This window comes from Balaenoptera acutorostrata, chromosome 4, assembly GCF_949987535.1.
Source record: "Balaenoptera acutorostrata chromosome 4, mBalAcu1.1, whole genome shotgun sequence".
Taxonomy (NCBI): Eukaryota; Metazoa; Chordata; class Mammalia; order Artiodactyla; family Balaenopteridae; genus Balaenoptera; species Balaenoptera acutorostrata.
Window position 1 is genome coordinate 69,485,163 of NC_080067.1, and position 288,358 is coordinate 69,773,520.

Consider the following 288,358-nt stretch of genomic DNA (forward strand, 5'->3'; position numbering starts at 1 on the left):
GGGGAGGAGTTGTCCTTGGGTCGTGGCCTGTGAGGCTCTGAAGGAGACAGGCTGAGGCCTCAGCCTTCTCTGGCTTTGCCTCCCGCTAACCAGGCCTGGAGTAACTGAGGCAGCGGCATAGAGTGCGTTACTGCCGAGGGCCTCACGGGTCCTCCCCGTCCCTTTCTTTTCCTTGATGGCCACAGAAGAACCAAACCCTGACCTAAAATCTTCCCTCCTCCTCTTGGGAGCCATGTGAAACATCCACTGGATTTGGAGGTTGGGCTCCTGGCCTTCCCTTGTTTTCTCTGTCTCCTCACGTTTCTTTGAGTCTCCTGAGTGCGGTTCCCAAAAGTTTCTCTCCTCCCTCAAGAAAATGGAGACTGGGCAAGGACGGGAGTTCTTCCCAAGTCACGTGGAGGCAGGATCAATTTCCTGCAGATGGCCTGCCTCTGGGGACATCTGACAGATTTCCATAAATCCCCATCTTTTCATCCCTTTGGAGGAAGACAGGAATTCCCATCTATTTTCTCTCCCTCTGCCCCAGACCCTGCTCACAAACATCTCAGAAGGAACACTTGAGCTGGCGTCCTTCGAGTCATCAAGAAGGCTTCTGTCCAGGGAGATCAGCTCGCTGCTTTGTGACCACCTAGAGGGGTGGGATAGGGAGGGTGGGAGGGCGGCGCCAGAGGGAGGAGATATGGGGATATATGTATATATATAGCTGATTCACTTTGTTATACAGCAGAAACTGTTATACAGTATAAAGCAGTTATACTCCAATAAAGATGTTAAAAAAAAAAAAGACTTCTGTCCTCCGATCCCATTTTATTTCTCTCTTTGCTCCTCTGTTGAGATCCCAAGCAGGATGGGCTTATCACGGAAAAGAGCCGAGGAAAGGGCAGTGCCACCGGGAAGAGGGCTCAACATATGCGAGTGAACTTTGTCTCTGTTACTCCCCCTCAGGAGACCGTGACCATTTTGAGCACTGGGATACAGGAGGGGACCCTGTGCTTCCTCTTCCCTGCTCCCAAATGACTCACGAACAGCAGTATAGACCGGCCTCTGGTTCCAAGCAGACAGAGAAAAGGCAAGTCATGTTGCCCAGAAGAGGGAGCAGGGGTGTGCAGACCCGGCCCGCCGTCATCTCCGGGAAGGCCTGTCAAGAGCTCTTCTCCAAGCCCCAGGGAGCTCATGTGTTTTCACGCCCATCAGTGGGTCCTGGGCTTCAGGGTGCCGGGGGTTAGGCTGGAGGAGGGAGCTCAGAAGAGACTGTGTTCTTCCAAAGAGTGGGTGCTCTGGGAAGAAAACATGTTCCCACTGGCAGGAGGATGAAAACAATCTTCATTCCCATCTTAGTCAACACCGACTGTCATTCCTCATGGCAGCAGTGTCAGGAAAGGAGAAGGTGGTACTTGGTCTTATGAGCCCCACGATGTTGGGAGATGGCGTGGTGGGCTGGGGTGTTTAATGAGTCAGAGGTCTGCAGCAGTGCACTGGGGGTAGAGATGAGAAAGCGTTTCTTCCTGACGTGTGGGACGTCGGATGGGTGCCCAGTTAGGTCCACCGGCCACCGGCTGGGAATCAGGCCTTGGGTGAATACCAGGCCTTGCTTTCCAGTTGTTGCTGCCACCTAGGCTGTTCTTAAATAATAAACTCATTTCATTCATTGACTGAGATGGGCTGAATATTCTGAAACCTGCTCTCATTCATTTTACCATCCTCCCTTTGGTTGGGCAGAGTCACTTTTGAAAGCAAGCCAACCAACCACCTTGCCCACCACCTTGTCCAGAACGTCTGCAGTCAGCCTGCCCTGGCCCCAGCAGCCGAGCACAGAGCATGTGGAGCGTTACCTGCTCCCCTTACACTTTGCCCATTGAAAATGATAGCTCGCCCTGCTAAGTGGGCATCCCAGATGGTCTCTCGGGGCTTGACACAGCTCCAGTTCAGTTGCCCCAGCGGAGGGGAGGGCCTGTCTGTACACCTCAGCAGCTGTCCCCTCCCCCAGTCTAGCTTCCTCGTCTTCACGTGGTGGGGGCAATAACCAGAACTGGTTTTTATATGGTTTTTAAACGAACCTGCAGATATGATGTTACTGTTTTATTTGTCCCAACTAGTACTGTGCCTAGTCTTCCTGTAACTCCTACTGTTTTAAACAATACTTATTTCAAAAGTTAGAACACGCATCCTTCAGGTACATTTCTAACTCCTCCAAGTGCTTTGTGTTTTCTCTCTGGCATCATCAGTGCTTATAACACTCCCCGATTTAGCGTCTTTTGAGAATTTAGTTAACGTGCTGTTTACCTTCCTCTTTCCAGATCAATCAGGAATGTTTTGAATACAGCTAAGATCTTCCTTGGGTTCCACCCAAAACTTTCTCCTATCAGTGACAGAGCAATGTCCTGGTTAACGTCTACTTGTGACAACTGGATTCAGTCAGTTGAGAAATGACTGAGCTCAGATGCACAACACCCTGAAATCTTCCTTCAGCAACATGGATGATACACACAATGTTTAACACTTAAGAAGGGATCCCCCATAGTGATGTATGTGTAATATTTTGGTGTGAGGTGTCATGACATCTATAATTTAAAGTATTCCAGTAGAAAAAAAGATGAAGCAAATATGGCAAAATGATAACAACTGTTGAATCTAAGTGATGGGTCTATGGGTTCTCATTATACTTATGGCTCTACTTTTCTGTATGTTTGAAAATTGTCATAATAGAAATTATTCCCAGATGGTCTAATTCCAGGAAGCATATGTAACTGGGGGTGGGAGCTGCAGGAGGCTGATGGGGTGGATGGGAGTGGGAATTGCTTAGTCCTCATAAGTTTATGATCATTACATTAATGCCTCGTGGTAGCACAGTGTGATGACAGCAAACTCCACACAGCAATTCAATGACATCCTCTATCATTAACACCTTCCATGCACGGATGGTTCTCTAAGTTAAAAGCTCTAGTTCTCAACCTTTTTACCTCAAGGATGTTGGGGAGAGAGGAAATATTCACCAGGAAAATTTTTCTTTTCTTGAAGATCATGCCATTTTCTGGTAACCACTTGGTACCAGTTTTTTTTTTTTTTTTTCTTTAAAGAAAAGGACAATAAAAATAAAGTTCATTAATTACTTTGAAAGTACTGTTGTTTAGTCCCTCCACAGCAGACTTTCTGGAATCTTTCTCTGGATTGCCACTTATATTGTGACATTTATAAATTCTTTTTTTTGGTATTATCTAACATAAAAAGAAATTACCATTTTTATTGCCCCTCACTTGTAATTCTTGCGAAGATTCCATTTTAAAAATAATTTTTTTTTGGAAGGGAAAAAGTTTTTTTGCATTTTTCTAGAAGCAGTCTTTTTACTCCAAATTATGATTCACTCAACACATTTTTAAAAGGACACTTCAAGTCTCCATCCCACCTTTAGATATCAGGTACTAAATTCTGATGTTTGACTGCCCGACCTCACTTCACTGGACCTTTGATGTGGTCTCTGTGTGTCTTTTAATACGATCTTTAATATTCTGTGAATACTCTGATCTGGCTGAACACCAAGGTGTTCACACTGGTGCTCTGTTCTCTGATCGGTGTCTTAGGAGGCGGCCCCACTGTGCCTGGGAGAGAGGGCCTAAGGGAGGTGGGCAAGACGTGTATGGACTTGCTGCCGCCCAGACCTGCTCTGGCCACCGTGCCACTGCGCCCAAACTAATGCCGTTTCCACTCCAGCTCTGTGGAAGGGGGAGGGGAGGGACTTGGATTTCATTTTGAGAAGGAAGTAATCATGCACAGGGGTGGGGTGGGGGTGGGTTTGGGTGTAGTAAATCCCTGTCACCGTGCTTGAAGCTCAGTGGCCTCAGCCAGGGCACTGCCAGCACGAACATGGGCTCTGAAAGGCAGATCCTGACAGATCTGAATCCCAGATCTGCCCCATGAGATTTGCTCTGTTTCCTCATTTGTCCAATGGGGAACCGTATAGCTCTGACTTCATAAGGTTCTGGTGAAGTTTAAAAGTGGTCATAAAAGCAATAGGCTTTGGACTGGACAATAAATGATAGTTGTTATTTAATAACCATTTCATCAATGCCTGGACATTTCCATTTTACCATGAACTCAACGTTAAGCTTTTTTAAGAAAAAAGGATTTCTCAGTCCTTTCTTCCATTTTTGGACTGAGTGTTCAGGCTCATCTCCCTTGCCCAAATAAACCTGCTAGAAAACCCAGTTCTCTATCTCTTTTCATCTCATGAGTCTGTATCTTATTATGCTGATCTCTTACTGTGTTGTAATTCCACTTCTGTGCTGTCTTTTTTTGTTTTGTCAGTTCCGACCTGACCTCTCAGAAGTAGACTGCAAATATTTCTGTCTTTTTGTCCAAGTTGAATTTCATATTTTCTGAATCATGAAGCTGCCCTCCATGTGACCTAGAAAGCCCTTTGATGATCCATATTTAGCTGTATCCATCACTCAACAGATGTCTGAGTAGTTAAAGGCCCTCATGAGCTCCCTCTACATCCTGTGGTTTCAAGTTTCTGAGTTGTTAGTTAAAAAGCTTTAATCCCTTCTACCCGCTTTCCCCTACCCATTCCAGGGTAGAAGGACAGATACCCATTTTAGCTATTCATTCATTCAACAAGTATTTACTCATTACCTGCTACATGCTTGCTACTGGGTTAGATGTTATCCTCTTTGCTTCCAAATTGCATTTTCTAATTTGACCCATTTAGACGAGTACTCTAAGTTTTATGATTATTCCTCTAGAATCTTCACTGAGCACCCAATTAAATGGTCTCTTCTACCTGTAGTGTTTCCTGACCCCTGGGAGACTCGGAGGCTTAATCGCAAACCCTGGTGCCTTGCTATAAGGCACCTGCCATTGCATCTACAGATTCCAAGATAAATAGGTTCAGCTTGGGATCCATCTCAGGGAGTTTAGTTAGCAGGTAAGTCTGCAGGGCTCTGCTCGTTGGCTTCCACCATGAACATGAAGAATGAAGTGGTAGCAAGGGTGAAATGCCCTGTAAGTTAAGCAGCTAGTTTCCAAAACCCCGTGGTTTTCTGTGTCCCTGGTTTCCCACAGAGATGCCCAGGAGGAAAGATGTCTCTCTGATTTTTGAGCTCTCTGGATCTTGCCATTAGATAGCATCTCTTGGCATCTGAAAGGCAGCCTGCCATTCTGTTCTCCCGTGGAACACAGATGGCCCAGCCCACGTCTATCACTAATGAGGATCACATGCAGAGCCTTCTTGCTGGAGGCTCCCTTCCACAACCCTAGCTCTCCTTCCCCGTGCAGGCCAGTCACTGCTGACCATGGCATTTAAGTCTGAGAAGGCTGCTTGCTGCTCTCCTACTCACAGAGTTGAATAGAAAAATCTATTAGGTGTGCCTTGGGAAACGATTCTCAATCAGCTAGAATGTGAAACATTGAGGATTAAGGGATGGCTGCCAGTTTGATTGCAAGGGTGAAGTTTTGGGTTCTAGCTGCCCATGGAGGCTGTTGAGTTTCCATATGAGCAAGCATTGTAAGTTCTTCAGTAGGAACATGAGTAGATGGCCATACAGAGGTTGACCAGATAGGACATCAATTTTTCACTGCTGTGTAATCTCACCCAGGATGATGGTAGGGTTGGAAATAGTGAGATAAGAAGGTTAAAGGCATTAAAATATAGTAGAAAAAGCATAAATGTTGATGTAAGACAGACCCATGTCAAGGCTTTGCTCTACTACTTGTTATCTGTTTGACCTTGGACAAGGTACTTCACCTTTCTATGCACTAACTCCTTTTTCTGTGAAACAAGCAAAATGCCCAGATCATGAGGATTAAATGGGATAGCACATGAAAAGGCCTTGACACAGTGCCTTGTACTCAGCAAGCCATAAATGAGAATTCCCTTTCCTGTTTTCTTTCTATAGTAGAAATTTAAAAGATGTACTTGAGTATGGTGGAACGTTAAAGTGAGCTAAAAATGATGGCCCCATGTGAAATTCTACACAATTCTGTTCACCTGTTTTATGCAAAACTTGACTGATATTTGAGGTGTAGGATAGTTTCTTTTTCCTTGCTATTTATTGCAAGTCGGATGCAGGTCTGGTACTCGTGACTAGGAGAACAGTTCCAAACTGCTAATATGAACACCAACAGAAATGAAAAATCTCTTTTGGGCTTAACACTGTAACTCATTCCTTTAACTTTCAGAGCTGCCAAGGAAAGATCACCACCACCACTAGCTGCCCTTGAGGGCACCAATGATTCTGGTCAATCCCGCCATGTACAAGTGTGGTCTAACTGGTCAGTACCAGTTAGACCAGAAAGTACTTTTCTAGAACAAGGAGAAAAGTACTTTAGAAAAGTACTTTATGAATATTATTTTCTGATCCAGAAATCTCTCTGGGAGTCATCTTTCACTCTTTCAGAAAACAATGGACACTGAGGTTTGCTGCTCAAAAGGAAGTACTAGACCTATTGATTTAACACTGATGCCTACAAAAATAGTTTCAACAGCTTTTAAACAAGGTAGATCAATCACCGCTTGTTCCTCCTCAACTAGGTCAAGGCTCTTCCTATAAGAGCAGGTGGCTGTTCATTCCCTCACAAGTCAGCTCTTTCCATATTCGGCCAGCTAGCTCCAAGAGCGGTCATTAAATTGAATAAACATCGATCCTTTCCACAACTGTGTTCTTTAGACCTGGTTCTGTCCTCTAGGTCTACACAGATGAAATCTGACCCCTGGCAGCTATCCTGTTTTCCCCTTAATTTTTCCCCAATCCCTTCTCTACTCAGGAAGCAAAGAGGCCAGATCCTTGATTCTTGCTTGAAGACACGTAGAGGGGAACAATAAAAGTAGTTAAACAATCACAGAAGAAACTAGAAAGAGTGTCTTAAGAAGAGAAGTTCCTTGTCCTAGAAAAGTACTTTATGGAATATTATTGCAGAGGATGGTTACTTCCATGTTCCCATCTCCACGGAGAACAAAAAGAAGAAATGGTGGGCTTAAGGCAGTGTTTCTAATCTGTGGACGTCAAGAGACAAATCAAAGCCCACCATTTCTTCTAGAAGGGGATCTAGTACTTGACCACAGAACTCTTTTGTTCATGGAGCATTTTATGGATACTAGTATTGTGTGAAACACATTTTAGGAAATTATGGTTTCAGATATGCTGCAGAAACTTAAACTAGACTTTTGAAATAACTTCCTGATTGATTATGGTCAGATCCTGGGACTGGTGGCCAAGGAACACTGAAGTTTCCTTCCTTGGAGGGTTGGTAGACTCTTCCTCTCTCCCCTTCTCTCTCCCTTTAATATCAGCATTAGACATCCATCTGCCTGGGAGCCTTGGGGTGTAGGTCGGTGACACAGGGAATCTGGGAGTCTAGATCCTTCCCATCCCCAGAATCTATTTTTACGGATCTCAATCATGGTAGTGTTCCACGGAAGGTACAGCCTAGCTAGGACTGAGGGTTTTGGCTAAGAGGAGAGGGGGCTAGAGATGGGAAAAGTTGATGCAATTATTTTTGGCAGGAGTTGGAACCAAAGCAGCAGGAGAGAGTAAGTTTTAAGACTCTCTGGCAAAGTAACTTCCTAATCTGTCACTGGGTATGTGTAAAAAAGTGATTAGTGGGTCTCTATATTTATCATGATTACTCACAAATATGTAATTTACATAATATATACAGCACATTAAGTACTATGTCACCTTATATAATGTCCATATGTATAATGTATATGCATGTTATGTAACGCCAGTCTGGAGGTTCTTCCAGATTCTGCCAAGTATTTCCTAATTTATTTGGCAATTTTAACATATCTTTTCCATCTGTGGAAAGAACTCTCTTGAGAGGAGCTGGTCTCTGACCTGAAATATAATCATTCTACTAAGTCTGTCTCCATTCTCAACTCACTGGAGGAAACCTACAAAGACCAAGTCATAATGAGATGCAACGCCTAGCCCATTAGTCCAGGGACAACATAATGTATTGAAGACTTCCTGTTTCATTCTTTTTACTGCTAGAGGGGTAGAACTGTGGGGGCAGGTGAGAACATGTCTGGGGCATGGCCAGAATCAGAATGGGATGAGGAATAAGGGAGGATTCTCCCCTGACTGCCTAACTTTGAGAAGTCACTAAATTATAGTAAGCCTTGTTTTCCTCATTATTTAGATGGGGCTAATAATATCTTCTCTGTCAATGTCAGGGGTTGCTGTGAGGAGCATTATGATGAGGTACTCCACAGTGAGAAACCACAGTCCCAGTAGTTAAGGGATGAGTTGCAAAGTCAGATTAAACAACACCACCAGACTTACTGAGGTTACAAAATTGAAAGTACAATTCCACCGATGTTTGCTATACTTTGTGGCTTTAAGGAGGACATGGGACATGTCTCTCAAGCAACACTGCCAGTCCTGTGCACCACAGTGGGCAGGCAGGGGCCAGTCTCTGACTTGTGAGTCTCTAAGAATCACTTTCACCTGTTGATAGTGCCATGTCTCAACAGCCTCAATCTTGGGGGGTTGAGGCTGAAACACATGCAAGAATTTCTGCAAATGTCTTAGAATCAGTGACCCCCAAATTGAACCTGCCTTCATTTCAGAATCAAGTGGCTTCCAAGATAGTACCTGTTGTCACTCTGAGCTTGTTAGTCCCATCCCCAAGGAGCCCATCATTCAGGACATTCTTCAGGTGGCCTGCTTTCCCCCTGCCCAGTGTTCTGAACTGTTAGGTTGAACAGGATGGCTCTAGATCTCTGTCTTAGACGGTCCTAGATGACTGCTTCTTTCAGAGTTAGGATCAGTTTGTACACACAATCTTAATTTTCCCTTCCTTGTGCAAAGTTCCTGACCAAGTGTTAGGAGATTAGAGGGAGCTCAGTGGAGTGACGTCGAGTGGGTCCAGGTTTCCTTTTCAGAAATCTCAGAGGGGATGGAGGCTGAAGGACCAAAGGTGCCGAGGTGAATGTTTCTTTCTACCAACAAAGCTCTCCACAGACTTGCCCTCGGGGAAGGCGGTGATGCTGTTGCCAGCTGAATGAAGCCCAGTGAACTCTGCTGAGGCCCCTCTGGGCACTGGCTGGCAGCTCCTTGCTGAGGTGCCTCTGTCCTCCTTGTGCCTCTCCACTGAGGTCATCCGGGCAGCCAGAGGTGTTTCTAGATTAAGAGACTATGATGACCATGATGAGATGACATGTGGAGAGTTTAATTTGAAGATCTGTCCACTGCCTTCAACCCTGGACCAACTTCTCACCAGGTCAGGCCAGAGAGAGTCTCTGGCAAGTATTGGGAGGCCTCATTCTCTCATGTGGGCTTGTCCCGTCCACACATGTGCCACACGTTCATTCTTCCCTGGCAACCTGGATCCAAATGGAATCGCTTCTCAGTGACCAGAAATGACCCTTTTCCAAGATGTGTAGGTTCTTTTCTCTATTACATATCTTCTTAGTGGTACCTAGTCCCAAACCACATTAGCCAAGATACCATGGACAAGTCTCTTAACTTTTCCGAGACTCAGTTTCCTTCTCTGACAAATGGGAGAGTAAATCCTGCGCAGCATAGCTTTCATGTTGTTTTGAGGATCTAGAATAGAAATTCTCAGTCTCTTTATGATAAGGAGATACTTTAATTTCCCTTAAATCTCATGATCACCACGGGGCACTGTGCCTTGACAATGAAATGGCAGAAACAGGGAGTCAGAGCCTTCTTTTTCTTTCCCACTTTCTGTTCTTGTACTGCATTTTTTTTCAACCCAGAAAAATCCACCAGTAAATAAATATTTGTATATATAAATATATATATGCTACATATATGTACACACACCTAAGACCTTCAGTAGGGCCTCCAGGTCGTGCTCGGGGAGTGGTCGTTGCAGAGGCAGGAGGGAACTGCCTGACGCCTTGTCTCCTGGTCTCAGCAAAAGGCCCTTCCCTCCCATCTTCTTTGCCTTCAGGAATAGTCTGCCACCAGGGCTTGGAACTCAAACAGGAAACACGCTGTGGCTTGAAAAAGAAAGAAGCTGGGGGTGGTTTTTTTTTTTTTTCTTCCCTTTTTACACAATATTATGACACCAATTTGAAAAATAAATCTCAGTTTCTCTACTTTCCCTCCCAGGTGTTCACAGAACTAAGAAAATAAATACCACATCTAAGGTGTGCTATGTAGGCAGCTCTGGGGGCTCTTGGAGCCGGCTCTAAACAAACACACAGCCACCAGAAGGCTTCAGGAAAATCACCAGTGCCCACTGAGAGTGCGCAGAACCAAGAAGGGAAACACAGCTTTCCACAGCCTTTCTGCCTCCTCAGCAAGTTCCGGGAGAAGCTGTCACTCGAAGGACAACCGAGAAACCAGCGTGTGTATGCTGAGTCCTGCCAAGGGCTGCGATCTGAGAGTCGGAGGTGTTTTTGTCTCCTCACAGAGGGACCTTTGTGAGCGTCCCCTGGAACGCAGGCTCTTTCCCTTGGCCACATCCGATCTCCCCTTAGACAGGAAACCTGCAGCTTGCTCCTTGCGAGCGGCGAAGAAACTTGCAGGGCTGGTGGAAAGAAAGGGAGGGTTTCTCCTTCAGTCTCAGAAAGTCCCGCTCAAGGTCTTCTGGGAAAGTGGAGGTTGCTGCATGAGCCAGCTGCACCCTGGAGGGCCCTAAGTCCATTCACAATGTCCCGCCGGCACTGGTTCTGTTGGAGTGTGTCCATGGTTGAAATAGAATGGATGTCAGGGTGAAGCCTTCTTCCTGAAGGGTGGCTTGGCTTCCACTGGTTGGAGAAGAGTGTGTGTGTGTGTGTGTGTGTGTGTGTGTGTGTGTGTGTGTGGTGTGTATGTGTGTGTGTGTGCGCTTCAGTTTCTTGTCTTCTCTCTTGGTTGAACTGGCATTGGGCATAGTGTCTAGTCTTTTGAACGGCTCTTCCTCCTCAGAGAAAAGAAGCTGCTCTTCTGGGGGGGCCCCATCATCATAGGCGCTTGGTTCTTGTGAGTAATTTTAATCTAAAAGCAAAGAGGCAGAAATGAATTAGTGGCCTGCAAATCCTGGGAGCCTATGGGAGAGTGAGCTGCAGAGAGAGGAAGGGAGGCCAGCTTCGGGCTGGAAGGAGCCCCGTGCAGAAGGACGACTGTCCTTGACCAGCTTCAAAATTGGCAACTGGACCCTGACTGGGCCTGGCGTTTGGCACTGCTGGAAGCAAGGGGCGGAAACGCTGGGGAGAGACAGGTGTGAGCTTCCCACGTGGCGATCAGCTCACACCTGTCTCATGTTCTTGCTATTCATAGTCTCTCAGAATGTCACAGCCGGAGGAGACCTCAGGGACCATCTCATTCAACCCCTCTGCAGGATAGATAAAGGAATGGAGATCTCAAGGCTCTCTTGAGCCTTGGATTAGCCTAAGGTCGCACAGAGAGGGCCGGAACAGCTAGAGCCTAGTTCTTTGGATTCCCCGCCTCCACTGCTCCTGGCCATTCCTGCCCGGGCAGTGCAGAGATGTCAACCAGTAACTCCAAACTGACCTAGGGGCTTCAGTCTGACCTCTGATCCAAGCGCTACTCAGGTAGAAAGTTTCCAAGGGAGTCTCTTAGGCGTTTCCTCTTTTCTTAGTCTTCTAGGGGAGACCCAAGTTTCTTTTAAAAGCTTTTATTTTTGTTTGAATTTTAGGTTTAATGAGTGCCTTCTCCTGCAAACTTTAAGTCAATTGGAAGTGAAAGACACTGGTGAATTCTCATTTTTTTGTCTTTCTTCCCAACCCTACCCTCAGGGTATGGCTTCAAAATGCTTACTCCCTATTTGAATGTGGCCTGGTGACACTGATGCGTTGATAACCTGCATTGTCAGTCCAGCAACATTTATCAAGTAGGAAGATGATGTGGGAACAAGAGGCACTTAGGATCCAAAGACCTGGGTTTGGGTCCTAGGACTCCCCCTTCTTTGCTGTGAACCTTTGCACAAATCATTTAGCCTTCAGAAGCAGTGCTTGTGGAACCATAAAATGAGGATAGTAGCATTTATTCTATTTTTCTCACAAAGTTGTTGTGAAGATCAAATGACAATCTGTCAATGAAAGCCCAATGTAAACTGTAAAATGGAATGCACCAGTTAAATAATTTATCTTACACTGGAGGAGAAGAAAGATGCTTGTCAAAAGAAACACAATCTATGAACCTGTTCTCATGAGTTTTACCACCTACTGAAATGACAGTGTGACCCTAGAGAACAACAGAAGAACTCTGGAAGAGAGAGACCCATCAACAAGTTTAAATGTAGGATAAGCCAAGTGGTGTCAAAAAGAACTTAGGTAAGGAATGAGAAGAACCTGAATGGAGTAATTGAGGAAGAATTTTAAGATCTGAAAGGAAGGGAAGAAAATGTGTTGGTGAAAGAGAAAGGGAAGGCACTAGGTTGAGGAGCTACATACCAGCTGGTTGAGTGTGGACCAAAGGATGAGAAATGAGGTCAGGGATACAGGTGGGCCAGTTGGTATCGGGCTTTAAAGGGAAGGAGGCAGCAGAGATTGGGCTTAATATGAGGTAGTGGGGAACCAGGATAACTTTTTAAGCTGGAGGATAACATGAAGAAAAGAGCTTGAAGGGAATTATTCAATAGCTGTTGTCAAGATGAGCTGGAGCTGGGAAGAGTCTGGCTAAGAGGGTTCTACCGCAAGCCAGGTTTAAATTTATAAGGCCCCAGGATATAGAAAGAAAAAGATGGGGCCAAAAGTCATTGTGGGGAATGAACATAACCTGGGGGAAGGAAGCTGAAAACGACTGTTAGGTTGGTTTCCATCAGCCTGGAAATCTAGGAGGGGAGCAAGTCTCTCTGTTTTGTGGTAGTCATCAGGGGAGCACACCGACGACACATCAAGTACCGTTTTGTGTTATGTGCCTTTTTATGGGCATTGTCTTTATCTCAGAATTCAGGGAAGTGAGGCACTTATCTGTGGTGTGCAATTTAGCCCCATCTGATGGTAGTGATTTGTGGCATTTCCTGTGGTAAGCCTTGTCCCACTCCGGAGCACAGGAGCCCCGAGGGGAAGAAGACATTCATCTTATTCACCTTGGTATTCCCTGAGCCAGCGCAGAGCCTGTACCTGCTATGGAAGTACTGACCGGTTAGCACAGCCAAGAAGAACGGGGGAATGTTCTGGCAGTGGAGCGGGCCGTGCTTGGGACAGAGAGTGGCAGCTGTGGCACCGCTTACATTTCCCACTGATGGAGCCCATTTTTTTAGACCATGGAAGATCCTTGTTTCTCCTTTTTCTCCCTCTAGCTGACCAGTTTATTTGCTTGTTAGCACCTCCAGGGCAAAGGGGAGGAGGTGAAACTCAAATCCCTTTCATTCGGGTTTTCAGCAGTTTTGACAAAGGTTTTGATAGGGCAGGAGTTTGGAGATGCTGGGTAACGTGAGGTTTTGATGTGGTTTGTGGATTCTACTTCTACAGATAACTGGGAGTTCACTGTATGTACATACACTGGGGGCAAGAAGTATGAGATCATGTCCTCATCTCGAGTCAAAGAAATGTCAGTATCTTACCCCCTCATCCTCAAATTAGGAGGGGCTAGTGGGTTAAATAGGTAAGATCCCATTTTAGGAGGTAGTTGGATGTGGTTAAATCTGCCTTTTCAACCCCTGATGGAAAGAGAGCATCCCACATTTCTGTAGTTAGAACCCAAACGTCTCTGGTCAGGCAATTTACTAAAGTCTGTATGATTGTCTTAAAAACCCTTCATCACATTTATAACATCTGGCAAGCACTAGGGACAGCAGCCCCATGCTCTTAGTTTTCTGTTTTATTACAGAGAAAATTTGTTAACAGTTAAACATGTCACATTTTCCTTAGAAAGTCCTTGATCATAGTGTAATAATAGTCACCCATTTCCCCCTTGCCTAGGTAAGTAACATTTAATTCTTTAATGGAATTGGAGATTTTTTGGGTTTTTTTTGGAGTATACTTTGAGGTGAGAGGTTACTATACAGTTATCCCTTGGTGTCCATAGGGAATTGGTTCCAGGACCCCTGGCGATACCAAAATCCATGGATACTGCTTTTATACAAGTCTCTTGTGTAAGATGGTATAGTATTTGCATATAACCTATGCACATCCCGTATACTTTAATCATTTCTAGATTACTTATAATACTTAATGCAGCGTAAACGCTATGTAAATAGTTGTAAATATAATGTAAATGCTATGTAAATAGTTGCCAGCATACAGCAAATTCTAGTTTTGCTTTTTGGAACTTTCTGGAATTTTTTTTCCTGAATATTTTCTATTCAAGGTTAGTTGAACCCAAGGATGCGAAGCCCATGGATGTGGAGGGCCGACTGTATAATGGCACTTTCCCAAACAGGCAATTTCTTGGATACAATATGTTACACAGTCCATTACTTTCAAATTAGTTTATGATCTTTCTTCTCTCCTTTGTTAGTTTTTATGTATACTAGGGTTTCTTAGGGCTCTCTTCTGTACTATTGATTTATCTATCCAATATTGCGTCAATTGCTGTGGCTTTATAACTATTTTAATATCTTGTGGGTAGTCCTTCTTCACAGCTCTTTTATAAAATGCCTTAGCTATTGCATTGTTTTGTCAAGTTAAAAAAATTGCATTAGAATTTTGTCTGGGGGGACCCTATTTAGAAACATAGGATGTTTCTAAATTCAAATCTTTTTTTTTTTTTTTTTTTTTTTAAACCGAACATAGTTTTTTTTTTTTTTTTTTAAAGGATTTTCTTATTTATTTATTTATTTATTTATTTATTTATTTTTGGCTGTGTTGGGTCTTCGGTTCGTGCGAGGGCTTTCTCCAGTTGCGGCAAGCGGGGGCCACTCTTCATCGCGGTGCGGGGACCGCTCTTCATCGCGGTGCGCGGGCCTTTCTCTATCGCGGCCCCTCCCGTCGCGGGGCACAGGCTCCAGACGCGCAGGCTCAGCAATTGTGGCTCACGGGCCCAGCTGCTCCGTGGCATGTGGGATCTTCCCAGACCAGGGCTCGAACCCGTGTCCCCTGCATTAGCAGGCAGATTCTCAACCACTGCGCCACCAGGGAAGCCCCTAAATTCAAATCTTTTAAAAAATATTACTTAAGTCTTGAAGTCTTCTTCATCTATTTTTCACAATTCCGTTTGGCATTTTGTTTTTGTCTGTTGCCATTATAATACTTAAACTTTTTCCTATTATATTCCTCTGATTGGTTATTGCTGGTATGTACAAAAGCTATTAACTTTTGTCTATCTTTCTGTATAGCTTCATTGAAATAATTTAACCTATGAGGTTTTCAGTTGATTTTATTAGCTTTCTATATACATAACTATATTATCTGCAAATAATGACAATTTTGATTCTTTTCCAAACAGTTATATTTCTTTTCTGCTTCATGTGTTTTGCATTGGTTAGAACTTCCAAATAACATTAGCACACGTCTTACCCGTGATTTTAATGAGAATTCCGCTAGTGTGTTACATAAAATATTACTCATTGGTTTAAGATAGATATTTTTTGGGACTTCCCTGGTGGTCTGGTGGTTGGGACTCCATGCTTCCACTGCAGGGGGCACGGTTTTGATCCTTGGTCAGGGAACTAAGATCCTGCATGCTGTGTAGAACGGCCAAAAAAAAAAAGGAGATTTTTTTTTTTTTTTTTTTGAGGAAGTGCCTTTCTGGTCTGAGTTTTCATCTTTAAAAATCAGAAATGTTGAATGTAATTGAGTATTTTGGGGTCATCTATTCATATTATCATGTGATTTTTCTATCCAAACTTATATAAGAAGACATCCTTGCATTCCTTTGATATATTCTTCTTGAGGAGTGAATGATTCTTTTAATATATTGTTCAATTCTATCTGCCAATACTTTAACTATAATTTTTGTATCATGTTCATATTTGAGATTGGTCTGTAGTTTTCTATTTTTAAGCATAGTTTTTGTTAGGTTTTTGTATCTGTCTTAATTTTATCAAATGGATTGGGTAGTTTTCTATCTTTGTTCTATGGAACAGTTTACATAAATATTTATTCCCTAATAATATGGAAGAACTCACCAGTAAGATCATCTGTTTTAAGATCATTGTGGATGTAATTCTTTGAAAACATTTTTCATTTCATTAAGGTTACCTAGGATTTTTATAAGATGTTCAAGTTTGTTAGAATCAAGATAAAACTATATATATGTCATATAATATCTTATTAAATAAAACAATTACCATATTTATATTTATATTACATATGTATTAAATATTTTAATATATCTAATCTCTGTTTTTCTTTTTCTCTTTTTAAAATTAGGTTTTCAAACATTTGACATGTTTAAAGAACTAGTTCTAGATTTTCCTGTTTTTTAATTGTTTAATTTCTAATTTTATCTTTATTTTCTTCCTTCTGCTTCTCCTAAGTTTGTTTTATTATTCTTTTAATTTGGGGATTGTTCATTACATTTTTTTCCTTTTCAAATGATGGAAGTATATGAGACTCTGAATTTACTTCCAAATACAGTTTAGGCTATATTCTATAAGGTTTGAATGTGAGCCTTCTCATTTTTATTATTTTTTAAATAGTCAATAATGTTAGCTTTGATCGCCTCTTAAATCTATTATTCTTTAGGAGAATTAAAAAATCTCTGAGTGATTGGATTTTATTTATTCATTTAATCTTCTATTATTAATTTCTAGTTTTATTGCTTTGTGGTCACATAAAACAACCTTTATAATTTCTGCTTCTGGATTTTATATATATGTTTTCTTTGTGAACTAGTTTATGATCTATTTTAGTAAATATCCTATGAATCCTTGAAGAAATGAGATATTTAATTATTTAAGGCATAGTTATTTCATCCAAGTTTAATTTTTAAATTGAGGTATAATTGACATATGACATTATATTAGTTTCAGGTGTACGACTTAATGATTTGATATTTGTATATATTGTGAAATGATCACCACAATAAGTCTAGTTAACATCTGTTACCATAGTTACAAAATGTTTTCTTGTGATGGGAACTTTTAAGAGTTACTCACTTAGCAGCTTTCAAATATACAATACAGTGTTATTAACTATAGTCACTCTGCTGTATATCACATCCCAGGACTTAACTTATTTTATAACTGGAAGTTTGTACCTTTTTACCCCCTTCACCCGTCTCACCCACCCTGCTCCCCCTACCCCCACCTCTGACAACCACCAATCTGTTCTCCGTACCTATGAGCTTGTTTTTTTAAAATCCAAGTTTTATGTCATTTACTTTTTTTACAGCTTGACCTCAAAGACAGAAACAAATATTTTAAAGCCTCTCAATACCTGTCTTTCTGTCAATTTTTTATATATGTATTTTTCTCAGAATATACATCTATACTGATTTTCACAGTATATATTTTGATTCTGTTATTAAACAACTAAAATTTTATGACCATTATATCTCAAAATTGAGAGTACTTTTTACTAAATAAAAAGTGACATTCTTTATTCCACTTTATGCTTTTGGCATGTTGGAAGGTTAGTTTGCCCCAAATTATCACTTCTTACTTTTAATTTCTCTATGCTTGTTAAGGATAAGATAAAAAGATATATATACATGTCTTTCTGTTTTAGATGTATCTCTTTATAAGAAGTATGTCGTTGGATTTTAATTTTTAACCCAATATGAGAGTCTTATACTTTTAATAGGGGACTTTAGCACATTTATATTTTTTTGTCATTATTGATATATTTAGTCTTAACCTCTTTTATCTTTTTTTTCACACACACACACACACACTGTATTTTATTTTTACAAGAGATAAATAGACTGACACCAAGCATTGTACATGGATGACCACAACAAAAGCAACAATGATTGCAATTACCAAACATGAAACACACTCATACTATGTCATAATATTGACATTCAGTCCAGTAATCCTCCACTGCAACAGCTCCTTTACTTTGCAGTGAAAATTGATTTGTATATTCTTTGCCTCTGAGTCCTTGTGGGATTTTTTTTTTTTAATTCAGACAGAAAGTCACAAAAATTAACCTCTTTTATCTTAATCAAAAAAATTTTAAATGTTTGCTTGTTATTCACTTTCTGTCTTGTGCTACACTGACAGGGTTCATTAACTTTAAATTCTCCCAGATTTGAAAGGTGTGAGCCCTGTTTTTAGTGTCACTAGTAATTATCTAGTTATTAAAATTTTCTTCAGATTTACATCATGTAATTATCAAAGTGAAGAGAGACAGTGAAAAATTTAACATTTTTACTATTCTTTCAACAATGTCTCCCACATGCTTTCAGCCTTGGTGAACATAACTTTAGGTTTGGGATCCAAGTTATGAATGTTTACATTATATATCTTCTCTTTCAAAGAATGATTTTTGCCATTTGCATTCAGTTGCATAACCATATTTAACAGTTTTTTTTTTTTTTACTTTATTCTAATTTAACTGGTTTTAATTTTTACCAAAAGTTCTTTTGTTGCTGTGCTGTCCCATCATTAAGCCTTCAATTCGGAATCACTTCATAGTATGTGCCTTCAGGAAAATGATTCAAAAAGGGTGCTTTTGTTTTAACTCTTTCAAGTTTAAGAATGACTTTCTGTTACCTTCTGCTGTGGACCGAATTGTGTTCCCACCTCCATGCCCCAAAATTCATATGTTGAAGCCCTAACCTCCAATGTGAGGGCATTTGGAGATATGGCCTTTATGGAGGTAATTAAGGTTAAATGGAGTCATAAGGGTGGGGGCCCGAATCCAACAGGACCGGTGTCCATATAATAGGAAGAGACATCAGGAGTGAATGCACACAGTGAAAAGGCCATGTGAGGACAAGGTGAGAAGGCCATTGCCTGCAAGTCAAGAATAAAGGCCTCACCAGAAAGCAACCCTGCCGACACCTTCATCTTGGACTTCCAGCCTCCAGAACTATGAAAGACTATGTTGTTTAAGCCACCCAGTCTGTGGTATTTTGTTAGGGCAGCCTGAGCTGACTGAACACAGACTGAACACCATAAAAATCATTGGGTCACAGTCTTTTTTTCATAGTGAGTTGTAATCTCTACAAGGTGGCATGGAGAGAGAGTGGGGATAGGAGGAGTATCTGGCTATTTTAAAACCAGTGCTTGGATCTGGAGGAAAGCAGTCCAGTTTCCAGATACTACTGAGCTAGGTGGCCGAGGATTTGCTTTCTTCCAGCTTTTTTTTTTTTCTTTCTTTCTTTTAGGAGACAGAAGGAGCTTGGATAGATGTTTCTTAATTCAGCTCCATCAAAATTATAAGTAGTACAAATTCCCTCCATCCTTCCCAACTCTAACAAGGTGGTAAAATATTAGGTTTTGCTGTAGTGTGTTCTAATTCTTTTCTTAGACTTCATAGAAACCAAAAGACTGAGGTAAGATTTTGCAGAAAAACTTCTACTTTTGATAATCTTTATAAAAGATGACATTTCTAAAGTCTCTGTCTCTAGGGACTAATTTTACAATTTGTAGAAGTTACATGGAACAAAGAATTATAGAAATAAACCTGCAATTCAAACCTAGTAACTGTCTTATGAAAACCTCTTTTCTAGAAGACAACTTGATGTTCTGAAGGGCTCCAAATAGCAGGTTATCGAGGTATCTGAATACTCCACTAGAGTGAGGAAGCTCAGAAACACAACTTCTGTCTTGAGATTTGCATCCTCACGATAGTATTGAGGATGTTACTAATGTAGTATCCCAGTGAACACCCTGGGCCCTGAACACCAGGACAGTGGTTTCTCTTTGCCATGGAGTTTCTAGCTGGGTTTCTGAGAACAAACTGCTAACAAAGGTATGGTAAGTCAGGGACTGGGGTTGTTCCCTTGATTTTTGTTTGTTCAATCCTTTATTCATTGCTAAACAAATATTAACATTATTGTGCAACTATTACAAACAAACCAGGCACAGTGCTAGGTGCTGGGTAATATGGGTCACAGAAATGCCATAAACAAAATAGATAACCCGTGTGGTTACCCTTTCAGGGGTGCTTTCAGGTGGGTCCTCGGGGCTGCAGGTGCACCTGGGGTGCAGCGTGTCTGTGCACTGTGGGAATTCTCCCCCAGGAGCCCTGGTGGTCACAGCAACTAGGTGGAAGTTTGGCAGTAAGTGTGCAAATTTGGCTGACATATAAAGAAGCACTTTCTAGTGATTAGGCTTGTTCATCCGTGGAACAGTCTTCTTTTTGGGGTGGTGAGTTCCTTGCCACTGAGTGATTCAAGCTGAGGCTCTCAAGGATACTGTAGATGAAGCCTCAGAATTCACCATCTAGAACCATAAGCTCTTTGAAGACGGGTCTATGTCTCCTTTGGTTTTGGAACTGGTGTCTCCCAGTGTCTGGCACATAGCACATATTCAATAAAAGCTTGGCAGGTAAATGAATGGATGGATGAATAAAGTGGAAGAGAAGCTGCACTAGATGATCTCCCAAAGCTCCTGTAACTCTGAGATTCAGAGTTTCATATTAAGTCCGTGCCCCAAAGGGGCACAAAATAAAGCTTCTCACCCTCATCTCAAAGGTTGGCAAAACTTACCGTGCAAGGCGGCTGCATCCAGGGCTCTCCGTCCACTTGCATTGGCAGCAGCTTGTTCGTCCTGGAGCCCCGAGAACAGAGAGCACAGTGAGCTTCTTGGAGTCTGAGGATGAGGGTTGCCCCCACCAGGGAAACAGAAGTGGGAAGACCTGACCTGCCCACCTAGGAGTGGTTCTGAAGACTCTCCTGGGGGGGGGGGCTTGCTGAAAACAGATTTCTGAGCCCACGTCAGGGGTCCCGACTTGACAGGTGTGGGCCAGGCCCAGGGGTCTGTGTTTTAATAAGCACTATGGATGATTCTGTTGCTTTGACCCCCAGACCCTACTTTGAGAAACATGGCCCTGGGTGAGCAGTGAAGTCCACAGGAGTCTGGGAAACAGCGGCCAACAAGTATGGCAGCACCACAGCTGAGTGGACCCTTAGTCAAACGATCAGCCAGAGGGCCTGTCCATGGTGCCAAAACGCCACTGTGAAATGGAAAAGGTTATGAAATGGGGAAAGGTCTGGTTTCAATGTTGAGTGAGCAGTTGCATCATGTCAGTGAGGTAACGTCTCCCACTTAAACGAGGTACAGCTCAGGTCTGAGTGTGTCTTGCCTTGCCCCCCAGTCCTAAAGCATCCCTTCTTTTATCTCCTGAACAACAGTAGACGCTGCGGTTGCATGGACTGTGGACCTGGCTTAGCTGGGAAAGGGGGTCATTGGGAATGTGATCCCCATGGGTAGGCAGAGGAGAGAGGAGAAAGTGTTGCTTTCTTGCTTGGGTCAAGGCTTCTTTGGCATATGGATTATTAAAGGAGAGAGATGAGGGAGAAAAGGCAGGTCCTTTCGGAGGCCTCTGGTCTGGGGGAGCAGGGAACAGTTGCCACCCACTGGCCAGAAAGCCCTCACCTGGGTTTGGCATCTGTCCTGTTTCTGAAATTATAAAATGAGGGAGGCAGGCTGCGTTTCTTTTTTTTTTTTCAGGCTGTGTTTTGATGTAGATGATTCTCCGACTGACTCTGAGGATATTTAATAACAAGAACCAATAAACCTAATAATAAAACAAATAAGAGGAGAGAGTGGCATTTTGGTTTTGGGGAGTGCGGAGAGTATCTGGGGAATGCCCAGGAGGCTAGGGCTTCTGACTCACCTCCTCTATTTCTATCCGGAAACAGAAAATATCCTATCTCTTATACATGTTTTTAAAAAATTCTTCAGAGACCAAATTCTCTGGTCTACATATGTTATGGCTTAGATGTGCTAATGGACTGGACCTACTCAGTGTTAGAGTCATGGGGAAAGGACAGAGAAGGAACTACAGAGGTTAACCTGGAAAACAGGGGCCCCAGCACAACAACAGCCCAACGAAGAAGAGAAGCAAAGATTTGGGGAATAATTGAAAAGACAGAGGAGACACAGAGAGGGAATGAAGAAAGGGGGTTAGTGGGATAGATCAGGGAACCAGCTCTGAGGACCTTTCTGAAGGATGCAGGGTGGCACCGAGAACAGCGTTTCTCTGAATGTGCTCTGAGGACATTCACTCAAGAGGTTAAGGGATAAAAGGGCTCTGTGTTTAAATAACTTCGGGAAACCCGCATGTGGTGGTCCCCTCCAGGAGATCCCCAAGACACACGAATAGATTTGATCCATAGAAATTAAATGGGAAATGGAAAGGAATAAGGACTCCTGAAATAATCAGGTGGAGAAAAATCTGTGACGAATTGCATTTATTAAACAGAAGCAACCAAAATCAGAAGATCCCCTCCATTAGACCCCATCTATTCAGGAACCTGCAGTGGCTGACCTGTGTGACCCATACTCCAGAGAATTGTCATCCTCTTAGTCAGTTATGACGGGTTTGCTGAGGTTGATGGTTTAGCTCTACAAAGGTATATGGGATTGCTAACTCTAATAAAAGTATTTCTAAGGCCACTATCCAAGAAAGAGCAGAGTGGAGCACAGAGCCTGGTTTTTGTCAAAGTGTGCCCTCTGGCATGCATTGAACAGTTCAACTTGTAAAGATAAAGAAGGCGAGGAGTTGGATCTCTGGTTCTCTGGACCTCATAATATGACAATCCTATTTAGAGAATCTCACCAATTCATTCTAAGAGAACAGCAAACTGGTTGTGGTGGGACCCTTTAGTTGATGTCCTGGATGGTTGCATTATACCTGGTTGGGGAAGTGGTCTCCAAAGACATTCTTTATAAATGTTATCAAGCTTCTGCCCCACCCCACTCTCTCTGCACTGAAATCTAAAGATGGCTTCCTAGTTGTTATCTGTAAGAATATTCAGGGAGGTGGGGAGACTGGGGGGCTGCTGGGTGATGAGGAAGCATACCTGATGGAGACAGAGGAGCACTGGGCCAGCCTCCTGCCTGCACTCTTCAGGCCAGTGTAGATCTGCCCCATTTCCATGGCTCCCTCTAGCCCCACCACTTCAAGAAGCTGGTCACTGAGGTCTGTAGAGTGAGACAAGCAAAAGCAGTGCATACACATCTCTCTGTTTCCCAGTCTGGTTTGGGCCAGAAGGTCTGGTCCCTAGATGGCCAACCCAGAACTCTCAGTATCCCTTCATCTCCTACCAAACAGCATTTTCATCCTCATTCTGAATAGGGAATTTCCCCAGAAGTCAATAAATGTACCTTTTCATAAACAGAAACCCGGTTCTAGTAAAAAAAAGGTTTTGATCCAGAAGGTTAACATGCATCCAATGAATAGGCTGACATATCCAGAAGCCTCTTTAAATGGAGAGTAACATAAAGGATGAACCAGCTATTTCTGAACTACAATCCCCCAGTGCAGCTAAAGACACACTGGTTTGGGATTAGGATAGGAAGGAATGCTGATGAAGGTCATTATCCAGAGCTGGATCAGGTTTCTCTTCCCTGAATGTCTGAATAACATCTTGGCCCTACTGACGATGACTGATGCTTAATTAACTTCAAATTTGGCCTGTGGTAAGCCAGTGGTGAGCCAACCTCCTTGGACATCCTTGGGGAAGTCAGTGACCTCTTTCAGGACACCAGGTGCCTAATCTGAGCCAAGGAAAAGAATATTTCACCTACACCAGATTATTCTGGGTCCACAGCACAAAAAGAGGGATAGAAAATACGAGTCTCAGGCTCAGAGTCACACAGGATCGATGGCTTCCCACAGGGGCAGTTGCTTCTGATTCAGCACCTAGAAGAGGTCCTTTTTTTCAGAGTTCCTGGGGCTTGGATTGTGCCTGTCCAATTTCCGGGGAAAGCAACGGCAGGATTAAGGTTTGATCGTGGGCCCAAAGACTCATTTTTACAACACAACTTTTATTTATTTAAAACAGAAGCAAATAAAAAGGCAGATTCTTTAAAAGCTTCCATTCCTTCTTTGCCTACTAAGGCAGGAGAAATTCTCTCATAGGTTGTGGCTAATCACTAACACCCTATTAATATTCACGAACTAGAAAATTGTTCTATGTTAATGTTTCTGCTTATTTGACAGATGGCTTCTGTCTTCTAAGGTGCCTCCTGATACAGTGCGATAGTGTGTATTAAGATTGGCAAGGAGATATTTGGGTTTGCCTTTACTTTTTTTTTTTTTTCCACACACACACACACTGTATTTTATTTTTACAAGAGATAAATAAACCGACACCAAGCATTGTGTCTTTACTTTTTTGTTTAGAAGACTGTTATCTAAAAAACAGTCTCTTGACGGATATACTTCTTTTTTCTTTTTTAACATCTTTATTGGAGTATAATGGCTTTACAATGGTGTGTTAGTTTCTGCTGTATAACAAAGTGAATCAGCTGTACATAAACATATATTCCCACATCTCCTCCCTCTTGACGGATATACTTCTAATGAAGACAGTTAAACAAACTATTGGGCTGACCACAAATGTGTAAACTTCGCTGAAGTCTAACCTAATGATCACTAATGGACATCAGCTGCCAACAGATACAAAAACTGCATTAGTCTCTCTACACCCATGGTTTTCCCCTCTACACCTGCTGACACTCCCGTTCTCCTTCTCTGGTACTCCTTTTTTCACAACTGTGAAAAGATACTGTCTCCTTAAACCCTCCATCTCATTTGGATTTGGAACAAGAAGCCATGAATGGGCAAAGTTTGTTTAGGAGAACGCTCCAGGCTCTCTTAAGGAGCTTAGATCCAGTAAACAACAAATGTCTAAACCTCTAGTCACTTAATTAGTTCCCTTCTTACTAAAGTGTGTTGAATAACCATTGGATAGTTTTAGCTTAATGTGTCATTTTACAGTGTCTGTGAAATCAATATGGGTTGTGAATGAGAGAGAGAAGAAGAAGGAGGAGAAGGAGAAAAATGAGGAGGAGGGGGAGGAGGGAGGGGAGGGAAAGGGAGGGAGGAAAGACGTGTAGGGTGTGTTTAGGGGTGAGGAGAGTGGGGGAGTCATACTGGGGTAGGAGAAAGGAGGAGGAAAGAGAGGTAGAACTTTGTAGAAGTTTCTCTGTTGGCAGAGAGACAGATGTCTTGTAAAATGTTGCTCTCTGTACCAGGCTTTGGTATCTGACAGTGCTGTGATAGTTCAGTGTTTTCCCTCCTTGAAACATTCCCTGGTAACAAAATGTTCTAAGAAGCAAGGGACTTAATAGACTCAAGTGTTTCAGCTTTTACAATGTCTTGGTCTTTTAACAAATTTTCCTGTTGAATGGCTTTAACTCGAAAAGTTGTTATCACTTCCCACACATTACCTTGCAGCTATTACTTCCCACACATTACCTTGCTTCCTGGCTCTAGAAGAGACATAATGCAGGCTGATCTCATCAGTATGGGGGGTGGGTAGGGGCAGGGGTTTACACAAATGTGGGACTCTGGAGATAAGTGCAGGGGGAGGGGCTAGGATCTTCTACATTTCACCATTCGGCCTTTGAATCTGTACTCTGAATCTTCCCCGGCATGAAGAGGCTAGAATGACTCCTGTTTACTACTGAAGGAAGATTTGCTGGCTCTTCTGTTTCTCTACCATTGCCTAACTGATCTTTCAACTTCCTAAAATGCCTACCAGGAAGTTCTGTAGTAAAGAAATATATTCAACTTTGTTTCCCAAACTTATTGGACCATGAGACTCTTCTTTTGTGTGATACCTAGAAACAGTTTTATAGGTATCCCTGGTAGTTTTCTTTGGAACACATTTTGGGAAATTCTGGCATCACTCAATTCCCTGTACTTCCTCTAGCACACAGATACTTATGCAGAAACTAAATCTGGAGTTAAAATGAAACAGAACAGAGCACAAGTTGATGTCCAGGCACACAGAACATTTAATGTTCAGAACTTAGAATCCAGGATCAGGACATCTGATAGACCACGTGTCTGCTTTACCTTAGGTACCAATGACTCAGAGTGTGGTTTGGTAATTCATATCATCTCCATATTGTCTCTACATTCTTCAGTTCATTTGTATTTAAGATGGAATGTCCATGTACCTTAGCAAAACAGGAACTCATTAATTCACTCACTCAATCATTCAACAGTTACTGATGGCAACCAAGTGCCAGACACTGTGTTAAGAACTGGGAATGCAAAATGTTCAACTCTTGAAGGACTCTTGGCCAAGAGGGAGGAAAAGCGTTAGGTGTAGAAAATGTTGTCAGTGAACTATAGGAACGAGGAGGCCTGAGTAACCGATTATGACTGGGCAAGGTATGGAAGGAAGTGTCACAGACATTTAAGGAAGGTCTTGAAGGATGAATGCCAACGTAATTTGCTGGGTTAAGAAGGAGAAAGAGGAAGGACATTCCAGGGACAGGATGATCGTGTGTAGGACTGGATGGTCACTGGATGCACAAGGAAATTAATTTATCAATAAACTCACTTGGCAATGTCATTGGAAAATATAAAAAGTATCTCTCCCTAATGAGAATTACTATCTAGAGATTTTTTTTTTTTCCATAGAACTATAAAAAGAGGGTCTCTGGGCTGGGCACCAACTTGTTGCAACCACAGAGCTAGGTCTTTCAGCACTGCTCCTGGTAACAAAGTCTTGTGCAGTGCTCTGTGTGCAGCAAACACTTCCTTCAAGAAAGAAAAAAGAGGAAGAATGGGAACATGGGAACAGGAGAATGTGGAAGCAAAGGCGGAACAGCAAGGACAGCGATAGCAGTTCCAATCTGGTACACTTGATTCAGCCTCCAGTATGGGATTTTATAAATGCACATCTGCTCATGTCACCTCCACAGCAAAATCCCTTCAGTGGCACCAACCATGACACCAAGCACTGGGAAGGGAAGGTGAAACGTGCACGCTTTCATACCTACGATCAGAGTGTAAACTGGCAGAAAAGTTTTTAGAAGTTTGGTAATAAACGTCTAAAACTTTCACACTGTTGATTCATTTCTTTCTTGATATTGATCACAGGAAACCATTGAAAAAATCTAAGTTCATACAAATATGAATTTTGTGGCGTCATTTATTACAGTGAAACTTCCCCCTCCCCCATTTCTACCTATATGAGAAGAGTTAAATTATATGGTATCAAACTATAGAATTTTACACTGCTATTAAAATGTTTACAGATTTCAAAAACACTAAATATGTATATGTTATAACTTTAAGTGTGAAGGCAGGATATAAACTTACTTCCACAGCATGTTCTCAACTATATAAGACCATGCATGGAAGAAAAGAACAAATTCCCCTAAAATCTTAAGAGTTGTGAGTTCTGGGTAATTAGATTAAAAGTGATTATTATTTTCTACTTTATGCTTTTCTAAGTGTTTTGCATGTCCTATAAGTGTATATCACTGTTATAATTTAAAAGTCATTTAAAAAACCTGTCAACTGCTGTTCATACTTGTAAAGGTGTTAAGTTCCCTGGCTTGATGATGCCCAAGACCCACCCCCATCTGACAAGAGGCTGCCTCTGTACTGTGATTTCCTGACATCGTAGGGCTAAGTTCCTGTTCCAGACATATACAACAACACTTAGCTCCCCAATAAACCCTACTGTTTCTCTCTTTTATGCCTCTACCCATGCCGTACCCCTGCTTGAAATGCCCTCTTCCACTTTTACCTGTTCATCAAAACCCAGCTCAAGCACCGTCAACTTCAGGAAGCCTCCCTGGACTTCCATGCCTGCAGTGTGATTTAGATATTCCTCCTCAAACTTTCCCAGGTAGACATATATGGTCAAAGAAAGAACAGGGTGGTTGATGTGTTGCTGTGGGCAAGAGGTGGGTGTAGTAATTACTGTACCACAGGATCTAGGTTGAACAGGGAAGGAGATGATGGACTAGGCGAAAAGGGAGAAGCCAAGTGAGAGACTTGATGAGTTCCAGGAGCAGGTGTTCTGAGACGGTGGGAGAAAGGTTTGGGAGGGTGTGCTGTGAGTGGCACTAGGATGACAAGTTCTACCTGTGGCCCCAGTGGTGGGCAGCTGAAGGAGAGGGTGGTGATAGGGATCAGAGTCAAGGAGAAGTGCGGCTAGGTCAGCAGTTCCTCCACTTTGCTGCATGTTAGAATTACCTGGGGCGGGGGGTAAAAATAATAATACCCAGGTTGCCCCCATACCAGTTAAATCAGAATGTGTGGGCCTCCTACTGTAGAGCACAGGGAACTGTATTCAATATCTTGTAATAACCTATAATGGAAAAGAATCTGAAAAAGAATATATATATGTATATATTATGTATAACAGAATCACTTTGCTGTACACCTGAAACACTGTAAATCAACAACACTTCAATTAAAGAAAAAAAAAAAAGAATGCATGGGCCTGGGAGCTAGGCATCAGTATTCGCCTAGCTGATTTAAAGATTCCCCAGGTGATTCCAAAATGCAGACAGTTTGGGAACCGCTGGGCTAGGTTGTTGGGTAGATCATCCCCATAGGCCAGCGGTTCTCAGAGCGTGGTATCAGCATCACCTGGAAACTTGTTAGAAACGGACATCCTCAGGCCTCACCCAGATCGACTGAATCAGAAACACAGGGGGTTGGGCCTGGCAGTCTGTGTTCTAACAAGCCCTCTGGAAGATTCTGAGGCACACTCAGAATCAAGTTGGAGAACTTGAGCCTTAGGCAATAAAACTGTCCAAAACATACGCAGGAGTTGGAGTGAAGAAGAATATAAACAAGTTACTTCCTGACTGCTTTGATCCAGAGCTTCTTCACTTGAAAAGGAGACGTTAGGAATAATAATACTGACCTCAAAGTGTGGTTATGAGATTAAATGGCAGAGGTGTATGTGAAAGTGCCTGGCACAGAGTGGGCTCCAAAACCATATTAGGTTCGCTTTTCTTTTCTGCCACATTCACCCTGGCAACTCCCAACAGTCTATCTGTCTGTCTACCTTCTTAGAGCTGTGTACAAGAGTCCAGACCATAATAGTCAGGTTGAAACATCTTTAACAATCTTCAGTGTTCCTCATGGTTTCACACCTCCACACAAAGGCCGTAAATCCAGGTGGGCTTCAGATGAAGTGGGCATCCTGCTCCAGCTGTTTTTCTTCCTTTAAACTCTTCCCTGACTCTGTTCCTTTTCCCACTTCTTTGATCTCAGCCCCATTTTGCTTTTCTTTCTTTAGACCTTCCCGCAGTCTGGAGGAGGGGGTGGAGCTCAGTGCCAATAGGTAAAGGCTGGCAGAGCGCTCCTATTTTTTTTTTTTTTTTTTAATTTATTTATTTTATTTATTTTTGGCTGTGTTGGGTCTTCGTTTCTGTGGGAGGGCTTTCTCTCTAGTTGTGGCAAGCGGGGGCCACTCTTCATCACGGCGCGCGGGCCTCTCACTGTCGCGGCCTCTCTTGTTGCGGAGCACAGGCTCCAGATGCGCAGGCTCAGTAATTGTGGCTCACGGGCCCAGTTGCTCCGCGGCACGCGGGATCCTCCCAGACCAGGGCTCGAACCCGTGTCCCCTGCATTGGCAGGCAGATTCTCAACCACTGCGCCACCAGGGAAGCCCGAGCGCTCCTATTTAAGGGGCACATCTTCCCTGTTGAAACCCTCTGGACGCCCAAGGACAACATCTCAGTTCTTAGTGAGGCATGCAAGGTCATTCGCTATCTGGCCCTGTTCCCAGCACAGGTATCCCTCTGCCTGGAGAACTCCTGTTTACCCTCCCGGGACACTCCAGGCAGTGTGCTTTTTCCTGCTCCTCTGCTCAGTGGATCTCACCCAACGACAACTGTTTCTGGACGCATCACTCTCCCAACCCCACTGAGAGTTGAAGGCAGGGATGTGTTCTTGTTTTGTTTATCTTTGAATCCTTAGCAACTAGCCCAGCCCTTGGCATATAGAAGGCTCCCAATAAATGCTTGTTGAATAAATTGAATAAGATACATGCTTTAGTGCCAAAGACCTTGACAGGTTTAGCCTGAAAGAGGAAAAATATAATGATTAATAACAATGATAACAACTTGCCTAGATTAAACTGGGTAACAGGTTTTCCACGAATTAACTCATTTAATCTGCCTATAACAGATAATGATGACCCAGTCTGGTTTTCACCTCTCTTCTTTAATGCATAATTTTTATGTTCATACTCATCTTGGCTGCTGGTTCACATTAATGAACATTCAGTCCTTTAAGATGTAAGGGATATGACGTGGGTGTCATGATTTGGGCTCCTCGCTTGTGGTGCCCTGGAGAAGCGTGGGAGATCCTTAGCCTAGCTGGGTGCTTTGCTACCCTCAATCTCACTCCCACCCTGCTTCCCCTTCTATCAGCACTCCAGGGTTCAGGTCTGAGGGCTGCAATGGGTCACCCCCGGAATCAAGCAACCCTCAGTGGAGGCGCTGAAACCCTGACTATGTGATAGCACCCAGCAAGTTTCTGAACCATCCCATTCCAGTGGTGAGGAAGGCCGCCCCATACCCTAGAGCAGCTGTGTGACATAATAAAACCTGTGGGCTCTGCCCCTTTACCTGGGTTACAGCAGCACAGGTGGACTGAGGTGTTAGGTGTCTGTGCTTACTTTGGGCTAGAATCCTATCAGTTCAAGCAGGTAACACCAGTCAGCTAATGCTGCTCTGAAGCTTTGACTGACAGGGGTATGTGTCTGATTAATTCGAAATGCAAAAATTTGTCACTACTTCATACGTGGCCTCTGACAGACAAATATGGCGTCACAGGGATAAAGGAAAAAGCTCAGAAACTCTGTACAGGTTCTTGAGTTTGGGGCTAACAGCTCAATGGCTGTGTCCATACAGGGCAGGGCATTTGTTTTCTCTGAGTCTGTTAGTTTGCTAGGGCTGCCAGAACAAATCCCGCAGGCTGGGTGGCTTAACCAACACAAATCTATTCCTTCACAGTTCTGGAGGCTAGATGGCCAAGGTCAAGGTACGTCTTGCACCTTGCAGGGCTGGCTTCTTCTGAAGCCCTTCTCCTGGGTTTGCAGACGGCCACCCCTGGCTGTCCCTTCACACAGCCCTTCCTCTGTGCACGCGCATCTCCAGTGCCTCTCTCTGTGCCCAAATGTCCTCTTCCTGTAAGGACACCAATCAGCTGGGAGTAGGGCCCACCCTAACTGCCTCATTTAAACTTAATCACCTCTTTACAGTCTCTGTCTCCAAATACAACCACATTCCGGGGTACTGGGGATGAGGGCTTCAACATATGAACAAAACTCCCCCCCCCGCCCCCCCCCGCACAACATCCCTGCCCATAAGAGGGACAATAATAAAACCTACATCATGGGTTATTTTGAGGACAAAAGAAATAAAGAATGTGAAGGTGCTCAGTAAACAGCAATTAGGAACGTCCCTTATCACTGGGCTACTGAGAAGCTGGCATGCACGGGGAGGGGCTGTGGGACCTTCTTACTCGCCTCAGAAAGCAAGGATGCAACCCCGCTCTGCCCTGCAGCACGCCAGGTTCGGCCCCCAGGTTCTGGATGGGTGAGTGGTAGCTGGCAGACTCGGCCTGCCAAGCCTGTGGCAGGCGTCACCTTGGGCTCCTCTCCTGCCTCCAGATTTCCATGGAGATAGGCCACGTGCCCTTGGCGGCTCAGGAACCCAGAGCCCAACAAAGCCGGGCACTGATCAGCCCACCTAAGCTTCCCACTGGGTCTGGTCTGTGCAGATGAAAGGCTGCTCCCAGCTAGAGAGCTTCAAAGCCAGCTTAGAAGCATGGCGGCCTGAAAACAGGCTGGGGGTGGGGAGATGGAGATGGAGGGGGCTTTGGGGCTTCCTTGGGCACAAAAAGGTGAGTAAGGAAGGAAGGCTGTAACTTACCTGCCATGTTCCCACCTGGCCTTTCAAAGCACCAGGCCCTCAGGCATCCCAATCATAGCTTATCTGAAGGGTAATCTATGACCAGTGCTTTCCCTAGAGATCCTAACTCAGACACAGCATAAAGTCAGAGGGCTCCTTGCCGGTAAACGGAGCAGGTAGGGGGCTCACTTCCTGGCGTTCTGTAAACCCAGCGTAAAGAACGTTCTACTGTGAGCCAAGCTGTGAAGCACAGAGCACGGGCTTTGGACAGACGTAGGTCGGAGTGCCTACTGTTTGGCGCTCACTACTTCTATTACTGTGGGAGAAGTCGCGTAGCCTCTCCGAGTCTGTCTTTTATCAGGAAAATGTAGGTCTAGTAACCTCACTGGCAGGGTTGCTGATGAGGTTTAGAAGTGATGCCATCCAGAGCCTGCACAGAGAGCACACAGAAGGCCCTCAAGAAACAGTGGCTGTCATTGTGATTTTATGTTTCTTGAGAAAGGGTGGTCCTCAGGAAATTGTCTTTGCTACATAGTAAGTGCGTGGCCTTCTGCAGATGATAATCAATGTCATCCAGAGAAGATAGTCCAGGAGGAGGAAGAGGAGGGAGAGGAGAAGATGGGGGGCGGGGAGGGTAGGAAAAGAAAGAGGAGAAGGGCACTGAGGAAAAGAGGAGCAGAGATACCGTGACCTTGAGATTTTAGGGTGACTGTCCCTCCTGGCAAGAGAAGCCTCCCTATTTCAACTTTTTTCCTTTAAACCAGGGAGCTTTTACTTGGAAATGAGTTCTTTAGTTCCTTTCCTTTCCCCGCCTTTGTGTTCCTGTGTGTGTGTGTGTGTGTGTGTGTGTGTGTGAGAGAGAGAGAGAGAGAGAGAGAGAGAGAGACAGAGAGACAGAGAGAGACAGAGAGAGATACAATCCCACAACGGGACTGGTGGCTTTCCCTTGTTCCTGGGCTGAGCAATGAGGACGCAGAGGAGGATCTGGAGACCTTACAGGCACGGCTTTGACACCCCTGGTCCAGCTGGGCACCCCTTCTGACGGGTGTTTCCTTTGTGTCCTCGTCACACTGGTTTGCAGGTATCTTCCACTCCCAGGGGTCTGTAAAGCCCCATCAGGGCATAAAAGTGGCCAGAGGGTATTGAGTGGTCTTGGACTCTGGATGATCCAGATGGAAACGGGAAGGAAAAGCAGCCCAGAGCCACTGCTTTCTGAGGAGGAGAGGGGCTGCAGGGTGGAAGGGAGAGGAAATGTGTTGGCCCGGCAGGCAGGGGCCGGGGTTTCTGCCTCTGCTCTAGCTGTCTAGTTGTATGACCTTGGGCCAGTCACTTTCCTCCGCTGGGCCTATGTTTCCTTGATCAGGGGTGAGGGCATTCTATCCTTGAGTTTGGTTTGAGCTCTTCCAACAAAGGTGGAGGCTGGGTTTCCTGCCCGGCTGGGTCAAGAGTAGGTTGGCAGCAGGCCTTGCTGCTTCTCACACTGTGCAGAAGACAGAACGTTCTGTGCAGCCCTACACTGAGGCAAGAGGAAGAGTGAGTTTGCACTCACAATGGCCATTGTGGCTGGTTCCTGAAAGCCTGCTTGTGTGGTGGGGCCTCTATTCTGTGTGGCTTTCTCTTCCAGGGTTTGGCAGGGCTCTGATGAAGGCTTGGTACACTGGGAGAGGGGGGCTCCTAATCCCTTCCATGCCTAAGGGCCAGGTGCTTCAGAAGGGGAGGGGCAGTGTGCTGGTGGAGTTGTGTGGTGGGGAATTTCCCCGGAAGCAATGGTCTCCTGAAATGGCTCTGAAGGGAGGGTCTGACATCATCATCATGCCTCTAAGAAAGAGCAAGAGTGAGAATATCCCATAAGGCTTCGGAGGCAGTGGAGCTACAGGAATCTTGCCCTGGTGGTCCCAATGAGGACATGAAGAGAATGACTATTACTGGACACAGACTCCAGGCCAGGCCTAGAGCTTTGTCAGCTTTATCGTTTTTCATCTTTGTGGCAACATCGTTGGATAGACACTATTATCCCAACATAAAAAAAAAAAAATCTTGAGGCTCAGAGAGGTCGAGGAACTTGCCTAATGTCACAAAACTGGCATATGGTAAAGCTGGAGTTCAAACCAAGGCCGGTCTGACCCCCAAAATAAGCTCTGGATAAAGGACTCAAAGCAGAGACCAAACATCTTGGCATGGTGGGGCCTCTCAGTGCAGGGAAGGGGGCGTGGAGTGGGGCGAGCCTATCCTCAGCTCCTCGCAGGGGAGACTTCTTGTTAAATGGAATGCCGACTCTCTTGGCCTGAAGGTGAAATACTAGTTGATTTATTATCTGGCATTACTTTGCCCACTGAGCTCAAGAAGCTTCAATTCCACATACAGTGTATGTAATAGAATCAATCAATTAGCTGTGAGATCTTCCAGTTCAACTCAAGCCTGCACCTCAGGCATGACACACATAAGGTACATTACAGAGAGCGACACCCACCAAATGAATCACAGCTCAGAGGGACGCACGTACGCAGAAAGGCAAAGCTAAAGGATAGTTGTGACTTTCTGGTTGTTGAGTCAAGATCAACCAGAAATGGGGAGGTGGGGGAGGGTATTGTGGTGTGAATGGAAAGAATGCCAGGTTTGGTATACTTGGACTTGGCTCTAGTCCCAGATCCACCAATTAGTGTGGCCTTGGACAGGTCAATTAACCTCCCTGGGCTTCATTTTTCTAATTATGAAGTGTCTCTCAGGGGTGTTGTAGGGGACTGAAACGAGATGATGAATGCAAAATATTTCTAGCGTATGGTGCTAAATTCAAGTAGGTGCTTAACAAGAGCTGGACGAATTGTCTGGAAAATGGGAAGAGATGGGTGCTGGCTGCAGGCTGGAGGTGGAAAAGACACAGGGCCCTGCTTAAGACATCCATTCTGCCAACAGCAGCCACTGGTAATGGGGAGGGCTTTGGGGTGGAGGCAGACAGGAGAGGGCTGAGCTTGTGGGCAGAAGAAGCGGGGACCCTGTTGGGTGGTTTGCGGGGAGGCGGGCATCATCCACACGGTAGTGTCCCCTTTGTCTGTCCCCCACTTCCTGTTGGCTTTTGTCCATTTTTCCTCTTGTGCCACTGACTCCTATTCAAGGCCTCAGAGTTGTAAGCTTGTGTTCTGCACCAGCCTCCTAACTGGCCTCCTTGCTGCCAGTTCCTTTCCTTTTCCTTGAATCCAAACTGCGTGCTGCTCTCTCATCCTATTGCTCTTGGCTTAAAACCCTTCATCTCTTCCCATTATTCAAAGGATCATATACAAACTCCATGACACATTACTCAAGGGTCTCTACGTTTCCAGTCTTCCCCTCTGCTATTTCTGTGTGCTAATGCTGTAGTCCATGTGCCTCTTCTCTCATTCTGTCCTTTCAGATCCTTTCTGGCTTCAAGTACTGGCACACACACATTCTATGTTGTTCGTTCATTCATTCATTCAGTCAGTCAGTCATACATCAAATATTTATTGATCACCTCCCAGGTGCCTGGCAAAGTGCTGGGCAGCTGGGAATTGAGTCCCTAAGGAAAGCCCCTCCTTTTCTCACTCCCCACGCTCTAGCCGTACTCTGTTTCTGCCACTCCGTGGCGCTTGCCTATCACGCCAGTGGTAACATGATCGTTCTACATATATTTCTTATATTAGACTGGGATCTGCTGGAGGTTGGAACCATGTCACAGTGGTGCTTGCACCCTCTATAGCACCTGGAGCACTCGGTACTTGAAGGCAGGTTTGAATCAGCTCTACTGGGTATCATCTGTATTCTTCGGCCAGTCACTTAACCCCATTAGCCTCAGCCATAAAATAGATTAAATAATTAAATAGGCAACAGCTTGGCTCATAAATAAGTGCTCAGTAAACAACAGCCCAATACATGTTTTTTGATTAATTAAGAAGATGAAGCACTTTTGCACGACTTAAAAACAGATCAAGAAGCACAGGCTGTGCAGAGCGTGTGGCCAGTATGGAGTTTTGCTGTGGGCTGGGTCTTAGGAGGTGCCAGATATTAAAGCTGCTACAGGGGAACAGGAGTTGGTGGTGGGTCAAGATGGGGCAAGCAGAAGAGGGAAAAATCTAAGATGTCTAGGCCTGTCAGACAGCCAGTCTAGAATTTTCTTCTGCATGTGAAAAATGAAAGTTTCCTTGGTTCTTTGGTTCTATTTTGAGCAACAAACCTCCTAAGGCAGGAATTCAGTTGGATTTTACCTCCAGCTTGAACCTGTATGAGCAAGTTTCCCTCTGCAGACGTGGAACAGCCTCCGGAGGCCCTATTCTGCCTCGCCCACCCCTCCCAGTCTTGGCGGGGTGTGGGGGGGTACTCAGCTGGAGGCAGAGTCCTCCTGATTCACAAGTCAGCTGGGGAAGAATGAAGGATCACTTCACTTGAACTTCTAGTAAATGCGGGTTGGGTCAGGGACAGGCAGAAATGGGGAGGCTGGGGTGGGTGGTCTGGTGTGTATAGAAAGAATTCCATGTTTGAAATACTAGGACTTGGGCTCTAGTCCCAGGTCCTCCAGTTTGTGTGACCTTGGACGGGTCAATTAATCTCCCTAGGCCTCATTTTTCTAATCTATAATGTATCTTCTTGGCATCCTCAGGGGGAGCAGCTAGGTCCACCGGTGCAGTGCTTTTCAAACTTGAGTAAGCATTCATCACCAGGGGATCTTGCTGACAGGCAGATTGGGCTTCAGGAGGTTTGGCCTACATTCTGACACTCTCAGGTGATGCCCTTGCTGCTGGCTGTGGACCACGTGAGGTTCTAGTGCAGGGATGGGCAAACCACGGCTCGAGGGCCAAACCCAGCCTGCTGCTTGTTTGTGTAAATAAAGGGGGACTAGGACCCAGCCATGCCATTCGCTTGCGTGTAGTCTATGGCCGCTTTCACGCTGAGTGGTTGGAGGTAAGCAGTTGTAGCCGAGACTGCATGGCCCACAAAGCCTAACTATTTTAAGAGTTACTATGTGGTCCTTTACAGGAAAAGCTTGCCAACCTCTGCTCTAGTGGACAGAGGGCTGGCCTGTGTGAACTAAAAGACCTGCATTTCAGTCCGGCTTTGGCCAAGGGCCAGCCACTTCACCTTGCTGGTTCTCCCTCTCCTTATCTAGAGGACAAAAGGCTCTCTAAATTTCTAAGAGACCAGTGATTCTGGGATTTCAATACTACATAGAAAACACCACAGTTTCTACAGAAACAGGCATCTGAGAATCAGGTTGTGTGGCCTTAATTTGGAAGCTGCAAAAACACACCTAGCCTAACCCGCAGAGTCCAGCAGGCAACCCTGACAGGTATGGAGGGACTGCGTGATGTAGAGGCAGCTGGGAACACATAGGGGCTTGGAGAAGGGACCAGTGAGGATGGAAGGCAGACCTCCTGGCCTCCTGTACAGGCTGATGCTGGCACAGCAGCTCTGGAACATTGCTCACGAGCAACACACACACAAATTTCATCCCATCAAACACGATTCCCTATCTTACTGCTCCAGGTGCCCCTGGCCCTGGGTGCTTTTGGTCAACCAATATTAATAAGCTCTTTCAAGGCCTCAGAGACCGTGCCAAGCACAGGGATGTAGAAGGAACTATGATATCTGGAGCCGAGGAGCTCACATTGGGTGGGAGAGACACCATGTGAGTAAATAATTACAGGAGAGTTCCATGAGCCGCTGTGACGGGAAATGCGTGACTCTGGGTCCCTAGCTTGGGCAACAGGTGATGCCATGAACAAGGCAGGGAACGTGGGGATGGGCAATGGGCTTTAGGAGAAGGGGGAGGGTGTGTAAAGAGTGAGAAGAGAATGCCTCATCTGGGTTTGGGGCATGTTGATTCCAACGTGGGTGCTTGAGGGACTGAGTGACAAAGCTGTGATTTCCTGTGAAAAGCAGAGCAGAGACTCTCTGTAGGCCTGCCACTGTTGCAGAGGAATGACTGGTGTGTTGCCATGGTTACTTCCCAGCGCTGAGGGGGGGCCCATTGCACACCCCCCAAGTGCCCCCCAGGCTCTTTAGGGGTCGCTAGCCTTGCTCCATCTCAGTCCCTAGGTGAGACCTTGGCCAGAGAGACCTCTGTGAAATGCACACTTTTTAGGAACATTTCTATTTTTCAACCCGAATGAGCCGTACATGGCTGGCAATTGCTCACTACGACTGTCTTTCTGGTTAGATCTCCACCAAATGGGAAAACTGGGAACATACAACCCTGGACAGCTCCTGAACCCAACCGGCCACTTTCTGTTATGGTTTCCTACAAGTGAGGAGAGAGCCCTGAGAAGCAATGAACTCATGTACTCATGATTATCCTATTGTCTCATCTGAGTTCTGGCTCACCACCCGGGAGGGTGGATCTATGACGGCTGGATGGCGTCCCTTTATCTGGCTTTGGGATTCAGGGTACGATCCATGCAATTAGTGAAGATCCACATGGGCACACAGGCAGATTGAACCCCCTGTGCCCGCAAAGCAGTGGTGTCAACTGACTTTGAAGTGGGAGGGTTTTCCTCTTCCCAGGTAAGACCCTGGCATCTGGGTGGCAGATTTGATGACTGTGTGCTTTTGCCAGGAGGGCGCCTGTGTGAGTGCCTGCTGGTTGGTCTGAGTTCCAGGCTAGCGAGCCTACCTGTGGGCCACGCAGTGGCTGGCTGGCCTTGCTGGGGTGCTGAGTAGCCATGCGACTCTCCCTCTTAGCGCTTATCACAGATGCTAATTACATGCCTATCTGTGGGATTGTTTTACTGAGGCTTGGTTCCCGCACTCCCTAATGGCTGCAGGCACTAGATCTGGTTTTGCTCATCAATGTGCCCTGGTGCCTGGCATTTGGTCGGTGTTTTAAAGGTGTGTGTTGAATAAATGACAGAAAGCCTGTCACTGTTGCTGGGAAACTGAATCGAAATGTATATCCTACCAAAGATCTCCCTGTTTTTGTTTACCAGGAATTGCAAAAATTATTACCTAGGGGAAGTCTGGGGAGATTTTGCCCTCTCTGCTTAGAATCTTGTCTAGGACACCCTGGTTTCAGTTCACGCGGGGTTGACTAAGAAACCTCACTGAGGGTAAGGTAGCCAGCTCTGGGTGACACAGCCTCAAGGCTGCTGCTGGCTCAAGGCTGAAGGCTGGATGGGGGCATACACGAGCCGCAGAGAAGAGTCTGAGAACATGCGTAGGAAGTCTCCGCATTCACATCCAGGGTGGGGCTGGAGAGAACCAATGGCAGAGCTTCCAGAGCTTCGCTCCCTAGCCTCGGGGGTGGGGGGGGGGGGCGGGGGGGGGGACTGATCTAGCTTGTGCCATGCATGCCCTTGGTGCTTCAAGGCTCAGCACCCTTACCCTCACCTGGCTTCGCCGGACAGCCGCTCAGGTGGAACCTCCACATTGGCAGCAACAGCCAAACACACTTAAGCACAGTGCCAACAAGTAACCCTAGAGTTGTGGGCTGTTAGAACCGTAGGTAATTTAAAGATAATCCAGACGAAATTACTGAAGCAGAAGTAAAGAGAGTGAAATTCTAAATCTGGCCCTTTTCTCACATACTAAATACTCATCACTTTCCACTGATCACTTAACAATTTTTCTGATTACTATTGATCAAGCGCTCACCACGTTCCAGGCATTCTGCTAAGTGTTCTGCATGGATGATCTCATTTAACTCTCAAAACAAGGTGACTATGCTGATGGAGAGAGATTATAATTGTTTCCATTTTGCAAGGGTTGAAATGGAGGCTTGGAAAAATTCAATGATTCAACTAACGTCACATGGCTGGTGGTGGGGAGGTCTGGGTCTTCTAGCTTCTAGTTCAATGGTCAGTCCCTTACTCTACACCGACTCTCAGCTATAAGTCCTCCAGGCTATATTTGAATTACTTATTTGAAGACAGCCAGCACAGCTTACTTATCAAATAAGTTTCTAATGGTTCCGTGAAACTAAATTCTCAGTCTCACAAATACTTGCATCGAACTCTTTATAAGACTATTTTTTTTTTTTTAAGATTTTTCACTGAGGTTCTGCTCCTGTCCAGCTCCAGAATCTACTGCCCACTGTGCTCACAGGCCAAAGGCAAGATTCCTTCCCCCCTCTCTCTATCTCCCTCCGACAAACATTTCTGTAGAACAACCTGAGCCAGGTAGGATATTAGGCTTTGAAGGGGACACAGAGATGAAAAACACATGCTCCCCATTTTCCAGGTACTGGCAGGAGAAAAATATGATGAGGATACACGTGCCTATGAGACAAGGCAACCCATAATCAGTGTACTGTCAAGACAGAAGCCCAAATTAAATGCTCTAGGAATTCGGAGGCCAGACTCACTTCCAGAGGTACCACCATAGGCTCTAGGAAGGAGATGGCCCTTGAGGTAGGTCTTGTAGGAGGAGCAGAATTCCAACCAAGTGTATATGGAGACTTTCCTTGGACTGGAACATAAATGCTTCCTGTTTTCTGAGTGTCTGGCTTGTGCAGAACACATAGTAGGACCTCAAATAAATTTTCTAGTTGGACACTAGCCACTTGGGGCTAGGCTAGGAATCAGGGACTTGGTTCTGATGCGACCACTGGACATAAATTGTATAAGTCCTATTGCTTCTCTGGGCCTCTGTTTTTCCCAACTATGAAATAGGGACATTCAGGGGAGTGGGTATAACCTTGCTCATGGGTTTCTGGTTAGGGTTAGGTTAAGTTAATACATGCAAAACTATCTGCAAGCCAAAATGAAATATAAATACTTGTCGCTATTCTTACTGGTATTATAAAAACTAAAAAGAACCATTGCCCAGGTACCTCTCATTTATCCAATAACCTTTTTTGGACTAACTACACTGGGTCAGGCACTGGGGAAAAGATGAATAATATCCAGCCTCCATCCTTGGAATTTGAAAGGTCTAGGAAAGGAGGCAGTAGGTACAATTTATGGTATAGGTTGAATGTGCTAGGGCAAAGGCTGGGCTGGAGTGTGGCAGGATCTCTGCTCTTTCTTAGTGATAGTGCAGATAGGTGGCAATGCTAAACCTAAGAACTTCAAAATCAAGAATTCAGCTGGTATGCCCCAACATAACATAGCGTTAAAGGTGAGGAGAAAATTTATTTTAAAGTTTGAGCTTATACTATGTTCCAGGCACTCTGACATCCATCATCATGACAAGCTAGGTATTATTATGCCAATTTTACAGATGAGGAAAATGAGACTCAGAGAGGTTGGGTAACCTTCCAAGGTTTATAAGACTAGAAAGTATAAAGCCTAAATTTAAACCCAGGTCATTCAACTGCAAGCTTGGTGCTTTTCCCAGGACCACTTCTTGCTTTCTAATCAGCCAATGGTTTTATAGAACTCATTCCATGCTAATTTTGATTGACCTTCTTTCTTGGCTTGCTTTTCCAAGGAGAAAGACTGATCTGTGATGAGATTTGACAGTAACATTTTCTGTAGTCATTTCCTTTAACACTTCCTATAATAAACCCCCTCCCTCCCACTATTCTCTTCTGACCTCTCCCTCACCTCCAACCCCAGTGAAACTGCCAAGGAATAATGAATCCCAACAAATAAAGAGCCTGCAGAGAAAGATCCCTACCTTCTCAGCCACTGGCCTATATACTGAGACAAAACACACTGAAAGAAGGAAGAAACCTGCCATATAATTCTGTTCAAGGAGTCCACTAGACCAAAACCTGGCCATGCCTTAATTCTGTGGAGCTGTAAGCAACCATGCTCTACAGGAACCTGTATGATTGGCAGATTCGCCTATTTTACAGATAATGAAAACTGAAACCCAAGAAGTTGAAAGGACTTGCCCAACATCATACACTAGTGACAGGCAGGGTCTGGACTGGAACCCAGGACTCTTGACTCCCAGGCCAATGCTTTTCCACTTTTCAAAATGGGTTGCCTCTTTAGCGTTTCCTCATTAACATCTCATCTTAAAGGAGATCATGGCCCTTTAAGAAAGAGCTTGCACTGTAGGTTCGTTCTCTGCAAAGCCCAGAAGCCAAGACTCCCTCCTCGGCCTCTGCTCTGATCAGCTCCCTCCTCATCTAAAGAACAGGAAGTAGCTGCATTTTTAGCTCTGAAAGCATATTCTTGGGGTGGGAAAGGGGGATTTGGGGAAGAGAGTTTCTGTACATGATGGTCATGAGCGATCAGCAGACACATTACTCTTGCTTGAAGAAGGGGAAGATACACGGTAAGACATACAAGGGAAGATGACAAACGTCCTTGAGCCCCAACTAGAGCCCGTCCTCAGCAAGAGTGTCCCCCAGCCCCTGCCTGAGGGGAAGGGGATTCTGCCCTGATTCTGCTCTGCCTGGATGCCAGAGTGGCGGCTGGGGTGGGAACACCGGGGTGGGAAAGTTTGCAGGAACTTTCTACAACTTCCAATGCCTCCCCCACCCTCTGCTGGCACCCACAACTTCCCCTGCCAAGGGAGGAAGGAGGAACACATTATTCAGTTTAATAATTTATACAAATTGAAAAGTTTACTCTGAAATAAAGGGGACTTAAGAGGGAAGCAGAGAAAAAAAAAAATTCCCAAGTCTTCTCTTAAAGGACACAGGTGTGGAGATTACCCCTCTTGATGACCTTGCTTCAGAATACGACAATCTGACTGTTTAATAGGTAGGTCTGGAATAAGCCAGTAACCACTCCCTCAATGGTTGGCCAAGTTTTGTCTCCTTCTACTGGTGGGATCACATCCAGCCTTAGGACTAACCGCCTAGGACATCAAAGAACCCAGACTCAGATTCCTGGACACTTGTCTGTGTCAGTGGTTCTCAAACCCCGCAGCCCATCAGATCGTCTGGGGAGCTCATTACAAATTTAGATTCCCAGGAACCAACCTAGAGATTGATTACGGAGCTCTGGGCTGGGGCCCAGGACTTCATTTTCGATAGGCAGGTCTGGTTTAAAAATCAATGGTCTGGTCAGTCCCATCCATTTAGTCATCAAAACTTTTATACCAGATGCTGGTTTTATGGCAAAGAAAACCGACATCCCAAAAAGTAGGTCAGTGCCAGCACTTGGATTTGAATACATTCTCCTGCCTCCTCAGGTGGGGTCTTTGCCAAAGCCCTCACATACGGCTTCTCCCCACACCCCGACCCTGGCTCACCAGGCCACGGAGAATCCCTGCGGATCAGCGAGGCCTGCTCATCCGATCCACAGAAGAGGCAGAGCTGCCAGGAACTTTGATTGAGGCCCGTCTGGTTCGCTGGTGGCAGTGGCTGGTAAGGGGTAGGGCTGAAGGTAGTTTTAAGGGCACTCTCAGAAAGCTGTGTCCTGTATCCTGGTGGGTAGTTGATGGCCTCTAAGGCACACTACCCAGTTGTTCCAGGCAGGAAGAAGAGTCGGCTCATGGCAGGGTGGCAGAGGCAGAGGGAGTGAGGGGGCAGTAAAAGAAGATGAAGTCTGGAGGTGACGAGAGGCCAAACCATCTAGGACCCTCTAGGCCACAGGAAGAGCTTTAGCTTTTAATCTGAGCCGCTGCAGGATTCTGAGCAGGAGAGTGGCACGGACAGACATATTTTCCCAGGGGCATTCTGATGCAGTGGTGAGAAGAGACTGTAGAGGGTGGGGGAAGAAGCAGGGAATCCAGTTGGGAGGGTTTGCAGTAATCCAGGGGACAAGGGATGGTGGCTCAGACCAACGTGGTAGGAATCTTAGATATTTTTAAAGAGTGGAGCTAACAGATTTTTGGATGGGTTGGGTATGAGATATGAGATAAAAGGGAATTGAGGATGGTGCCAAGTGTTTTGGCTTAAGCAGCGGGCAGGTTCGAGTTATCGTCAACTGAGATGGAGAAGGCTGTGGGTGGAGAAGGTTTGGGGGAGGGACGTCAGAGATCAGTTTTGGACTTGCTGAGTCACTGGCACTCACGTGGTATTTAAATAAAGTCTCACTACTCGATGAGATCATCAAAGAAGTGAGTACAGACAGAAAAGAGAAGAGGGCTGGGGACCCTCCCGCATAAAGAGGTTAGAGAGAAGATGAGGACTCAGCAAAAGAGACTAAGAAGGAGTGACCAGTGGGAAACCAGGAAGGTGTGGAGTCCTAGAAGCCGAGTGGACAGTGTTTCCAGGAAGAAGGAGTGATCAGTTGGGTCAGATGCCGCTGACAGATGGAGCAAGGTCAAGATTGAGAACTGACTATTGGATTTAGCTACTGAAGGACACTGGTAACCTTGACACAAACAGCCTTTGACTCCTAACCTCATGGAGTCCCACAGTTTGACTACTGACTGTCATTTAGGGCTCCCTTATTGTAACTTTTCTCTTCTCAATTAGGTTATTAAACATTGCAGCATCAGGGATGACGAGTCAGTGTATCTCCGAGTCCTTGTAAGGCTGTAGAAGCTTCTAGAGCCTGCTGTAGACCCTAATACAGTTTGCTGCCAGACCCGGCTGAACATCCCTCCCACTGACCTAGAGCAATTTTCCTCATGCTTGGCTTACCTTGAACGCAGAATTTCAGTTCCTTGGGGTCAGTGACGACCTTCCTGCTTTCCCGGATCACAGCCCGGTTCTTCTTGGTTTCTCCCCAGAGATTGGTGCCACCGTACATGCTGGGAATGTTGAGAATAGCAATGCCTTCAAGGAAGATGCTGCTCAGGTCCACCCCAACTCCGTCACACTGAGGGGCAGAGAGAAAATTTCATCCATTAGTGTCCTCAGTATATCCCAACCCAAGGTGGCATGTGTGTGTGTGTGTGTGTGCGCGCGCATGTGTGGTGCGGGCTCTCATGGAGAATGTGAAAGGCCATCAGCCACCAGCCAGCCTCTGTCAGAAGCTGAATCTTGGGCAACGTTGCTCTGGCCTAATGGTTTGGCCACTGCAGTGGGATGAGGGAGGTCCAGTCCTGGTCAGCTCTGGGGAGACAGCACAAAGCTTCAGGAACCGTCTATAGATCTCGAAGGGCTTTAGGAATGGTTCAGAAGACAACTGCAAACTGTTCTCCAGTCCAACCTCATTATCATCAATCCTGCCCCTCCCTAACCATTGTGAAGATCTGGTGGAGCACTGAGTCCAGAACCTAACATAGCATATTCTCAACAAATGACAGAAAAGTTTCATTTTACCCCTTCTTATTTTACCCCTCTTGTGAGAAGTATAAGACTTTAAGATTTGGATGGCTTTCAGAATTTTCCTGTCTCCTGTATCTCTATCGTAAGTGCAATTTTGGCATATGTGCTTGCTGATGTAGCAGAGTTTCTTTATCCAGTCTCTACCACCCACATCACCGCCAGGTACAAAAGGCCAGTAGGCTCCAATCTGCCTGTCTCACATATCTATAAAGTTGGCCTACTTTGGCATAATGCTTACCAATGCAGCAAAAAAGATATTAGCTCTGATCCTCGTTCCTCAGGATTGGAGGTAGTTTACTTCATTTACAGAAGAAAACATTACCCAGAGAGGTAAGCTAAGTTATCCAAGATTGCGCAGTTGATAAATAACAGAGCAGGGATTCAAAGTTGGGGAATCTGACTACAAAGCCCAAGCTCTTTATCTTGCTTATTGAGAGGCAGGAAAAAAAATCAAAAGCATGCAACAAAAATCCATTATCTTTGAGGTTTCCAACAAATCCAAACTTCCAGAGATTTCTTAACAGATGAGTAATAGAAAGGTAGGGCTTGTTGCCATTCATTTTGGCATACTTCCTGATTTCTTTGCAGCTCTCAATTTATCGTATCTTATCATCCCCATGACTTGTCTCCCCAGCTACAAAATGGTAGAGAGTGAGCTTCTTTGGTGACTGGGAATTCCTTTCTTTATTAGGAAGGTCTGATTATTTGAGAGGTCTTTTAATGTTGAACCTGATTCTCTTCCTTCCTGCTTCCACCCATTGGTCTTATTCTCCCTTCTGAAGTCAGACAGAATGAACCTCCTTCTCCTCCAGGGAAGTGCCCACTGGGTACACGATGATGTGCATAAATCATCATCAGCATCATCATGCATATGCATTAAACATTGCCATTTGCCAGATGGGCTTTTATACACATCTCATTTATTACCTTCATGATGATCTTATAAGTTAGTTACTAGGATTACCTTCACTGTACTTTTGGGGAAACTGAGGCACAGAGGCAGTTAAGTAACTTGCCCAAAGTCACACAACTTACAAATGGAAGTACACAGATTGACGGCAGGCTGTCGGAGCCTCAGTCTTACCCACTCCTTTCTCTCTCCTCCCTCTCACACCACCATTTAGTTGTGCCTCTGGGTTGAGCAGTCAACTCTCTGGCTCCTCCTGTGGGACTTGCCCCGTTCTGTACACACTACAGTTTGTTACTGTCCTACTCCATAAGTTCCTGGCACTGAAAAGAACGCCAATGGCAGAATCTGATGGCACAGGTGGCAACGGCACCAGCACTTCCTGGGTCTGGGATCCCCTAATATTATCACGCCCCAGAAATGAGATAATGTGGGGAGTCCATGTAGAGGCTCAACATGTCCCCCACGATCATTATCCTTAGTGTTAAATATGATCAAGTTTGCACTAGCTCTTTTATGAGCAGCTACATGATGACTGAATCACTTCAGCTTGAGTGGGTGGTCATCTCAGGCACTCAGGCCCTCATCCCATCATCTACTTCTCAGCCCACTCTTCCCCATCCTGAACTTGTATAGGTATTTTTAAATAACTTAGACAGAGGGTTTTGCACTTATTTAATTTCATCTGACTTTCAGCCCAAGCCCCCACCAGTCCATCTAGTTTATATTAAATCTTCATTCTGTGACCCTATGCAATAGCTCTCCTATTATTTGGAGATTAAGTCCATTAATACACATATATAAAGGGCAAAACAGGGAATAAGCCCTCTCCTTGGTCAGTTTAACACACCAGATATTGTGCATTAAATGGCCCTCGGGGTGTGGCTGTCTTATCAGGGCTGCATCCTCTGAACGGGACTGTCACCCAGCCCACTTTTCATTACAGTGTGGAATCATGGAACTCAGAGATCAGAGGGACCCAAGAGAACATATCCAATCTTTCATCAGTGAGGCCCAGTGAGGTTAAGGATCTTGCCTGTGGTCACCCAACTTACTAATGGTGGAGCTAGACTAGTATCCAGGTGTTCAGACCTCAATTCTGTGCTCTTTCCACTAAAACATAAGACATTGTGCTGAGATCAAATAGCATTTCCTAAATAACCACCCTACAACCTCTATCAGAAAAGGAATAAAAGAACTCATATTAAGCCACTAATATCTGTAAAGGGCAAGTATTTGGTTAATACTTTATTCCAGAATTTTGCCAGGGGTTGGGATGAAGTATATCAGTCTGTGGTTTCCAGAATGTATCCTTTACTAATTTTTTAAAAACTGGGACATTTGTCTGTTTGCCTCTCATTGGATGGAACCCACTGTGTTTTCTGGATTTGTCAAAGTGGTCCCCGAATGCCATCTATAGGTTTGTCCAGCAACTTGGATTCAAATGTGTATGTTTTCCAAGGCCAGTTAGTTCTCTATCGATCAGCTTTGGGCTCTGATACCCACCTTTATCATCTGTTTTCCATTTTTGGTTAAGGCTACTCTCTCTGTGGAAAAGATAAAAAAAAACTCTTTCGGAATGTCAAAGTCCTAAAGAGGTATGCTTTCCATGTTCTTTTTTGCTTCAAACATTGTCTAACATTCTGCTTGGCCTTCAGCTTGTCCAAAGCTAGGCTCACAGGTCTGAGGTGCCTTGTGCGTTTACACCTGGTTGCATGCTCACACCCTGTCTGTGAGTATGTGTACAACCCTCCAAAAGCATGGGCTCAACCCAGAGTTCCTTGTTGCTGTCATGGTGATTCTTTTTTTTTTTTTTAAGCTCTTTGCTGCTTTCTTCTTGATAGAATTAATGAACTGTTAGGAATTTATTTTGGAATATCTTCCATCCTTTTGTCCTTTATACACGTATTCTTTTTTTAAAAAATATTTATTTTGTTGTGCCAGGTCTTAGTTGCGGCAGGCGGGCTCCTTAGTTGCAGCTCGTGGGCTCCTTAGTTGTGGCTCACTGGCTCCTTAGTTTGCGGCACATGGGCTCCTTAGTTGTGGCTTGCTGGCGCCTTAGTTGTGGCACGCGGGCTTCTTAGTTGCGGCATGCACGTGGGATCTAGTTCCCTGACCAGGGATCAAACCCGGGCCCCCTCCACTGGGAGCGAGGAGTCACATCCACTGTGCCACCAGGGAAGTCCCTTTACACACATATTCTTATTTAGGGATTTATAAATAAGTCAGACTTATTCTCTGACTTATTCACTGGGTCAGACTTTTCTCCAAACTCTGAAATTAGCTTTGCTCAACCCTGTGCCCAGCATTGAGTTCTTGAACCCTTATCACCTCCTAGACCACTCAGTCACTTTCTCTGTTGGTTGTAGTTACTTCCGCACGACCTCAATTTATTCATTGTTTGGCCAATACGCCCCCTCCCTTCTAGAGATAATAATAATAATACTAGCAACTATTTGACAAGAGCTTCCTTGTGCATTGTGCTGGTCCTTCCCTTACATCCTCTCTTGGGATGCTCACATGAACACCGTGAGGGAGGCACCGTTGCTACCCCCAAGTGACAGGGTCTCAGAGGGGTTAGGGTGCTGGCTTAAGGCTACACAACGTCCCCTCTACAGGCTGGCAGAGCTCGGTTGCAAACCCAGGCAAGCCAGATGCCAGATTGTACTCTGGAGACGAAAGAGTCAGTGCAGCAAATCGGGACTTTTGCTGATGCTAGACTTGTCGCAAAATTAAACTTCCAGCTGTTGTTTGAATAATTGAAATCTCCCACTACTACTCTGTATTGTAGAGTACTTAGAGCAGTGCCTGGCACGTCAATGTTGGCATCAGTATTATATCTTGCCTCTGTGCCAGCTTTGTGTTTAAAAAAAAAAAAAAAAAAGTAAACCATTAGCACAGCACGGTCCTTGGCACACGGTGTTCCATAAAGTCACCTTTCTTCCCTACTGCTGTTTTAAGTGTACTCTGTCCCCTCCATCTCTAGTCATAACAAGCTAGGAGTGTTAGTTATTAACTTGGTAAGCCGTTAACATCTCTCTGGAAGAGCAAACAGTCCTCACTCTGCTTTATGATGGAATGTCCCCTTCCCCCACTATCTCACTGAGTCATAGGTGGACTGGGGCGAGTAGAAGAGATGGGGAGAGCCTGGGGACTGTTGGATGTAGCTGCCCCCCACCTTTGGAATGCACCTATTTGAAAATTGAGAGGCAGTGCCTTGTCTTGGAAGGAGCATGCCTGGGCTTGGAGACAAAGAGATATGGGTTTAAATCCTGGCTCTGTCACTTGCCAGCTGTGCGATCCTGCGTTGGTTCCTTAACCTCTTTGAGCTTTAATCTGTCATCTGTAAGATGGGGTGGGGATGGGGAAATAACATCTACTTCGAGGGTTTGACTGGTCTCTGGAAGACAGCAGCATTCCAAAACTGTCTGCATTGTTATTACAGTTAATAATAATATTACCTGTGTCATGAGGCAATTTTCAGCCTGAAATCATTCTCCCACTACCTGAGATCTTGCTGGAAGCATTTTAATGGCCCCTTCGCCATTAAACTCATGCTAGTGGGAGCCTTGCCTGACCATAGCCGTATGCCCATTCTCCACGCTTCTTGGCCTAGACACCACACACTGATTTCTTTCAGAACCCCAGGGCTGCTTAAGGCTCGGGAAAGGTAGAAAGTTGCCCTGCTGGATCTGGGAACGTGGAGCCGAGAGAAGTACACTGTAGGCTTAAATGGAACACCGGCCCCAGGGCCGCTCCCGGCGGGTTCCTGAGCTAAATCCTCCAATAGTTCCATGACGTCATGGGGCCCCCTCCCCCTGCTGGGACCCGGGTGGGGGGCGCCTCCTGGGGAGAGCGCAAGGAGGACGGCGGTCCCTGTGCGCACCATCGGCCATCGCTAACCTAGGACCGGGCTGGCAGGCTCGCCCCTGAGCCGAGGCTGCGCTGCAGCGGAACCCAGGTATTTACAGCCGGGTATGGGTCGAAACAGAGAGCTGTTGTCCCCGGCTGGCTGGCAGCAAGCTCGCACACGCCCCAAGTTGTGCTCAGAGTGGGCGCGGGCTGCGAGGTGCCGGACGCGGGCCGCCCGGGTCCGAGGCAGCAGCGCTGCAGGCGCGGGGTGGGGTGGGGTGCATCCAGGCCAGCCCGGTTCCTGCCCGCCTGGAAGCCGTTCAGGAATCTGCCGGAGCCCAGGCCGGGAGCCGCCCGCGCCCGCCTGCTCCAGGCCTTGCTGCGCCGGCCGCAGCTGTCGGCAAGTTCAACAGTCGTCCCCACTTGCGACGACAGTACCCAAAGCTCTAGTGTCTTTCTAAGCCAAGGGATGGTTTGTTTGGTGGAGGGCCGGTGGGTAGTCTTATTCATGCCATTCCCCCAACCCCCTCCCCCATCTCTCAGATCCTTAAAATCCCCATAATTCTGGGCAGAACTAGGACCCGCCAAGTTCTCCATGCTCTCTGAGGGGCAGAGAGCCGAGGAGGTGAGAGAGGGCAGTGGTGCTTCCCTGCCCGGGCCTCAGGCTTTTCCGAGACCAGGGTGCGTACCTGCCGGCCTCGGTGACCTGAAAAAGGCGGCGGATCTGAGTGAGGCCGCCTCCATTTCAGCCCGGACGATCCTATTTAGGAAGGTCCTCAGAGAAGGAGATCCCATAATTTATTTGATGACCTGTTTCAGTTTTTAGCAACTAGGAAATTCTCCCGTCTTCTAACCTCGATTCACGGTGCCACGGATTACGCTGATTTTCTCCAGTTTAGAACGCAGATTGTTTTGTTTCATACTCCTGCCATTGGGCAGTGTCTGCTCTCTGGAATGACCTCTTCCAGGCCAGATTATAAGGTGTTACCCAGGCTTCGATGCCTCTGGGGGCATTTGTCCCCTTTCAGCTTGAAATTTTCTTTCTTGGGTTCCCTGCCTCTGCGTTGTCTTGATTGTCTCTCCCATCTTTGGTGACTCCTTCCTGGACTTTCTTTTTAAAAATCTTTCTATTATGGATATTTTCAAATATGTAGGAAGATAAAATAATAAATCCCATGTACCCCAAATCTCAGCTTCAGCAATTAGCAATTCACAGCTAATCTTATTTCAACTCTACCCCAGTTCATTTGAACTATTTTATAGCAAATCTCTGATATTCTACCATTTCACCTATAAATACTTCTGTATGTATCTCTAAATGATAAGACTCTTAAAAAAAAGAATTATCTCAATTCGCTTATCACTCTTAAAAAGTAACAATAATTCTTTAACATTGATAAATAGCCAGTAATTGTTCAAATTTCCTCAACAGTCTCATCTGAAAAAAAAAAACTTTTGTCTGAAAGGTTTACAGATTAAATTTGGTTGATATGTCTTTTAGGTTTCTTCTGATCTATAAATTCCCTGTTCTTTTTTTTTTCTTGCCGTATAATATTTATTGAAGGAAATGGGTAATGGGTCATTTGTCCTGTACAGCAGAGCAAACTTTAACGTGCATACGAATCACTTCAGGATGATTAAAATGCAGATTCTGATTTGGGAGGTCTGAGGTGGCCTGAGACTGCATTTCTACATCCTCCCTGGTGATACTGAGGTTGCATATATGATGGACCACACTTTGAGAAGTAAGGCCATACAGCATTTTCCAGATTTTGGATATTGCTGATTGCATCTCTGAGGTGTTTTTTAAACATATTCCCAGCCTATCTGGAGGCTTGATCAAATTCAGGGTTGACATTTTGGCAAGAATACTCTATCAGTGTATTTCCTATTGCATCTCATCAGGAGGCACATAGTTTACTTGTCTCATTTTTTGATGATGTTCAGGTTGGTTAGTGGGTTCAGGTGTCGTCAGCCTGACTCTTCCATTATAGAGTTCTTAATCAGTGGATGATGATCCTTGTCTGGACCCATTATTACAGTCCTTTAGTGGCAGGATACACCTGAGGACACCCTAGCACCCTTTCTGTGCTCTTCTTCCAAATTTCTACAAATGCCATTTTCTCCATGAATTCTTCCTTTCCATTCTCCAAAAAGGATCTCTGTCTCTCATCTCTGCATCTGTGTTCTCATGGAATCAAAGACCTGAAGAGTCTTGAAAGATCATTCAGTCTAATTACCTCATTTTATAGATGAGAAAAATGGAGGTTAAGGAGGTGAAAGGAATGGTCCATTGTCACATAGCTAATCAGAGTCATCAGATCTGGAATTAGACCTTTGGTCATTTAGATTGGCAACCAAGAGGACATGAGTGATTTTGTAAGGAGGAATTTTGGCAGCTGGATGAGGGCCAAAGCACAGAATCTTAGAATGGTAAAGCCAGATGGAACATTAGGTTTGGTAATGTCTGATTACCAAAATGAGAACAATGAGGCCTAGAGTTAGTAAGTGACCTTTCTAGATCACACGGCTGTCTCTTGCAAGAGTTAGGGCTTAATTAGGGCCACATATATAGGCCACAGAGTTGGGCCTACTTGCTTCTGTTTCTGCTGTACTCACTGCCTAAACTGCCATGCAGCTCTTTTATGCGTATTAAAATCCTACCCTTCCAGCTCAAAAGCTAACTCCTGTCTGAGGCTTTTTCTATAGAGGAAATTGCTCTAGCTAGAAATTGATGTTCCCCTTCTCTGAATTTTCATTGCATTGTTTTTCTGTCGTATATGGAATGTATATTCTGCCGTAGATCATGCCTATTTGCCTGTCCCCAGGAGATTTTAAGCTCCCAGAGGGGAGGGACCATATGTTACATGGCTCTGTGTTTTCCATAGTTGTGGTATGTCTTACCCATTTCAGAAGTCCAATATAACTATTTTTTAATTGGAAGAATGTGTACAGAGATCCCCAAACAAAAACCAAGGTGTTCCTTAAAGAAACCTGACAAGGTTTTTTTTCCTTCCAGATGAGTTCCCACAACTTCCCAGGATGAGTATATTGACCGAATAAAGTGGACTGAATACCCAGATTAGGGAGAAATACGGAAGGTTAATCCAAGTCTGCAAGAAATGGTCCTCGGATCACAGCTAAGGGAACTCTATATCTGAACAGCTGGTAATAGGAATAGGACACATGGGGCATGATGTATATGAGACAAACATTAAGAGACAGAAGACAAAGAGCACTCATTCATCCATCAAGAATGTTGGGAACCTACTTTGTGCTAGACCCTGGGGATGGAGTGGAAATGGGACACAGTCCCTTTCCTTAAGGGACCTCCTGCAGGTCAACGCTAGAGGCAGTGATATCCTGCTAAATGCTTAACAGCAGGATCTCCAGGAAAAAAAGACGCTCTGATCGTGGTGTTCCACAGTGTAAGTATTCCCACTATGGCCAATTTCAAGCTACAAACGTGACATCACCGAAAGCAGAGGTAGGAAGAGATGTACCAGCAAGCAAGCTGGCCCCAGCATACCACCGAGAAGGCAGTAGATAGCTGCATATCTGCAGGGCCTATGGCCAGAACAGAGAAATTTATTGCGAGTGAAAGAAAAGCAGTCAGGGCAAATAGGGCTGTCTATTTTCCCTAGAGAAGAACTAGAAAGAATGTTTTTAGTGTCAATAATCTGATGTGTATCCTGAGGGAAGAAAAGGGAAGAAATTGAGTGGTGTTGATGAGTGGTGATAGCATTTCTAGAAAGACCGTCTGGTATTATCTACATTAAAAAAATTTTTTTTTGGCCTGGCATGTAGCTAAATCTTCCAGAGCAGTGGCTTCCCCTGAATTCAGAGGAGCTGTCTTATAGCATTTTCGGAGCTCATGTCTTGCTGTGGGCAGTTAGATACTAATACACATGTGTTATATGATAATATTAATAGATACAATTAATTGAGTTAACTATTATGAACCAGGCACCTCATATATTTTATGTCTAATCCTTACAGCCCTGCAAGGTTGGTATTTGTATCCTCCTTTTTACAGATGAGGAAACACTGAGTCAGTGAAACTGAGGAAGGTCCTTGTTTTCCCAGTTTATCCAGGTTTGTGGTGGGCTTCATGAACTTACAGGCTTCCTACAGAAGATGCAAATGACAAGATCAAGAAGACAGTCCAGCTTATGGAGCATATACCTGAGGCCTGTGAATTTTGTGCTTTGTTACCTGTGAGACTACTTTTGGAGTCTTCTAGATATAAGGGATTTGATTCTTCATTTTAAGGAGGACACTGGAAAAGATGGAGTCTATCAAGAGAAGAGTGGTCAGGATAGTCAGGAGTCTGTACATCAAGTTGTATAGGAACTGGGGACATTGGCAAAGATCAATAGGAGATGACATGGAAGATAGATTTCAGCCCTATGAAGGGCAGTCGTGTGGAGGAGCAGAAAGGCATGTTCTGTGTGCCTCCAGATGGTGGAAATAGGCCCAAAGATGGGGAATTCAGTCATGCATCCCACAAACACTTATTGGGCCTCTATTTTCTTCCAAGCATTGTGCTAAGGGCTGACAGGGGAAGGATATGGCGATAAAAGGGACATACATCCTTGTTCAACATCGTGAAGAACTTTCTGAAAGTCAGAGCTTTCTAACAATGGAACAGGCTTCTGGAAAAGTAGTGAGCTTCCTACCCTTGGAGTATTCAGGCAAAGGCTGGATGTGTACTTATCAGAATGTGCCAGAATGAATCTTTTTGTTGAGTGGTACATGGGACCAGATCCCCTTCCAGTTCAGAGATTCGGAGTCTTCATTCGGCCTTGCTTCGGCAGGCAGAAGTGCTGTGCTGAAAAAGTGTCATCACGGTCCCCCTCCTATCGCCCGTGTCCATCTAGCTGCATGCTCCGCGTTCTCTGACAGTGAGTGGTGGCGGGCCAGTTAGACTGGAAAGTGGCTGCCATCTGTGACAGGGATGATGGCATTTTGGCGGGTTTGTGTGGGCTCCAGGAATGCAGCATTGAAGCCATGTACACACAACCTGCTTAAGAACATCCCATGGGCAGAAAATGTTTTCTTCCTCTTCATCCCTCCTCTGTTGCTGTGCCAGGCGGGCACAATGGTGCCTTTGAGAGGGGCAGCTGGAAGGGGGTGTTGGCAGGGAGGCTGGAAGTAGAACATTGCAGCTGAGGGGGAACCAAATTCATTTCCAGGAGCAAGCCTGCCCTGGATGCCAGTTTCCAAAACAAAACTGCTGCTTCTCAGAGCGCACGGTGGTGGGTTGCCTCAGAGTTGGACAGAGGGCAAAGCCGTTTCCTATCCGCTGCTCCATCCTCCCCAAGTTAAAAAAAAATCCTGGTGTGTTGAGGCATTCTTGTTCTAGATGAAGATTCATGGGCTTTGCTGTCTGTCTGGGGAGCTCAGACCAACTTGGGGTGCATGGGGCTTTCTGAAGGGTCAGACTTGCCTGCAGATAGAGCGGGGCTGATGGCCATAGGGGCAGGTCGGCTTCTTGGCCACCAGAGAGGGCTCAGGATGGAGACCCTTCCTTCTGCCTTTCAGACTCGCTTCTTCTGACCCCCTAGCAGCCCTGCACCCTTGCTGCCATATGGGCTCTGCCCACTCACTGTCTTCACTCTCCTTGGTGGGAAAGAGGTGGGAGAACTCTGGCATTTCCTGTCCTGGGTTCACAGTCGTCCCAGACCCTCGGCTACTTTCAAAGTTCTCAGCAACAGCTCAGAGATGGGCGTGGGAGGTTTTCCCACTCACCTCACAGTTAGGAGAAGGCCTGAATACCGGACTGCAAGCTCAGCCGTCTCCCACTCTGTGTTGCAGTTGGAGCAAGGTGGGTTCCCTTTTACTTTGGTGGCTTCCAACAAAAAGGTATCACTTGAGTCCGGTTAAGTAGTAATTTCTGTTAGTGTTCACACTAATTATGGGATTTTTTTTTACACTTGGGTTCAAATTGTACAATCAATAACTAGAGAGCAATTACTTCATTTCAGGTACTGGGGAGACAGGATGAATAAGATAGAGGCCTTGCTTCAGACAGCCGACTGCCTAAGAGATATGCCAAGTCCTGAATGGGAGCCCCGCCACCAACTCAGCTGACCCATACATTAGGGGGAAAGCAGAGGTGTAATGCAGAGGCCAGCTCCTACTGGGAGGGCTGTGGCATTGTGGGAGCATGTGGGCTTTCATCTGATCTGATCTTGCGGTACTTATCTTTAGGAGACTCAATTTCCTTGAGTAAATAATACACACCATGCAGAATTGTTATGAGGATTAAACAAGACAGTGTACCAAAGTGCTAGGACAGACCTTGTTGCAAGGTGAGTGCTCAGGAAGTGACTGCTGTTGTTATTAACTTGTGGATCCCAATGGACTTGAGATGTAATGTGTATGTGCACACATTATTTAACAGCTCCTTTGTTAGGTTATATGCCCTTCCTGAAAGAGTCAATTCTTCTCCTTTCTTAATTCCTCTTCTATAGAATACTAGGATCAGCAAGTTTACGACCTCACTAAGATAGATAACCAAAGACCTATCCACTATAGCCAATGAACATATTTGTATGTAATAGTCTCTGTCTGTTTCATAACCCAGTTGTAGAAGCAGAAAAGGACTGGAATAGTTCTCATCCAAGGTCCCTGAATCTCCTGAGTGTAGAGATGAAGATCATGAATTCTTTTCAATATTCTAAAAAGTCTAAGAGAAATAATTCATTTCGCACTGACAGGGCCTCACAGGTCATTATTATTTAAAAGATGCATTTGTTTGGTAGACATAGCTTGGGGAAAGTTATTCTTTCACTAAGGGACCTTGGTGGGTAGAAAAGTTAAGCTCGTTGGGGAAGAGGTTAGCCGAGAGATCGCCCAGGAATCTGTGTGGAGGTGCCTTGTAGCCCAACATGCTGAGTCATGTGACCCCAGCCTCAGTCTCCTGAGACCTCCTTGGGCCTCATCTATCCACTGTGCTGCATATACCCCCGCCTGCTTTGTGAAAATGTAGGCATGAGAATTCATCCCTAAAAATTATTCCAAAGTCCTTGGAAGACACAAAGCATATGTAGCCAGGAGTCTGAAGACAAAGAAAATCAAAGCAATTCACAAAGAACAAAGGAAATGGAAAAGAACAAGAAAATAAAAGCATATGGATGAATGGAGGCTTGAAGTGAAATACAGGGTATGCATGTGTAGGGAATAAAAAAGAGGGTCATTTAAGAGAGAAAAAGTTATGTGTCAGAAACTGTAAGCAAACAATGGGATTTTTAAAGAGGAACTGACAGAAACAATTTCTTCGTAGTAGGCTGAAAGATTTTAAGGATCAGTGAAGGAAACTTATAGTCAGTGCGTGGCTGAAAGAGGTAGAGAGATGGAAAGGATGGAGCTGTGTTTAAAAATGGATAAAGATTTAGGAAATCAAAGAATCACAGAGGTCCTCCAGAGGCCTGCTTTTAAAGATACAAAGGCTAATATTATTACAGGATTGAAATAAGGTCAACATTAGAACAGTACTGATCCCTGATTGCTGAGACTGTGGGTTACTTTTCCTTTTCGCCTCTCTATGGTTTAAAATGTTCTACCATGGATTTGGATAGCTTTTATCATCAAGAAGAGAATTTAGCACACGTAGTAGGAGGGAGCGGGAAGAAACTGAGGCTGGGGTATTTGGAGCAGTGAGAACCGTAGGATGGGCAAGAAGGAGAAATCTGAAGAGCAAGAGCTGCCTTGGGTGGCCTCACAGTGAGGATGCTGCTGGAAAGTTGGAGCCCCTGGACTCGATGGAGGAAGTGAATGGACTCCAGAGACGGGAGAGGATGTCCTCTAAGGCCCATTCCAGTCTTTGACTCCAGGGTTTGATGCGTGATCAGGTTGCCACCTTTTGTTTTCTAAGAACTCAGAATCCCCTGCAATGCTCTTCTCAACTTTCCCTTCCCCATGAATACGTATTCGTTTCATCTCCCCTGGAATCACTGCGGCTGTGTTGATGGGCTGAGCGTATGGCTAGTTCCCACCTTCATTACTCCAAGCTCTGAAAGGCTCTACCTGCCCAAGCTGAGAAGGTGTAGATGATGCCAGAAGAGGCCAAGGTGCTTGAAGTTCTCTTTCCTCTAATTGAGGAGTGTGCAAAATTGCCAGTGGATACCAAGGCAGCCATGGGTTCTTTCCTGCCACTTACTGGCTGGGTGAACTTGGCCAAGCTACTGAACCTGTAAAGTCCTCGTTTTCGCTCTTCTGAAAAATAATGACACTTGACTGGATTGGAGTAGCTAAAGATATCTGCTCAATCTTAAAGTAATCTGATTCATTATTTACTCAGCTTCTTTACATGCACATGGCTGTGCTAAATATTAGTTTTAGAATTTAGGATTCTCATAGACAGGGCCCATCTCATGATATGGCTTCAAGATCCCTAGTACTGTGCCCAGCACATTGCTTTTTGTAAAAATCACATTTAAAAAATTGAGATGAAATTCACCTGACACAAAATTAACCATTTTAAAATATGTGATTCAGTGGCCTTTAGTACTTTCACTCACACTATCTTTTTGAGGTGTTAGAATAACACAGTCTTTGGGGTTGGTTCCGTTTTGTTTTAATAAAACAGTGCTGCACTGCACCTCCATGCTCATCCCCTTGTGAACTCACGCACAGGAAACTCTCCAGGTCTAGGACGTGAAGAACCTGCTGGGTCATTTGGCCTACAGGTGCATTTTCAGTTCAGCATTTGCTGTCAAACTGCTCTCCAGAGTGGTTTACCACTGCTGTCTGTCCCCCGGCAGTGTCTGAGAGTTTCCATTTCTGCTCCTTCTCCCATCATGGGGTGCAATATTCCCCATCGTGGTGTGGGAGCCCCACAGCACAGAGCAGGTAAAAGAAATGAACCAGCTCCGGCAATGTCACCACGGAGAGATCTCAAGAACTAACGGTGAGTGAAAAAGGCAAGCTGCAGAGCACAAAAGGGTTGTGGGAACTCGACTCCATCCAGAAAATTTTATTTCTTTGGTTACAAAGATACTTGAAGGGAATACAACAAAATATTGACAAACGCCAATTCTAAGTGAGGGGGAAATGGGAGGGTTTGATCTAAAAAGTTCTCAAAACCTTGTTGTATTAAAAAAAAAAATCCTCAATTAAAAGGGGGGAATTGATGTGCAGAGATTCCCAAAATACACTGGGCAACAGATTTTTTTGAAGCAGCTTCTACATTTGGACTCACTTTTTCCCCATGCAGAGGTTCATATTAGTGGAGCTGGCTAGCCTTCCCTTGTGAACATTGTTTAAAAGTAGATACAATATCAAGGAATTTTGGAAGTTCTTATTTTTAACCAGTAAAATGAAAATTTTCCACAGCTTGTAATAAAATAAGTGCTCAAGCAGAAGCCTGCCTCTTTTGCTCCATGTAACTACAGCTCAAAACCTGTGCAAGGCTATTCTGGGCCTGGGGTGCAGGAGGTGACTCACTGTGTCCCTCCCTCACCCTTCCCCCACCCGTTTATTCAGGTAAAAGCAGATTAGAATAAACATCAAAGGCTGCTTTGGAAGAGAAGGGAAGTCAGAGACGTTGAGACCAGGGCTGATGACAACCATGTGGGTGACATGCTGGCTTCTTAATTAGAGGCAACCGCAATTTATGAGCACCCATTTCCCAGGAACGGCACTAACTTTCACAGCTTCCTTTGTGTGCCCGTGGAAGAAGCATTTAGAGCATGCATTCGCAATATATATTTTTTTGCTCTCTTTTTCATAAATGTAAAAGTCTCATGCCTGCTTTTAATGTTATCGGAAATGTGAAAATAAATAAAAGTATGTGACTACGAGCAGATCAAGTATACCTCATACCTGTGAGAATCTCTGCTCTAGAATAAAGTGCCAGTACTGCCCTGAAACTCCTGAGTTTTGGGCAAATCTGGATTTGAAGCCTGACCTGACCACTCAGAGGCTGTGGACCTCAGGTGAGCTTCTTGCTTTCTCTTAGCTTCTATTCCCATCTCTGGAAAGGTGATATGATACCTGCCACTTGGGGCTGCTTTGTAGATTCTGTGAGGCACTTAGCACCACTGCCAGTTAACTTAAAAAAATAACAAACCTGAAAATGTTAATCCGAATAATAGCCTTGGGAAGTAGGCTAACCCCTTTCTTCCCATTTTATAGATGAGAATACTGAGGCCCAGACAACACACTTCTGCTGACGAGGGCTAATGCTTGTCCAGGCCAAGCCCCTTTCACTAAGTACCCCCCCCCACCCCCCGACCAAGTGTCTGCAGGTGAACAGTAGATCTGGAGTCACCTTCTCCCCAGCCTTAGTCTTTGACCCCAAAATAGTGTCCAGGGTGATTGCTCACGTGGCTCCTCAAGGCCCCAGGATCCAGTTTCCTTAGCACTAGTTAAGTAAGTATTATATTAACCAGCTCTTCTTGTATGTTCTGTCAACTGGGCTGTAAGCTTTATTTCAGAGAAGGGACCAAGTCTCCTAGGCCTCAGTAGGCCACAGGCCTCTGAAAAACAGGCTGTATTCCTTGTGAGAGACTTTCAATGGAGACCTTCCCTGCATAAGTTCATTTTAGCTTTAAGTTTCACCATCCAAGTTTTACCAAGGTGACACACAGACACGAAACTAGCAATAGACTTTCCTATCCGTTCCCCTGAACCCCTTACCTTTGTGCCCTTTCTCAAGTCGCTGAACCTCTCAGCCTTAGGTTCCTCAACCATAAAGTGAGGACATTAATATCTTCCCTGCATGTTCTGTGGATCAAAATAAAATGAGATGCTGTGGGAAGACCTTTGGTAAACTTTAAGGCAGTTTCCCCTCTCTGACTCTCCTCCTGTCCAGCCTGAGCCCCTTCCTTCCTCAAATGAGCTGTAGGACTGTGCCCTCCGTTCTCTTAAAGCATTTCTCAGCAGACCTGCCCAGCTGCCCCAGCTGAGAGGGGACCAAGTGGTCTCACATTCAGTAAAGGAGGAAGAAACAGTGTGTCCATGCTGAAAAATTCGCCGAATTTCTAGCGCTTGTTAGGTCAATCTCTATTTACTGTGTTCTAAGCTAAACTCCTTCCAGGATGCCTAAAATCTCCTGTCTTACAAGTTTCCAGCAATGAAATCTTGGTCAAGTTACTTAATGTATCTGAGCCTCAGTTTCCTCATTTAACAAAATATGATAATACTTGCCTTACTGGGTTATTGTATCAAATGAGGACACATTACAGTAGGCAGTCAGAGCCTGTGATTTTTTTTTCCCTCTTCCTTGTTGCTTTTCTCTCCCTTCTGTTTATCTTTCTAAACCTCCGTGCCTCAGCTTGCTTTCTGTGACGAGGGGATAAGAATACCTGGCCTACTTAGCTCCCTGCTTGTTGTGTGACTCTGGAATAAAGGCTGAGGTAGGGCTTTGGAAACGATGACATGTAGTTTAAATACCTGTGTGGGGTTATTCCCTGGATCGCTGACCTTGAACTGATGAGTGTGCTGGTTCTCCCAGGCCTGGGCTGTTGTGTGCAGTGGCCACATGTAGAAGGTCACTTAACATACCTTCTCTTACTGCTCTTCCTGAGGCCCCTGATGCTCTCACGTCTACCTGTGGTGCCCTGCAGCCTCCTAACACCTGCCACTCACACGCCTCCCCCTTCTGTCTCTTTCGCCTCCTCTGGATCCCAAGACCCAGCACCGTCCACCCACTGCTCCCTGGATACAAAATGATGCCTGCCCCAAATCCTCCGGGCTGTCAGAAGCCGCCTGTCATATGAGCCCCCCATCCTTGGCCTCATGAATAAATACTAAAAAGACTCATTATGGAGAGCTAAGGAAAATAAGACGTGCTCCCAAAGCCCCCAACGGCCCACAGTGTGAACACCCTCCCCCGCTGCAGAGGCCACCAGCCTCCTCTGCGGTTGAAGAAGAGCCGCTGAGTATTGGACTCAGAGGGGGCCCGGGGTGCTGCCGGCTGGGAGCTGGGAGGGCGGGGCCCACAGAGGCAGGGGGGCTGAGCTGCTCTATTCTGGGCACAGTTTCAAGGCCAGCTGCAGGGAGAACAAGCAGTCGCTGTGTGTCTGCAGCTGGCAGCGGTTAGGCCAGGGCTGTCCCTCACTTGGGGTGTATTTAAAGACACCCCAGCAGATGATCATGCCAACAGCAAAAATGCACGCATAGCTCCAGCCGCGTTCAGTCTCCAGCCCAGCCCTCTCCTCCTTCCCTGAAGCTCCCTGGCCGTGGATTTGCGTATCCATAGAGGATGGCGGGCTCCTCAGCCTTTCCCCGGTGGAGGTGGTACCACCTGGGGACATGTGCCCCCGGCTCCTGGGCCTCTCTGTCCTCTGACTGAGCCGGCTAAAAGTTCAGGGGATTAGCTGGGGCGGCTCCTCCCACCCTGGGGTTGGTAACCCGGCAACCGCTGGGGAGAGGCAGGCAGATGAGTCAAAGAGAAGCACAGAATCTCTGGCTTTGTGTTTTGTTTGTGAAAACTCCCTGTGAGCGCAGGCTCCCTTCTGCAGGGAGTGGCAGGGCTTTCCCACACTGCTTCAGGCGAAGTGCTCCTCCCCCAAGGGATGCCCGGGCCCCCCTTGACTGCTACTGCAGGCTTAGGGACAAAGCCCATGGGCCGAGAGGAGCCCATCCCCGCCGAACTCTCTGACCGCCTTTCACTTGTTTTTCTCAAGTGAAAACAAGACTACAGGCCTGAATCCCATGGGAAGGGGTTGGGGTGGGGGGCGGTGTGGGTTGGTAAACTGAGAACTATGGGCAAGGCACCCGATGGGCCTGAGGTCCAGCAGAGCAGAGACAGCAGGTGTGCAGAGAAGTTTGGGCTTTCAGGTGGCCAGAGACCAAGCAGACCTTTTCATAGAAGTGACAAGACCTCACGAGAGCAGCCCAGCAGATGCGGGCTGAGAGGTGGGAAGTGGGCAGCTTATCCGCCGGGACGGGAAGCTGCCAAGCTAAGTGTCTGAGGCAGGCTGCTCCAAGTGCCGGCAGAGTGAGGAAAACACGAGTGCACCAGCGGGATCGTCTGTGTAATTGGAGGGGCCTAGTTCAAAATGCAAATACAGGGCCCTTTGCTAAAAAATCATCAAGAATTTCAAGACAGTGTCAGAAGAGCATTAAACTAAGGGTCCTTCTGAGCGACTCTGCAGGTTGCACACCCATGAAGCCGGCCCTGGGTGCCTGTGAGTCAGCTCCTTGAAAGCAGCGGCGGGCGAGCTGGGGGATGTCTGGCCACCTCCGGCCTCAACCCCAGACCCCTCAGCCCTGTGGCCATCAGTTCCCAGACTTTTACCAGGCTTGGGACATTGCCTCTACCCTCACAGCAGCTCCTCTCCCTGCGTGGGCAGCACCTGTCTTCACCTCTCGGAAAAGGGGAACTTTCAAGGCCACAGCGGGGAGAGGGCTGAGGGCCGGAAGGGACTGCGGCCCTGGGTCCGCTGGGCCTCTAGGTCTCAGAGCCCCAGGACTCCCTGGACGGGCCGAGAAAGGCAGGCCCCGTGACTGGAGCCTCCTGGGAGTGAGGCCGTGGATGTGTTGGGAACAGGATGGATGTACAATGGACTACACTTGGGATCACCTCTTGAGGACGCTACAGGACATGTCCTGAGGGTGTGTAACAGTCCAGGAGCAGAGCCAAGGTCCAGCAAGCCTTGGGAACTCACCTCCAACTCTATGTGGTCGTGGAGTTTCTTGCAGGTGGCTGCGAAGGTCTCTGAGGTGCCGAATTCAAAGTACCACAGCTTGTTCTTCATCCTGGACCACGAAGCAGAAAGATGGCTCAGTGTTCTGTGTTTGAAATGGTCATGTACAACAGCTCTGCTGTTGGTGTCCCCAGCCTTATATTTTCAGCACTTGTTAATCGGATCAGGGATGGAAGATTTTTAACCAACCGTTCTTGCTATGAACTTAGAGAAAAACCCATTTATTTCTTAGACATCATGGCTACTCTGGGTGAACTACCAACAGATCTGTGAACTTCCTGGTCAGAGCAGGAGAAAGGCCTGCTTTGCCTCCGTATCTGGATCAAGGGAGGAGTTCCATGAAAGTCAACCAGAGGTGGCAAGGGACAGCATGCTCTCTGGTCACTGTCCTTTCTACTACTAACGCAGAGGAACTTCAACAGTCGGGGTACAAAGGGACGATCAGACAGCCCTTTGAGACTTGAGCGATGTACACTCTCAGGACAGAGGGGGAACAGCCCAACGTTAAACCAGCTAAAATGTGTGCTACTTTGCCTGTGCTTTGATTGGGAGAAGCAGAGTGGAGAGAATTGGACACAGATTTGCAGACAAGGTGGAAAGAGAAGAAAAAAAGTGAGTTGTTTGCTAGCAGTAGTTCCCCCCACTTCTTTCTCAACTGTGTTTGCTTAGGCTATGACAATTCTTGTTCTGTTTGCTTCAAAGGAAGAGCTCACTATTTTGAACTTGAAAAATTTTCAACATTTTCCTTATTGGGGAAAATAAAAACCCACAATGGGGTTCCCACGCAGCTGGGAGCTTTGCGAAGTCAGATGGTGTGTCCTGACACTTGGTCGTTTTGATCAGATGGGCTCACCAGGAAGTGTTTCTGAAGGTATTCCATTCCTTCCATGCCAACTGTCATCCCCTTATCAGGGGCTGGCTAAGAGAAGGGACACTGTCCAGTTTATAAGCTGGCAGATTCTGCTGAGGAAGGGTTAAACAAAATCACATTCTTCTCGGCACACTCTTCAGGAGAGAGGATGCCGCTTTGCGTGTTGCAGATCCTCCATCCTCAGATCTGTGGGCTAAGAGGAAAGGAGCATTCTTCAGAGGCAAGAAGGCTCTTATTTCTTCCTAGTATTCCTTAGGTCAGACTGTTTAGAATAACAGACAAAACTTTTCCCTCTACATTTCTCAAAGAGTCCACCTAGAACTTGAAGATGAAACTGTGTCCTCCCACTGCGTGAAGATTTCTAAGACCTAGTTGGGAAGGTTTCTGACCCTTGGTATGCAGGAGAAGAAATGACAAATGATGAAGGCAATAAGAATAAGCAAGATTTATGGAGTTATGCTCACGAAGAAGGTTAGAAGGACTGGGTGTGCTTTAAGTAGACCAGTGCTTCTCAACCAGCATGCTGTGGCACAGGTACGCCTGAGATACCGATCTCCTCAGCCTTCAGGGTGGCCAGGTTGGGGTCTGGGGCAGGCTGAGCAACCCCCCTCCCCATGCCACAGCTGGCATTCTCTTCTGTGTGAGAGAGATGCCAAACAAGTGCTTTTGTTTTCTATGCCTGCCATGATATGCATAGGAAACACTGCTCTGATCGCTAGTTCTCTGTATGCACAGTAAGGTGAATACAAACTACCTGGGGATTTCATTGAAATGCAAATTCTGATTCAGTCATTCAGGATTTGGGCATAAGAATTCCTTGTTTTCTAATAAGCTGCTAATGCTGGTCCAGGGATCACACTTGGAGCCGTGAGGATCTGGAGACTACATTTGTGGTTCTGAGACATTGGTATTCATAAGAATTACTTGGCGAATGTGATTAAAATGCTAGTTCCTGGGGTCCCATTTGTAGAGATTCTGTGTGATAGCTGTGGGGCGGGGCCCAGGAATACGCATTTTTTTTTAAAGATTTATTGATTTATTGATTGATTGAGTGATTGCTATGTTGGGTCTTCGTTTCTGTGCTAGGGCCTTCTCTAGTTGCGGCAAGCGGGGGCCACTCTTCATCGCGGTGCGCGGGCCTCTCACTATCGCGGCCTCTTTTGTTGCGGAGCACAGGCTCCAGACACGCAGGCTCAGTAATTGTGGCTCATGGGCCTCGTTGCTCCGCGGCATGTGGGATCTTCCCAGACCAGGGCTCGAACCCGTGTCCCCTGCACTGGCAGGCAGACTCTCAACCACTGCGCCACCAGGGAAGCCCAGGAATACGCATTTTTATGAGTGCCCAGGTGATCATTATGCAGGTGGTCAGCTGTCAGGACTTTGAGAAACATTGCTCTAGATCCCAGTGAAATGACAGCCAAGGAAGAGGACAGACCGATTAACCCTGAAAGAGAGGATTCCTCAGGGAGGACAGAATGAGGGTCAGTGCCTTTCAATAGACAGTGATGGCAAAAGACCCAGTAATAGGAAAAACACAGATTGTCATAAATGTCAAGGTTGAGGATGCCTCTCCAGCAATGAGAGCATCTCTGCAGCCAGGAGACCCGCATTATGATTCCGTTTTCAAATATCACTGCTGGTCTGAATCATGACTTTTGAAAGTTATTGCCAGGAGATTTAGAGTTTTAATAAAAATTTCCAGAAGCCACAAGCTATTTTTGCCCAGAAGTGGCTCTTCTGATGACCTAATAAGGTTAAGAGGTCATGGTTAGGTCAGTATCGAAGAATGACTGAGAGGATCAGACAGACTGCTCTTCCGTTGCTGGTTAAGTGTCCATTGCTGGCTGTGTAACCTAAGCCTCAGTTTCCTGATCTGTAAAGTGGAGATAATAAAAAGATCCGCTTCAAGGGGTAGTTGAGAAGATTAAATGGGATGACTGCAAAGCACTTCCCATAATGCTTGCTGCATGATAAACTCACCAAGACTGTCAGCTACTTACTTAACAGTTATAATTTCAATGTCTTTTGAGTTGGCATGTTTGGATAACATAATAAGGTTAAATGACAGATCAGGTTGGGTAGCCGTAGACATTATACATTCAAATTTTTCTGGGACAGAAAAATATGTGATCATATTTGTCAGATCATGTGTCTTGACTTTTGGTTAAAAATACATGTTCCCGACATGTCTAATCTAATAGATTTTTTCCAGAGTCACAGACCACACCCTAATCCTTGGTTAATTATCTTGACTGGTCACATGATTGTCCAAAGACATGATGTTGATTGCAAATATGCTTTTAAGAAGGTGCACGTTTGGTGTGAGACAAAGTAGTTATCTATTCAAGAAATATTCGTCGTGCCAGGACTAGATAGGGTGCACTAGGTGCAATGAAGAACAAAACACAGCACTCCACGGGCCAGACACCTGGGAAGGGCAGCCAAGGAAACAGATCATATGGTCGTGTGCTAAGCACTGGGACCACCTAGGAGGTGGGACATCCAATGCTTAGTGGGACCACCACTCATCCTAGGTGGGTGATGAGTTCCGAAGGATGTGGAAAGGAATAGGGAAGGTGGAGGAAGAACATTCTAGGCAGAGGAAAAAGCCCAAGCAATGGCACAGGGTAAGAGAGAGCATAGACCTGCTAGAGGGGATCTGGAACTCAAGTAGGGGTGGATTGGCCAGATAAGGCTGGAAGGGCAGATAGGAGCAAGATTATAAAGGCTGGGATGCCATGTTTAGGTGTTTGAGCTTTATCTTAAAGTCTATAGTGTGTCATGGACCATCCTTAAGTGGGGGTGGTGATAGGCGGTGGCAGTAGTGACCTGAACAGACTTGTGCTTTTTAAAGATCACTCTGTCCCAAGTCTGGAGAGTGGACTGCAAGGGGTGGGTACAGACTGGAGGCCTGGAGAATGGTTTTTAGGCAGTGTAGAAACTCAGGAGAAACCCAGGAGAGAATTGGGAAGGACCTGAACAAAGGTAGTGATAGTAGAGCTCAGGAGAAGAGAAGGGATTCACAAGCTAAAATACAGGAGGTGGAATTGACAGGGCTGGTTTGTTGTAAGGAGTGAGTAAGAAAGAATAGTCAAAGTGACACCCAAGTTTTTGTCTGAGATGGCATGATTGATGGCAGGTGCTGTTCACTGAGAGAGAGGCGCAGGAGATCAATTCTCCAGTGGCAGTCCTCTTTGTAATTGAAGGACAGCACTTTTGTGTTGTGGCTCATCTGTCCATCCATCCATCCATCCACCCACCCACACATTCACTCATCCATCCATTCACCCATCCATACATCATCTATTGAGCCATACTATGGACCAGGCACTGCATAAAGGCCTGGAGATAAGTGATGAGTAAGACAGGCAGGATCTCTGCCTCACAGAGTTTACATACTTTTAATAGCTTCCCCAAGATGCTAACCTCTGCCCCACAGGGAACTATGTGTTCAAAATCTGACAGCTTTTGGGAATTCCCTGGCGGTCCAGTGGTTAAGACTCCGCGCTCCCAATGCAGGGGGCATGGGTTCGATCTCTGGTCGGGGAACTAAGATCCCTGCATGCCGCATGGCGCGGCCAAAAAAAAAAAAACAAAGACGAAATCTGACAGCTTTTATTTCTCCTCTTTTAACTCGGGCACATTTTAGTTAGAAGTAAATACATTCTATTCCTATGGTTCTTTGGTTTTGCACTCTGCTAAACATTTCACGTATACTATCACTTTCGATTCCCTGAAGAGCCCTGTGAAGTAGGTACTATTACTGCAAGTCAGGGAAGACTTGGGGAAGAAGTAAGTTGCCTAAGGTTGCAGAGCAAATAAGTGTGGAGGGGACACCCAACCCTGACTGTCGGACCCCAGAGCCTGTGCTTTGCTCCCCTGCCATGGTATCTTCTCATGCTTTTGCATGTTGTGTGGTGTGGTGTTGCGTGCTCCTATTACACTGCCTAGGCTGCCCTGGTTGTCCTTCACGCGGCTGTGAAATGGATGCAGGTGTGGGCCTGGGGTGTTAGTGGCTGCATCATGCACTAGGAAATGCTGCCTGATGAAGAGTGTGTGTCGCCCCCCGCCCCCCTCCCCCAGGTCCCAGTGGCCAGGGAGGTTCTAGAGGAGTTTCAATTGGATTTGTCACAGGAACCTCCTGGTCTTGAATCTACACAGTCTCAGAAAGTCAGGGAGACCAGAATTGATCCCTAGAAAAGCCAGATGCTCCCAGGACACCCTGCACCTTTCATTCTCTCTGCTCACCCAGAAATGAGGCAGAGGCAGTGCACTTGCACCATCTCCTACACAGAGTGAAACGGAAAGCTGGGAGACAAATGTAAATTGTTCCTTGGGTACCTCCAACTTCAGCTTCAACGCCGGCCAATTTTGGCCACTCATAACAAGAGAGGGTAGTGTGGCCTAATGCAAAGACCCCACGATGGAATCGAGGAGCCCTGCCTTCAAATTCTGACTCTGCCCTTTATGGGTTGTATAACTTTGAGCATTTTTTTTTACTTTTCTGAGCCTCCTTACTCATAAAATGGGTAAATACCTAATTCACAGAATGTTATAGATACTGAATGAGACATGTAAAATCATCTAGAACAGCTCTTGGTCTATAGGCCCTCATCCCCTATACACATTAAAAGTTTGTTGATTGAATGCCACCAATGGCCTGTCAATAATCAAAGTACTATCTTCCTAATGAAGGTCACATATCTTGTTTCTCAGAAAAATTGCCGCTAGACTTATATTAGATAATATAGAGGGGGATTACTTTGGTTGCCTCTGTCCTGGCCACCAAAATGGTTGAAAGTACAAAGGCTGGGGCCATGGGGGTAGGGGCAGAAGAAGGAAGAGACTCCTCTTGGGATAAAGGTTGATCAGGTGGAGATGGCCCCCAGAACCCTGCATGATTGAGGCCCACTAATGGTGGGCCCTCAAGTGGAGGTTGCCTTCAGGCCAAGTGACACAGAGAAGACAAGACAGACCCTCTCTTTGTATATGTTGGGAGGTTGTTGCCAAGGACTTCACTGGCAGGCCTATCTGAGGCCGGGTTCCCTAAAGGTTTCTCAGCTGCTCTGAAAACAGGAAGGAAGGCAAGCTCCCAGCCTACTGTCATTGCGTACCGAGACACCAGGGAGCAGTAATCTGGATTCTTTGGTTCTGTCTACACTGGCAGAGCAGATTTGTATATCACATAATCAACAGGTTATTTGTTGATCTGGAAGTAGAGAAAGACTCTCATCAGGGAGGCTTTGGGCTTTTGGTTTTGCACTCTGATAAATATTTTACACTTATTATCTCTTTCCATTCTTGGAAGAATCCTATGAGTAGGTACTCTTGATACAAATAAGAAATTCACAGGTTGAAGCAAATTCACCTCTGCCTCATCTTCTCTTTTCCCCTTCCCCTTTTCCCTCTACCAGCACCAGCACCTTTCCAAAGCCTTTGGTAAAAGCCAACAGGCATGTGATACCCTATAATTTGACAAAGCCCCCACTCTTCCTGCTAAGTAGACAGCCTGACTGCCAGCGTTCCTCTTGTCTTTTGAAGATGTCTCCCCCGCCACTTTACCCTTAGCCCTTGCTGGAGGTTTGCTGCTGCTGCATGGGGCACTGGTTTTTGTCTGTTTCATTTTCAGTTGTACAGGAACATGGCATTTGGAATCCGTGAGCCTAGGGCTCATGCCTGGCTCTGCCACTTCCTGGTTAGACAAGTTATTTCAGTTCTTTGACCCTTCATTTCTTCTTCTACAAAATGGGAATGTTATTTTCTACCCAGCAGAGTTGTGAAGCTCACGTGACAAATGCAAAGCACCAAGCAGGTGTTTAGCACATGGGAAGTGCTCCCTGACTGTTCTATCTTGTTGCTAGGAGACACACTCACTGGGAGACTCGCTCCCCAAAGGCTGCAGGGGTAGGGGCAGGAGCAGTGTGCCGGTCTATCCCAGGCAGCCAATATTTTTTGAAGAAAATAAAACTAACAATGTTTTAATGACTTCTGGACTGCTTTTTCTGCATCCCTCTTCCTGAGTTTTTTTTGGCCCACCATTTCTTTCCTTCTCATAATCACCTTTCAGCTGGAGATGACTAATCCTTAACCAGTTGTCCTGAGGCTGGTTTCCAGGTCCACGAAACTCCTAGGTTCACTGTCAGGGTCTAAACTACCCCAGTGAACCTGTTCTTGAGGCAGAAGCCCCTTGTCTGGGCTCCAAGGGACTCTCAGTCACATGGAGGAGCGGCAAACAGCAGCAGTGACACCATGGGTTGATTCTATTTCTGGGCTTTCTTAATTTCCCCCTGCTTTCTAAGAAAATAATATTGATTATCAGTTGAATCTTTTCATTTGACAGATGAGGGGAAAATGAGATGAATTAAAAATGTTCTTTTATATTTGTCAGCAATTTAGGGCTGGATTCAGTCACCATCCTGACAGCCTATGAATAGCCTGTCTTCAAGGATGTCCACAAGAAAAACCAAGCTAGCTGCTGGGCATTTTCACCAGCAAAGGCAACGAGCTTCTGGTGGCCCTTTTCTGATCATCTAGGAAGTTTTAAGGGCAGGAGACTTTTGAAGTCATCAAAACATGAAAACATCTCTTTGGACGTAGAAGGCTACAAAGAAGACACTAGAGCTATTTCTAGAAATAGGAGCCCTTGAAGTGAAGGTATTCCTCTTTGTGGTTTGGACTTTGATAATCAGGTTCCCTGAGTGGGTCATGACTCAATCAGTCAGTGAGGCCTCTCTCAGCCCAGTGAAGCAGACGCTGCCCACGTGATGGTGCTCTGTGTTGTGCTGAGGGAGCCGAATGATATGGGGGCCATGCTGGGCCAGTGGGCAGGAGACTCCCCTCCAGCCCCAGTTCTCATACACACTAGAAGGTGATACCGCAAGAGTTACTTGGGGACTCCCAGACTCAGTTTCCTCACCCTATAATGAAGGGCTCGGAACGATGGATTTCTGAGATTTCTCCAAGCTCCGTGAACAACTTGAGATAACAGGATACAGGGCAGGGTCAGAGGGCCCATGTGCACCACAACCAGTGCCGTGTAGAAGTGTGGGCCCAAGTATTGCCAGAGCTGCCATTTTTTACAAAGATGCCAGAAATGTGTTTTTATGTAAAATCTCCTGATTATTAAAGTTGCAACCAGTTCAACTCTTTAAAAGAACACTGTATAGGCCAAAAACTACACATCCAGGGAGAACTATGCCTAGCCAACAGGCTACTTCAGTACACTAGCTATACATTTTCATAAGGTTCATCTCAACTAAAAAACAAAAACAAATGATCTCACCTAATACCATGGGTTTGCTGGGTTACTGGTGGTGATATTGCTATGACTACTAAAGATAGTAGACTGGTGCTAGGTTATTCAGGAAAATAGTAATCTAGCACAACCAGACAGGTATGACAGCAACACAGGAGGGGCAAATGCAACTCGAGCTGAATGACGACTGCTAGTAATAATACCGAGACTACTTTATCTGTTAACATTTTACATTATTTGAATCCCAAGTGCTTTTGGACGCTTAGTAATTGTGTTAACTAAAGTTTAGATCAAAGGTTTCAAAAAGAAAAATAAAAGCCAAGGTAGGTAGGCTTAGTTCTAAGTCCAGGATGTCCAGTCCTGTAAGGGACCAGTGACTGTCACCTCATGGGTGCTGCAGAGGCCATCTGTGTTACCTGCACGCCCAGCTGCCCTGGCCCATCAGAGAGCTTGTCACCACACCGAATCCACCCTGCATGCTGTCCCCTGCTCTCGCTGTTCACTGGAATGGCACTCGGTGACCTGCAGGCACAGAGCTGTGGATGGCAGGGGCTCTTCCAAGAGGAGGCAGTGACCCCTTTGGTACAAGGGAGAGTGAGCCCCCAGCAGTCAGGAAGCAGGCTTTATAAATAGCTGTTTCTGTTCTCTGAGTGTGACTCTTGTGCCCGCTGTTCCTGCCAACAGATTTGTCTTGGCTCAGCTCAAGGGGCGAGGTATTCCCTGGCTTTTCTCCATACTGGGGACGAGACTGGTGTTCATGGCGCTCAGAAAAATCTAGGGTGGTGAATGGACGGGAGGACTGGAGACCAGAGTCCAGGAGCGTGTGGGCAGAGGTATGGGGAACAAGAAAGAGGGGAGCACTCAAGAAGGGTCTAAAGAAATGAAAAGACCAAGAAAGGAGGGAGAAACCCGCCTAGCATGTATTTTATAGTATATAGATCGAATCCTCTTAATAACCTATGAAGGCACTTCTGAAGTCATTTTCATGTGTGAAAAGTTACCTGCAAAATCACAGATGACAGAGTGTTTGCACTTAAGGGAACTTTGGGGTCCAGGGATTCCCAGCCAGGAGATCACAGGTTCCAAGGAATATTCCAAAGTATGGAAGGAGTCCATGAGTTGCTGTCAACATTTCTTAATATGTAATAGTACTTGGGCATTTACTCACAACAAAGACTGCACAGACTAACTAGTGGGTTAAAGTGTTTTGTGATGTCAAATGGAATAAAATCAATTACATCGGTTAGTCTTGGCAACCAGAGGAACTGATTGAATGGCAAATGGATATTGTTGATTCATAAAGATGGAAAATGAATGATTACTTAGAACAGCCTTATGGCTGACAGAAATCTTATTCAGTAGGGCACCGATGGTGGGGGGCTGGTGGTGAAGAATAAATAAAAAGAGTGCACTACTGGATAGGATCTGGGTGCATGCAGAACCATCACTCCATACCAGCTCTGGATGGTGCTTCCTTTCTAAACCATAGCAGCCTTCTCAGGGTACAGATTAGGAAACTGAGACCAGTCCTCGAGGATGCAGTGGCTGGAATTCGAACCCCAGCTCCCAACTTCCCATCCTTATCCCTTACGCTTCCACTCCCCCCGCCCCTCCTGCGGCTATGCCCCAAAGGCATCTGAGAGAAGTGGAAAGGTCAGCCAAAGCCACAAGAGCTGGTGACTGCAAAGCTGCGGGCCATTCTCATGCCTGCCTGTGGGCTGGCTTTGATCACATCTACTGATCAGGCCACGGGAAGGCCACGAGCTCCAGCTCGAGGTTGGCCGGCTCATTGCTCAGAACCCCGCGGTGCTTTTCCCCACAGAGTGTGCAGTCTGGGTCTCCCTATTGGTCTCCGGTCTCCACTCTTGCCCCAAAGTAACAAAGGGCCAAACCCACTGGCCTCATCCAGAGCAGTGTCTCTACCCCTTCAAGGGTAATTCTAAGCTGCAGAGAATCTGCTCCCTCTGAGCAGTGACCCTTCTCTTGCACACAAGACAGTTTGTTTCTGTGGACTAGGGACAGAGTCTCCTTTGGTCGGCGCTCCCGAATTCTGCCCGGCACCCGACAGTATCTCCTGCTAAGGGCAGGACTCCAGCACAAAGCCAGCCAAAGTCTGAAACCGGACCCTCCCCCAGTGCAGCACCCGGAGACACACGTGTGTGCAGGCGCACACCCAGGTCCAAACAGGGAGGCTTCTCTCAGGCTCTCCATCCACGGGTACCAAGCACACTCACAGCCTCTGATGCTCTGAGGCCCCGGGGTCTCTCCAAAGCCTGACTCGAGAACCGCCGCAGTGATGGGAATGCCACCACATGGTCCTGCCACTTTGGGGGTGACCCTCAGGAGAGACAGCTGGTGAGGCAGCTAGGGTTTTCCTCTCCTGAGGGCCTGAGTGTCTAGAGTGTCTTGCAGTCAGTATCTGTCCTTGCCAGGAGAAAACATCTACCTTCCCCCATCCAAAAACGTAAAAATAAAAATAAAAATAAAATAAAAATCTCACCGAGTTTGGCTGTTTTTAGCAATCCTTTCTCCCTTTGAAGATTTATTTGTGGAATGAAAATCCCCTTCAGGCCTATTTGGCTGAGGCTACAGGGCTCTGATTAAGCTCGATCGCACAGTTCTCAGACAGCAAAATCCAATACGGGGACAAAAAGCAATCCTGCTCCCGGAGGGAAAGGGGCAAAGGCAGATGGGTGTGGGGTCTCTAAGGTTCTGTAACGACCGCTTAGCTGTGGTACAGCTTTTTGATTCCGAGCTACGTTTTGCCAGCACTCACACATCCATCAGCCCAGGAAGCTGGTATCTGAAGGCAGGAGGGGACGGTTACGGCCGAGGTGGGGAGGACGGCAGATTAGAACATAGCCCTGAACACCTGGAGAAGGTAGGCTGAGGAAGCCCTCAGAAGCTCCTGCTGAGGAAGGCCACTTCCTGGGTCCTGAGCAACCAAGGTTAGAAACTGAGGAACTGTCTCGGGGAGCAGGAGGCAAGCCCCCAAAGCAGGTCCACACCCTCACCCTACCGCAATTCACGCTACCAGCATTCCCAGGGAGGCCCCGAGAGAGATGGCAGAGCTTCCCCTCCCACTCCGTGCCCTCCACTCCAGCTCACCCCCAGCTGTTGGGAATCCCTCAGTCCCCACTTATCCAGTGTCTATTTTGTGCTGGACCCGCACTAGCTGCTTCAGGAGCCAAAGGGTCCCCTCACGGGGTCCTCACACCTGTCTTCTGTGGTGGGTGCTATGTGGTTATTTTGCAGATGCGTTTGGGGCTGTTGCTTCTTGGCAAATGCACGGCTGGCCTTGAGTGGTATCGTGGTGTCTGAGGGGTGCTGGTTGAATATCTCTCCCTCCCACGACCAGCCTTTCTGAGCTTGAGGCGCTGCCCCATTTGTGATAGGTCAGGTTACAAAAGTTCCATGCTTAAGCCAGTTGTTTGTCACTCGGAGCACATTTTCCCATAGAAACAATGTTATGTTGAGATTGGGTTCTCAGAGTAACTACCAAAGGCGATTAGGCTGTTAGGTATCCAATGTCTAGTTTTGGACACAGCTTGGTAGAGCTAAAAGCCCTGGTTAGAAGCTAGAAAGGCCTGGGTTCCAGCCCCAGGTCAGTTACTTACTTGCTATGTGGCCTTGGGCAAGTCATTTAGTCTCTTTCCCTTAGTTTCTTCATCTTTGAATTGGGATGATATTCCCTACCTTGCAGGGGTTGTTGGGAATATTAGTTGAGAATGTATACGTGGGTCCTCTGACATACACTCAAATAATGAAGGAATAGAACTCCACTGCCACGTATAAAACTGGCTTTGTGGCCTCATGGATTCTGAGTCCCAACTTGAAATACAAATGGCATGTCTTTCCTGCTGAATTTGGATTGGAGAATATTTGCTTTCCTCAACTTCCTGGAAAAGAAACATGGGGACTCTTCCACCCTAAAATCCCTGGTGGCCACCCTGAAGTCTGGGCTGGAGTTCTGATTAGACTGGGACTGGAGTTGCCAGAGGGAAGTAAGAAGCAGAAGAGGTAGGAATGGGAGGAAAGGGCACGACTCAAGTATGCATCGTATTTCTTCCTTTGGCTTTCATAAAACTGCACGATGATCTGGTTACTTTCTCCGAAGTTTCCTGTGCCTTCCACACCATGAGCCAGTTGGATGCTTCCTGGTCAGAATTAAATACAGAGTAAGGCAGTTCCCTCCTTGCTCCCTCTACCTTTTAAATCATGAAATTGTTAGCAAGGCAAGTCAACAATTCATTTGATGGGGCAGATACCTGAATAAATATCCTCTTCCCATCTTTATTCCATCTTCTTCCTGTGCTGCTTTGAAAAAATCTTAAATGGGAAAGCATCAGCCAGAGCCTCCCTCTGCCTGAGAAGACTGCAGTATACACCGCCAGCAAAATCCTTTCTTTTTTGCCTTTTTGAAAATCTCATCTGTATGCTCTTGGCTTTGCTTCCACTCGGATGTTGGTGACTTCTTCTACTTATGTACACACTCCTAACACCTATTTCAGTGACGGTGATCATGTGAACTTGTCACCCTGACCTAGCATGGCGTTCTGGCTGTGTGTTCTACCCACCACATCTCTGCTGTCTCGGAGGTCATGCTTGTCTCCCCTGTTCACTTTGCCCCCTCACTGTGCAGTTGGCAAACGTGCCCCCACTGTGGATGTGACCCCACTGCCAGTCCCTCGGAGAACTGCTTAGCACCCCCTTTGCCAGGTCTCATATTTCTAGCTCACACCTGCTGCCCCTCTGTGGGTTGTGATTTTAGAGTTTCATTTGAACATTCTACTTTATCCCCTTTAAATCTCATTTTAAAGCTCTCCTGTTTGGTCTTCAAGTCTCCGGCCAAAAATATTTTTCTTGGTTTATGTGACAAGCTCCCAATTCCTTGCCAAGGGGCCTGTCATTACAGCATCCAAATCCATGGTCCAGAGGAATAGGCGTTCTCAGCTCAGTTACAGAGCAGCTCGTGTTCCCCATACACGCATGCCTGTTTCTTCTAAAATCTTGACTAATGGCTGAGGAAGAGACTAGAGCATCACCTCTGCCCCATGTCCCTTAGTTTCCTACCCCAGATACCAGAGTCACCAGAGATACTAACCAGGATTCCTCTGGATGAGTGACTTGTTCCCACTCCCATGGCCAGAAGGGAGAAATAGTCTATGGGTTATTGGAGCATGTTTACTCCTTTTTGTCTTTAATGCAGGGGTTTTCACCAACGTGAATTCAGCAAAATATTGGTCTCACAAGACGCTCTGGGGTATGGGGATTCTGTGGTCAACTAAATTTGGGAGACTAAATAATTTATCCTGCTTTTGCATGGTCTCAATAGGTTAGAATCTACGTATACTAAAGGCTCTACATTATCATACAGAAAAGAAATAGATTTAACTTTGAATTTTCCCATGATTGAGCTCCCCTGTCTTCCTGTGCCTCTCCTTTTAACATCCTGTGGAATGCACTTTAACCAATGCTAATTGCTTGAAGACAACCTGATTGTGACTCCCACAGGCGCTCATCAAACCTCATGATGATCCTGTTAGCTGTTCTACTTTCCCTTCTCCAGAAGGTCCAAATCTATCTCCTTCGAGTACAATCTCATACTTTAATTTTTTTCTCCCCAAAAGGGATTGGGCCTTCCCTCTTTATTTCTATGTTTTATCTACTTATTAATCAAACTCTGATTCTGCTTTATGTTCTCTTTGACCTTCTGAGTGCCTTTTCTTTCTGGATCATTTCTTTTAGGATATCTAAGAACCCTTCATCAGTGCAAAGACACTGACCTCTTAGGTTTCCTCAAGCCTATTCATTCTCTCCTTCGGTAGGAGACCAGTTTACATTTGCAACACCAATAATTTGTGACCATGGTGGAGCCAAAAAAAAAAAGTAATTGGCCCCCATCATATCCCTAAGTTTATATTTCCTGGGCATCAGTGTGACAACTTGGAGGCCTACAGATCTTATGAGGCTTGGAAAGGTGTTTGACTTGCACAGCGGTTTTGAAAATTGGAAGATATTTTACATAAACACCTGGAGCCCAGCTTCTCTTGAGAAATTAGATCTGTTAACACTGGGTTGCTTTCCAACCTGGCAACAATTGACCAGAGCTGAGTACTGGCTGTTCCCATTACACAGGGTATATGCTCTCCACTTTGCCAGAGTTACCACCACTCCTTAAAGCCTTATATCCTCCCACTTCCCTCATTTACATTAACTGCCTGTCTCTGCTGACATTTGGATTTGTGACCCCTCATACAGACCTCTGTAGTTTCCTCCTGGGAATCATCCTAAAAGCTGCCTCAAAAGTGTCTCTCCCACTTCCTTCCCAATCTGATCCTTTCCATCTGTGCTCTGGTACCTTTGGTTATGAGTCCTAATATGTGTCTGGTTTGAAGGTCTGACCAGCTGCAGGACAGTAAGAGCTGAAGCTGTTGGTATTTGTAAAGATCATGTGCACAGAAATGAAATATCAACCCAAGCCCACCTTTTCGGGGGAAAATTTTTTTCAGCTGTTCTATGTTTATAAATCAGGTACAACCTGTAAGTTATCAACTATTCAGCAATCATGGAACACCAAGTAATGAACTTGTCCTTTAACTACTGCAGAAGTAGCTTAAGTTCATGTTTACCTTGCCCCTGAATTTCCCACTTTGCACACATGGATGGTTATTATGAATGTTAACATTATACTATCAAGTCTTGATAATTAAGGGACAAGTTATCCAGTCCCCAAATCTCTTCTTCTTTTCTAACCCATTGACTTACTGTTGGTCATTTAATTTTTCTGTAGTACACTCATCTCCAGTTGGGTGGGGAACACGATTATAAGTACAAATCATGAACCAGGCCATCGGCTCAAGTTGGAGGGCATCCTGTTGTATTTTCCACACCCTCAACCCTGCAAGTGTTTGCAGAAACCCTGATTATAAGAAGCCTCCACCCCTCTCCCTACCCAAGTTCAGGGATGAGGTGGGACAGAAGACAAAAGGGAGAACCTGATTAACTAGAATGCTCTGTGTTGACGGCTCCAATAAAAGTTTCACTGAGATTAACAGTTTGGGGTTTTAATTTATCCATGGCATTCCTACCACCTCTTGCCCTGTGGTAACCCAAAGCTGGAGATTACAGACACACTTTCAGCTCATTGAGTTCAAAGGCAAGGTAGGGTACTTGGGTTGATTGGCACTTTGGAATGCTCTCCAAAATGGTCCACTTTCAAGATTAAAGGGACTCTTCATTCAACAGAATAGAAAACATCTTGTTACTAGACAGTGAGGAATTTCAACCTAAGTGTAGGTTCAATAAACATGAATATTCAGCAATTATGTTAAGTCCCTGATACTTTGACAACTTGAGGGTATAAGTACACTCTTGGAACGAGGAGAGCCCCTCATTCATTGAAGAGCATTAGAAGATCGGGAAAAGGCTTTCTTAGTAAAATGTGAAGTGGTAAGGCAAAAAAGACAAAAAACAAAAAACAAATAAAAACCCCCACCACCACTCCTACAATCTTCAAAGTAGAGATCTGTAATCTTCAAAGTAGAGCTCTGAAGACCTCTCTCAGAGTGATGTTTGTAGAAGGGATGCTTATACTGGGAAGGGGGTTAAAACCTAAAATCCAGTCCAAAGCTAAGATTCTATATGTTGTTATTATAGGTAAGAATCACAACACTATGCATTTAAATGAGAGATCTGCCATGTACTCACACATATACTGCTGTATGTCCTCCTGACAAATTCCTGTATAACAAATAGCATCACACCAGCACCTGAAACATTTCAAATCCATTTATTTATCTACTCTAATTCTCATAAGCATCTTGTGAGATCATTGTAATTTCCATTTACACGCCAGAAAATTAAGAATCAGAGAAGTGACTAACTCGTGAGGGATTAGCATCTACATTTCGCGTAAGGGTGACACAGCCTGAGACATGGAGTTGTAAAGCCATTTGCTCAGGGTTTCTTGAGAGATAATTCACTTATTTCACTAAAGAGAGTTACTGAGTTTCCTAATAAGTATAGCAAGAAGATGAATTCAGAATTTCCTTTGGCCAAATAATGAATGCAGTAAAATTTTCTTTAGCAGATGTTGATTTAAATGAGGAATTAATCACTTGAATCTTTCTTGAGAGTATCTATTACTCTTCCAAACTCCTTTTAATAAAACATGTGCAAGTATGAAGAGTTTAAGGAAAATATATTGGAATGAATACGCTAATCACATCAGCTCTAAATATAAAGATGGATTCTGTATCACAGAAATGCCCTTATACAAAAGGACAGTAATTCTCCAACGTTTTAATTAGTAAAGTACGATTAAGGGTGAATAAGATCTGATATTCTTTTCTCTGGAGCTAAAAACAAACAAACAAAAAAACACATTCTGCTAAGTTTAAAAGCCACCTAAGTCAACTTCTGCATGAGAGAATCTGAAATTGTGGTGGCAGAAAAGAGAGAATGACTTATGGATTTTTTTTCAAAATGGATTTCTACTTCCACAAGCAAACAGCATGCATCAAGGTTTAGAGTTTGTACGAAAGTTGGTTGGTTTCCATAGTTTTTCTGGCCCTGATATGTACTAACTCCCCCAGGTTAGCAGAGCTGGTTCCCCTTATTTCTATCCTCTTCTTTCCGTTTCCCCCTGGGGTTACCTCTCCTCCTCTCTCCCTGGGTCTCTGTCTGATTTAACAGCCTGCACTAGCCTAACCCTTCAGCAAGGCTCAGTATATAAAGGTCCCCGTGTTTCAGGAACCCTGACATTTTGGCTCTGGAAATACTTGGAAGAATAATTTATTCCTTCATTGATATTTTCAACATTGATATTTTCAGAAAGCATTTGCTGACTCACTACCTCACCATCCACCAGCTCACCTACAGGATAAAGTGCAAACTCCTGTGCAGAGCACCGAGACCCTGCTATAGCTGCCTTCCACCTCACCTCAGAGCCACTCTCCTTTCCTCTTGTGTTCCCGTCTTCTCACACTTCTGCCCTTAGCCCAGCCTGCTTCCCTCCTCCTAGCACACACCCAGCTCCTGTCCTCGTGAATTCCCATTTCTCTCTCAAGCTCACGCTCAAACGTAACCTTCTTTCCGAAGTCTCATCCCACTTTCTCAGTTAGGTGCTCCCATTCATTATTCATGTCCCCTTGTTAAAACAAGGCTCACCATATTATATGGTTTTTCCATCCCTTGTGAGGGTTTGAGGGAGGGTTGGTATTGGGAGTTAAGTTGTGTTCCCCAAGAAGATCTGTTGAAGTCCTAACCCCCAGTGCCTCAGCATGTGACCTTATTTGGAAATAGGGTCTTTGCAGATGTCATCAAGTTAAGAGGAGGCCATACTGGATTAGAGCAGGCCAAATCCAATAACTGATGCCCTTATAAGAGGAGGGAAATTTGGACAGAGAGACACAGAAACACAGAGGGAGAATGCCATGTGAAGACAGAGGCAGAGATTGGAGTGATGCAACTACAAGTCAAGGAATGCCAAGAATTGCTGGCAACCACCAGAAGCAAGCGAAGAGGCATGGAACAGATTCTCCCTCAGAGCCTGGGAAGGAACCAACCCTACTGACATCTTGGTTTCAGACTTCCAGCCTCCAGAACTGTGAGAGAGAAATTTCTGTTGCTTTAAGCTACCCAGTTAGTGGTAATTTGTCACGGCAACCTTAGGAAACTAATACACTTGCTAAGAGCCTCTCTATATGCTCATCTTCCCAACTAGGCCCACGGACTTCGGCAAGTAGGGCCTGTGGTAATCCATCTTTCCTCTTGGCACCAGCATCATGCTAACAGAATACATGCTCAATACGTTCTGGCCGAATGAGGGCATGTGCTCAGCACCACCCTTCTGGTTTTAAGTCAGTGGATCCCCAAAGGGTTCAGACCCTGCTCTGAGTGAGCAAGCTTGTGAACGAGGTAGAGAGAGTTTGGTGCCAAAATGATGACTTATAGAAGACAAAGAGGAAAAATCAAAGTAGGAAAAAATGTGTCAAAAACCTTGTAGATGGATTCTAAGAAAAAGCAGAGGCCAGGGCTGGGGGTGGGCAGGGAGGGACTCTTCAGAATATTTTAGAGTGCATTTTGAAACAAGTGCTAGGTGATGATTAGGTCCCAGAAGGAGATGTCATCCTAGACTGAGAAATTAAGGGCACGTGGGGGAAGGTGGGAATAACGGAGCAAGCAAACAGTAAGACTGGCCCGGTGTTTGGGAAGGAGAACTTTATAAAGGGCCCTGAAGGCAAAGCAGGTGCATTTAAATTCTATAAAATGGGATGTGGGTTGTGGCAGCAGATTCTCATGGGGCAGAAATGGGACAAAAGCCACGAGCAGCTCCAGGTAGGGTGGGCCTGAGAGGGAAGAGCATCAGGATGGGCCAGGGGGCTGCTGAGGACATGCTGAGGAGCAGTCATCTTGGGGCCCAAGTGGTAACTGAGGAATAAAGCGGGTGAGAGGTCTCTCGGGGACCCCTGGTCATTGGTGGGGTGGAAAGCAGGGGCTCCCATTTGGTAGCACAATGACTCACTCCTGGGCTCAGAGAAGATGATGTGTTTGTCAGCCCAGATGAATGAGGCTGTCTTCTGTTTTTAGAAATCTTTGCAAGACATTCCACAATACTTCTCTCAATAACTCATTTTAGCCTTTAATATGTCTCCAAGCCAGGAGATTCTTCCTCCCATTCCAAACGGCAATTCCTCACTTTAGAAGTACATTCTTCCCCTCGCATTCTTTCCTGAGCCGAGAGGAAGAGTAAGGAGGTGTGGTCACTATTTCCTGTTCTGAATCCTTCACACCCTTGAGGCCCATTCCCAACACATTCTCTGTTTCTCCTCTCCAGGAAAAATGATTTTTTAAAAAAGTTTTCTCATGGGCCTTGTTAATTGTCTCTGCAGCTCTTCTCTTGTCTCTTTCCTGAGTGTGTCTTTGGTCATGGGGCACCAAACTGGGCATTCAGGGATGCAGGAAGTGTAGTGGGATGCATGGAAGCTGTGGAGTCAGACAGACTAGGTTTGAATAGCCACTCCCCTAATTAGTTGTACGTTCTTGAGAAAGTTGTATAATCTCTCTGAGCCTCAATATTCTCATCTGTAAAATGGAGCAATATTTATGTGCTCCTTGGAGAATTGTACCAGTTAAAAATAATACACATAAAACTCTTGAAAGCATTCAATAAATGATGGCTCCTATTGTTAGTATGAGTTGGAGTGATGCTGATTATATTCGGCTTATCACCTTCGTGAGCACTTCAATACAGACTGATAGTCATGCATCCTTAAAAAACTACACCACTGCAGAGTCCAGATGGCAATTCTTGCTACCTCTGATGGTCACATAAAACACAAACTGGTCTTTTTCAGATATAGCAAAACTATGTACAGGACCAGGAACTGTGCTAAGAGAATTATATCTTTTCATTTGCTCTCCACAAAAGTAGAATTGCATAACATATCAAGTAGTTATTTCATTTGCAAAGGGACTTGAGTAATACCATCTTTAAAACTCTCATATTAACTGAACAAAATCACTGGAATTTTTTTAATTGGAAAAGACAATAAAACTCCCACTGCAGATAAACTCACTCCAATCAGCTCCTTTATATCATTTTTCTTTTATAACCTGTAAGTGCTACTGGGTTAATAATGTTTTAACCCAGTGTATACCATGTCATCTTAAGTAAATAAAATTGTGCAGCAAAGTGCTGAAGGGAAATACATTAGAATGATAATAACGTTTATTTTTTGGGGGGGTACAATATGATTTAATTTTCTACAATAAGCCTTTATTTGAATAAGGAAAATTTGTTTAAAAAATAGTACAGGGCTTCCCTGGTGGCGCAGTGGTTGAGAATCTGCCTGCTAATGCAAGGGACACGGGTTCGAGCCCTGGTCTGGGAGGATCCCACATGCCGCGGAGAGGCTGGGCCCGTGAGCCACAACTACTGAGCCTGCGCGTCTGGAGCCTGTGCTCCGCAACAAGAGAGGCCGCCACAGTGAGAGGCCCGCGCATCGCGATGAAGAGTGGTCACCGCTTGCCACAACTAGAGAAAGCCCTCGCACAGAAACGAAGACCCAACACAGCCAAAAATAAATAAATAAATAAATAAATTAAAAAAAATAGTACATAAAACTTTATAAGGACATATTATCCTAATTATTTTAAAATACATATATCAAGTAAACTGCTGGAAAGCACAAAAATGGCAATATTATGTTTTTGAGTGATGGGAATATGAGTGATTGGTTTTTCCTTTAACTTTTCTGAACTTTACAAATTATTTATAATGATTTTGAAATATACTATGATATCATACTATATGATATATTATTAAATTATATAATGATACCTGTACTGTTATTTTATTGAAGATACTCTGCCAAGATAAATGAAAAAAATGTCATTTTTTTTGATGACTCCTACCCTATGACCAATAGATATTTACCTGTCCCTCTTAGAGAATCTCCAAATCTCAGAGTTTTAAGGGCTTTTCTGAGTCATTTAACATGACTATTATCTATGTGGGTTCTGTCTTTGTAATAATAAGAATGTTAATAATAATAATAGCTGGCATTGACGTGCCGAACCTCTGTCACAAGCATTTTAAATGCACTGTTTCATTGGATCTTCAAAATAATTCTACGAGGTAAGGCACTTGTGGTAGGCGGAATAATATCCTGAAGATGTCCATGTTCTAACCCCTGGAACCTGTGAATATGAATATGTTACGTTACGTGGCAAAGGGCAATTGAGGTTGCAGTTGGAATTTAAACTGGCAGTCAGCTGACCTTGAGGGGTGAGATTATCCTGGGTTATCCGAGTGAATCCAATGTAATCACAAGAATCCTTTAAGGGGAAGAGGGAGGCAGAAGAGAGACTGTCAGAGGGATGCAATGTGAGAAAGACTTGACTGGCCACTGCTGGCTTTAAAGATAGAAGGCGGCTACAAGCCAAGGAACGTGGTCAGCCTCTAGATGCAGGAAAAGGCAAGGAAATTTATTCTCCCCTAGAGCCTCCAGAAAGGAATGCTACCCTGATGTGACCTTGATTTTAGCCCAGTGAGACCTATTTCAGACTTCTGCCCTCCAAAACTGTGATGTAATAAATGTGTGTTGTTTTAAACCACTAGTTTGTGGTAATCTGTTACAGCAGTCGTAGGAAACTAATACAGTATTATGTTCCAATTTTACAGGTGAGCAGACTGAAGTTTAGAAGAGTAGCTTGGTCAAGATCACATACAAGTGGTTAGTGCAACTCCAGCATTTGAATCCAGGTTGTCTGATGACAGAACCTGCCCTCCTGGGCACTTGGCTCCACTGGAGCTCCAAAATGATTGTCCAGTGCCTGCTTGGGCATAACATGTGAAAACTCACCACACCTGTTCCCCTACCCATTAGCCCCCTGCACTTGAGGATGGCCTTAACTGGTGGAATTGATGTCCTTTATATGGGGCTCAAATTGGTCTACCCAGTCACTTTTCCCATTGATTTTTCACTCAAAATAACCTAATTCCTCCTTTATGAGAAGCACTTTTAAAATATTTGAGGCCAATAATCACTTCTTCCTAAGTCTTCTCTTCTTTGGGTGAAACAATCCCCAATTTAGCCCTTCCTTATAAGACATGGTTTCAGATTCCAGCACTTTCCTGACCTCTCCCTTCTGGAAAGCATCCAGACTGTCAACACCCATTTGAGGACCTAGCCAGTTCCTACCTTACTGTCAATTTGTGTACTTTGATTTTCTTCCATGAGGTTATCATGCTGACCTTAACCCTTCTGAACTTCATCATATACTATATCTTGAGCTCTTTGATGGAAATATTTCTAGAGAGCAATCAATAAATAAATACTGATAACTTTTGGAATATCTGGCCTAAAGACTTGAAAACAAAGCTGGCTTTCAAGTTCCTTCTGATATCATCACAAACTGATTCCACTCTTCGTTGACATGAATCGTACCTGGCAGGATATGTTCCAGCCTGGCGGGGGCTAGAAGAAATGGCCTGTTAAGCTACAGTAAGGAATTGTTCTGGCGAACAAGCAACTTTGTAAGGAGCCTTGAGATATCATAGGCTGCTTGTGTGTACCAGTCTGAGAAGTTGTGCTGTCTGTTCCAACGTGGACTGGGGAGCCAGGGGGAAAATGCAGGAAATGTTAAGAGTCCATGTGATTTCATATCATTTAAAACACTGTGAATCTTTAGAGCAGAGACCTGCACACAAAGATTAACAGCAGCCTGCTAAAATCTCTGACCATCCACAGCTTTAAATGATCTATGTTGCTGTTCCCTCATTCCTGCAAATAATCAAGGGCTGACTGTAAACAAATAAGACAGCCAAAAAAACCCTGGTCTTCAGCAGTTGCGTAATGATGAACGCCTGGTGAAAAAAACACGAACCCATATTTCATTCATTTCACTAGCTGCGTCTCTCTCTAGGAGGGATGGGGGATAAAACATTTTTGTGGGCTAGTATAGAAACATTCGACTAATTAAGTAAGTGGTTCTGTCAGACCTGACTTGAAGACTTGAAGGTACTTGAACACAAAGCATAAGGTTTGCATTTCCTTTATAAATACATAGGGGAGTAAGAATAAAAACAGAAAATGCCATAATCAACTTCACTTGGGGCTTTTCTGAATCCTACATGTTTGAAAAAAAATAGTTTGATATATTTAAGCAAACAGGTGCAGACAGTTTGGCCTTCTGAGTCCTACCTAGGGCAGGTCTTTCTTGGGCTGCTGAGTATTAGATAAGAAGAAGCAAATCCAATTCAGGCACAGAATGAAGATTTTAACCCTGATGTATCTGCTGCTGTTGTACATTTATGCTTTGGGAAAGTCAAAAATCTGGGCCGTAACACTGGGCTCCCTCACAGGGTTCCTGGAAAGAATAGCTTAGAATGGTCTCATTTTTAGATACAAAAAGAATATCTTAAGTACATGGTGATACAGTTTGTGCTTGTGATTGCAGAGCATGCTACAGGTATTCAAGAGAGGAGGCCTTTTTGCTTCCAGAATTGTATGGCTTGAGCTTTGCTGGCTTCTGCTTTGCCTCCCACAGAACATCTCTGTGTCCATCTAAAGTGGGAGAAGAGATGTTCGGAGGGTGAGGGGAGAGCTAGCATCAGCGAAGGAAGGGGAATCACGCCTCCAGCCTCTGACTGCCTTGGGCCACCCACCTACCCACCAACCGTGCACTCCATGGCCCCAGCTGGTAAGCCCAGATTTTCCATGGAGCGCGTGGCACCTGTCCTGCAACTCCCCCTTACTCACTCCCACCCTGTTCCTCCAGTTATAATGTCAACAGGGGTCTGTGACCCCTACCTCAATCCTGCCTCTAGCCTGAAATTGGCATTTGGACTTAAACTCCCTGGTCTTCAGACCCCAAATCTCTGCCTCTTGGACACCCATGGAGCCAGTGAAGGGAATTTTTTCTACAGCTCCAGTCTGTAGAATCCAATCCAATCCTGGCTAACTGGTGGCATCTTCCCACCCCCTAAGAGGATTTGGACAGATTCAATGTATCACAGCTGGCGTCTCCTCCAACTTTTAGCTGTCCTCCAACTTTTCAGGTCAAGGGCCATGTCAATGAAGCAAAGACTCTATAACTGAATCCCACTTGCCACTCCACCAGAAAAGCCTTTTATTGTCAATGCCTTACTGGCAAATTTAAGGCAACGCTTTCCTCGTGCTTGTCATTCAATAATATGCAACAACAAATATTTACTAAGAACCTACTATGTGCCATGCACTTACACATTATCTCATTAAATACTTATAGCAACCTTGTAAGATTCAGGGGAGGAAGCAAAGGATTAAAGAGATTAAGTAACTTGCCCAAGGTCACATAGCTAGTAAGTGGCAGGGCCAAGTTCTGATGCCAACTTAGACTATACCCTGCTGCCTCATTCTATAAATACCTATTAAGGGCTTAGTTATTTGCAAGATGTATTGCCAGCCTCTTAAGGACTCAGCCTTCATTAGGGCTTCTGGGGAACCCCTCATCAGCTACTCCACGGGCCTGGCTCCAAGAAAGTGAACACTCCACAGCCCGCTCATGACTCAAGGGCTTTTGGGAAAGGTGGTCAGCTTCTGGTAGGAATGAAGCTCTGTTTTCGGTCCCTTTCAAGGACCTAACAGGAAATATCTTGCTTCAGCCTAAACTGCTGAGGGACATATTCAAGTGGATGGCACTCAGCAGGTTTGGAATACCACATTCCTCAAGTGCTCTAAGTTTCTGAGCAACCGTGAAAAAATTCCATAGTTAGACTTCTCTTTCTGGATACTCACTGACAGTGACATGGGAATTAGGTAACTTAATAGTGTATCTGTCCCATACGTACAAAACGCTTCACAGAGAGTGAGTCCAGAAACTTCGTGGGGGACTGGTTCTTGGATACCTGGAAGACACTGCTGGCTCCTCTGCTAATTCTGACTACCGCCCGTTTGAGGGACTGATAATCCATCCCCCTCCTCCCCTAACTGAAACCCTCTTTCCTCCATTCTTTTACCTTTATTGCCAACTCCCCACTCTGTGAGCCCTGGCAAATGTGTCTTCGTTTTTTGATCTCCTCTCTCCTTGCTCGGACCAGTTCATGGCTGTGAGATCTGTATAGCTGTATGGGAACCCACACTGAGAAGGGCCCTGTGGTTGGTTTAATGCTCTGCTGTCACTGACTTGAAATTCTTAATGATTTTTGAGCAAGGTGCCCCACACTTCACTTTGCACTGGGCCACGCAAGTCATGTAGTCAGTCGTGCTCCTTGCTGTGGACACTGAGATAGGGAGAAGAGTCCCACCGCACAAGGTAAGAGTGGTGGGATAGCTGCGGTCCCTCTCTGGAACTCAGCAGGCACTTCCACATAGAGACCATCCATAAAGGTGGATCCAACTGATACTAGCTCCACCGTCCTCAGACTCAATTTCTTCATCTCTAAAATGGGGACAGTAGCACTTACCCTTGCATGTCATTGCAAGCACTGGGTGGGATCATGTATAAAGTACCCATCAGAATGTTTGATATACAATTGGTGTTTGCTTGATGCAATCCATGGAAGACAGCAAGTGCAGAAAACAGAGTTTGAACTCTAGAATTAGAAGCTAGCTTAAATCATATCAGCCCCACTGCTTAAAAAGATGTATGACCTTGGCCAGGTGACTTGGCTTCTCCCAGCCTCAGTTCCATTATCTGTAAAATGGGAATGTTAGTATTTACCTTGTAGGGCAGTTTGGGGATTCAAATATTCTAATGTATTTAAAATAACTAGTTTATCACTTGGCATGTAGTAGGAGCTCAAAAAATAAGTTCTTAGTTTGGTTCCCTTACAACACAATTTCTGCACTCTAAGCAATTCATTTACAAGTGATGCTAGGATACGACCATTAATAAGTGTCTTATACTAAACAGCTTCCTGTATACTCTATGACCTACAACATGTAGCCTCCTTGTATGTGAAAATCATTTTGTAAAAAATATTTGAGGCTTATTTTTTCTTTGCTAGACTATGAATTCCTTGAAGGCAGGAACCATGTCTTATTTACCCTCGTGTCCTAGAACAACTTCTAACACATTATATAATCTCAGGTGAATTAAATCTCTCTTTCGTTTATGCCAATGAGATGGTAAATTTCATAACATTCCTAAGTTAGCAATTAGTAATTAGCCTGTTAATGATTAGGAAGTAGAATGAACTCAATATAGCCCTATCCCTGCCATTGAAGGTCTTCTAATACTTGACATCACACCTGGCTCATCATCCAGCATCCTTGGGTCTGGTTCTTACTCCATGAACAAAACGATTCCACAGGGAACAACAGTTTTGTGCAACCAACCACCTTCCTTGCCAACAAACAACCTATGTCGAGAGGCCACTGGGGGAAGAATTTCCTGAAACCCCAACAGTTGAGTCATAATTTGATGCCTCTTAGGACTCAAAGAGGGCTCAGAACTGTTACTTTTAACAGTCTGAGCGGTTATGGGTCCCTTCAAGAACCTTCTGATAGTTATGGACATTCTCTCCAGAAAAATGTACTCAATATCTTACATACAATTCCAAGGTGTCTTCAGAGCTCCTGCAGCCCTTGTACCCAGGTTAAGAATTCTTGTTGTAATAGCGCAGAAAACCGAATGAGCAACGCAAAAGATTCAAGTTTCCTGATAAATTCTAGCCCTGACTAGTCACATTCCCTTGTTCAAAACAAAGCAAAACAGTTACAACTCCCTAGATTTAACCTCAGGGTTATCCCTGAGGACCTAGTCCCAGGCATTAACAGTAAGGGCATCCAGCCAAGCAGTAACTACTCTTTGGAAAACCTAAGTTTAGCTGAGTAAAACTGAAGCCTTGTTTGATAATATCATTTACATTTCCAAATCCCCGTATCAAGCTTTCTTCCTATCCCTTGTGGCCCTTCCTAAATTTAGCTGCTGGTGTAATGGGGTAACCATGGCAACAACCACCTGCCTATTTAAAACCATCTCCAAAGCTAAATAAGGAATCCTGGAAAAACATGGCTGCTCGCCTGCCTCTCAGTGGACAAACTGGGCACTCCTGGGTATTTTCAACATGAGCAAGCAGGCAGGGTAGAAGCAGCATGAACTCAAAGTTCTTAATAGGAAGTGTTCTGGGACCTTGTGAAACAGGGCCTACCTCTACGCCACTATGTCTTCACTTGTTAGTAGGCACGTGGATTTACATGCAAATCCCTGTGTCTGGCATCCTTAGGCGATCATATGACCTTGACCTCAACCAGGTTAAGAGTAAGATGCACACCTAACTGCAGAGAGTAGTCTTGTTGATGGAAACTGGGAAGTGGGGAGGAAAAGCAGTCATTCAGATCACAGGGAAACTGTTCATACTTTGGGTTGAAATGAACAGTTACAACTTTTTTCTGACAGAGGTATCTTTCTAACTGTACTTAATCATGTGGATAATTGATGATTGCTCTATTTATGTCATATGTTGACCTGTCTATTGATTTTTGGAGTATGGAGAAATTCTTCCCTCCTTCTGCTTCCTTGCTCTCTACAAACTACGGAGGTTTTGCTTCTTTCCACTAAAGGAGACCACACAACAGACCACACTGAATAGCTTGCTCTTGCCCAAGCAGGCTGTTTTCCATCACTCCTTTGGATCTTTTGGTACATTTGGTTCCTTCTCGCTGGGTTGACCTTCTCTTTCTGTCAACCTGGAAAGTACTTACTTGTTTTCTGTGTCTTGGTTCAGGCATCTCTCTAGTTGGAAATTCCATGCCCTTGCTTTATGTCACCTTGATTCATATCATTTAACACAAATCACTCTGCAATGCTGCTTTCCAGTCTGTCTCCACCCCTGCACTGTGAGCCCCCTACACATGTCTATCCAAAACACCTATACAACAGTGCCTGGTACTGTTTTCAAAAGATACATTCATTGAGTGAATGAACAGAACCCCCCATGGGTTTCACAAACATTTGGCATCCTATCAAGCATGTGTGCATGAGTATGCATAATGCTATCTGTGTAAAAAGAGGACCTTAAAAGTCTGGAATGGATGGAAGAGAAGGAGTATTTTTTTTAAAGTGATTTTTTTGGTGTATATATTAGAGTGAAAAAGATTGTGAGAAGAGCATCAGTTGATCTGTAAGTCTGTGACTATAATAGGAGTAGGGGCTGAAAATATACATGTTAATAGTGTTCTGTGAGCTGACTTGGTGTGTGTGAAAGTACATTCTAATAAGGTTAGCTCAGCTACTATTAGACTCCACAGATCACTTTTCCTGAAGTCATAGTAGCTTCATTACATTCAGTTTCTGACCCCGGAAAAGACTTTCTGATTCTTGGTTAACCTCCCAGCCATGGGGTCCGGGGAAAGGAGGAGGGATGAAAATGATGGAGGTCTGTGGGAGTGCCTGGCTTTAAACGAACGTGTGCGGGTAACACTGGACTTCTGCTTGGCGGGCTAAATAAAGTCAAGTCTCTTAGACTCAATCTGAGCCCAAATTAATACCCCCTCTCCTCCCCACCTGCCTGAGGTGGGGGGTGGGATCAAGTGGTCACTTAGATAAGCTCCAACAAAAAGGAAAGAGAAAGAATGCAAATTAACCACCGAGAAGAGGAAAAGGAGGAAGGGAGAAAGGTAACTGAGCAATCCCAGGGTAGCTATATGCCACCCGCCGGCAGAATAGTTTGACTTTGCAAATGATCTGGTTTTCTTTTCTGCTTGGTTTTTGGACCTCACAGCCTGCCTTCACAGGTGCGCGGGCTGAGGCTGGGCTCGGGTGGGCTCCCCGCCTCTGCAGGGCCTCCCTCTGCTGCCCTCTGCCGGCAGGGAAGGCGGAGGCCGAGGCGCCGCCCTCTCGGCCCTCTCGGCCCTCTCGGCCCGGGACGCGGGCCGCCACCCCCCTCCTCTTTGCGACGAGGGGAAGCTGAGGCCTCTGCCCCCTGCAGCCCCTCACCCGAGGAATCAAGGGACTGGGGCTGGGAGCAGTTGGTTTTGAGAAAGCGGCGCGCCCCAGGAGGGGGATCCAGTTAGTCAAGCGCAGACCCCCACTCCCCAAGGCGGGCGCACCACGCCCTCCCTCCTGGCCCCAGGCCCTCCCTCTGCACATCACCCTCTGCGAGGGGACAGGCCACCAGACTGCGGCAGGTTTCTGACACTGCTTTCTTTTTGGAAATGGAAGCCCTCCTTCCGGCAACGTGGCAGGAAAAGCGCTGGGCAGCCGGGCCGAGAACATTTCGGTGAGAGCAGGTGGAGGCCTGGGACAGGACCGTGGCCGCGCGGGCAGGGCAGGTGGGCAGTGCAGCCCCGGCTACACCCGCTGGGCCCTCTTACCTGCTGTTGAATTTTTCAGGGTGTTTCTCTCTCATCACGTGGAATCTGTGTGCGATGGAAGCATCCTGAAAGGCAAAGGGACAGAAAGCAGATCCCTGGTTAGTGGTCCTGACCCTGCATAATGTGGAAGGAAAGGAAGCGAGCACACGCTCTCACCGAAATCCCCCAGATCTCACAGGGGAGACCAGGGAGGCCCCCACAGAGGCTGGACACCAGGTCCAAGGTTAGGGGCGAGTGCCCCCCATCCTGTTAGAGCCTGCAATGTTCACTCTCTACCCGCCCGAGTTCAGGGAGAGCGAAAGGGGACGCGGCTGCCCTTTGGGGGCAGGGAGCGTGTCTGGGTCTGTGAGCAGTGAGAACGCAGAAGCCCACGTGGGGCTGAGTGTGAGTGTTTGCAAATGCCTCACCCTATTCACTCTTTAAAAAAACACTTTGTATTCTGGAATATTCATAAGAAGCTGCAAAAATAGTACCGAGGGTCCCTGTGTCCCTTTCACCCAACTCCCCCCAGTGATAACATCTTACATAACTCTCTAAACCAGAAAACTGATGTTGGTAGATGCTGTTATATATTAACTCTTAATCATCCATATCAGTAGATAGAATTGGTAGCATTGGATAACAGGCTTAGCAGATAATTAAAAATATATTTAAACTTCTGGCTTCTGCCTCTTGATCACTCCACGGAAACAACTCTCCCCAAGGTCAGTAAGAGTCTCATTATCACATTCTATGGACACTTTGCTGTCCTCCTATTAGCACATTCCTTTGCTGCACTCTGGCCACCTGCTCCTCAGAACTCACAGTTAGGATAGTTCTCATGTCACCATGCTTCCGGGCTCCCCATGCCCGGAGCAGGACTTCACAGCCCTGAGCCCGTTCTGCAGCCTACACTCCATGCCACGGGCCATCTCGAGTTCTCACAGTTGTTACTAGCATGTAGCTGCTGATGTCTCCACAGTGTATCGCTCTAGAACCAAACCTGAATTTCAGTCCTAAAACTGAACTCATCTTTCTTCCTCAAAGTTGGTCCTCCGCCCTTGTTAATGGTCTCCTTCTCCAGCAAAAGAATGTGCTACGCCCCGCCTTCACCGCTCAGGCCTCCCCCCAGCACATCTGGGGGGGGGGCAGGTGGTGGGTTTTAGAAGTAAACAGGTTAATTGAGCTAGGAATGGTGGGGGTGGGGTGGGCGAAGGTGGGAGGAGTGGCGACAGAACAAGGGAGCTGATTCAGATTTGTGCAGGGAAAAAAAAGATACAGAAACTCATTTACTGGACTGTGTAGCTAAAAGAAAACTCAAATTCCACACGGTGAATTTTCAGCTAGTGCATATTAATTCCTTTTCTTGATATGGAAATTCGACAAAAGAAAATTTCTGAAAAAAATTTTTTTTAACATCAGGAGGTGTAGCTCAGTGAAGAAGCTTATTTTGAGCATGTGCTGTGTGTGGGGAGTAAAATACAGGCTAAGGGTGGGGACAGAAAATCCAGAGGGAAGTTGGGGGCAAAGAGGAGCTTTTGTAATATTTGCACTTGGCAGAGAAGTAAACCCAGCTAGCAGCCCCTGTTGAAAGGCGGACAGGGCAAGTCAAGGATATGGGCTTATTTTATGGTTGGCAAACACTCTTTGCTGAAACAATGTATCAGGAATTTAACATTTTAACTCTAGTTATTGATTTCTTTGTTAGTTTTTTGTTTAAGACACATCAAGAGTTGAAGTTTAGGCACCCCTGTGGACAACGGTGGGAGAGGTGCAACACCTTGCGGGGGCCTCTGTCCTCTGGGCCTATCCAGCCTGCACAGCTTCTCCAGGCAGGAGCGCTTCATGCCCCCAGTTCCCTCCTCTGAGCAAGTTTCGTGAACACTCTGAATAAGATTCATGTGACATCTGTCAAATGCTTCTTTAGAATTCAAGAAAACATTCCATCTACTTGTGTTCTTTTGAAGCACTAATTTTCTTCTGTCAGGGAAAAAGAAAGAAGAAAGAAAAGAAAAAAGCAATCACATGTTGCCTGGCACGATTTGTACTTCACTGTACCCTGCCCCCAACACTGTTATGACTGGCTCCTGTTTTTTTAATTCCCTGGGATATGTGCACAGGCCCCTGCCCTCTGTGTAGTTCCGATTATCCTTGTTTTGTTTTTCTTTTTCATAACTAGGTTTTGCAAAGCTTCTTTTCACAAAGACCAGCCTTTACAATATTACTAGTTAAGCATGTGGTTCCTAATTTGACAGTGTAATCCCATGGTAAATACACAAAGTGGTTAGAGGGAGCTGAGCAGGTCCTTTGCTGTTCAGTTTTGAAAAGGCAATGCTGGTAAAGACTCTGACCATGTTTCTCTACCTGGGGATTAAAAAGAGAGGCAAGATTCACCTCCATCCTCTTCTGGGCTTCTCTGTGCCAGGCACTGAGCTAGCTGGCTGTACTTACATTCAGTAGTGACTTCATTTAAATTTTAGAAACCAGTGCTACCATGGTTCCAACCCTTCCTTGTAATAATTCCAGCAAAATGAGACTTCTGTTCGGACGGTGCAGGTGGAGGTGGGAATTGCACACCCATTTCTGATGATCTCATTCTCCAGGGTCCTTTCTATGAGGTGTGGGGTGAAAAGGAGATAAAAGCAGTATGGACACATGGCTACTCTTTCCTGAACTAAAATTCCCAAGTGCAGAGTTGGACAAAAGATTCTTGTGCCCCTTCCAAATATAAGCAGTAGTCATTTGGACTCTGAGCTATTTGGATGTCTAGGCCAGTCCCGTCCAATAGAAATAAATTTAAAAAATTTTAGTAGCCACATTAAAAAAGTGAAAAGAAACAGATGGAATTAATTTTAATAATACATTTCAATTAACAAATATTATCACTACAACATGTAGTTAATCTAAAAACCATTGAGATATTTAAAATTCTTTCACACTACATTTTTGAAATTTGATGTGTATTTTATACTTATAGCATCTCTCAACTTAGAGTAACCCCATGTCAGGTGCACAATAGCCACATGTGGCTAATGGCTACCATACTGGACAATGTAGGTCTAAGTCACTTTGGCAATCTATGGAGATAAAAAAAAAAAAACAGAAAGGAGACAATAAGACAGATTATTTGGAATTTGGCTTGTTCTGAAAAATGACAGCAGACTGGGGAATGAAAAAGAGTGTAGACCCCTTGTCCAAGACACCTCTCAGGGGGTCCCACTGTTCAAGTACCTTCCTGGCTCTCATAGGTGACAGAGAGGAACCTGAGGCTGAAGGAATTTAAAAGGCTGCAGGGAAATGATGACTTTCTGACAAATTCCTTAATGGGTCTACCATTGTGGAAACTTAGCTGGTAAAGTCTACTAAGTACAGAATGTAAGGTAGAAGATGGTGTGTGGGTTAGTGTAATGACTGTGGTCTCTCCTTGGCCCCTGGGTTCCCCTAGCATCAGAAATAGATTTCATTGACTCAAGGGATTAGCTGTTTACTTATCCTGTTAAGGCTCAGTGAAAGCAGAGCCTTTGAGGTGTTCAGAATTACACATACCACAGGAATTACTTTGCAGCCCCAAACTTCCTGTCATTGATACCTGGCCATCCTGACATTTCTGCAAATCCAAAAATAAAGAGCAGGGATGAGGAGGCCAGAGAAGTCAGAGGAAGTAGCGTCCTGAATGACTGTGTTTAAAATCTCCTGCCAATGGGTGTTATCAGGTCTCAGGGCTGAGAAGGCCAAAAATCTCAGCTCTTCATTGGTGGGGAGCTGGCGTGTCTTGTGGGTGATGGGAATGTGGTGACAGTGAGGCCCTCGTCACTCTCTCATTAGGGTAGGAGTCTGCCCTGTTTATCCCTCCATCTATTAAATGGGTTCTATTGGCACCAAGAGGAGTGAGTGAACTCAGCGGGGTGAATTCTTTACCACCTAGGGACACCATGGCAGCGGTCATTGTCACCACCTTTACAAATGCTGGGCAGCAGACATTTGATGTCAGTAAGATACTCCAGGTCCTCCAAAAGAGGAGAAGACTGCAGCTCTCTTTGCCAAAGGAGTCCGACTCTAATCATCTTAAGGAAGTAAAACTGGGGGTTGGTTTACATACTACTTCTCCTCTTACAAAGTTTGGGAAGTCAAATAGGGAGCAAGAGCTTCTGCAAATGTCAGCCCCAGATTCTCTTAGGGTTACATGTTGGCTACTTGTTTTCTCAAGAATTTCCCTTTCCAGCTTTTAAAGAGTGAGCACACAAACCCTGCAAGCATTTTATTGAGACAAGGCTAAGGGTACACTAGTGAGATAAAAACAATCCTGGTTCTTCACTGCTTTGCAATAAAATATTAAACACGCACAAGCTAAAGGTACATGAAAAAAAACAGAAAGATTTTGTGAAGTTCTTCATAATTTGAAAGATGAACCAATTGGATTATTATAGGTCAGCCCAGGGCAAATAAATATCTTGACCGCTGAATGAAATGGAGACTCTGTTCCTATGCATTTCCCTTTTTGTTTTTTTTTTTTTGCCGAACCGCACAGCATGCGGGATCTTAGTCCCCCGACCAGGGATAGAACCCGAGCCCCCTGAAGTGGAAGCGCAGAGTCTTAATCACTGGACTGCCAGGGAAGTCCCTCTATGCATTTCCTTGGGGGACAATTAGTCTGTATTCTTTCCTTCTTTTCCTCCCTCCCTCCCATCCCCCCACCCACTTCCGTCTTATTTGTAAGAATGAATTAAAACCATGCTCAGTTTTGGCTTTTGGGATTAGGGCCTGGTTATCTAGCTGAGGGGAAGTTGTATCTTCCTTTTCGGCATGGTCATCCATTTGGTCAGCAATACTAAGTGAATGTCATTTTTTGCATATGGCGCTTGGCACACATGGACAGGGAGGCCTTAGGAGTCCTGTTTTTTCTGGCAGCCAGAGCTGGGCATGTTAAGAAAGAGAAGACTTGGGGCTGAGGACTCTGAAGGCAGCCGTGGGTGTAACCTGCCATCTAGAAGCTCCCAGGCAGATCACCCAGTCTTGCGGCTCAGCTCTCACTTCTGGCCCATGGCTTACAGGTGCTGCTTTCCCCTCCTTTCTATCTTTTCTCTCTGTCATCTACTTCAGATCTGGGCTCTGCTCCTGTGAAGAACCACTTCCTCTGACCATCCTTCTCTGTTCTAACGGGTTGTCTTCACTCACTGAGGACTTGATTGGGACTGTCTGCATCACAATTATCTCAGGGGCTTGTTAAAAATGCAAATTCCCAGACCTTGCCCGGACTAACTGAATCAATATGAATCAGGATCTGTCACAGGGGTGGAATCTGCATTTCTGACAAAGGGTACAGGTGGGGTGTAGGCGAGCCATCATGCACTAACTTTTAAGGCCCGCCCCCCACCCCCCCAGTGCTGCTGCATTCGGCAGCATGGAGATGGAGGGCTGTGCAGAGGCTGCAGGGCTCAGGGTCCACAGCTAGGTGGGCTCTGGAACTCGACTCTAGTGATTCCCGGCTCTATCACTCACCAGCTTGGACTGGTCTCTATCTTTCTAAGCTACAGATCCTTCTTACAAAATATAAAAGGGCAAGGGCTATACCCACCAATAGGGACACTGTGCCTGGTGTGCATTAGGTACTCAGTACATGTCAGCAAGTTATCCTCTGGTTTAGGAAAAGGACACGAGTTTCTGTCACACTGTAAAGATGGGAAGCCCGTGCTCCAGAAGTCCTCTGACCCCCGAACACCAGACCTGTCAGTCAAGTCTGATTTGCAGAAGCTGAAGACTGCGTGAAGTGGAGCCTGAGCAGGTGGTCCCAAAGTAGAGGGGCTTTTGAGTCAAGAAGAGGAGGGAGAGGTCTGCCTAGGTCACTGGGGGAGGAGCTGGAGGGTGCTAGGGAAAGACGTCTCCCCCCCCATGAGGGCAGGGGAGCTGGGGAGATAAACCATATCAGGACAGCAGAGACCCCTGAATATGTTTCTCGTCCAGCGCCCCCATCCTCTCAGAGCCTGATCACGGGTCCAGCAATGCCTCTCTCTTATGTTTCAGTAATAGAAAAAGAGGGCGGCATTGGGAGTCAGAAAATGAAGGCAAATCCCTTAGTCTAATCCTCTATTTCCTCACTTACAGAACGGAGGTAGTACTGCCCTCCAGTGTAATCATAAGAATCAAAATATCTGTGAATACGGTAAATTTTAAATCCCGTAAATATAAGGTATTATTATTCATTCCTTTTCTCTTTCACGGTTCTCCTTTTAGTTTTCTTATTAAAAAACAAAACCCTTTCCTTAACCCTGCTCTTCCCTCAAGCTACCTATCATTTCTCTTTTTCTTTCCTTTTTTTAAACCACCAACATTTGCAAAAGAGACACAGGTGATGATTGAGAAGATCACACAGTCTTGGTCTGGAGGGGCTTATGTGCATATGAAACCGGGCAGCATAATTCCCAAGACAGAGAAGCAGAGAGGAAGGAACCTGGCTTCGGAGCAAGGCACAGTGTGTGTGCGCTTCCTCGCCCGGTGTCCTGAGGCTTCATCTGTAACATGCGGATGGTGGGGACAATAATCCCCACCTGCAGGATTGCTGTGAGGACTAAAGTCTAGCACGTTGGAGAGCACACAGTAGGTGCTCAATAAATGCTAGTATCTTTGTTGCACCTTCCTCCCAAACCCCAGTTCTATTTATGGAAATGATCGATAACTTTTCTCCCCAGTGCTGTCCCCAACAGTTTGGGAAGCAGTGTCCACCCCATGCACTTTGGACCAGAAGCTGAGTTCAACAAAACTAACTGAGCTGTGCTACATGTGATGGGAGCTAGGGGAGGAAGAGGAACATGGTGCTGTCCTACTACCGTGTGTGTGTCTGTGTGTGTATATGTATGGGTGCGTGCGTGTGTACGTGCACGTGTGTGTTTCAGGAGGGCTGAGACAGGCACATTAAAACAATCCCTTCAATCTAAGGCAGAGGTGAGCACAGAGGGCTGTGGGCGCACCAGGGGGAACACGGAGCTCAGCCTGAGGGGTCAGCCAGGAGGAGATGCCCCAGAGGCTTATGAGCACTTGGATTGTGGGGCGTGGGGCTGGGATGAGGGGAGAGAACAGGAGAGATGGAATTCTGAGAGCTAAGCCAGTAGAGCCAGCTTGAGACAACGTCTTCCCTGGAGGATCAGAATTTCCAATTCTGGAAGCTCACCTGAGAGTCTCCTTCTGACCTCAGCCCTTGGTTATTTCTTGGTGTCGCTTTTCTTTAACTACTTCAAGTTATCCAAAGGGTAAATAGGTCTTTTGAAAAATGTGCTGTCTTTTGAATGATAGGGACAGGAGCTTCCTCCATAATCATGGGCGGGGCTTGGTGCGATAAGGATGTCCACGCCCAGGCCAGATGCAAGGATGCCTGGACCTGAGTCGAGGCTGGGGGCAGCCGGGATAGGTAAAGAATAGGGACCCAGAGGGGACAGTGGAAGACTAGAACCCTTCCTGCCCACCCGGGCACTTGTCTCCCATTCAGAAGAGCCATCCCTGGCCAACTCACCACGCCGATGGAGAAGTAGTTGTTCATGATGTTGTACGGGACCTGGTCCCCATTCTCCACCTCCTCTCTGGGGATGACTTCCAGATGCCAGCGGTCCAGCATCACCAAGGGGCTCTGCTCAATGTCCTTCAGGATTTTTGTCAGGCTGCCGCCTTCATAACCTGTGGAGCACAGCACTGCATTTACCCCCAGAGCAGAAAGGCTAAGTTGTTGCTGATGCAGCGGTCAAGGCAAGGAACCCCTTGGGCATCTGGGGCCAGGAGACTCCCCAGTGTGTCTGTGGGCCAGAGCCACTCAGGTTGCCTGGGCCACAGAGAAGGAGAGGACAATACGGAGTAATTAGAAAGAAGCTGGGGTGATCTGGAAGCCAGAGTAACAGAGGTAGGGCTGGGTGCTGGCCAGAGATGGGCAGGCCTGTGTAGCTGAAGTGAGCCCTGGGGAAGTGGTGGGCTGGATGGTCGGGAAGCTGCCATGGGAGAACTAAGCATCTGTTCCAGGACTGTGTCATGATGGAGATGGACAGCACCGTAGGCAGAATTTTAAGACGGTCCCCACATTTCTTGCCCCCCGGGTATATATACCGAGCAAACCCCCAGGACCTGTGGATAAGATGGGATAGTCACGGTCATGATTTGGTATATTACATGGCGCAGCTGACTTCAAGAAAGTGAGATTATCCTGAGTGGATCTGACCTAATCAGGTGTGTCCTTAGACAGTCTGGGCTTTCCCTTAAGAAATAGATTTGAAGCTTGAGAGGGATTGGAAGTAGGGGGGATTCTCTTCTGCCAGCTTTGAAGATGGAGGGATCCATCGGGCAAGGAACACGGAAGGCCTCTAGGATCTAAGAGTGGTCCCAGCTGACAACCAGCAAGGAGACAGGGACCTCAGTTCTACAACCACAAAGAACTGAATTTGGCCAACAACCTGAATGAGCTTAGAAACAAATTCTTCCTCCAGAGTCTTCAGAGTGGAGCGCAGCCTGTTCAGTGCCCTGATTCTACCCTGTGAGGCCCTGAGCAGAAGACCCAGTCACGCTGTTCCAGGACTTCTGACCTACAGGACTGTGAGCTGATAAATGGATGTTTTAAGCCTCTATGTTTATAATCATTTGTTACTATTATATAGTAGCAATAGAAAATTAATGTAGCAAGTGAACTGTAAGTGAGAAGTTAGTGGGAGAGACAATCTTTTATTTCAAATAACACTTCCATGTTCCTGCTTACCTTTGGGACAACCTTGAAGAGTATTTTCAAGGTGTCAGGGCTCTAGTCCGCTCCTTAGGGGATGCCTCACAAGACAGCAATGATACCAACAAGGTAGCTGAGGGCCTTGATGCCATCTGGGAGCACAAGTCTGTGAAATTTGTGCCTCGCTATGCTGCCTAGACGCCCAGCGCGTGGGGCTACAGGTCTGCCTGTCCCCTCTTGAACAGAGGGTCCTTCCCTCGCCCAGTGTGTGGTTGAGGACCCTGGGAGCTCTTCCCATGCCTGCCAACTTCCTTCTAGGGCTGGCTCCTGCTTGCTCTGCCCCTGCCCTCCCAAGCATGCACACTGACCGCTGCCGGCCTGGTCCTGGCTCACTCTCGGAACTGATCCGCCATCTGGAGTCTCACCCCAACTCTGCCTGCCAGACTGATCTGTCTGCTCCAAGTGCTGACCTGAACCTCTCCACTCTCTGGAGCACGCCCAGCCCCACAGGGGCTGTTGCAGTTTGCAAAGTTCTCCTTAGCTCCTGCCCATTGCCCTGTAAGCCGGCTACCATTCTGAGTTCCCCCCTTAGGTGAATTTCAAAATGAGGGCCCCTGGCCATGGGGCCCTAAGATGATCTGGATGCCCCTAGTAGCTGGCGAAGTGGCTTTTCGGTCTGCATTCTGAATCCTAATTCAGAAGATCAATAATTTCGACAGGGGGAATTTCATGCAGAAAAATCCCTAAGTGAGCCCCTACTGGGATGAACCCTGGAGGGGAGACAGAGGAGATTCTACCCTAAAGTTGACTTGTTCTACTGGGGGAGGCAGACTCGAAGCTGAGTTTCAGGCTGATAGTAAATCTAGTGAGGGGTAGACACAGGCCTCAGCATGGAATGGAGGTTAAGGAAAACGTATGGAGTAGAGATGATTCCAGAGTTGAGTATTACTCCGTGGGATGTGATCCCTAAGAGGGAAGTTCAGCCTAGCTCTGCAGAGCCTCCCTGTAGACTGGAGCACTTGTCTCCAGGGTAAGGCCTCTCCCACGCACACTCACCCCCTCCCCAGCGGAGACAGCGGGCCAGGTCATTTCCCGTTCCAAGAGGCAGGACAGCCACGGGTGGATGCTTTGCGAAGTTGGCCTTATCTGCAACCCATGAAGAGGAAGAGAGAACCATATGCCATGTGATTATAGAAGGCTCAAGTTGTCTAGTTATCCCTGATCTAATGCTTGAAGCCCTCCATAGCATTCTTTGTTTGAATTCTTCTCCTGATGGGGAACTCACTACTTCCTAAAGCCATCTTTTCCATCTGCAGTGTGTTAACCACTGCAAAGGAATCTTTCAAATTGAGTTAAATTTGTCTCCCTGTAACTTGCACCTGTTTATCCTCATTTCATCCTAATTCTTTCCTTTGGGGTGAAAGCATATAGCTCAAAAACATTAGTTTGCACAGTTTTAATCTTTAATGATAAGTAGCATTTACCCCATTTATCCCTCAGACAGACCCTGCAAGGTATTATCATTCTCATGGATGAAGAAATGGAGGTTCACAGCGGGAAAGTCATTCCACAGCCAGGATCCAAACCCAGATCTCTGTGGCTCTAATTCCATGCTCCTCCTTTCTTCAGAGGCCAGGCAGGCGCATAAATAGTAAAACAGGTGGGTCTGAGATATCAGAAAATGGTGGGGCACTTGGAAAACTGAAGATGCCTCGCCTCAAGTCATTCAGGCTCAGAAGCTTAAAAATAACATTGTGTCTAATAAGCAAAACCCCCAGGCGTTATTTGGCACCCAGCTACCAGTTTGCCACTTCCACCACCTCCCAGACCTGCAAACACACCGATTCCTAATCCTATCTCCCATGATGGTTGTAAAGGAGCATCAGACTGAACTGTTAGAGAAAGCACATCAGAACATGTATGTTTTAATCTGGCTGTAGGTCTACAGCAGCATGTTGGCTGAGCTGGGAAAGTTGAAGGAAACTAGACACCCACTGGGCTCCGGAGGACACCACTTACATAAACCTCAGTGCATCAGGTGCCGGGGGAGGATGTGAGGGATGTGATTGGGAAGCATGGCTGGGGGTTGAGCGGGGAGTGATGCAAGAATCAGCATCCTGCGTGAGGCTCATGCTAGGGCTGTCCCAGCAGAACAGGTGTTCATAGATGCCCCAGGTAGTCAGACTCATGCCGGAAGTGGCTGAGCTTAGGCAAGACTCAGGGCTGAGGTTACCACCAAGAGGGTTGAGATGGAGTAAATCAGTGGACTCTCTCATTTTCCCAGAACACACAGTCCATGTTTATGCCTCCCTGCCTTTGCACGTGCTCTTCCCTTTGCCTGGAAGGCCCTTGTTTGCTTAGGTCTGCCCCTTCTTCTGTGGTTCCCATCCCAGCAGATCAACCATCCTCACAGTGTTGAGGCTAGAAACCTGGATGTCATTCTAGATTTTTCCTTCACACACCAATTTCTATATGCTGTCCCACATCCATTTACACATCAATTTCTATATGCTGTCCCCTTGATAGCTCTCCAGGCAATCTCTCCTCTCCATCCCGCGATGATGGCTGAGTTCTGGGACGGTACGATTCTTTCCCACTGCTATTGCTGCAGCAGACTCCTCTCTGCCTTCTCGGCCTCCAGTTCCACCCCCTGGTGTGCCCTCCACACTTCCACCCAGGCAGGAGATCCTTGCACCATGACCTGATCACACTGGTCCACTGCTTTCCCTTCTGCCATGGCTCCCACCACCCCTTAGCATGCAGCAAAGCCCTTCCTGGCTCTGCCTTTCTCTCTAGCCTCATCCTTCTCACGTCCTGCCTCCCACTCGACATGTCAACCTTGCTGAAGTGCTTTCAAGGCCTTAAATCACAAGCTCTCTATTGCTCAGCACAGAGCCCTCCCTGGTTGCCCTAGTCTGGACCTGGTGCCTCTCCAGAGTGTTTCTTTAGTACCAGGGGTGATCTCATCACACTGTCTTGTAACTTACTACTTGTTCGTTCCCCAAATGTCCTGTAACCTCCCTGGGGGAACTATATCTCATTCACCATAGTATCTCCACACATATTTACTGAAGGCCTAGGTGCCGTGTTAGGTGCTCTGGCTCTAAGAGCAGGCAAAAAAGCCATGGCTCCGGCTCTCATGGTACCTACAGTTGAGAGGGAGAGATAGCTATTAACAAGGTCTTCATAGAAATGATGCATAATTTCAGATTCATACTGGGAAGGAAAGGAGTGTGGTCCTGTAATGAGTTATCAGGGAAGGCTTCCCTGAGGAAGCCACAGTTTGGCTGAAATCTGAAGTAGAAGCTGACCAAGCAAAGGCCAGGGGAGCAGAACAGACAGGCCCTGTGGTAGAAGGGACACTGGTGCCTTCAAGGGTCTGAGAGAGGGACTGGGTGTCTGGGTCTAGAGGGAGAGGATGGCGGTAGGAAATGAGGCTGGGTGGGCAGCTGCTAGACCACTTAGGGTCCTGTGGAGCATCTGAAGAGTTTTTATCTTTATCTAAGAATCCTGGGAAGCCACTGATGTGCTTTGCACACATCACAACCCCACTGACATTCAGGAATGACCACTCTGGCTGTAGCAGGACAGCACATCAGAGAGAGGACCGAAATGGGGCGGCGGAGAGCACAGAACAAGCGCTTCAACCTCTCTTGAATGAATGAATGAAAACTGTGCAGTTATACCTTTTACCCTTGTTTTTTAATCTTTGGGCCACTAACCTGTGAAAAAGCAGATCACCTCACATGACCTTTCTGTTCTGGGCAGCGTATAGCACCTGTGTCCTCTGCAGCTGAATTTTATAAAACTTATCAGCAAAGCCTACTTTCTCCTTCCCGATGGAGAGGGACCCGTGCAAGCAGCTCCAGGTACTGCAGCCATCCACCCCCTGCTGATCAGCTTCTCCTTCCTCGGCTCCCAGAGGACGCCTCCCTCCTCCCACAAACAACTCCAGAGCCCGAGGTGACAGGAGAGCGTGGGTGGCTGCTTGGCAGGGCTGTGTCCATGGAAACCAAAGTGCCTGTGGGGGAGTAGATGTGGCAGGTGTGCGGGGTGCCGGTCCCCCTCCTCCAGGTGGTCTGCTTACGTACGACCCCTGGGGGCCCAGGCTTCTCCACACTGTTCAGGGTCTATCCTGGCCCATCCTTGACGCCTTCCTTTCCCTCATCTCCCACGTGAAGTCTGTCAGCAAATCTTGCTGGCTCCGCCTTCAAAAGACATCTGACTCCTCCTCACCACCTCCTCTGTCACTACTGTGGTCCATGGCACAGTCCCCCCTCCTTGGATTACTGCAGGAGCCTCCTAACTGGTCTCCCAGCTTCCGCCCTTTTCTGTTTCTGTAATCTGTGGTGTCCCTGCTTTGCTTAAGACCATCCAGCATCTTGGGACCTTCCCAGTATGAAAGCCACATTCCATATGTCCTACATGTCCTAGTGACTTGGCCCTGCATTATCTCTGCTTTATCCCCTGCCACTCTACCCTCACGCACTACACCCCAGGCACGCTCTGCAGCCCTCCCACTGCCTTTGGCAGCCTGGCCTACTCCTACCTCAGGGCCTTTGTATTTGCTGTTCCTTCTACCCTCAGGCACCCGCAAGGCTCACCCTCCTCCAGGTCTCCATGCGAATGTCATCTGCTCCTCCAGGCCTTCGGAACCACCTGGTCTTAGATTGCAACCCCACTCCCTCCGCTGAGCTCCCTTTGCCCCTTTTCTACTATGTTTTTATCACCTTCTGACACACTGTATGTTTCACTTATTTCTTTGTTTATTGCCTGTCTCTTCCCTCTAGAAAGGAAACTCCGTGAGGGTGGGATATTTGTCCTTTGTTCACTGCTGCATCACCAGTGCCTTAAGGGGAGCTGGGCACCTGGAGGTGCACAGGTAGGATTTGGGGAATGAAGGACGAAAAGACCAAAGCAGCGCAGGGCTTGTTGCTCTGGGTCATCTCGGACTTCGATGACCACCCTCCCCAGCAACACCCCTGGCTGCTTTCCTATGCTTATGTCCCATGTCCCAGTGTTTATCTGGGTGCTCCAGGGTTAGATCTTGAATATAGCCCTTGTCCCAGAATTTCAGAGTCATTCTCCATCATTTACTGGTGGTGCTGTGTCCAAGGACCCACAGATCCAGGCAGAGCTGGACTAGACCCAGGCCTCCTGATACCCAGCCTGGGCCCTCCCTACCCTCCCTATAGCCTTTTGGATCTTGGCATATTGGACACAGCCCACCGTGGCGCTTCTTTGCTTGCGTTCATCTGTGCTTTCTAGATGTGCTTTCTGGGCTCCAGCTCCAGGCGTTCATCTCAAGGTGTCTTGTCCCGGGCTATGCAGCAATGCTTAGCTCTTTGGCTTTTATCCAGCACCCTGGACCTGCCTGGAGTCCCAGTCCTGCTCCTTCTCCCCGCAACCCCCCATCTGGCCCGTCCTGCAACTGCCTAAACCCCGGCCATGACAGCTACTTAAGAAGCAAGGCCTGAAACTAAGCTGTTACATCTGTACCAGTGGGAATCCTTCCATTATCTTCTTTTATTCTTTTTTCCACCCAAAGTAGATATTTAGTCAAGCACTGGTCCAAGAGTAGAAACAAGGATGAACAAAACATGGCTCCATTTCTCTTTCTTGTTTATTGCCTTCCTCTGACTTTAAATATATTTATGATAAGTCAACTGCAAAGGCCCTTCCAGCCCATTCTTACCAATGCAATCCAAAATCCAGCCAACCGTCCCATCTCCTCCGCAGGCCAAAACACGGAAGTCTGGAGTATCACGGAAAAAGTTAAGTCTGGAAGTAGAAAGGCCAAAATGGTTTTGTTTACAGGCTGACCTTTGACACTCCTTGAGTCAGAGTCCCCCGCCCGCTCCCTTCCCTGGGAGTATGTTATGACCTTGATTCCTTTTGGGGTTGAAAGGGTCACTTAATGTTATGAAACCAGAACCTACTAAGCAATGCCATTGAGTATGAATCCCATGGAGCCATCTTTGTATAAGGAGATGCTGACTCAACATTCAACACAGAAAATGGTTTTCTAGAAATTCTCTGTGATTTAGGCAGAGGAATCCATAGTTTGCTTATTTTGGCACTGATACAACTAACCCCCAGCATTCTGACTCCTCTCCAGCTCTCTCACCTGCTCTGTCCTCACGACCTCCACTTTAAGTCAGATGCACTGAGCTGGCTGGATCTTCATCCCACCCAGACCTAAGTGGAGTGAGCACCATCTCCCCTCAGGGGCCTTAATCCTTTAGAGCAGGGCTCTTAACCTGAGGTGCATATTTAAGGGGTCTGGGAGTAGAATCCAGAGGGCTATGAACTGGAAGATAATGTTACACTCTTGTCTTCCCTAAGCTCTAAGTGAAATTTAGCATTTCCTTCAATTATGTATGTAGGCCACAAATCACAGAGGTATTAACAATACCTGTGACTTTGTTAAGCAGCTGAAATCACAGGTATTTCGATGTTTTACTACAGTTGTGGCAGATATTTTACATCACTTCTGCTCATCGCTGCTTTTAATTTACAATAGCTATTAGACCTGTCTCTGGAACTTGCTATATAATGTCTTAGTAAATCACATATATTCTCCTATCACAAATTTGTTTTTTAACCTTTTGATAACTGTTCTTTTCAATATAATGAGTTTCCCTGTTACTCCTATATATTTCATTTTATACATTAAAAAATATTATCTTAATATTAAGAAGTGGTCCGTAGACTTCATCAGACTGCCAAATAGGTTCCTGGTGCAAAAAAGGTTAAGAACCTCCGCTTTAGCACAGACATGACCTGTGGAGGCCTTGAGGTGGGGCTTGAGAAGCTGAAGCTCAGTATTTCCTCTTTGCCCTGCATGGTGATCTGAGAAGACCCCTTCTGAGTCACCAGTGCATGCATGGGCAAATTAACATCCCCTCCCCTCCCTTTCTCTTGCAGAACTCTGCTCTCCTGTATGAAGTGGGTTCTGAATGGAGGCTCCCTTCAGCTAGACAGCCTGTCTGATTACAGGCTGACATGTGCAGCAGAGAGAGATACTCAGGGCACAGTGGCTCTAGAAGTAGCTACCAGGCTTGTCATCTTGGGCAAAACCAATTGAGAACAGATGCAGTTAAGTGAGAGTACTGTCTGTATTCAAGGATTAAAATGCCCTAAAAGAGAGCCGGCTGGTAAAGGTATTTGTGGGCTGCTGCTCAGTCACAAGTCACGATGGAGCAGTAATTGGCAATCATGGTGACCGTGATGGCACGCGCAGCCGTACGGGTGGGCTCTATTTTGAAGTTAGTTTTACAGGTAAGTCACGGCAGAGGTGTTGAATCTACATTCCTGTTTCTTTTCCCTTTACTGGGTCTTGCACCAACCCTGCCATTAATAATAGCTTTGTGTCAAACCAAAGACAGGGACAGAGTTCCTTTTTAGAGTCCTTACTCCAGCCCCTATTAAGGTCTTGCTGAGCCCAGAGTAGAAATGCAGGTTCAGATGTTGGGCAAAGCAGCTGTGTGTTGGAAAGCCCAGCCTAGCAGGTGCAGGTCTGAGGACCTGGCACTGAGATAGCTTTGGGCCGGCTGGCAGATGTCTCTAGTGCGCTGTCTCTGGCTGGTAAGAAGGTACCAGTCTTTGGGTACCTTCCAGCCCTAATGCTGGAGGGGCCTCTGATTACAGGGCTCATCATGTCCGCCACCAGCACAAGGACCAGCTCCTCCCGTAGACCTTGGGTTGAGCTGCAGAGGGGCTGCCTTGTCTCCTCTCATTGTTCCCCGTCTCCTTGACACTTTGCTGATGAGCAGGGAAATAGCCAATAGGCAAATGACAGGAGGAGAAGGGTCAGGGGGAGCTTAACAACCTCAAACTTGGATGATCCAGGAAAGAAGTGATTTCATTGAACAACCAATTGTCTTGATCCTTACAGGCCCCCACAACAGAACATGCAGTGGAACTCTGAGTCAGCTGTACAGATTTCTGAAACACGGACAGAGAGTGGTAAGAAAACTCTTTCCTTCTCCCTGATGATTCAGTATGAAGATACCAGCTAATACGGCCTTGCAAATAAGTTAAAGTAATTTACCAGCCCGCCCTTCTTGTCAATCCAACAAATGACATATGCAATTTCTCCCTCTTACAAAATCAACAGCTTTTTCTGGGATAAAGTACAGGAGGCTACTTCCCAGAGTTAGCCATAATGGGTGGTCCTGAGTATCTCCAGGAGGAAGTAAGAGTAGATATGAGGAAAAGAAGAGAAAAGGAGTGAAATGGCAGGAAGGACAAGTCCACTGATGAAAGAGACAAAAAAAAAAGTGACCCCAAAAGCTATCTTCTTTAGAGATCTAAGGGGGCGGGGGAGAAATAAGAAGTAAAGATCGTATCTCCATACCCTGGAGTAGGCCCCCCATTGTCCAGGTTGAAAACTTGTTTGGGGTTGAGCAGACAGTGGAATTTCCGAAGAATTCTATGGAAAAAAAAAAAGAAAGAGAGAGAGAGAGAGACCAAGACAGAGAAGGGGAATGTCATTGTGAGAAGTCACAGGAGGGCAAGTACCTCTGCAGCCCATTGATGGTGGGAACGTGGGTCCATTTATACCCAAGAGGGGAGAAGAGTGCATGCAGGCCCTGCAGACCCTGAAGTCCCAGGTCTGGCTGGCCTCACCCATGCCCTCACCCCATTTCAAGGTCTTCCCCACCATCCAGGACTCTAGTCTCCAACCCCAGGAGTAGCACCCCTTGCACAGAGGACAGGACAGAGCAACCCGGAGAACAGAATTTCCATTCTCCTAAAGCCTTCTCCTTCATGGAGACCTTCTCCCAAATGTTCTATATGTTCTAGGTAGTATGATTCTGCTCTTTGTGGGCTAGACAAAGGCACCAAGGGACCCTCTATGGAAAGGTCCCCCAAATCCTGGGATCAGGAGGACACGTAGGACGTGGGGTTGGGGCAGAGGAGGGCTGGGGGCAGTGACCACATCTAGGCTCGGTTTCAAGGCTCCAGCTTGAGGCTAATCAGGTCAGCTCAGGAGGGGTGCTCTGCCCCTAGGACTGGGGTGGGGGCTCTCATAATTCTTGCTTAAACCCTGTTTATTATTTTTTAAAACCTGGATTCCAGATCACTCTGCCATCTGTTCACTGCCCCAGAGCTGAACACTGGGAGGCAGAGCTGCTCTGCCCCTTGCCACCTCTCCCCTCCCCTTCTCTTGGGGCTTCCCACAGACTGGGCGTTCCCTTCACTGATGAGACGGGTGCCCTGCTTTCTCAAGGGTGGGATAGGCCAGGAGGTCTCAACCAGGCGCCTCTGCCACGTCTCTTAAATCAAGAAAAGACTTGCAAGGCTGGGAAGTTAACGGACGTCTCAGAACTTGGTCTGATTCTGGGAACCATAATAATGGCCCACGTGACAGGCCCTAGGCTAGCACTGTGTTTATTTTAATGCTCACGAAACCCCTGTGGGAGGAGAAACGATTATTACCTCCATTTTACAGAGGAGGAAACCAAGACACAAGGACATTAAGTCCCTTGGACCAGGTCATCAAGCGGTCTGTGGTAGGGTTGGGATTGGACCACAGGTTTGCCTTCTCCACAGCCCACTCGGTTACGGTTGGCCTAGCCTCTCCATCTCGAGAAAGAAGAGAACATACCTTTCTCCTTGTCTCCCTCCACTCTTGGGGTTCACCAAAACCAGCAGGGGGTGGGTACCCGGGGTGGGGATGATCTTATACTTAAAAGGCAAAAGAAAAAGAAATTAGCTCTGTTTCAGCCAATAGGAGGAATGCGATGAGAGTGGATGCTGAGACAGTTCCCGGGAGAGAAGCGGGTCCAGGCATGGAGGAGAGGAGGTCAGGAGGCAGCAGGTGCTGGTCCACTGGCTGAGTTTTCTGAGGGATTAAACAGCTAAGTGTCTCCAGCCTAACGGCCTTTAAGTAGTGTTAATGGTGACAGGCATTTGAAGTCGGGATCAGAGATGGGGCAATGGCATCAACTTCAAATTATTCACAATGGTGTGGCATTGTGCCCATAGCACAAGATTAGATTTTGTGAGGGATACAACTGATTACGATCTTAAAAGTTAGGGCCATCTGGTCCTACACCTAAATAAAATAACAGCCATGGAGTTAACTACACTTCCACCCCAGTACCTTCCATATCCACATTTCCAGCCCCCATTTTCCTCCAGAGCCCTGGTTCCACATTTCTCACTGTCCATTGGGTACATTCAGCCAGATGTCTCATCAGAACACGCTCCAAACCGGACCTATCTTCTTTCCCCACAAAACTGGCCCTCTCTCCTGGCTACTCTTATTATTCATCCCGTCATCCAGGGAAGACCCTGTCCTGCCAATTCTTTCCCTGGAATGTCTCTTTATCTCCGGCGGCTGCCACGGTGCCCACACTGCTCGGGCCTTGCCCCCCTCAGGTGAAGCCCTGTATGCTGCCCCCATGCAGTTCCTTCCCAGGACATCACTAGTCATACCACTCCTGCTCAGAAACCTTTACAGACGTCTCATTACCCAGAGGATAAAATCCAGATCTCCTAAGCTAGCATGCAAGGCATTTTAAGTGCAGCCCCAATCTACTGTTCTCTCTTAATTACTCTAACCTTCACTGCAGTTCCAGCCAAGCCTGGCTATTACCTTCTAGGGAGTTAATTCCCACCCCTTGGGGCTGCTCACACTGGTTTCTTCTCCTCCTTAATGCCCTGAAATGCCCACTTCCTTCTTAGCAACCTCTTAAAAAAGAACTCCTCATTCTCTGGGCCCAATTCAAGAGCTACTTTCTCTATGAAGTTTTCCTTGATCACTGCAACGAAAACTATTGCACTTGAAGCATATATTGATATGGCCAAAAGGTTCATTCGGGTTTTTCCGGAAGATCTTATGAAAAACCAGAACCAACTTTTTGGCCAACCCAATAATATCTTCTGGGTTTCTTCTGTTATCATTTATTTGTATATGTCTTTATTTTTTATTTTCTCAGGTAAATATCACACAACATCAAATGGATTTTAATGCCTCAGGAGCAGGGTGGGTGTGTGTATAACCTTTCTACCAAGGGCCCCATTGTCCCAGATACAAGAGTGGGTACTCAATAAATACCTGTGTCTTCAGCAGAAGGACACACCGATACAGAGATGCAGCTTTGCTCCATATTCACTATCTAATGCCTACTTTTCTAGATTGCAAGCTAAAAATTCACCAAACACAGGGCCATATTGTTTGAAACGGACAGCAGCACCCTTTATAAATTTTAGGAATTTTCTCATCTGCCAAGGGTGATTATTTGTGTGAAACCCAGAAGCATCTTGGAGCCTAAGGAGTAATTCTTTATCTCTGGGGGTGACATTCAAAATGTTTAACAACCTGTAGAGCATGGGCACTGCCCAATCAGAATAGATGCAGGATAACCAGATAGATGTCAGCTGTAAACAACTGACATACCTGCACTGTGTGTGTGTGTGTGTGTGTGTGTGTGTGCGCGCGTGCTCCATCTGACTTTCTCCCTTTCAAGGTGTCTAGAGCTTTCCCACATTAAGCATCATTGCTTATGTTTTACACTCATCTACATGTTCTCATTGAATCTTGGAGCATCTATGGGAGGTGGGCAGTGCAGGGATTGCTATGCCCCCTTTCAAACAAGGAAACTTAAGGTTCAGAGGCAGAGGAGAAGGCCCCAGTGTTCTATTTCCTTTTCTGGTACTTGTTCTACCTCACCAGGCTGCCTTTCCTGCATTCCCTGGAACTTTGTGAAAGGCACAAAGAGAAGTTCATTGGTGAATCCAGCTAAAAAAATGAGTTCTGAAATACACGTTTAAGGATGAAGAAGAACTTTTGGATCTAGTTAACTCTGTTCTGGCAGATCACATTCTGGAGACAGCTTGGCAGTCCTGGAAAACCTAATTGTCTATTTTTAAGCCACATTCTTGTTATTATTCAGAGAGTATGCATATTGAAGTTTTATGCAATGTGTTCCTAAAAAGGTGATAAAGCCAGTTCAGCCAGCCACGGGATCAACCAACCTCCCTTTCCACCACTTGCCTACAGTGTGGTTGTCAAAGGTAACCCCAGAGGCTGGAAATACAGTGTCCTGTGTGATATAATCAATCAGATAAGAGAGCAGATGTTGAGATGTGTTTCTCTAGAAGCCAAATCCTGTTCTCCCCTCCACAGCCTTGGACCAGCTTAGAATGAGTGAGTAGATTTGGGGCTTGCCGAGGTACCTGCGTTACAAGTTCATCCTTGGCTGACATGCTACCATCAGACTTCCCATCTTGCCTGTCCTATAAAAGAGAGGAAAGACAAGCATCTTTTGGAAAAAAAAAATGCCTCCTACAAAAAAGGAAATCAGAAGAAAAACAAATGGTTAATATAAAGACAGAGAATAGAAAACCAGTATAGTGTAGGGAGGAGTTTTTCAAAGTGGGACTTCGGACGTAAAAAAAGAAATGTTCCCTTTGGGTTTCTCAAGGACTCTCCAGGCAGTTGTCATCACTTGCCCTGACTTTAACTTCAAGACACTGGAAGGGACACAGTGTTTCAGAGGAAACACTGAAATGGGCAGAAATCTACTTTGTTGATTTAGAAGCTTGAGCTTTGAGAAGCAAGGTCTCAGATCTGGTTTCTCTGTTAAGCACTACCTAAATGATGTAGTACTAAGTCACATGTCCTATTTTATTTGTTTGTTTTTTCAATGTTTATTATTCATTTCATTGAGGTTTAATGTCACATATAGTAAAATGCTCAAATTTAAATCTACAGTTCTCTGAATTTCTGCATACGTATATGCCCTTGTAACTACTGCCTCTTCTGGCATAATTCTGTTGTGACTCCTGATACCTTATTGGTTTTGCCTGGCTTTTGAATTTCATACCAATGGAATCATAGACCATATCTTTTCTGAGTCCAGGTTCTTTTGTTCAGCATTATATTTTTGGGATTATCCATATTTTTGCATCTAAGCATGGCTGTTTTCCATTGCAATGCAGTATTCCATTAATCTGCCTCAACTTATTTGCCTACTCTCTTGTCAATGGTCATTTAGCTTGTTTCCAGTGCCTGACTGTTATGAATAAAGTTGATAGGAACATTCCTGTACATGTCTTCTGGTGGAATAAATGCTCATATTTCTCACAGGAGGGCAATTGTTGAGTCCTAGAGCTTGTGTATTTCCAACTTAGTAGATACTGCCAAATAGTTTTTTACAGTGGTGGGGGTTTTTCTTTAGTTTTTAATAAGAAAGAAGATGGTCAAGTCAAGGGTGAGATGTGAGGAATCAGTGGAACTCAGCAGCATTTTTAACATGGAAAGAGAACAGTTAAGGTGTTTGGTGCTGGGCTTGAAAGAGGGGTCTTCAACACAGGAGACAGAAAAAGTTTCAGATGGGGATAAATAGAGTTTAATTTTGCATCTTTCATTTCCAAGAAGGGCTGTGACACCCAAGCGGAAATCTTCAAGGCAGAGGAAGGTCCATGTCTGGACACAGGAGAGAGGGTGACAGGGACAAGGGAGGCCTGGGAAGCCCAGCTGTGCACAGGTGGTGACTGTGAGGGTCCATATACGTGATCTGCCTGCAAGGTGCTTAGAATGAACGCGCTTTCCTTGCTGGGCCATTTCAGAGCATTCTGGGTGGCCAGCGGTTGGAATCTTTTCAGTCAGGGAAGTTTCCCCTCACAATGTGACGGTGCAGCACCGACCTCTTTTAAACTTGGGCTGAAAGCACAAATCCTAAGAGTTGCTGAGGGAGGCCTCTGAGGGATGTGAACGTCTGAACGCTGCCTGCATCTGAAACATGAGCTGGGGTTGCAGGGGAGCCGGAGCCCCATCGGGGTGGCAGCACTTACCTGGGTGATGGGGCATATTGACGTGGGCAGCAAAATATGGTCTCTGAGCTCCCCACCATCACACAAAGTTGACAATTCACACTTGCGGTGAAACTGGAGGAAAAAATGAAGATGAGAGTGAGTGAAAGTGATCAAGGAAATGTCAAGGATGAGGGTTTAGAAATTGACTAGGGAGGCAGGTTGTCTAGTGCTCCCCTAAATCCTGATGCACTGCTGGCTTTCACAGTATAGCAGAGAGAGAGAGAGAGAGAGTGTGTGTGTGTGGTGTGTAGTGTATACGGGTGTGTGTGCTTGGTTATGGGTGCCAAGTCTGCCGTGGGCAGAGAAAGGAGACCAAGTGCTGCCCATGGCAGCTGGAGCAAAACGGTCCCGAGCAGGCCTGTGGCCTGTCCATGTGGATTCCAGAGCCCCCATGGGATATCTGCTCCCTAGGATCTGAGACACGGGAAGGAAGGAGATCTTGTTGAACAAACTCACGAGAGGCTGGAGGTAAACCCCATGACTCGACCTCTGCATTTTAAGAGTTCTGCAGTCTGACACATCCTTTCTGAGGCTGATACCCAGTCAAGGGGACAAGACACGGCACTGAGTCTGCTTTGGAAGGCAGGTCAGGCAGCTCCAGGTGTCCAAGGAGGAAGTGGACATTTGTCCTGGATGATGGCAGTGGGCACAGGCCTCTTGTCCAGGCAGTGGGGCTGCTGTCAGGAGTATGCCTTCCTCTGATGCAGGTGACTGAGTATCTAATTCCTCTCCCACTCTGTCAGTGTCCCCGGCCCAGATGACACCCAGGCGAAGGACGTTAATGGTCCAGCCTGCTGTTCACAGCTGCCTGGCCACAAAGAGAGTAGACTGGTCAGCTTCTTCTTAAGCAGCCCTGGGGGGTGCCCTCTCTCTGGGCATCTTGGTGATTGACTGGAGGCAGTTAGACTTAGGGCACTGAACAGGGGCTCTAGGCTCCCTCTCTAGCCTTGCCCACATAGCTCTGCTCATGCCCTCTGGCAGGACGTCCACTGCTGCCTGGCTGCAGCTTTGAGCAAAAAACCACACTGAAAAGCAGCAGGGCTGCCCTGGGCGCCAACCCACTGTCATCCGGCACCACAGGCAGTGCCGCGCGGTGACGCTCTGGTAGCACTTGATACTTTTGTGGCACCGGTCACACTTGACAGAGGAGTTCCCTTCCACCCACGCGTGCTGCATCACCTGCAGGAGGGAAGGGAAGGATACCAGGGAAGGCTGCAGAACCACATCCCAGGGCCCTGGGCCCTGGGCCTGAGGAGAAGGGTCTGGGAGGAGCGCAGGGAGCGGGGAGGCCAGAGAGGGTTGGTTCCTGTTTAGTGGATGCACTTCTGGGTGCCGGGCTGCTTCGCTGAATTGCACCGGTGTGGTCACTCCCTACCTAACCTCTATCATGCTAATCGAGGTAGATGGAAAGCCACTTTGCCTGCTCTTTGAACAGTTCATACCCTCTGGCAGTCAAGCCTCTGAGCGTCGTGTCTGGCAGTTCATCTGTCTGTCACCGGAACTCTTTGCAAAGGGATGTGTTTGTGTGTGCCCTTTTCTGGAAGGCAGCGGGGTGCAGGGAAACGCAGGAGGGCTTGGGCTACAGACAAAACTGGTTGGAGTCATTGATCTTCCACTTTGCAGCGGGGTGACCTTTGGCCAGTTCCTGGACCTCTCTGAGTCTCAGGTCCTTCATCTGCAGAAATTGGCATAAAATGCCCCACCTCTGGGTTTTCTGGGAGGATCCAATGAGACAGCACATTTGGAAGGGCCTTCCTGGCGCAGTCCTGACCCTTGGGGGGTGCCCCTGATGGGAAATCCCTTCCCCCACTGTCTTCTATGGGCCGGTGCCTCTCAGCCTTAGCAGCCCCTCAGGACCACCTGGGCAGCATCTAGAAGTCCTAATGCCCAGCCCTCACTCCAGACAAAATAAATTAGAGTCTCTGGGGATGAGACCCGTCATTAGTATGTTTTCAAGCACCCTGAGTGATTATCATATGCAGCCAAGGTTGAGAAGCACTCAGGAAGGAAGCTAGAGAGAAAGCCCAAAGGGTTAGTGTGGGTCATCAGCCAGCGGCTTTCATGTCTGTTTCCTGGAGAGCGGGTTGTACCTGCCTCCTGGCCAGGACATGCCCCTGAAGCAGCCCAGGAACTTGGGAAGCAGGTGGGAATGCATGTGTGTGTGGGTGTGTGTGACTGTAAGTGCAAAGTGACCCATGACACCAAATTCTGGGGGTCTGAGCCCTCAGTTAAGTCCCCCGGGAATTCTATAGAACTCCTCAAAAAATTTTTCACCAGGGTATCCCGAATAGCAGAAGGGGTGGATATGGACTCTGGGGGAACGTGGGGACATAGCCTGAAGTGCCAACTACAAGCACAATATTAAAAACACATGGAATATTTGCATGATACCATCCATGTTTGTATTAGATAAAAGTTTTAAATTACTTATCAATTAAGTTACTGTGTCCTCCTTCCAAAAGATTTTCAGTAAAACTGTTGCTCTAGAAGATGTGTCACATTTACTTTGTAGTTTCTCCTTCTGCCATTCACCCCTGAGGGTATAAAACACTCAGTTTGCTAATCAATTTGTCATCTACATGGTCACAATGAATTTGTTCTGAGATGATTATTATTTTCATTTCACAGAGAAAAAATATGAGGCTGCAGAGAGGTTAAGTAACTAGCCCTAGGTTCCAAGGCTGGTAAGTGGCCAAGCAGGGACTCATGGCCAGGTCTCCTGACTCCAAGTCCACGGTAGTCTCCCAACACCATGTTGCCTTCTCCATCCTCTTTCAGGATCAGAAGAGATGGTTAAAGACTTAGGTTGCCCCTGGAGACTCAGAAGGTCGTGAATGTGCCCTGCTGGTCCCTCAGAGGTCTCCCTCTGTTCCAAGTGTGGCAATGGCAGGAGTGCAGGCTTAGGGCCTGAGCCCAGGAGGTGCACCATATGTCCTGGTGAAAGGCATGGACATGGAACGGTGTGTGTATGGGCGTGGTATGGAAGGAGTAGAAAAGAGGCCATGCGGTGTCTCACAGGCATGCATGCGTGTCCCTGGAGGTGCCCTTCTCTCTCGGAGTCCTACTGGGGAGGGCTGGATACCACTCCCACCTGCTAACCATCTCCTGACTCAGATTCCTCAATGGGGTTTTCCCTCTGCAGGAACTCGGAGTGCCTTTCCCCTGCTAATTTGAAGAAGAGTCTATTTCCAGACTCAGTGAATGGTACCAGCCAATGGCCACCTTAGAAACCTGGTAGCCATTTCCAACCTCTCTCCCTCTCTCATCCCCTACATGACTGTCACCAGGTCCTGGTGGTAGGACCTTCCAAATTATCTCTCAGACTCTCCCTTTATGTCGTCCACCTTAGCCAGTGGGACAGTCAAAACACTCAACAACCGGCATGGCTGGGGGACACTCACTCAGCACAGACACAGCCATCGCTGTGCTACTGCAGACATAGCAGAGCATAGTGGGTGAGTGCAGACCCCACCCCAGTCAGGCCCTAGGGCAGCATTAGCTCTTGCCTGAACTGTTGGAAAAGTTTTTTTCATCCCCTCTGATCTGATCTCTCTCTGGCACCATGGTCAGAGCAATTAACCTAATTCGCACACCCAAACATCTCCTCACGTACCCAAAGCTCTTCAGCTGGCCCTTAGCTACACATGAAGCCCCTTCCCAAGTCCTCAGCTGGCCTCACGAGACCTGGATCTCACCAGTTCTGCAGCACATCTCCCGCCGCTTCCCTCTAAGCATGCTCTATCCCAGTCACACGGAACCAAGTACAGATCCGAGAATAAGCCGCGTCTCCATGCCTTCACACTTGAGGCTTCTCCAGCCTGGGGTGCCTTGTCCTCCTTGATTCCTTATGAAATCCTGCTGATTTGGGTTCAAGACACAACTCAAATGCCATCTTTTTGGTGAAAGCTTCCCTGTCCGCCACCCTTGGTGCCTCAACTGTATGTCCCACACAGCCCTATCGCTACTGTACAGCTTGCTACTTTGCGCTTTGCTTACATGCCTGTCTCCTCCCACTAGACTGCACAGTCCTCCAGGCTGAGGACCACCTTTTAACCTGCAAACCCCCTGGCACAGGATCTGGCACACGGTGGGCACCGGGGAGATGCTAAATGGATTGACGGATGAACAAGATGGTTTAAGGGTGGTCCTCAAGGCAGAGAAGGGACTGTATAAAGCTCCCAAAGTCCCTTCCTGCCCAGGAATCTGTGGAGATGGACATGTTGCCTGGGACACAGCATGCAGGAGAACAAGGCAATACGTATCACCAACCTCGCCGCCCCTTTTGGTTTTTGAGTTCGTTTTGATACACCCAGGAATGTTTTTGGATACACAGCGTTCATGGACAGTGTATTTACAGTCTGAAAATAAAAATAAGAAGAGTGACTGTGAGTGACCACGTAGGGAAGGTCAGCCATCCCCCTGCCCCCAACCCCAGCTGAGGCCCGTGCCTCCCTCTGCGTGGCCAGTCAGGGGCAGGGGACATGTGGAGCTGGCCTTGCCTAATGGCAATTCAAGTCTCCAGTTGTTCACTGAGAAGAGTCCATGATTATCTCCCAGACATGCTCCTGCACCCTCCACCCTGCCACACTGCCTTCCACCGCGGGTGGTGAATGCAGCAGGAAAACATCCCCAGAAAGGTGCTTTCCGCTTAAGGGGAGTGAGGAGTCATCCTGGCTATGCCAATGCCACAGTATTGAATGTCAGGATGTTGGGGAGTAGATAGCAAGGCCGGCGTCTTCCTAACTCTGGAGACAGGCAGGCCTGGGCCTGAACTCTGGCTCTGCCATTTGTAACTACCCACACGATCTAGGGTAAGTTCCTTCACCGCTCTGAAATTCAGGGTTTTCTGCAAAATGGGAAGAAAATTGCTTTCTCTTTGCAGCATTACATAATTTGTATAAAGCACCATGTGTGCGGGTCAGAACAGCTATTCCACAAATGACTGTTGTTGTTATTGTTTACGACTGTGTCAACAGGCCTAGAACGTACTAGGAATGAGGCTGGGCCTATGAAAAGTGGGTGAGAGCTGGATTTGAAATGGGTGCTGGAAAGACAGGTGGGTCCCTACTTTTGCCTGCTGACGCTTGCTCTTGGTGGACACTGGGCCCAGCTCTGCTACGATGACCTTTGTGGCTGAGGTTGCCTGCTGCCTGGCTCCTGTGTGCATGGCAGATAAAACATTTTGGTGACCCGCCCCGTACCCGACGGCCCTTGCTGCAGCAGCAGCTCCCCAGTCCCTGGAGGGTTCAGGCTGAGTGCTTGCTGTCTGCCTCCTGAGGTGGGGGGCAGGATTCTGCACCCACGCACCCTGGGCCCTACAAAGCCCTCTTGCTGCAGCCCCTCCCCTCTCCTCCTGCTCCGCAATCCCACGCTCTTTCCTACATGACCCCATCTTTCTTCCTTCTCCTCCATCTCTTTCTTCTGTCCTCCTTTCCAGTCTCCCTCCTTCCTTTTCCATGTGTGTCTTTTTCTCCTCTCCAATCTGACTTTACTAAATGGATTATAAAGTGAAACAAATGGATAATTTTAATTCCATTGTATATATGAATACAGTTGCTTATTAATTGAAAAAAAAAACAGGTTCTTCTGACCAACCAAAACATTCACTAGCAAAACTCAATTGAAATGATTATGAGATGCTTTTTAATTACATTTGAACCTTAATAGCTTTTTTTCTAGGCAGTCAGTGGCCTATGACGAGACTCCAATAGGATAATATTTGTCCATTTGACTTGGGTAGAACAAAAATAGGACATGGAAGTTTTGCTTTATTTTCTGCTGTTGGAATAATATGGCAAGTCCCTCAAGCTAGGAAGCAGAGATGCCCAAACTTTTCTGGGAATGGCTCAATCATGTATAGAGCAAGACAGTTCCTGGGAAAAGGGGTTGGAAGGAAGTTTACTCACAAATGCAGCACAGGCCTTGCTTCCGAACGCCCATCAGCATGACGTGGCAGAAGTTGCAGTAGGTTGGTTTCTTGAAATGCTTCATGGTCCAGGCGTGCCTCCCGTCCCCCTTGGAGCCCTGCGGGGACAGCAAGCGAATGAGATGCAGGCAGCCCCACTCTTTCTAAAAAGAGTCTCTTCTCATATTTGGAAAACAAGTTATTCACTTATTTTACTATTGTAAAGATTATTTTAATAGAAATGCAAATCAAAACAAAATTCTTTGTGTGTGTGTATTTTCTAAAATAAGCAAATATTAAAAATTAGGGCCATCTGAGTGGAGTATGTGGTGGGGGGAGTGGAAATCAGAACAATCTTTCTTTCTTTCTCTCAATCATCTATTAATCATCTATTACCTAACAATCATCTATTACCTATCAACAATCTATCATCTATCTATCACCCATCTATCTATCCTTTAAATGTTTACAACCTTCAACTAATAAATTTCCATTCTTGGATTCTATCCTAAAGAAATCATTTTTGAAAGATAGATGAGCATTTCTGTGCTCTGTCAGATGTTTAACCCAGCATTATTTAAAATAACTGAAAATATCCTAAAGGCCTCAAAATGACCAAAAGGTTTGTGGTACATCTGTATGATTTAATGTTAAGTGGCCATCAAAAAGATATTTATAAGAACATTGAATGGTTTGGGAATGTGCTCACGTTACTAAGTTCTAAGGGAAAAAAGCAGAATGCAAATTTGATGATCTATTATGATCTCGGTTTTATACAATGATATGTTGTACGGGAAGAAAAGTCACCAAACTGTTAACAGAGGTTAGCTATAGCTAGCAGCACTGTGGATTTATTTTATTCTCTAATTTCTACTTTCTTCTGTATTTTCCAAATTTTCTACAGTGAGGAGGTACTAGTTTTATAATCAGGAAAAAATTCGCTTAGTAAAAACAATGTACTGCTCTCATCACCTTTCTGTGCACAGATAAAACAGCAAAGAGGCAGAGACAGAAAGAGGGTTAAGCCATTTCCCCCTGACTTGGCTTGGAAGCAAATTCATTCCATCCACCAGATAAGCCGAGCCTCACATAATCACACACCTTCCCTGGACACCAAAGCTCCCACCTTCCAGCCCCTGGGAGCACAGGCTTGCTGGAGACTGCGGCTTCAGGAGCATCCCTCCACATATGGTGTCCTTGACCTTTTGTCATAGGCTCCATCAAAAGAGTAACACTCTTGGGCTGTTGTTAAGGGTAGTAAAAAGTACTGTAAGGTGGTAAGGATTGAGAGTCAGGTACATGCAGTCCAACGTGCTGGATTGAAACCCACTTCTTACTTCTGCGTCCCTCTAGTTTGGTTTGGTCATGGTGGCCAGACCCATTCCTGTGCTCAACTCTTCTGCTAATGGTCTCTAGAGGAGCCCACATGCTTTTTCAAATGCTGGTCTCCTTCTGGGGCCAGGATAAGTTCTTCTTACCACCTGAAAACCCTGCTTCTTCCAAAACCTGAGTCTTACAGAATTAAAGCCTTTTTATCTAATGGCTTCTACTTTAGTAAATGGGTTCACTAACTGATTAAATGATCCACTTAAATATCGATTCATTCATTTCTTTGACAAACATTGACCTCAAGGGATTTTTGTAAAAATTATGTGAAATACTATAAGTGAAGCTCCTAATCCAGTGCCCGACACATTGTAAATGAAAACATTTACTAAGTTCCTACTCCGTGCTAGGCAGTAGGGGACACAAAAATAAGTAAAGAGTGTTTTCCTACGTGTAAGGAGGTAGATTTATACCTGTTCTAGAAATGAAGAAGCAGAGACTCATAGAAGTTATATAAATAGCCCAAGACCACACAAATAGTAAGTGACCAAGCTGAGCCCGTAGTCACAATGGGGGCTCTTGCTGGCCTCGGAGCCCATGCTCTTTCCATGCCTCTCCTGTACCTCCACAAACCAGGGTTTTCCTTCATGGACAGAAGGGAAATTACAGCACTCTTAGCAGACCCAGCTCCTTCTTCATCCAGCCCAAGGGACGGTCATTTGACCTGAAATACCTTTATCAGCAACATCAATTAGTATCTGAGAAAGGGAGAGTCAGCTATTTTCATAGATACAGGGTAAGAAGCAAAGGGACCCTGACTTGGGATAAAGTAACATTTCTGCTTGGGTTATAGCACCATCATGTGGCTCCTTTATTTCTGCACGTTGGCGGCTGCAGGGTGTAGGAGTAACGTTCCTTATGCACGCCAGGTTTTGTGTTGAGGCTGCAGTTCCCTTGGGAGACAGATTGTTTCTCATACATGCCATTCAGAGATCCCCAGACTGTTCAGTGGCCGCATGTGGGTTTTGAAAAAAGCCAAACAAGCAAGGTGGCTTTTAAAACATCGAGGAACACTTTCCCTAGAACCCCAACTATTAATGTGAAAACATATAATTTAGTGCCTATTTTCAAATAAATGCATAAAATTTCAATTAATAAAAACCAAATGCACATTTGCTTTTTGTTTGCATTATTCCTGAGGTAAAGTATGGTCTTAATACAAGGCTGATTTGGCATTAAGGGGGAGACACTGGGGAGACTGTTGAAGAAATAATGTCTCTCCCTCTTCCAGCCATAAAACAGTGGATCCCCTCCAAGCAAAGAGTTGGTGGCACTTTGGACTCAACAAGTCCAAAAGAGGAAACAGAACTAGAAATTGGTTCCTTGTGATTAAAATGTCCCATCTCTATTTCCATGTTTCAGAGAAAAAACAGGTGCATTAGAACAGCACTCAAGCAGAACTTCCACTTCGATTCAGCTATAATCTTGAGCCTTGATATCAGGAAGTATACCTAACCTATCTGAGCACCCCCAGTCCTAGCTCATGTGGGTTCGTGCACACAGTAGGTTCTTGGTAAGAAATCACTGCATGAGAAGTCTGCTGTTACTGAATATGGAAGATGGCCTCTGGTACTAACTAGGTGTGTGTCCATGGGCAAGTGGCTTTACCTCTCTGGCCCTTGGTATGAAAAATGAAGGGGACAGACCAGGGAGCACCAAGTTCTCTTCCAGCTCTGACCTTCTAGGGTTATAAGGAAAAAGGAGATCCTGGTTCATTGATTTCTATTTAGCACTTGGAAAGAGCTGGACATGCTATGAGATAATTTCAGGATTCTTAGTCCTTGAGTGTTGGAGATGAGGGCTCAGCTTTAGTCCTGAATTACAGAACTGTCAGATGGACACAGCACAGGCAACAACATCAGCTAGAGGCTAACCCAAATGAACCTTCTGTTCTGTCCCTCTCTTTGACATTTCAGTAATCTTGAAGAGGTATTGTCTTACAACCCGTGTGACTGTACTGGTAAACGCTAATGTCACCATTTGTACTTTTAGTTCTAATCTTCCCTACCTAATGTATGGAAGCTACTTTCATGGTAAATAAGCAGACCAGGTCAGATGCCAGTGATTTCACATTAAGCCTCTACATGTGTTCCCTACTCTGATCAAAACTGGGAGGTTTCTCTAATATACCCTGAACTTTCTTTCATGTGGGTCTTTGATCAAGCTATTCTCCTGGCTGCAAACTCTCTCTTCTACCAGCCAAATCATACCCATTCTTTTTTTTTTTTTTTTTTTAAAGGATTTTCTTATTTATTTATTTATTTATTTATTTATTATTTTTGGCTGTGTTGGGTCTTCGGTTCGTGCGAGGGCTTTCTCCAGTTGCGGCAAGCGGGGGCCACTCTTCATCGCGGTGCGGGGACCGCTCTTCATCGCGGTGCGCGGGCCTTTCTCCATCGCGGCCCCTCCCGTCGCGGGGCACAGGCTCCAGACGCGCAGGCTCAGCAATTGTGGCTCACGGGCCCAGCCGCTCCGCGGCATGTGGGATCCTCCCAGACCAGGGCTCGAACCCGTGTCCCCTGCATTAGCAGGCAGATTCTCAACCACTGCGCCACCAGGGAAGCCCTCATACCCATTCTTGAGAGGCAGATCAAATATCCTAGGTCTTTATCTTTATCTCAAGAATGGGATATCAAAATCCCACACATCCTTCAGAGCCAGGGCAAACACCCTCCAAAGTTTCTTCCACTGGTCCCACTCCTAAGTGTGAGATGTTTGAAAGTGCAGGTTCTTTGGAGTCAAGTACAAATAAATGCTGGCTATTCTTTTTCCTCTCTGGACTCAGAATCTCAGTTTTCCATCTGTTTAAATGGGTAAAAAAAGATCTACCTTATCTGGTTGTTCTGATTGTTAAATAAGATATTATCATTGAACGCCCTCTGCCTCACAACAAATCAGTATTTTTTCCTTTCTTTCTCCCTTTCCTTCCTTCCTTCCCCAACTCTCTTAGCATTTTTAAACCTAATTTGTGGAAAAGATGGAATTCTTCCCTGAATATTTTTTGCCCTTTGCCTGGTTGAGCATAAGTTTCCGGTGGGTGAATATTGTATCTGTGTTCCCTCGTAGCCCTCAGAACAGTATCTTTATTTAGTAATAATTTAGTAAACGTCTGTCAAATGAATGAATGAATATTTCAGGCACTAATAGGTAAAAAGAGAGGACTTTTGGGCTGGCCTAGAGCGTATGGGCTGTCCATTGGGAAGTCCGGGGCAGAAGCCAAGGATATTAACTTCCACATGGAACCTGATGCTTCTGAAAGGTGAGAGGTCTTTGACCTCAAGCTTGCAACTTACAGAGTCGTCCATGCCCAGGAGGACCAGCAATGGGATGGTGGTCATCCCTCCGTGGACCCACTCCTGGAGAGACACCAAGCCATCCCGGTCGTAGTCCATCCCTTGTAACATCTCCTTCAATATCTGTGGAATCCATAGAGCAACCAATGTCCACTTTCATCTTCGACTTCTCTGCCCCGCCCCTGCCCCGCCCACAGGGCCCTGCTGCCCTTTTCTTTCTCTTCTGTTCTGTGTTTTCTGGCTTGGGTTTTACCCCTTTCCCCTCTGATTCGGAGTGAGTAGAGCATTGAGGGAGCAAACCGGGGTGAGGAGAACAGGGGTCCAGGCCTGGCTCTGCCCTGACCTGTGTGGCCTTCGACAAGCCACCCCAACTCTCTGGATTCTGCTTTGCTCATCTGTAAAATGGAACTAGTATTGCTATGTTTTCAGCATGGTAGTGAAGATTAGAGAAAATGTATATAAAACGCTAAATATTATATCGGACTCATAGGAGCCCCCAATGTAATTCTTATTATTAATATTATCTAATGATTGAGAAAAATCTTTAAAAGTCTTTCTAGCTCTAAATTCTCTGATCTCTGAGCTCCTGTTATAAAAATTTAGCTTTGGTGAAAGCGTTAGAGGGTATTATTATTTGAATTAGTCTACACTTTCCCCTGCTGCCTCTAATCTTTCCTATCAGGGAAGTGGGAGATCAAGGTGCAGGACCCAGAGAAGTCACCTCTAAGAAGATGATCTGGGACAGCCTGCACCGTAAACATGTGTTTCCAAGTCCCACTCTCATCTTGGAAGCTCACTGGAAAGTCACCCCTTGCTTTTGGAAACTCACAGGCCTTAGCTCCGTGGGATCCCACTCGAGATACTGGGCAATGTGTAGCATCTGGTTGACAATACGATCCATCTCCTAGAAAACATCAAGGAGAGAAGCCAACTGAAGATGTGTTTTTACGAGCAAGACTCAAAATCAAACCCCGTGGGAAGACGGGCAGGGCTGAGTGTGAGAAGCAGCTGGTACAATATACTGGCATTTCATCAAGCACTCACTATTTGTTTTTGCTCTTTATTTCTGCCTTGACCACAAAGCTCACAAGAAACACAGACCGTGGATAAGCCAGAGGTATGCAGAAAGCTCACTGAACACTGACCTCCTCCTAGACCCACCTTCCTTCCCCTATTCTGTGCTCTGACTTAGCATAGAAAGCACTCCTGTTTCCTCCTTCTTTGTGATCCTACAAATACTTACAAACCAAGGCACTTACTTCCTCCCTCTTTTCCCACACCTCATTCCCACAGCTTTGGCAACTTGGGATTCATCTATACCCCTTGGGAGTCAGTTTCAGTTGGATGTAGAGCCACTGTGTTGGTCCTTTCTCAGGCACTATGATTCAGATTCCTTTTGGCATCTCCTTTGTTTCCTTTGTATCAAGTCCTGGGTCCAGGACTCTTGGAACAGGAAATTCATGAAGGGTATGTTTGCCTAATGAGTGAGCCTTTTGTTTGGTACCAAGGCCAGGCTCCATCTAAAACCTCACAGAATTGTTAGACGCTAATGAATCAGTGCACTGAGAGTCCCACTGAAACACACTAGACTGAGAAAGCATTTGCATGTTTTGGGCACCACCTAAGATGTTCATAGTAAGGTTGACTTGGGGACACAGGTTGGAGAACTGAAGCAAGGTTTAAAGGTGTTACTTTCACCAGGTAGAATGCTGGGTCAAAATAAGCAAGCTAAAACCCAACAGCGATTTTAAAAATTGTATTTCATTTAAAGTAGAAAATAACCCATTGCAAAACTGCAGATGAAGTGTAGATGGGGGTAAGGAAGTGGGCAGAATGGTGGGAACAGGGCTCAGCAGAAGTTCCAATGGAAAGGAGCTCATGAAACTAGTTGGGTCCAAGATTCAATGTGAGCAAATGATGTGACTCAGGAATGGAGAATTAGACTCAATCTTGGGCTGTGTAAATAGGTGGGCATTTTCAGGAAGCAGAGTGGGTAGATTTCAGGAAGAACTAGTTCCCTGATGTGGATACTTAAAGAGCCCTGGAGGGGCGGGTTCAGTTCTATGCCATATTTTAAGAATGGCATTGACAAACTAGAGCTTGACCAGAGTGGAGATTTAAACCTTCTTTATGAGAAACAGTGTAGAAATTAGGAAATATGAGCTTGGGGAAGATTTTTGGGAAGATGTGATAGTACCTTCAAATACCTGAAGGCCTATTGTGTACAACTGGTACTCCACTGGTCAGCTGCCCTGGTCAGCTACAGAGTAAGCAGAAGTCAGCAGAAGAAATGGGGGTGAGGTACTCCACCGGTCAGCAGAAGTAAGCTGAGGGATGGAGGGAGGGAAGAGTTGAGGGTTGGCCTATTTTGACCTCACCACTGGGTTGGGGGAGGGGAGAGAAGAGCAGAATCAGGTTTTGGATTGAAAATTTCCCTGGCAGACTAGAGATGCCTTGTGTGCGGGAGGAATGCCTTCTCTAACAGTCATCCCCAGTGGTGGAGTGGCTGTTTTAAGGTACTGGGTGAACTCTCCATTACTGGGAGTGTTCACAAAGAGGCTGGGCATCCAACTGCCAGGGGGTCTTGGTGGGAAGTTGAAAGAGAGAGAACTATTTTGAGACTCACTTCAGTCCACCAGTGTTACCTTCCAAATAGATTCAGAATTTAACCACTTCTTACCACCTGCAATGCTGCTACCTTGGTGCAAGTTACCATCATTTCTTGTCTTGCTTATTTTAATAGCCTCCTAACTGGTATCCCTGCTTGCATTCCTACAGTCTAGACTCAACGCAGCAGCTAGAGTGATCCTGTTAGGACCTAAGTCAATCATGTCACTCCTCTGCTCAGAATCTCCAATGGTTCTCTACCTCTCCAGAGTAAAAGGGAGAAAACCCTTTCAATCACCTGTAAGGCTTGATAATGCTTTGCAAACGCCCCGTCCCTTCTCATTACTTCTCTGATCTCATCTCCTATTACTCACTCCAACCTCATCTGTTCAGTCATCCTGTTCCACCCACTCTGGCCTCCTAGTTAATCTGCTTACATTCCGGGCATCCCTCAGGACCTCTGAACTTGCTGTTCCTTCTGCCTGGAAAGTGCTTCCCCATGACTCACTCCCTTCACCTCCTTCAAGTGTCTGTTCAGATGTCCCCTCCTCAGGGGGACCTTCCTTGGCTCCTCCAGCTAAAACTGCAGCTCCCTCCAATACTTCCTTTCCCTCCTTTATTTTCCCTCTAGCACACATCTCTATCTAACACATACTTGACTATGCTTCGCAGCATGTGTTTTTGCACTAGAATGAAAGCATCATGAGGGCCTGGATCTTTGTCTGTTGGCTCACTGATACACCCACCCCCCCACCCCAGTGCTTAGAACAGTAGCCTGACATATATGAGATACTCAATCAATATGTGTTGATCAAATGCTTGAGAGTCTGTGATTCTCTGGTGGTTCCCTCGCGTGACCCAGCTCACGGAACTGCAATGTGGCTGCAGGGATCCCATAAAGACACTCTGGGGTTGAGTGGGAACCGGGACGATGCAGTTGGTCTAGTGGACTGGTTCCGTTTCTTCCTCCCTCTGGTCTGACTCAGCCCCGTGCACTTCAACCTCAGAGCCTTTCTGTTAATGAGTCCCATCTCTCACACTGCCAGTCATGAGGACAGGGCCTGTCTGATTCTCTTTGCCTTTTCTCCTCTCTGCCTTCTTCCTTTTCCATCCTTCTTCTCATTCGATGACCCCTGACCTGTCCCTGCCTCTTCCTGAGGGGAGGTGGGGATGAGACTCAGGCTTTCCCAGGTGTGGTGGGATGGGATCATGTGCTCAGAGCAGACAGAGCCAGACTCCTAGAGCTAGTGCCCTGGGGTATGAGAGGAAGGCAAGGGTGATGGCAAAGCACGCCAGCAGTTACCTAACTTCCTCCTGTCTTCTTGCCCTGGTCTCGCTGTCTCTCCCCACCTCCTCTCCTCCAGCCCTGGGCTTCAGCAGGAAATTACAGGGGGGATTTCTGAACCAGCTGGGAAGTTAAACTAGATGAGATACTAAAGCATCTCCCCAACCTGAGATTTTGCGATTTGAGCTTCTGGAATGAAAAAGCAAGTTGGAGTTAACTCTCCTCTGGGCGGGCTCTTTGGAAGTAGAAGGCAGGGGGTTCTAGTCATCTCTGCAGCTCATATTGAGACACTGCTATTCCTATGAAGATGGAGATGAGAGTGTTCGGCCTCTCCCTTCACCTGTTCCCCTCTCCCCCACCTTTCTTGGATCTTGGAGGGATATTTGGAGAGCTTACCGCTTGGTCCAGGAGACCATTCTCATCCGAATCATAGAGACGAAACATGACTGCAAGAAACACAGAGGTGAGGCTTGAGATGTCCTCCGGGTACCAGGGATGGGCTGAGACTTTGCTGCTGCCAGTTTTTAGATCAGTTCTGACCATCACTGGAGTGAAGTCCGTTGCAGCCAGCTCACCCACCCTCCAAGGCACAGAGTCTGACCTTCCTTACAGTGGGAAGAGGGAGGAGAACCAAGCCACCTGGCTTCTGGGACTGTCTAAGCAATAACTCTGCAGCTGATGAGATCTGGGTCACGAGCGTGATTCCCTGTAGAGCATTCACACCTCTCAGCATCACGGGAACACAACTCAGAGCAGATGCCCCGCTGGTGGTGGGGCAGAGGCACCACAGTTATAGACGGGACACTGCTTCTACTGCACACAGAAAGGGTGTGGAGTTAGGCAGGTTCAGACCTTGGTCCTGTCCTACCACCTCTAGGGCATCACATAAGTCATTTATCTTCTTTAGGCTCAATTTCTTCATCTGTAAGATGGAGATTATAATAGTTTCTTTATCCTAAGTTTTTTTCAAATGAAGATTAATATGTCAGTGATATGCTAAATCTATAGCACTTGGAATGTAGAGAGCACGCAACAGATGTTATTTATTTTTATTTTCTTTCATTAATGAATATTTATATATGGCATTTAATATGTACAATGTACCATCCTATGCACCTTATCATTATTACTTATTCAATCCTCAATAATGCTATGAAGTAGTTATTATAGAAGCTATTATATTTCTTTTTCTAAAATGTCTACACGCAATTCAGAAACATCCTCTACCATGTTCTAGCTGTAGAGAGGTGATGTAAGATAAAGATTTGGGAGTGAATTTTGGGCAAAGGACTAAATGTTCATTTATGGGATTTGGAAACTTGCCATATCATTCATCTAAAAGGTAGAGATCCTGTCTGTGGTCTCAGAAGTAAGCAGGGTGGGGAGCAGAGCTGAATACATCTTCATTTCCCTCCCATCCTTTAAAACCCTTCATCATGCCTGTGTTCTCTGCGGCTGACCCTTCCCTTGTGTAACTGCTCTGGACCTCTTGGGATGTACCCACAGGGTCACAGCACTCCTGTTCATTTGCCCTTGTGTTGTCACTTCCTTCTACGTGTTTTATGTCTCTGTACCCTGTGTTTATTCAGTGGTGTCTCTGGTTGGAGTTTAAGTTATTTAAAAGTCATGGGCTTCCGATTCTTTGGTCAGAGACACTCTGGGCCCAGGTGGCTCTAACATGGAGCCCTCTTTGGTCCCACTGTGCATGAGGAGTAGAATGAGAAAGTGTGAGCAAGCATCCTATTTTTTAGCAGCATGGCCTTGGGCAAGTCATTTAACTTTTCCATGCTTTCTTACATATAAAGTGAGAACAATCATGTCAACCGTCTAGGGTTACTGTGAGGTTAAAATGAGAAAATGCATTTAAAGTGCTTAGCAAAAATAAGGTGTTCAGTGATGAGTTATTATTGTTATTACATTGATGATGGGTGGGATTTCAGGCTATCATTTCCAAAAAAAAAAATACATGCTTGGTTATTTAGGAAAAAACCTTAACTTGGTTTCAATCACTAAAATCAGAGATTATTTGAACTTATTTAATTTAATTTTTTTAAAAAAGAAAACTTTATAGGACAAATGACCAAGTTTCTGCAACAAAAAACTGTAGGGAAAAAAATAAGCAAAAGATTAAGAGAGACTAAAGAGACGTAGTAACAAATGGCAATGTATGGACCTTACTTGGATCCCAATTCAAACAAACAGTGCTTGAATTGTTCCCCAAGTAAGGGAAAATAATGAATACTGACTGAATAGTTGATAATAGTAAGGAATCGTTTTCTTTAGATGTGATTGTGGTGTTGTGGGTATATTTAATAAAAAGTTATATTATTTTAGAGGTACATACTGAGATATTTACAGATGAAATAATATGATGTCTGGAATTTGCTTCAAAATAATCTGGGGCAGAAGAAATAAGTGGGAGGTATAAATAAAACACGACTGACCACAAGCTGGTAATTGTTGAAGGTGGTTGATGGGCACACGGAAGTTCTTTGTAGTCTCTACTTTTATCTGTGTTTGAAATTTTCTGTAATAAAAAGCTTTTAGAAATACAGTTTCTTTTCATTACCATTACAGGACTCAGTCTGAGAGGCACTAATACGCGGAATTTGCCACATTTGCTCCTCTCTGGTAGTTATGAACAAATATAATGCCTGAAACTCAAAATCCAACTGAATGTGGGAAATAATTTGACATTTCCCTTTTAACATTAGTCAGAAGAAACAGAAATCTGGTACATTTGCTTCCAAATTAGCATTTAAGACTTGTAATTGTTAAAACTTCAAACCTATGGGGGAGGTTTTAAGCTCCGCTAAGAGAGCAAACTGTTTCATTTTGTTTTGGGCAAGGGTTAACCTTTGCCAGACTTTTCCTAATGCTTAAATTTCATTGACTAGTCCGAGTATTAGCTGGAATTTTGACTTTTGCTATAATGTGTATGCTTTTCCCTCAGTGTCTACTAAGATCCCAAGAGATGCCAAAACAATATATATTTTTAACAAGGTCCTACCTGTTATCTGTTTCAAAGTTTGCCTGTAGGCTCGCAAAAGTCAGCGAGACCGTCCCCAGAGTGAGTCATCTGCGAGACTGCAGGCTGCTTCAGCCACTGTGGGCTTTCCTTTCTGCCCCCAGCTATTATTCTCCTTCTGAAGACATGTTTTTGAAACCAAGCTCAACTCCCTTAATTAACTAGCCCTCTTTCTCAAGAGGCCAAAACACTTGGGGTGGGGGTGGGTGAAGACATGGAAATAAGCTTGAACAAGATAGAGGTTGATTAGATCTCAAGAAAAAAAAGAGTTCTTCATAGTTAAAGAGTTGCTTGGGCATGGAATAGGGGAAGGAAGACAGATGTTGAAAATCTTCCCTTGAAAAATCTTCTAAGAGGAGGCAGCAGCTTTCTGATTGGAGGCTTTCAGGAGATCCTGCCAGCAAAGGAAGAGAGTCTTCACCCTTTGCAGAGACCCCTTACCTTTCCAGATCTTGGTTCTCAATACCAAGGTCTCAAATGCACCTTCCACCCTATACAATTGGTACTGTGTTCCAGGGCAGATTCTAGGAAATATTCATGTCACTGCTGGTGACAGGGCAGAAAAGCTCCCCCAAGGAGGCAGGACCCATCCCCAGGATCCCAGATCAACCTCCAGCCTGTTTAGGACAATAGACAGGACACTAGCTCTTCCTCTAGGAAAAAGTCGAAGCCCCTTGACAGGGTGCATACTTACACTCTAGCTTATCCTGAGGTCTCCCCGTTTCCAGCAAGGACAGGTAACACATGACATCCTTCAGGTACACTATGGGGGATTCTGAGCCTGAAGACTGAGCAGCATGGTTTCCCAGGGGGGTCGCAGACACTTGGTCTTTAGTTGGCACTTGCTTCTCAGTGATCTTTGATTCTGTGACAGGCAAGAGGAAAGCATCCAAGGACACAATGTTTAGTAAACATGAAACCCTTTGTTGCCCCATTCTTTTCATGGTAGAGACACGAATTTTATGAGTGTCTTCAAAAGCATGGATTACATAGATACGATCAAATCAGTGGCCATAGAAATCCAGTTTGTAGGGTTCATACTTTCTGAATGAACCCCATTCTGACCCTTTTAAGAGTCTATAGCCTTATAAGAAATTCACCAATGCTCTGGGAATTTTAAGAAAAGATGATAGTGATTTTTAGTAATATCAATAGCCAACAAGTAAATGTCATTTAGCCTAATTTTGGGGGGAACACACCCAATTTGTAGAGGTAATTTTGTCTGGGATTCCAAAAGTCCAGACTATTGGTTATTTACCAACATACTGTTTTACAATTTTCTTCTCAAATGCATTTAAAGATAAATAAAAAGATGAAAGTTCGAAAGAGAAAACTGGGATTGACAACTAATTTCCAGAAACTAGGAAGAATTGTGACTTACTGAAAGCCTAATCAGTTGCATAAGGAAACTATAGAGAGTGGCTTATCATACCACAGGAATAGAGTGAGTCTTCCCTCTGAAATTTTCCTTCTCATAGGTAGGAAGACTGTCTCTTTGCCCTCTGGTTAAGAAATATGATGTTATTACTAACCAGAAAACCAGGCACCGATATTTTACGTGTGAATCATACTCTTTTGAGGCACTTTAAGGGCTATCTCTTTTTCCCCAGCCTCTTTATATCCATGATCTCAATATCAAATAAGAGGATGCAACTCAGAGAAAACACAGGAAACAGTAAAAGGAAGACTGGCAGTGGAAAATCTAACCCAAGTGTTGTACCACCAAATAATAGAGTGCTGAAGGCACAGGCAGAGGGAGAGATAGCCTTGCTGGTACTGCCTGCTGGGGAAAGCATGCCACCAGTACACTCTTTATTCAGAGAACCAAAGTGCCAAGCAATGGCAAACAGTTCAGCTCAGGACAACAGAGCTGTGCTAGATGAAAGCCTACCAGGTCCTAGGGGTTAGGCTGTGGTTTGAGAAGGGAGTTAGCCATCACCCAGATGGACAGTGGGTGAGACCAAAGGCCACTGACATACTCTGTATGTTACAAAGGGTCCTGTGAAGAGACCAAGATGGGACCCATGAAACAGAGTTGCAAAACAAGGAAAGGAAGCTTCATCATGAAGTCTCAGAGGACAAGATATCTGGAAATAATTTCCTATCGGACAAGACCCTTGGTAGGTTGCAAGAAGGTGTAACCTCTATTAAACAGGAGCAGAAAGCCTCAGGGGTGAGCAAGTTAAGATGAAAACACGATAGGATGAGATAACAAGGATAGTGAGGTAGGGGAAAACTGCCATGAAATTACATATGCAACAGAAGTGTTAAAATCATCACTGGAGGAAAAGTTAGGGAAAAACTTAACTTAATAATGTATAAGACAAAGGTGAAAAATTCTTTGTATAGGGTAGCCCATTATGCCCCAAGTTACTGTTATATTCTCAAATTATTCATCCATTAAAATGCTATTAGAATGACTTCTATGCTGACTAAACTGGAATAAGAGGGACCAGATTTACCCTCCCAGTGATGCAACTAAAAATACTGGACAAAAGATATGAAACAATGGTCCATAGGACATTGCATATGGCCAACACCAAAGGGCAATCCCAAGAGATGGGAAACAAATGAGGTAATCCCAACAAATGCCACATCTTACTGACTGGAAAGAGTTTCTAGGCTGTGGCACAGGGAGGGGAAACCCAGGCAGATCCTGGAAGTCTCTCTGAGTTGCAGAGATGGAGCTGGGAATCTGGGGAGCCCAAGGTGACTGGAGTTCACAGAGCAGAGGACTGAAGAGGAGGGAGCTGCACAGAGGGAACTCCAGCTGGCTCTGCAGAAAGTCCCTTTGAGTAATCAGCAGAGTTCCCTCAATTATTCATCTGAGTAGTGATTAGCACAGATGTGTCAGGAAACTACCTGAGGCTGGGGAAGGAATCAGGATGAGAGGAACAATCCCTGGAAGGCATAGAGAACTAGGCATAGTGTCTATTCCCAGCAATCAGAGTAGAAAACTCTCATAATTCATGAATCATTGAGTAGAGTACTTAAAGAGTTTTGCCTTGCTAACTGGGCAAAATTAGCCCTAGAAAAAATGCCTCCCTGGTCCTACCTAACAAAAGCTTGACCCAAAAAGGTCAACCTACTACCAAACCAGCATTACAGCAAATGCTAAAGGAACTTCTCTAGGCAGGAAACAGAAGAGAAGGAAAAGACCTACAATAACAAACCCAAAACAATTAAGAAAATGGTAATAGGAACATACATATTGATAATTACCTTAAATGTAAATGGATTAAATGCTCCAACCAAAAGACATAGACTGGCTGAAGGGATACAAAAGCAAGACCTGTATATATGCTGTCTATAAGAGACCCACTTCAGACCTAGGGACACATACAGACTGAAAGTGAGGGGATGGAAAAAGATATTCCAAATATCTTTATATATTCCAAATATCTTGGAATATAAGATATTCCAAATATCTTATAAATATAATGCAAGTATTTGCATTTCCATGCAAGTGGAAATCAAAAGAAAGCTGGAGTAGCAATTCTCATATCAGACAAAATAGACGTTAAAATAAAGACTATTACAAGAGACAAAGAAGGACACTACATAACGATCAAGGGATCAATCCAAGGAGAAGATATAACAATTGTAAATATTTATGAACCCAACATAGGAGCACCTCAATATATAAGGCAAATGCTAACAGCCATAAAAGGGGAAATCGACAGTAACACAATCATTGTAGGGGACTTTAACACCCGACTTTCACCAATGGACAGATCAACCAAGATGAAAATAAATAAGGAAACACAGCTTTAAATGATACATTAAACAAGATGGACTTAATTGATATTTATAGGACATTCCATCCAAAAACAACAGAATACACGTTCTTCTCAAGTGCTCATGGAACATTCTCCAGGATAGAACATATCTTGGTCACAAATCAAGCCTTGGTAAATTTAAGACATTGAAATTGTATCAAGTACCTTTTCCGACCACAACACTATGAGACTAGATATCAATTACAGAAAAAAACTGTAAAAAATACAAACACATGGAGGCTAAACAATATGCTACTAAGTAACCAAGAGATCACTGAAGAAATCAAAGAGGAAATCAAAAAATACCTAGAAACAAATGACAACGAAAACACGATGGCCCAAAACGTATGGGATGCAGCAAAGGCAGTTCTAAGAGGGAAGTTTATAGCAATACAATCCTACCTCAAGAAACAAGAAAAATCTCAAGTAAACAACCTAACCTTACACCTAAAGCAATTAGAGAAAGAAGAACAAAAAACCCCCAAAGTTAGCAGAAGGAAAGAAATCATAAAGATCAGATCAGAAATAAATGAAAAAGAAATGAAGGAAACAATAGCAAAGATCAATAAAACTAAAAGCTGGTTCTTTGAGAAGATAAACAAAATTGATAAACCATTAGCCAGACTTATCAAGAAAAAAAGGGAGAAGACTCAAATCAACAGAATTAGAAATGAAAAAGGAGAAGTAACAACTGACACTGCAGAAATACAAAGGACCATGAGAGATTACTATAAGCAACTATATGCTAATAAAATGGACAACCTAGAAGAAATGGACAAATTCTTAGAAAAGCACAACTTTCAGAGACTGAACCAGGAAGAAACAGAAAATATAAACAGACCAATGACAAGCACTGAAATTGAAACTGTGATTAAAAATCTTCCAACAAACAAAATCCCAGGACCAGATGGCTTCACAGGCGAATTCCATCAAACATTTAGAGAAGAGCTAACACCTTCTCAAACTCTTCCAAAATACAGCAGAGGGAGGAACACTCCCAAACTCATTCTATGAGGCCACCATCACCCTGATACCAAAACCAGACAAAGATATCACAAAAAAAGAAAACTACAGGCCAATATCACTGATGAACATAGATGCAAAAATCCTCAACAAAATACTAGCAAACAGAATCCAACAGCACATTAAAAGGGTCATACACCATGATCAAGTGGGGTTTAACCCAGGAATGCAAGGATTCTTCAATATATGCAAATCAATCAATGTGATACACCATATTAACAAATTAAAGAATAAAAACCATATGATCATCTCAATAGATGCAGAAAAATCTTTCGACAAAATTCAACACCCATTGATGATAAAAACCATCCAGAAAGTAGGCATAGAGGGAACTTACCTCAACATAATAAAGGCCATATATGACAAACCCACAGCCAACATTGTTCTCAATGGTGAAAAACTGAAACCATTTCCACTAAGATCAGGAACAAGACAAGGTTGCCCACTCTCACCACTATTACGCAACATAGTTTTGGAAGTTTTAGCCACGGCAATCAGAGAAGAAAAAGAAATAAAAGGAATCCAAATCAGAAAAGAAGAAGTAAAGCTGTCACTGTTTGCAGATGACATGATACTATACATAGAGAATCCTAAAGACACTACCAGGAAACTGTTAGAGCTAATAAATGAATTTGGTAAAGTAGCAGGATACAAAATTAATGCACAGAAATCTCTTGCATTCCTATATACTAATGATGAAAAATCTGTAAGGGAAATTAAGGAAACACTTCCATTTACCACTGCAATGAAAAGAATAAAATACCTAGGAGTAAACCTACCTAAGGAGACAAAAGACCTGTATGCAGAAAACTATAAGACACTGATGAAAGAAATTAAAGATGATACAAACAGATGGAGAGATATACCATGTTCTTGGATTGGAAGAATCAACATTGGGAAAATGACTATACTACCCAAAGCAATCTACAGATTCAATGTAATCCCTATTAAACTACCAATGGCATTTTTCACAGAACTAGAACAAAACATTTCACAATTTGTATGGAAACACAAAAGACCCCGAATAGCCAAAGCAATCTTGAGAAAGAAAAATGGAGCTGGAGGAATCAGGCTCCCTGACTTCAGACTATACTACAAAGCTACAGTAATCAAGACAGTATGGTACTGGCACAAAAACAGAAATATAGATCAATGGAGCAGGATAGAAAGCCTAGAGATCAACCCACGCACATATGGTCACCTTATCTTTGATAAAGGAGGCAAGAATATACAGTGGAGAAAAGACAGGCTCTTCAATAAGTGGTGCTGGGAAAACTGGACAACTACATGTAAAAGAATGAAATCAGAACACTTCCTAACACCATACACAAAAATAAACTCAAAATGGATTAAAGACCTAAATGTAAGGCCAGACACTATCACACTCTTAGGGGAAAACACAGGCAGAACACTATGACATAAATCACAGCAAGATACTTTTTGACCCACCTCCTAGAGAAATGGAAATAAAAACAAAAATAAAGAAATGGGACGTAATGAAACTTAGAAGTTTTTGCACAGCAAAGGAAACCATAAACAAGATGAAAAGACAACCCTCAGAATGGGAGAAAATATTTGTAAATGAAGCAACTGACAAAGGATTAATCTCCAAAATATACAAGCAGCTCATGCCGCTCAATATCAAAAAAACAAACAACCCAATCCAAAAATGGGCAGAAGATCTAAATAGACATTTCTCCAGAGAAGGTATACAGATTGCCAACAAACACATGAAAGGATACTCCATATCACTAATCATTAGAGAAATGCAAATCAAAACTACAATGAGGTTATCACCTCACACTGGTCAGAATAGCCATCGTCAAAAAATCTACAAACAATAAATGCTGGGGAGGGTGTTGAGAAAAGGGAACCCTCTTGCACTGTTGGTGGGAATGTAAACTGATAGAGCCACTATGGAGAACAGTACGGAGGTTCCTTAAAAAACTAAAAATAGAACTACCATATGACCCAATGATCCCACTACTGGGCATATACCCTGAGAAAACCATAATTCAAAAAGAGTCATGTACCACAATGTTCATTGCAGCACTATTTACAATAGGCAGGACATGGAAGCAGCCTAAGTGTCCACTGATAGATGAATGGATAAAGAAGATGCAGCACATATATACAATGGAATATTACTCAGCCATAAAAAGAAGTGAAATTGAGTTATTTGTAGTGAGGTGGATGGACCTAGAGTCTGTCATACAGAGTGGAGTAAGTCAGAAAGAGAAAAACAAATACCATATGTTAACACATATATATGGAATCTAAAAAAAAAAAAAAAGGTCATGAAGAACCTAGGGGCAAGACGGAAATAAAGATGCAGACCTACTAGAGAATGGACTTGAGGATACGGGGAGGGGGAAGCGTAAGCTGGGACAAAGTGAGAGAGCGGCATGGACATATATACACTATCAAACGGAAAATAGATAGCTAGTGGGAAGCAGCCGCATAGCCCAGGGAGATCAGCTCGGTGCTTTGTGACCACCTAGACGGGTGGGATAGGGAGGGTGGGAGGGAGGGAGATGCAAGAGGGAAGAGATATGGGGACATATGTATATGTATAACTGACTCACTTTGTTATAAAGCAGAAACTAACACACCATTGTAAAGCAATTATACTCCAATAAAGATATTAAAAAATTAAAAAATAAAAAAGTAAAAAAATTAAAATGACCCACGTTTGAAGTTAAAAAAAAAAAAAAGGTTCTGAAGAACCTAGGGGCAGAACAGGAATAAAGACGAAGAAGTAGAGAATGGACTTGAGGACACAGGATGGGGCAAGGGTAAGCTGGGATGAAGTGACAGACTCGCATGGACATATATACACTACCAAATGTAAAATAGATAGCTAGTGGGAAGCAGCCACATAGCACAGGGAGATCAGCTCGGTGCTTTGTGAACACCTAGACGGGGGGACAGGGCGGGTGGGAGGGAGACGCAATAGGGAGGGGATATGGGGATATATGTATACGTATAGCTGATTCACTCTGTTATACAGCAGCAACAAACACAACAATGTAAAGCAATTATACTCCAATAAAGATGTTAAAAAAAAAAAAGGTCAAACTATTTCCAAGTAAACCTAAGTGTATCCCAAAACAAAGCTCAAGAATATTTATAGGAATACAAAAATATCCAGTACAAACAACGTAAAATTTTCAGTTTGGCATTCAATAAAATATTGCTACGTATGCAAAAAAGAAGAAAATGTGAACAATAATAAGGAGAAAAATCAACTGAAATGGATCCAGAAATGATAGAGATGATATAATAGACAAAACGTTTTAAATAGTTATTATAACTGTATTCCATACATCTAAGTAGCTGGAAGAAAGATTGAACATGTTAAGTAGAGACATGAAAGATATTTAAAAATGCCCACATCAAGTGTCTAGATATGATATGCTAAATGAAAACTACAAATATACTGAATGGGATTAATAGCAGATTAGATATTGCAGAAGAAAAGATTAGTGAATTTGAAGCATTGCTACAGAAACTATCCAAAAAGACTACAAAAAAAGAAAAAAAAAAGAGTATCATACCGGTGAGCTGTTGGACAACTTCAAGTAGTCAAATAAACATATAATTGGAATACCTGAAGAAGAGGAGAGTCAGGAGCAGAAAAAAAATTAAAGAAATAATGGCTGACATTTTCCCAAATTTGTTGATATTTGATAAAAACTATGGAACCTCAGCTACAAGATGCTCAATGAACCCCAAACATAAGAAATATATATAAAACTATACCAAGGAACACCAAAATCAAATTGATTAAAATCAGTGATAAAAATCATAAAAGAGGACAGAGAAAAAAAGACACCTGATACAGAGAGAAACCCAGATAAGAATGACTATAGCTTTCTTACTGGAAACAAAGTATGCTAGTAGCCAGTGGAACAACATCTTTAAAGAACTAAAAGAAAAAAAAAAAACCTGTCAAATTAGAATTCTTTACTCAGTGAAATATCTGTAGAATTAAAAGGCTAAATAAAGAATTTTTCAAATGTACAAACCATATAGAGCTGTGTCACAAGAAATGGTAAAGGAAATCCTTTCACTAGAATTACACTATATGGAAACCTGAATTTATACACAAGAATGATGAGCACTGATAAATATAAATAGATAAATATAAAGAATATTTCTCTTATTAATTAAATCTTTTAAAAAGATAGTTAACTATGACAATAACATGCTGTGTGGTTTATAACATGTAGAAGTAAAATGTAGAAGTAAAAAGCACAAAGACCTGGATAAGAGAAATGGAGGTATGTTGTTGTAAATTTCTTATAGTATATGCAAAGTGAAATTCTGCTACTTGAAGGTAGACTGTGATAGTTAACACAACTAAGATAAGAAAGGAGATAAAGTGAAATCATAAAAAAATTCAATTGACTTAAAAGAAGGCAGAAAAAGAGCAAAAGGGAAATAAAGAACAGAAAAAAGAAAACAAATAGCAAGATGGTGGTTTTAAACCTAACTATATCAATTATCACAGTAAATGTAAATGTTCTAAAACTCTAACTAAAAGGCAGATATTGTCAGATTGGATTAAAAAATAAAACCCAACAACACGCTTCCTATAAGAAAGTCAATTTAAATATAAAGACACAAATACATTAAAAGTAAAACAATGACAAAAGATATACCATGGCAACACTAGTTAACCAGAGTGGCTATATTAGCTATGAATATAATTATAATAAAGTAAATTTCAAAGCAAAGAATATTACTAGGGATAAAGAGAGTCATTTCATAATGGTAAAGAGGTCAAGTCATTAAGACAACATAATACTCCTACTAAACATTTCTATCTCTAGGTCTTTACCCAAAAGGAATGAAAGCTCTCCGTACAAAGATTTGTATACGAATATTCATATTTTATTTTTAATAGCCAAAAACTGGAAACAACCCAAATGTCCATCAGTACATGAATGGATAAACAAATTGTGGAATATCTACCTGTATACTGAAATACTAATCAGAAATAAAAATATGTTAATCACTGATACACACAACAACATGGATGAATTTTTAAATTATTATGCTGAGTGAAAGAAGTGGAAAAGAGTACATACTGTATCAATCTATTCATATAAAATCTAGAAAATGCAATCTGGCCTATAGTGACAACAAGCAGATCAGTGGCTGTATGGAGATGGAGATGGGTGGGTAGGGAGGGTGGGAGAAACGGATGATAAAAGAAACTCTTGAGGCTGATGAATATCTTCATTATATTGATATGGAGCTGATTTTATTGGTGTATACAGACATAAAAACTTATTAATTGTACATTTTAAACATGTACAATTCATTTTATGCCAATTGTACCTCAACAAAGCTGTTTTAAAACAAAATTGTCAAAAAAACCAAAAAACAAAATTGTCATTATGTGCAGATAACATAATACTCTACATAGAGTACCCTAAAGACTTCATGCAAAAACTGTTAGAACTAATAAATGAATTCAGCAAGGTAGCAGGATACAAAATTAATATACAGAAATCTGTTGCATTTCTTTATACTAGCAATGAAATATCAGAAAAATTTTAAAAATCCTGTTTAAAATTGCATCAAAAACAAAACAAAACAAAACAAAAAACCTAGGAATAAACCTAACCAAGGAGGTGAGAACTATAAAACATTGATAAAGGAAGTTGAAAATGATTCAAAGAAATGGAATGATACCCTATGCTCTTGGATTGGAAGAATTAATATTGTTAAAATGGTCATACTACCTAAAGCAATCTATAGATTTAATATGATCCTTATCCAATTACCCATGACATTTTTCACAGAACTAGAACAAATAATCCTAAAATTTATACGGAACCACAAAAGATCCAGAATTGCCAAAGCAATCCTGAGGAAAAAGAGCAAAGCTGGAGGCATAACTGTCCCGGACTTCAGATAATACTACAAAGCTACAGTAATCAAAAGAGCATGGTATTTGCACAAAAACAGATATATAGATCAATGGAACAGAATAGAGAGCCCAGAAATAAACCCATACACTTGAGGTTAATTAATCTTCGACAAAGGAGAATATATAGTGGAGATAAGACAGTCTCTTCAGCAAGTGGTGTTGGGAAAGCTGGACAGCCACATGTAAATCAGGGAAGTTAGAACACACCCTCACACCATACACAAAAGTAAACTCAAAATGGTTTAAAGACCTAAATATAAATATGACACCATAAAACTCCTAGAAGAGAACATAGGCAAAACATTATCTGACATAAATCATAGCAATATTTTCTTAGATCATTTTTCCAAGGCAAAAGAAGTAAAAGCGAAAATAAACAAATGGTACCTAATCAAACTTAAAAGCTTTTGCACAGCAAAGGAAACCATCAACAAAATGAAAAGATGACCTACAGAATGGGAGAAAATATTTGCAGATGATGCAACTGACAAGGGGTTAATATCCAAAATATACAAACAGCTCATAAAACTTAATGTAAAAAAACCCAATCAAAAAATGGACAGAAGACTTAAACAGACATTTCTCCAAAGAAGACATACAGATGGCCAACAGGCACATGAAAAGAAGCTCAACATCACTAATTATTAGAGAAATGCAAATCAAAATCACAATGAGGTATCACCTCACATCAGTCAGAATAGCCATCATTAAAAAGTCTACAAATAATTGCTATAGAGTGTGTGGAGAAAAGGGAACCCTCCTACACTGTTGGTGGGAATGTAAATTGGTGCAGCCACTATGGAAAACAGTATGGAGGTTCCTTAAAAAACTAAAACTAGAGCTACCATATGATACAGCAATCCCACTTCTGGGCAAAGAAGAAAACTCTAATTTGAAAAGATACATGCACCTCAATGTTCATAGCAACACTATTTACAATAGCCAAGACGTGGAAGCAACCTATGTGTCCATCGACAGATGAATGGATAGAAGATGTGTTGTATATATATACAATGCACTATTATTCAGCCATTAAAAAGAATGAAATAATACTATTTGCAGCAACGTGGGTGGACCTAGAGAGTATCATACTAAGTGAAGTAAGTCAACAGAGAAAGACAAATATTACATGATATCACTCATTTGTGGAATCTAAAAAATAATACAAATGAATTTATTTATAAAACAGAAACAGACTCACAGACATAGAAAACAAACTGATGGTTACCAAAGGGGAAAGGGAGTGGGGGGAGGAATAAATTAGGAGTATGGGATTAACAGATACATACTACCATGTATAAAATAGATAAGCAACAACGATTTACTGTATAGCACAGGAAACTATATCCAGTATCTTGTAATAACCTATAATGGAAAATAATCTGAAAAAATATATACCTGAATCACTTCGCTGTATACCTGAAACTAACACAATATTATATATATATATATATATTTTTTTTTTTTTTTTTAATATTTATTTATTTGGTTGCACGGGTCTTAGTTGTGGCATGCGAACTCTTAGTGGCGGCATGCATGTGGGATCTACATCCCTGACCAGGGATCGAACCCGGGCCCCCTGAATTGGGAGCACGGAGTCTTAACCACTGCACCACCAGGGAAGCCCCTAACACAAAATTATAGATCAACTATACTTCAGTTAAAAAAACATTATGACAGCCTTTTCCAAAGATCCTTTGGTTACCAGAGCTTTGAATGGATCTTGAGCCATTGTTCTAGTCCTCATTGAGGTCTACTGTTCAGTCCAGCAGTCGAAATGCTGGGGCCCAGAGGGACTGAGTGGCACACAGTCCCCCTGGTGTCCTACCTGCTCATGCTGCCTTACATGCAATACCCCTAACCCACACCCATCGAGCACATCCCTCAGGGACTACCCTCTTCCAGAGCACAGGGGTTTTGCCCAAGTGTCACATCACATACCCTTCTAAATGAGCGTTCTTGGGCAGAGCTGACTTGTTCCACCTTCTCTCTTAGTCTCTGCATTACTTCTTGCCTTTCAGTTGGGCTGTGTGGAAAGAGCACCAAGCTAGAGGCAGAAAACTGGGTTTGTGCTAAATGGTGTGTGATCTTGCACAAGAATGCTTATTCCCCACACCCAACCTCAGTTTTTTCATCTGTTAAAAGACAGACTTGCATTAAAATTGATGTTTACCAGAAGTTTTGAATGACATGAATAACGTTTGTGAATATAATGCTAAGTGAAAAACAAAGCTGGATCCAAAATTATATATATACAGTCTGATTCCAGTTCTGTAAAAAATTTATGGAAAAAACCCTACAAGGATACATATGTATAGGTGTGTGTGTGTGTGTGATCACATTGGTAGATTTAGGTGATTTTGTTGTTTCTTTAGTTTTTCTGTACTCTTCAGAAAATTTTTTATTGATACAATGTGTTACTGTTAAAACTGGAAAAAAATAATAAAAAAAAATGGAGGGACTTTCCTTGAGATTCCAATAGTCCAAGCTGCTGAACCATCTCAACAGCCTGAGGAACTAAATAAAAACCAGGGGAATGAAGTTCACATTGTTTATCCCATCTTTTCATGGGCATTCGGGGAAGGGTGATTTCAGCCCTTCCTGAGCTGACATCCTGACAATGACATGTTGCTCAAGGCTCTGAGCCGACCTCTGGACTCAGTGAAACTCCTGTCTGCTGTGCCTATGGACCCAACCATGCCCCCACCTGACTCTGGGAATGAATAACTTAAAGCGGGTTGTTCTAGATCTGAGCTTGGAGCTTGATCTGATAGGCATAAACAGCCATATCAAATGAAAATAGAGTTTCTTCTTCTTGGGCAACAGGAAAAGGGTGGAATTTTCAACAGATGGCCTGATTTAAGGTGATTCCAGAACTTGGCTCTTCCTTGCTGGCAGAGGCCCTGCTCTGTGGCGTCCACCTGTCCCTACATTCTTGTTTTTGGCGAATAGGGGCATCTAATTAAGACATTCATGGAAGGTGGCCCAACAGGAAAAGGATTTGCTACTTAACATCACAAGTTACAAAAGAGGATGAAAAAATGCTGTACACCTCCCTGGGCCAGCAGTCAGATAACTGCCCTTTCATGACTGGACCACAAGAGACTTATATTCTGCATGCACGGGAAAACAGTGCATGATAAATCACTTCTCCAGGAGCAAGTCTCTGGAAGTTGTTCTGAGACCCCAAATGATACAGATATTGCAAATAAACATGGTGGTCAAATAAGCCAGCCAACGTCTATTATCATCATTCATTATCTTTTCTCAAATATCACATAATGACAGGATCCCCACTAAGTCCTTGTCTGGTACCTTGGAAACTTCAGCCACTGAAACAAACTCTGCCCAGACAATTTGGAACCTCAGGGAATGAAGTGTAACTTCTCTCAGGTTCCTCTTGAAGTTCCAGATACTTGGACTAAGAACATCTATGGGTAAAGAATCTGGGTAAAGAAAAAGATGCTTTTCTTTGATTTTTTTGCTGAGAGTTTAGAATAATCTCAAAGCTTCCAGTTTGAACCTTTTCTTTCTACCATGAGAATGATTTATGTCATAAAATGCCCTCTCTATTCCAAATAAGATTTAAGACTTATTTATGACTTTAATCCATTTGACCAAGGTGCCCAAGACCTAGCACGCCTGGGTGAGATGCTGGGCAGAGGGGTGGGTGAGCTTATACTTTGCACAGTCTTGCCCTGCTGCTGTCCCTGAAGGCCTCAGTAAGGCACCAGTACTCTTAATCCTTGCTTTCTGGAGCTCTATGAGAAGTCTGGATTTTGCTGAGCTTATGGTCCAGAGGCAATTCTCCTTTCCCAACCATGTTCTTCTTTTCCATTCAGAGTGAATTTTTGATCTCATCAGTCTTTCAGTTACACACTGAAAACTCTATAATCCTCTAGTTGCCCTTTTGGCAATGACTGGAAAAAAGATGAGAACTACATCTATCACCCACTCGAAGAAATTCTCTCATCCTAAGTCTCTGTTACAATTAGTTCTCATTCAGTTGTATTATCTCTTACCTATTCTGCCATGTGTGTATGTATGTATATAATATATATTGAAAGATACAATAAAACTGCATCTTTATCCCCTGGGCACATCCCAAGAGCTGGAATTCACCAATGTGCATCAATCTTTTCCAAACAATAATGCAAAGGAAATAAGGTCTGTCTCTCTGAGTCTTTGTATGTGAAGCTCCAAGAGCAACCTGGGAGGGAGACAGTCCCTGAGAGTCCTTCCATGAGAAGACGATGCCCATCTGACACAACTGGAGACTGAGGGTGCAGACTGAAGGAGATCTTGGCAGACATGATGAGTTGAGAATAGGGTGTGCTTCTGGAGGGTGGCCTGAATAATAATTGCTAATATTTACTGAACATTTACTCTGTTCCAGGCACTATACTAAACATTTTACACACATAACTCACTTAACCTTTTTCACTTACTGTCATCTCATGTTACAGATGGGGAAACTGAGGCACAGAGACATTGTTCAAACATACCCAAGGTTTCAGAGCTAGGTGTTGTCAGAGCTGGGTGTCAAACCCAGGAAGTCTGTCTCTGAAGTCCGGATTCTTAACCAATATGCTTATTACCTGACCCAGCTTAGGTTGATAGTGTCCAGGAAATTTGTATTATATCTTAGAACAGAGGTCAAGGAGGATAATCTTTGTTCTTTCCAGTTTTACTAGGAGCTTCTGCACTTGGGACTGTGCCTGTCAATAGCCTGTCAACAGAGGAATGGCCTCCCATTGATAAATGTGCCGGGGAGTTTCCACATCAGTCACGACCCAAGAGAGGGTGCATGGACAGCCAGGCATCATGACGTTGGCTCCACTGGGAATGCAGCCTTGATCATTCCACTAGGACCTAACCAAACTGGTGCCTTTACGTGGAGACAAACCTTAGTCCAGGCACCCCAAGAGAGACCACTGCTTCCTATCTTGGTGCAGGAAAGAGCAGCAGCTTGGAGGATGGACAATTCTGGGTTGAATCCCCAGCTCCTCAGCTCGCACAGTGGTATGTAATCTCCTAAAGCCTCAGCTCCTCAGGTGTGACGTGGCGTGATTACAAAGGCTAAGGTGAAACATGCAATAAAGCAGGTGCCTGGCAAATAGATCTTCAAAACAACCTTAGCTGGCTTCCTCTTGCTCCTCTCAACTTGTTCAAACAAGTGCATGTAAATATCGTGGGAAATCAACCAGAGCACACTCTTACCCTCTTTCCCTAACCCCCTTCAGCCATTCACTGGTAGCCTCATCTCCACCTCAGCCCTACGGCCATTTCTTCCCATATGCTCTCTGTCTCTCTCTCTTTCTCTGCCCCCCTCTCCCCCCACCGTACACTTTCTCCTTTTCCCCTCTTTGGTTAGGCAGACCCCTCAGAAGTAAACATGTAATGAGCTGTCCGAAGTCCTGACCCGCCCTGTTTTGGGACAAATGAAGCAAGAACCTTCATCCAGCCTCAGAATCCCAACACATTTGAGTGTCAGGGGCCCCAGAGATGGAGGCAGACAAGATCTGCTCAAAGGCATACAATTACATGGAGGCAAAACTGCTGGTTAGATTTTCCCCCTTCCCCAAGGATGAGGTACTGCTCACTCCTCCCCCAAAGACTTACCCATATCAGGGGCACAAGCCTCGTCTGCTTTGGCAGCATTATCTGCATTCTGTATGTTGGAATCTGGGGAATAAAAAGAAGATGTAGTGACCAGCCCATGCCCTCTAGGTTTTTAGAGAGGCAGGTAGGAGACTTTCCCACGAAGTCTAGATCACTTGGGTTATGCCCATGTCTCTGGTGTCAGCTGGGTTCATGCTCACTTATTGGGGTTGGTAGTGTCTCCCCCATTATAGCCCAAACTTCAGAAAGACAGTAACCACAACTTTCCCCTCCGGTGACTCTCCCGGGCTCGTCCCAGCCTGGGCACAAGAGCTGAATGTGCTCTCCAGGGACTGGCAGCTTTTGTGGGTGGCCCGCCCGCCCCTGCCATACATTAGGCTGTGCCTCCTCTTCTCCCCATCCTCTCCTCCGATCCTGAGTAGCAGGAATTATGCCCTCTTTATTTCTCTTAGTGAGAGATCCATCAGACAGGGCTTCCTGAAAGGGCAGGAGTCTTGGTCCCCTGGTCTCCGTGACCCCCTCTTCCCCATAGGGAAGTTACCAGGCACAGAGGACCATCTAGGAGTGCAGGCTGAACCTGTGGCAAGTGGGTTAGAGCTGCAAAATCTCCCTTCCATCTTGGGGAATGCTGGTCCATGTACCTGGGCCACTGGCTTCGCTGTTGCTGGCCCCCTCCTTTGGGTGGTCCGGGGTCTCCTGTCTGGGCTTCTGGCTGAAGGCCAGGAAGAGGTGTGTGCTCAGTGGCTGTGGAAGGTCCACCTCCAGGTACGCCCTCATGAACAGCTTGAAGACGTCATAGCTAATAGGCTGAGAAGGGATAAAGATGGAAAAGTCAGTGGAGAGAAGTGAAGAGACAGAGGGCAGGAGAGAAGAAGAAAGAATGGGGGAGCTGGCAATGGCAAGGGAAGCAGAAGGGAGTGGAGTGATTGGTGGGGGCAGGAATGAAAAGGCCTGGGAGTTGATAGAGGGTGACAAGCGTAGGGAGCGGGGGTAGGACGTGAGGAAGAGAAAACGCTGGTGGTTGTGTGTTGGGGCTTGGTGGGCCATGGAACCATGGGAGGCTTTCGTAACAAGACATATCTAAGTTTAGGAAGAAAAGGGGGTGCTGAAGACTGAGCACTGGGAGTGAGGGCTCTGCCTGAGTCGGGGACCACATGAGGGTCTTGTCTCTAATGAGCAGGACTAGGTCAGTGCCCTGGAATCCTAGGTAAGATGAAGAAGAATGGTAGGGAGAGGGAGGTGGGGAGGACAAGACAGGGGTATGGGATTAAGAGATACAAACTACTATGTATAAAATAAAAAGCAACAAGGATATATTGTACGGCACAGGGGAATATAGCCATCACTCTGTAATAACTTTAAATGGAGTGTAATCTATAAAAATATTGAATCACTATGCTGTATACCTCAAACCAATATAATATCATAAATCAACTGTATCACAATAAAAAAAAAGATGAAGAAGGATGTAGTTGAAAACACAATGGAAAGAAATCGCTCTTCTGCGGTATGTCAATTTTCTGCTTATGCCGTGAGGGATGTGATTCCTGAGGATTCAGGTCTCAGAAAATAAAAAACAACAGGCTCCATCTTTCATTACTTTCATAACTGACCTTCTTTGGACAACCCTCAAGATAACAGGGCAGGGTGTGTGTCTGGCTCGACTGCTCTCAAACCATGTCCTTGTGAAGGTTTCAGGCACTAGGAGAGAAGAGCAGGAAGCCAAGGACAGAAGGTAAAAACCAAGAAACAAAGCCAAAACCTCTCCCTGCTGTATGTCGCCCAGTGCTGCCTGGCTTCTGGTCCCAGGTTGGGAGAACTGTGCCAGAAAGGGCTGCTGCACTCAGCAAACACTCGGCAACAACAGTGAGCAGTGAGTCATCACTGGCTTGTGCTTTGATGGCATCAGATTCTTCATCAAATCAGCAGATGCTCCTGGAAATCATCTGAGGAAGCACTCCTCCAAGATCTGCTGTGCAGGCTTTTGTGAATAATAGCGATAAAATCCCTTTTTGGGAGCCTACTTGGCTCTCTCTGAAAATGTTGGTAGCATTTAACCCCTTGTCTCTTCTGGAAGATCTGGGAGCCTTCCCAGAACCAGAGTTGGCTGGCACGCGCACGATCAGGTTTTGGATACAAAGTCCTGGTCCTTAAAACAAGCAATGCCCTCTGGACCCCACCAGGAGGGAGCTTGCAAGGCAGTTTCTCCTTAGCCCCAGGCTGGGCTATTTAAACATCTCTTTAGCAGAGTGAAGGAAGCCTGATTCAGTTGGACAGAGGATAATGAAGGTTCATTACCAGATGAAGGCATCTCTAAGCAAATGGTGGACTCACATTTCTTGTGACAGCCACCAATCTCTATCTCTCTGCCTTTCCTGCCCCAGAATCTCTGTGTCTCTCTCTTGTACTCTTTCTGTCCCTCTCTGTCTCCACTGCCTCAACACCTCAGAATGTCCCTTCCACACACATCCTCTTTTTCCCAGTACACATCAGCAAAATCTTTTCCTCCCACTTTCCCAGTGGAACCCACCATGACCTGCAATTCCACCCTCCCTGCCTCTGATGGCATTTCCCAGCACCTGCTTGTCTACCTGCAAGCACGTTCAGGTCACTCTTCCAAAGAAACTGCTGGCTGCTCGAGCTACTAGCCTGTGCTTCTTCCCTTCCCCTTCACACTTCTCCTCACCTCCTTAATCCATTCAATTTGGATTCTAGCACATCACCTCTGAATCTGCTCTCTTGAAGGTCACAAATTCAATGGTCTTTTTTTTAGATCTTCTCATCTTTATTATTAATTTATTTTAAAAGGCTCTTTTTGCATCGTTCTTTCCTTTGCACTATTTTAATCAACAAGTAGTTTTACAATATAGTTTTGAGTTCCAAAATGTTGTTAATTTTTTTTCTGGTTGGCCTCAAATTGAAAACTATCAGCATATTTCTGGAAAACAGCGTATACTAAATGATTTAACAAAAAAGGAAATTCAGTTAAACAAAGTCTTACATAATGCTCTTAAAAAACCAAAGCTGAAAGATCTTCAAACAAGATCAGTGTGAGATTCAGGAGACCTCGTGGCTGGTCTGAGGTCCACCACATTTTCCTCCTTTTTTGAACCTCAGGTTTTTCTTTAGCAAACTGTGAATGCTGGACCAGAAGATCTCAAGTTCTAAACTTCTATTAGATTCTTCCTTAAACCAGTTCCTCTTCCTGACCCTACAGTTTCTGTTCATGTCAATGGCAGCATTATCCTCCAAATATTCCAGGCTCAGCTTGAACTCCCAGTTGTCTGAGATCAATTCTTGTCCCTTCCTTCTTTCCACTGTTCTTTCGCAACGTCTGTCATATCCAGGTCTTTTCTGTATCCATTGCCCGTCGGCCCCACCCTGACAAGGCGGCTGTTGAAGTCCCCCATGCTCCTGGTTTTCGACTCCTGTTTCATGTGTCCTACCTGTACAACTGCAACGCCCCTCAAAGGCCTCCAGGCCTCCACCTCCTTCTGTTAGTCCTCTCATCTTTTCCATCCTTGCCAAGGTGATCTTCCCAAAGCGCAACTCTGATCAGACTGCTTCCCAACTCAAAAACTTTCCATGGCTTCTAATTGCTCATGGGAGAGTTGAGACCACTTGTCTCCAAACTTTTAAAATCATGCGCCCTTCTGTAAGACTTTCAAGCATACACTGTCATTTATCTTTACTTAGACATTATATATATGTACTACTGTGCTCCGCTACTATACATTATAAAAGACACACAAAGAAATTAGAAAATGGAAATTAGATGAGATAAAAATCAATGTAAATAGAAGGTCTAATATGCAGGGTTCCTACAGTCCAGTGGATCATCCTGTGCACTCCCTGAGTCCTTTGGGATTCACAGCCCTACCATAATCCCACTCCAACCTAGATCTGTAGCTACTTCAAGTTCGGAGACCATTCTGGTCTTTTCTCATACTATTCTCTGTGTGTCCCTTCACATTCTGCCCACACTGATCTCTGTGTTCTTTCCTGGCCAAGCTTCCATGTGCTTACATGAATTGCTTCCTTCTCTACCTGTTAAAATTCCAGCTATCTTTTATGGCCCAACTCAGATGCCACCTCTTCCAGGAAGCCTGGTATGATCTCTTGTGCCTGAATTGCTATACATTTCCACCTTGGTTCCTGACTTGGGACACTCATATCTGCTGCCCTCACAATATACAGTTGTTCATGACATACACACCTTAGTTCCTCGACTAGATCTAGAGCTCCTGGAAGGTAGGGAAATGTCTTATTTCATCTTTGTATCCTCCACACCACCTATCACGGTATTTCCTGATAGGTATTTTAATGGACGTTGGGTTTCTAGTTGGTACACTTGGCTGTCATCAATCATTGTGGGGTCTGTTCAGTCAACATATATGTACTGAGTCTCCCAGGTACAAGACACAGTGCTGGGCACCACTGGAGAACACACCAGTGAATTAGGCATGAGTCCATACCTTTAAGAGACTCAGTGGGAAAGGTATTGAAATAATTCTAATACAGGGTCAACAGTGGTGAGTGTCACAGCAGAAGAACTGACAAACTGTTATGAGAACTTAGAAAACACTGATGATTGAACACATGTCCAACCATTTATGGCCCTATCCTGGGGAACAAAATGGCATAAAATAAGCCCAAAACACAGAGCATTCATGTCAGAAGAGCTCAGAGTACACTAGATCTCCTTACGTCACTGAGACTCTGGAATTTTACTGATCTGCCCCAGCCAGCTAGCAGCAAAGCGAAACCAGAAGCCCGATCGTCTGACTCCTAGTCCAGTGTTCCTGCTCTAGTATCTGATCTGTCCCAGGCCCTGGTGCTGACATCGTGTTCCCTGCCATTCCCTCTAAGCGCCCCAAGTTCAGTAGGCAAGGAAATGTGCCTGAGGGCCACTCTCAAAGTGATATCTGGATTGCAAAGGAGTAAGTTCTTTATGAGCACAGGCCAGGCTCAGGCTAGCTGCTTGGTACATGTGTGATGGGTAGGGAGTGGCTCGTACTCTGCCCAAACCAGATAAACAACCACTATAGAGCACGCTGACAATTCTCAGAGCCCTGAGTAACATCTTAGACACTGCCATTGTTCAGACATTTTTTCTTTTTCCCCAGAAACTGCAACTTTCATGTGGAAACTAGCTAGGCAATTGTTAATTCTTCCACAGGTCAAAGAAGGAAGGAGAACTAGGTGGAGAGTTTATTGAGCATTGTACATACGTGATCTTACTTAAGCCTCAAAACAACAGTGTGACGTGGTACTATTACTGCCATTTTGTGGATGAAAAAAATTTTGAGAACATAAATAACTTGCTCAAGTCATAAAGCAAGTGGCAGAGCTATGCTTTGTGCTAAGGTGTGTCTGAGTCTAAGATCATGGTGATACCAGGCCCCCCTACCCTTTTGGCTGTACTGTTTCCGTCTGCTTTCGGGCCATCTTCAGCTGTGCTCTGTTCTCCAGAGAATCACTCGGTGCCGGTGGGCAAGGGCACGCTTGTCATGGCCAGATGCAGCCCTGCCACTCTGTAAACTTTTATTCCCAGCCACACTTTCCTAGCAACCTGCCCCTTCCCACAGCTAACTCATTTCTCATTGAGACATTTTAGCAGCAGTAAGCCATCAAACTCAAGAGAATTTAAACCCTTGTTGTTTCTGAACCCCGTGCTGGGACATTATACCTACTTGAAGCCAGCCACATTGTGAGAGAGAAAGAAATCAGAGTAACAGAGCTCCCCAAGGACATGGCAATGGCAGGGTATAAAGAGCGGGGGCCAGCCTGATGGAGGCGGGGGCCTGCTTCTGAAAGCTCCTACAGCCTTCACACCGTCGGCAGCCCTGACCAAACTGTTCCCCTCCCACTCTCGTCAGCTTCAGGGCGGACAGGCTGAGGAGCAGCCCCCGCCAGTCTTTGTTCCTGTGTTTTTGGAGGTGGGGGTGGGGACTGGGGGGCTGCAAGTTCTTTGCTGGCTTTGGCATCATTTCCACATGGTTCCTCCTCAGGAATGTTCTTTGAAAGGGTGCATTCTCAATCTGGCTCCTGTTCTGGCACCCTTCCTCCTGCTTCATTCTCAGGTGATCAGTGCATTTTATTCAAAGCACCTCTCAGGTGTACCTCGAGGGTGTGGGCTCTGTTGATTCACTTCCAGGGCCCAGAAAAGAAGGAGCTAACTCAAGGTTCGTTGAAAGGATGACAGTATGAATAAATAAGCGGCCAGCCTCCTTCCAAGTTTGTCCTGCTTATCAGTTGCTTTTCTGCTATTAGCCCTCATAAAAGGACCCAGGACCAGGGAAAAGGGAGCTGAGTTTAAAACATTTTGGGGAAAGGTAATAGAAGGGTAATAATAATGGGCACTATTTTTAAGTGCTAGACATTTTGCAAAAAGCATCTTATTTAATTCACTCATCTGCAAACTTCAAGGTCTTTCTTTTTGGTTGTTTTATATATTCAGTTCACGGAAGAGGAAACTGAGGCTCAGAGAGGTGAAATATTCAAAGCCACATTGCTGGTTCGCAGCAAAGCTAGGGGGGTCTAACCTAAGAGCATAACCTCCAGGGTCATGGCTCTTAAACTTGGCCTTGTCAGTAGGAAGTAAGTTCTGGAGGGGAGGAACTATGCTTCCTCATCTTCATATCTTCTACGGCATTCAGCACAGTGCCTGGATGCTCAAGAAACATTAGATGAGCTGAATTTGAAAGTAGGGGAGGTCTTGCATGCATTTATTCATTCAACAAATGTTTGTTGAGTGCCTGCTATGAGCCAGATACTCTTCTGGGCACTGGGGACATAGCAGTGAACAAAACTATTCTAGTCGGGGAGATAGACAATTAAATAAGTACGTTATACAGTGTGACAGATGGTGAGAAGCACTAAGGAGGAAAATAAGGCAGAGGAGGAAGATAGGAAGTGTCAGGAAAGAGGGTTTAACATTTCAGATAGAGAATGTGACATTCACTGAGAAGGTGATTTGAGCAAACACTTGCAGGAGCTGAAGGAATGAATGATATGGATATCTGGGGGAGGAACATTGCAGGAAGAGGCCAGAGCATGGCACAGGTGCTAAGGTTAGAGCAGCCTTGGCTTGTATGAAGGCATCAAGGAGGTTAATATGGCTGGGAAAAAATGGGAAGAAGAGTAGCAAGATATGAGGTCTGACAGTAGGGGAGATGCAGATTGTAATGGTCCAATAGTAGGGGAGATGCAGATTGTAATGGTCCAATAGTAGGGGAGATGCAGATTGTAATGACCTTGATTTTGACTCTGAGTACCAGGTGGGCAGACCATAAAAGATTGTGGAACACAGCAGTGACATGATCTGACTTCAGTTTTAACAGACTGCTCAGGATGTGCATAAAGAATAGACTTTCAAGGTCAAGAGAAAAAACAGGGAGCCTAATGAGGAGACTACTGCAATAATCTGGGCAAAATATGGTGGTGCCTCGGGTCAGGGTGATAGCAGAGCAGGTAGTAAGATGTGTCTGGATTTTGGATGTATTTTGAAGGTAGAAATGATGGAGGCTGCTGATGAATTAGATGTGGGATGTGAGAAAAAGAGAAAAGTCAATGATGACTCCATAGTTTTAGGCTGAATAACTTGAAGACTGAACTTGTCATTTACTGAAATGGGAAAGACTGCTGGAAAAACAGGTTTTATAGAGGAAGATCAAGGAGCTCAGTTTAGCTTATGTTAAGTTTGAGATACCTATTTGATTTTTAAGTGGAAATGTCAAGTAAAGGGGTAAGAGGAAAATCAGAAGAGTATAGCGTCCTGAAAACCAAGTGAAGGAAGTGGAGGAAGATTTGACCAATCAGGTCCTATGCTGTTGAGTAAAATGACTTGAGTTTTAGCCACATGGAGGTCCTTGGCTATTCTGACTAGTGATTTTAGTGTAGGCGTGGGGGTTACACGCTGCTTGAAGAGCTTTCAGAAAAGTGGGAAGAGGAGAAATTGGAGGCAATGAGTATAGACACATCTTTTGCACAGCTTACTTGCTATAAAGGACAGGAGAGAAATGAGGTGGTAGCTGGAGGGAGAAGTGGAGCCAGAAAAATGTTTTTTAATGTAGGAGAAAGAGCAGTATGTTTATTTGTTGATGAGGAAGATCTAATACATAGAGAAAGCTGATGGGAAGGAGATGGAGTGAGAGTGAGAGAGAAATACGTTGCTGAAGCAATGCCTGTCAATAGACCAAAGAGGATGGGACTGAGTGCACAAGTGGAGGGGTTAGACTGAGATCAGAGCATGGAGAGCTTGTCCCTAATTACAGGAGAAAAGGTACAGCTAGGTGGGCACATAAGGTGAGGATTTTGGGGAAGATTGCTTCTGACTGTTTCTATTTTCTCAGTGATGTAGAAAACACAGTTGATAACTGGGAATTGAGGAAGGGAGGAGGAGTGAGAGATTTGAGGAGAGAAGAGAAGGTATGATGTGGCCTTCTAGGACAGTGAGAAGGCGAATGGACTTGAGGAACTTATGATTCCAGGTAGCACCAATGGCTCACTTGAAACTTGGGAGAAAATACGTTGAGAAGCATGTTCTTCAAAGTGAGCTAAACTTCTAAGAGAGGAACAAATGATGGGAAGGCTAGAATGTGGGGTTTTTAAAGGCTTGAAATGAAAATGTTCTTACCTCATGTGGGTCATATTGTTTGAGGCTCCCACCCTCATTAAATTCAGCCAAGACATCATTTATCTTCTTGGAAGAATCTGGAGAGACATAATCCATATGTGAAACACGGTGAACAGTGAATAGTAGCTGGGCCAAGTAAATTCTCCGTGTCTAATCCTGATTATGATGGAGTGAGCCCTCATTCCAGAACCACATGGAGGAATGTCACCCTTATCTGCCCTTCTGCCCTCTCATTTATTTATTTATTTTTTAGTATATTTTCTCTCTTGCTGTATGAACTATCTTTCTACAACACAAATCTGATTAGATCATGTCTCTGCTCAAAAACCTTACACAGCTCTTAACTTTCCCAGGATAAAGCCTAAACCCTTAGCTTGGTATACAAGTACTTGGTGATCTGACCTAGCCTATTCCTTATCTCTTCCCTTAACCTTTCATTCATTCCATTTTTCAGCCACATCAAACCACATTTCTAGAAATTTCTTAATATGCTCTGTACTTTTTCATGGAGTCTCTTCTCTGTGTTACAAACTTCACTCAATTCTCAGTACCCAGCTCAAATGTCAACTCCTTTGAAAAGCCTTCCTTTACTAGTCAGAGTTAATCACTCCCTCCCCTGGCTCCCACATGGCTTGTACATGACTCTGTAACAGCACCTGTCATATGGTGTTATATTTATTAACTTGCCTTTCTTGCTTATCTCCTGCCTCAGTTCAACCTTGAGAGCTGTAAGTCTTTGTATACCATATCAAGGCCTGACGTATAACCAGTGTTCAGAAAACCAACATATTAGATGATCGAATAAATATCTGAGCAGAAATTTTAAAACATTTAAAATTTTGTTAATTAAATGGGATGGGTGGGCATCAAGCCTGGCAGGGTTCTGTCCTTGGTGCTGAAACAGAGACAGGATTCATAAAGCATGGTAGTTTAGAAAATTCTGCTTTCCATAGGAAATAATTTAGAAACTACTGGAGAAAATTGTGGGCTTTTTTTTTTTTTAAGTTTATAAGGGAATTGGGAGTCAAGGGAGTCAATAATTGTCATTATAACATCCTGAGTAGTTACCAGTACTCTAGACATCAAAGAAAACCAGGATTTCTGCACTCTCTCTGTCTCACAGTATTGTGGATAATTAAGAGCTTCTCAAGCTCCATTATTGCCATAATTTAAACATCTGAACAAAGGGCAATGTCATTAAAAGCTGATATAGTGTTCCTTGGTGTTTGGGCTCTTTGTACAGAGGGCTATGCTTTCTTAGGCCTACGTAAAGTGGATGTGCTTGTGGGCTGGGCTGTTCTCCATGACTTTGCTGACTTGGATTCAATCAAGCACAAGTTATAATCATTTCAGGATTGAGACATATTGAAATGCCACAGGAAAACGCTGCTGTTGCCTAAAAATGGACATTTCTTTCTGAAATTCAAAACAGATGTTGGAAAACTAATAGCTCAGTGAGATCCAGGCAGCAGATGCCATCAATTTGGGCTGCTTCCAGTCAATTCAGAAAACACTGTGGAGAGTAAGATGTTGCTAGGTACTGTTGATGAACTAGTTGGGGACAGGATATGAATAACTGTGGTAATAATAGCTGCCCTTTATTAAAGACCTTTACTGCATATTCTCATATGCTCTCCCCTACCAGTCCATGCAAATTTGGTAATATTTTCTTCAGTTTACAGATGAGGAAACTGAAAGTCAGAAAAGTTAAATGACTTGCCTAAGAGTCAGGGTTTTGACCCAGGTCTAGTCTGGCTCAAAAGTCTGTATTACTTTTCCTTAAGCACTATTCACTATTACTTCCCAAACATTTGCTAACACAAGGAAAGGTGTAATTAATGCTGTGGCAATGATATGAAGCTCTAGGAAGCACAGAGTGGGGAAGAAGTAAAATAACAGGGAAGAAGTAAAACTAGGATGAGAGTGGGGTTAAGGTGGGGACTGGGGATGCCCCACGAAGGAGGTAGCATTTGAGCTGGGGTGTAAAAATGAGTAAGGTTTTGAAAGGCAGACATAAAGTGGACAGGGCATTCTCAGAAGAGACAGGGTGAACAAAGATATGAAGATGGGCACCACGGGACCTTTAGGCAAGGTTAGAACCAGAGAGTAGTCTGGGGCCAGATTTGTGGGAGTACTGAATGCAGAGTTAAGGACATTGATTTCAAACTGTTGAAGACTTTTTGAGTAGTAGAGTAACATAACCAGGTCTATTTTTAAAAAGCCACTCCGGCAACAGAATGGAAGAGAGGTTAGAATTAGGTCAGATTTCAGTTAAGGTCACACATAAATTATATTCAAATTATTCTATGAGTAGCTTAAATATTTAGGAAAAAACACTATGTTTTAGAATCTATTTCAATGGGAGATTTTCAGCTTAGCCAGAATGGCCAAATTTTTTAAAAAATGAAAAATTTGGAGCATGCGTCTTCCTGGTGTGGCTTCTGCAAAAGTAGTATAGAGCCAGCATTTTGACTGAGAACCAAGAAAGTGATTTTACTTGAATTTTGTTTTGTTCTGTTTCCCCCATCTTTCGTTCCTGCTTTATTTTTCTCCATAGGTCTTACCACCATTTAATATACTATATATTTTACTTCCTTAGCTTTATTTTTTTAAATTAATTAATTAATTATTATTTTAAAACATCTTTATTGGAGTATAATTGCTTTTCAATGGTGTGTTAGTTTCTGCTTTATAAGAAAATGAATCAGCTATACATATATCCCCATATCTCCTCCCTCTTGTGTCTCCCTCCCACCCTCCCTATCCTACCCCTCTAGGTGGTCACAAAGCACCGAGCTGATCTCCCTGTGCTATGTGGCTGCTTCCCACTAGCTATCTATTTTACATTTGGTAGTGTATATATGTCCATGCCACTCTCTCACTTCATCCCAGCTTACCCTTCCCCCTCCCCGTGTCCTCAAGTCCATTCTCTACATCTGCATCTTTATTCCTGTCCTGCCCCTAGGTTCTCCAAAACCATTTTTTTTTTTTTTTAGATTCCATACATATGTGTTAGCATACGGTATTTGTTTTTCTCTTTCTGATTTACTCCCCTCTGTATGACAGACTCTAGGTCCATCCACCTCACTACAAATAACTCAATTTCGTTTCTTTTTATGGCTGAGTAATATTCCATTGTATATATGTGCCACATCTTCTTTATCCATTCATCTGTCGATGGACACTTAGGTTGCTTCCATGTCCTGGCTATTGTAAATAGAGGTACAATGAACATTTTGGTACATGACTCTTTTTGAATTATGGTTTTCTCAGGGTATATGCCCAGTAGTGGGATTGCTGGGTCGTATGGTAGTTCTGTTTTTAGTTTTTTAAGGAACCTCCATACTGTTCTCCATAGTGGCTGTATCAATTTACATTCCCACCAACTGTGCAAGTGGGTTCCCTTTTCTCCACACCCTCTCTAGCATTTATTGTTTGTAGATTTTTTGAAGATGGCCATTCTGACCGGTGTGAGGTGATACCTCATTGTAGTTTTGATTTGCATTTCTCTAATGATTAGTGATATTGAGCATCCTTTCATGTGTTTGTTGGCAATCTGTATATCTTCTTTGGAGAAATGTCTATTTAGGTCTTCTGCCCATTTTTGGATTGGGTTGTTTGTCACTTGAATTTTTGATGTTATTGTCACATTTTAGAGAGTCCACGATTCATCCTAGCAGAAATCCTTTGGTTCTCAAGTGCTATTGAGCTAATCTTGCTTTATATTTAAATGTATGATATGTATATTTATATACACATAGGTGTATATATTTGTTTTACATATAAACACATACACTCATATATTCATCATATGTACACATTCAAGTAAACAGGTTTTAAAAAGAAAAAAATAGCAGAGGCATTCATTTGAAAATCTTTGACCACTAGCCTAAAATTAAATAGGAAAAAAGCAACCTAAGAGATTGCTGGCTCCTAGATTTCCATGAGGGGTGTTCCTCACCATACATTTACATCAACCTATTTTATGGGCTTTTATGAGCTCATAGCATCAACACCTTTCCCTTTCAAAAAAGGGAAACAATCTAATTCTCAAACTTGAGACCCATTACTTTCTCCTTGGAGGTCCTTTGATACTTTATCACAGCTTTCTTCTCAACAGATTTCTGGGCTGGGTTGCTCTTTCCCTGAGGAATAAGTGGGCACTGCTCCATCCTGTTTGTCTGACGATAGTTAAGAACAATGAGGGGCTTCTTCAGAGCATTCCCTGATCTTACTTCAGGCACCACGTGTGGACCCAAGAGCACACAACCTCAGTGGACACCATCCTGTCCAAGTCTGTGCTGTAACACCACCTCCAGACTCACAGGAGATGGAGTTCCATTTCTAAGTGTGCAAAGCAGAGCCATGACCACAGTTCTTTGCAGCAACTCCTATTTTGAATACCTGCTATGTGCTAAGCTCTGTCCTAGTCACTTTATGTATTTTATTTAAACCTCCACAGCTAACCCCTAATATAATAGCTACCCCTAATTTAGAGAAGGAGAAACTGAACTTTGTGGAAATTAAGTGATTCTTTCAAGGGCACAGAACTAGTGAGTGGGTCACTCTTACTTTTAACATATCTAATTTGGGCTTCCTTGGTGGCGCAGTGGTTAAGAATCCGCCTGCCAATGCAGGGGACACGGGTTCGAGCCCTGGTCCAGGAAGATCCCACATACCGCAGGGCAACTTAGCTCCTGCGCCACAACTACTGAGCCTGTGCTCTAGAGCCCATGAGCCACAACTACTGAGCCCACGTGCCACAACTACTGAAGTCCGCACGCCTAGAGCCCGTGCTCTGCAACAAGAGAAGCCACAGCAATGAGAAGCCCACGCACTGCAACAAAGAGTAGCCCTCGCTCGCCGCAACTAGAGAAAGCCCACGCGCAGCAACGAAGACCCAACGCGGCCAAAAATAAATAAATTAAATAAATAAATAAATTTAATTAAAAAAAACATATCTAATTAGAGTCATTGGCTACATGAATACTGGTAAATCAGAAGATAAGGCCCTCCTTCTATGACAATGGCTGTCAAATCTGACTGCATGTTAATATCACCTGAGGACCCCTAAACACATTGAAACCCAGGCCTCACCCCAGACCAATTAAGTCAGCATCTCTTGGGGAACTCAGGAATCAGTATATTTTAAAACTTTCTGGGGGTTCAAATGTATAGTCAAGGTTGAGAACTGCTGTTCTATAATGTGATTGTATTATTAGAAATAATAATAAATTAGGATACTGCTGACCTTGTTGGATAATCATTGCAAAAGGAAAAAAAGGTTATAATTGTGTTAAATCTAAAATTGCTGTCCTTGGCTAACATTCCCCATAGTTTAAGTGGACAGCACTAAAGGACTCCACCCAACAGGTCAACTTATTCAGCTGCTTGGCAACGTAGGGACACATTTTGCATTAACCCACCCTGGTGGGACCATCAGCACACAGTTTTACCCCCAAATTAGAGGTTTAGAAGGCTCTTTTCTGTGATCAAGGTTGCTAGTGATAACAACTGCCTTAAGAAGTTTTGGTCTAAAGTTGTTTCTTGATGCCAAGAATTCTGGGACCTTAACCAAGCACTTGTTCCTAGTGTTTGAGCAAATCCAAAGCCTTTTGAAGGAGAAAATTTGGCCCTACTCACAGGCATCTTTTTTTTATATATATATAAATAACCTTATTGGTGTATAATTGCTTTACAATATTGTGTTAGTTTCTGCTGTACAACAAAGTGAATCAGCCATATGTATACATATATCCCCATATCCTCTCCCTCTTGAGACTCCCTCCCTCCCACCCTCCCTATCCCACCCCCCTAGGTGGTCACAAAGCATTGAGTTGATCTCCCTCACAGGCATCTTTGCTGCCACGTTTGTGTGGGACAGGGATGTCCTTGAAACAAACAGACACATCAGAAGCTTCAGTGTTTACAGCAGAATGTCAGCTGTGCTGCCTGAACCAGGACCCAAAGTTTATGAACTGTCTTCTAGTTAGGAGCCCTGAGTATTTGGCACTAGTCAGACCGTTAAACTTGGAAATAACTATAAATCAACATTTTAAAAAGTGAATCTGAAAACCCATAGATGAGAGTGAAATTCTAAGGTACATGATAACTTTCTATACCTCCAAGTTCCCTAATATCATCTCAAACTTCCCTAAGATCGTCTCAAACTGTAACATGCATGTGGATTGCCTGGGGATAAGGTTTAAACGCAGATTCTAATTCAGTAAGTCTGCATCATGGCCTGAGATTCTGCATTTCAAGGAAGAGCTTAGGTGACACCAATTATGCAGGTCCATGGACCTCACTTTTCATGAGCAGACCTTAAGCAACGTTCCTGTGTATCTGTGGCTGACTAGTAAGGATTGCCTGTCACAACACAGAAAAAAAACATGATGCTGAGCCTAGAGGAACATATTCCACAGATTGGGAAGATCATAAATGACTCTCAACCCAGGGAGGGAAAGGCACAGAGAGAGGGAGAAGGGAAAGTTGGCACATGAAGGGAAAAAAACCCTAGATATTCCTTTTTCCAGTGAAGGCTGGGATGTATGAATAAGTTTTCTAAGTACTCAGGGAGTCAAGAACACAGTGAGATGCGCAAAAGCAAGAATGGGATTTTCCAAGGGTCCTAGAAAGATGGAGGATGATGTGAGAACAGAGCTGCCAGGCCTGCAGCACTGCTTCAGAAGGCCCACCTTTGCAGCCAGGAGGAGTCGGGCCCTGGGGCGGAATGTGGGAAGCATGTATAAGAAGTCCAGCATCATAAGCACCAAAACAGTCTCCCAGTTAGCCTTCTTTTCCTGTTCCCTGCTTATCCTCAGCATGTAGTCCATTGCCTGTCATAAAATCGATGTTCAATAAAAATTTACGTTATAAATGAGGGCTAGAACAGGGATTGGGCTGGTCATGCTTGTCCCATATGTATGTCTTATATTCCCAGGGGCACAGGGAGAAAATGTAGACCAGTGGTTCTCAATCTTGGCTGCCTGTTGGAATCACCTGGGGAGCTTTAAACACTACTGATGCCTGGGTCTCACGCCTACAGATGATGATTAAATGGTCCAGGGATGGGGGAGTATGAGGGCAGGACACTGCAATTGTTCAAAGTCTCCCAGGTATTTCCAGTGTGCAGCCAAGGTTGAGGACCACTGGGGCCCACCAAGCTAACTTCTCGGGGAAACCTGTGGAAGTGACGGCTCTGCCACAGTGTTACATATAGAATAAGAGAAAAATACTTTACGTTGAAGCAGAGGGAATTTTGGCTGATAAAGAAAAACCCTCTTTGGGATACTAAGTTTTTCTGATTCATCATAAATGACCTGAATGGCTGGTATGGCTTATCTGTATAAGTAAAATTTGCATTGCTAGCAAGATTTCCCACTTTTTCTCCAAATAATTTGGCCTCATCAGTCATAGGTGGAGGAATAGTTACCTTCTTGCATCTAAAAATGTGGTCCCTGAACCAGCAGTGCCAGCATCACCTGGGAGCTTGTCAGAAACACAGAATCTCAGAACAAGCACAGACCTACTCATTCAGAATCTGCATTTTAACAGAATCCAGGAGATTCATGTGCACGTTCAAATTTGAGAGCCATTATTTCCAAAGAAGTCTCTCCCTATCCATCGATTCTGTGACTGCTTGTGGGCAGAGTCCCAGTCATCACTAATGAAAAGAAGGCCAGTCGCACCAAAAGAGATGTGGGTGAGAAGCAGCTGTGATTATCCCTTTCACGATGGAAGCAACTAGACATGACCCTATACGGGCCCAGGAATCCATGAACAAGTGATTAAATCTCACTCTACTGGCCAATATAAATAGCAAAGTTTCAACAAAGCTTACTTACAGCCTTACATTGTTCTACAAATCAGCCCTAAACATTTTCTCTGACAGGTTTGAATTTTGAGCTATAAATTATCTACATCTTAAAGTCAAAAACTTTGCCTTGATCTGATTCTACTGAAATATATTTCTGAATAGCAGAATTTGCTGATTCATTCTCTTTAAAATGTATTTAAAATTTTTGTCCAGGTACGAAAAGTCAGCAAGAGAAAAAAGCATCAGGGCTGCCCCTCACTGAGGACCCTGCTGACCTGTTGGAATTCAACACCTGGGAACCAGCATGGGGGTTAAATGAGACCCTCCTGCCCAGGAACCCTGCCTTGGGCCCTCTTTCTTCTTGTCTACACCTCTCCCACTATCTCAAGGGGAGAATGATTGTTGGTGGTAACTAAGATGAAAAGATTATGGAAGGAAGAAGATGGGACTCTGGGCCAAAGAGACTTTATAGACTCCTCTGTGAAGAACTAAATAGAGAACAGAAGCATAAAGGGGAAGGGGGTCCCATCTCAGAGCCTTAGAAGGGCACTGAAGCAAACCCCAGTTTTTTCTCTATTTCTTTGTATGTCGCTATTATTTTTAAAATTACCTAAAACTTAGAAATAAGAAAAAAAGTGGGCAGCACATCTTTTCAATGTCATATGGAATAAAGGCTACCCAAGGACTATCTAGGTGAATGTACTTAGTTCTACTCACTGTTTACTATTGATTAAATGTATTAAATGTACCAGATTTAGTGAAGTTACATGTTAACTTACAGATTTTTTCCAGCAGATATGCATAGAACTGTCTGGTGGAACAGATAACCCAAAAGATTAGGGTTTGTTGTCCTGTAAGACAGTAACCAGTTTTGTATCTAACCAAGCAATCTTATCCTTACATTTGTTTACAAAATTGCCTAACTAGGAATTTATGGATTTGATCTGTATCCATCCAGGGTCCGTCCATACCTCGCTTCTCAACTTTAACGTCTTACTGGCTCCTCCACTAATTAATGAGTTAAATAAAATCTTTGGCACATGTTTATTAAAAATTTTTTGTTCTATTATAATTTAATTAACATATATATATATTTATTTTTCTTTACCAATGTATGGTTGAAAGTTGAGCTCCAATGAGTACTTTCTGTTTAATTTATTGAAACTGAATTGAAGCAAACTGAATTTACTTGGAATTGAAAACATTGGTTCTAATTCTTATTCTGCCACTGACTTTCTGTGTGACCTTGGGCAAGTCACTGAGCTCTTCTGAATTTAGTGTTCTCATTTGTAAAATGGACTTGCACTTGATCATGGCTAAGATCTCTCCTAGCTTTAAAAAGTCTACAAAATCAAGCAACAACTAGCTGATGTAGGAAATGTTTGGTTTCACTTCTTAGAAAATTAAAAGTAAACATGGATGTTTTATTGGGTTTTTTTTTCCCCTTTTTCCTTTTATGAATAAGATGATAGTTTCTGTCCTTGATAAATCATGGAAAAAACTGGAAAAATCCCTCCCCCCAAATAACAGGATTAGGACAATAAGACAATTATCTCTCTGAAGCTGTTAGGGGAGGGTCAGTAGGAGGCATCCCCACATGCTCACACCCTCTGAGGTTGAAAAGAAACCTGTTTAAACATAGAAACTAAGTATTGACAGGGCTAATGAAGGTCATTTAATCAACCAGACATCTGATGCTCTAACCTCCCCTCTAGAGTCTCAGCCAACTCTGCCCAGGCAGTTCTAGGGAAAGGAAACTCAGTCACTTTGCGGTCCATTCTGTTCCATCTTGGACAGGTTTGACCATTAGGAATCATTACTAATACTCATACCATTAGTATTCTTTACTTTGAAGTCTTTCTTCTGATGCTTTTCTCCCATTAGTCTTAGGGCTACTTCTTGAAGCCTTTCAAAATTAAGTTTACACCTTCTCCCCACAAGAGCACTGTGGCTATTTTAATACAGCTAGCTCTCTCTCACCCTTCCCTGAGTCTTCCCCTTTCCAGAAAATATGCATAGTATTTTCATCCATTTTTTCATATCCAGGTTGTGAGGCCCCTCACCATGCTGCTGGCACTTCTCAAACAAGTTCTGGTTCGTCCATATCCACTGGAAACTGTGGTGCCCAGAAATAAATTCAGTTCTCTAGAAAGGTCTGATCAGGGTAGGATAGAGTGTGGATATCGGTTTGCCTTACTAGAAACTATGAGTCTATTAATACATCCTAAGATCACAATTAATGATTTGGTTAAATAAAATAATGTACATGCACTCAAAAGAAATCTCTGTAACCACTAAAAACCATGCTTCTGAAAAGTACTGGATGATTTGGGAACACCTCATGACATGTTGTGTGCTAGCTAGTCTCCGGAGATGGCTGCTGCCAATCTTCCTCCCTGCTGTGTGTCACTGTCCCATGAGACGTGGGGTCCATCCCTCCACCCCATCAAATCTGGGCCAGGCCGGTGACTGCTCTGACCAATGGAATGTGGAGAGAGTGATGTTCTAGCACCTCTAAGCCCAGGGGTTAAAAAGGCCTGCTGCTGCTTTTATGCTCTTGGAGCCCTGAGCCCCATGTACAAAGTCCAGGCTACCCTGCTGGCAAGAGAGGCCACACAGAGAGGCCCTGGGAGATGAGAAAGCACTTGGAGGAACAGGCTCCAGAGGGGAGCGCTGAGGTACCAGCGAGTGAGTGAACAGGCCATGCTGGGTCATGTGACGCATCCCACCTGCAGCCCCAAACACTGTGGAGCAGGAACTAGTCATCCTGCTGGGCCCTGGTCAGGGTGCCCGAGCCACAGAACCATGGGAACAAAACCAAAATGGTTGTTTTAACCTACCAAGTTATGAAGTTGTTTGGACATAGCGATAGATAACTGAAACATATTGTTAGGGTGAAGAAAACAGCACGCAAAATAGCCTAGCATGTTTGTTTTTTAAATATATATATATGTATATATGTGTAGGTGTATGTATAGTTTGATATTTATATTTATACACAAACATACTAGTTGTGGTTTTCACTGGGAGATAGGATCATGAGTGTCTTTAATTTCATCTTTTCGCTTTTCAAAAATTTTACGCTTGTTTTTATTTTGTAACAGAAAATTCTTGAACTGTCACATTATCCTTTTGACAAGCACTTTACAATCTTAATTCACCTTAAGTTTACTGTTGATTATATATATATAATAAATATATATTTTATCTCTGAGAGTATTTTAACATGGGTTCTCCCCAGAGAAGTGGCAGGGTTTATGACATTTAAACAGGACATACAAAAAGCCTCTTGTCCTGAAATTCTTGGCCTCTCCCACCCGGAACTGCACTGGAGAAAGTTTTCAATTCTCAGGCTGTACACTTCAGTTATTTCGCTACTGTAAAGCTACTGTTTTTGTGGTTATGGAAGAGGGGTTGCTATGGCAATGCAATCTGACTGAATGCCAGAATGAGTCTAAAACTGGTAGAAGTGCCTTTTTCAGGGTTTCCTCTGAGGATTAATCATTTTCCAAGAATTGTATCTTCTTTTCCTCTCCTGTTAGAAATGGGGCCGGAGCACCTCAGCCAGTCCTGGGACACGGACAAAATGAGGATGGGTCCGAGAAGGACAAAGCTTACGGTTGGAAAAAAAGACCACAGAGGAGCCATTTCCTACCAAATACTCGGGTTTCTTTCCACCCCTCCCTCCTTGACTGCTTTGCCACATTTGGACCCCTCTGTCCTTACTTTCCACAGACTCTCAGGATTTGAGGTATCTTTGTTGGCTTCCTTTCGTTCCACAAGTTGTGAGGAACTTCCACAGCAATTTCCCACACATTAGCATTTGTTCATTGCCACGTTCCCCATCTTAGCTCTTCAAACGAGATTTCATTCAAAGGACCTGCCTGCCCTCCCTGCCCTGGCAGCTTCCTCATCCGGGCCACCTTGCACATAGTCACCAGATTCATGGCTCTACATTTGGCCACCTCAGTCCAAATGCCATGCCTTGACATGTGGGGCCAAGGCCTGCTGCTACCCACATCCCTCCCATGTCCTCCTCCCCACCCTCCTGCTGCTTCTCTCCATCTAGCTCACAAGCTCTCCTTACCACCCCATAGACACCTTCTCCCTTTGTGCCCCTTTACCTTTGCTTCCACAGTTTCTATCCCTCCCCCCACCATCTACTACTCACATTTTAAACTTCTTTTCCCCACAGAGTTCATCCAGCTAAATCCTCTGTTATGAGTTAAGTTGTATCCCCTGCAAATTTATACGTTGAAGTCCTAATTCCCCGGTACCTCAGAGTGTGACCTTATTTGGAAACAGGGTCATTTCAGAGGTAATTAATTATTGGTAAGATGAGGTCTTACTGGAGTAGGGTGGGTCCAATCCAAAATGACTGTGTCCAGACATTAAGAACAGACTTCTGGTTGCCAAGAAGAAGGGGGGTTGGGGGAGGGATGGACTGGGAGTTTGGGGTTAGTAGATGCAAACTGTTATATATAGAATGATAAATAACAAGGTCCTACTGTATAGCACAGGGAACTATATTCAACATCCTGGGATAAACCATAATGGAAAAGAATGCAAAAAAGAATGTATATATGTGTATAACTGAGTCATTTTGCTGTACAGCAGAAATTAACACAACATTGTAAATTAACTATACTTCAATAAAAAAATAAATTAAAAAAGTAAGGACAGAAAAAGAAAAAAGAAGACTGTGTCCATATATTGATAAAAAGGGAAATTTGGACACTGAGACACGTGCACAGGGAGAATACCATGTGAAAGATACAGAAGACAGTCATCTGTAAGCCAAGGAGAAAGGCCTGGCGCAGATCCTTCCCTCACAGCCCTCAGAAAGAACCAACCTTACCAATACCTTGATTTTGGACTTCTGGCCTCCGGAACTGTGAGAGACGTTCTGTTGTTCTAAGCCACTCGTATCAGTTTACCCCAGCTCTAAATTCCCTTCTCATTTGTGCACTCCGTTTAGCCATCTCTGCCAGAGGTGTTTCCCCGCTGCCTTAAGCCTGTTCTCTGCTTGTATCACAAGTGCATATCTGACTCCCTAACAAGATTCAGATTCCTCAGGTGAAGCCTTATCTCTCTGCTTCTTTTTCATCCCTGACAGGGCCTGGTACTTTGCTGACCTACGGAGGAGGCTGAATTAGATGGAGTTTACCCTGGAGGATGATTCCTTGCTCCCTGTCAATACACTGCAGAGTTTCTCTAAACCTACTGCGGTCAGACAAGAGGCCACGGGCTCCAGGTCACCAAGGAGAGACGGACCAGTGGCCCTACAGGGGAAGCATATGGAGTCATGGGGTGTTAGGCCTGGAGGGATCACGGGGAGAGATCATCTAGTCCAACCCTTTCAGAGGACACAGAGGCTGGGCGTGAGGCTGTGGGGATGGGGGACTAAAGGGTGGGGTGGGTGTTAGGGCTGTCACATCACAGAGAGCAAGAGCCAGAGCTGGCATGAGCCCGGCCCCCGGCTCCAAGGCCAGTGGAGGGGCTGCCTGCCCTGTGGGAGGGGGCAGGCTGCCTACAGGGCATTCGGAGGACCACCTGGGCACGCTCTGTAGGGCAGGTCAAATGCGCTACAGGCCTCGTGACTTACAAAAGCACCAGCAAGACCAATGTGAAGGGAGAGGGTTACAACGATGAGGTGGGGTTGGCAGTGCAGCTGAGGGCTCTGCCAGACAAAGGGCTCTGCAACAAACAGGCTGTGCAACAATTTGCTGTTGCACAACCATGACGGGCACTGTGTGTGTGCAGAGTGCAGCGGTCAGCCCGGGCAGACTCCTGTCACCAGTCAGGATTAGGAGTGGCCTGCGGGGGGCATGGCTGTGGGCCTCGCCACCACTGTGGCTTGATGCACTGAAACTGTTCCTGGGTGCAACTAGTGAAACCAAGAGCTCCACGCAAAAGCCCAGGTTTTTCCAGAGCAAAGTCGAGAAAGAGACACCCATCAGAATTCCGTATCTTGCTGAAAGAAGGCATTGGGTCCAAACACAAGAGTATATTAAAGCAAATGACTGAGTAACATTGTAACCAAGCAGCTTGCAGCCCTTCAAAAGTTCTGCTATAAAGAGGTTTTGATGACCTGAGAAAATTCTTACAATATTACACTAGGTGAAAAATGCAGACTGAAAAGAAAAAAGGTACATTCAGGAACTCAACCACGTACAGCAGTATGCACAGGATGCATCCAAAATGTTCATAGAGTTTAGCTGTGATTTTTAACCTACTTTTTATTTTCCTTCCCTGTATATTCCAAATTTCTATGGTGAGCATGTTATCATTTATAGAATATAAAGATAATTGTATTTTTATGTTTAAAGACACAAATTCTGTTTTTATAAGGAGGTATAAGCTGATCCCATTCTCTGTGCTTTGCAATGATTATACTACTCTGCTCTCCAGTAATGCTCTCCCCCAACCAAGAGGAAATCCCACCCCAGATGCGTCAATCCATTTACTCACATTCTGCATATTTCTGGAGTTGGCCAAATTCTTCTGGAGTGAGGGAGACCCACCGTTCTTCACTCATCTTTCCTGGATGTGCACGCTTGAGGCTAGGGAGAGAGTTTTGTTCACCAGGCTGTAGCCAAGGCCCAGCCTAGGGCCTGGCTCATTGCAAGTACACGATGGACAAGTCCTTCAGGAGATTTCTCGAGGACCCAAGTGTCTATGGCAGCAGCGGGCACTGTTTAGCAGCTGAGAGAAGACCTCTGCTATTCCTAAGGCAACATCCTTCTATCTGTAGTCATGGTAAATTCAGAAATCCTTGCTTTTCCTGGGCAGGAGTAGAAAAGACATTGGGAATGAGAATGTTAGAATACATAAGTCATCTTTTCTTGTAAAGAAAAAAAAAAACCCCAAATGTTCTTTGCTGAAAGCTCTATAGGAGGCAATGGTTCTCAAGGTTGGGGGGAAGCCACCTGAGGGAATTCGGAAGAGGACATACAGACCAGAGCAGCACAAGTCCAGACAGCTGTCTGGCTGGAGTGGGGGTTAGGTGATCTGTATAAAGAGGTAGCCATACTCCCAAACTCTGGAAAATTTAAAATGTGTCTCATGAGAGGTGGTAGTAGGGCCACCTAAGGGCATCCTCTAGTCATGAAAATGCCTCAGGCTGTAGGTGTCTCATGAGTAAGTACAGGACAGTAGCTCATGTGGCGTGATTTGAAAGGTAAGCCAGTCTCTCCTCCACTGATTTCTAAATTCCACTATTAGGGCTGCTTACCTTCCTTTTATGAGTCATTGAGTCACTCTGGAAATTCAAATACCACTCCCCTCAAGGCTGGCTAACATCCTAGTGACTGAAGCAGTTTTCTTTCCTCTCAGAACCATAAAAACATGATTAAAGGGAAGGCCTGCTGGCTCCATTGTGGAGAGCCTGAGGGAGGGAGGGAGGGGGTGGATTCAGACAAAAACTTAGCATCTTTTCCTTTGAGCCCCTCCCAGCATGGTGGCTCTATCAGTCCTACCCTCAGTCATTAAATCAGTTTAATGAGTTGTGAAATTAATGGGGTGTGCTATTCTAAAAACACATAATACAATAGCATAGAATGCAACGGAATGAGATGGAATTGAAAATAAGAGTGCATCTCCTTTCAGTTATACATACATGTATGCACCTATCATAATATAAAGTGTATTTCTTATTCTAGGTTGAGGTTAAAAAAATGTTGAAAAGTCATCAACCTCATAGGACAAAGAATAAAGACCAATGTTACCAAAAAACAAGCCCAGTTTTAATAAACGAGAATCCACCGTACAGGGTCAGACTTGAAGGCAAGTCTGGGAGTCTGGAGCATATGAGGAATGGTGGAGGGGTGGCAGATCTGGACAGTTCTCTGCAATGGCAAATAGACTTGGTTGGTGTGGACCTGGAGGGCTGAACTAGAGCTGAGGGAAAATGCTAGAGGGAGATCTTCTGTAAGGAGATCCTCTGTAAGGAAGACCTTCCATCAGTCAGCACTCTCCAACAGTAGGAGGAAATGCATGGCAAGGGAGTGAGATGCCTGCATCTTTGGGAGCATCCAAATTCTAGTTTCTCTCCTTGAAAGGTCTAATTCTCGGAGCTTCCCTGGCAGTCCAGTGATTAAGACTTGGCGCTTCCACTGCAGGGGGTGAGGGTTCAATCTCCGGTCAGAGAAATAGGAGCCCACATGCCGCGGGGGGGGAAAAAAATGTCATTCTCTTAATCCACTGGCCAACTGGATTCTGCTTCTTAGCACCTGCTCTTGCCAAGGTTTCCAGTGTGAAACTTAATAAAGGGAAACCTCACTAGGATGGAGGCAGGAGGTCAAAAGGGGAAGCTCTCATACAGTAATACTGATGTCAATTGCAGGAGGAACTGTCAATTATAGACCCCAACAGAAGACTCATCAACAGGAAAGAATCATCAATTACAGGCCCCAACAGGAAAAGGTGTACATTGCATCGCCTAGAAGAAATCTACTACCCTAGCAATTCAACCAATGAGTAACTGTCATCACCCTGAGCTCTCACTTTTGTCCAACGGACTTTTATTCAAAACATCCCCTCCCAACTTCTTCTTTTTTTTCTATAAAATAACATTCCTCTTTGTTTTTTGGACTTGCCTATGGCATTTGCTATAGCTTGCTTGTTGTGAATTGCAATTCCTCTGCTATTCCCAAATAAACCCATTTTTGCTGTAAAATAACTGGCTGTTTTATTTTTAAGGTCAAAACCAGTAACCCAGCTTGTCAAATCCAACAGGCAACTTTCAGGCCTTCCTTGCTTTATTTGCTCTCTATGCAGCCTTGGCCTTTGCAGAAAACAACCCCCTGGAAACTCTTTTATCTTTGTAAGTGTTCCTCCTCAGTCTCATTCCACTTTTTCTTTTGCCATTGTTAAATACTGGGTGTTTCCACAATCCTATCCTCAGCCCTCTCCTCACATTGCACCCTTTTCCTCAGGGATCTCATCCACTTGCACAGCTTCAATGACTCCCAGGCATGCTGCTCCAGCCCTGCACTCTCCCTTCCACCCAGATCTGCATATCCAACTGTCTACTGTGACTCCCTTCTATGTCCCCAACTACCCTGAATCAGCACCTTTCCACGCCCCCAGCCTGCCCTTCCTCTATATTCTGGTCATGCCCAAGAAGAGCCAATACCCAGGCCAGAGGCCTGAGGCTGAACCTAAGCTCCTCACCCTTTCTCTCCTGCCACACCCAGGCACCAGTCTGGGGGTGTGACTGTCCATTGTGTGTTCCCTCCTCTCCATGATGCCAGGTGGCTTGTTAACTCAGACCCTCATCTGCCTTGTCTCTTGACAACAGCCTCCTGCTGGTCTGCCTGCCTTGGGTTTTGTGTTCTTCCCCTTGGTCTGCTCTAAATTGCCAACCAAATCACATCTTTCCCAGTAATAAAATTCTTCAGTGGTTTCTATTGCCTATAGAATAAAAGGTTATCTTCTTTTCATGACACACAAAGCTCTTTATGATCTGGCCTTTGATTATCAATTCAGTCCAAAAGCAGGACCTTTAGAAACATTTTCCACCATACAAGGGAATTCAGCATTGCAACTGGTATTAACACTGCTGCCAGACACATTTTATACTGTGCTCTATGCTTTACATATATTATCTAATTTAGTCCTCATAACAACCATGTAAATTAAGCATTGCCTTCCCTATTTTTAGACAAGAAATATGAGGCAAGATGCTTAGTAAATATGCTGAGGATAAAGAAGGAACCCCCCCAATGCTTTTGTTTAAAAATGCCTCTCTGATCTTATCATTCTGCACACTTTCAGAAGCTCAGAACTCTAAGAGGACCCAGAGACGCACAACGTGATAGAACACCACAGAACTTGAAGTCAGAAGGCAGGGGATTTGAGTCCTGACTCTGCCTCTTATAACTATTTGACTTTAAACAATTTTTTCATTTCCTGAATCTTGGTTTCCTCATCTTTTTTTTTTTTTTTTTTTTTTAAATTTATTTATTTATTTATTTATTTATTTTTTGGGTGTGTTGGGTCTTCGTTTCTGTGCGAGGGCTTTCTCTAGTTGCGGCGAGCGGGGACCACTCTTCATCGCGGTGCGCGGGCCTCTCACTGTCGCGGCCTCTCTTGTTGCGGAGCACAGGCTCCAGACGCGCAGGCTCAGTAGTTGTGGCTCACGGGCCTAGTTGCTCCGCGGCATGTGGGATCTTCCCAGACCAGGGCTCGAACCCGTGTCCCCTGCATTGGCAGGCAGATTCTCAACCACTGCGCCACCAGGGAAGCCCGGTTTCCTCATCTTAAAGATGGGAATAACTAATAAAAAAATCTGAGTTAGTATTAGGATTGAGTGAGTTAATATATGCAAAAAACAAACAACCCCCCCCCCCCAAACCCCACCTAGCATAATGCCTATCACACAATGGACACTCAATAAATAATTATTGTTATCATCCTATTGCAAATACAACACTTAGCAATATGACAATCAGCTGACAGCATTTGGGTGCTTTGTGCTGTAACATAGATTTCTGAACTTGATCTCATCCTGCTTCAGGTTGCTGTAATTTTGTAATTACTCATCAAACTTTTATCCACTAGTTTTAGCACCCACTGATGATTCTTTCCTGGATTAATTATTACTATGATAGTGAATTTCTAATTCCATCCTCCCTTCTATATTAGTTGGGATTCTACTGTGAGGGAGAGTTTTCCCTTCTTTATTTCTTTATACTATACTATACTTTCTTTATACTATAAATACTGCATATACTATAAATATATAAAATGTTTATATAAATATACATAATAAATACATAAGTATAAATGTGTATTACTTTTACATATAATGTATATTTACTTATATTCATGGATTCTTACTTTACTCAATGGCTTATAATCCATTACCATCGTTATTTGTTTTGATTTTCAAATTGTCCCAGATTTGGCCAGAGCAAGCTCATTCAAGGTGATTCCTTGTTCTTTAGACATATTCCTATCATTCTCTGATCACATCTTTATTTTCTGGTACTACAAAATATTTCAGGATCATCTTTTTCTTCCTCAGTACTGTCCTGAAATCAGTCATTTTCCCAAAGATCCCTGATTCTTTCCAGTGGGGAATGGTTTTTGAAACCAAGGTTTGGGTACTAGGTATGCTCATTGCTACTGGGGTGTCACTACTTCTAGGCCCTGTCAGGGACAGAGCTAGGAAATATATGCACGTATACACACATATCTCATCTCTGGCTATTTATCTATCTTTCCATCCATCCATCCATCCATCCATCCATCCATCCATGCATCCATGTTAGAAACCCCAAGTTCATACTCATACACTCTGTCGTTCCATATTGTTAAACTCCCTTCTCCAACAAATTCTGTTTCCATTATCTACAACGTGCTTATTTTCTCAACCCTAAAATATACAGAAAGTAGTTTCTGAAGTGCTAGCCACATCTCTGTGAAAAATAGAGTTCAAGATTTATTTATAGTTCTTTGTCTTCATCCAACTGCATATCCTCAAAGGACTATTTTCAAAAGTTACTTAGGTTAGTTCTTTCCCACTCCCATTCATTTCTGTTTGTATTTCACTGTAGGGTTTTCCTCCATTCCCACTGATTCTTTTTTAGTATGGTTTCAAAAGTCAGAACTATATAAAAAGGTTTCTTCAGAGAAGCCTTGCTTTCCCCCGTTCCCTTTACTCTGTTCCCATCCCCCTCCTTATCATCTTTTCCCCACCCCATCCTTATGTTTTCTAGTTTATTCTTCCTGTTTATTTTCACATCATTGAGCAGATATATGGACATTTTCTTATTTCCCCTTCTTTACCTACAAAAGGTAGCACATTGTAGATTGTCTTTTGCACATTGTTTTTTTCACTTAACAAAATATCCCATGAATCACTCCATATCTGTTCATAGATATCCTCCTCATTTAGAACCAAATTTGACTCCAGCATTTACCTGCTTAAAACCCTTCAGAGGCCTCCATTGGCTTCCAGGATTAAAGGCAGGTTCTTTAGGCAGCTGCAGAAGATCCTTCATCTGTGGTACAGCTCACCTCCCCATCCTTACTCCAATGGCCTCCTGTTCCACATGCTCCACGTTACAGCCAAATCAACCTACTGTGTACTCCTAGCACCTAGCAAAGTATCTGGCACATGGTAGGACCTCATAAACATTAGTTAAGGGACTGACAAACACACCATGCCTTTAATCTACCTGGAATTCCCTTCACTCCTTCCCTCCCATAACAAACCATTACTCATATGTCTGGCTGCAGATACAAAGGTCACTATAGTTTTTTTGAACTCTTTGAGCAAACCAAGCCGTTCTCCCAGTTGCGTTCCCATAGAACACATACATTGTGTGTGGACAGGCACATGTCATTGTGTTTGGACAGGCACATGTCACTCTATATTTTTCTGTTGTAGTAGCTGACAGTCCCATGTGGGAGACAGACACCTGAACAGATAATTAACACACAGCTGGTAAGAGGAGTGGTACAGATATATACAGGGAACTATGGGGCTAGCTAATGTGTCTGTAGCAGGCACAGGGCAGGTGGAAAGATTCCTGAAGTTGAGAAGGAGTAACAAGGTAAAGAAGTATATGTTGCAATAACTAAACAAATACTCCTATTATTATCATTGCTGTTCCATTGCAGCTCAGTGCTTGGCTTCATAGTGGGAGAAGAAACTGCACCATTCTTTTTTTAAAATTTTATTTTATATTAGAGTATATTGATTTACAATGTTGTGTTAGTTTCAGGTGTACAGCAAAGTGATTCATTTATACATATACATATATCCATTCTTCTTCAGATTCTTTTCCCATATAGGTTATTGAAGACTATTGAGTAAAGTTCCCTGTGCTATACAGTAGGTCGTTGTTGATTAGTTATTTCATATATAGTAGTGTGTATTTGTTAATCCCAAACTCATAACTTATCCCTCCCCCATGTTTCCCCTTCGGTAACCATAAGTTTGTTTTCGAAGTCTGTGAGTCTGTTTCTGCTTTGTAAATAAGTTCATTTGTACCATTTTTTTTAAGATTCCACATATAAGTGATATCAGTCTTTATTTGTCTGACTTACTTCAGTTAGTATGATAATCTCTAGGTCCATCCATGTTGCTGCAAATGGCATTATTGCATTCTTTTTTATGGCTGAGTAATATTCCATTGTATGTACCACATCTTCTTTATCCATTCCTCTGTTGATGGCCATCTAGGCTGCTTCCATGTCCTGGCTATTGTAAATAGTACTGCAATGAACATTGAGGTGCCTGTGTCATTTTGAATTATGGTTTTCTCCACATATATGCCCAGGAGTGGGATTGCTGGATCATATGGTAGTTCTATTTTTAGTGAAACTGCACCATTCTTTTCTTTTTTTTTTTAGAATGAACATAATTTAGTGTTTTTATTCATATTTTTGAAGTTTGTCTGAAATGTATTAATAAACGTTTACATAACTTGAAGGTGTGGCATAAGGTTTGTTTTCTTTTAAATTTACACATTCAAGATTGAATAACAAGTATATTAATATAAATTTTTTTCCTTTTCAAATATAACTCAAAACAGCTTTTATCCCAGTTTATTTCTCCATTTACTAGATGCATTTATGGAAGGCACATAACAGGTATTTTGTTTTCTATTACAGCAACTTAAATGGAGGTAAGACATATAAACCTACTTCTGTTATTTAAGGAAACTGGCAGATTTTCAAATAGTGCTACAAATTACTATGACACCAGATACTATGGGTACTTTGAGAAAGCCTCTTCTTAGGCCAAAGGATAATTATTTTGCATGTCTTCTTATTTGTTAACTATATATAGGCTGACAACATGTAGAAAACTTGGGCTTAAAAAAATTGCTTTGCTGTTCGGGAGTATACACTATAATCATCCCCAGGCTACTATTTAAACCAGGGGCCTATTGCCTATAGGCCAAATCGGATCTGCCACTTGTTTTTGTAAATAGCTTAGTGAAACTGCACCATTCTTAATTTCCAACAGGAAACACTGCCTGACTCTCAAGATGGTAACTGCTGACCATGCTCCCACGTGACAGTCCCCTCTGGTTTTCCATCCTTTGATAGAGGTGATGGCTACTGCACAAGAGGGCTTGCTCCAGCTGACATCTCTTGGCATTTCTCTTTCAGCAGCCTATCTTATCACTTCCCTCTTGGAGGCTCTTTGCAGTGCCAACAATCTTCTTATTACCACCCTGAACATCTTTGCTGACAGAAAAAAATGTAATAGGATCTTCTAAATAACACTCAGATTGGATATTGTCAGGCTTGGGTGGGAGAAGAGTGTTGTACATCCCTACAGCTATGCCACTCTTAGCACTTGCTTCAGCTCCCCTGGCCTCAGTTTCCTTGTCTAAAAACGAGGGGGTGGGAGTCATGGTTTTGAACACATTTTCTAGCTCTGCAATTTCATATACTGGATCAAATCCTGTTTGTTCTGTACAGATGCTGGCATGGAAATCACAAGTCAGAAGGAAGATGGCAAATTCAATAGGTATTGAATTGCACCCCAGGTCTCTCTATTCATTCCAATGAATCAGCCATCGCCAATTATCCAGGAACAAACACCTCTTCATCTCCCCTTTGCTCTCATAAAAACATTAATTTACGAATATAGCATCAGATTGGGGGAGCTTGTTTATATGTGTCTGATGATTTATAACAGACCGTAATGAGTATATTTTTTAAATGGAAGAATCACTAAAAACTAGAAAGACACAAACCCCTCTCTCTTCCCAGACTTGTGACAAGTCACATCTTGATAACTGTACCATCTCTGGGCTTTTGCTCTTGCTGATCCTTCTTCAACTCTGCAACTCCTATTCAGCCTTTGGAGTTCAGTTCAAGTATCACCTACTCTAAGAAGCTCCCTTTAATTGCTTGGACGGGGCTGGACATATCTTCTCTGCTATCCAATAGCTCCTTGGGCTTTTCTCCATTGCGGCACTCACCACACACTGCAGTGTACTTGCCCACTCTTTCCTGCGAGACTGAGCTCCTTCAGGGTGGAAACAGTGTTCTGCCCACTTTGTAGCTCTAGTTATTAGAGGACTTCTAAGGGTTCACTTCTTGACCACTAGAAAAGTGGTTCTCAACCTTTTTTGACTGAGACTATTTGCATGGCGCAAAAGTCCTACCACACCTGTTTGCACTTCCCAATAGAAAAAGAACTGGGTGCTAACAAAGAACTGGAGAGGAACAAAAGACACTAGGTGACGTAAAATTGATGACAATATTAGTTCTGCATCACTTATAATAAAAAACATGAATTGGTGTATATATTTTAATATTAAAATAATTACCCATAAATTTATAACTATAAACTATAATCTATAAACTTATAATAGTCACTTTATTAGGCTTAACTTACAGTATGTTAGGGGTTAACTTGCTTGAATTCATCAAGGAACTGTCACTTTTGTCATAGTCTATTACATTGATGGTTCATGCCTCCTGATATTCATGTCCTTTTTATTCTCTACCCCTTGAGTCTGGGCTGTGCCTGTGACTTGCTTTAACTTGCAGTAGAAGTGATGTTGTGGCAGTGTTAGGCCTAAGCCTGAAGGCCTGACAGCTTCCACTTTTGTGCTCTTGGAAGCACTGGACTGCCATGTCAGGAGTTCAGCCACCTTGCTGGAGAGATCACAGAGAAACCATGTGGACAGAGGGAGGAAAACCAAGCAACCCAGCTGATGATGACACCTGAAGCCCCTGTGGTAAGATCCCAGTCAAGCCATCCAGCCAGCACGCAGTCATGTAAGCCACCCTAGCTGTGATGCCGGACATGAAGCCACTTTTCATTTTACAGCTTTAGTAGACATGATGTGGAGTGGACATAAGCTGTCCCCGCTGAGCCCTGCCCGAGTTCTGGATGCACAGAATCATGCAGAATAATAAAATAACGGTTGAGCCACTACGCTTTAGGATAGTTAGTTACGCAGTCGTAAATAACCAAAACAACTGAAGAAGCATGTTTGGGTTCAGACTACATATGTATCTGTTTAGCAAGAGAGTATGCATGATTCATGCTTGAACTGCAGCTTGCTCATGTCTTAAAATCTAGTAACTGGAAAATTATAGGCCTAAAATACCTTTGATGCAAATTTGTATCACTGCATGCTGTCAGGTTAACCAATTATCCTCCACAGACTAATGTGATAATGATGAAGTTAAATGAACTACCATTTCTAATTAAAAAGCAAGAAGAGCAGTAGCTGAACACCACAACCAACTCAAAACAAGTCTGACATTGCAATGATAACAGCGTGACCTTCCCCCAGGTCACAGGATTCTCGAACCATCTGGCTGAGTGAGGAGCCAGTAGTTGCTGAACATTTAGAAGCAGCTTGACTTCACAGATAACCCAACTAGAGCCCCTGGAGAACTTGGTAAAGATCTAATTTGATTTCATGAATAGCAAATATGAGTAATTCCTAATAACTCATTTAGTAAATTACCAGTATATAAGTCCTTACATAAACATAAAAATAAAAGCCTTGGATTTGTGTGCTACCCATAAGAATTCAGAGAGGACTTGCATTTGAGGATTCTGCATCTCATTAGTGGCCTCAGAGTGAATATGAGAAGCCCTGCTCTGGCAGAGGTGTGAAAATGTCAGGCTGAACAGAGCTGCCCAGGTGCAGGGGACCAGGAGAGGCATTCAGTCTCCTGGGAGAAGCTGAGACCTGCTACTTGAGGGGCTGCCTTTGGTACAGGCAGGCAATGTCAGACTGGGGAGTGTTTAAATCCCAGGGCCATCACAGCTCAAGTGGGCTCATTCATTCATTTATTTGTCCACCTGTTCTACAAGTCATTAAAATAGAAGCTATAGCAGCAAACTTCATTTATAGACTATCACACATCTGGTGCTTTGCACACTGCATCTGTAATAGTCACCAACCCCTGCTAGGAAGGTATTTTGATGCCCATTTTACAGCTGTAAAAACAGCCCCAGAGTGATTCTCTTAAGTTCATCCATCAGTAAGTGACAGAACTGGTATTTGCACTCAAGTCTGTTTAGTTCCAAAGCCCATGGTCTTTCTTTCACCATAACACCTCTGGATGAATACCTATTGAGTACCTAAGTGCCAGGTCCTGTGCTAAGTGCTGATACCATCAATAAACCAACTATGGAGAGCCTAAATCCTCATCCTCAAACTGGAAGGTAAATTAGAAGCCAGAGGAAAAACCATGGCATGCACGTGGAAAGCCAATATTATTTGAGGGGCAAAACATCTACATTATATTCAACATGAACAGAGAATGGCATAGAATGCAAAATATTCAGGAAGTTTGAGGTAAAACATGAGACTTCGGAAAAAAATAAAGTTCTTGCCCTGGGGCCACCTTTGCTCTCAAAAATGTGGGAGAGTGTTCACTTGGCTCTGCCATTAGGGGCACGCTGCAGTGGAAATGCTAAAGAAGTGGGGCTATAAACATCAGGACCAAGGTCTGATTCTGGACTCCAGAGCTGAGGGGCTGATGTAGGGATAAGAGCATGAGAGGAGGCCTCTGTCACAACACTAACGCCTGGGGAAAATGACTCACATCCAGTGTCAGGGAGCCTTCTTCCCAAAGCACCAAGCGCAAGTCTGGCACTGGAATTAGAACAGAATTCACATCTTGGCTCTACCACTTACTAGTATGTGACATTAAACCAGTGTTCTTCATCTCTAAATGGGTATAATAATAGTAGTAGTACATGTTTCACAGGGTTGCTATGGGAATTATTTGTATAATGTTTTATGAGTATCATAGCAAGTAAAATTTCCTATCAGTGGTTCTTAAAGTGTGGTCCTCACACCAGCAGTATTGGCATCAACTGGGACCATGTAAGAAGAGCAAATTCTCAGAACCCACCCCAGATCTATAGAAATTCAGCGTGGCCCAGCAATTTGTGTTTTATAGAGCCCTGGGGATTCTGATGCATTCCAGTGTTTATAAGCACTGCTTTACATTAATGTAAGGGACAGAAAGAAGAAGAGAAGCTTGGACTATCTGGAGCTATTCCTTCTCCTTAAGGGGGCCCTAAAGCAGACAGATTCTGGATCTCTTAAGTCAGTTCCACTTTCCCAAGGCAGGAAAACATTACAGGGAAGCCAGAGCCCCATGACTGTCAGATGTCTGTCATCCAGCCGAGCTCCTAAAATTCTCATGTTATGATTTATATTCCCTGGGGAATTTTCCTTTCTTTACTATCTGGATCTATGTTTCATACTCCTCCTATCACATTTTGTGCCAAATATATAATCTTGAGAGGGCACAGAGCACATAATAGGAGTCTCCCACCATAAAGTGAAGGGCAAAACCCAACAAACAGAAAAGCCTGAGAGGGTGAGAAAATGACAGCCCTATTCATGCCACAGAGCATCCCTGTGTCAGGAATGGAACAGTCACAGAAGAGACACATCAAGATATGAGTATGGGGCTCAGGCAGAACTAGAAAAAGACAGCACTATAAAAATATCAGGTATTGTGGTGGCAGTGGCGTGGTGTGTGCTTGTGTGTGTGTTAACAATAACCACAACAAAGCCACACCACAGAGACCACACCCAAGTTTAGAAGTGTGTGAAACCGCATTAAGCTTGGAAAGTTCCTGTGGGCCAGGAGGAGCTTGTGGTGAGCTGGCCTGTGAGCATTCTCCACTTGATGAACCTCTTGTGTTCTCCCTCCCCTCCCTCCTCTTGTACCCCTCCATCTCCATTCTCTAATTCTCCTTTCCTTTTCCTTCTCCCCACTTCCTGATTCCCATAACAATCTGAAGAATAGCTGCTATTTATTGAGAATCTACTGCCTTCTCCACATTAATATAATCCTCAAAATAATCTTTCAAGGAATTATCATGCCACTGTATCTAGGATCAGACTCCTTGCAGGCAGCTAAGCCATTATTCAAACCCATGTCTGCCTGATGCAAAGCCCATACTTGCCCCGGCATCTGTGCTGGCTTTCAGACCTGGGCAAATTATTAATACTATCTCTAGATTACAGACTGCCTGAGGATCAATTTTCTGGCTCATTTCAGGAACCCAGGATTTAGTTTATAGAAGACTCTGGGCAGTCATGTGACTCTTCTTCCACCAACTCTATAGAGCAGCAATGTCCTTTGGGGAATTACATAACTATGATTCAGCACCATGGACAACAGCACCCAGACATGGCTACCCCTTATTCTGACCCCTGACAATATGTCCCTGGATGGCCCTCTCCACCTTAGAGGTGTCTAGCCCCCAATTTGAAAAACGCCTTATTAATAATGGTTAACCTTTACAACATGCCAGACTGTCCTAAGCAATTTACATGACTTATCTGGTTGACTACTCCTAACAACCCTAAGAGGTAGATACAAATATGCCCATTTTAAAGATGAGGAAACTAAAGAACAGAGAGTTAAGTAACTTGTCCTAGGTCATGCAGCTATGAACTGATAAATACAGGATTCAAATCCAGATAATCTGACTCTGGGGGTGGTTCTTCACCATTATGCCATGTGACACAAAGATAAAAGGGGCAATGAAATCATATGACAGCACTTGGCATTAGCTAATCATCAAGAAAATACAAGCATATTTGTAATAATTTTAAAATATTCTGATTTGAGTAAAAGCACAAAATCTAAATCTTTGCTCTTGCCACACAGTATCTGGTACCGTTATTTTAGGCTGGGAAATGCCATTTGTTTTTATACTCATTTAAATCATACTTCATTGGATAGAAACAATAATAAGGCATTATTGCCACCTTATCAAATTGTTAACAATTTTAAAATAGGGAACGTCCTTGTTGCTAAGAAAGCAATGAAATAGAAACTCTCCTACACTGCTGGTATTGAAGTAAATTAGCCAAAATAACACTATATATCAATAGCCTCGAAATGTACATTTCTGTGTAATTTTACTTCTGTAAGTTTATCTTAAGAAAGTACCTATGGATTTTTGAGGTAGTGGTCAAGACGGTGGAGTAGGAAGACCCTGAACTCATCTCCTCCCATGGGCACACGAAAATTACGGCTATTTACACAGCAACTATTGATGAGAAAAACCGGAAGGCTAGCAGAAAACATCTTCTACAACTAAATATATGGAGAGGGAACCACAATGAGACAGGTAGGAGGGACAGAGATGCGGTATGGTCAAGACTCATACCCCTCAGTGTGTGACCCACGAACGAGAGGATAATTACAATCGCAGAGGTTCTCCCCAGGGAGCGAGTAGTCTGAGCCCCACATCAGGCTCCCCAGCCTGGGGGTTCCTGCACTGAGAAGATGAGCCCCCAGAACGTTTGGCTTTGAAGGTGTCAGGGCTTACTTTTGGGAGATCCAGAGGACTGTGGAAAATAGAGACTCCACTCTTAAAGGGTGCACACAAAATCTCACCTGCTCTGGAACCCAGGGCAGAAGCAGTAATTTGAAAGAAGCTTGGGTAAAACCCACTTACTGATCTTGGAGAGCCTCCCAGAGAGGCAGGAGGCAACTGGAGCTCACCCTAGGGACATAGACACTGGTGGGTGCCATTCTGGGGGGCTTGTTCGACCACATGGACACTGGCGCTGGCAAGGGCCATTCTGGAATCCGCCCTCTATCTTATTAGTGCCGGGACCCAGTCCCACCCACCAGCTTTTCAGTCCCAGTACTGAGATGCAGCCAGCTGGGGAGAGATACAGCCCCAATCATGAGCAGACCTGCTGCCTTAAGACCCCCTGAGCCCACAGCTGTCCCAGGACTGCCTCTGTCCACTAGAGGGCCCAGGACCTGGCCCTAAACACCAGTAGGCCAGCACTAGCCCAAGGACCCAGCTCTACCTACCAGTGGGCTGGCACTAGCCCCAGGACCTTGCCTCACCCACCAGTGGGCAGGCACCAGCCCCAGGAGCACTGCAGCCCTGCAGCCTGTCATACCAGGACACAGCCCACCCATCAGCAGGCCAGCACTGGGCCCACCGGGCCCCGGCCCTGCCCACCCACAGGCAGAGTAAGCCACCACTAGCTCTGGGACACCTTGGGTCTCTCAGCCAGCCACCCTGGGAACCGGCCCCATCCACCAGTGGGTTGACACCAGATTCGGGACACCTCGGACCCCACGGTCAGCCGTGTCAAGAACTGGCCCTGCCCACCAGCAGGCCAACACTAGATCTGGGACCCACAATTACCTATTCCAGAACTCAGCTCCACCCAACAGTAGGCCAGCACTAGCCCTGGGAAACCCCAGGGCTCCAAGCCAGCAGCCTCATGACCCGGCCCCACCCACCAGTGAACAGCAGCCTCTGCACAAGGCAGGGCCTGGCAAGCATCTGGATGGGGAGCCGGCCATGCCGACCGGACCACCTGTTAGTCAGCCCGCCACAACGGAAGGACCCACGCAGCCCACATAGGGGGCACCCCTAGAGCATATAGTTCTGGTGACCAGAGGGGAGTGAGCTGCTAGGACACACAGGATGTCTCCTACAAAAGGCCACTTCTCCAAGGTCGGGAAACATAACAAATACCAGATTCATAGAAATAAAAACAGCAAATTAGGCAAAACGGCAACAGAGGAGTACGTTCAAAACAAAGGAACAAGTTAAAACCCCGGAAGAAGAACTAAGTGAAGTGGAGAAAGGCAATCTACCCAATAGAGAGTTCAAGGTAATAAGCGTAAAGATGTTCAAAGAATTTGGGGGAAGGATGGATGAACAGAGTGGGAAGTTTTTAATAAAAAGAGTTAGAAAATATAAAGAAGAACCAAACAGAGGTGAAGAACACAATAACTGAAATGAAAAATACACAGAAGGAATCAACAGTAGATTATATGAGACAGGTTAGTGGAAATCACTGAAGCTGAACAGAAAGAAGAATAAAAAGAAATGAGGACAGTTTAAGAGATTTTGGACAACATCAGATGTACTAACATTCACATTATAAGGGTCCCAGAAGGAGAAGAGAGACAGAAAGTGGCAGAGAACATAATTGAAGGCATAACAGCTGAAAACTTCCTTAACTTGGGAAGGGAAACAGACATCCAAGTCCAGGCAGCACAGAGAGTCCCAAAAAGGATCGACCCAAAGAGGACCACACTAAGACACACTGCAATTAAAATGGCAAAAATTAAAGATAAAGAGACTATTAAAAGCAACAAGGAGAAAGCAATGAGTTACATACAAAAGAACTTCCATAAGGCTATCAGTTGACTTCTTAGCAGAAACTCTGCAGGCAGAAGGGAGTGGTATGATATATTTAAAGTGGTGAAAGGTAAAAACCTAAAATCAAGAATACTCTACACGGCAAGACTTTCATTCAGAATTGATGGGGAGATCTAAAGTTTTACAGACAAGCAAAAGCTAAAAGAGTTCAGCACCACTAAACCAACTTTACAAGAAATGTTAAAGAGACTTCTTTAAATAAAAAGGAAAAGGCCACAACTAGAAACGAAGATTATGAAAAGAAAAACTCATCAGTAAAGGCAAATATACAGTAAAGGCAGTAAATTAACCATGTAGAGAGCTAGCAGAAATGTTAAAAGACAAAAGTAGTAAAGTCATCTATATCTGCAATAAGTAGTTAAGTGATACACAAAACAAAAATATGTAAAATATGATGTCAAAAACAGTAAACATAGTGGTAGTGAGTAAAAACATAGGTTTGTTAAAATGCATTTGAACTTAAGAGATCAGCTACACAAAATAATCATATATATATTGCTATGTACAGTGTGGGGAATACAGTCAATAACTATGTAATATCTTTTTTTTTTAGAAATTTAATTAATTAATTAATTAATTAATTTTTGGCTGTGTTGGGTCTTTGCTGCTGTGCACGGGCCTTCTCTGGTTGCAGTGAGCGGGGGCTACTCTTTGTTGCGGTGCTCAGTCTTCTCATTGTGGGGCACGGGCTCTAGGCGCATGGGCTCTAGGCGCACGGGCTCAGTAGTTGCGGCTCTTGGGCTCTAGAGTGCAGGCTCAGTAGTTGTGGCACACGGGCTTAGTTGCTCCACGGCATGTGGGATCTTCCTGGACCAGGGCTCAAACCCATGTCCCCTGCATTGGCAGGCAGATTCTTAACCACTGCGCCACCAGGGAAGTCCCTGTAATATCTTTATATAGTGACATATCATAACTAGACTTACTGTGGTGATCATTTTGAAATGTATAGAAATACCAAATCACTATGTTGCATAACAGGAACTAACATAGTGTTGCAGGTCCGTTATACTTCAAAAACAAACAAACAAATTCACAGAAGAAGAGATCAGATTTGTGGCTACCAGAGATGGGGGTGGGAGGAGGGGGAACTGGATGAAGGTGGTCAAAAGGTAGAAACTTCCGGTTATAAGACAAGTAAGTACTAGGGTTATAATGTACAACTTGATAAATATAATGAACACTGCTTATGTTATGTATGAAAGCTGTTAAGAGAGTAAATCCTAAGAGTTCTCATCACAAGAAAAAAAAATTTTCTATTTCTTTAATTTTGTATCTCTATGAGATGGCGGGTATTCATGAAACTTATTGTGATAATCATTTCATGATGTATGTAAGTCAATTCATTATGCTATCCACCTTAAACTTATACATTGCTGTATGTCAATTATATCTCAAACTTAAAGAAAAAACAAAATTAAAAAGTGAGGATATTTCTCATGAGCCATTATGGACAACTTATCAGAATTTATTACAAAGAGAGAAGTTACAGTTGTAGAATAGTGTATACAGTACAAACAGGTGAGGAGGAATAAAATATAGATATAGATATATATCTTAAAAAAAGAAAGTAACTATGGACAAAAATAACAGCACTACCTCTGAGACTACTGTTAGTACTTCTACAAGATTTCAGCCCTGAGGATATTTTTGGCAGTATGTTTATAATAGCAAAAAATTCCAAACAATTTAAATGTCTCACAAGATGGGACTGCTAAATACATTTTGGTACACGCATCTAATTAAATACTATGGGGAAATGTCTTATACAGATTAAATGTCAACAGCCAAAAGTTAGTTAAAATATTAAACTGTAAATATTTGTAGTATGTGCTGAACTGTGCCAACCAGATCCCCTTTTGGAAAGGATTTACTTCCCCAGCTACTTGGGAGTGCTGCTGGAAGACAGTTCTCAGCTGTCAGCCCTTTTCAGGAACTGCCTTAGCTGGAAAGATCTGCCTTGCCCAAGGTCATGCCCCCTTCCTGGGCAACCCACATACAATTACTGCATGATACAAATGGGAAGGGGCATAAAGGCCTGGTCCCCTCAACCCAATGGGAAACAACTCAGCAGGGCCATCCCAGTCCAAATTCTTTACCACATCCTGCTCTGTCCCATCCCTTCCACAAGTAGTGATCCCAAAAGCATTCGCTTTAAAACTAATAACACTATGCATTGCAATCTCCATCTCAGAATCTGTTTCCCAGGGAAGTCAATCTGCAACAATATGGTAATTTTAAAAAACCCCATATATTCTTAAGTAACTTCTTGTTTAAGAAGAAAGTGAAAATATGGAAGAGTTACATATCAATCTAGTAAATGTGCAGTTTGATTATAGGACGCTTGTAGCCTTAAATAAATTTCTTAGAAAACAAGGAAGATGAAAATAAATAAATCAAACTTCCAACTCAGGAAGCTGGAAAAGGAACAAAAGAAAGCTAAATAAAGCTGAAAAGGGCAGCACTAAAGATGAAGGCTATAGCCCACAACAAAACAAAACAACTGGACAGTAAGTAAAATCAAAAGCTCTTTTTGCTGTTGTTGACAAAAATCAATAAAATAGACAATTCTTTGGGAGAGAGAGAGAGGAAGAGGGGGAAGAGGAGGTGAAGGGGGAAGAGGAGGAGGAACCACCAATATTAGGAATAAAAATGGGGGCATCACTATAAACGCAAGAGGTTTTATTAAATGATAGGAGAATAAGATAATCAACTTTACAGCACTACATTTGAAAGCCTAGATGAAATGGGAAGACTTTTGAGAAAGCACTGACACTGTGCAGCTCAGAAGCTCAGCTCGCAACGGTTGCCCACACGGCTAATGTGAAAGGGCAGAGAAGAGAAAAGACTCAGGTTTACTAAGTGTACCTGACATGTTGGCACTGCAGGGAGGAACTGCTGAAATCAAAACCTCAAAACTTCTAAATTGGGTCTAATTTAAAGGAGTTTCTTCATGCTGTAAGATTATTTCTTGTATTTTCAATTTCAATAAAAATTATAGCTAATGGATTCCTTAGTTCAAAATAATTAGGAGCATGCCATTTCATTTCCCCCAAATCTCTTTCAAACCCATGAGCCTTGTTCATGCGAGGGTGTGTATGGGTTGGGAGTGTCTGGAGACCTATACACCAGGGCCTGTGAGGTATAAAGCACTTCTCGACTGTTCCTCTGCACCACTGGTTTCTGATGTGGAGAACAACATACCAACAGTATTCTATACCTAGAAATACAGATTTGTCAGAAAATAGAAAAGAGTATAACCCAGGAGTTCAACAAACCTGGGTCTGCATTTCCTAGATTTGTGGCCTTGAGCACATTACTTATTCTTACTTCATCTCTCTGAGTCCAAGTTTCCTCAGCTGGAAAATGGGAATAGTGGTATCACCTTGTAGAATAGCATTAAACATAATGAATACAGATTTCTTAGCACAGTGCCATAGGACTCCATGGATGCCAACTGCCTTCCCTTCTTTTTTATCAGATACGAGTAAATGTGCCAAGATCCCCTGATACCTTGCATGGCCTCATGTAATGGAGAAATGAGTTTATGATGAGAAAAGATATGAATTTCAGGGTGAAAAATCTCAATTTAAGAAAGAGGATGGAGGGGCTTCCCTGGTGGCGCAGTGGTTGAGAATCCGCCTGCCAACGCAGGGGACACGGGTTCGAGCCCTGGTCTGGGAAGATCCCACATGCCGCGGAGCAACTAGGCCCGTGAGCCACAACTACTGAGCCTGCGTGTCTGGAGCCTGTGCTCCGCAACGAGAGGCCGTGATAGTGAGAGGCCCGCGCACCGCGATGAGGAGTGGCCCCCGCTTGCTGCAACTAGAGAAAGCCCTCGCACAGAAACGAAGACCCAACACAGCCAAAAATAAATAAATAAATAAAATAAATAAATTAAAAAAAAAAAAAAAAAGAAACAGAGGCACAGAGAGGGCCATGGGATCAGAGAGGGGTTGGTCCACTCCCTGAAAAAAAAAAAAAAAAAAAGAAAGAGGATGGAAGGGAACGATGATGCTTTTCAGAACCAGCTATAAAAGATGAAATGGTATAAATTTTTACTTTCACCCCTCAGAAGCAATTAATGAATAAATCAAAAAAACTATGACATGGGAACTCTGTGGCAACATCTGCCTGCAGTGGTTAGGAGTGGCTGGGTGCATGAGCTAGATTAGGACACTGGAGGGTTTGGGAGATGAGCACAGAGTTAGTCATTTGGATGAACGTATTTAATAAATCACAGTCCAATTGGAGGGACTGGCCTCCCTGGGTGAATCACTTTGAACTAGACAAAAATAGCCAACAGAAAGCAGCCCCAACTAAAGAAGAAATAGTAGAAAGAGAAAAGTAATTTGATTTGATTGACTAACTCTATTTTGATTGGAGTGTGAAATCATATACTGAATTTAGTTTGGTCAGAAAGGCATCCTGCTGCTGATGGAATCACACGCATTTACACAGTGCTCCAAGCATATATAAGGTGTGACTTTTAAATATATAAATAGATCTTACTCTCAAACTTATCTTCCTCCCACCTCCACCTCAAAAACTGAATAACACAGATTTTCCTAACTTTTTCAATGTAAATGTCATTCTCCACATTCAGCGGGTTGATAATTGGTGTTATTTACTTTCAGCCTCCTTCCTCCTCCCCAAATTTCCAGACCAAACCAGAAACCAATTTACCAAGTTTTGCTTTGTATTATCTATCAGCTCTGCCCCTTCATTCCATTCCTTGTGGCAGCGCCTCCAGTTTCTGAGTAACAGCCTGCTCACTGGCCCCAGCATCTGCCTCTAGTCTTCAGAATTGTCTCGTTCCATTTCAGTCTGCTCTGCATATGAATACTTTACCCTAGGAGAACCACTAGTTTCAATTATTTCCCTTCTCAAGAACTAAGAATTACTTCTTACTGACTATCACTTTGTGTCCAATTCCTTTTCCAGGCATTCAAGGTCCCTTATCATCTGGTCTGACCTGATGTCCCACTAGTTTTCGGCAAGACAGTGAAAAACTTGGGAATAGGGATGATGTTGTCATCCGTTCTTTCTGCTGACAGTTGGGATTCTGAGATTAAATGGAAGAAAACAGTGTCAATACTGGATGTAGTTTTCTGGGTCATGATTCACCATATGCTGAAAGGGGGGTTCATATCTAGTAATGAAATGTTTGCATCTCATGAGCATGGGGTGGGGGGGCAGGTATTTGCCTAGAGACTGATGAGCAAATGATCAAAGAGCTGTAATAACACCACGAATCACTCTAAAGTGTAGAACTGCTGGTAAAACAAATAGGAGAGGGGAGGTGCCTGGTGATACACACAAATACACACATGTACACATTATTACAAAGAGTACTAAAAACTGTATTTAAGGACTGGCATGTCTATATGGCAACATGGCTTTGGACCAAAAATTGGTTTATGATGGATACTCATGACCCTAAAGATAGAGCACCTAAAATATCTCATGAGTGAGCAGAAAAGGGTGAGGAACAGTATGATATCATCGTGAGCATGCTCTACCAGCCTCTTGACCACAAGGAGGAAATGAAGGGTGCATTCCTAGCCCCTACTCTTCTGGCATGAGGGAAGTTGGAGCAGTGAAAGGGAACTCGTGCTGGCTAAACGTTTGCAGAAAGCCTCATTTGGCTAAAAGAGCATCAGCCAAGTGTTTCTATTTCCCTTGTTGAAATGGAGTAAAGAAGTCTAACTGGATGAACTCCTCTGGACCTCACTCTGACCAACAGAAAGACCCTACTTGCAGAAGGGTAAAGCCAGCGTAAGAGACATCTTAGGAGAAAGAAGCTACTCCAGCTCAGAGGTCATTATTGTCAAGGAGAAGCCAGGCTGTAATAAACAGCCAGGACCTTTAAACTTAGGCAGACACAAGAGGGAAAAGGAATGGTTCTTAAAAAAAAAAAAAAAAAAGTGCCTGCAGGACTAACCCACAGGTTCATAACTGAAAAGGACATTTAGAGATAAGGAAGAGGGAAGGCACACAATCAAGCAATGTACAGGAAGATGGTACAAACTTACATGAAGTACATCATGAAAAAAATAGCTCAAAATGATCTGAAAACATTAGTGACCAAAACAAAGAAACAAACTAACTAACCCAAAACACTACTGACCAAACAATGTTTGAGGGAAGTTGGGGGAGTGGGCTGGTTAATTCTAGAGCAAGTAGAGCAAAGGATAGTTTGGTCTACTGCTTGGGACCAGGATGACCAGGCTCTTTAACCACTGTTATTTGATCTTTGAAGAATTTTGGAGAACAACAACAGCAACAACAAAAAGCCAAACGACTAGAAACAAGCAAACTAATCTTCATTATCAAAACAACTGGAAGAATATGGATTCTACAAACTATAAACAGTGTGAGCATAATATTAATCTTGGCCAAGAGTCCAAATCATATTTTAATGATTTTAAAATAAAAATCACATGTAACCTCACCACCAATTATAACCACCATTAACATTTTGCCATAAATTGTTTCTAGAATTTCCCTATGTATATATGTATGCATACACTTTTTTTTTTAAACTCTTTTAACCTCTTTCTGACTTTTTTCACTTATTTGTTTAAGGTGACCATTATTTGGTGTTACTAAACATCCTTCTACATACAATATTGTCTTCCATGGCTACACAGTACTTTATTATATAAATGGACCATAATTTATTGCTTGTCCCCCCTGTTGTTATTTATTATTATTCATTTCTAATGGTTAGAGACTGTGACCTTTATTATTTCTGTTTTAAGGAACTTGCAGAGATTTTATTTGTAACCTAATACAGAGTTAATTTTTGTAAATGTTCTATGAACCCTGGAAAAGAAATTTCATTCTCTGTAGTTTGGGGTATTATACAGCATGTATTTTAAAAATCATATTCATAATATTACATAATTCCTCTATTTATTTTTTTTTGTTTCTTTACTTGATATAGAAAAGCCCTAGAGAGTGGCATTTTGAAATCTTTTACCATGATTGTGCTTTGAATGCAACATTAATTTTACATCTATCAACATTTATTGATGCATGTATTTCCACAACAGTGTATCTTCACTGTGAATTGAACTATTCAGTTATATAAAACCACCCTAATTGTCTTAAAGAATTTGTCCTTGCTAGAGAGGGTGTAGAGAAAAGGGAACCCTCCTACACTGTTGGTGGGAATGTAAGTTGGCGCAGCCACTGTGGAAAAGAGTATGGAGGTTCCTCAGAAAAATAAAAATAGAATTACCATATGAGCCAGCAATCCCACTCCTGGGCATATATCCAGACAAAACTATAATTCAAAAAGATACATGCACCCCTATGTTTATAGCAGCACTATTCACAATAGCCAAGACATGGAAACAACCTAAATGTCCATCAACAGATGAACAGATAAAGAAGATGTGGTACATATATACAATGGAATACTACACAGCCATAAAAAATAATGAAATAATGCCATTTGCAGCAACATGGATGCAACTAGAGATTATCATACTAAGTGAAGTAAGTCAGAAAAAGAAAGACAAATACCATATGATATCACTTATATGTGGAATCAAAAATATGAACCTATCATGAAACAGAAACAGAATCACAGACATAGAGAATAGACTGGTGGTTGCCAAGGGGGAGGGGGGATGGGAGAGGGAAGGATTGGGAGTTTGGGGTTAGTAGATGCAAACTGGTATATATAGAATGGATAAACAACAAGGTCCTACTGTATAACACAGGGAACTATATTCATTATCCTGTGATAAACCATAATGGAAAAGAATATGAAAAAGAATGTATACATATGTATAACTAAGTTACTTTGCTGTAAGGCAGTAATTAACACAACATTGTAATTCAACTATACTTCAATTAAAAATAAATAAATATCCTGAAAAACATAAAGTATTTGTCTAGAGTTGCATTTAGTCTTACATTAATATCATGACTTTTGCTTTAGTGTTTGTTGCATCTGCCTGCTATACCTTTTCTCAGCATTTTCTTTTTTTTTTAACATCTTTATTGGAGTATAATTGCTTTACAATGTTGTGTTCGTTTCTGCTGTATAACAAAGTGAATCAGCTATATGTATACATATAACCCCATATCCCCTCCCTCTTGTGTCTCCCTCCCACCCTCCTTATCCCACCCCTCTGGGTGGTCACAAAGCACGGAACTGATCTCCCTGTGCGATGCAGCTGCTTCCCACCAGCTATTTTACATTTGGTAGTCAGCATTTTCTTTTAAGCTTTGTACACTGTTCTGTTTTAGGGATGCCTATGGTAAACAATATATGGTTGAATTTTAGTTTTGGACCCAATATGAAGACCTCTTAAAAATGGGTCATTTAGTTCATTTATGTTAGTTGTTATCAATGAAGTATTTGATCTCATCATTTTCATGCTCCTTTTAATTTTTTTTAATGCTTCCTTGCCATCTCCTTTATTTTTTGTCCTTTGTCATGTGACGTATGTTTTCTTAGACCCCTTGGTTTGGAAGATAGAATAGTGGGGAAAAGAATTCTATAACTATTAATTTCTTTTTTTTCTTTTTTTTTGGCCATGCCACGCAGCACAGCATGTGGGATCTTAGTTCCCCGACCAGGAATTGAACCCACGCCCTTTGCAGTGGAAGCACGGAGTCTTAGTCACTGGACTGCCAGGGAAGTCCTGATAACTATTATTTTCTAAATTTTATTTTTATCTATTTATTTTTTTTGTTTGATTTTTTTATACTGCAGGTTCTTATTAGTCATCAATTTTATACACATCAGTGTATACATGTCAATCCCAATCGCCTAATTTCTAAATTTTAAATGTCAAGAATAAAATGAATCTCTCACAGTTGAACCAAGGAATTCAGAACATTTTATTTACATTGTCCCATCCTGTCCTACATTCTCCAGAGAAACACCAGACTTTTCAGGATTTTAAAAATGTTATCTGGGGTTTTAAATCTAAATTTGGTGTTTCAGAATTTTGTGTAGCAATACATATCTTCTCTTTGAATATATTTTACTTTTGCATACAGTTTAAAAACTGGATTTACAATAATTATTTAGACATCTCTTTTTAAATTGGCTTCGGTACTGATTGCCTATCCTTTATAACATTACTTCCTCTGCATACTTGATTTGATTTTCTATAGATTAAACTCTGCTCATTAGTTCCACCTAATAGACTTTAATTCTGTAGTTGGGTTTTAGTTTCCTTGCCATCCTTCCATAACTCATTCATATCTTTGCATACCATATTTCATTATCACCTCAGCTTTTTCTTGTTCTCTTCTGATTTGTAAAGGCCATAGCTTCTTGCCCTCTTAAGACGATTCCAGTCTCCTAAAATGTTCTTTTAGGTCCAGCTGGAGGAGCTCATTCATTTTAATTCTGTATGCTATTCTCTCGTTTTGCATTTTCCTTAGTTCCTCTCTGTTAAAACATTTATTCTTTCTTAAAGAAGGAAGCATTCTACAGACTTGATGCTTGTCAAATAACAGGTCTTGGGTCTTGTTCTCCCTGAATGTTGAATTAATAGTGGCAGGTGGATGTGCACAGATCCCAGGCAACATCAAGTTCCCAGAATATATTATCCTAGAGTAACTCTAGTTTTATTTTTCTCTTATTGACAGAACAAGTTCTGCTTTTTGGAATGTATCACAATTTTCTTTACAATGTCGCCAAAATTTCCCAATATTGCATAAGCATTTAAATAGATATATGTTCATTCTTGAATGTGAAGGAGTGTATGTCCATTACGTCAAGTTTCTTACATCCTTAAAATTCTTTACATATTCATTTGTTTTTGTCACTCAGCATGTTGAAGATTGATAGAAATATGTTGTCTCCCTCTGTGATTGTGTTTTTGACAAGTTTATTTTATATATTTTGATATTTTTATGTTATTCAGAATAAAAATATTCACAGATGGTATGTCTTCTAATGGATTATATCTTTTAGCCACATTTAATGCATCGCTCGATGTTTCCTGCATTAAATTCTACTGTGTCTAATACTGCTCTCCCTTCTTTCTTTGGTTTACATTTTCCTGGTATATCTATACTCTTTTTCTCCCTCCCTTCTGTCCCATTTTGTTTAAAAGAGCATATATTTAGAATTAGTTTTTGCCCAATCCATGTTTCTTCATCTTTTAATAAAAATGATTAAACCATTTGTACTTAATGTAATAATATGTTTGACCTCACTTCTATCATCTTATTTTATACTTTTTTTTTTTATGTTTCCTTGCTATTTGCTGTATTAGTTTTTAACCTTGGTGCTAACGTTCCAAATCTTCCTCCTAATTTTGAAGTTAAACATGGCACTTTTAGTTTATATTCATCTACTCTCTTTCTTATTTAAAATTTTATTTAAACTTATATTTTTCCATCTATGTCAACAATGAAACAATATTCATGTTGCCCATGATACAAAATGAGGAAGTTAGCCCTCTAAGGGTTTTTGGTTGTTTTTCTTTTTCTGGAGTAATCTGAGTTTTTAGACCCAGATTATTATCATTAAATTTCTTATGTATTTTTTTTATTAAGAATGATTTTTGACAGTTGCATTGTTTTGTAACCATATTAACAACATTTAAACATTAAGTCAGTGTTTGACTGGTTTCATTTTTCACCTCATATCTTTTATATCTCATCTTCTCCATTCTCAAACTTTAATGTTCATTAATTTTCTTGTTGATCAGAGTATTTGGAGAAAATACTTCTTTTCTGTTAAGGATTTTAGTGGTCTACTTTCTGGGTACTTTTTTTTGTCTGAAATTTTCTTTTTCTTCACAAATTACTGAATACAGAATTCTGGGTTGTAATTTTATTACCACAAAATTTGATAGCCATATATCAACCTTCTTCTGACATTTAGTGTTACAGAATGTCTGGCACATGCTTATTTTTTTTTTTAATAAAATATTTTTTTTCTGACAGTATAACAATAGATTTTTTTATTCATATAAACAATTAACTTTCATCAGAATATAGCTTTAATTTTCTCTGGTAAACAATGAACTATTTTGAACTGAAATCAGGAAAATATTTTTCTATATTTTTTATTATAACTTATCTTCCATTTCCCTTTCTCCTGAAAAATTCTGTATTTTTATATTTAATGTGTTGAATTCTAGCCTCCATTTTTTCACTCATTATTTCATTTCTTTATGTATTTTCTATCAGTACTATGAGAATTTACATTCATCGTTGGTTTTCTGCATTGTTCTAATGTTCATGCTTCCATTGTATGATTTGAATTTTGCAAAATATTTTTCATTTTAAAAGAGGTCAATTTTCCTAATCTCACATTGCTCCATTTTGATAGTTCCTGCTACATCCTCTTAAATCTCTGTATATACAACTTGGAGATTTTTTTTAAAGGTTTCTCTCTTTTTTTTTTAGTGTCTATTTTATAGGGAGACATTAGTTTTGCATTCTTAGATATCTCCTTTCTTTTGAACTACTAAATACTGTTTTCATAAACTTCCACCATGTGTTGATTGAAAGTGAGTCCCACGGCCCATCACCATGTGTGCTGGCCAAGACCTGTCCGAGGCGGCAGTTATGTAATTGAGATTTGTTTTCCGCCACATACCTGTCTAGCACTCCTACAGTCCCTGCCACTTAAAAAAAAAAAAAAAAAAATATATATATATATATATATACTTACTTTTATAAATGGTGGTAAAACATACATAACATAAAATTAACCATTTTAACCATTTTTAAGTTTACAGTTCAGTGGCATTAAGTACATTCACATTGTTGTACTACCATCACCACCATCCATCCACAGAACGTTTTTCATGTTGCAAAACTGAAACTCTGTATGACTAAATGATAACACCCCATTCTTCCCTTCCCACCCCCAGCCCTTAGCAACTATCATTCTACTTTCTGTCTCTATGAATGTGACTATTCTAAATACCTCATATGAATGGAATCACAGTATTTGTTCTTTTGAGATTGGCTTATTTCACTTAGCATAATGTCTTCAAGGTTCATCCATGTTGTAGCATGTGTCAGAACTTCCTTCTGCTTTAAGGCTGAATAATATTTCACTTTATGCGTATGTCACATTTTGTTTATCTGTTTATTCATCAATGGACACTTGGGTTACTTCCACCTTCTGTCTATTGTGAATGCTGCTGCTGTGATCGTGGGTACGCAAGTATCTTTTCATATACTTGCTTTCAATTCTTTTGAGTATATAACCAGAAGTGGAATTACTGGATCATATGGTATTCTATTTTTAATTTTTTGAGGAACTGAGATACTGTTTTCCATAGTGGTTGCACCATTTTACAATCACACCAACAATGCACAAGGGTTTCAATTTCTCTATAGCCTCAGTAACATTTGTTATTTTCTGTTTTTTGTGGGGTTTTTTGATAATAGATATGCTAATGGATATGAAGTGTTATCTCATTATGACTTTGATTTGCCTTTTCTTTTTTTTTTTTTTTTTTTTTTTAATTTTTTGGCTGTGTTGGGTCTTCGTTTCTGTGCGAGGGCTTTCTCCAGTTGCGGCGAGCGGGGGCCACTCTTCATCGCCGTGCGCGGGCCTCTCACTATCGCGGCCTCTCTTGTTGCGGAGCACAGGCTCCAGACGCGCAGGCTCAGTAGTTGTGGCTCACGGGCCTAGTTGCTCCGCGGCATGTGGGATCTTCCCAGACCAGGGCTGGAACCCGTGTCCCCTGCATCAGCAGGCAGACTCTCAACCACTGCGCCACCAGGGAAGCCCTGATTTGCCTTTTCTTAATGATTAGTGACACTGATCATCTTTTCATGTGCTTACTGGCCATTTGTACATATTCTTTGGGCAAATGTTTTTTAAATCCTTTGCCCATATTTGAATTGGATTGTTTGTTTTATTGTTGTTGAGTTTGGGGAATTCTCTATATATTCTGAATATCAATCCCCTTTCAGATACATGATTTGCAAATATCTTCTCCCACTCTTTGCAGTCCCTGCCACCTTAACTTAGAAATGCCCGGTGAAATTCTGGGCTCCCACCCCACACTTCATAATCAGAATCTCTGAGGGGAAAGTCTCCAGGTAATTTGAATGTAAATGAAAATTCATTCAAGAACTGCTGGGTTGAGTGCTGCCTTGTGAGCACTTAGAAGAGAAAGCAAGGATACTTTGCAACTAACCAAGTTTCATTCAGAAGTCATAGCAGGTGATTCCTAAGTCTTTTTGACAAGTCTATTAGTTACGTAACTCAGAGAATGTGGTAGACAGAGGTTGTAAGCACAGGATATTTGACAAAGTTTCCCATGAGCCTTGCAGGCACGAGGGAGAAATACGTGTTGAATGCAAAGACAGGGACAGTATGCCCAAGACCACGGATGGAGTGCAGTGTCCAGTGTAGGTTCTGACACGTTCAAGTGATTTTTAGAGAAACTGTAACGGAGTCATAGGAGATTTTCCAGAGGAGGTTAAGAATTAAAAGCCCTGTAATTTGATAAATCACTGAGGGAACTTCTTGTTTAGCAATGGTTCTTAACTCTGCTGAACACTGGTGTCACTTGGGGACCTTTAAAAAAAAATACTCAGGGCCAGGCCCTAACCCCAGACCAATTAAATTAGCATCTCCTGGATTGGGACCCACAACTGGTATTTTTGCAAAGCTCCCCAGATGATTTTAATGTTTAACCAGCATTGAGAACCACTGGTCTAGAGAAAAGGACCATGTTGACAAATTTGTGAGGCTCTAATATGGAAGAGGAATACAAGAGTTTCTGTAAAAACCCCCATGCTTGACCACTCACCTGGCAGAAGTGGGCACTGGTCTAGCTGGGTCAGCAGATGGCTATTGGCACAGCTTGCCTGTCAAGCTCAGACTCTCAGTGCTGTGAAAAGTCTCCTCCTTTTGTCAAAAAGGCATGAATCTCCTTGATATGGATCTTTCACATACTGGCAGTACACGTATCAAGATAAATGAAAATTGACTCTCCTATGATCTCGTTGGCTCTTGTGGTTTCACCTACCACTTAGACTCATGCCTCCCCAATGTTGGGTCTCTAGCCACATAGCTCGTCTATCAACTACCTCTCCATCTGCATCTCTCACCGACACTGCAAATTTAGCAGGCCCCAAACTGAACTCATCAATAACCTCGCTCCTGCTCCTTGATCCTCTTGGTGGATGGAACCACTACCTTCCCAGATGCACAAGGTAGAAGCCTGGGAATTGCCCTAGGTTCCTCTGCCCTCCTCACTACCTTCATATCCACCTAATTACCAGTTCTTTCCTGATTCTGCCCCTTCCTCCATCCATACTACCTTGTCCAGCCCTCATAGTTCCTAACTTCCAAAAAAAGCCTCCCAATGGGCAGCCCTGCTTCATGTCTTCTCCCCTCCCAACACTGCAGCTAGAGGCGTTGCTCTAACGTTAAAATCTGATCATGTCAGTTCCCACCTAACATTTCTTGGTGGCCCCTCACTGTCTATGAGAAACGATCCACACGCTTTAACTTGGGAGACAAGACTCTCCTGTCCACATCTCTAGACTCATCTCCCATCATTTCTCAATGCACAGTTTTTGCTCCAGCAACACTGGAGACAAGAGCTGCCTCTGAGCCTTGGTTTACACTGTTCCCTCTAACTAGAATGTATTACTTACACTCACTTCTTCACTTAACCTCTAGCCAGCCTTTGGATTTCAGCTGAAGCCCATCTACTCCAGACAGTATTACCTGACTTCCTTGGTCCAATACCTTCCCAGGCTGGGGAGGTGACCCTCCTCTGACTCTCATCTAAAGGTAATGCTGCATGATTATCTGTTTCTGTCTCTGTTCTACCCAGTTCCACCAAGCTCCTGGAAACTCGTCCTGTGTCTAGCACAGAGAGAGTTCTCAATAACTATTTGCTGATTTAATGTTGGTCAGATGATTGAGTGAATCTCCTCAGGGAGATTCACTCAATCATCTGAGCGTTTGCCTGGCATCTGAGCATTTGCCAGGATGTGCATGATTTAGGGATTAGGAACAGTGGGGGCTTTGGGGCAGAGCGGGAATTTCCCCAGCTATAGAGATGTACGGCTACTGGCTTTCTAATTGTTGGGAAGGATCATTTTGTGATCTGCCAAAGCCTCCTGGACATCCTGGCATGAGAAAAGGGCAGGGACTGTCTTCTACCAGTGGCTGTCCTGATGTCAGGTTCTGGGAGTCATGGACATCCTTGTTGATGAGACCTTGGGATGGGGAGTGTGGGGGACTGGATAACAGCACCTATTTTGTGTGTCTTTCAAGGATTCTGGAAGGAACACTCTGGCCCTCGGGGGGGAATGAGAGAGCTTTCTCTAGCTCCTTCATGTTATCTGAAGGGCAGGGGCACCGAGGCAGCTGGTAAAGTGCTATAGGCTGCTGTCCCAGAGCAGAGAGGTGAAGAAACACAGCAGGGAATGAAAACGTTTGGGCCAAAACATTTCAAGAATTTCAGCATCTCAGGGTCAAAGTGGCCTTGCTGACCTCTGGCCACTTGGTACTTTCACACCAGATCAGCCAACAGGAATGTGAAAACTTGGTTCCTGTGTAGATGACACCATCTATGCCTTAAGAAAGAAGAAAACTTTACATGCAAACTCACACAGAAAGGAGCGATGGGCCCAAATGGTCAGCTGCTGCATGGCCCCTGAGTTTTAGCCTTCATCCTTTTTCTTGCCATAGTAAACTCTTCTACTCTTCACAGCCTCTGCTTCGGTGAAATCACACTAGTGAAATGAGGCCCATGGCATCCAAGCTACCTGCCTCACACTCATGATTAGAATCAGGAGAGATCATGGATATGAATACATTGTTATCTTTCAAGTGGGTACATGTGTAAAGGACAGTTATTATTATTGTGATTTCATCATCAAAAAGTTTACAAACAATACATGCTGGAGAGGGTGTGGAGAAAAGGGAACCCTCCTGCACTGTTGGTGGGAATGTAAATTGGTACAGCCACTGTGGAGAACAGTATGGCGGTTCCTTAAAAAACTAAAAATAGAGCTACCATATGATCCAGGAATCCCACTACTGGGCATATATGCAGAGAAAACCATAATTCGAAAAGATATATGCACCCCAATGTTCACTGCAGCACTATTTGCAATATCCAAGACATGGAAGCAACCTAATAAAAGTCCATCAACAGAGAAATGGATTGTACAGTGCTTGGTGTCAGTCTATTTATCTCTTGTAAAAATAAAATACAGTGTGTGTGTGTGAAAAAAAAAAAGAATTTAGAACAATGAAAAAAAACCCAGAGAAATGGATAAAGAAGATGTGGTATATATACAATGGAATATTATGCAGCCATAAAAAATGAAATAATGCCATTTGCAGCAACACGATGGACCTAGAGATTATCATACTAAGTGAAGTAAGTCAGACAAAGGCAAATATCATATGATATCGCTTACATGCAGAATCTAAAAAAATGATACAAATGAACTTATTTACAAAACAGAAACAGACTCACAGACTTAGAAAACAAACTTATGGTTACCAAAGGGGAAAGGTAGTGGGGAGGGATTAATTAGGAGTTTGGGACTGACATATACACACTACTATATATAAAACAGATAACCAACAAAGACTTACTGTATAGCACAGGGAACTCTTCTCAATATTCTGTAATAACCTAGACGGGAGGAGAATTTGAAAAAGAATGGCATATGTATATGTATAACTGAATTACTTTGTTGTACACCTGGAATTAGCACAACATTGTAAATCAACTATACTCCAATATAAAATAAAAAATTTTTAAAAAGTCTTCTCTTACTTAGTCCTTTTCTCTCTGTGCCCTTGTCCTGCTATGGAGATATTTTGGCTCCATTTCCCACTTGGAAAATGAGCTTGCTTCTCCTTTCTCCTTTTAAATCATGATAACAGGAAAGAATATTTAATTTTCACTGAGACATCAATGATTAAGAGGTTAATTCCAAGAGAATAAAAGAACATTTCTGCAGGAAACAAAGCCTTAGCCTTCTTCAGAATCAGAGATGGAAAGAAGGAGTATGCCCTGGACAAAGCACTGGGGAAGAATGGTGAGACCTTGGCCTGTCCTGGAGGTGTGAGCCCATGCAGGGCCCTTCCGCTTTAGATGGAGGATTCCTCAGTTTGAATAGGAAGGCCTGGGACCAATTGCTCCCTTGGCTCCTTCTCTGATCTCATTTTTCAGTGATGCTAGAGACTCTTAGATCTGCCCCAAATTAATACAATCTTTTGGCCTTACTGAATATATTCCAGGGTGCCAAGACAATATGCAATTGAGATCACTGAACCACTCTCCTTAATCTGTTCAGAATCATAGAATAAGAAAGCCACTACCACCATCATTACCATCACCATTATTACCACCACCACCACCACCACCAACACCATCATTACCATGAACCACCATCACCACCACCACCATCATTACCATGAACCACCATCACCACCCTCCACCACTACTGTCACCACTGCCACCACCATCACCATCACCCTCATGGCAAAGACAATTTTACTTTTTTAAAATGGGAAAAATAACTTATAAAAATGTCTTAACTTGAGGTGTTGATGTTAATCCCAGGAAACACTGCAGAACAGGATGTGGAATGAGCTTTTAGGACTGAAGTTGTGATCTTGAGAAATCAACGTGGGTTAACTGCTAGTAGTTTATGTCAAAGTAACAAAATTGCTTCTCTGACAACATTATTAGGCAGGGAGATCAGGGAAATACCAGTGATAAAGAGTATCTGGACTTTATCAAGACCTTTGATATGATTCCTCTGATAATCTTTTGAAAAAGATGAAGAGGGGGCTTCCCTGGTAGCACAGTGGTTGAGAATCTGCCTGCCAATGCAGGGGACACGGGTTTGAGCCCTGGTCTGGGAGGATCCCACATGCCGCGGAGCAACTAGGCCCGTGAGCCACAATTACTGAGCCTGCGCGTCTGGAGCCTGTGCTCCGCAACGGGAGAGGCCGCGATAGTGAGAGGCCCGCGCACCGCGATGAAGAGTGGCCCCCACTTGCCGCAACTAGAGAAAGCCCTCGCACAGAAACTAAGACCCAACACAGCCAAAAATAAATAAATAAACAAATAAAATTAAAAAAAAAATTTTTTTTAATCAATTGACCATAATTTAAAAAAAAACAAAAAAAAAAACTCCAGCATAAAAGATGAAGAATTATGGATTGAGTGATAGATAGTACAAGAAGTTAAATAAATTTTCTTAAAAAGTGCTATTTACTTATTGAATTAACATTGTCTTTCAGGAGCATATAGTGGAATGTCTCAGAATGCTGTAATATTCATCATTTTTTATTGATGACTTAGTTGAAGGGGACATGCTCATCAGGTTTGGGGACAACAGGAAGCCAGCTGGAAGGAACAGTATATATGCTGGATAGCAGAATCAAAGTCAGAAATATCTGGGCAAGCTGGCAAGACAGACTGAATTAAACAAGATAAAACTGGGAATAAATGCAAGGGCTCTGTATTTGAGTCCCAGGTATCATCTGTACAAGCACGGAAGGGGAGGGGGGTGGCAGGCAGGGGATACAGTTCAAGAGTAAGTTTAAAAGACAGCTGAGTTTTTTCAGCTGATACTAAACTCAACAGATGTTACTTGTATAGATTGCTAGTTCAACCTGACAGGGTTTTAAGAGAAACATGAGATGTAGAAAAAAGGAAGTGATAATCTCACTCTACTTGGTGCTGATTAAGCATCCCTTGAAATGTTGTGTTTTATTCATTAAGAGTAAAGAAATTAGGGGAAAATGGGGCAAGAGTGATAATGATAAGACAATACTGGAGCCAGTGGCCTATGGGGCAGGATGGTGCAGTGGGAAGGGCACTGGCCAGGGAGTCGGGAGCCAGGTTATGCCAATAATTGGTGGTGAGATCCTAACCAAGCCAGTATTTCTCTCCCGGGCTGATAATCAGCCTCCCTGAGGAGAAGCACAGGGGGTGGTGGTTGGCTGGCCTGGTCAGACCACACTATGGGTGGGTTCCTTTCTCCCGACGTCATACCCATCCAAGGACAAAACCTCTTGAGCCCCCAAGCAAAATTTTACACTCTTGAAATGCTATTAACATTGCAAATAATACCAATATTTCCCTTGGGAAGCCTTCAAGAGTACCCTTTCTCTGACTTCCTGGGAAGCCAAGACTATGACAATTCACATCTGCATTACCACACATGATATTTACTGAGGCGGTAAAGCAAAAGGCCTGAGAAAATAGGCTTTGAAATCATAAGGGCCTGAGTTAAAACTCAGCCTCTCTACTCCTAGCTTTACAACCACTTACTTAAACTTCCTGAGACTCAGTTTCCTTGTCTGTGAAATAAGGTTACCACCAGGCTTGTAGTGATTTGAGTCTAAAGGAAGACAATGCATGCACAAAATACAGCACAGTGATGGGCACAAAATAGGTGCCCAATAAATGGTATAGCTAATGTTAACACTACATTTACTCCCACCATCCCTCCTCCTCCCCTTCGTCCTCCTCTGGCCAGGCACTGTGTTGGTTGCAGGGGATACTGTGGAAGACAAAATTCACACCTCTGCCTGCACCAAGCTTACAATCTAACCAGCACTGTCCAGTAGAACTTTCTGCAATGATGGAAATGTTCTATATGTGCATTCTCCAATATGGCAGCCGGAAGCCATATGTGGCATTTAAGTGCTAGAAATGTGACTGAGAAACTGAAATCTTAATTTTATTTAATTTTAATGAATTAAGTGAAAATGGTAATAGTCACTTGTGGAAACACACTGCACAGCTCTAGACAGCTTTCAGGTGCATTTCTGAGACCAACCAATCTGAGTAGAATAAAGATGCATCGACAGAGGAACGCACATAGAGCACCCAGTCCATTACCTGGAAAATTCTCTACCACAAAATTTCCCCTTTTGTATTGCCTAATTCAGTTTCTCTTCTGTGGCCACATTTTTTTCACCTGAGGACATTTTTTTGGATGATATGTATCACCTTGTTTTTTATTGCATGATCCATAGTCACTAGCCGTGAGCGGCTGGGGTGGGGAAGGGAAGTGAGGCAGGTGAACTCTGTTACATATGAAAAGGTATCACCTCCCACTGTGGTTTGGTTGTGGAATTCTAATACTTGGTGTAAACAAACACTTCTGCGAAAATGGCCAGTATGTGAAGAAGCTGTTACTGATTGGCTGGGCTGGCTGAATTTGGCTCTGATAGTGATGTACCTTCCTAGGAGTGAGGGCTGTTCTAATTATTTGTGTGGAGAAGTGGGATGTTATGCCATTTACATATTTTACACAATAATCTGATTTGTGTGCAATTGTGGGTGGTTTGTTTGATTCTCTGCACACTTTTCGACTTCCCACATTTTCTACCTTCAACATGAATTACCTTTATACTAAAAAAGTATATCATAGTGTTGCAATACAATAAGATATTTTTTAAAAAAAGAGTTTTACCACAACAAAAACGGTAGGGGCAGCCTCCCCTCTAGGGATCAGCAGTAGAGGGGAGAGCTGCTGCTTTATGGGGACCTTCCTGAGCACAGCCTTTCGAGCACAGCTGCGACCTCTGGGAGTGCAAGGTTGGCGGGATCCTCCCCTACCTGCTGCAGGTGCTCTGCGAGATTTGAGGGGGAGCTGGAACAGATGTCCTCAGTAGTTTCTCCTGCCTCTGAAAGTCTAGGTTCCAAGACGCTCTGATTGTTTATCATTTTCTCCCCATGTCTGGGCTGATCTGAACCAAACACTGACATGAGATTGTAAGGTGGCAAAGACTCATCCACTTGCTCCCTACTCCCACACCCCTCCCAGAAAAATGCTTGTAATAATGCCTACAGTGCTATTCACAAACGTTAAGGGTGATCCTTAAAGAAAAGACTTGGATGGGAGGTACAGCAGGGAAGTTAGGTTAGTGGCAGACGCTGTATTTGATGAGTATAATTTACCTTCGGAACGGAGGCAAGTACAGCCCTTTTTAAGAAGACTAAGTCCCTTCCCACGTTAGGACACAGTCCTGGAATGAGAGGGAAAGGTAAATTGTATGTGTGTGTGTGTCCAAATAGTGATGACACTTGCCCCCTATGATCTAATACCCTTCGCTGACAACGAGGGATGCCCTGTGCTCCAGTAAGCGACTCTGAGGGCTGTTTTTTAAACAAAAAATCCCAGGCACCGAAATAGCGACGTCGTCTCCCCCTTTCGAACCCGAGGGGCAGTTCCCAGCCCTGTGTCCTGACCGCTGCCCCTCATCAGCGACTCCCCCTGGTGCACACCTCCCAAACCAAGGTGCGTTCCCCCAAGTCCCGAAATGAAAGAAGGACAAACAGCCCTCCCAGGCCCTCTTCCGGACAGCGAGGTCATCGTATGCTAATGAAGCCGGAGGAGACAGCCGCCCCGCGCCCGCCTGCGAGCGCGCCCGCGGGTTCGCAGCTCTCCCGCGCGCCACTGCGGCGCAGCCACAAATCACCGCGCGCTGCTGCAGACCCTCCTGCCTCGCCGCGGGGAAAGAGGGAGGATGCGGGAAGGTCTGAGTCCCGCACCTGGATCGCTCACACCTGGGAGCTGCCTCCTGGCTCCGGTCTCGTGCTTCCCGCTGCAGTGATGGCACGGATGGGGACAGCGTATCAGAATCACCTGTAGGGCTTTTTCGAACTCCACAGCCCCCTCCCCAAATTCTAGCCCACTCGTCTAGAGGAAGAAAATCACTGAATGTGCAGGATGAGTGCACTGGTGGAGTTTTCGAAAGCCCCACAGGTGATACTAGATGCACGCACACACAGGAACACACATCTCGTGAGTCCGAGACTAAACAGGTCAACCCGACGTTCTCTCCCTGACCCTCCTCTCCTTCCGTAGCTACTATTTGTCAAGGTCTCCGCGTTCTCTTCAGCTTCCCTTTACGCCCCCTAGCTCGGGGGCTTTGCGGAGTCCCCCAAAGTCCTGGAACCCCGCGGGACGGTCAGACGCTTTGGCGGCCAGACGTTAGAAGAAGTGTCCCCGCTCTTTGCCGCCCTTGTGCACCCTGGAGCGCGAACTGAATACCAAAGGTAAGTCTAGAAGGGGCGAAATCTGACCAGTTGCTTCAGCAAACTGCGTGGAGCCACGACGCCTCCCGCCCGCACACCTTTGAGGTTCGGAAGGTCCTCCCAGTCAAAGAGGAAGCCGGTGCGCCACCCCGGGCGGCTCCCCGTGCCCTCACCCTGACCCGGGGCATCTCCTCCGGCAGGGGCTGTGCGGCAGGTGGCATCGTCGGGGGCGGGGGGGGGGGGCGCGCCGAGGCCTTGTCTGCAGCTCCGTCCCCTGGCCACGCGACCGGCTCCCGCTTTGCTCCCCTTTTCCAAGTTGCTGCAACCCGCGCCCCCAGCCCGAGCCCCTCTCCACTGCGCCGGCCACTGTCTTACCTCAGCATGCAACACTTTGTTGCGCGGTTCTCCGGAGCGCTCCTTCCTTGGGGCTTATTCCCTTACTTGGGAGGAAAGATGAACCGAGAGACTGAAAGGGGACCGAGCTGGCGTCTGGGCGTCTTGCGGCCCGCGCAGCCCTCCCGGGGAGTGGGATGGAGCTCGGGCGGCCCGGTGGGGGTTAGGCAGTGCCGGGGTCTCTGCCCGCTCCGGTACCCGCGGCTCCCGAGCGGTGTGTCTCGGCTGCCCGCTACTACGGCACTGCGGCGCCCTGCCCCTCGCAGCGGGCAAGTCAGGATGCCACGCTCAGAGCTGAGCCCTGCCTGCGGGCGCAGAGCCCGCCCCCCGCCACACAACCGCGTGCGCGCGCACACGCGCCACACCCCCGCGCGCGCGCTCGCACACACACGCTTGAATGCGGGTGGGCTCGGTGAGAGCTCGCGCCCCTTGGGTGGTTCGGGCACTTCTCCCGGATAGGGGCTTCGGTTTGGGAGGAAGAGTTAGAGGCTGAGTGGTTTGGAGAGGATGCAGCAGTGGTGGGCTCCGCAGGGAGAGGCCAAAGGCCCGCTGACTCAGGGGACAGGGACAACGGTTTGACAAATACCCACATCTCAGCCAGGGCCTAGGCTGCCTCACTATCTCGACCAAGTCAAAGAAAAAACAAAAAATTAAAAGTCAACAAATTCGCTCCGTTCCGTAGGCACTGTCTCTAGCATTCAAATCACTGCCCCTGCCCAGGGACGCATTTCGGAGGCTGGGGGTTGGTGGCTGTTCAATCTGAAAAGCTTTCTCCCTCCGCGGGTATAGTGGCAACCGCCGCAGCTCACCGGAGCTGGGCTCTGGTCGCTGGGCCAGGTCTCAGGACTGAGGGTTAATTCCCTTTCTCCTTTGCTTTTAGGTGACCATGGGCTGTTTTCCTGCACAGCAAGTAGACCCCTTCTTACTTTTAAAATGTAGAAAAGCACAGAAAAGGGGCTAGGAGTGAGGGGTAAGTGATGAGGGCCAACATTGGCCAAGGCACCACTCTTTCCATGACGTGCAGGTCTGTATGGGGTGACAGTGGTGGTGATGACACTATCTCAGGCATGTCACCCCAGCAGGGTGACTTCTGTCCATTTCACACCACATTTAGAGTCATCTGGAGTTTGGTCTCTCATCTGTAAAATATGTAGAGTTTACCAGTTTCCACAACTGAGAATTCTTTTCGGCCAGCCGGCAGTGAAGGTTCCCGGCTCAGGACTGCAGCCAAGAAAAGCTTTCGGCAGATGCAGAGGCGCCAAGGGGCCCTGGGTGTCTGGGCATTTGGGGAAGAAGCCTCAAACATGAATGTCAAACAGCCCCGAGGACCCTGATGGTCAGTGTCCATATTGGGCCATCTTCAGGCAGGATGATGGGACACGTGAGAAATTGAGGCTCAGAGATTTCCCAAAGGTTCCAGAGCATAGTGAAGGCAGTGCCAATACCAGGAATCTCATGTTCACACTTCATCCTACCATTCACCTGTCATCTATCTATCTATCATCCTGGCTTGGTTCTTAAAGTTCCCTTCAGCTAGACTGAAATAATCCTGGTGAGGGTGCTTTCAAAGTTCTTTTATCTTTTCTTGTTTTTCTTTCACTCACTGACTCATTCACTTCTTGACTATCTGTTAAGCTCCTCCTGTGTCTTCAGGCACTTTCCCCTGACTCTAGTTCTGGGCCTTACTTGGAAAGAAAGAGGAAGCAAGAGGCAGAAAGGGCTTAGAACTGTCCCTGTCCCTGATAGAGGAGAAGGCTGGTCTCAAGCTTACTGTATATATTTTCACTGTGCTAGGTTGGGTGGATGTAGAAGACAAAATCCTTGCCTTCTGAACCACATTCTCTGTGGAGGAAAACAAGCTTATACACACGTCACAGAAAACAATTTTGTTCTGTCTAATCCTGCCTCCTTCCAAAGAAGGGGAAACTGAGAGAGAGCTTGTATTTGGCCGGGCATCATGGTGGATCTGGGGATGCATGCTTGCAGGTAGGGGTTGGGGCAACATGGAGTTATTCTGCCTATTTGAACAGGAAGGAAATAAGTTGGGTGGGAGGAATGGGGAAGACATGCAGAGACAGAATGCAGACACTTGGCTGGGAGTGCACTGAGGAAGAGTAACGAGAGAGAAACACCCAGAACAGGGCTGCCAAGCAAGGATTTGGAGAACAGGAATGCTTGCAAAGATCAGTAAGTAGTTTGCTAGGGGAGAGGGGGCTCACTATGAGGGTCCTGCTCTGTACCCTTCCTGTGAGATAAGTCATTTGTAAAGGCAGTTGTTCCCCAATTTGTGAGCGGATTCCTTTGGGGAACTCAGGGTGGTGTTGAGTTCAGCATCTGGGTTGATGTAGGGTGAGTACAGAGAAGCCTGTGTGGGCAGAGGACTTAAAGACAGTTGGCCACTGGGTTACATGCAAATAACATGTGGGAAAAGGGTTGTGCAAGAGGTTGAAGCAATGCGGAAGGCAGGGGGCTGGAGGTAGGGAGAAGCACGGAGAAGAACATTTATGTTGATTGAGACTTCATGGGGGAGGTGAGGTTTGGGATGGGATGTGAGAGGAAAGTAGGGATCTGACACACAGATCAGCAAGACAGGACAACCTAGGCTGAGGGAAAGCGAAAGCACAGAAGGAGGACAACTCATGGTGAGTTCTGGGCCTTACAGTAGAAGAAAGGAAGTTGGGACCCTGTTGTAGAGGGTCCCTAAGTGCCCCACCAGCAGTGTAGACTTCAGGCTATGAGTATCGAGGAACTATGGAAGATATGCGCTTTTTGTTGTTCTCGTTTGGTTTTGACAGGGAAGGGGCTGGGAAGCCTCTGATGCCAGCTTCCCCAGGTAAGGGCTTCCCATCAGAATGGAGAGCCGAGGAGGGTCAGGTGGCAGAGATGTCGTGTTGCTGCCTCCATGAGGAACCAGAGCCCAGGGGTGCAGGTGGCTCACTGCACAGGGCGCCCAGTGAGGGGCTGAAGCCCAGGCCCCACCAGCCCAGCCATGCAGCGTGGCAGAGCCAGTGCCCTGCCTTTTCTCTAGTTTGCACAGAGGCTTGGCATGCGCTGACAGAGGCCCTGGCTGCTGAACTCTGTCTTTGAAAAGGCTGAAGCCCCAGTGAAACGAGTGAGGATTTATTGAGCATTTGCTGTAAGTGCAAATGCAGGTAACGTGGAAAGAGTCTGAAGCAGGAGTAGCTGTGAGCCTGAGCCCACCTCTGCTCTTGGGTGACACTGGGAGATGCACTGCAGGGTACAGAGGAGGAAGCTTACTTCCTCCCCCCAGAGTATTTGCAACCCATGGCGGCTATAAAACAAACACTCAAAATGATTCAGAAGCAATGAAAGACAGTATAAAATTAAGTGTCGAGTTGTATAGAGCAGATTCTCAGGGCGTGAGAAGGGAGACCTCCTCCGAACTTGAAGAGTCCAGGGGGGTTTCAGGGAGGGGGAAGTTCTGGGCTTCCCAGTGGAGCCTGCGTTGGGTCCAGGTTGGAGAGGAGAACCACGAGGAAAGGGCTGGAGCCTTCTGAGCGTGGGCTTTAGCCTCCGTGGCCACTCTAATGCTGTTCCCATTGGTGGCCAAGCACTCTGATGAGTCACCCTCGTTTCTGAGAGACAGGGCATTTTTGGATGTTTAACTGGCTCAACACTTTACATTCCCTGAGACTTCGATGTTGGCAGCTCACACTTGCCATGTTGCTCTGGGAACACATCATCCAAGCCAGCAGCTGATGCCTGATCTCTATTGCCAAGGCAAAGCTGGGGCTGCGTCAGGTACCTGTGTCTGGAAAGCTTTAAGCTGGACTGTCTCTGACAAGCTGGGGGAACTGCACGTGATGCTGCACGTAGCTGAGGTCACAGAGGTGGCGTCAGTGACTGGGGACCAGGCGGCCTGGCTTCGGTCAAGACCCTGCTTGGGGGGATCAGTTTGCTTCATTTTTCTGGGCCTCACTTTTCTCACCTGCAAAACCAAAAACTTACACTAGATTATCTCCAAGTTGCCTTCCACCCAGTATTTCATGATTTCATAATTAGTAGGATCTTTCCATTTTATCAGATAGGTAGAAGATGGGAACGGATATTAAAGTCCTAACTTTAGCTTTCCTCTTTGCTTTGGTTGTAAAGGTTGTGCTTGAAAGAAATTGTGAGGCTGTGGATGGGGACAGAAGAACCAGGAGGCTCGGCTCCTGGTCACAGTTTTGCCATGAACAGGGTAGGTGAATCCAGCCCTGGGAATGTAGGCAGGGCAATCCCCTCTATGGGCCTCGGGTTTCTTATTGGTAAAATAAGGAGGTTGGAAATGGTCTCTACAACCCTTTCTGGCTCTGCTACTGTGTTAAGTACTGTCAACTGAATAACTTTTAAGTACTGCCTTATAACCGGGGTGGACCACCTCCACAAGGCTAGCTTGAAATATAACCACAATAACAACTGATAAACTTGGGGGGAAAGCACAAGAGAGAAGCCATGAGGTTAAGAGTAATAAACAGACCATTTAGATGGAATTGGAAGACCTGGGTCTGTGTCTCTAAGCCTCAGTTTCCTCTTCTGTAAAATGGAACTAGCCATACCTGTACCACTGGATAGGGTAATGATGAAATGAAGAAGCATATGTGAAAATGCTTTGTATATTTAGAATTGCTATGAGAAAAATGTATAGTTATTAAAGATGGTCTGTCTTTAAAAAAAAAACAGCCCAATTATATTACTTACTCACTGGTCTGCTTCCTAGGAAGCAACAATTTGGGTCAGTAACTGTCTCCATGCCCCTAAGGATAGCAATATTTTAACATGAAAACTTAATAAAGGAGCTGGTGGACTTTAGACTAACAGGCTGCAAATCTGCCCCCTGCCTAGAATTATGCAATGTTACAGTGGATTTCTCAGGAACTTTGATTGGGTTTATTTGAAAAGGAAGGAGACACCCACCCATCCAAGATCCTGCTTTGATTGTTGCCTGTTGAGAGAGGCCCGGTGGGAGGAAGGGAAGGGAAGTGTGAGGAAGTAGGGACAGAGAGAGAGAAAAGCCTGTTGCCTTTCTGTTGTATTTTGGGCAATGGATGCTTAACTTCATGCTTTAATGAGCTTGTAAAGAGGCTAATTTTGGTTCACTCACATCACTCTGGATCTGTTTTCTGCTATGTCTGGTCAGCAGACACTGCTGTGGAATTCTTCACTGCTGTCCCTAAAGGGGAAGCTTTTCTGGGGACCCCTGGGAAGAGCCACAGGGAGGAAAAGCTTCCAGTTCCATAAATGACCATGTGCTTCAAAGCCTGTCCAACTCACAAAACTTTTGAGAGAATCAGTCCATTTTTAAAAATACTGGTCACTTCTTTATCTCTCGTTAACCAGTTTAGAGGGACAAAATGTCACAAAATGTTAGAAATTAAGGGGGCCCCTAAGTGCTGGCCCTTCTCTCATCCATTCTCCCGTCCTGCTGCCAGAATTACTTTCTGAAGGCAGACACCCCAGAGCCCTCCCTCTGCTTAAAAGCCTTCAAGGCCTCAGATTCCTCATCTATAAAATGGACATGATAATACTTATTATGCATAATTTTTTACGGGGTTTAGAAGAAATTATTAAAAAATTAACACAGCATAGCACAGGGAGATCGGCTCGGTGCTTTGCAATGATCTAGACGGGTGGGATAGGGAGGATGGGAGGGAGGCTCAAGAGGGAGGGGATATGGGGACACATGTATGCATATGGCTGATACGCTTTGTTGTGCAACAGAAACTAACACAGTATTGTGAAGCAATTACACTCCAATAAAGATCTATTAAAAATATTAAAGTAGCTGCAAAAAGGAGTTAGCACAGCGTCAGTCACATAGTAAGTTCTCAGTGAATGGAATTATTGTTGTTACTGCTCTAGAATAACCTTGATATTCCCTAAAATGGCATGTGAGGTCCTCCGTGAAGTGGGCCTGGCTTACTCATCCACTTACACTTCCTGTAAGCCCTTCAAGGACTCGGTCCACACGTTGACTGACTTCATCATCCCAACACACCTTGGACCCACCCCTCTCTGTGTCCTACTCAGGCTCCTCCCACGGCAGGGAGAGCTGCCTTTTTCCTCTCTCTTACTCTTTCTATAGTGCTACCTCTTAAACACACTCTGCTGAAGTTAATTATCCCCTCTCCTCTCCTCCCATTGAGATTTATGTAACACTTACCCTAGAACTTACAGCAGGCTGCCTCCTATTATGGTTCCTTGCATGTGCTTCACACCCACTGCCCTGCCCCATCCCTGGGACAGCAATTGTCCCTCAGACTACATCTTAATCATCTTCCTATCGCTCAGAGAGTATTGTGCATCGTAGGGGATCAATAATATTGGATTGAATTTAAAGAAGACCTCCTTGTTGTCCCTGAGGTTCTACCACCGAGGGAAGGTTGATCCCCACTTTCAAATCTTCTAAAGAGCTACCAGTCGCTGAGCACATACCGTGTGCCAGGCACTGTGGTGCGTTCCTATGTTCACCCTCCTGAGAGCCGTGTGAGGAGAGCACCTTCAGCCTCACTTTACCCTGGAGACTTGATCGCTCAAGATCACCCAGGCATTAAGCAGTGGAGCTGGTAAGAGAAACCAGAACCCTCAGTGAGTACACTCCCCACTTCCTCTGAGTGAGTGTCTCCCACAATGAGCGCGCTTGAATTTTCATTCTACAACACTTGTGAACAAATCGAACTGTATGATATAAAACTGGTTTATTGCTGCCTGGCTGTATTTTTTGATGTTGTCTTCTCCAAGTAGTTTTGAGCAATATGATAATAGAAATAAATAACCATTTGTTAACTACTTATGTATCTAGCACTTTACACACACACACACACACCGACACACACACAGACACACACATTAATTCTGCAAAGGAGATGTTATTAATCCCATTCTACAGAGAGTTTAATTGGGGCCTGCTATTGGCAGGGAAGTACTGGGGGGGATGTGATACTCAGGGTGGAAGCTATTTTCCAACAGGTATAATGTTTTTGTTATTTTAATCACCAGCATACCAGCTGAATCTCAGCCCTCAATTTTTATTGAATGATTGATAGTTTCTTTCATCTCTCTGACATATGCTCTTAACCCTAAACCCATACATATCTCGTGAAGTGACAGGTAGTCAGTCACTGGCTGCCTTCTTCCACCACTGAAAGGAAATGGGAGGAGAAAAAGGGGCAGGGCGCTACACCAAAGAGACACAGTCTCAGGAGACAGACTTAAGCTCCGCCGAGGTGATATGCCTTCTTCTCCAGCTGGCAGTCCTCCGGGTGTGGTCTTCAGATCACCTGGGTCAGACTCTCCTGAGTGCTTGTTAAAATGCATATGCCTGGGTTCTATCTCAGACCCATTGAATCTGCCTCCCTGGGGGCAGAGGCTGGAAATCTGCCTCTTTAAACAAGTCCCGAAGGTGACTCACCTGGACCCTGACATCTGAGCACCACAGCCGGTGCTAAGCTCCTGTCAGGGATCCCTTTCAACTGCAGCTGTTCCAGATGAAACTGGCTTTTTCTCAAGTTATCAGCATCCCTAATAAATAAAGAGAAACCATTTAAATTTTCATTTTATTGCTTCCCAGTGTTGCCCCTGGTCCAAAGGCTATGGTACAGTTTGGCACATTCCATATGTCTATTTTATGATGTTTAAAAGAAAAAGTTCCCTTCACAGTATAGCTTTATTGCTTCTTATTATTTTCCTTTGCAAATATCTCCAGTTAGAGCTACATTGTCAGTTACTTTTCTTAACGTGGGTCCATGAAAAAGTGTATTCAGAATTTCAAACAACAATTTCATAAATAGACTTTCAGAACACAACATGTTCCTAAGTAGGGAACTGTCTGTATTTTACAGTTTTTGTAGTTATTTATCTCTGAGAAAAAGATTTTTACAGTTAGCCCTAGAAGGATGTGCTTTGGGGGGCTCTGAGTTTTCCCAAATCTCCTTCTCACAGAACTCTAGCTAGCTTCGTGGCTTTCTTGATCTGCAAATTGTTTCTAGGTGTTCTGGGAGTTTTGCCAGTTTGGGATATACGAGCTACAGGTGTAGGAAGTGGACTTTTTTTCTCATTTGTGAATTTGTTCATTTAACAGATGCTTCTTGGGCACCTCCAGTGTACCAGATGCTATGGTAGGCACTGGGGATTCAGACAGGAGTCTTGCTCTCTGTCCTTGAGAGGCTGAGTCTAGAAGGTGGAGCAAACATTACCGACCACCCAGGGAAGGAATTGGTGGTGAGAAGGGTGCTGTGGGATCAAGGTCTAAAGGGAAGAGAATCAAGCAGTTGGTGGAGGAAGGATGAGAGAGATCCCAAGCACCCACCGGGAGTTCTTTTTCTTTATTTATAGATATTCCATTGCTTTGCGCGATCCCCACCTCTGCTGGCCTAGGCATGCACACCAGCAGATGTTCCCTCAGTATTTGTGACAACAGCAAAAACTCCTCTCCCTGTGCTGGGGTATGGGGCCAGGGCTGGAGGCAGGGGGAATAGACCAGGGCCATTTTTCAAGTGGGTGAGGGGCAGGAGATGCTAATTGAGAGGTGGAAGACAGGGAGGACCCTGCATTCTATGGCTTTGTAGGGGCTAGGAGCTCTATTTATTTTTTCAAAGAGACTCTAAACCTGTTTTCTTGCCACTTCCTCTTGTTGGTCCTGATCTTGCCTTGGTATCCGTAAGAATAAAATGCATCCGTTTTTTATAGGACGTCTCTGCAGATGCTTGATGGCAGCTTCCGCATTCCTCCTCCTCTTTGCCCCAGAGCATTCACTCATCATTCATTCTGGTGTCCATCCAATACACATTTAGTGACCAAACGCTCTTTACGAGCCTACTTTTTCCAGGCACTCTGCTAGGTGCTGGGGGTATGGAAATGAAGAATGGGCCTGTGTTTAATGGGAGGACTGGCGTGTGGACCAATGATGACACCATGGCCTCACAATTGATCTGGGAGAGAGAGGCACAGAGCATCCAGCTGGGGTAGGTGGCTGGAGGGGGCTGGAATGAGACTTCTCAGAGGTAGGTGATGATGCCTTATCTGTGTCTTCAAAGCTAGCCAGGGTCTTCTGTCTGTCCTCCTGTGACACGTGGGACCCGTTGACACCTGCTGCCAGCAGTGGTCCCAGGGCCCTACCCAGTGGTGTGCTGGAGACAATGGTGTGCATCTCTTCCCAATCCTGTGCTCAGTGACATCATGTTCGTAGTTTGAAATCAGCCACAGTGAGAGTATTTATACCACTGTGATTTACAGCAAATGCTGCTGTAAATCAGGCACCCTTGCCCCACTCTCACCAGAGCTGTTTGTCAAATATTTAGTAGCAGGTACCTACCATACCACCCCATACCTGATGCATGGTAGAAACTAACACAGGGAGGAGGAAAGAGCCTCAGCTTAGCTTCTGGTTCTACCATGTGAATGGTCTGCCTACCTTCCTACCCTCACCTCTCCAGCCTCCTGGGTAAACACTCCACTCAGACCCTCACAGTGACCACTGCCCTCCATTGGGTCCCTCAACAGAAGCCCCACCAAGTCTCTAGGGGTGATGGGGTGTGCCACTGTGTTGAGAACTGGGGAGCCGGTTTCTGACGGTGGGTCTCCTAAGGGTGATGGGGCTAAGAAGGTAGAGACTGCTGCCCACACAGTTCTTCTCAGAGGTTTCCCCCAGAAATGTCACTGTCACTGCAGGGTAAGCTTGTGTCTTCCTCCTTGAGTCTTGAGGCAAAGCTTGAAGCACATACTGCAAGCTTTGGATTTCTTTACTGCCTCATGCTTGGTCACTATAATTGATAGAAATTTGGACCTCAACTCCATGATCTTTTCCTGATTGTTCAGTATAGAAATAAACAGCAGAAATGTGCTCTTTGTCCTTTTGCTTTTGGGTGGTGAATGGAGATGGAGAAAAGTTCCCAATTTGAGCTCCAAAACCCGAGTTGCTGCATAAGCATCATTGGGCTGCTTTGTTCTAGGTGACTGTCTGCTTCTTGTATGAAACTCAAAACATAAATATATTTGGAGATTTTCTTCCTCAGCCTGGGTATTGGTGTTACTTCATCTCTGCAGCATCAAAAAAAAAAAAAAAAAAAAAAAAAAGAAAGAAAAGGGGAAGAATAGGAACTTGGCCAGTTTTCCATCCATCCACGAAGTCAGAGTCAGCTTATTTTGTTGCATTCTGGATGCTGGTTTTTCTGCTCTCTTCTGCTGAAAATCACATTTAATAGTCATTTAAGAGATTGATTTATATCCCTGAGCCCTATGCAGTTTTGTATTTAATTTCTGGTCTTGTCAAGAATCTCAAAGATATCGAGAAGAAAGGAAGAGGGAGAAGGAAAATACGTGTCATGTGCCAGCACTCTCTTGTGGGTTGTGTCATTTCATCCTCACAGCAGCCCTTCAAGGGGGAGGCAAGGACCCTGATGCTCAGGAGAGTTAGGTGAGGCACCCAAGGTCACAGAGCCGGGGTGGCAGTGGGCAGGAGGCAGGTGCGGTTCTGTCAGACACCGAGGCCCAGCCTCATTCCATCTCATTGCCTCTCCTCATAATCACCAGATGTCTTCAAACTCCAGGGAAGCTGAGGCCAAACCTCATTTTTCCACAAACCAAAAGGGGCCACTGGAGCTCCTTGGGTGAAGATGTCCTGCATTCAGTGTCCTCCCGGGCTGTGGCCAGAGAGGGTCCCTCAGGTCTGGGTCCCCACGGGGATGCAGGGTTGTTCCTGGGGTTGTGAAGCAGAGAGAACCAGCCCAAGGACAGCTGGAAGGAGGGCAAGGGAGACGATCACAGCGGTAACAATTACAGAAACAAATCCATCACCTCCCCTGCACTGCTCACCGTGCTGGGCCAACTCTCACCATGACCCCGCAAGGAAAGTATTACTATCCTACAGTACATTTCACAGGTGAAGAAACTGAGCATCAGAGAGCCTCCATGACTTAGCCAATGTCACACAGCCATGCTTACACCTGGGGTTTGAACCTGAGACTGTGGAGCTCTAAAACCTGTGCTCTTTCCATCACAGGACCCACCTTCTGAAGGCACCTACTAGGTCCATTTTCTTTTTCTCTCCTATTGTAGACAGCTTTGGGGATTCCTTTGGATGTAGGTTGTTTGTCATCTTTTGTTCATTTTTATTGTCCCTGATTATCATTATTCCTTATGCTTATCCCTGCCATTCTCCCCACCCTTGTGACTTTTCCCCCTAAGAGCAGCAATCCTCTGGGATCATCTTTGACCTCTTTCCGCAGGAGCACAAACCAGTTGTTCTTCCCTCCTATTGAAGCTGCTACCCTCCCCCTCCCACCCCTGGAACCAGCAGAGAAAAGGTATATTCACAGGAGCATACCTGGAGGTTGAGGGCAAAGTAAGAAATGGTAGGTTTTGCTGTCCTACACAGCAAGTGAGTTTTCTTGGTAGAAAACTTAGAAGTATTTCTAGACCCAGCCATGGCTGCTAGAGCCTCCAAAAGGACCTCCCAGGAAAATTTTCAGACTGGAGGGATAAACAGATTGGTCTTGGCTCATTTGGCTGTTCATCTTCCTAGAAATAGGGCCTGGGGAGGTGACCCCTTTAGACCGGGTCTAACTCTATATCCCCAACATACTGGATTCTATGGCAATAAATGGAACATTTGAACTATTGACTCCAACTCAGCATGTCCCAGAATCAACTTGTCTCCTTGTGTCCCATAGATTTGCTTCTCCACTTGTGCTCCTTTCCGTAGAGATTGGCTCCCACTCTCTGCAAAGCCAACCAAGCCAGAAGCCTCAGGATCAGTTGGACTTTCCCTCTCCAGTGCCCCCTTCCATCTTCAGCCCCTCAGCAGCGACGATTTGTTTTGCTTCCTTGCTGATTTCCACATCTGCTGCAAGAGAGCCGATTCCTCATGCGTCCCAAAATGCAGATCTGATCATATCACTGTCCTGTGATTTTCTCTTTTTGCAATTTCCCCAATACTTTCAACGTAAAATCATAAATTCCTTTCCCCATCCAATAAGACCTTTTGTGACTTGGTCCCTGCTTACCTTGTTCTGACTCATTTCTCATCTCTGCCCACTCCTGCCTACACTCCAGACGTTCTGAAGCACTACATTTGGAGCTTTAAGTAGATGCTGGTCCTTGCAACTCCTCTAAAAATACATTTTATACCTCCTTTCAGGTGAAGAATCTGAGCCTAGAATCACACAGCTAATAGGCAGCAAAATCTGATTTTAAAGTCAAGTCTCACTGTCACTGAAGACCAGGTCTTTCAGACAGACTTGGGGAGCCTGGCATACTTTGTGGAGTTTGCCAGGCCTGCAATGAGGGAGAGAGGGGAGACTGAACCCCTTCTACTCAGAAAATCCTGACATCCTCTGGCTATAGCTCTGTCCTCTCTTTCTGACCCACATGACTGTGCAGATGTGAGGGGTGACTGAGCCCCAAGATTAATAATCACTGCGAAATTCACTGTGGTCAAAGAGAAGGCACACGATTCATCACGTGAACTGTGTTCAGATCCCATTGCTTGAGTTTAATCAGACTAATGAACCAGATGGCTTCCTCTCTAAAGTGATTTCTGCTGTTTCCAGTAGTGAATAACAGCACACCAGGATTTGAAAGGGAGAAAGAAGAAAATTCAGCTGGGGAGAAAGGACATCCTCCAAGTTACCCAGCTGATGGGTTGGCAGTACTGGGAGAGGTGGGGCAGGGTGGCTGGGGTATGGAGGAGGAACAGGGTGGGTGGGAACTTGGTGGTGTCCATTCTAGGCCTGTCACCTCCAGGAAAATGTTCCCAAGGAAGGGGAGGGGTTTTTAAAGTGTAGAAGATAAGTCCAGGGAACTCAGAGGCCAGTGCCTTCAGAGGAGAGCAGGTGGTAAAGGAACTTGATCCCAATAATGCATTCATTTGTCTAACATTTACTGATGCCACTGTATGCATAGCCTATTGTAAACACTGAAGATACAACAGTGAACCCAACATGGGCTCTGGTTCTAAAACTCAGGGCAATTGTCTTTAAATATTTTTAAACTACAGAATCCTTTGTTCAAAGGAAACCTTACAGATAAGCCCAACAATCAAAGCAAGGCAAAGCTCTAGGTGGCCTCTGAGGAGGCTCTTGTGAAGTCTAGGGATGCACAGAGTGCAGTGGACTGTGCTGCGCTGCCGAGCAGGAATGACCCAGGGGCAGGGGACCCAAGAGCTATCTTCCAACATTTGATGGGGGGTCCTGGGGAAGAGGGGTCTGACCTATCCGTGGTGGTCCCATGTAGTCAAGACTCTATTACGAAATAGAAAACCAACCCAAACCTCTAAATCACCAAACTGAAGAAAGAGCAGGGAAATGGATGGCCTTCATGAACAGCTGGAACCAGGGATAAGATGCTACCAGATCTTGGTTCCTTTTCTCCTTTCCCCCTCCCCCCCTCACTCCCCTCCTCCCTATGCGCTTCTAAGGGAGTCCCTACCCACGGGCCTTGCTGCAGTGAGTGACTATGAATGTGTGAGCCTGGCCATGTACTATGCCCTGAGGCAGCCCACGCGGACACCCCTGAATGGCCCATCCTGGTCACCTGACTTAAGGGCAGCCAACCAGTCTGGAGGCTGGCCAGGGGCTATAACTTAGGTTTGCATTAAAAAGAAGAGCTGGGACAACTGAATTCTCTGTGTCTGAAAACATGAGCCAAGAGACACAGAGAAGTTGCCGGTTAGCTCTGGGGAAGAGAGAAAAATTTACTTAGATTTGGGGTCTGAGATGGCCATTGTGGGTTGGATGACCAAACGTCTCAATTTGCCCTGGGGAATCCCAGTTGGTCTCAGGTTAGTTATGACTAGGGCCTCATTTCACTCTCATGAGTATTCGGATTTGGATGAAAAACTATTCAATCACTTTAATTATGGACCATAATAGGGTGTGGAGTGGGAGATGGGAAGGGATGAGAGAGAAGGTGGGGGTCAGGCCTGGAAGAGCCTTGTGGGCCAGGCATAAGAGTTTTGACTTCTATGGTGAAGACTATGGGGATTTTTAACATGGAAAGTACAAGATCAATGTTTGCCTTTACAAAGATCATTCTGATAAAGTGTGGACAGCTGATGAGAGACGGGCTAAAGAGCTGAAGGCGATCAGCTGGGAGGCTGACTGAACACTCCAGGCAAGAGACAGGGTGGTCTGAAATATACCAAGTGACTTGTAGAGATGAGAAAAGCAGATGTGTTCAAGGGCTATCCAGGAGGAAGATTTGAAAGGATTTTGGAGACTGATTAGATTTGGGGGACGAGGGAGAGAAAGGTGTTAAGGGTGAACAACGATGCATTTCTGCAGGAAAAGCCTGCTGGCGGCAGGAATGGTGAGTGCGGCTTTGAACGTGTTGGTTTTGAAGGCCATCAAAGTGGCAACTGAGTGATCAGGGTGTAATTAGGGAGATGCTGAATGGGGAGTGGTTGTTGGGGGTGGAGGGGGGGTGGGTAGCTTCATTCGTGGGAGTGGAAAGATCATACAGAGAAGATGGGTAGGGTGAGGAGCAGGAGGTGGGAGGGAGGACAGGTGAGGATATCACCCAGAGCTGTCTGTGCGTCTGCGTCTCATGCTTTGCCTTGCATTCTGCTTATTTTTCTTCTTGTCATTCCCCACCACAGACTGTACTGGGTTTGAGGCCTGGCACCTTTTAAATGTTGAATCATCTACCACAGTGCCTTTGTGTAGCAGGTTGTTTGTATATATTTGGTACTAAATGATGGAAAAATTTTAAAGGCCTATGAGAATGATCACCAGGAGATCACTGATAACCTTAGGAGAGCATTTTCCCAAGGTGTGTTGGGGCAGATGACAGACTGCAGTGGTACACGGAATGGCAGATGAAGGAAAAAGAAACCAGTAACTCAAGCTATAATCCGGGCTGCCTCACTTTCCACTAGTCCGTCTTCTCCCTCTTCACTTTGAAGGCAGTATAGTTTTTAATTATTCTTGAAAGAAGGGCTTGAGATATTTAGTCATTCGGGAGCCGCAGGTGCAAATGGGGGAGTCAGAATGTCTGGTATGTTTTCCCCTTAAGTCCAATGCTGCTAGAAAAATGACAGTGATAGGAAGCACGGTACTATGTTTGAATCCCAGCTTTGCACTTGGGAAGGGCACCATTTAGACAGCTCAGAATAATTTGGAATTTGAAATCAGATCAGATTTCAAATTGGGGCCAATATCTGGCTCTGTTATTTACTTACCTAATAGTTTTGCAAACTTTGTAAAGTTTCAACCTCTCTGACTCTTGATTTACTCATCAGAAAAATGGGGATGATAATGAATATCTTTCAATTTGCATAGCTAATTCAATGGGTGGTAGAAACTGAAGCTCACAGAGGTTTTATATAACTTTCCCATGTCATTTGACTAGTATGTGACAGAGCTGGGATTCCAACCCAGAGCTCATCAGTTTTGTTGTTTTTGTACTTTCTAGGGCACTCTGCTGCCTGACACATGACTTCAACTCTTCTTTGGACTGAAGCAAGGCATAAATAACTTAATAAATGCCTGGATCAAGAATATGCAAAGTTCCCTTCCCTACCCTCATTGTCCTTGGGACCTTAAGAAATTACCCCCCGACTCCACCATTATCGCTGAAGTTTCTCATTAAACGGGTAGAAAATTGTATGACCTACTGCATAGGCTAATTGTGAGGGTTAGACTAGTTAATGTCAGCAAAGGTACCCAACAGAGTATTCACATGGTAGGTGCGAATTAAATGGTAACTAAAGCTGATTTCAACTTTGAGATTGGTGTTAACTCTTCTAACAAGCTTTGCTGATAGTGACAGTAATTATAGTGATGGAGGCGGTTGTAGTAGGAGCAGCATTAGCTAACATTTGTAGAACACTGGGAAATCTTCAAGTGCCAGAAAATAACTCTCATTTAAATAATCTCATTTAAATTCACAACAGCTCTCTTAACAGATGTCATTATTCCTATTTTTACAGATTAAGATAGAAAAGCATAAAGAAGGAGGATAAGTCACTGGTCCAAAGTCATCTAGCCTTATGCGATGGAACAGGGGTCAAATCCAGGGCTCGGGGTATTAGTGAAGTCTCCACCTCCAGTAGACGTCAACACGTGAACCCCAAGGTTTGGTCGGAATTTATTCCCATGAAGAGTCTTATGAGCTAAAAAGGAAATAAAAAGGCACTTTCCAGGAAGCACCATGACTGCTGAAGAGGCAGACCCAACTGGCTCGCTGGCTCTGCTTCTGGGAGCTGACCCTGGGCTTTCGAGGACAGTGCTAGCAGCTGGGACAGAGGTGAGGTCATTGTCACCAAGCCGTCATCTCTCAATGGCTCCCCAGCCCCAGCCTGAGCTTCTGTGGCCTCTTGGCCTGCCAGCCCCCATTGCTGAGGCCGAGGGGAAGGAGAGAGAGACCTGGGCTAAAGGCTGGCAAGAGACATAGTCAGAAGGGAGAGAAGTGGAGCAAAAAAACCTGCTGAGGGGGCCTGGCAGGGAGGCTGTCAGCCCGCCCATCTGTATGCTCGGGGGTGAGGCCTGCAGTGGAAGGCACCGCCTGGGCAGAGTCATTTGGACGTGGGCAGTGAATCAACCAAACCCCACGGGCACCAGTTCTGGGCTTCTGGGGACTCAGATCCCATTCCCTGCTTGCCCTTATCCTCTGCCCCAACAGTGGGATGGGCCTCTGTGTGTGTGTGTGTTTGTGTGTGTGTGTGTGTGTGTGTGTGTGTGTGTGGTGCGTTCCCACATTAAAGAGGCAGAAAAGATGGAAGGCCCAGCGTCCATCCCCAGCAGGAGCTCAAGCCCAGGACTGTGTCCTCTCACTTTCTCCCTGTAGAAAGTCCTCTCCCCCAGATTGTTGGCAAAGCTGCAGAACTTCTGATTCAGTGACATTTTACAGGATCACTGTGTTCTTTCTTCAGAGCCATTTGAGATAGAACTGAGAACAGGAAGCCCACTGTCTCAGAGAACTGGACCAAGGATGGTGCTCCCCAAGCAACGGAGGGCTTCAGGGAGTCGGAGCAGTGGGGGAGCAAAGGCAGGAGCCAATACCCCTTGTGTTCCAGGCTGGCATCAGGTACTGTCACACGTTTTTTTCTTTTAGTCCCCTCAGTAATACCAGGAAGTGGGTAAAATTGTTCCCATTACAGGGAGAGGAAGTTGAAGCTAAGAGGGAGAAAAGTGATTCACCTAAGGTCATTCAGTGAGTAGGAGGCCTAAACGCTCTTTAACACCAGTCTTTTCTAATTCTCCGTCATGACTCTTCCTTTATGCCATGCAGCCCCCAAGCTTTGCCGTGAACCAGAGTTCCTGGGACACATCACTGGTTTTTAAGGTAGTGCTGAATGGCGTGAGCTTGGCGGGGCTTACACGTGCACAGTGGTCATTGTGCCTTGTCTCCTTCTACACACTCTAAATCTAGGCTCTATCAGAAATTCTCCTGGAAAGACAGACGATTACCACACTGAATTGGCCACCTCCGTGCATATGGATATAGATGAGTATGCACACATAATCAGACAGACACACACACCTACCAAAGAATCTTGGAGCTGGCAAAGAATTGGTCGGTCATTTAATCCAAATCCCTGATTCATTAACTTTCTAGTAGCTAAACTAGACAGTTTTCTGGTCTGTGCTTGGAGATTTATAGAATGTAAGAATTTTTACAAAGGGAAGAATGGTAAGAAATAGTAGCAAGTGGGGTGTGACCCCAGCAATGCGCAGGCTTACAGGGTAAGCGCTCAGATTGTGTGGTGGTTGTGGTCAGGAGACGGTTTGGTTTCGGTAATAGCAGTGGCAGTGCTGGTGGTCCTGACGGAGGAGGTAGGGATGATGATGGAGGTGGTGGCTTGTTGGTAACAATGAAGGTGGTGGTGATGGTGTTGGTGGTGGTAGAAGAGGTGCAAGTGGTGCTGATGGTGGCAGAGGAGGTGGCGGTGGCCAATGATGGTGGAAGTGGTGGTGATGGTGGTTGGAGATGAAGGTGGTGGGGGAGGAGTAGAGGTGACAGGGTGGCAGGAATGGTAGTGATGGTGGTTAAAGATGGAGGGGAGGTGATTCCAGAGGAGGAGGCAGGGATGAAGGTGGAAGGGTGTGGTGGTGGCCTTAGAGGGAATGGTGGTTTACCCTCTAACATTTAGGCTTAAGTTGAACTTCTCAAAGTATGAGGAGCCAGTGCACACGGGGAAGGCTCCAGGCCCAGTGTTGGCAGAGGGTAAGTTCCTTCCTAGAACACCAAACACCTATCCAGATTGTCTCAGGGTAGCCCACTGCCATGAGGAGAAGCAAAAGTCCATAGCTCCCTCCTGGCCTGCCCAGCCCAGGGTGCTACTTGGCTCTGGCAGTCCCCCAGGCCAGAATCCCGCCAGATACCGCCAGTGTCCACCATTCCCAGGTCACAGGACTCTGAGACCTCGCAAAATGTTTGAAGCTTCGATAGAAATGGTTTTGATAGAAACACTCTCAGGTCCACAAACTGTAACACATTTCCTCTGATAGATACATACCCCCCCGCCCCCCACACACACTTACACTCACACAGTGTCTGCAGAAGTTCGTGCTATTTGTTTTTAAAAACCAGTATACACAGAATGGAGTATGTGCTTAACGTGCCACATGCCCACCTCCGCCATCCTGATCCGGGCTGCTTACATGGTGCTGGCAGCTTTGCCACTGACTTAGTCACTGAGACACCACTCGTGAAGAAAATCAATATGTTGTTTGCCTCTCTGCAGTGAGAGCATGCCAGATGAAGAGTCACAAAGAGTGGCCTTGACAGCAGCTCTCCACGGTCCCCCAGTCAACACCAGGCTTGCCTTCTGTTGAGTTTCAGCAGGCTTCTTACCTGTCAGGAGTGACATATGGGATACTTGATAGACGAAACCTCTACTCTGCATGATCTATGTTAACTAGTATGACATATGGGCCTCCCTTGGCGAGTAGCTATTTTCAAGGCTGTTTTAGGGTAGCCTTGACCCATAATGACTCCTATCATTTATTATGCTCCACAGAACCCCTTCCCCACAAAAGCATGTACAGCTCATATTCCAAGCACTCCTCAATCCATCACCCCCATGCTCCCAGCAGTACCTCCCAGATCAGAGATTCACTAAAGTGTCTGCCTTTGATATGATCCCTTACTTCCTTGCATGGGTGAGTAATAGAAGAAGGTAGAAGAGCATGTAAATAATCATTCCTCCTTGGTGCCTGGTTCTTGGGAGACACTTAGAAAATGAACATTCAGTGAGGGGAATGAGGGCTGGGGTTCCAGATGTGGAATCTCTAGTTTTTTTAAGGCCACATTAACTGCAGTGCAGGGAAAAGGTCAACTGAAATCTTTGACGGCCTCCGGGAAGCAAAGGGCCCAACTCAGCACTGCCAGACCATGCATACAGTTTCCTAGGACCACAGGCTATGAAGCCTTTGTCTGGACAGGTTTGCATAAGACAGTGGTACATGTTGGTACCTAGAAATTCTCCAGACCCACAATTTTAAGGGTTTCCTTTGTATCCCAGTTGTCTGCATGAGGATAGGGTCAGCCCTTGGTAGCTACAGCCCCTTGAAACTCTGGACGGTGACTCAGAGATTAGCCATAAACAAAAAGTCACCTGTGGCATGAGGCTTTGGCACTGTGTGTACCTGGCAGCAGTGTCCCTGCAACCCCACCTGGCTCTCAGTCTCGATATAAGGAGGGGCCCCTAAATTCTAGCAAACCACAGAAGCAAAGGCCAGTTTTAAGGAAATTGCCACTTTCCATGGTAAAATAAAATAATATCCAGACTCTCTGCAGCAGATTCTGTTGGTTGCTAACTGAACTTCCCAACTGAATCCTGATTCTATTCAGACATCCATCCATTACCAACGTGGCATTCCACTGACATCTGTTACTGGTCCAGGAGTGCGAAGTGTAAGAAATTATAGTCCATGCTTGAGGTAGCATCATACTTCTTGATATGCACAAGACGTAGTCCTGATTGCCATTAGCAGCCATCTTAAAACCACCAGGGAAACCAGTTTTGGGTAGGAGCTGACACTGAGGGCAGCTGAGTGGAACGCAGAAAGAACCTGTGTATTTGATGCCATCATTGAAATGTGGATTGCAGCATACCTGGGGCCTACTCTACCCCAAGCCTCCTGTTATGTCTGATAATGCATCTCCCTATTGTTTGATTCAACACATTCTGTTCCTTGCAGTCAAAATGATCCTAAGTGACATTCGCTGCAAGGCTGAGTTCAGAGGGGAATTCTCCACATGGAGAGAGGCAGAAAAAATAACACGGCCCAACTCTCATTTCCAAAGTTTCACCTTTCATAAGGACCTCAGAGGGCGCTACTCCTCTTTAATGCCGTAACTACAATCTTTCTCTTAAAAGCTCCTCTGTAGAGCAGAGGGTAGGCTGGGATATTTAAACAATTCTTCATGCAGTGTTCAGAGATAGTAGCAGGAAAAAAACACAGAGAGTGATTTGCAACTAGATAATCTGGTTCTCAAGATACTCCTTGGTCTTTAGATTATGGCTTTGGGTTTCATTCAGTCTTTATATGCTGGGCACCATCCAGCATCCGAAAGTCATGCCTTAGAAATCCATGCTCGTTGACGCCTCGTATGAGAGTAAAGGAAAGAGCCCTAGAGGAACAGAGAATCCTTTCTCCCACCTTCTCGGTTTCCTGCCTTTTCTTGTGGTGATTGACTTGGGAAAGGCCACATGTCTCAACTTTAAGAAGTCCTTCTTAAGGCCACAACAGATACAATGAATAATGTTGTTGAATAATACATGAGAAGGAAACTCCATCCGGTATAATGCAATGACACGAGCATTGATACAAGAGCCAGAAATAGGTCATAAGGGGGACAAGAGCATGATTTCTTTACAAGCTATGGAATGGGTCATGGGTCTCTACCAGTGTGGACCCCCGAATCAGCCAGGCCCAGGCCTCTACAGCCCATGCTGAACACCATATAAAAGAGACATCATAGTACATACCCTCCATTCCTATATTGGCAATGGAACGGGGTAGACCAGAAGACTGTGGCCCACTGCCTGGGTTTGCCCCCGTTTTCGTCACTTGCTTGTTGTTGTTGTGGGAACTTAAGCAAGTCACTTAGTCCTTTGAGCCTCAGTTTCTTTGTGTGCACGCCTATTACACAGGTTGTCATGAAGATTAAGAAGATAAAGTATATAACTGTACCTGGCGCATCAGTAGTTTCCTAATACGTGGTAATTATTTTTAGTTATTAATAACCATTCAGCCAGTTTCCCAATTCCTCCTGTGACCTGTTTCAGCAACTCCCAACTATGTCTTAGCAGCTCATTCTTCTGTTGGGTTGCCACATGACCCTCACATTGGACACACAACTTACTCTTTCCCAAGTTACAGCATTGGTGGTACTCCATCCTGCAATGTCCCGCAGACATTCTTGGAGAACAGCCTCTGGCATTTCCAGGCCCCAGGACTCTGCCTGTCCAGAGGTGACTCCCTGGGCTGCACTCCCACCCATCACATCCAGACAGGACCAACCCCAAAGCCTTTGAAAGACTCTGGTTGTAAGTAGAGGAGACTGTTCCCAGGGAAAATGAGCCCATGAAGCAGCCTCCTTGGAAGTGTTGGAGAGGAGCATGGCTCTCAGTTGAGCCTTCACCATTTCAACGATATGATGGCATTGAATGGCGAACTGCCCCAGCTTTGGTGGGAAGCAAGTCTGGGCACTGCCAGCATAGTAAACAGTTTGATCTCTCTTAATAAGGCCCGTCTGCCTGGGGTGGGCCAGAGCCGACAGAATCTCCTGGGGCTCCTAGAGCCAGATGCCTTTCAACGGGTTTTACCATCAATCTTAATAAATACAAGGAGGCAGCAACTGGCACGATAAATTCAAAACAATCCTGACCTGGGAGGCTTGTGCTCAGAAACCCTCACCATTTCAAATCAATTCAGCCAATATTTACAGGGCATCTCCCATGAACCAGTCACTATACTAGGCAATGGGATTACAAAAATGAGTAAGATTGTCACTGTCCTGGAGATGCTTAGAGCTGGAGAGAGGTGAGGAGTGGGGCAGATGAGGGCCAAGAGGGTAAAAAAGTATTATAGGTTCTAACACAGGGACATAAATAGGGTGTAAGGGGTACACTGAGGAAAGAGGGGTCAGTTCTCCTGGGATTAGGAGGGTCAGGAAAGTCTTCACAGGGGAAGTGACCCAGATATCAGGTCAATGAATATTTATTGACTGTTAACACCAATTTCTGTGCTAGAGGATTTCACAGGCATTATCTCATTTATGCTTCACAAAAACCCTGTGAAGTAGATAGTATTATCCCTGTGATTTTCAAAGATGGGGAAACTTAAGTCCAAAGGTCACATGGCTAATGAATGATATGGAGCTTTGGTAGAATTAGAGCCCTCAGTATGACCACCCAAACGATGGATGTCTGAACTTTGGGGGTCTCTTTTGCTCATGCACATAAGCTTCAGCCTAGCACTTATATAAGTAGATGACCAGATATCTACTCATCATTCTGGTGACAGGAAAATTCATGCAAGTGAAACCCACAAACAGAGAAGCTAAGGTGAACCCCCCTCCCTCATATCCCCACTTCCTTCCTCATTATCTCTCTCAGTTTTAGAGGCCTTAAACTTGACAAAAAAAAAAAAAAAGAAAAAAAGAATTCTTTGCCTCCAGAAGCCACTATGCTTCTCTGTTTCATCATGTTTGCCTTGAAACTGACAAAGAGCCTACTGCCGAGGACACCAGAGTAGGGTGAGTGGTCGGCTGAGAAGAGAAGGATAACAGTGGCGAGTGGGGAGGGGAAGAGGGAGGGAGAGGGGAATAGGAGGAAGTCCTGCCAGGGCTGTGAGGACCTAGGGCTAAGGGACAGGAAGAGAGGGGTGAGTGTGGAGGCAGAGACCTAATCATATGGGGAGAAGAAGATACGGAAGGTAAAAAGGAGATGGCCCACTGATCCAGAAAGAGAAGCAGGAAGAACCATAGCAGGGCTCAAAGAGGGCAAAAAAAGGATGGTTTTCACACATTCAGTCAATCCTGGCTACTCCTGCCTTGATCCTTGTGTCCCAGATCTGAAGCCTCTTTGGGGGGATACTGGGCTGGCTCCTTAAAAGTATAGACTCAAATATTGGAAGTACTGGTTTCTGAAGGAAGAGGCTAGACCTCAGGCTCTCCATCAGTAAAGGAGGGGAGCGAGGATTAGCCCAGGTGATCTTTCCAGCTCTGACACTCCAGGACATCAGGGCCAACCCGCTTCCCTGGCTTTGGTTGGATAGAGAGGATACTAAGAGTCTGGGGACTTGAGCCGGCTCTGTAGGACCATGTGAAGAAGTGGCAGATTTAAAACAGAATCAATAAATAAGCTGCTACTTAAGGAAGGCAATCTTAGGCCTACCCTCCTTCATGTAGTTTTCCCAAAATCCTTTTGTTGTCATACCATATTTCCCTTTCCCCATGTAGACTCAGCTTTAACTGAGCAGTTACTTACAGACTGAAGAGGTCACGAGGTGCAAGACCCTAGCACAGGGTAGTAGGCAGAATCATGTCCCTTGGATATTAGGCCCAAATCCCTGGAACCGGTGGAGGTTACCACATCTGTAAGAAGGGGCTCTGCAGGTGTGATTAAGTTAAGATTTTGAGATGAGGTGATATTCTGGGTTATCCAGGTGTGCCCTAAATGCAGTCTCATGTATCTTTCTAAGTGGGAAGCGGGGGAGATTTGACGCAGACAGAGGAGAAGACCATTTGAACAACACTGGCCTTTAAGATTGGAGCGAGTGATACAGCCACAAGCCAAGGAATGCCAGAAGCTGGAAGAGGCAAGGAATAGATTCTGCCCTAGAGCCTCCAGGCAGAGTGCAGCCCTGTGACACACTGATTTCTGTCCAGTCAGACTGATTTTGGACTTCTGGCCTCCAACACTGTGAGAGAATATATTTCTGTTGTTTTTAAGGCACTAAGTTTGCAGTAATTTGTTACAGCGGCTGTAGAAAATGAATACACCCAGTCTCATCCTGCCCCCTGACTCATGCCTACACATTCTGCACACATGTCCTGCAGTCTGAGTGTGTCATGGGCTTTCTGTGTCCCTTGGAATGATGGGGCATCTGGACTCTCTGGGCAAGCTGTAATGAGAAAGCCATGGACTTGGAGGTATGGAGAGGACCTGAACTGGAGATCCAGTTCATTGATTTTTGTGGTGGGCAGAAGACTTAGCCTTTCCAAGCCTGTTTTCTCGTCATAAGATGGGAATGGTAATCCCTGACTATCTCACTGCTGTCATGTTAGGACTACATGATATAATGGACTTAAAGGTGGTTTGTCACCTTTAAAGCTCCGTGTACCTTATTACTTTTCATTAAATCCTGCTTCCTGTGCACAATCCGGGGCAGATCCCTAGTGATATGCAAGTAAGAGTCAGGTTGGGAGAGTCTTCTGTGACTCTTGGTAGCTCTGGCATTTCTCTGATTCTGTGAACAGGGAGCAGTGGCACAAGGTATGAATGATCCTAGGGAGGGTTTATGGATGTAAACCCTTTTCCAGGCCCGCCTAAACTGGGGTCACTGTGTACTTTGTCCATAGATTGGTCAAGACCATAAAAATCCTAGATGTGTTCATGACCTTAGCATCACCAAGGTGAAAGGACCTGGCATGAGTCTGATAATTTGCTGACAATGTGTTATTTGCTTTATGTCTCCAGTACCTAGCATGGAAGCCCCAATAAATGTTTATTGGATGAATGAAGGAATGAATGGATATATGAATGAATGAATGAACGAATGAGTGAATGAATGAAAGGAAATGAGCCCTGAATATCCACAAAACCTCCCTATCACAACCTTCTTATATCCTCCAATATAGTCCCTGTTTATGGGTTTTTGTTTTTTTTTTTAACATCTTTATTGGAGAATAATTGCTTTACAATGGTGTGTTAGTTTCTGCTTTATAACAAAGTGAATAGCTATACATATACATATATACCCATATCTCCTCCCTCTTGCATCTCCCTCCCACCTTCCCTATCCCACCCCTCTAGGTGGTCACAAAGCACCGAGCTGATCTCCCTGTGCTATGCGGCTGCTTCCCACTAGCTATCTGTTTTACGTTTGGTAGTATATATAAGTCCATGCCACTCTCTCACTTCGTCCCAGCTTACCCTTCCCCCTCCCCATGTCCTCAAGTCCATTCTCTACGTCTGCATCTTTATTCCTGTCCTGCCCCTAGGTTCTTCATAATGTTTATGGGTTTTAACCTAAGTTCTCCAGCCTCACACTATCTCCCTGGGTCTCTGTTCTGAGCTTGGTTGGAACAAATTCTTTCAAGTCTCCATTAAAGAATCACTTCCAATACCATTAAGTACTGTCCATGGTCCTCTCCTGAATTTAATGGTTACCTGTAATCACCATCCATTTGGGTTTCCACCACTTCACTGGACCCTAGGGGTACAGCAGCAGCCAGCCTTGTTGTCTGAGGACAGAACCCTCTCTGTCCCATATTCTGTTAGAACATCCAGCTGCACCTCAGGACCAGAAGCAGCAGAATTAGAGTCCCCCAACTTCCATCCCACCACATCTTACCTCTTTTACCTAGGCTGCTAAGGTCCAAGCATGGTTTCCCCAGATTCTATTAGAGACATACTTAGGAGAAGAATGAGGACCAAAAATTTCTATAGATCAATGGAATTTTTGAGAAGCTTGGTTTTCTTTCTTTTGTATTGCTTGTTACAGTAATGTATGTTCATCATATAGAGCTCAGAAAGTACATAAAAGCATAAAGAATTAGATAAAGTCATTAGATGGCACAAACAAATGGAAAGATTTTCTGTGCTCATGGATTGGAAGAATTAATATTGTTAAAATGTCCATACTGCCCAAAGCAATCTAGAGATTCAGTGCAATCCTTATCAAAATACCAATGGCATTTTTCACAGAAATGGAACAAATAATCCTAAAATTTGTATGGAACCATGAAAGACCCAGAATAGCCAAAACAATCTGAGGGAAGAACAAAGCTGGAAGTATTACGCTCCGTGATTTCAAACTATACTACAAAGCTATAGTAATGAAAACTGTGTGGTACTGGCACAAAAACAGACATATAGATCAGTGGAACAGAAAAGAGAGCCCCCAAAAAGCCCACGCTTATATGGTCAGTTAATTCATGACAAAGGAGACAAGAATATACAGTGGGGAAAAGACAGTCTCTTCAATAAATGGTGTTGGGAATACTGGACCACTTTCTTACACCATATAAAAAATAAACTCAAAATGGATTTAAAGACTTAAGTGTAAGACCTGAAACCATAAAACTTCTAGAAGAAAACATAGGCAATGTGCTGTTTGACATCAGTCTTAGCAATATATTTTGGATCTGTCTCCTCAGGCAAGGGCAACAAAAGCAAAAATAAACAAATGGGACTACATCAAACTAAAAAGCTTTTGCACAGTGAAGGAAACTATCAACAAAATTAAAAGGCAACCTACTGAATGGGAAAAAATATTTGCAAATGATATATTTGATAAGGGGTTAATATCCAAAATCTATAAAGAACCCACACATTTCAATATCCAAAAAAGAAATAATTCAATTTAAAAATGGGCAGAGGACCTGAATAGACATTTTTCCAAAGAAGACACACAGATGGCCAATAGGCACATGAAAAGATGCTCGACATCGTTAATCATCAGGGAAATGCAAATCAAAACCACAATGAGATATTACCTCACACCTGTCAGAATGGCTATTACCAAAAAGCCAAGACATAGCGAATGTTGGTGAGGATGTAGAGAAAAGGGAACCTTTGTGCACTGTTGGTGGGAAAGTAAATTGGTGCAGCCACTTTGGAAAACGGTATGGAGGTTCCTCAAAAACTTAAAAATAGAACTACCATACAATCCAGCAATTTCACTTCTGGGTACCCACCCATAGAAAATAAAAACACTAATTTGAAGAAATATATGTATGCCTCTGTTCATTACAGCATTATTTACAATTGTCAAGCTATGAGAGCAACCCAAGTGTTTATTGATAGATGAATGGATAAAGAAGATATAGTATATATTAAATATATACAATGTAATATTACTCAGCCGTAAAAAAGAATGAAATCTTGCCATTTGCAAAAACATGCATGGACCTAGAGGGTATTATGCTAAGTGAAATAAGCCAGACAAAGACAAGTACTATATGAATTCACTTATATGTGGAACCTGAAAAACAAAACAAATGAACAAACATAACAAAACAGAAACAGACTCACAGATACAGAGAACAAACAGGTGGTTGCCAGAGGGGAGGGGAGTGAGGGAGGAGTGAAACAGGTGAGCGAGATTAAGAGGTACACACTTCCAGTTACAAAATAAATGAGTCACAGGGATGAAATGTACAGCATGGGTGATATAGTCAGTAATATCATAATAAATTTGTATGGTGACAGATAGTAACTAGACTTATCATGGTGATCATTTTGTGATATATAGAAATATCAAATCACTATGTTGTACACCTGAAACAAATGTAATATTGTATGTCAACTATACTTCAACAAAAAAAGAAAAAGAAAAAAGGTCATCATAATTTTACCATCTAGGGTCAATCACTATTAACATTCTGGTATATTTCCTTCCAGTCATTTTTCTATAATTTTTACATAATTGAGATCATAGAGTATACACAATTTAAATTTTTCTTTCTAAATGTAACATTTAGCATAAAGCATTTATATCATAAAATGCTCTATAAATATAATTATTATGTATTATATATATTAGTTGCTACATAATGTTTTTCAATCTAATATTAACAATGATTTATAGATGTAATTCTGAGTCAGCTCTCCCTTAGTGCTCCAACTCCGTCCTATATTCTTTGTTCCCTGTACAATCCATTTGCAGAACTCAGCATCACTTTGAGCTCTCTAAGAAGAATTCGTTCATTCCAAAGCAACAATGAGCAATGAAGAATGTAGACTGGTACTGAAGATTTGACAGGGAAGACAGAAGAAAGATACTGCAATGCATTATCCTGAAGCAAACAACTTTAATAAATGCATCTCTTAACCACTTCTGATTTATATTAAGCCCCTATGTGGCTGGAGCACCAGCAGGAGTTTTTTCATTTTTGTTTTTGTTTCCCAATTCTTCTTTCCTTCTTCCTGCATACTACCCCCCAGCCCCCCATTATATATTTTTTTAACTACTAAGAGCTCCTAGCTTCACAGACTTACACTCATCCTGGGACTCAGGAAAACAAAGGGTCTTTGAACACCTGGACCCATGTACCTTCTGTAGAAAGTAATTTAATGACAATCATTTGATAATTGAATAGGACTTAAAAATAACCAATCCATCCCCCCATCCCCACTGACCTCATTTATCATCATCATGTATTTCTTCCAGACACATAAAATGCCTTCCCTAAGAGTAAATGACTTTCTCAATTTCATTTAACTGGTGTGTAATAAAATCTCCTTAATTTGTTTTTCATGGGATCAACTCTTTCTTACTTGGGTCTGAATAAGAAAAACTTGTTTTAAGGAAAAAAAAGTGGAAAACCGTGCATACAAATATGAAACGTGTATATGTGAATTCCATAGATTCCCAGAAAATCTAATCAAGGGATGTTTTATTGGGGGAAGAAGGGAACGGTGACAGTTTAAACAAAATCCTTTCAGTAGAAAGAAGACATTGGACGAGTGAGGAAGCCTAAAACCGAGGGTCAGGAAGTGGTATTTTTATCTTCTGGGAAGGTCCATGTCGCAGGCAACAGAAGACCTGTCCGCGTAAGGAGGGTCCTGCCTAGAACGCTGGATCCAGGGGTGCACAGCTCATTTCTGAAAACCACAGCCAGTTGGAGCTTGTTCAAAGGGAATTACGATAACCATTCGAAGGGCTATAAGAAAAGCCTGAAAGAAGAGACCATTGGCTCCGTGTTAAGCATCCAGAGGAAGTAAACGGGGTGGGGGTGATTCCCACTTACAACCAGGCAAAGACGGGTCTGACTTGCAAATCCTGAGAGACTAAGCAACAGAAGATGCAGGAGGTCCCCGAGAAGAAAGCACCAAGACGGAGACGGAAGCAACAACCACCCCCCATGAGCTGACCAAAAGCATTGCCTCCTCACAGCTTTTGTTTGTGAGCAAGAAAATAACACGCTCTACTGGGAGTGGTGTAGCTCAAGAGCCGCCCTGAGGAGCACCCCCTTTCTTGGAGCCTGGGGACTCTGCAGAACCTGGAGGTGGTTCCCTGCCCCTTGCTCTACCCATCAAGTGTCCTGTCTGTTACCCGAGCCTTCCAGAGTGAGGGTCTGAGGATGAGGGTGGGCTAGGGTTGCAGGTTTAGCACAATCTTCCCCCCCAAAACAACCAAAAAATCCAGGATCTCCAGGTAAATTTGAATTTCAGATAAATAATTTTTTTTAGTGTAAATATGTTCCAAATATTGCACGGCAACGCTAAGATGATGACAAAACTAATGACTGTCCAAGTTTCCCATTAATAGTAAAGAAAAGGGGAAGTTAGAGAAATAGGGAACTGAGTTATTGGAGAAGCAGTCTCTGTGTGTGTGTGTGTGTGTGTGTGTGTGTGTGTGTGTGAGAGAGAGAGAGAGAGAGAGAGAGAGAGATTAAACTGTCAGCACTGTCACTGGTTGAAGACAGATGCTTAGAGAACTCACAAGAAGATAAAAATGCTTTTTAAAAACCTAGGTTCCACTGTAAACAGAAAACAAGTCATTTATGTGGATTTTCCACCATTTCTGTTTTTTTTTTAAGATCCCACATTTTTTCTCCTCATAAGGACCTTTTGTACTTACACCATCAGAACTGTGATTTGAGAGCTTGCCGATGCTCTCCAGGCACCCTCTTAGCCACGAAATTACACCTATTCTTTGCAGAGGCTCTGACATCTGCCTGCCCCGGGTGCAGGGTGGATCTTTAAGGAGGTCCAGCTATCTTCTCCCATGTCATCGTGAACTAACTGTGAGACTACTTGGAAGTTTTTTTCCCCCAAAGTTCCTTTCCACCCGCACCACGACCACATCACCATCACAACTTCCTTACTGGTTGGAATTTGGTCTAGAAAAGTTTATCTGCTACTTCCTTTGCTCCCTGGGAGATAAAATAGTCAGAAAGGCAAATTATGAATGTATCAGATGCTCTGCTTTTAGCCTAATGATGTTCCACAGATCTGAATAGTACAAGTTCCCAGCTTACTATAGTCTCCCTGGGGCCAGTTTTATGACCTGTATCAGAACGCACCCTCCCTTTCCTCTCTCTGACCAGGTTCTATCGTGTCTTTTCCCCCACTTGCTCCTTTGCCTGGTGCTCCTCTCGGGAGCATTGTCCATTTCCAGGTAGCCTAAACCTTCTTGACTTCTGTCTCTGCTTTGGCCTGTTGGTGGTGGGTATGTGCTTTATGAATGGCACCTATCCTTCAGTTGTCCTATTTCAGCCTTGAGGCCCATATTGCTGTGACCCAGAGAGCCATACCAGAGCACATGGGATGCCCCGTGGATCACCTGTTTCACTTTGCTCAAGACGCAGACGTTTTGGACATCTGCAATGAGAAATATTGTCTCAGGCACCCCAGTGAGGCACCTCGGACTCTCTTACTCATCTTGTGGTGGTGGTCTGCCCAGGGTTCCTTTCCTTCTCCTGCTTCTAGTGATAAGAACTTCCTCTTCCCTTGGAAACTGCCCTCCTCCAACCCCCTTATGTCTCTGCTGGAACCATCAGTTGCAACACCCCACCCTCCGGCCACAGGGGAAGTTTCATCAACCCCTGGATGAATCTGCCCAGGCAGTTTCATCCCATCTTTCTATCACAGAGACAAGCTCATGAGACAGCACATGTATCAATTTGGATCAGTCTTCCCCTGAGAGCACCTATGAGGTCATTAGTGGGGTGATTTAGACCTGAATGGTGGGTAACAATGATCCCCTCTCCTCCTGCTAAAATAACCCCATCCTTAAAGGCAAGTAGAGCTGAGTGGTGGAGGGAGGGACAGATCTGGTGACATCATTCAAGTCCCTTCATCCAGTTATGCCTGTGGCTACCCCACTCCTGGGCTTCCATTTTTTGCTTCACCTGCTTTGCATTGGGTTTAACATTTGCAGCTAAAGAGTCCTCAACAACACACACTTGGCATCTACCGTTCTCCCTGGACTTAACTGATGCTAAGTGCCAGCACATGCATTCTCTCCCACAATTCTCAACATCAGTCCCATCAACTAGGCTGATCATCCCCACTGTAAACATAAAGGAGACTTAAAGAATGCACAGCTAGTAAAGAGCTCTGCTGGAATCTCAATGCAGATTTTGACTCCAAGTCTTTTTCAAATTTTTTTACTGTGATTCACAGAAAAAAATTTTAATATGCTAAATATGCATATATTGTTAAGGTGAACCATATGAAACTGCAGATATTGGACCTTTTTGACCTTAAAATGGTAATTTCACATAGTTCAATCTCTATGTATGGTATAATAGAAACAAAAAGGTTATGAAATAATACTTACCTCTGTTATGTATAATACATTGTAATACTTATATTTTATCCTACTTCATCTTTTTTTCTCTCTCTTTTTAAATTGAAGTTATAGTTGATGTACGATAGTGTTAGTTTCACGTGTACAAAAACGTGATTCAGTTATACATATAGATTCTTTTTTTTTAATAGGTTATTATAAGACATTGAATATAGTTCCCTGTGCTATACAGTAGGTCCTTGTTGTGTGTCTATCTTATATATAGTAGTGTGTGTCTGTTAATCCCAAACTCCTATTTTATCCTTTCCTATCCTACTTTATCTTTTAAAATGCTGGTCACAACCCACTAAACTGATTTCATGACACCCTAATGAGTTGTGAGAAAATATGACCTACACGAAACCATTCTGGTAACCATGCTTCTCTGAAATGTTAATCCCACTCCCTTTAAATATCACTTTAAATCTCCTGTGTAAACTTTCAGACACAAATGTCCTTCTTCATCATCGTTTCAGCCAGAGCTCATCTGCCTGGATTCTCTTCAGAAGTATCCAGAACGGCTGCATGCTAAGTCACACCTGGGGTATGGGATATGGTAAGCTCACCATGAGGATCACTCCAACTAAATTCAAGAACCACAACCTAGAAATTGTCATATGAAGTGAGGTAAACCAGACAGAGAGAGACAAATATCATGTGATACCACTTGTATGTGGAATCTAAAAAAAAATACAAATGAACTGATATACAAAACAGAAACAGACCCACAGACATAGAAAACAAACTTATGGTTACCAAAGGGGATGGGGAGGAGGGATAAATTAGGAGTTTAGGATTAACATATATACACTACTATATTTAAAATAGATAACCAACAAGTACCTACTGTATAGCACAGGGAACTATACTCAATATTTTGTAATAACCTATAAGGGAAAAGAATCTGAAAAAAAGATATATATGTGTGTGTAACAATCACTTTGCTGTACACCCGAAACCAACACAACATTGTAAATCAACTATACTTCAATATAAATAAATAAATAAATAAAATAAAATTTGAAAAATAATAAATTCAAGAACCACAAATGGGGTTGTAGCTACTTGCAATAAAGAAAATGGTGATTCATAATAAATATTATTGCAGCAAGCATACAACCATTAGCCCAAAATGAAATCCAAATTTCTCTAAACGTGTCTGGTTGACTTGTGGTCTGATTAGCCCACACCAGTTAATTTCGTGTGGGTCCCTGGAAGAATTAATTTTTGTGAAATTAACTCGTCCAAGGCCTTTGGTTTTGTCTGAATGAGAAGGAAGGTTTGTGCTGAAAAACCTGATTGGTGGAGAGAAGTGCTGAAGAGGGCAGATGGGCATCTGTTCCCTGCCTGGCCCGGGAGGTTGGTGTCCAAGCCCCAGGGAGAGAGGGGCTCCAGGAGCTCTTCCTATGCAGGGCTCTGTTGCACCCAAGAGACAGTATGTGACATGGGGTGGGAGTGGCAGAGGAGGTTCTCAGCCATTGGCATCATGCCCACTGGGCCAGCTCTAGAGCAGGAGAAAGTGAGGTGCAGGAGCTGTGCCTCTGGTATCAGATTGTGTGGGGTGCCCGGTAGAGGTCCCCTGGAAGTGTGACAAGTCCTTAAGGGGAACTTTATAGGCACCAGGGCGCAGCTTGCTCCACAAGGGTAGCAGCCAGTGAAGCATGGAAAGTCACTGCTAATGGCACCTCACCAGCTAGTAGGTCTGGTGAAATTCAGGTTCCCTTAAGCAAGCACAGTCACATTACAGAACATCGTGTTTGGAGAGTACATTACACAAATTGCTTTCAAGTACATATTTCGCAAAGCTCACAGCAACTCTTAAGAGGTGGGCAGGGACGGCACAGGATCCCTATTTTTCAGGAAGCAAAGGTTGTAGAGGGGAGGTGGTGGGCATGAAATACCATGGCCAAGATAATATGGCTGGAAAACAGCAGAGTCAGGATTCAAACCCAAGTCCTCACACTGCTGGTTTCTGTTCTTTCTGCTGTGCAGATTGTTCCCATGGCAACCCTATTAAACTGCCCAAACAGTGGTGCGCAGGAGGGAAAGAAAACCAGGATGGCAAGGGTGGGCGCCAGCTCCCCCAACCCTCCCCTGTCTCCCCAGTGCCTTGTGGTCCAGAACAGTGAGTCATCCAGCAGTACTGTCCCTCCTTCCACACCCATTTGACACCCCTACTCTCCAATCCCTCTTCAAAATGGACTGCAAAGCCAGATTTTGTGGGCATCTCCCCACAGGGCTGGGAGCGCCGGACTCAGGAGGCTGCTGCAGACAAATCCTAGTAGCTGTCCTCACCTATCACCCCTCCGTGGAATCACCCACCCAGCAATCAACTGTAGGGTAGATGGCAATGGACCTTCCCAATGAAAGTCCCTGAGAGCAGCTTCCATGTCTCTACTTTTCTTTGGAGGCTGATTCCATGCACTGAGCACCTGCTTTGGGTCAGGCCTTGTGTTTGGCCTTTTATATGCATTTATTTGATTTTCACTCTGTCTGAACTAAGGGAGCACGACCATCTCATATTGCAAGTGAGGAAGTTAACGTGCCCAGTGTCATATAGGTGGTAAGAAGCAAAGCTCAGATTAGGACCAGATGTCCTGCTACCCCCTCTGGACAGCTTTCAACCACACCATATTGTTTGGGGGCTCATTTTTCCTGCTCTGGAAGGAGAGGGCATGGATGGGTGGGAAATGAAGCAATGATAACCGCTGGATAAGGTTCCTGCAGATGAACAAACTCACCTGTTCCCAACTGGTATGTGGCAGATACACACTGGGAAGCCTGAGCTGGCTGTTTAAATACTGACCGGTTGGTAAATTGCCACCTGAGTGACTTTGCAGCATCCCAGCCATGCTGGTCAGTTCTCCCAGGACTTTACAAGTCAGCAACTAAAGGGCTATCGCCAGGCCCTCAGGGACCTCAGGACCATGGTCACCCCAGTGCTTTGGTCACTGTTCACTCTGACTGGCTGGCCGTGCCTGTGCTATACCTGTTATATATTTTGGCGTCACTTCTGCCTGACCTAATGAATGACATGGAATGGGGGCTCTTGGATGCTGAGCAATATCTGAAATGCTTAGTTGGATTCTGGCTTAAGAAACATCCTGCTTTCAGAGATAACTTGTAGGTGATGAGGTGTGTTCCAGAGTGAGGGGCCATGGGTGCTGGTGAAGATTGGCTCAAGGATTCCCCACGATTCAGAAAAGATGTGTCCTACTGTATAGCACAGAGAGCTATATTCAGTATCCTATGATGAACCATAATGGAAAAGAGTATTTTAAAATGTATATAATCAATATGTGTATAACTGAATCACTTTGCTATACAGCAGAAATTAACACAACATTGTAAATCAACTATACTTCAATTTTAAAAAAAGTCTAAAAAATAAAAGAAAAAATGCGTGCCTGCAAAAGCGGGGATAGCATGAGATTCTTCAAATGAGCCCTATCATCTATCATCTTATTGATTCTCATGATAAAAATCAGAATTACATTTGAATGGTTAGCTCATTACTGATGGACAAGTACCCGTTTCTGATCAGGCAGGGCTTGAGAAGAGTCCTGTGCCTGAAGCCTGCTAGCTGTTGGTTTACAGGATTGCTTCTGTAGAACTTAGAGAACTTGCCACACTTTACTGACCTTGGGGTCTCCCGTCTGTTGCCACGTCTCAACCCTTCTCAGAATATAAGAAATCCTCTAATCCCTGAAAATATTGACTCCACACTCAGAACTTTTGGAAATTGGCTCCCTTCCTTCAATTTCTGCTGGAAAATAATCATAATACCTCCCATTTAATGAACAACTCTGACATGCCGCACACTGTGCTAGGTGGTTAACAGACTTTATCTCCTTCACTCCTCACCACAGTTGTACTATGTCCATTTTATAGACAAGGAAACTGAGGCTTGGAGACGTTTATAAATATTATTCATGTTAACCCAGATGGTAAGCAGGAAAACCAGTTGTCAAACTCAAGTCTGTTGGACCTCAGATCTCATGTTCCCTGCTTAATCGTCTGGGTGGTCAAGGCATCTAACTGTGCTCTAAGGCCAATACAGGTCTGGCTGCTGCCTTCTACTGTGACCTCATCCTGTATTCCACTCGCCCCCTCACTGTGCTCCAGCCACACACACCTTCTTTCTGTTCCTCAAATGCACCCAGATTGTTTCTGCCAATGTGCTTTTCCTCTTGTGGCCTGCTGTGCCTGGAATGTAGAAACTCTGCAACTTCTGGAAATGTAAAGATATGTAAGACACAGCGGCTGCCCCTGGGAAATCTACAATCTGGTGACGGGAGGCTGACCCGTAGATAGATCATTATAATGCAGTCTACTAAATTCGTTAATGGAGATCTCTAAGACATAACAGAAATACAGGGAAGTAAAACTGACCGTGTGTGTGTGTGTGTGTGTGTGTGTGTGTGTGTGTGTGTGTGTGTATGTGTAAGAGGACAGCTGCCAGGAAAGACTTTATCGAAGAGTGATGCTTAGCCGAGTCTTAAAGAACAAGCAGGAGTGAACAAGATGGAGTGTGTAGGAGAGGGAAGGTTGTGACACATTCCTGGCAGAGAAGACAATGGGAGGAAAAGCCCAAAGATGAGAAACAATGGCATATATGATGTGGGTGATCTGCGGTTTAGTGTTGCTGGAACATAAAATGGTAAGAGATGCAGCTAGGAGGTAGGCAATAGTTGGATTGGGGACAGTCTTATGGTTAGGGAGACCAAATAATTTCCTAAAGGATACTTTGAGAGTGAGAGTGGGCGCTAGCAAGCTGGGACCTCAGGACAACACGAATAACCTGGAACTATCCTGGGGACACCGCAATGTATAGTCCCTCTCACCTGGAGTCTACACTGAGGAATTTGAACCTCAGTCTATGCACAGTGGGGAGACATTGACGGTTTTAAGAGGGAGGTGGCAAAACCAGACTTAATTGTTAAGGGTTATTCAGGCACCAATGTGGAGGATGGATTGAAGGGATGCCAGGCTGAAGAGGAGGACCACTTAGGATGCTCTGGCAATAGCATTAGAGAGAGTGGGGATGGGTTGGAGGTGATGATGTGGTAAAAGGTAAAAAGAAGAAGGATTTTTTCAATGAATGAAAGAGTACTGAGGAGGTAAGATCTTCAGGGTTTTATGATTGGTGAAGAGAAGGAAGAGAAAGGAATAAACGTCCCTCCTTGGGTTCCTAATTAGGAAACTGGGTAGATAGCAGTACCACCCACACTAATGTAGAACAGTCTTTGGAGTGTTGGGTTTCCCCTTGGACAGGTTGATCTGAGGTGCCCATGGGCTGTCTGAGGGAAGGAGTCCAGTAGACTATTTGTTGTGGGTCTGGAGCTGTGCAGAAAGGGCTGGAGACTTACCTAGAGCTCATCAGAATATAGAAGGGTATCAAGAGAGTGAAACGAATTCTCACAGAGATTACGTTCGGTAAGAAGAATGGTGGCCTAACACTATTTCCATTCTCCTCTTGGCAATTTTCTTTCAAAAGCTAAACTTTATTTCACTAACAGGATATTTAATTAACACTCTACTAACTTGTGAAAATTAATGAGCTTATGATTTTTCCCTTGCAAAAACCTGCCTCAGGTTCTCCAAATTCTTAATTACGTTGTTATTTTCTACAAACTTAATTTCTGTTAGTTGTGTATGGCATGGCTCATTGCCCACGGTTTGTAGGGGTCATTGTTTCGTTCACTAGGTTGCCACTGGAGACTGGCAATGATGACAGGGCTGCAGGAATTGAGCTGCGCTGGGGCTTCTATTTTATAACTTCTAATTTATCTTTTTTTAATCTTATTCTTGAATATGTAATACATTCACATGATTTATAAATAAAATAAATATATATGAATATATAAATATATACAGCAAAAAGTGTCTCACCCACCCCTCTCCCTCATCCATACAATTCCCATCCATCCAGGTAACCATGGTCATCAATTTCCTGTATGGCTTTCCAGAGTCTCCTTAGCATACATGAGCAAATTCAAATATATATTCTATCTCCCCCCTACTCCCTGCCATTTTTACACAAAAGGTGTTAAATGATACTTACAGTTCTGACTTTGCTGTTTACACCTAATATGTCTTGAATATTTTTCCATATCAGAACATGGAAAGGTTCATTATTCTCTTTAAACCATAATTTACTTAGCTAGTCTCCTACTGATGGACATTTGGGTTATTTCCATATATTTGCTGTTATAAACACCAATGTCATGAATAACCTTGTACATGTGTTATTTTACACTTGTGTAAGTATCTTTATAAGATGCGTTTGTAGATGTGGAATTGCTGGCTTCAATATTTTATTTTGGGAGATTACTGCCAAATTGTCCTCCATAGTGGTCATACCAACTTCCATTCCTATCATTAATGAATGAGAATATCCCTCTCCCCACAGCCTTCCTGACAGAAAGTAATATCAAACTGATTATGGGGAAAATGGAAGTGACTCAGGGTAGTTTCAATTTGCATTTCTCTTAGTTTGAGTAAAGCTGAACAAATATATTCATTTGTTCCTTGTATGTAAACTATTCGTCGATAACTATGCTTGTTTTTCTATTGAATTTTTGGTCCTTTTACTGATTTTTAGGAGAATTAGACCTTTGTCTAGGATGACTAGATCTTTGTTTGTGATATTAGTTGCATTTACTTTTTCTAGTTTGCCATTTTTAGTCTTTGGTGTTTTATTTACCATGTAGAGGTTTATTTTTTACTTTTTTAAGGCAGTTAATGTATCATTCTGTTCTTTTGTAGCTTCTGGTTTTGAATCATTTTAAAGACCTTCACCACTCCAAATTCTTAAAGGATTTTTTTCCAGATTTCCTCTGGTATTTGAATGATTTCAATTTTTAAATTGAAATCCATGATCCATTTAGAATTTATTCTGGTGTACACTGTATAGTCTGAATCCAACTTAATATTTTCTAGAAGACTGAGAATCAGTAGTCCCAATATCTTTAACTCAGTAGTTCCTACCGTCCCAACTAATTTAAAGGCTACTTTTATCATATTCTAAATTTCCATATGTATTTGGATCTATTTCTTGATATCCTTGCTGTTAGCTTATGGGATAATTTCATAATGTTTTAATTATTGACATCTTATCATTTGTTTTAATATTTGATAGGGATATTCCTATCCTTTTCATTGCTTTTTACCTCCTGGCCATTCTTCCTGTATTTAATTTTTTTTTCCATTTTAACTTTACAATCAGTTTGTCTATGTAAAAACAAAACAAACAAGCAAAAACCAACTACTGGTATTTGTACTGTGATCGTCTTAAAGTTGTTAAGACCTCCTATCCCAAACTTGAAATATCTTATCATTTTTTCAAATCTTCTTTCATGACTTTCAGGAGCTTTCTTTTTAAAAATAAAGATCTTGCTTATTTCTCATGAAGATTATTCCTAAATGTTTTATCTTTTTGGTTTTTTTAATATGTGAAGTTTTCCCTTTCATTACATTTTCCAACCGGTTGTTATTTTTATTCTCTGCTACTTAACAGAATTCTTTGTTTTCTGTTGATTCTCTTGATTTTCTGGGTATAAAGTCATTATTATCCCCAAGTGGTAATAATTTTTTTATCCTTTCCAATTTTTATAGCTTTAACTTCTTTCTATTTTCTCATTACTTAGTTTAGTACAGTATTTTAAAAATTAGTAGTAAATGTGGATTTGTCTTCCTCCTAACTTTAGGGGAAATGTCTAATGTTTGCTGTTTTGCATGCAGCTGGCTCTTGGGCTGAAAGAGATGTATTTCATCACATTAGGGAAATATAGTTACTCATAATTTACTGAGTGTTTTAACTTGAGAAATGGTATTGATATTATAGAAGTATCTCTAGAATATATTAAGGGGAAAAAGCAAGTTGGAGAAAAGAACGTATCATATACTACTGTTTATTTGAGAAGAGGGATGTGAATGTATTAGGTAAAACCAAATGAAATTGCCAATATTGGACTATTTTTGACTTAACAAAAATAGCAATAACATATGACTCAACCCAATATATATAATACATAATTGGTCATATTAAAAATATGGATGATATAAGCCATTAAAATAATAATAACAATAATAATAAAGGTTATCTATGGTATGAGGGAAGGGAGAATCTACATTTCTCTGAACATAGCTTTGTAGATTTGACTTTGAAACTATGAAAATACTTTATACAACTATATAACAAAATAAAAATTTAAAAAGCTATCCCCCAAATCAAAAGCTAAATGAAATAAATGTATTTTAAGTTGGTGGCATAACCACACAGAACTAAAACACAATTATTTAATGGTACATTCCTACTGGGAGACAGGTAAAAATAAAAAGAAACTTACACATACACTACACATGCACACACACCTTAAACTGTTTTCAGTAATCATATTGTTGGTGGTAGTAATGGTTTTGTTATCTCGAGATTGTTGTATGTGCGATAAAGAAAGTAATTATGTTGATATTGTTGAGAATGGGGAATTTTGACATGGAAGAAAGTACGGAGATAAGAGTGATAATAGCGGATAAAAACCCTGTCGTCCTGAATTTGAGGTATTGCTAGAAATTCATGACGTATTTTATCACAGTAAGGGTGCACGTTTCCTAGTCCACTCAAAAGGACCAGAAACAATGACCAACCAGCAGTGATGAGCATCCCTAATGCCTACTTTGTGGTCCCTAAATTGTGCTTCCCACAAAAGGAACCGGGACTCCTTGGAGGAATGACTGATTACAGGTCTGTGGAGGGAACTATATAGGATAAGCCTAGAACATCCTATCATACAGAAAAAAAAAAAAAAGCTGTTAAAGACTACTGAGGTCGTACCAAATGGATCAGGAGCCAAAGTGAAGAAACAAACAAAAGATGAAACCAGTTTGGGCATCAATAAGGATACTGACTGCAATAGATTAAAATGTAGCATCATGACACCACAGGCAGACCAAGCAAATTCTAGACTGTAGAAACTCTACCAGATTCTTCCACAAATAAGTTGACAGAAAGAAGATAGGAAGAGTGTAAGGGAGAAAAAAAAATCTATAAAAGAAACTTAAGAAGTGATATCAACTAATTGCCATATATGAACTTCATTTGGATCCTGGTTCGAACAAAATGGAAAGTTACAATCAGTTGCTACCCTCGTTTTAAAGGCAAAGAAGGAAATCATTTATTTACTGACAAATGTCAGTAAATAGGAGGAAGGAGTCCATGTGTAAGAGCAGCCTAGAACTAAAATGTCCCCAGGACTCCCATCCCAGTAGCCAACAGCTCAAACAGGGCAATGTGAGGGAGAACGGTAGCATATTCAGTAATAAAACTTTTGTCAACCAGAGGCATTTGCTTGTGTAAACCATAATTTCTGTCACTGGTAGGGCGGCCAGCCTTAGGGCTCCACTCCATCATGAGGGCCAGTAGAGTAAGCGGTAAGTAGCCCCTTTAGATCATGGTCGTCCCCAGGTGCTTCAGCTCTAAAGCACTTGGACCCTTTCAGGCCAGTCTGGGGCAGAATATCCACCTTGTGCTGTAGCATCTGAGGAAGGGAGGGATTCTTAGCCACTACTGGAAAAAGTTAGCTAGAAGTCCCACCTCCCACCCAGCTGAAGAGCAGGTCCAAGGGAAGGATTGATTGGAATTAGTGCATTTCCAAAGGAAAGTGGCCCCTTGCAGATAAACGGGCTGGTTTCCCCATGACTGCACTGTGGTTGACAGTGTCAGAAAAAAAAAAAATGTGTTCCCCTGCCCCTTGCTGGTAAGATAGGTCCCTCTGCCTATCTTATTTAGTCAATATATACACTACCAAATGTAAAATAGATAGCTAGTGGGAAGCAGCTTCATAGCACAGGGAGATCAGCTCGGTGCTTTGTGACCCCCTAGAGGGGTGGGATAGGGAGGGTGGGAGGGAGGCGCAAGAGGGAAGGGATATGGGGATATATGTATACGTATAGCTGATTCACTTTGTGATACAGCAGAAACTAACACAACACTGTAAAGCAATTATACTCCAATAAAGGTGTTAAAAAAAAAAAGCAGATAACTGCGTCTCCTATTGTCAAAATAAGGCCATCCCTCAAGAATTGCATGAACCTGTTTAGATGCAATTGAATACATGTGTATCTAAGTGAAGGCCTGGGTGTTATTCCCTGAAACGGTAACTGTGATTATTTCTGGGTAGTGGGGTTTGGGATGCCTTTCACTCTCTTCATAACGCACGTAAATTATTTTTATACTTGGAGCGTAAAGCCATTTCCATTTTGGGAAAGAAAAATAAACTATGTATCCCAAGAAATATTGTCCCCTCTGGCCAAACACTAAGCATTTCTGAGTACTCTATCTGTTGCCCCCCATACTTGATGAGGGAGATCTGATTCTCAGAAATATCTAATTCCATCAACTCCTAATTAGAAACTGGGAACCAGGACTTCATTGTTCTTGATGGCTCTTTCTAGGAATGAGACTAGGCAATAAGAAACCAGGTACCAGGTCTCTCCATGGTCTGTTTTGTTGGGACCCCGTGTTGTGTCCAGTTGCCTCCAGCACAGAACCTCATTCGCTGGGACCTCCCTGACCCAGGTCTCAGCGCTCCTAAGTCTGGTGCCTCGCCCGGGTTTCAATCCCATTTGTTTATGTTTGGTCTTTTCCCCAGTTTTCATGGTGACCCATCTCAAAACCAGAGTAGCTTCTTCTACTTGAATTAAAAGTACATGTGACTTTCTGGATTTGTATCTGGGAGCCAGGATCCCGGGTGAGATGACATTTCCACATGACTTTGGTTCTTAGGTTAATACGAATTCTTAGGCTAACAAATAGTGAATGATCCTTCATAACAAATGGGACCTAAATATAGATTCATTAATTAGCTAAAAGTTGTTCTGTTCTCACGTGTCTGAAGCCCGGAGAGGCAGGACAGTGGTCCCGACTGCAAAGTGCTTTGCAAAATATAAAAGATGCTGAGCAGCTGGAGGCGGGGGCCAGTGAGCCAGGAGCCGGAGCAGAGGTTAGGCTGTCGCCAATCAACTCCTCTCCATAAAAACAGTGAGAAGGACCAGGAGCCTTTGCCATATGCCAGGGGATTACTCTGTGAAAAAGCACAAGGTTGGCTGCCCACCAAGACACAAGGTTCCCAAATAGAGCCTGAGTCCTGAAGGGAGAGAAGAACCAGCTAAAAATAGCTGTGACGTCCCAATGTTGATTTTCTTCTTTCCTTCCCCCTGCCCCCGCTTCGATGAGTTCACCTAAAATAGCCTGGCAATAGATTTTTTTGCCCTTTAAGTGGAAAAAGAAAAACAGAGAGGTCAAGAACTGAAGTTAAGCTTCTAAGAATCCTGAAGTTTCTGCCCAAACACACGAGGTGTCCCCCTGGGGTGACGGCTGTGTCCACTCCAGTGTGAAGGCTACATCCCTGAAGACAAGGGCTAAGGCCTGGGGATTGTCAGGGAGCAGCGCAGACGCCTCTGGCCCTGTGGGATTGTAAGGGAGCTGACCAGAGGCTGGACAGGCATGCAGTCATTGGAGGGTGCACAGGCCTCCAGCTTAGGAGAAGGTACCAGGCTCTGAGATCCAGCCCTGAGCCTGGAGTTTCAGAAAACATAAGGACAGTTTGAAGTATCTGGGAAGCAGCAGCCCAGGTCTCTGACTGAGCCACTAACTACAGCAGGTCAGAGTCAGGAAGGCCCGTGACACTAGCAGAAAAAGTCCTGGGAATTCCCTGGTGGTCCAGTGGTTAGGACTCCATGCGTTCACTGCCAAGGGCCAGGGCTCAATCCCCTGGTCAGGGACCTAGGATCCCACAAGCTGCGTGGTGTGGCTGAAAACAAACAAACAAACAAACAAAAAACAGTCCTGACACAGAGGCCCCCATGAGCAGTCAACTACTCAGAGAATTCTCTCCTCTCAGAGGGCTTTTCATTCCTCCTCCCCTGCCTCGGACGGAGGATGACCATCCTCCTTGCTTCTCTGTCCCTGGCCTCCCACGGTCCTGACCTCTGTGGGGCAGCCTAGCTCAGATCCCTTGTAGAGTCCTCACTGAGACCCGGCCGCTACTCTGGGCACTCTTTTGAAAACCAACCCTGAGTCAGAACTCAGAGCACAGAAAAAGGAGGCAGTCCTGTTCCCTGGGAACCAAAACAATCCCAACAAAGACTTGAGGCTGTATAATTATAATCCCGTGTGAGTATGAGAATTTTACAATTGAATAAACCCGGGCTCAAAGAAGCTGAGTTTATTCTTTGCTCAAAGCTAGAGAGTCAGCAAATTTTAGACAGAAAGGTCAAATCCAGGTCCCTGTCTCCCAGGCCACACTGCTTCACTAACTTGCAGAAGTTTTAAGCGAGGGGCTGGCTGCAGAGGGGGTGTCACTGGGTGGGATTCAGTGCAGATGGTGAGAAGATAGGGGGCTGAAGTTTGCAAGTGCGAATCTGTATCCTACTGTCAGCATTCAAGTGTTCTCACTTAGGCCAGAACCTTGCCCTCTGCTGGGCTAATCAATGGACCTGACTCACCGGGCAGTCAGGACTAATTCAGATGATATATGTTAAGCCTGGTATAGAATAAGCACTAATAATTTTAGCTACTTCATTATTATTATTTTCATAATGTCCATGGTCCAGAGCCCAGTATAAAGCTGGCAGACTCAGAAGCCTGGTTTTGCCAAAATACTGAGAATGAATTTGTCTCCAAGGTTGATTATTTAAAGTCAGAAGACAGGTGTGCACTTTCCAAGGCGATGTCTGTCCACCCCTGCAGACTGGAGGGTTGTTCTGCACGACTATGGCTTCTCTCCCCTCAGTGTGTTCAAAGGGTCTTGTGAGCTGAGCAGGTGCTCCTCGTCAGAATCCCAAGGTTAATGACATCAGGCCGGGTCTGACTCAGCTCTCTTCACAGTATGGATAACTGCTGCCTGTCACCCACATGCTCGTACACTCGTCCATTCCCAGATGCTTCCTGAGCTCCTATTATGTGCTGGCACTGCTCTGACACAGGGGATATGGCAGGAAATAAGATAGGCTCCTGCCCTCATGGACCTTACTTTCTAGGACTAAGCAAGGCGAGCCCTCCCCTGCCACCATCAGCAGTGCTGGGAATGGACTGGGCTGGCACTTGCTCCTCTCACACTTGCTGATGCCGTGCCTGCAGCCCTTCTTCTGGAGACACAGATATTTCCTTTAGGGGTGTTAATGCCGTATTTCCCTGAGGGTGAAATGCAGGTGCCAATACATCATCTGTCCCGCTGGCTGCTGGCAGCACCACCTTGCTCCTGCCCAGTCCCAGGAAGATAAAACTTGTAGCCCTGTGCTGCGGGGTGCACACCTTCTACCAGCTCCCCAGCACTTCACCTGCCCACGTCAGCCAGATCTGGCCCCTCCTCAGCTCTCTCATCTCTGCATCCCCTTTCTTAATACCCACGATGCTCCATTCTGGGCCTTGACTGCCCCCAGTACTCCGTCTTCTCCTCTCCCTGCAAACCCCAAGCCTGCCCAAATCTCAGCCTCGCACTCTGTGCCTCCTCTGGGAGGCCTCGGCTGTCCCACAGTACCCCTCCTGAGCCCCGTGCCTCTCCCAGTCCCCAGCTTCTTTCCACAGTTGCATTCTTGCTGGCCTGTCTCTTCCCCACCCTGTCTTCCTCCCTGAGCTTCCAGCAAGCGATGTTCCCCCACTGCTGGGGTTCTTTCTTTCTCTCCAGGCCTTACCGCTCCCTGCCCTGCTCTCTCTCTCCTCCACCACCTGCTCGTCCTCCCTGTTCTTGGTCTTATGACCCCTGCCCTCTCACTCTGGGCGAATCATTTTCTTTCTGGGTCCAGGATCTGTCCTAGTTTTCATATTTTCCCCTTTATACAGGAGTTTCCTCTTCAATATTTTAAATTTTAAAAAAATTGTGTGGGGTATTGTCATTTTAAAGGGAAATATTACATAATAATGGATTAGACAGTAGACAGATATTTCAAGAACTGAGCAGATGAGACAGGGATGGAAGCTTGGGGAAGAGTTAATGAATACACTCAGTTGGGTACCAATTACATCTTCCAGACCCAAGTGCTGGACTATCTCTTAAGGTTGAATTTTGCTGTCACCCATCAGATCATCTGTGCTGATTTGAGAATGACCAGTTAGAGGACCCTTTTATTTCAGGTTCTTGAGGAAAGCCTCACACTAGTCCCCAGGTCCCAACAACTACACCTTGCCCATCAGCGTAGGCAGTGTCTCCTTAAGAGTGGGTTTTATTTCCAAAGTTAGCTTGTAGGTAAACTGAAGCTCATTTTCTCATAGAAACACTTAAGTATAAGGTAGTTAAACTCCAGACTAATATGCAGAATGCCTTATCACCCACGAAGTACTTGCCCAGAATCTGAATGGTAGTCTAAGGCCCTTGGCTCCACGAGTCTTGTCTGTGGGCCCTGACTGCCACCCCAGGTTTGTTGGCAGGAGACTGAGAACTAGGGCTCAGAGGTGGCATCAGAGAAGCATCCAAGTGTCTGGTCTGTGTGTGAGCCCCTTGCCTCAAGATCATGTCTAGATTCCATGTGCAACTTGATAGAATCTGGGCACTGGAGGAGTCTCAGGAATCTGTTTTATAACAAAGTCCTGGGTAATTTTTATGTATCCTAGAATTTGAAGACCATTGCCTCAGTGGCTTGACAGCCTCCAGAGCAGCCAGGAGGTGGGTATGGGAGGGTGGCCAGGCCATGGATGGCAAAGACTGCTAGGCCATCAACAAGCCAAGTGTCTATAATGTACAAATGTGATCCACCTATAAATTCTACTCTCTTCTCTTTTTTGCACATATATCCTGCAGGATGCCTTTTGTAAATGTTTTTCCTTTCAAAACTGCCCTTGGTATTCAATGGAACTTAACTCAGTTCACTTCTTTGAAATCCTATGTAAATCAACCATTATGAAGCATTTGAATAAAAGAAAGCCTCAAAGGAAGCTACAGTAAGTCCCCTACATATGAACGAGTTCTGTCCTGAGAACATGTTCGTAAGTCCAACAAAGTTAGCCTAGGTACCCAACTAACACAATTGGCTATATAGTACTGTACAGTAATAGGTTTATAATACTTTTCACACAAATAATATATAAACAACAAACACAAAAAGTAAAGAAAAACACTTTTAATCTCACAGTACAGTACCTTGAAAAGTACAGTAGTACAGTACAACAGCTGGCATACAGGAGCTGGCATCGAGTGAACAGGCAAGAAGAGCTACTGACTGGAGCGGGGAGAGGAGGTGGGAGATGGTAGAGCTGAAGGATCACCAGCAATAGGAGACAGAGGGCAAGCTGCAAGTTCACTCACGCCTGACGTTGATGGCACAGGTTCTGGTTTCTTGCTGGATTCAATTCTATCTACCCTCTTGAAAAAAATGAACCAGTGATGTCTGGGTAGTAGTTCTTTTTTTCTCGTCATAGATGACATCCTGGACTTGAAATAAAGATACGGTACTACTGTACTCTATAAAGTACTGTACAGTAAAGTACACAAAAGCACAACCACTTGTAGAGGATGCACGCACGTGACAGTGTACACCAGACACATGGACTAACTTATGTGACTGGACGTGCAAACGCACGTTCGCATCTTTGAAAGTTCGCAACTTGAAGGTTTGTATGTAGGGGACTTACTGTACTCTCTTGCCATTTGTTGAGTGCCTACTGGGTGCCAAAATAGAGCATAAGACTAAAGCAGCCAAGGCCATCCTTAGGGTCTTTGGACCCCCAGGAAAATACCCTCCCCACCCCCAGCCCCTGGAGATGTTCTAGGCTGCCTCCCTCTCACTGTGTTCTTGACCTTGCCTACCCTTGGGCTGTCCGGAAAGACCGAGAGAACACCCTTCCCCTGCTCCATTATCTCCCAGAGCAAATGAGGAATTACAAATAAATTGTATTTATTCATTTGTGAACTCTGAGCATCTGGCATAGTACCCAGCAGCATTTTGCATAGTATATAGCACCTAGCAGCCATCCCAAAATATTAGAAGATAGAAGGAGGGATACCCTGTCTCCTAGCTGCACATGCCAGGCCAGGAGGGCCCTCAGGGCAAAGAGCTGGAGCTGTGGGCAATGGGACTTATCCTGACAGCAGGCAAGATGGCTAATTTAGAGCACATCAGTGTGGCATTACATTTCTTTTGAAATGCAACTCAAAACCCACTTCCTCTAGGAGGAATGCCAAGTGGCGTCCCAGAACAGGACAAGCTGTACCTTCACAGGAGACTGGGAAACTAGAAGGTGGAAATGCCATCATTAATCCGTAAGCAACAGGGGACACGGGCTCTGGCCTCCACCAGGCATGGCAGGAAAAATAAACAGTGCTCCCCATGTCCCCATTCCTGTGAAGGACTAGGAGAGCAGCAGAAACTGTTCCAGTTCTTTTACAAGCCTCAGGCTATTTTTAGCTCATTGATATCTGGGGGCCATGCAGGGCTCATGGTTTAAGACACAAGCTAGAAAAAGATTTATAATTCTTTTCATAGAGCAGGTACTCCCTTCTCTATACATCTACTGGCCTCCAGAGGCCTAATTGCTTTTCACAGGACAGGAAGGAGAGCATTAGAGTCTGGGAGGGGAGGGGAGTAAAATGAGAAAGGGAAGTTGAGACATAGCAAGAGGCAGTGAAGCAAGAGACAGTGACAAGGTGGGAGAGTGGCATGGACATATATACACTACCAAACGTAAAATAGATAGCTAGTGGGAAGCAGCCGCATAGCACAGGGACATCAGCTCGGTGCTTTGTGACCACCTAGAGGGGTGGGATGGGGAGGGTGGGAGGGAGGGAGATGCAAGAGGGAAGAGATATGGGAACGTATGTATGTGTATAACTGATTCACTTTGTTATAAAGTGGAAACTAACACACCATTGTAAAGCAATTATACTCCAATAAAGATGTTAAAGAAAAAAAAAAAAAAAAAAGAGGCAGTGAAGCCCGTGCCTATGGCCAAATTGGGCCAGAAAGAGCAGTCTTTTGAATGCAAATCAGGAAATGTGAATGGAAGCCTCAGCATGGCCAGGTGGCTGTTGGTAGGTACCTGCCCAGCCTGGCAGGGAATGGTGGGAGACTGCACCTCCTGCTGTTCTTGAGAACCAGACTGATGACTATCTAGAAGCCTCCTGCTTTTTCTTCCTTTCCCTGTGCCCTGAGGTCATTTTATTTCCTATTATCACTCCTTCCTAAAAAAAACAAAAACAAACAAAACAATCAAAGAAAAAACAGTAAGGGAAAAAGGAGAAGTGAAATTAAGGCAGCTTTCTTCTCATCTCTAATTTAAAATCTAAATGGTGGGAGAGATGAAAACCATTGCCTAAAAAGCAATCACCTGTGGATTTTACTGATGGGTTCTATTATCTCCATCCTGTTTCTGATTGGCATAGATAATAAAAAACTGGCCTTCTCCCCTCACCCCCCCCACCTCACCTCTGCCTTTCTGGCAATAAGGAAAAATTATTTTCTGACTTTTCCTCTCTGTAAGTGTGGGCTGCTTAATTTAAGACACTTTGCCCAATTGCCTTTGTTCCAGTTCTAAGCAAATAAGTGAGTCATGGGAGTAACTCAATACGTGTTGAGTTGATTTGTTACCAAGAAATTGTGGGTAAATTGAATTTTTGTATTTTTGTAGGTTGAATCATATTTAAACATTCTGGACAGTTCAACAGTTATGGGATGCCTCTGGTGAATCCTCTAGAGAAACTTTTAATTGAATCACTAGGTAGAATTGGATGCAGTCGTCCACGGCCTCCTTCTTGAAATGTTACCCGAAAACTGGGTTCGCCTCTTGTGGCTGTCAAACCAAAGACACAATCAAGCCAAAGGGTGAGAACAGGAAGGATTTATTATTACTTGCAGCAAGTAAAGAGAACACAGGAGATCTTTCCCAAAGCAGGGTTTCCCCCCCAACAACAAAATTGGGGAATTCTTAAGCCTTGGTATATGCATATTCATGAAGGGGCTTGAGCAGAAGAGAAATGAGCGTAGAATTTGGGCAAAGGTTGACAGAGTCCAAGTTTTAGTTGACTGAAGTCAGGGGGGTCGACATCATCACACCGTCTTCCACCTGGGTGGGGGCCTTAATTCCTGCAGAACTCAAAGATATTATGTATAGCCCTTGAAGAGGAGCTAGGACTCTGCTTTATCACTGTACTGTTGCTTGGCTGCCTTTTCTCTGTTCCTGCATTCCTTTGTTCCCTTAAGATTATTGATTATTGAGACCTGTTCAAGGGCAAGCATTGTGGCCAGGCTTAGACCACAAAATGGCTTAGACCAAAATAGCTTCTGCTGAACTACTGCTTTTTTCCCTTGGAAATACACGTCTCTCCTAGGGTTCCGCACTTCAGTAGGTGTAGCATCATGGACCCGGTTGCTAAAGCCAAACACCCAGCAATCATCCTTGATTCCTCTCTTTCCTTCATTTGCCAATTCAATTAATTCAAAATCTTTCTGGTTCTAATCCAGTATGTACTCAGAATCTGAACACTTCTCAACACCTCTGCTGCTCTGACTTTCCACTACCCTCATCTCTCCTGGGACTATCTCAAGAGCCTCTTTCCCGGGTCCCTGCTTCCACCCTTGCCTCCCCCACCCATCCTCCAGTGAAAAGTGTCAGTCAGATCCTATCAGTCCTCTGCTTGAAACACACTGAGAATAAGCTCAGGTTCCTCATATAGGCCTTCAAGAGTCTAAATCAAGAGTTGATGTACTATTGCCCTTGGGCCAAAGAAGCACCCCTGCCTCCCGTCTGTTTTTGTCAATAGAATTTTATTGGAACACACCCATACCCGTTCATCTCTGAATTATCTATGGCTTCTTTGCCACTACAAGGGCAGAGTTGGGGAGTTGCCACAGAGATTGTGTGGCCCATAAAGCTTAAAATAGTCACTGTGTGGCCCTTTTTAACAAAACGTTTGTCTTCCCTGCTCTAAATGACCTGGCTCCTGCCTCCTTCTCCCATCAGGTTTCTCTTTATTTCCTGCCTTGTTCACAACGTTCTAGTAACACTGGCCCACGATATTTTCCTTGCCCGTGCTTGGCTCTGCCATAGTATCTTTACACTTGTAGTTCTTGCCTGGTTTGTCCTCCCGCCAGATCTTCACACGGCTTCTTTCTCAACTCTTCTGGCTCAGCTCAAATGTCACCTCTGCAGAGGTCACTATTCTAGCTATAGCATCCCTACACCAGTTATCCCCTACCAGATTATCCTGTTTCATCTTCTTCATAGTACCTATCACCACATCCATGCCTATGTCCATATCTATATAGTTGTAAGTATGAAAGTATGAGTTAATCATGTCTTCCCCATCAACATGTAAGGAGCTTGAGGGCAAGGACGGACTTATTCACCTGTATGTACCCAAGACTTGGTACTGTGCCTGGCACATACCAATAAATACTTGTTGACTTATTGAGTCTTTGCAAAGCAAATTATTCTTTATGATATAAACAAGCAGGCCTTACTTTGTTATGCAAATTCAGATATTCATATATCAAATTTTCTTGAGTTTCTATATACTTGTCTGCTAGCTAAATCCTTTCCAAAATTATGTGTTTTATTTTTCTTGTTTTATAATTCATATCAATCACTGAGTGCTCCGTACCAGCTAAATACATTACATACATTATCGCATTTTAATTCTTATAACAATCCCGTGAGGGAGGTGTTGCTATCTCCCTTTACAGATGAGGAAATGGGTACCCAGTTGCTAACAACTTGCCCTGGGTCACACAGCTAGAAATTTACAGAGCCAGAATTGTATCCCATAGCTGTGTGACCCATGTTTTTACTGTTATGTCAAGCTGTGGGTGAGTCTTACCCCAGTGCTTTTCCTCCATTACCAGCAGATCTTAATACATCAATGGATTAGCTTACACCATCCTTTCAGCTCTAGGAGAAATGTAGACATCTCTACATCCATCTCACAAAGGCACGAGATGTTCCCAATATCTTCAGATTTCCTTTCAACCAGAGAGTTGACACAGTAGACAGTTCTGAGAAACCCCAAACAGCTCCCTGCCCAGGTATTCTGCCATTAGTGACTAATTCTGGGTATGTGGAAACCATTCTGCTTTTAAGTTTCTTGTAAAAGGCAAACAGCTCCGGGCAGGGTAGCACTTTATCAGACATGCATTGACAGCTGCCTGAGTGGGGAGTCCTGGAGAGGAGGAGCCAGATAGACAGAGTAGAGAAGAAGAGAGATTTGAAGAGCCGAAGGCATCCCTTGCCCATTTTGTCCAACCTCAGCAAGTTGGAACATTTAATGACGGAGAAGGATGTTCTCCCTGTGATTAAGTAAGTAAACGCAGGTTATAACCTGGTTATATATCCAGTATGCACAGCATGATCCACTTCCCCACATACATAAGAAGGTCAGAAGACCCCACATCTATTAACAAGCTTACGTCTAAGCAGTGAAGTTACGAGTGATTTTTCTTTTCCATTTTTGTTTTTATATATTTTCTAGATTTTCTTCAATGGACATGTATTACATTTTGACTAATACAAACACAATAAAGGAAAAGAAATCTCTCCCATAGGCCCCTTCCCTTCCGCTCAGTTCTCCACTGGGTAAACCTATAAGTGGACCGTTCCCGTGGCTGCCAAAGGGGCCCCTTCCTGGAAGCCCTCTTGGCTCCAGTGCGTCCTGCACGCAGCTGCTAGCTTAAAGCATAGCTCAGATCATGTATCTGCTCAAGCTAGCCCCTACACAAGCAGTTACTCTCCTGGGCCACAGTGGTGGGCAGACGTCTCAGGTGGGAGAGGTCCGGACCCCCGAGAGGCAGGTGTGTGATGCTGGGTGTTTCCATAGTCACTGCTTAATCCAGCTCTGAGGACTAAGGAGCCCCAGGGCCTGGGTTAGCCTTGGGGTGTGGCAGCTTTATGAATTGTTCCCTTTGGCCTACAGTCACCGGAGCCAAACACATTGCCTAAGGGCTCCAGAAGTGAGCTCTGGGTCTAGCCAAGAACAACCCTCAGAGCAGTTAATGAAGGGAGCGTCTTCATTCAGGTGGCTCCCAAAAGCCCTAAGCCTTACAGCTGCTGGGTTTCTGCATGAAACAAAGCCCTGTGCATGCAGGGGCTGCATGGAGGAAAGAGCCTTATCCTTCCCCCGCCACAGGAACACAAACATGCCTCTAGGGAAGTTTAACGACACTCTGGGAAGACACAGAGGGGGGTGGCATTATCTCAATTACACATCATTCCTGAATTAGCCTAGAAAACTTTCACTGGAAGAAGACAGCCTGCTTAGCGTGCAGGCCCCTTATCAAATCAGGCTGCAGCAGTAAACATTAGCCTCCTGCAGCCGGTCCATTTCAGTGGGGTCTCTGCGATAATGAAATATCAGTAAGTGGAAAAGGGCTTGCTGTAAAGTAGGATGAGTCCATGTTTGTAAAAGAATGTGGAAAATATTTGTATACTCTGCATTTAGAAAAAGGATAGAACTCGCAGCAAATGTTGAAAGTGGTGATATTTATTTGTGTATGTGTGCCCACATGTACTTTTCAGTATTTTCAAATATTTTGTACGACCAATGTGTATTATTTTTGGAAATAGATAAAGACATTTATGCTTTTAGAAATTAAAAGTAATCAAATGCACCAAAACAAAAACTGCTGCGGTTGGGAAGTTCGCTCTACAATTTTCTCTTCTTTTATGCATGTTTAAAATTTTTATGAATTAAAAAAATCATTCATAATTCTATCACTTTGACATAAATATTATTAACATTTTTAATGTTGCTTATATTATTTTTCCTACCCCATACTAACGTAAGTTCATACTATATTCAAAAATCTTATTAGACAAATATGGGATGTCTGTATCTTTGCTGTTTTTTTGTTCACAGTCAGTATCAGATAATCATTTTAACAGGTTTGTCTTTGTAAGCTAAGCATGATGTGTGGTGTGAATTATTTCAGGGTCTTTCCCCCCAAAATATATATGTTTTTAAAATATATATATTTCTGGTAAAGGCTAGGCTACCTGGCCTTATCGAAACTATAAACAATTTCTGTATTAATTATTTAACAGATATTTGAAAAATCACGAACCTGATGAAGTCTTGCCAAAGTCTGAAGATAGTCAGCTGGGGTGTGGAGGGGCACCCAGCCAGTTCTGGGGTTCCTATGTTAATAACACCTAAATGAGCTTCTCAAAATTCAGGAACCTGGAAACAAAGGAAAAAAACAAAAATGCTGTCTTGAAAGTCAAGTTTGGAGCTTCCCTGGTGGTGCAGTGGTTAAGAATCCGCCTGCCAATTCAGGGGACACGGGTTCGAGCCCTGGACGGGGAAGATCCCACATGCCACAGAGCAACTAAGCCCGTGAGCCATAACTACTGATCCTGCGCTCTAGAGCCTGCGAGCCACAACTACTGAAGCCTGCGCGCCTAGAGCCCTTGCTCCGCAATAAGAGAAGCCACCGCAACGAGAAGCCTGCGTACCGCAACAAAGAGTAACCTCTGCTTGCCGCAACTAGAGAAAGCCCGCGCGCAGCATCGAAGACCTGACGCAGCCAAAAATAAATAAATAAAATAAATTTTTTTAAAAAGTCAAGTTTTCTGAGATACAATATATAGAGAGCAAAATTCACCTTTTTAGTGTACAGTTCTGTGAATTGTAACAAACACACACAATTGTGTAACTACTGTCACAGTCAAGATGCAGACCATTTACATCACCCCAAAAATACCTTTGTACCTCTTTGTAGTTTACCCCTCCCTCCATTCCCAGTCCTTGTCAACCACTGATCAATTTTCTCTCTATTAAGTTTTACCTTTTCCTTAATGTCACATATTAGTTCTACATAGCCTTTTGAGTCTGGATGCTTTCACTGGCCAGAATCTATTTGAGATTCATCCACTGTGTTGTGTGTGTCAAAACTTTTTTTTTTAAATTTATTTATTTTAAATTTTTATTTATTTATTTATTTATTTATTTATTTATTTATTTATGGCTGTGTTGGGTCTTCGTTTCTGTGCGAGGGCTTTCTCTAGTTGTGGCAAGCGGGGGCCACTCTTCATCGCGGTGCGCAGGCCTCTCACTATCGCGGGCTCTCTTGTTGCGGAGCACAGGCTCCAGACGCGCAGGCTCAGTAATTGTGGCTCACGGGCCTAGTTGCTCGGCGGCATGTGAGATCTTCCCAGACCAGGGCTCGAACCCGTGTCCCCTGCATTGGTAGGCAGATTCTCAACCACTGCACCACCAGGGAAGCCCTCAATACTTTTTTTTACTGCTGATTGGCACTGCACTGTGTGGATGTACCCCGGTTTTGTTATTCGTTCACTGGTTGAAGAACATTTGAAGAACATTGTTTCTGACTTTTGGCAATTATGAATAAAGCTGGTATAAACATTCCAGCACAGGTTATTTTGTGAACATAAGTTTCCTTTCTTTTCATTTTCTTTGTGTGTGTGTGTGATACTCAGGAGTGGATTGCTGGATCATGTGTTTAGTACGTTTAACTTTATTTTAAAAGCTGTCTGATAGTTTTCAAATGTGGCTGTACCATTTTGCATTCCCACCATGAATATATGACAGATAGCTCAACATCTTTGCCACCATTTGTTGGTGGTGGGATTTTTAGCCATTCTAATAGGCTTATAACACCAGACTCATGGTTATTTGAATGCATTTCATTTGTATTTCCCTCATACTTAAGGGTGTTGAGCATGCTTTCATATACTTATCTCCTATCTACATATCTTTGCAGAATAGTCTGCTAACATCTTTTGCCAATTAAAAAAAAACTGGGTTGTTTGCTTCTTACTATTGTTTGGAGAGTTCTTTATATATTCCACAATCAAGGACTTTATCAGATACGTGCTTTACAAATATTTTCTCCTGTTCTATGGCTTGTCTTTTTGTTCTCTTAATAGTATCTTTTGAAGGGCAGATGCTTTGATTTTGATAAGGTCCAGTTTAACCATTGTTTTCTTTTATGAATTCTGCTTTTGGTGTTATATCTAAGAAATCTTCATCTAACCTAAGGCTACAAGGATTTTCTTTATGTTTTCTTCTAGATGTTTTATAGTTTAAGGTTTTACATTTAGGCCTATGATCCATTTTGAGTGTTTATTTTTTTCATATGTGATACCAGGCATGGACCAAGGTTCTCTTTTTTACATTTGGCTGGCTGATTGCCAAAACCACTTTTGAATGACCTGTAACATAAGCTTACGGGACAGTTAAGTACACAGATAGTTAATTACAATGTGTTTACCTATGTGTCCTTGGTAAGTCCTTTAATTATTCAGTTATTCAAGTGATTCCTAAGTACCCGCTATAATCCAAGATACTAATCACTAACCATGAATGACCACTGCGTTTAAGGTGTTCATCATCTAGTATAAGAGAAACATATGTTGGTAAGAACTGTAATATAATGCAGAGAAAAACAAGTTGCACATCATCCACCCAAGCATAAAATCTGAATCATTTTATCATTCATGCCAAGTGCCTACTAGAGTATTCAGGAAGAAGCTCTATGATAGGCTAAGAATGGAGATGCCCTAGTAACTGACCCATCTCTTGGGACAGCTGGCCCATGAGGGACATGGCAGAAATGCCAAGTCAGAATGTTTGAAAGCTTCCTTATAAATGACAGGCACCTGAAAGTCTAAATGGGCATACTGAAATGCTGGAGAGCTAGTGAGAACCTTGATCTTGGGGACAACTCAAACTACAGTTTTAGGGACTTCCCTGGTGGCGCAGTGGTTAAGAATCCGCCTGCCAATGCAGGGGACACAGGTTCGAGCCCTGGTCCGGGAAGATCCCACATGCTGTGGCACAACTAAGCCCATGTGTCACAACTACTGAAGCCCGCACGCCTAGAGCCCGTGCTCTGCAACAAAGAGAAACCACTGCAATGAGAAGCCTGTGCACCGCAAGGAAGAGTAGCCCTTGCTCGCCACAACTAGAGAAAGCCCGTGCACAGCAACGAAGACCCAATGCAGCCAAAAATAAATAAATAAATTTACTAAAAAAAAAAAAAAATTGCAGCTTTAATCAAGTCACTTCAGCATTCTGGCCCTCAGTTTTCACATCAATTAAGTAAGAAACTTGAACCAGGTGCTCTATGTGTTCCTTTCAGGGGAAAGAAAATGCAAAAAATTTGCAAGTTTGGTGCTACAGTACTAAACCTGAAGGTTACAGTCACATCAGGTGAGTTGATAGGTGCTAGACTGAAAGATGTAATTATTGAACCCTGCAATATAATGTGTTCATGGCTAAAAAATAAAAGGATATTTCTCATAAATTAATATTAAAGTACACTTATACACCATATTTTTATACACCATATTTTTATAGGGGTAAAGGGCATTCATGAATGAGACATTACTGATAACAAGTTCTGTGCAAAGTTTATTACAGTATTTTCCCCATATCAGTGATAACTCAGTTTTCCCCCCATTATGTCCAGGGACATACCTAAGAGACAGGAAGTAAAAGGTATGAAAAAAAGGACATTTTTCTGAGTGATAAATTAGAGCAGGGATCCAAGTAAGGGATTGGCCTTAGTTAACATTTTTATGTCTCATGTGGAAAAGAATGAAACTGATGTTAAACATCTCTGATTTGTGAGTGTCAATTCAATGGGAACAGACTTGTGTAATCTTATAAAGCTGGATGCTTTAGGTAAGCAAACTTATATTAACAAGATGATGGGCAGCCTAGGGACCAGGTAAGACCAAGGACAGTGACTTTGGTAGTCTCTAAATAAAATAATCTCTAGACACTAAGAGCTTGTAGGGTCAAAAAGAGTAAAACAGGCTGGACAACGTCATTTACCCCTAATGGGATGAGGATTACCTCCGAATGGAATATGGATCAGAAACATTATCCCGTTATTATAAAACCATGGGGGACTTCAGACCAGGAAACCTTGAGTCAAATCCTGGTTGCTGAGTGTTAAGGAAGACATAATTGGGTGGAAGGATTTATGTAGCAGGTGGAAATCCATAGGAAACCAGATGAAAAAAAAGAGACTCAATCTAGAAATAAAAAGGGTTGACATGGAATATAATCAACTATAAAAGTATTAACATTCTGAAGAGAATGCACTGATGTTTGTTTACAAAATGCCAGAATGTAAAGGAAGATGAAACTTAAAAGAGCATACACAATAAATCCTAAAGCTATGAATCTCATTAACCCAAGAAGAGATCAAGAATAACAATTTCATGTAAGAATTAGCTAATAAGCTTTTGGGCTCAATCATCCATTGATTTAAAGGAATCAGATGCTTTCAGGATGATGTCATGGAAAAGCTGTTTGCCATCTTGATCTCAGGAAGCCACTAGCCAAACAAATTTTCTTTCACATTCTACCAGTTCATAAAAAGTAGTAACTTTTATGTTGAGTTCTGAGGAATCTCATACTGTCAGAGCAGCTAGTTTGTCAAGTCTAAAATTTATACTCGGTGGAAACGGCTTTCTCCATATTTAGTTTTCCCATGCCAATCCTTCAGTGCTGGTCCTAACAAAATGAGCAATCAGCTCCCAAGGTGATACCTTCCCCTTGTAGAGGTGGTTCTGGCTTTCTATGCAGAGAAAGGAAATCCTAAGTGTTCTATTCATTAGCTGGACATTCTGTGTTAATAACCCTCTTTACCCCACTGAAATATTTAGATAGTTAAAATGAGCACCCAAGTGAATTATTACAGTCTCACTCAGAATCTAAAAGAATATCATTCTTCAGACAACTAACAATAACAGTAAAATTTGCAATTTCACTTTAAAAAACACTGTGAGGGAATGGCAAGGCTACATGAACAACAGAAGACACTGATGCAAACAGTTTGGTGGTATAATCACTTGAAACTTACAACAAAGATTACCCATTGCATATTTAGAACACTGCAAGGTAATTGTGATTGGTGTAGTTAAGTTTTCAAAATAAGCCTTCTTTGGAGTCCTTTTAAGAAAGTCCTGGTGGTCCTGGAAGGGCCTAAGGGATTGGTGTGTGGGCAGTGTTTGGTCAGTGGTGGAAGTGGCTGCGAAGAAGGAAGTAGAACACAGTCTCACGTGGGTTGCATCTCTGTGGCTCTGCTAAGCTGGTTTTCTGTAGTGCTACACCTAAACACATAGCTGTCCTGAGAACTGTCTCTGGATAATTTATAACTCTAAAAATGGAGTTTCTGAAAGCAAAGTGTGTTTCTCCAGTTTGTCTTCATCCCTGGCCTGTGCTAAGGGCAGGGAGCACATACAAAGCAACAGACCCAGGTCTGCCCTTACCATTATATTCTAACTCCAAGCCTCAGTTGGCTACTTATGTTCCCAGAAAAGAGAAGGAAGACAGGGAGAAGATACAGCCTGAGCTCGGCTCAAGGAGGCACAAGGAGAGGGGATATAACTTTAGGGGTCAACTGCAGAGAATAGAATGGTTCTTATCCTCTTGGAAGGGAAAACACGTAAGATTCCTTTTAATTTGCTCACAATCTGCATAAATCCAGCAAACCAACTGAGTAAATTACCTTTGTTCTCACTCGGGGGATATCTACTAAGAATTCCAAGCTTTATTCTTTGGCAGGGCTGATATTCAGCCAACACACACAGGCAAAGCTGTTCCAGCTGTTAAAAATACTGAAAATATTTCTGTACCCTTTGGAAATGAGCTGTGGCCTGAGCCATCTTGAGCACCATCAGCTACCCCATTTGTCCTGGCTCCACCACTGGGACCCACGGACCCCTGCCCACTCCAGCAACTACAGGGTGAATGTTTGGCTCTGAAGGAGCTTGCTCCAGCACTGCCGTGTCCATTCTCTACTGATTATTGAATATTTCGATTCTCCTGTCTGTTCTCAGACAATGGTCCTTAAGTGACACTGGTTATCCAACCAGGAAGTTGTTAAAAAGTAACCCAGTGCAGGATGACAAGTGAAATGGATAGAGATGGAAGAAGAGACTACCCCAAGGTTGCCTGGGGATGGTGAGTGAGGCGTTCTTAGTTCTGAGGGCTCTTGGGCAGACTATATGAAGACGGAGTCTCCTCAGTCCTGAGTGGTACAGCAGTCCTCATTGCTGGAAAGAAAAACAGATCACAGCTGAGAAGCAACAGGAACCCCAGAGGAGGAAAGTCCTATGTAAAATATGCAAAAGGATTAAAAATAGAAAAAGAAAATTAATCCAAACCACAAGTGTATTTTCAGACTGCCAAGGTCCTGAACTCCTGCTTCTTACACACCTCGATGTGAATGGTGCTCTTACCAAAGTAAGAGGGAATTTAGCTCAACCGAGGGACATATAAGGGAGGTTAAGGGAACAGTTTTAGATGGGTAGTATAAAAATGCAAAAAGAGCATATAATTCCTTTAAAGAGTAAATGCCACCAAAGGCCCCAATTTAGCACATGTATGTGTGCCCTCAGAGCTGACTGCGCTTACAATATGCCCTCTGAAATACGATATAAAATTTGGCCATGCAATAAGATTTCACTATTCAACATATATTTATTGTGTTTACAAATTTGGTCTCAGTTAGGACTGAAAAATGCAGGGGTAGTTTTGCCCCTGCAAAACTTTCAAGCAAATGATTTATTCATTGTGATCACTTCATCCATCCCTATCTCCAACACTGTGTACTCTCTTGTGATCAATCTCAGACCTTCTGAGGACAAGCGCTTTTTGTATAAGCAGTAATCCCTTTCACAGAGGAATGAGGAAGTTCACACTCCACTCAGGACCAGAGGAGTGAATCTCCACCTGCAGGCTTTTGGGCCCCATCATGAGGGGCGGGAGATGGCTTTTTGAGTGTTTGGCTCACTGTAATTCATTTTTCCTGGACTTGGCAAGAAGGGTCCCTGAGCCAGTGGGCATTTTTTAGGAGTGTGGTTATGATTGTTCACACAGCCAGGAGGTCTCTCTTTCTCATAGCCAAGTACCAGCACAAGAGATTTGCCTTCATCAATTTGGACTGCTATAACAAAAATACCATAGATAGGTGGCTTAAATGACAAACATTTACTTCTCACAGTTCTGGAGGCTGGAAGTCCAAAATCAGGGCACCTGCATGATTGGGTTCTTGGTGATGGCCTTCTTTCTGGTCAACAGATAGCTGCCTTCTTGCTGTGTCCCCACATGGTGGAGAGAGAGAGATCAAGTTCTCTGGCCTCTTCTTATCAGAGCACTAATCTCATTATGAGGGCCCCAGCATCATGACCTCATCTAAACATAATTACCTCCCAAAGGTCCCCACTTCCAAGTACTAACATATTGAAGATTAGGCCTTCAGCACATGAAGTTTGGGGGGGACACATTCAGTTCACAGCAGGACTTGATAGAATTTGAGCAGAGGAATATCTTGGTTTCCCAGGCATTGGCACCGCAAGCTAGGTCATCATGGACGTGAGCAAAGGGGTCACCAGCAGAAGGGAAGTATGAGAGGGGGACCATCGAGGAGTATTTACCACTGACAATAGAATTGCAGACCTGTGACGATAGTAGAAAGCAGATTAGCTTTAAGTCATTTTCATGATTGATTTTACATTCTCTGCATACAACATATATCTTTACTTACTGTACTGGGATGGGCCACTCCCACAGCTGGTACTGCCACCCCACTGCCCAGCAGATCCCTGCACCAGAGGGTGCAGTTCTGTTTCAAGTTTCTGAACACCTATCACATTTGTCCTGAGAACGAAAGTCTGAGAAGTTTTCTCAGAATAAACTGATGATGGCCAAGTCAGGAACAGAGACGGGGGAGGGCGGGGAACTTGGGTCTTGACGTACTCTAAGGGCATCACTCCCAGCAGGAGGGGAGAGGAACAGGCTCCTCCACCGCCCGCCCTCCCGTTCAGTCTCTGGTGACTGCAGCATCACAGGAGGCCCAGCCTGTGTCCTCCCGTTGCCAGGGCGATTTAAAAATAGCATGTGCAGCCCGGGAAGAGGGGGGCAGGGAAAGAATGAAGATAAGCGGCCTTTTGCAGGAAAACTGCAGGCAATGAATCCTGCCCAGGCTTAATCTGGAGTGGAGGGTCTCTTGTGTTTACTGTACTTCTTGCCTTAAGAACAGCCTTTCTGTCCAGGGTCTGCTGTGTGCTATTTCTGGGAAGGACCCAGCTGCCTCTGGAGAAGACCCTGTTTACTCCTTGGACCAGCAGCCAGGAGGACACCGGCAGGCTCTGCAGAGGAAGGAGAAACACTCCGTGCTCAGGTTCAGAATGACTCTTCTGCCTGTGCAAGGAGCGAGGGCTTTGCAAATCGGGCCTTTTGGACACAGCAGGCCTATCTGTGCAGGGGCAGAGACCTGGGACTCTGCTGGGCTCAGGGCCAGTGACACACTCATCAACTTTTCACACCAGAAATTCCCATTTTTGGTGTCAACATAAATGGGCTGGTGTCCCATGTGGGGTAATGCCAGCCAGACCACCCCCCCCCAAGCAGACCCCCACCCTAACATTAGGACATTTTCCCCATTCAATGGGTTTGAGGCCAAGTGTCCCAATAAACTGATTGGCTGGTTTGGAAAAATTACTTGGTGGCTGTCCCAGGTGGCTGCTATGGTTAAAATTTTCTCCATTTCTCCTTTCTCTACTGAAGACACTCTGCTTCGGCATTACCAGGTTTTGGGAGAAATCAAAAGCACTTCTTTTTTCAGAAAAAGTTTCCAGATCCTTGCATTAAACTGTGTGAGAAACTTCACTGTTAAGCTCAAAGAAGCCACCAAAATGAATTATGGTATTCCATTTCATGGAATATTGTAAAGCCATGAAAAACTCATAGAAGAATAATTAAAAACATGTAAAAATGTTCACAGTAAAGTAAAAAAACAGATTACTAAAGTGTATGTAAATCTCAATTTTAAAAATTATCATATATGTATATAAATATATCTTATACCACATTATACATGTAATTAAATATACATACATAATTATATGTGTATATAAAATACAATTATGATATCAAATTATTTCTGGATAGTTCAATTATAGTAATTTTTTTCTTTTGTATGCTTTTTTTTAATATTTTGTATTTTCTACAAGGGACATTAAAATAAATCCTAACGTGAGTTCTAAAAACACATGTTATCAAGGAGAAAGTTATGTGTTCTTCCCTTAGACAATTCCATACAAAGGCAGAACAGTAGCCTGGTGGCAGAAATGGTCTTTTCTTGCCTTACAAACTCTCAGAGAATGTAAAGCAAAGGCAAGGCTTCTTGGAGGCAGAGGGATAGATCAGATGACCTTCCTACATCCTACGTTCAAATCACTACTGAATGCTAACTTGCCCAAAAACTTTCCAGAGGGAGCTATTCAGAATTCTCTCCAAGGTCTGGCATTGTCATCAATCAAAATGTTCTTCCTCACATTTAACCCAAGCCCCTCTACAGTGGCCTGCAAAACATTCCTAGTGGGCTCAGGGACGAGCAAGGGCCCAGCCCAGGCACAGACGCTGCATTCCAGGACACAGCCTCGCTAAGGTGCAACAGGAAGGAGGGCAGCCTTTGTTGCCTTCTGTTTTCTGATTACATATGGTGACTCTGAGCAGCCAGACAAAATCTCACCTTGGCCAGGGTCTTAGTGCTAACTCTGCTCCTAGACTTCAGCTCCTTCTCTGTAAAATGAGGAGTTAAACCAATGAACTCTAAGGCTCCTTCTGGCTCTAGGATATGACAAGAGTTGTTTGGAGGTAAATAATTGCTTCTGAATGGTTTGGATGTGCCCACACCCCCTCTGCCCGCTGAAATCTTTGAGATAGTATGCACTACAAGTCTAGGGTCCAGGCACATGCTGGAGGCCCAAGGATTGTATCCAGCCTGAAGAGATGGTTTGTTTGGCTCACAATGTTATAAGGGCACAGAATTTTTAAAAATTAATTTACTTACCAATATCAAAATAGGTACATAAAAATCTGTATTTCTGGATTCTCTTGGAAAATCGTAAAATCTGGCAGCACTGGGTCCTTATGGCAGGAACCTGCTGGATCTGGGTCTTGGCTGCCCCTTTTGAAGGAGATGTGATCTTTCCAAGCGCCCACGGTCCCCATCAGTCCCTACCAACTCGGAACTCTGAGTCTGAATGGCAATTTCCATCCTCATTTTTCTTACAGTGGGTCTTCTTCATTCAGTCACGCTACCTGTCTGGCCCTTGTAAGCCTCTGAGTTTGCAATTTCTGATATAACAAAAGCCCCCTAGGGGCAGAGAGCACCTTGTTATCTTCTGCAAAACTTAGCTTCGTAAGAACACGTGGAGGTCCTCAGTAAATGTTTGTTGAATGCAGTTATTATATTGTTTCCCTAAAATGAAAGGTTTGGTAGACAAGTCATCAGCCCCTGTGTTGCGGGTTTACTCTGTTCCTTCGTGAACCTCTCTCCTTCCCCACGAAGGCAAAAGAATTTGCTCCTAGGAGTGAACCCCTGGCTACCACTAGCCCTCCTCTTGTGCAGCCTTATTCCTAGTGCTGATATTTCCTTGGACTGTGTCTGAGGAGGTTTATCTTAGTCCAACTTCTCACTTAGGAGAGGACTTGGCAGGTATCTCCATGGAGACAGAAAAAGGATTCCGGGCTCCCCTCACAAATCACTTTTGACAGCCAGTTTAGAACACAAGAGCATATTTTTCATGTGCCAGCCATCCAAAGACAGAATCCTCATCCTGTTTATTTACACTGGGTTTGGATGAGCTGCCAATAAATACAGAGATGGCAGTTTCTAAAGATACGTGGTTGCGGGTGGTGGTGGTTAGAAGTGTCTGCTCATATACTCCTTATCTCTACTCTCAGCAGGACCTGTTTATCCCCGAGTCTCTTCTCCTTTAATAGTTCTACTTCTCGGATGATTCTGTCTTTGGTCAAAGAGAAAACATTCTGTAGAGTAAGACAGGTTGTTCACAGAGTAAGTCAAGAACAGTCAATTAGGGGCTTCCCTGGTGGCGCAGTGGTTGAGAATCTGCCTGCCAATGCAGGGGACACGGGTTCAAGCCCTGGTCTGGGAAGATCCCACATGCCGCGGAGCGACTGGGCCCGTGAGCCACAACTGCTGAGCCTGCGCGTCTGGAGCCTGTGCTCCGCAGCAGGAGAGGCCGCGACGCTGAGAGGCCCGCACACCGCGATGAAGAGTGGCCCCCGCTTGCCGCAACTGGAGAAAGCCCTCGCACAGAAACGAAGACCCAACACAGCCATAAATAAATGAATAATAAAAAAAAAGAACAGTCAATTAGCAAAGTAAATAACTTGAGGAAAATAATAAACGACACATACTTATTTAGAAATAGGATAACTATACACAGGCATAGAGAACAAACTAGTGGTTACCAGTGGGGAGAAGGGAGGGGGGAAGGGCACAGTAGGGGAGGGGATTATAATTATATATAAAATAAATAAGCTACAGGGATACCTACTACAGTACAAGGAACATAGCCAATATTTTATAATAACTATAAATAGAATATAACCTTTAAAAATTGTGAATCATTATGTTGTTGTACACCTGGAACTTATATAATATTGTACACAAACTATACCTCAATAGAAAAAACAAAAAAAGAGATAGGATAACCATATAACTTATCATTCAAACCAGGACACTTTGGAGAGTGAGAAGGGGTGCTAACTGGACAGGACTCTGGGAGTACAGGCATAAATTGGAACTGTCCCAGGAAAATTGGTTTTTATGGTCATCCTGTTTAAAAATCAAACATATTCACGAAAACAGCCTCGGACAATGGTTTTCCTTCGTGGCGAGGCTGGATGCTTCACAGAAAAAGTATTTGAGCTACTTACAGCAAAACCTGCTGTAATAGGGAGAAAGAGGTTACAGACTATCAGGAGAAATTTCTAAGTGACTACAGGCAGTGCCCCACTTTTTATTATTGTACATTTATCTGTTCATTTGAGGCTGTGTAAAAATCATCTCTCTCTTACCTCTCACCTCTACTCTCTTATTTTGGCCTTTATGTCCCTAAATGTCAAACAGGTTGAAGTAGTCAAAGTACCTATAATGCCGGTACTTAGCAGTATCTCAGGAAGGTAGCAGCAGGCTGGGGAGAAAGAGGGAGCTCTCATGGATACTGGTAGAGGTAATAATCGCTTATCACAAGAGAACCTATTATGTGCTAGACCACATTCAAAGGCAGGGGAAAATGATGCACAAGATAGATACACCATAAACCATGCTAACTGTAGCCCTGTATGGTAAGTTAATCATTATGCTAACTGCTGTAGCAAATAAACTGAAAGTCTCAATGACTCTTGCTCAAGTCACAGACCACTATGAGTCAAGAGGCTCTCCTGACAGCTGTCTACCAGATGGTGACTCAGATTCAGGCCTTCCAGCATGTGGCTCTACCACCTCTGACGCCTTCTCTTCCAGCCTTGTGATCAGGGGGAAAAGGAATATGGATGATCACACTGGGCCCTTATGGCCAGGTCTGAAATCGGTATTCATCACATCCACCCAATTATAATGGCCAGACTAGTCATAGAGCCCTGACCTAACTGCAAGGGAAACTGGGAAATGGAGTCTTCCTTGATGCCAGGAAGAGATTGGCGAGCATCTGGCTAGCCTCTGTCAACATTGCTGTAGTCACCCCTTTACCAACAAATTGAGGCTCAGAGAGGTTAATAACTTACAAAGGATCAAGCATCTAAAGTAGCAGCAATTGGGGTTTAACTTAGGTGTGCCTAACTCCAAAGCCCATGTTCTTTCCATTGTAGCTCCACCTATTCAATCAGCTCATAAGCTTTCCCCATAATCAGCAATATAAAAGGGAGAGACATATCAAGATCATTTCCTAAGCCTAAGATCATTTCCCAAGCCTTCGTCTGCCTACTTTCCTTGGTTTATGACAGGCTGACTTCAGTTTATATTTGGCCATTTATGTAAGCCTCATGGAGGCCAGGACACACTAACTACTGGTAGAGTCAGGCTTCTCCTCCCTGTGGAGGTGCTCTTATTTATGTAGGTCTTCTTTAATTTCTCGCAACAATATTTTGTGGTTTTCAATGTAAAGGTCTTGCACATCTTTTATCAGACATTTATTCCTAAGTGTCTCATAGATTGAGGCTGTTGTAAGTGGTATTTTTAAATTTCAATGTCTGATTTTCATTGCTAGAATATAGAAATAAACTTGGTTTTTGTATATTAAGCTTGTATCCTGCAATATTGCTAAACTCACTTGTTAGTTATGGTATTATTATTTTTTTTGTAGATTCCATCATTTGTACATGGATGATCATGTCTGCAAATAAAAACAGTTTGACTTTTCCCTTTTCAGTCTGGCGATCTTTATTTTTCTTTCCTGCCTGATTGCCCTGGCTAGAACCCCCAGTACAATGTTGAGTAGGAGTGGGGAGAGCCAGTGTCATTGTCTTGTTCCTAGTGTTAGGGGAAAAGCATGCAGCATGATTTTAGTTATAGGTTTTTTCCCCTCTATTCCTAGTTTTCTAAGAGTTTACTTTTTAAAATCAGGAATGGATGTTGCAATTATTTCTTGGCCTTTTGGCTAAGATCAAGCTTAGGAATAGATGTTGGATTTTGTCAGATGGCTTTTCTGCATTTATTGAGATGGTCATATGTTGCTGTTGTTGATTTGTTAATACGGTGAGTTACATTGGCCGATTTTTTTCAGTGTTAAACCAACCTAGCATTATCCCAGTGGATAAAAACCACTTGGTCATGATGTATTATCTTTTTAATATATGACTGGTGATTTGATAACATTTTGTTTTGAAATTTTGTATCAATTTTCATGAAGGATATTGGTCTGTAGTTTTCTTTTCTTCAAATGTGTTTGTCTGATTTTGGTATCAGGAAAATGCTGGCCTCCTAGAAAGAGTTGGGATTTCCGCTTCTTCAATATGTTACCAACTAGCATCCTTGGACTCTTTAATCAATAGAAATTGATAAGAGGCCAGAGGAGGAATTCAGGTAAGGCTTAATTGGGACTCATGCTGCAGCACAAGGGAGAAAAAACAAGTAACAGGTGCCCTTGCTCCATCTGGAAGGAGCGTGGGCTGGTTCCTTAAATGGGGTATGGGTAGGGGCAGATAGACGGGTCAGGCTGGAGGGGTTGCTTAGGTGGTCTGCCCACGCCCTTGGTGGTGCTATGTGCAGGGATCACGCACAATACCCTGATTTTGCTCCCAGCACCCTAGAAGTGGCAGTTGGTTTCAGGCCTTTTTGTATCTTATTGTGAATAACTGCCCCATCTGCTCGTGCATGCAGTTATTTTTAGTCCCTTATAGTTTCTTTGTATTCTGTTGCTCAAAGAGATGTTTGTTCAGATGCAAGCATTGCAGCAAAGGGTCCCAGGTCCCAGGTTCTAACTTGTCTCAAATGTTGTGAAAGAATCTGTGTAGAATTGGTATTATTTCTATTTTACATATTTAGCAGCGTGTCATCTTGAGTACTATTCTATAATCTATGAATTTTGAAACTTGAAGGAGCAGACCTCTTCTGCCTAGCCTTGTCCTGAATCTCAGCCTGCTTGGCCAGGCTTTGAGGGACACCCCTCTGGGGTTTGGCCTTCCCTTCTTCCTGAAGACAGAATGCTGTTTCCATCCTTTGAAAGGGAAAAGGTAATGTGGAGGAGGTGAAAGATGAAAGATAGGAATGAGAGTATGACATCTCAATATATACTTTTAAAAAATGTAAGTGAAATTCACATAACATAAAATTAACCTTTTAAGATATAATTCAGTGCCATTTATTCTATTCATAGTGTTGGGCAACCACCATTTCTATCTAGCTCCAAAGATTTTCATCTCCCCAAAGGAAAATCTCATATCTATTACACAGTCACTCGCTAGTCTCCCCTCCCCGTGGCCCCTGTCAACCATAAGTCTGCTTTCTGTCTCTCTGGAGTTACCTATTCTGGATATTTCCTATAAGTGGAGTCATATAATATGTGACCTTTTGTGTCTGGCTTTTTTTACTTATCATAATATTTTCAAGGTCCACCTACAGTATAGTATGTACCAGTACTTCACTCTTTTCTATGGCTGAGTAATAGTCCATCATATGTATATACCACATTTTGATTATTCATTCAACAGTTATTGAACATTTGGGTTGCTTTCACTTTTTGTCTATTATGAATAGTGCTGCTATGAACATTCATGTATAAGTATTTGTTTGAGTACTTGTTTTCTGTTATTTCGGATATATATTTAGGAGTATAGTGCTGGGTTGTATGATGATTCTGTTTAACTTTTTTGAGAAACTGCCAAACTGTTTTCCCCAGCCGTTACACCATTTTACATTCTTATCAGCAATGTATCAGGGTTTTGATTTCTTCATATCCTTACCAACACTTGTTATTTTCTATTTTCTTTATAATGGCTAGCCTAGTGGGTGTAAAGTGATGTCTCATTGTGATTTTGAATTGCATTTCCCTAATGACTTACGATGTTGAGTATCTTTTTATGTGCTTGTTGGCCATTTGTATATAGTATTTGGAAAAATATCTAGTTAAGTCCTTTGTCCATTTTTTAATTGGGTTATTTATCTTTTTGTTATTGACTTGTAAGAGCTCTTTAGATATTCTGGCTACCAGAACTTTATGAGATATATAACTTGTGAATATTTTCTTCCATTCTGTAGGTCATCTTTTCACTTTCTTTTCAGTTTTGGCAGTTTCTACTGAGAATTCCTCAAGTTCAGAAATTCATTCCTCAGCTACGTGCCATTTTCTTTTGTTTTTTCTTAAGCTTTTTATTTATTTACTCTTCGGCCGAGTACCGCTTGCAGCTTGTGGGATCTTAGTTCCCCCACCAGGGATAGAACCCAAGCTACCAGCAGTGAAAGCGCCAAGGCTTAACCGCTGGACCACCAGGGAATTCCCCATGCTGTTTATTAATAAGCCCATCAAAGGTATTCTTCATTTCTATTACAGTGGTTTTGATCTGTAACATTTCTCTTTGGTTCTTTCTTAGAATTTCCATCTCTTTGCTTATATTGCCCATCTGTTCTTGCATGCTAATTACTTTGTCTATTAGAACCCTTAGTATTCATCATAGTTGTATTAAATTCCTGGTCTGATAATTCCAGTACCCTTGCCATATTTGAGTCTGGTTTTGATGCCTGCTCTGTCTGTTCAAACTGTGTTTTTTGCCTTAGTATGCCTTGTATTTTTTTCTTGATACCTGGATACAAGGTACAGAGTTAAAGGAACTGCTGTAAATAAGCCTTTAGTAATGTGGTGGTAAGGTGTGGGCGGAGGGGAAGCATTCTTCAGAGCAATGATTGGGTCTCAGTCTTTTCGTGAGCCTATGCCAATGGATGTGAACTTAACACCTATCTATCAGTTTCCTCCTTCCCCCTTAGGTGGGACAGGATGGCCAGAGTGGGCTGGAGTGGGGTATTTCCTTTCCTCCAGGTCAGTTAGACTCTGATAGAATTCCAGCAGGTTACACTCTGGTCATAGTTAGATAGTGAAATAGTTTCTCCTGAGGGCAGGCCTTGTGAAGAACAGAATGCTCTTGTATAATTTCAAAATGGTTCCTTTTTTCTTACTCAAGCTGGAAGCAGAGAGGATTTTTCCTCCAGTATTCACTGTTGAGGACTTGGTTCAGCTCTTGGAGGTAAAATGCACAGAAGTGTGGGGGCCCCCACTATGACTGTGTCCCCCTGCAGTTTTTAACTCTCAGGGTTGTCCACATTGAGCCTCCAACAATTTGTCAAGTACAGTTCTGGTTTTCCTTACCCTGAATGGGTTCCCATGGAAGTTTTTGTTCATGGATTTCTGCTCTGCTAAGCTGTGATTCTCTAGATTTGCCTGTCAGTCTCTCCAATTTGGGGGCTAGCAGTTTGCCCTGTGACCTCACTTCTCTTATTAGTATAAGAAGAGTTGTTCATTTTTCAGTTTGTTCAGCTTTTTAACTTGTTGGTAGGATGGGGTGATCACTTCCAAGCTTCTTACATGCTAGACCAGAAACTGGAACTCTTTTTACTTTCTTGATAATGTCTTTTGATGTACAGAAGTTTTTAATTTGATGTTCATTTTATCTCTTTTTCTCTTTTTTTTGCTCATGCTTTTTGTGTCATATCTAAGAATCCATTGCCAAATCCAAAGTCATGAAGATTTCCCCCTATTTTCTTCTAAGAGTTTTAGAGGCTTAGCTCTTATATTTAGTTTATTGATCCATTTTGAGTTAATTTTTATATATAGCATGAGGTAGGGGGTCCATCTTCATTATCTTCCATGTGGATATCCAGTTGTCCCAGCACTGAATGCATATCTTTTAATATCAGTTTGCTTAAAAAAAAACTATAGGAATAGGTTATCTATCAAAACTTAAAAATAATATTTTAAATAGGAAAGAAATAATCCCTGTAGAAAGAGAATCACGTTGATAATCTGGTTAAGATTATGAACTCAGAAGCAGGACTGCTTTTGTCTGAATCCTGGCTTTTCCACATACAAGCTGATTGATCCGGGGCATGTTTCTTAATCATTCTATACCTCAGTTTTGTCACATACAAAATTAGGATAATAATAGTACCTACTTCATGGAATTATTGTGAGAATTTGGTGAATGAAAACGTATAAAGTACAGTGCCTGGCTGTTAGTAAGCCCTATATGAGTATTTTAAAAATAATTTTGAATGAATAAATTTTGAAACTCCAAATATTCCAACCAGTGTCCATTCCTTAGGCACTAAGCTTTCCAGACAAGCAGGGCCTGCGACCAGAAGAAAACATATTGAAAGTGGGTCATAGCCTACTGTGAGAGGAAAGCCCCCAACCCTCCATCCCAATTCCCTGGCACAGAACTGCCATTGGCCTTGGGCAAGAGGGCTTCCACCCTGGTCTTGCGCTTTAGAGGGCCCCACATATCACAAGCACACAAACAAAATACACTTATAAAGAAACACATGGCTGTCTCTGTTACCGGCACAGCATAACCCATAACCCTAACATCCACTCCAATGACTAACATACTGAGGCATGTCTTTACTTCTCTTGCCTTATGTTCTTGAAACAAAAGGCCACAGTGTTCAAATGCTGGGAGGGTGTGTGGGTGGGTTGTGCCACTGCTACTCCTGAAATGGACATCACTTTGAGATGTGGGAAACATCTGCACAGGTAGAAATGCTCAAATGAGAGAAAAGGCACATTGATTAGCTTGTGAAATCCTCCTCTGGGGCATCCTAAATTGTAGGGTTGGCCAAAAAGTTTGTTCAGTTTTAAATAAACATAAAACACACACTTTTCATTTTCACCAAGAACCTTATTGAACAAGGTATTCATTAACCAAAAGAACTTTTTGGCCAACTCAATAGATACAATAGAATGATCTATTTCCCATAGGGCTAAGCATCCATTTTCTTTTTTCTTTTTGAGTTCCAATTCATAGTTGCAAAGATTCTCATAAATTAGTGCTCTATTCAAAACAATTGCACAAGATGCCTGAGGAACATTTTGCAATATTAAACCTTTCGTATCACTATTAAATATGTGTGTGTGTATGTCTACACATAACATGTATGAAGCTTTATAATGATTCTTTACATTGACAATTAAATGGACATTGAACATTGGAACTGTAGTTTTATTTGTATAAACTAATAATTAATATATTTAATTAAAATTTAAAAATTAAAGTTGTTTCAGATTTATTTAAATGTTTTGTTAAATATTTAAAGTATATTTTTAAATATTTAAAACACATATCCTATTCATTATAATTTGTATTTTGTCTTTTTAAATAATTTTGAATATTTTAAGAAAACCAGCATTGAATATATATGTGGTGAGTAATTTTAGTTTTTCATCTTTTACATTTACTTTAATTATGTTTTTATTAAATATACTCAATTTCGAATAATTTCAATATGATTACATTTTAAGTTTTAATCTTTAAATCAGTGCAGTCTAATTGAACTTTATGCAGTGATATAAATGTTCTATATCTGTGCTGTTTAGTATGGTAACCACTAATCTCATTTGACTACTGAGCAACTGAAATGTGACTGGTACAACAAGGAATTTAGTTTTTAATTTTATATCATTTCAATCAGTTTAAATTTAAATAGCCACATTTAGCTGGTGGCCAACATACTGGACTTAGATCATGTTTTGCTAGAACACAAATTACATGAGTATAACTATATAATTAGTGACTTGGCTAGAATAAAGACAAAAAATAAATTCTATTAAAAAATAACAATTTATGAATTATGAATGCCTTACTTATTACTCACCCGAACACCACAGGCCCACCAAAAGAAGACCCAGCACATGCAGTAAGAATTACATCCAGTCATCTTTGATATGTTGTCAAATTCAGTCAATGAGAAACCTTCAGCCTTCCACAGTTTTTCTTTTTAATCATTCCGAAGATATATTTGTCAAGGAAGGAGGATAGAAAGTATGTCAACCGTTTGTGATTTATAAATTCTCCATGTAGGCATATGGTATGTAGGCCTCCATTTGACCTCATGCCCTCGCTCTCACAAATGTTAGGGCGGGGGCTGCCCAGACTTGCGTTGTCCACCTGTAACAGCAACAGCGCCACACACTGGTCACTGCTCTCCAGCCCCTGGAATACCACCCCACTTGGCTTCTCCTAGTCACAGTGCCCACCTGCCCATCTCCAACTCCGCCTAAGCCCATTGTTGACTGTGAGCTGCACTTCAGATCCTGCAGGGGCCCTTCCCATCTACCTGATATTTGCCGTCAGTGACAGAGAATAACTCTCGGGATGCTGTCAGGGAGCAGCCTGACTCACAAAATAGCTACAAGCCACCAGGCCTTTCAACCGCAGCCTTTTAATTTTCTCCTCTACGTCACTTGGGTAATGTGTGCACCCATATCAGAGGGTGAAAAATTCTCATGGACTCCTAGAGTTGAGTTAAATTATGTTATTATAATTTCACATAAATATACAAGTTAAAAAGTATAAACTCCTTATGCTTGTGTTACTTATTCCACTATAAAGCTCAAATAAGCTGTTTAGATTAAATACAAACAAAACTGCAGCATCAATCAAAATAAAACTAACAACACTAACTTAATGTGATAATATTTTATGGCAAGTAAGTCGCTGATGTTGAGTTTAACAGTAAAAAGTTATATCTTAGTGTCAGTTTTTTTTCCTTATTGTTTCTGTATTTCAAATTTAACAATACAGAGAATGTTCTATGCAAAATCATATTAAAACAATCTTTATTTCTTAGTTTTGGAGAATCAGGACTCATATTTAGTCAAAGCTCTGCCCTAGAGCACCGGATTTTTTAAAAAATTCAATTTATTTAAACTAAAAAAAACAAAAACAGTTTACCCATTTCTTCCATCTCCTCAACCCCACCTGTTCCCCAACCACCAGTCTGTTCTTCTGTACATATCTATGAACTTGGTTTTTTGGGGGGGTTTTTTGGGTGGGGAGTGGTTGATTCCACATATAAGAGAGATCCTATAGTATTTGTCTTTCTCTGTCTGACTTATTTCACATAGCATAATGCCCTTGAGGTCTGTCCATGTTGCAAAAGGCAAGAATTTCACTCTTTTTATGGCTGGATAATATTCATATGTATACACACATATGTATTAATTTCTTTATCTATTCATCCATCAATGGACCCTTAAGTTGTTTCTGTATCTTGGCTATTATAAATAATAATGCAATGAATACAGGGGTGCATATATATTTTCAAATTGATGTTTCTGTTTTCTTAAGATAAATACCCAAAAGTAAAATTGCTGGATCATATGGTAGTTCTATTTTAAATTTTTTGAGGAACTTGCATACTGTTTTCCATAGTGGCTGAACCAGTTTACATTTTCCCCAACAATGCATATTGGTTTCCTTTTCTCCACATCCTCATCAACACTTGTAATTTGCTTTTTGATAATAGCCATTCTGACAGGTGTGAGGTGTTATCTCATTGTGTTTTTTAAAAAAATTTTTATTGGAGTATAGTTGATTTACAATGTTGTGTTAGTTTCAGGTGTATATGTACAGTTATACATATATCCACTCTTTTTTAGATTCTTTTCCCATATAGGCCATTACAGAGTATTGAGTAGAGTTCCCTGTGCTGTATAGTAGGTCCTTATTAGTTATCTATTTTATATATAGTAGTGTGTATATGCCATTCCCAGTCTCCCAGTTTATCCCTCCCCCTGCCCTTACCCCCTGGTAACCGTAAGTTTGTTCTCTACATCTGTAACTCTATTTCTGTTTTGTAGATAAATTCATTTGTGCCCCTTTTTTAGATTTCACATATAAGTGATATCATATGATATTTGTCTTTCCCTGTCTGACTTACCTCACTCAGTATGACAATCTCTAGGTCCATCCATTTTGCTTGCAAATGACATTATTTCATTCTTGTTTATGGCTGAGTAATATTCCATTGTATATATAACACATCTTCTTTATCCATTCCTCTGTCGATGGACATTTAGGTTGCTTGATGTCCTGGCTATTGTAAATAGTGCTGCAATGAACACTGAGGTGCGTGTATCTTTTCGGATTATGGTTTTCTCCTGATATATGCCCAGGAGTGGGATTGCTGGATCATATGGTAGTTCTATTTTTAGTTTTTTAAGGAACCTCCATACTGTTCTTCATAGTGGCTGTACCAAGTTACGTTCCCACCAACAGTATAGGAGAGTTTCCTTTTCTCCACACCCTCGCCAGCATTTATTGTTTGTAGATTTTTTTTGATGATGGCCATTCTGACCAGTATGAGGTGATACCTCATTGTGGTTTTGATTTGCATTTCTCTAATAATTAGTGATGTTGAGCATCTTTTTATGTACTTGTTGGTCATCTGTATGTCTTTGAGAAAATGTCTATTCAGATCTTCTGCCTGTTTCTTTTTTTTTTTTTTTTTTTTTTAAAGGATTTTCTTATTTATTTATTTATTTATTTATTTATTTTTGGCTGTGTTGGGTCTTCGGTTCGTGCGAGGGCTTTCTCCAGTTGCGGCAAGCGGGGGCCACTCTTCATCGCGGTGCGGGGACCGCTCTTCATCGCGGTGCGCGGGCCTTTCTCTATCGCGGCCCCTCCCGTCACGGGGCACAGGCTCCAGACGCGCAGGCTCAGCAATTGTGGCTCACGGGCCCAGCTGCTCCGTGGCATGTGGGATCTTCCCAGACCAGGGCTCGAACCCGTGTCCCCTGCATTAGCAGGCAGATTCTCAACCACTGCGCCACCAGGGAAGCCCCTTCTGCCTGTTTCTTAATCAGATTGTTGTCGTTGTTTTGCTATTGAGTTGTGAGTTCTTTATATATTTTGGATATAAGCCCCTTATCAGATATATGATTTATAATTATTTTCTCCCATTTAATAGGTTGCCTATTCATTTTGCTGAGAGTTTCCCCTGCTGTGCAAAAGCTTCTTAGTTTGATGTAGTCCCACTTGTTTATTTTTGTTTTGGTTGCTTTTGCTTTTGGTGTCAGATACAAAAAAATCATCGCTGAGACCTTTGTCAAAGAGCTTACTGCCTATGTTTTATTCTAGGAGTTTTATGGTTTCAGGTTTTATGTTCAAGTCTTTAATCCATTTTGAGTTAATTTTTGTATATGGTGTAAGATAGTGGTCCAATTTCATTCTTTTGCATGTGGCTGTCCAATATTCCCAACAATATTTATTGAATAGAATGTCCTTTCCCCATTGTGTATTCTTGCCTCCTTTGTCCTAAATTAATTTACCATATATACATGGATTTATTTCTGGGCTCTCTATTCTGTTCCATTGATCTATATGTCTGTTTTATGCCAATACCATACTGCTTTATTTACTATAGTTTTGTAGTTTGAAATCCAAGAGCATGATGCCTCCAGTTTTGTTCTTTCTTAAGATTGCTTCAGCTATTCAGGGTCTTTTGTGGTTTCATACAAGTTTTAGGGTTGTTTGTTCTGTTTCTGTGAAAAATGCAATTGGTATTTTGATATGGATTGCATTGAATCTGTATATGCTTTTGGTAGTATGGACATTTTAACAATATTAATTCTTCCAGTCCATGAGCATGAAATAACTTTCCATTTATTTCCATTTTTTATGTCTTCTTCAATTTCTACATTAATGTCTAGTAGTTTTCAACATACAGGTCTTTCACCTCCTTGGTTAAATTTTTTTTAAATTTTATTTATTTATTTATTTATTTAGGCTGTGCCAGGTCTTAGTTGTGGCATGTGGGATCTTCATTGCGGCATGCGGACTCTTAGTTGCGGCATGCAAACTCTTAGTTGTGGCATGCATGCAGGATCCAGTTCCCTGACCAGGGATCCCACCTGGGCCCCCTGCATTGGGAGCGTGGAGTCTTACCCACTGGACCACCAGGGAAGTCCCTCCTTGGTTAAATTTATTCCTAAGTATTTTATTCTTTTTGATGCAATGGTAAGTGGGATTATTCTATTAATATTTTCTTAGTGTAAAGAAACACAACATATTTTTGTGTATAGATTTTGTATCCTGCAACTTAACTGAATTTGTTTATTAGTTCTAACAGTTTTTTGATGGACTTTTTAGGGTTTTCTATATATAATATCATGTTATCTGCAAATAGTGACAGTTTTACTTCTTTGAGCACCAGTTTTGTTTTGTTTTTTAATGGTTTCCCTGATTCCACCCATCCTCTATTTTATTTTATTTAGTTTTTCTTTTTTTTATCTTTTGGCCGCACCAAGCGGTGACTGGGATCTTAGTTCCCTGACCAGGGATCAAACCCATGCACCCTGAATTGGAAGCACGGAGTCTTAACCATTGGACCGCCAGGAAAGTCCCCTGAGAACCAGTTTTAATGAGATGCTTCTTGCTAACTCCATTAGCTATCTGGAAATATGAAGGTAAGGGCTACATTACAGCCTTGTTGGTATCTGAAATGGGCATCTAATTCCATTACATATCTGGACTTGGAAATGGAAATTTTTTTCATCGACTATTTTCAAATATCCTTAGTGCTAATAAATTGGGATCCATGCAGTAAATTCCCTCTCTGCCATGAATGTGGTCCTGACTGCCATGGCCCAGCTTTCTGTTAGTTCAGTCTCCCTGTACTCCATGCAATCTCCAGTCACACTTACATATTTGAACTACTTTAGAATGTGATGCTAACATAGCCAGACACAATGTAAATGTGGGCCCTGAAGTATGTGGTTCTTTTCCAACTGTGAGGTGGTCCTCCTAAAGACCCAAAGTGTGTTTGGATACACATGCTTTAGTTTATCATAAGTATGAATAAACAAAATTTATAAATCCTCAGGAGTACCTCAGGAAACCCCAAAGTGTACTTAGATTAATGATTCTCCAAGTGTGATCTGCGGATCCCTTGGTGTCCCTATGGGGAATCCACAAAGCTGAAACTATGTTCACAATACTTTCTGCTATGGGAAATATCAATAGATATAATTCACATAAACAAAAACTCTGGCCAAACAAGCATTAACGTCAAGATTAGCTGTCAGCATTAGAGCTTTAAAATCAACTCATTCCTACTCTGCAGTCACTCTACATTGATCATGTGATCTTAATGCTCAGGTCCACATATTCCCCCCTGGAAACTAGTGATCGCTTTCTCTCTTGACAGTCCTGCAACGAATTCTTAATTAATTTTTCTCTTTTGTGGTCTGGAGTTTACATAGCATCCAGGACAAATCGCTACTTACTTCGTAGTCACAAGTTACACCTCATATTGTGGTGGACTGTTATATCCCATGACAATGGGAAGCATGGTGAGGAGTTATCTGAAGTAACTCTAGCTATGTTGGGAATCTTCTAATCCTTGGGTCATCTAAGACTTCCCAGATGTGAAACACTTCTGTTTTCACAATTCCTGTGTTTGCCAGTTGGGGCCATAACAGTAACCACAGACACTTGTGTCTAGGAATTCATTTTCCACTTAAATTCTGAATCTAATCATTCTGATCTCATTCTGCAGCTGTCTACAAGAAGACAAATCACAAGGAAATAGTACTTTCTGAATGGGGTCAGTTTCTTTATCTGCTGGGACCAGAGTCAACCCCTTTCCCAACTGAAGTTACTCTGAGCCAAAAGAAGCAGCCTGTCTGTCCTTATGTGGAAACTTCTCCATAGCCCGTGAAATGGTATTTGTCATTGCTCTAAAGCCTCATCTTTGGTGGGCATCTCACTTGAATCGTGAGACCAAAATATGAGAGTGTAATTAACCACATCTCTGCTGTAAACCAGGGACCCATTAGCCTTCTACCCCAAGATGTGGATATTCTCATTTTCCTCCACCCAGTGGCATTTTAATCCAGTTTAATCTTGTTTAATCCCTCTGCCAGGGGACTCTTGCAACTCCGCTCTTAATACTAATTTCTGTATCAGTCAGGTTTTTATGTGATTACAAAGATTCTCTTTGGTATGAGGAACTTATACAAGGATGTGTAGGATTAATGGAGCAACAAAAAGCCATCTTCCTAGCTGCCCAGTCACTCTGGGTCCAGGTGCTATGAAGAGTGAGAAGTGCAACAAACCTAATGGGGACCCAGAACAAAAGCCCAGGGTTGTCTGGGTTACAGCCTTAGTTTGAGAGATCTGCCCTGGCATTTATACTTCCTGAAATAGAGAATTTGACT

General features: G+C 43.9%; 1 protein-coding gene across 7 annotated transcripts; it reads right to left on the reverse strand.

Moving 5' to 3' along the window:
- Nucleotides 1–6,424: 6,424 nt before the first annotated feature.
- DGKG (diacylglycerol kinase gamma) lies at nt 6,425–209,719 on the reverse strand. 7 transcript variants are annotated; one of them, XM_057545816.1, is made up of 27 exons: nt 209,390–209,719; nt 207,935–208,002; nt 203,599–203,638; nt 171,317–171,629; nt 157,027–157,103; nt 149,030–149,195; nt 148,389–148,451; nt 132,718–132,888; nt 129,392–129,441; nt 125,933–126,007; nt 125,104–125,226; nt 120,426–120,543; nt 118,789–118,877; nt 115,582–115,698; nt 114,499–114,591; nt 112,879–112,938; nt 110,303–110,382; nt 109,049–109,123; nt 106,385–106,470; nt 101,746–101,835; nt 99,502–99,662; nt 92,019–92,083; nt 63,047–63,137; nt 44,039–44,216; nt 22,779–22,899; nt 20,460–20,520; nt 6,425–10,946 (listed from the first exon to the last, which is right to left on the reverse strand). In XM_057545816.1, exons 4-27 carry the CDS (start codon nt 171,381–171,383, stop codon nt 10,848–10,850), a joined length of 2,376 nt encoding a protein of 791 aa, XP_057401799.1. In that variant the 5' UTR covers nt 171,384–171,629; nt 203,599–203,638; nt 207,935–208,002; nt 209,390–209,719; the 3' UTR covers nt 6,425–10,847. The 7 variants fall into 7 exon arrangements, with proteins under 7 accessions (XP_057401799.1, XP_057401798.1, XP_007195322.2 ...); XM_057545815.1 differs by lacking the exon at nt 207,935–208,002; XM_007195260.2 differs by lacking the exons at nt 203,599–203,638; nt 207,935–208,002.
- Nucleotides 209,720–288,358: the final 78,639 nt, after the last annotated feature.

Excerpts from the sequence above, each read along its gene's own strand:
- DGKG (XM_007195260.2), bottom strand. The coding sequence starts at position 171,383 with ATGAGTGAAGAACGGTGGGTCTCCCTCACTCCAGAAGAATTTGGCCAA. Across the intron at positions 125,227-125,932 it reads ATCCCACGGAGCTAAGGCCT|ATATTGAAGGAGATGTTACA; the intron begins GTGAGTTTCCAA and ends TGGATTCCACAG. Across the intron at positions 115,699-118,788 it reads AAACCAAAAGGGGCGGCGAG|GTGATGCAGCACGCGTGGGT; the intron begins GTTGGTGATACG and ends TCCCTCCTGCAG.